The 252,479-nt window shown below is 39.0% G+C and overlaps 1 protein-coding gene and 2 long non-coding RNA genes across 5 annotated transcripts; 2 read left to right on the top strand and 1 right to left on the bottom strand.

The window, feature by feature from the left end:
- Window positions 1-28,433: 28,433 nt before the first annotated feature.
- On the bottom strand, window positions 28,434-31,691 carry LOC141421652 (uncharacterized). Its single transcript, XR_012446312.1, has 2 exons — window positions 31,497-31,691; window positions 28,434-30,619 (listed from the first exon to the last, which is right to left on the bottom strand). It is a non-coding gene; the product is annotated as an uncharacterized lncRNA (long non-coding RNA).
- A 54-nt stretch (window positions 31,692-31,745) lies between these two features.
- Atp6v1h (ATPase H+ transporting V1 subunit H) lies at window positions 31,746-136,964 on the top strand. Of its 3 annotated transcripts, XM_020165355.2 has the most exons (14): window positions 31,748-31,930; window positions 33,170-33,316; window positions 37,745-37,847; window positions 41,000-41,089; window positions 48,279-48,392; window positions 50,154-50,258; window positions 53,242-53,295; window positions 64,604-64,701; window positions 68,194-68,386; window positions 82,249-82,427; window positions 83,372-83,497; window positions 93,049-93,150; window positions 117,030-117,143; window positions 136,623-136,964. In XM_020165355.2, the coding sequence occupies exons 2-14, from the start codon at window positions 33,204-33,206 to the stop codon at window positions 136,681-136,683; spliced, it is 1,452 nt and encodes a 483-aa protein (XP_020020944.2). In that variant the 5' UTR covers window positions 31,748-31,930; window positions 33,170-33,203; the 3' UTR covers window positions 136,684-136,964. The 3 variants fall into 3 exon arrangements, with proteins under 3 accessions (XP_073924637.1, XP_020020944.2, XP_020020946.2); XM_074068536.1 differs by lacking the exon at window positions 93,049-93,150 and having other exon boundaries at window positions 31,746-31,930; XM_020165357.2 differs by lacking the exon at window positions 53,242-53,295.
- LOC141421653 (uncharacterized) lies at window positions 117,162-128,275 on the top strand. Its single transcript, XR_012446313.1, has 2 exons — window positions 117,162-120,790; window positions 122,095-128,275. It is a non-coding gene; the product is annotated as an uncharacterized lncRNA (long non-coding RNA).
- Window positions 136,965-252,479: the final 115,515 nt, after the last annotated feature.

Below are 252,479 nucleotides of genomic sequence, written 5' to 3'. Positions count from 1 at the left end.
TCATGCATGCTAGGCACATTCTCCCACTGAAATAGACCTCCAGCTTCTTTTTAATAACTTTAAAAATGTATTTATGCCTAAGGCAATGATGATGAAGAAAGAGGATCTGGGGACAGAAGTGGATTGGGCCAGAAATAAGCTACTTACATGCCGCACAAGTCTAGGGAGGGGTGACATTGGAAGGCTCTGCCTGCCCTTCCTTGAAGAGGTAACTGGACCCTCTGTTCTCCCGGCACTATAACTAACCAAGTGAAGGACTTAGGGTAGGAGATACGTCTTCATTTGGATACTTATTATATCTGCTATGGTTTGAATGTGTCACACAAAAAGTTCATGTGTTGGAAACCTGGCCTCCAGTGCAGCAGTGTTCAGAGATGGGCCTTGTGAGAAGTGATTGGATCATGAACGTTCTGTCTTCATTTATGGATTAATGAATAAATGGACTCTCTCCAGATTTACTTTGCTATAAAGTAAACTCTCTTTGGCTTACTTGCTCTGTCTTCCCACGTGATGCCTTCCGACATATTATGATGGAGCAAGAGGCCCTTACCAGATGCTGGCACCATGCTCTTGGGCTTTCCAGCCTTCAGAACTGTGAGCTAAATAAACATCTATTTTTTATAAATTACCTAGTCTTAGCTATTTTGTTCAGAAACAAAAACAAGTGAAGACAATATCCAAAACTAAACTCTTGATTCCTGCTGCTCCCGTGACACCTCCTCCTGCCCGCCCCCTGTCACCCCTCAACCTTTTCGTACAGTCTTTACCATATCAGTAAGTGGCAACTTGATTGTTTTTGTTCAGGTCAAAACATTGGTCTATTCCTGACTGTCTTTTAAAAACTCGCTAGCTAAGTCCAACAGCTTCTCATAGTCACAGCTATTACCCTGTGTTAAAAGTTGACTTACACACAGCTCCCCCCCACACCATTTATATGTTGAAATTCAAATCCCCAGAACCTCAGAATATAACCCTATTTGGAAATAGGGTTGTTGCAGATGTAATTAGTTAAGATGAGGTCATGCTGGAGTAGGATGTGAATGGTGTCCTTATAAAAAGAGGCAATGTTGACATGTCCATGGACAAGGGAGAAATCCACGTAAACATGAAGGTAGAAATCAGGTAGTGCCATCTATAAGCCAAGGAATGCCTATGATTGATAACAAGCCACCAGAATCTCAGAAGAGACATGGAACAGATTCACCCTGAGAAGGAATTTGGCCTCAAGATTGCAACATAGAAACCCTGCCTGAGTTTCCAGCCTGCCTGTCCTGTCCTGCAGATTTCAGAATTATGACTGCAAGATTAACCCTTATTTGAGTTTCCAATTTGTTGCCTTGGCTTACAGAGTTCAGACTTGCTAGCCTCCTCAACTGCATGAGCCAACTCCTTACAATAAATCTCTCTCTCTCTCTCTCTCTCTCTCTCTCTCTCTCTCTGTGTGTGTGTGCGTGTGTGTGTGTGTGTGACATTGAGAGAGAGAGACCTTAATGAGTTTTCTATGAAACATAGGTCACATATGTCTCTGCAGCTGCAGGTTTCTATTGGATTCTCATCCTAGAATAAAACCCCAAATCTTTATCATAGTCTTCAAGGCACTACAAGAATGATCCCACTGCCTCTAAGATATTTCTCCCTATACAGCTGTCTCTGCAATGCTACTTGTCACCTTCAGATACTTGTTTATTTGTAAGAAGTAAGTAGGAATTTTGTCTCTTTTGTTTACTATTGCTTTGATAGTGCTTGACCCTTAATGAAGTGCTCAATAAATATTTGATGGGCAAATGAGTTAAATAAATATTATTCACCAATAGAAAGGAATGGAATTCCTACAACATGGATGGACCTTGAAAACATTATGATAAGTGAAAGAAACCAGTCACAGAAGGACACATGTTGTGTGGTTCCATTTATATGAACTAACCTAGAATAGTCACATTCGTAGAAACAGAAGAATAGAGGTTATGGCTGCTGGGGAGAGGGGAGATGAGAAGTTATTGTCTGTTAGGTACAGAATAAGTATTAAGAATACTGTAAGAATAAGATAAAGGGCTGGGGGGTTGTAGCTCAAGTGGTAAAGCACCTGCCTAGCAAGTGTGAGACCCTGTGTTCAAACCCCAGCACCACACACAGACACAGACACAGACACATGAGTAAGCTAAGCGTGTTGTAGATGTAGATAGTGATTATAGTAGAGAACATTGTGGATGAACTTAATGCCACTGAATTATATGCTTAAAATGACCAAAATGGTGAAATCTATGCTACTTATATTTCACTAAAATAAATAAAATCATGTCAAAACTTTACAAGAGGAGCAGGGGATGTAGCTTAGTAGTAGAGGACTTGCCCAGCATGTGCAAGGGCCTGGCTTCTTCCACAGAACTCAAACAAACATAGGAACAAACCCTTCAAGGCCTGAGCTTCCAGTGCATCCAGGGACAAGGACAAGGGACATCTGAAGTCATCACTCCTGATTCTGTTATTTTGTTTTCACTTGTTTCTTGAAGTTCTCTCATTTCGATTTCTGCTGCCACCACTCAAAGTATTTGTAAGATGGACATTGTCTACTCTCATTGTACTCCTGGTATTTGATGAAATGTAGGTTATGACATCGGGAAGTAGAATGAGATAGGGGACCAGGCCAATAAGGGTCTTGCAATCCACCCCTTCATCATCATCATCATCATTATTATTAGTGTTTTTGTTGGATACAGGGTCTCACTATGTAACACAGGCTGAAACTTGCATCTTTACTCTTCAGCCTCCCAAGCTGGAAGCAAGGATGTGAGCTGCCACGCCTTGCTTTAGTCATCCTTCAGACAGTATTCATGGCATGTCTCCTACGTCCCAGGCACTGTTCTACACACTTGGGATTCAAAGTGAGTGAGAAAGGAAATGGGCTGCTCTTGTGGTGATTCAGAGGCTGGGAAGAGTCTATGTAGACTAAGCAGGGCAAGTGTGTCATGCTACGGGTTTTATTACAAGTGCTAGAAAGTGACTGAAAGGTTTTAAACAAGTGACTGATACGATGTGATTTATTTTTTAAACACCGCCTTTGGCTGTTGTGTATTGGAGTGAATTGGAAGGGTGGAGTAAGGGTAGGAAACCACAGGTTTTGCACTGGTCCTAATGAAAGAAGATGATGACTCAGACAGGAAATGCGAGTACAAATATAAAGAAAAAAACCTGATATATGTTGTAGAGATGGAATTAACAGGACTTCAGATGAATTGGATGAACAAGCTGAGAAAAAGGGAATCAAAGAGAATTTTGAGTATTTTTGCCTTTGAATGGCTTGCTGAAATGAGGAAGACTGGGGTTCAAGAATCCTCAAAGACAGATTTTTGAAACACCTATGAGTCATACAAATAGAGATGTCAAGTAGACTGTCACAGAGAGCCTTGAGCTCTGGGTAGAGGTCTGGGTAGGAGGATAAGAGATGTAAATTTGGGAGCATTAGCATAACATGGTATTTAAAGCTGTTGGAATTGAGTGAGATCCCTGGGAGGTGGGCTTAGGGGAAGACTGAAAGAGAAGGAGAGAGGGGAGGGCTGAATTCAACCCACGGAATTTGAACTATGTCCAGGTGAAAATGTGGAGCTGCTGATAAAATTTAATCAGGGAGATCACACAGTCATGATTGTATTTTAGAAAGATCTCTCTGCCTTCTGTTGTTAGAAATGGGTATGGCTGGAAAAAGGGGACTAGAAGAGTTGGCTGTTGTAATAATTTTTTTGAGAGTTTATCTTGACTTGATCTAGGAAAGTATTGAACGGGATAAAGATAAGCGATCAAGAGATAATTGAGTAGTATGGACAAAACTTGGGGACAAAGTAGAGATATGAAATAAGGACAAAAGCAAGGTCAAGGATTATATCCCCAAGTTTCCAGCTAGAGCTGGGTGGATGGTGGTACCACTTACTGAGACTGCAAAGAACTTAGGAAAAGGAGAGTCCCTGTAAAGGTGAAGACATATCCTAGTTTTGAAGTGCCCTTTAGACGTGTAAACCTAAATATTTAGTAGACATTTGTATAATTCATGTGTGGTTTCGGAGAAAAAGCTGAGTGGACTCACAAACCCATAAGGCTGTTCAAAGCCTTGGGCACAGTCAAGGTTAGCCAGGGAGAATGAAAACCTAGGATGTATTTTCAATATTTCAGAGTCAATAAGGGAAGTGGATTTTGCAAATGAAGCTGAAAAAAAAAAAGGAAAACAAAGTAAAAGGGGTACTTATACCATCTCTTATGGTCCAGACACTGTTCAAATGATATGCTATTTATTCTTTTTAGTAACCCTGCAAGCAGGTGTTAGTCTCACTGCATTTTACAAATGACTGTAAAAACTTCATAGTCCTAGAAATGTTAAATAAACCTAGAAAACAGCAGAACAGGTTAGAAGGAATTTAAGCAAACTTGGTCTATCTGATTTGTAACCTTTTGATCTTTAGAAAAAGGTGTGTGCGTACACATATTGTAACCAACCACAATGGTTTCTCATTCTGTTGAATGCAAATCCAAAACAAGCACAGCCAAGGTGTAAAAGAGCAGAGAAAGATTTAACTCCTGCAGCAGGTAAGGAGTACAAGGAGTTATTTCACGGCAATGCCCTCCTCCAACAAAGGAAGTATGGGGTTTTATTCCAGGAGCCTATGCACATTTATGTAGGAAAGCACTTTAGGGGCGGGCACTTTCCTGAGCAAGCTCAGTGTCAGTGTTAATTTAAGGAGATTGCACATACTTTTCTGGGTATACTTAGTTCAAGGTCACAGAGCACCTGTTTGAAAGGTAGAATGGTAAACAAGAATGCCTCTGGATATGCTCAGTTTGCATCATAAAGTTTGAGCTGAAAGTGAAGTAAAGAACACTTTGAAGGTGCATTCATAGAGGACTTGCCTCTGCAGGTGTCTGCCTAGCTTAGTGATTAACAATACTTGTATACATTTAGATTATCTCTGGAAGGACACACAATAGCTGATAAAAGTAAGAGTGCAAAAAAAAAAAAAGTGAAGAGAAGTTGCCTTCCATGGGATGGAAACTTAACTGCATTGTTTACACTTTTATTCTTCATTTAGTAATAAAGTCTGTTTGTTTGTTTGTTTGTTTTTATCGTTTGGGACAATTTGCAGTCTCCCCACTCTACCTTCCCATTCTATCCCACACCTGGGCAAACTCCATTCTGTACCATACCTGGGCAAGCTGACAGGAAAGCCCACACCTGGTGCTTCCTCCTTTGGCACCATGTGGGGGAAGCTCAAATCCTGCAAGTCCCAGCCCTGGCAGAGAACACAGCTCTTCCCACAATGGAACCCAGGCTAAGCTGTCTTCTCTGCTCTCCCAGGTCCTTTTGGATCTGCTTTAATGCTTACCTGCTTTCCTTAGGTATGTAGCCCTGACATCCCAACCAAGTTTTGGGAGGATAGGAGAGTCCATTCTGATAATGTGGTGTAACCACACATTGTTGGAGTTCACAATTATAAGACTATGCTATTCTGATTGTGAATTTTCAAATCCAAAAATGTGAATTAACTAAGAAAAGTGGCAAGAATACAAAAGGGCCACATGCCAAAGTCCTAAAATTTACCTTGGTTTCTCTACCTACATTTTTGTAATTTTGGTCTCATTAAAAAGACAAACAAAATGAAATAAAGTCTGTGCTTTTTCCTCTGTAAAGTCTGTCTCTCCAGAGATCAGGAAGGGAATTAGGATTACCTACAATATCAAGAAATTGAAAAGAAATATTAAAAACTCAATTATGAAGCTTTAGTGGTATTTTTCTGGGATCTCTAGTTTTATAAAAATTGCATTTGCACAGACTATTGGATTTTCCTGTCATGAAGTTTATAATTTAAAAATTTTTTAAAATACATACATACATACATATTTCCCATACAATTCCTAACAAACACCCTACTATATCATGTACACTTATTTTTATCATACAAGTAATTACCAAGTGCTGGTGACTCACTGTTATAATCCTAGCTACTTGGGAGTCTGAGATCCAGAGGACTGACATTTGAGGCCAGCCCAGGAAAATAGTTTGCAAGACCCCATCTCCAAAATACCCAGAGAAAAATGGACTGAAAATGTGGCTCAAGCTGTAGAGTGCTTGCTTTGCAAGTGTGAAGCCCTGAGTTCAAAGCCTGTCCCACCAAAACAATTGATAATATTTGACAATTTTTTAACCTAAGACATGAAGATTTATAAAATATCTCATATACAACCCCATCCTCTTCTCTACCACCTTCACAGCTATTCACTGAATAAACTGCAGACCAGTGAGATTAAATGGTTTCTGTTTTGACTGGTAAGGAGCAGAGCTAGGACCCCACCTCTGCCTTCTGACGGATGCTCCTTGATACAACATGTAGGCGACACAGTCATCATCACCATCATTTCTGTGGTGCTGGGGATGGAACAAGGGACCAGCACGTTAGGCAAGTGTTCTACTATTGAGCTACCTCCCCAGCCCAACACAGTCATTATTTACCTATACTAAGCAGTGACCAAGGACAGTGATATTGTTGATTCATATTCCCTCTAGGTGTAATTTAGTGCCTTTGACCACATTAGTTCTCTTAGACTAAAATTCCAATTTTTCACTCTCACACCCAGCAAGTCATGAAAATTCCATGATTAGTTTGGTTCCAATCTATGTGGGAGCTTGAACTAGTTCTATGGGTACTAGGTCTGCTAACCACATGGCTGCTAATTCTCCACTTTCTTCATAAGTAAATTGATCCATTGTCTGAGTTCTTGAAAGAATAATACAGCTTTTATAATAGCTTTACTTACCTAAACTAGGGAAGAATATTTTCGCCCTGACATTTTAGAGGGTAGCGAACACACACCAACGTGAAGGTATCAGGACAATCTGCCTCATCATAACATCAGACACCTTTGGTAAAATAAATCCATAGAGTCAGAATATTGATATTCTGAAATGAAATGCAATACAGTTGAGACTCTGTGTAACTTCTCAAGTTTCTACTTGATTACTTATTCATATTTGCAAGTAAGCTTCTAATCTTAGTGTAGCAAAGGCTTACAAAATGATTGACAGTCATAGTCTAATATGAGTGTAAATCATGCTTATTGTCACTTCATATGTCATTTCCCTTAGGAAAACATCAAGCAGGTCCACAAGGGTTCATATTGTAATATTTTATCCTAAGGTTTTTCAAAGATTTGTCAGTACTGATGACAAATCAAAAGTCCTCTTACTAAGTCCTCCAAGCTGGTAGAAGCAAATGAAAGCATGAAAAATGCAAAGCATGGAGATGCCTCAGAATATAAACATCTTCTCTTTCTTTAGTTGTATATCCATAGGTTACAAGTTTCCAAGACTGCTATTACTGAGTCCTGATGTTTTCCGCAGCTTCAGCTATTCTCCTGAGGCGCTAGTGAAAGAAGGGAGAAGGATGGCAAAAGTACAGCAGGGAAGAAGTCACAGGTGGAGGGAGGGGTGCAGATCAGGAGTTGGAAACCCTGAGCCACAAGTTTCTTTGTGGCTCTAGAGGCCTTGACTTCCTCTCCCATACAATGAGGCACTCAGTGAGGATGTTGTCTAGGGTTTTTAACTAGATAACTTCTGGGGACAGCATGGTACCCATTCTCTGATACATTGTCAGTCTCCAGAGCTCTGGGGTTGAGATGCCATCACCCCAACCCCAAACCTCAGCTCTTGCTTAAAGCAGAAGCAGAGCATAATTCCCAGAGCCAACCTGCCTCCCCAGGTACGGGCTTATGAGCATCCCCACTGTACCTTATCAGGTCTCTTAATTCAATTATGGTGGCCTCCTACACAGTTCCGATTTTCATGCTTACATGGCACTACTCTCCACTCTAGCCATCCTTGCTCTGCTGCCAATGGGTGATATTTCTACAAGCAAATATGATCTTGCTACTGCCTTCCTTTAACCATTCCTTGGCTTTCATTTCTCTGCAGGACGAAGTTCAAGCGAGTTCATATGGCATAGGAGAGCTTTCATGATTTGTTGTTCTGCACTGTGGATCCATCTTTCTCTCACAGTTTCTTTGTGCTCAATCTCCAGTCATACTCCTAAAACCTCCTTGTTCATTCTCATTCCAGAGACTTGGTATCAAGTGTTCCCTCTGCTGCATCACTCACCTTTCCCAATGTGCTCTTTTTTTTCCCTCTCCCTGGCCCTCTCCTAACTTATCTTTTGGGTCTAGGCTTAGCTGTTTGCTGGGCTTTCTCTAGTCACAGCATTTACACAGCACTGTATTGGGCTCTGAGAGCATCAGGACCTTGTCCTGTTCAGACACATATCTCAAAAGCCTAGGCAGTACTGGGACATATTGCTTACAGTGACTACTTCTTAAATGAATGAACTTAGAGCTGGAGTTGATACTGTTGAATCAGGGTGATGCATTTACAGATAATGGGTTTCATTATGCCATTTTCTCTACTTTTACATACGCTTGACATTTCTTGTAACAAAAGGATTTTTTTTTTTTTTTTGAGACAGGGTTTTGCTATGTTGCCCAGAACCGGCCTGGAACTCACTATGTAGCCCAAGCTGGCCTTGAATTTTTAATCTTCCTGACTCAGCCTCCACACTAGGTACCACCACACAAGGCCTAAAAGGATTTTTAAACAGATGTGTTTTATACTTTCCAAACATTGTATCTCATCTTTTCTTAAGTAGCAGTAAACTAGCCACTGGGGTCACATGGCCACAGTTGCATAAGTAAGCCTCCCAGGTAAGAGGCGTGTTTGAATGGGTGTTCAGAGAAGGCCTGTTACAAAATGGAACACTCCATTTGTTCCCATGGTCCCAGGCCGGATCTCCCAATTTCTGTTTGAAAATCAACAAACAAGATGGTCAGAACAGGGAAGACATTGTTCTGCTCAAAGTGGACAATTTGTGACAGGGCTCAGGAAGGCTGTCTGGGCTTCGTAGCATTTCCAGTGGTTTTTAATAAATCAGGCTTTGTGCAGGCCTCACTGGCCATGCAGGGCCCTGTAATTCTCTGCCTTTCTTCCTCTTCTGGCCTGGCTGCAGGAGAACTTGTAAGTGGGCATTGATTTCTTTGAGTTGAATGTGACTGAATTGGACTGCATTGCTCGGCATTTTAAAAGGGATGTTTTTCTTGGGGAAGTTGGAGGTTGACACTGCTTTGAAATTACACATTTTGGAAACCAGTTAGGATTCATAATTAATGTTAATTTCTTTCAGGGCATATGAGACATTTGTCTGAAGGAAGATTTTAACTGTTCTAGTTTGAAGAGGTCAAAAATAACAATACCACTGATTAAGGTTTCAGTCACATGCTGAGAATGAAGTAGGGAAATAATGCATTTCTAGCTACTAATCAATTGGCTGATCAATGTTGACTGACCTCTTACCTTATGCCCAGTAAGTACGAGGCCCATGTGCAGGTGGAGATAACTAGGTTAGATAACTGGCCACAAACCAAGTCCTCTGGGGCTCCCAGGATGGCAACATAGAACCAATGGGAACCTACACCCATGGATGCAGGCTTTAAAATTAAATTCAGGTATCTAAATAAAAAACCAAATGAAAAGCAAAAAAAAAATGAAACAGTGCCTATGTTTTTAGAGTTTAATGGAATTTCTTTTCAAGGATGTGGCACCTAAGACCTTGCACATACTACGAAAGTACTCTTGTCATTGAGCTACATCTCATGCCTGGATACTTTACAAACGTTATCTCATTTGACTTTTTCCAAAATAAAATTACAGGTGAGATGTATTATTATCTTGATTTTTTAAATAAGAAAACCAAGATTCAGAGAATGAACCTTAGACCAGTATTCAAAAACTAGTTCTTGTGATTCTAAAGACATTCCTCTTATGTCATCATACTACCTGGTGGCAATTTGCATCAAAAGGACACATAATCGCAAACTTTTTAGTTGGTAGAAAACATTCTTAAAGTAATCAAACTTCAGTGAATTTTAACAGATTCAGGCTTTACTAGCAGGAAATCCTACAACACTTGAACTTCCACCAGATGGCGATATTCACCATTCTTTTACTCCCCACTTTTAAAAAAGCACACAAAAAAGAAGAGCCCTTTTTGCCCTTGGGTTATTTTGAATGTTTTTTGCATCTTGGGCTTCTGTGCCAAGGAGTGAATGATCTCTGGATCTTGGCTCAGGAAGAAAGAATTGGAAAATGCAATGAACCCCTTGTCTCCACCCCCTTTCCTAAAATTCAAATTCATTCACTTATTTTTTTCTCTCTCTTGTGATTTTTCTCTATCTAAACCACAGCAGATTTTTCATGGATGAGCCAAGTGAGTTGTAACCTGGTTTTTAACCAAGGATGCATAGAAAAAGCAGACTAGCCCCCTGATCTCTGCTTCCCCAGTAACTAGGATTACAGATGGAAGCCACCAACACCCCGCCTGCTCAGATTTTATATGAGCCAAATGACACTGTTGGGAGCTCATTTCTGTGGGTCCAAAATGAGTATTCCCTGAAGATTCATCTAAGTGCACACAAATTTGAATTTTGTTATTATTTTTCCTAAAAGGAGAAACCAGAAAAATGAGGAACCTAGGGTAGGTCTGGGGATGTTGGGAAAGGGTCTAAGGTGTGAAAAGAGAGGGACGCAAACTTATTTCCCAGTTTGACCCAAGCTAATGGACCCGCTGCCTCCTGCCCCTTCCCCATCTTCACCTTGCCCATTTCAAGTGTTGAAAAGAACACACATGGGGCAATGACTTCCCCTATCCCCAAAAATATGCACTCCCCAGAGCCAAGAAAGGATGGCTTTCTTCTGCAAAACTGCAGCTCTGAGAAAAGGAAAAGCTTACAGACCTAAATGACACTAAAATAAGTTGTTAAAATTTGTTAGTTTGTAGCTATTTTGAAGACAAGACAAAAACCAGGAAAGTTAAGCATCAGTAACTAGTGTTTATTTGCTGACTGTGGGCTTACTTTTCAGTCCCACAAACTTGTTCTACAACACAAGTGTCTATGTAATTCACAGTATGTTCTCCTGTAATTCACAGCTGCTGAGGGGATCAATGATCTCTTTCAACTGAAAACTTCAAAAGTCTATCCTTCAGGACATGTGACCACTGGACAATCACAGAAGAAAGTCCCAAATCCATTTTGCAGAAGTAGAGAAAACAGATTTATTACAGAATGCAGAAATGAGGTGTGAAATTGATAGTATCAAACACTTTGATTAATTCTTTCAAGCAATATTTTATATATTTCATTTCCTAATGTTTTGCTCAACTATTTTAATACAATTTCACAAATCTGCACACTTAATAACTTATAGGGGAAACTATCCATATACTAGGATGTTTATAGGTATCAGATGATCTGTACTGGATTGATCTGGCCTGCCTCAAGAGATCAGAAAAGGTCTCATAAAAACACCAAGGCCATCTGTGTCCCTTAGGAGGTCTATGACACTAGACTTTAGTGGAAAGGGGAACTGTTCACACATATTTTATCAAGTTAGGTAGTAGGAATTGGGAATAGACAGGGAAAATTGTGTGAATTTTTCTCTTAGGTTTGATCATAAAACATGAACAAAACAGAACAGAAATGCCAAAGTTCAGGTGTCCAAGTCAGGAATGTGAACATTGGGGGTCACCATTGCTGGTCCAGAGTTACATTTGCTCAAATTGTGCAGGACAATTTTAGAGTTTTCACAAAATACAGAATAGCCTGTGATAATTTCTCCATGGTAGACACCACAGCCCTACTGGGCCAGAATTTCTCTCCAGAGCATTTGAAATCAGAACATGGAAATGTAGTAATTGGAGACTTTCTTGGTGCTGAGCTGTCTTTCAGTACCTTCCCTCAACTCCTGGACTGAGGTCCTAAGCTGCTGCTGCCAGCCTCCTGTGTCCTGGATGATTCTTTTCGTCTTTTAGCCATATGGAATTTGAACAGGCAGTTCCAAAAATGTGTTGAGACTATGTTTATAATATTTTAGCTCATTTTCAGTTGCATTTTGAATAAATGCCCTGGGACTGGTCTATCATTTGAATATGAATCCTGACAAATTTTACTGTTGAGAATTCAAAATCATAGAAGCAAATATATCCTTATAGAATAACATGTTTGGTACATATTTGATGTTAAGTTGAGTTTGATTTGGATTTCACTCTTGAATGTTTGAGTATATTCTGATTTTTACTACATGGGTTAATCTATTATTCCTTCAATATATTTGCTGCATCTTTTTTTTTTTTGGCAGTACTGGGGCTTGAAGTCAGGGCCTCATGCTTGCTAGGCAGGTGCTCTACCGCTTGAGCCACTCCGCCAGCCCAATTTGCTGCATCTTAAAATTCATTTTTTCTTATTTATATCACCTTGCCATGACATTGACTTTTTAAAATTTAACTCAATATTTGCATTCTTTTATGTATGTATCTTTAAAAAGGTATCTATATTTAAGTCCATATCTACATAGATACACATTTTTTCCAGAAGCATAAATCATACTTTGCAGTAGCCTCTCCTTATCTGAAGTTTTGTTTGTGGTGGTTTCAGATGCCAACAGTCAATCATAGTTTGAAAATATTAATACTTGTCTCAACTTTTTCATAAGAAAAAAACCACATTTACAGAAATGTTACTATACTACAGTGTTATAGATTTCATTGTTAGTAATTGTTGTTAATCTCTTACTATGTTTACTTTATGAAGTAAATTTTATGATAGTTGTGTATGTGTAGGGAAAAAACATGGTATTTAAAGGGTTTGATACTCTCTAGGCTTCAGGCATTCACAGGAGTCTTGGAATGTATCCTCTATCCTCTGCATTTACAGGATACTAAATTACTCTTTTTCTGTAGGTAATTGAGTTTTCTATGTAGGACATTTCCTGCCACCAGCAGGCCATTTCACAATAAAGAATATCGATACAATGGTTTCCTATTTTTCACAGTCATAGTCCCAATCAGAATTTTAAGCTGAATTCATAGGCACTCAGATTAAAAAGTTGGGTGAATGGTAGAGTGAAGTCTGTAGATGCTTACTGACACCATCGGCTTCTTCACATTTCCCAACCCTCACCCCACACCCTGCATTAGTTTGGCTGAGGGCCTGCTTCTGGTCAGTGTAATGTGAGTACGAGCAATGGGATTCACCTCCCGTTGATAGTTTAGTGGTTATTTGTTATCTAACCTATGTGCAGATGTATGCAGGTTGTCTAAGTTGGACCACAATCTTAGTACAATTTCTGCTGCTTCTACAGAATGGGATAGAGTGGTTACTTTTCAGATGTAAGAAGTTTTTTTGCACTCATGATTCTGCAGCCTAGAAGTTGAAGGGCATGAGCTGGCATCTGGTGTGTTGTGACATATCATGGTGAAGGTGAAGGGACAAGAGCAAGCCAGCAAATGAGGGCGGAGGTGAGAACAGGCATTTTATGACAACACTCTCTTGTAATAACCAGCCCACTTCTGCAATAAAGACATTAATTATTGAGGGCTATACCCTATGACCTAATCACTTCCCATTAGGCCCCACCTCCCCACCCTGCTGGACTGGGGATCCAGCCTCCAACACATGAATTCTGGAGAACACCGAAACTGCAACAACTACCTCCTTGAAGATTGAATATTAGATATCTACTGCTTCTGTCAGTCAAGGTGAAATACACTTATTTGTTATTGGTGAAAACACCCATTTCTTAAATTTTATGAACACTATATGAAGGATTGTGAAGGTTACTTTTTGCCATTCATTTTTAAATTGATCACTCATATTTATCACTTTGAAAGGCCTCAGTTGGTATCTTAGATGCTTCATTAAGTTAAAGAATTGTCCAAATTAACTATGCAACAGAGGTCTTGAGGATGACAAGTGCTTTTTATGGTAAGCTGAAACACTATTTGATTTCACTTTTGTTTGTTTTAAAATCTATCTTCTGTTTTTAATTGAAAAATCATAGTTGTGTATATTCACCAGGTACATTGCATTGTTTTGATATATGAACATACTGTAAAAAGATTAAATCAAGATAAGTAACATATCAATATCTCACCTACTTACATTAAGAATTTTTAAACTCATCAATTTTGAAGTAAACAGTTCATTATTATTATTAACGATAGTCACCATTCTGTGCAATAGATCATTAAAACTTACATTTCCTGCCTAACTGAAACTTGTACCTTTAACTTGGTATAGAATGCCCCTACCCCACACCCCTTGTTTTGTTCTTTATACCACACAATTTGTGCTGTGTTCTATAAGCTGAATAATTGAAGAACATTTTTTACTTTTCCCCAGGTGTTCTTTGTGGTATCCCTTCAAGGAAAACAACAAGCATAGCTCGTGGAGAACTCAAAGTCCTCATTCTGTGGGCTGTTGATTCATACTGCCTTTGCCTCATTAGGAAATGCTCTATGAAGGTGCTGAAGGACTGCCAGTGAACCTGCACATGTGACCATGGCAGATAGAATTGTGACAAGACTCCACATGACCCTTTCCTAACAGGACTGTGAACATCTCAACTGTGAAACATGTTATAATGCAGATCTTTCCAGGGGGCCTTCACAAAGATGAAAAACAACTTTATTCTGCTTAGTGAGCTCGTTCTTTCTCAAATGGGGGTAGGACAGAACAATTTCATCTGCTGAATTCATTGTGTGACGGTATTGAATTCCGCAAGGGCAATCACTTTCTTACTAAGATATTTTCCCCTTTTTTCTTTCCTCTTTTTTTGTTTTTATCACAATCACCAAAAGTTCTATTGTTTTTAGAGTTGCCCTCTTGGTTTTGAAATTTATTTTTTCTCATTTCACTGTGTAAATTCTCAAAATAAGTGCTTTAACAGTTGCTTAAAGAATCGCATGTGTAGAAGAGAAGAACACTTACAGTTGCATTCGAAACAGCATCAACTTTGGAATGAACTGAAAAATAATTACATGGCAACAGCTCTCTAGTCTAAGTTCTCACCACATTTATTACTGAGAAAGAATGTATCCACGTAGGCAGATATATCTAAATCCATGGACACTTGAGTTCTCACTAGAGCGACTGTAGCAGCTTCCCTCGTTCTCATGTCTACTACCTAGGAAGACTGCTGGCCCAGGGTATACCTTGCCTTCCATTTGCACTCCCTGCCCTGAAAGGAGGCAAAACTCCTGATAAAGAAAACCAATCTGGACAGGAATGTGAGTGTGTGCATGTCTGTGGGGCAGGTATTAGCTTATTTTGTAGTAAATTAGTGGTCAATGTTGGACTATTTTATGTAGATGGCAAAAAGAAAAACGCATTAAGAAGGCTGGATTTAAGCCTATGAAATTAGTCTACTTTTTATATCACTTTCAGAAGCTATTAAATGAGAACTAAAAACATTCAGAAAACCTAGATTCACATCACTACTCAGGTGACTTCACATATGTAACCAACACTGTTTCCAAACATGGTTTCTCACCTCTAAAACAGGTCTGACAACATCGATGCTACTGGCTTAATGAAGTTAGTTAAGGATCCAAGTGAAAGGAACAACCGGAAGAACAACAGTAAATGTAAGCAAATAGTGTGCCTGTAACATCCATCTAACCTGCCTTTGGGTATTTTTTTTAACTTTTCATTTTGCAATAATTATATGAGGCACTCTACCACTTAGACCACACCCCAGACTCATTTTGCAGTAATTATAAATTCACAGGAAGTTGCAAAAAATGTACTGGTTGGTCCCATGCTCTCTTTACCGAATTTCACCCAGTGGAGACCACATAACTACACTACAATATCAAAACTAGGAAATTGACTTTGGTACGATTCACAGAGCTTATTCACATTTCACAAGTGTTACATAAACTCAGGTATGCATGTGTGTGTGCGTGAGTGTGTGCGTGTGTGTGTGTGTGTGTAGTAATATGAAATTTTATCATGCATAAATTTGTGTAACCCACTACAATCAAGATACAGGACTGTCCCACTACCACAAGACTCTTGCTAAAGCACTATCCCTTGGTAGCTACATCCATCATCTTCCCTTCATCCCTAATCTTTGTCAATCACTAATATTCTTCATCTCTGTAATTTTAGTTCAAGAATGATATATAAGCCAGGTTCTGGTGGCTCATGCCTGTAATCCTAACTACTCAGGAGGCAGGAATTGGAAGGATCCAGTCCAGCCTGGGCAAATACTTCACAAGACCTTATCTTGAACATCCCCAACACAAAGCAGGGCTGGCAGAGTGGCTCAAATGGTAGAGCATTTGCCTAGCAAGTATGAGGCCCTGAGTTCAAACCTCAGTACCATCAAGAAAAAAAGAAGGAATGGTATATAAATGGAATCATAGAGTATGTGATCATTTGGGCTTGGCTTTTTTCACTCACCATTTCCTTAAGATCTACACAAGTTGTTTTGCATCAATAATTCATCCTCTTAGTTGCTTCATAGCATTCCATGGCATGGGTTCACCACACTTTGTTTACTCATTCATCTGATGAAGGGCTTTGGGATTGTCTCTAGATTTTGGCTATTTTGAATAAAGGTGCCATGGACATTGATGTATAGAGATTGTGTGAATGTAGTTTTTCATTTCTCTGGAAAATTTGCCTGCTAGTGAAATTGCAGGACTATATGAGAAATGCATATTAGTTTTGTAAGAGACTGCAAGTTGTTTTCCAGACTGGCTGTGCGATTTGCATTCTTACCATCAATGTATGAATGATTTGGCATCTCCACATTGCTGATGGCATTTGTGGTGTTTCCATTTTAATCATTCTGCTTGGTGTGTAGTGATTTTTCTTAGTGTGGTTTTAATTTGCTTTCCACTGGTGGCTAATGACATTGATGTCTTCCTCTGTGTTTATTTATCAACTATATATACTCTTCAATAATCTATCTCTTCATATTTTTTGGCTATGTTCTTTTTTTTACTCTTGAATACTGAGCATTCTTTTTCTATCCTAGATTCAACAGCTTCAGCAGATAAGGGCTTTAAAACTTTTCTTGCAATCTGTAGTTTGTCTTTTATTCTCTTAATTGGGTCTTTGGTATGACAAAAGTTTTTATAACCCTGATGAGGCCCAATATGTTGATTTTTTTCATGTATGGGTCATGCCTTTGATGTCTGAGTACTGTTTGTATAACCTTAGGTTACAAAGATTTTTTTTTGCATTCATTCCCTAAATGTTGTATAGTTTTACATAGAATTAGACACTTAAGCCATGATCCATCTTGGATCAACTTTTCTATAAGATATGAGCTGAGACTGAGGATTTTTGTCAGGGTTTTATTCCTGATTCCTCGCATTGAGACACATTTTAGCCAATATTCCATTTTTCTACTTCTCTGAGTCCTTAGACATTATTTCATATTCACCTTAAATTTCATTCCCTTCATTCTTTCATTAGGCCTTTTATAGTCATTTTACCCCATATTGGTTATATTCTATCCTATTATTTTTACTGCTGTACTTATTGAAAGAATATATATTATATATTATAATACATAGAATATGGAGATATACTATGCTACTGATTTGAGTCACCCTGGTTATATGACAATATATTTGTCTATTCCAAATATGTATTGTTAGTCTATAAGAGGAGGGGACATCTCTTTCTTTTTATTTCCCGAATCACCTGGCCCAAGGTTTTTCATATAATATTCAATGATATTTGTAGAATCAAAATAATTGAGTGTTATGAAACTTGTATTTGCTAGAAGAAGGGTATATGTCCTTTTTCTATATTCAGATACAATAGAAAAGATTCTTTAAAAAAGGCAAAACTGAATAAAGGGGACTGTAGAATCTCAACTGGACCTCCTCCTGCTGCTCTCACCTGCCAAGGTACAGGCTGGAACCTGTCTACTTGGATTTACAGGACAACATGACTACTTGGCCTGCCCAGCACAAACTGTGTGCAGAATTGGTGCTGCTGGTTCTTAAATTATTTCCCATTGATTTTCCTGTGATTCCACTTAAATCTTAGATCCTTCAGACATTTAGAACTTTGAAACTATGTGTACATGTGTGTATATACACATGAACATATGACAGCCTTGTATCCACATAAAACATAGCTATAAATAAAATGCTTGTATACTATATAGTTACATACAGCTATATATGTGTTCAACTATATATATATATGCAGTTGGTCTTCTGTATTTACAGGTTCCTCCTCCTCTGGTTCTGCATTCTTAGATTTAACCAACCACCGATCAGAAATAATTTTTTTTTAAATAGCGACTGAACTGAATATGTATAGATTTAGTCTTGTCAGTATTCCTAAGCAATGCAGTATAACAATTATTTACATAGCATTCCCATTGTATTAGGTATTAAAAGTAGTCTGTACATGATTAAAAGTATACAGGAGGATGTGCATAGGTTTATACAAATACTATGCCATTTTATATAAGGGACTTGAGCATCTGCTGATTTTTCTATTAATGGGGTGTCCTGTAACCAATGCCCCTCAAATATGGATAGACACCTCTGTATGTGTACATTGTTATTGTTATTGTCTGTTTTCTCAGAGTCACCTCCCAATTTTAGCTTTAACAAATCTCTTCAGCTGGTGGCTCATGTCTGTAATCCTAGCTTCTGGAGAGGCTGAGATCAGGAGGATTGTGGTTTGAGGCCAGCCTGGGCAAATAGTTCTCAAGACTCCATCTCCAAAATAACCAGAGCAAAATGGACTAGAGGTGTGGCTCAAGTGGAAGAGCACCTGCTTTGCAAGCATGAAGCCCTGAGTTCAAACCCAGTCCTACTGAAAAAAAAAAAAAGAAGAAAGAAAGAAAAGAAATCTCTTTTGCATGTACTGCTTATTTTTAGATGCTTATTATTGAAGGATTCCTGGTCACTACCTCCATTTCACTCATTTCCTAAAGACCCAAAGCTTAGCTGGCTTGGGCGACTGAGAAAGGAGGATCGTGAGTTCAAGGCCAGCCTGGGTTACACAGAGAAATTCTTTTTCAAAGAACCAAAATAAGCCAAACAACAAAACCCTCTAGTGTTTAGGTAATAATAGGAGTGTGTGGTAATTTACATATTATTTGTCCATGTATGTGTGAAAGCTCAAATGCAAAGGTCAGATAATTTCTACAGAAAAGGTTTCATAATGAATTTCTTTTTCTTTTCTTCTGCTGTGTCAATTGGTTAATATAACCCCAGGGGAAAGACCTAAAGAATTAAGTGGACAGTCTACAAATAGATTACTATCAGGACATAAGCCATTGTGCAGGGACAGATGAGTCTGCCAATTTTAAGGTATTTGGCCAGGTTTGCTGTGGTATGATTTTGCAACATTTAATTCTGAGCTCTGACCATGATTTGTCAGACGTGCATATATGTCCATTCCGCTCCACACCAAATAACCTTCTAAGAGATGCTTCTATTAATAGTTAAGAAGATTTATAGACTTACACTGTACTTTTTGCAAAGATAACATGCAGCACTGAACAGGAAAATTGTCACTCTCTGGGAAAATGAAATTACCTAGTGGTAGAAAGTAATAAATACTTAGGAAATTCACCTTAGGAAACTGCATTTAGAAATAGCACCCCTTAGGTCTTTAATGTTTATATGCTCCTATATTAGCTTATCAGTTTTTTCCTTTAGCAATTTTTGTAGAAAGCAGCCTATCATATTTCTTTTCTTATTATATGTAATATAACATTTATATAAGAGAAAAATGTATCAATAGCCACAAAATGTATGCCTTGCATTTTTGCTTTTTTAAACATTATCTCCTAAAACAACAACAACAAAAAAAACAGGGTTGGGGGTATAATTTGGTGGTAGAGTACATCCTTAGTCCTGGGTTCAATCCCTACCACTGAAATGAAACAAACGAAAGACCCCCAAAACAAAACAAAAGTGAAAACCTCAACAAAAAAACAATGGTAAATGTTTAGGTTGGAGAAAACTAGACATCAGGTAATTGTCATCAAGGTTCTAGTTTTCCCTTCAGGTTGGGTCAAAAACATGCTTGATAAATTTTCAATAAGACACAGTGAGCAACGACACTAAAGCTGACTTGTGGCTTTATACTCTTTTTGGATAAACAATTTTCTTGTTCAGAAAGGATGTGGAGATCATCTTACCTTGACATCAGGCACTGCTTGGGAGTCCCCTTTGCTTCCTGTGGCTTGGTAAATATTTGTGTCGTATCTTTCTGGCCTGAGCAGAGGCAAAAATCGTGTCCATGTGGAAGGTCTGGAGAGCTGTTGCTGGAGGCACACTTGGTTGTCTTGGGACAGGCTGGGCATTTTTTTTTTTTTTTTTTTTTTTACAACAGAAGCCCCAAGTGAGTCTTGTCACCTGGTTTTACCAACACCAGTAGAAGATAACTCTTGCTTCTCTTCTTTTGCTAATGGTGGGCCATCTCTGAGTCTGCTGGGGCTCTCCCTGAAAAGTTACATTAATTAAAGCAAAAGGATTACCTGTCTTGTGATCAGAGCTTATCTACAGATCATAGCCTTCTATTCCAGGTAGAGCTTCCCTGTGAGAATGTGTAGGTATGCTACGACTGCCCTCTGCAGGTTGGACGTGGATTCCTAATTCAAATCTGATCCTAAATCCAAAAGAAAAGAAATGATTCAAGTGATATGCTAGCACCCTAAGCTTGGACTTTCAGCTTCACAACTGTTAGAAAATAGATTTCTGTTGTTTCTAACCACTCAATCCATTGTACTTTGTTATAAGTGTGAATGAACTAAGAAAATTACCACTGGATGTGTTGAGAATACCATCCAGGTCACCTGTGCGGCAGTCCCTGCCTGCTCATTGCACCCTTCTGATTCTCTCCAGGTCTTTGTGCATCTCTGAAAAAAATTGGTGCTTCCTGGAGTGTGATGAAACATGGGCCCCAGGCCCCTCTGTGGCTGAAGTGGTACAGAATGGATGGCCTGAGATCAGCCCTCATTGTCAGAAACATGCCATGGATTACTTGCCATGATGTAAACTATTTCATCTTAAAATCAACCACATTTGTGAGTGGCTCAAGTGTAGAAGAAGGAAGGGTGCTCATGCAGCATTTAAGAATCCTTTTTTTTCTGTGCTAGGAATACCCTTTGTCTATTCACTGATTTGCCTGTAGTGCTCAGGGTATGTGCAGGTCGTCAGTTCTTTAATGGGGTCCTGTGACCTCTCTTCCTCTTCCTGTAGTATTGGCCTCCTCTTCCAGGCTCACAAGCCAGCTTCAGAAGCACCTGCGTTACTGCACTTTGACATTATCTGTGTCTGTGTTGACTTGATTGGAAAATTTGGAACACTCATTAAAGGTGTATCCAACAGAATGAGGAAGAGACGGAGTGAACACGCTTGCTTGTGAATGAGGTACACGTGTCTAGGGGCTTAGTCTCTCTCAGGTGTAAATGATGTTCATCCATACTTCGTTCTGGTAGTGTGATTAAGCCTTGTTTATGTAGCGTATATAGTTAGTTTGCTCAGGCTGACTTTACAAAATACCATGGACTGGGTGGCTTAACCAACAGAAATTTATTTTCTCGTGCTTCTGGAGACTGGAAGTTTGCGATCAGGGATTCAGCATGCTCAGTCTGTAGTGTTTCTCTTCCTGGCTTGCAGATAGCTTCTTTCTGTATTTTTTTTTTGTAGTGAAAGTGATAATAAAGTTTATTAGGAAAGGAAATTTAATGTAATGGGAGAAATGGGAGAAATATTTTCTGCTTCTGACTCAGAAAATGGAAGTAAAGACTTCTGCTTTCTATATGCTATAGACTGAATGTGTCTTCCCAATATCCTATGTTAAAGCCCCGATCCTCAATGTGATAGTATTAGGATATGGAGCCTTTGGGAGGTAGTTGGGATTAGATATGGTTCTGAAGCTGTAATCACCAGGTTAGGATTTATGCCTTTACAAAGGAAGAGTGATCTCTCTCTCTCTCTCTCTTTTTCTCTCTCCCTCTGCTTAAGACAGTTATAAATTAGTATGTAACTCTTGGTCAACTTACATTTTTCAAACAATAAGAATTATTAAAAGTCAGGTGTGGTGGTTCATGCCTGTAATCCCAGCACTTGAGAGTCTGAAGGAGGAGGATCTTAAGTCTGAGGCCAGCCTGGCTACATAGCAAGACCTTATCTCAAAAAAATTATTAAAAAGAACACAACATTGCAAGCAAATAGAAGGCATATTTCCCCTCATATGTTCCTTCCGTACCTAACATCAAATTTTGGTTCATCATTGTCTCAAGCACTCTAGAGTCTTGTCATCACTCTCTTCTTGCCTCTGAGGAATGGCATGTCTACATGGGTTTGGGCCAATGATTACAATAAAACAAGAGGTTTTTCTGCTTTGAAGAATGAGCTGCAAGAAGCAAATTCTTTTGTCAAATATACATATGAAGAAGTGCAGAGCCTTGGTTGTACTTGGCAGCAAGGAGATTCAGCAAGGAGCTTGGATTTTGTTACATGCAGACTAATAATATGTTTAGGTTCTAATATACAGATTGTCATCCATCCATATCCATGCAAAGCATTGGTTCCAGGGCACTTTAGGACACTAAAATCCAAAGATGCTCAAGCCCATGTACAAATTGCATAGTATTTGCATATAATTTATGCATATCCTCCCATATACTTTAAATCATCATTGGATTATTTATAATACTTGACACAATGAAAATGCTATTTTGGTAATTGTTATATTAGGGAATAATAAAAGGTAAATGGGTTTTTACATGTTCAGTACAAATGCAATTAAAATTTTTTATCTGAAGTTGATTGAATCCATTGATGTGGAACCTATAGATATGGAGGACCAACTGAATATATACAAATATTATATACTTGTTCATGACACATCTCTTGGGACCATGGACATAGTGACTTTGAGTCATTATTGATAGTGGATGTGCACAAAATTTTAGCCTGTTGGTAGCCAGGTCAATGCTACCCACTGCTCACATAGTAAATGGTTTTCTTTTTTTTTTTTTTTTTGGTAATGCTAGGGTTTGAGCTCAGGGCTTTGTGTTTGCTAGGCAGCTGCTCTACTCCTCGAGTCCTGCCCAGTGATCCTCTTACTCATGGCCTCCTAAGTAGCTGGGATGACAGGCATGAGGCACCACCACTGGCATATTTTGTTTTTAGTCCACTGTTTCATGGACAAATTGCTACTAATGAAAAAGTCTTGGTGTTTTACACCTTTCCATATATGATAAAATTTATTTCTGAAAAAGGAAAAATGTTGGAATTAATAGTCTCTGAGAGCTGGCTGAAGATATATGGTCTGTGGTCTTTGGCATCTACCCTGAGGTCTTCAACCTCTCTGCAGATGCTGAGAAACACTACTGCTGTGCTCTGCAGGGAGTTGCTCCTGAGCCAGCCCCAGCCACGGTAACTGCACCTGAAGCTCCTTTTCTACAGCAGTATGGGAACAGATGATCTCTGCCTTTCCTGGCTCTGTCCTCAATGTTCTGAGACATGTTTAGTGATGGGTTCCAGAGGTAGTTGAGCACTGCTTGCTCTGAGCCTCTCTTTCTTGTCCTCTTCACCTTTCCTTCTGCTGCTGAGGCCATACCATGTCTTATGACATGTGATGTTCATCAATACATCAGAGTGTGTCTTAGAGATCTACTGTTCTCCTCTTTCCCATGAGGAATCTTTCTCATTCCTCGTGTTCAGCCTACTTTCTGACTCATAGTTGATGCTTAATGAGGCTTATTAAATAATGAAAAGTTGGCATTTTCTTCTTCCTAACAATATTGTATAACCACTTGGATGGCTGAGACCATATGTTATTTGACATTGCATCCCCAGTGTCTAATACATTCTGATACACAGAGAGGTCCCCCAAATGTGTGTTGAATAAACGAATGTGTGCGTACCTATGTAAACTTTGATGGCAGTATAAGAACATAGAGAAGTGCTTAAGTTTAAATTATGTTGAAACTGAATGGCACAGAGAATAAGGGTTACAGGTAGGTTATGGGCTGGGCTTGGATTTCTGGATGAGGTGTGGTGGTAGAGGAGATCCTGAGAACATTCTTGGAGGAGGGAGAATGACAGGCAGGTCCAGGAAGGACATGTCTCAGAGCTCACCAAGCCTAACAGAAGTATATGGTGACAGCTAGACTGGAGCACCAGGGAGCTGTAGGTGACCATCTTTGTGGGCTCTTGGACCCATATTGCAGAGGATGTTGAATGCTGGACCAGGGAGTCTGGATTTTGTTCTACCAGCAATAGGAGGGCAGCATATATTTTTAGCACTGTCCGTGTCTCTCTTCATAAGGATGCCAGTCAACTTGGATGAGGACCCAGCCTAATGACCACCTCTTAACTAAATTACATCTTTAAACTTCCAACTCCAAATACAGTCACATTTTGCAGTATGGGGGTTTAGTAGATTATGATTTTTTGGCAAGGGGAGGTCAATTGTATATCATTGATTGAGCTTCTTTTTATTTTGGAGTTTTTTTTTTTTTTTTTTTTTAGTGCTGGGGTTTGAACTCAGGGCCTACACTTTGAGTCGCTCCACCAGCCCTTTTTTGTGATGGGTTTTTTAGAGATAGGTCTTCTGAACTATTTGCCTGAGGTTGGCTCCTGATCTCTACCTCCCAAGTAGTTAGGATTACCGGCATGAGCCACTGTTGTCTGGATTTTTTTTTTTTTTCCTTTTTAGACAGGGTCTTGATATCCAGCCCAGGCTGGCTCTGAATTTGAGATCCTCTTGCCTCAGTGGCCCAAGTACTGGGATTTCTGCAGTTTTGTATTTTATCCTCAGAATAAAAGTACATTAAATATTTCTCTTTTTAATTTTTGCTTTTCACTATCTGTATTCTTGACAGATTGGTATTGTCACTTTGATACTTTGATTCAGTTTATGAGAAATTTATAATACAACACTTCTCAGTATTGCAATTCAACCAACAGCCTGTACCCTTGTTTGGAAGCATAAATCAGTGATGTTTTATTATTATCAAAATGCTTGAAATTGAATTCCTTGATTTTTATCAACTTTTTGTTTAATTCATCAAAATATGAAAAGTACTCATGGTACTTTTTGCATTTATTATTTTATATTCTGTAGTGAATAATAAATATATACCACATGTAACATAATCAATTGTAGATCTACCAATAATACTAAACTTGTCTCAGTAAAATGACATAAAATTTTGTTCCTATATCTGAAAGTGTGATAGTGGTTATGAAAATATACACTGGTGACTGAATACCGGGGCCCTCTTTTACTATCAAAGCTAACTGTGGGCTCCAGCTACTCTGGAGGTGGAGATCAGGAGGATCATGGTTTGACTCCAATCCAGGTAGAAAGATAGCAAGACCCCCATTATCAATCAATAAGAGGGACATGACACTGCACACCTGTGATCCCAGCTACATAGGAGGTACATGTAGGAGGATCCCCACCTGAGGCTGGCTCAAGGCAAAAATGCAAGACTCTATTGAAAAAATAAAGCAAAAAAAGTCTGGAGGTGTGGCTCAAGTGTTAAAATACCTGCCTAGCAAGTGTGTAGCCCCGACTTCAAAATCTAGTACTGCTGGGCACAGGTAGCTCATGCCTGTGACCCTAGCTACTTGGGAGGCTGAGATTGGGAGGATCATGGTTCTAGGCCAGCCTGGCAAATAGTTCTGAAAACCCCATCTGCAAAAGAACCAGATCAAAATGGACTGCAGGTATGGCTCAAGTGGTAGAGTGAATTCAGGCCCCAGAACCACTTAAAAAAAAACAAAACAAAAACAAATTAAACTGAAACAAAAAAAAATCCTCCAATATTGACAAACAAACAAACAAACACATAACTAAAACTAACTGCACAACTGGAGGAACTGCCTGTGTTGGGACTGGGTATGTGAAAGCCCCTGTTTACTTGATATTTCAGGAAATATTCTAAATGAATAAAGTAAAATTTTTCTTCATTCACCTCATGATTTACTTTGAAACTTGGCTTGTGAATAAATAACTTTTATTGATGGTAGTGACAAGTAACCTTGCATAAAATTTTAAGGAGATAACAGGCTAGGTATTAGCTCCTTGAAATATAAAAAATAAGTTAAAAGATTTACTTTTGGACTTTAAAGTCATACCAAGCAAATTGGATCAGTAGCTCTTTAATCATATATAAAGATGTTTGTTTTAATAGTGAACCTCGTCATTTGACTCTTGGGCTGGACTAATGTGGGAAGAGTATTGTTAACTTCAGTCTTTAAAAGATTTTACAAAACTTTACTGTCTCCAGCACTACCCTGCAACTTTTATCACTAAAGCCAGGAGTGACTGAATATTTACTGAATATTTTGGGCCCTTTTCTGGTCTCTTCTTTCTTGACCATTGGCATAGCACCTACATTATGAGTCATTGTCTATATTTGATACTTTCTATTTAATGTTTTCAGTCTTCCACAGATTTTATATATAAAGCTCTTTTCATTCTTCTTCTTCTCCTTGACTCATAAGTGGTATATTCTCTAGGATTCCTCCTTCAGCCTCCTTTAGTTCCTCCTCTTCAGGCTGACTGAATCTATCCTCAAGATTTGACCTTTACCTTATACATGCTGACACTCAACTCATACTTGCAGTCCACATGTCTATCCTGAACTCTGGAAACACTGATTTAACTGATTCCATTTCTACCTAGCTGTACCACTTGAGTCATGCCTACAATCCCCAGTGTTTGGTTCAAATTCTCATTCTTTTCTCAGAAATTCTTGACATTTCATAATTCCTAATATTGTTATATAAATTCTAGAATCCTGCATCTTCAAGGTACTCACTATGACATGAAGTGAAAAAGTATAGGAGGCACTAAGATTTAAAACATTTTATATCAATAATGGAAGTAAGTATAGGTTAAAACAGTGATGGTATGGGAAATGCAGGATTCTAGAGGATGACCACCAAAGGGTTGTTTTGAGAACAAAGAACTTGAATACATTTGATGAAAGCCTCTTTGGTTGGAAATAAAGCAGGAAATACTTTGCTAATTAAAAAATAACATTAGGTCTGTTTCAGCTTTTGAGAATTCATTAGTTCATTGTCAGTTTCTGCTTCTCCTCTATGAAAGCTTTTCTTCTTAAATTTGCTTTCAAAAGAACAATCATATTTCTACCTTTGGTCAAGTAGAATGGCAGTGACCCCCTCTCAGCCAAAATAAACAGTCTGATGAGCTATATGATGCTGGGCATCAGCAACCACGGACAATGAAACCGAAGTGACAACAAAAATGAAATAAGCCTCATGATGCCCTAGCATTTTGCTTGGAGAGTTTACAGGCTCTGGCTCAGGGATGGTGACTCGAGTGGAGGCTGATGGTTTCCCAGAGGTGAAAAGATGGAGTAGGGAGTTTTCAGAGGCCAAGGCAGCTGGAGTTCACAGGTAGAGTACAAGACAGGAAGTGCTGCACAGAGGGAGGTGTGCATAGGGGCCCCTGGAGGGCTCAGCTGAAAACTGATCAGTATACTGGTATGACATGAATCAAGGCCAGGGGAAGAATTATCCAGAAGCAGAAGTAGAGGAAACAACCTTTGGAGCTTACAAAGTTCTGGGCATAATCCCTGTTTTCAAAGGCCAGAAAACAAAACTAGACCAAATGTCATTCTGTTCTTGCCTAACAAAGCTTAAAAAAGGCCCAGAAGGATCAACCTTGGTAATGGAAATGTGTCCCAGAACAAAATGCAATAATATTTATAGGAAAAGAAACAGTCTCAATACCTAATGGAGTTAAGTTCACTAGGTCTAGCATCTACTAAAAATGTCCAGACATGCAAAGAAGCAGGAATATATGACCTGTAATGAAATTAGTTAATCAACAGAAACTGACACCTTGTGACACAGATACTTGAGTGAGTAGAGAGGGACATTAAAACAATCATTACAACTGTATTCCACCAGCTAGGGAAAAAGTATAACATGTGAAGTAGAGATATGAAAGATATAAAAATGACTCAAATCAAAATTCTAGAGAAGGGAAAATTCAATTGATTGAAGAATAAAACAGTAATGAATTTGAAGACACAGCCAAAGGAATTTTCCAAAGCAAAACACAGAAATAAAGAGAAATACAAACAATAAACAAATGTTTCCATATTTAACAAAAGTGTATATTTTAAGCTGCAAGAGTCTCAACAAACCTCAAATTCAAGAAACATCATGTGCTAAGGCACAGCATAATAAAATTGGTCAAACCACCAGACTTCTTATCCAGAACAATTCAAGCTGGAAGACAGTGGAGAGACAAACAAACAAACATGAACACAACCATCAACCAAGAATTAAAGTACTGAAAAGAAAATAAATACTGTCAATGTGAAATTTTTACCCAGTGAAGAAAATAGCGTTCAAAAATGAAAGCAAAATGAAGATATTTTCAGATATACAAAAGCTGCAAGAAAATCATCAGCAGACCTTAATTGTAAAAGATGTTAAGTGAAGTCCTTCACGCAGAAGGAAATAATAATCAAAATTCCAAATCTGGATGGATATAAAGGAAGAAAAAAATACTGAAAATGGATGTAAAGATTTTAGAATTATTTAATTCTCCTTAAAAGACCGTTTTAAGCAAAAATAATAGTGCAGAGCTAGGGCTGGCGCTCCATGGCAGAGCCTAGGCCAAGCATGAGCTAGGCCCTGGGTTCAGCCCCTAGGACTGCAAAAAAGAAAAAAGAAAGAAGCACGTTAATGGGTATCATTCTATATTTTTATAACAGCATGTATACATAAACACACGTATAAATTCCAGTTAACAAAAATTATATTATTCTATACACATTTTACATGAGCTTGCTTTTCTCATTTAACATAGTATATGATGTCTTTCTGTGTCAAAATTCATAAATTTGTTTTTAATAGCTGCATCATATTTCTCTATTCTTATAATGGTGGACTAAGCTTGGCTTTTGTTAAGGGACTGAATTTTGTGTTTCATCCTTCTCTGAACTCATATACTGCAACCCCAGTGTAAGTGTATTTAGAGATAGAGATAGTGCCTTCATGCAGGTAATTCTGGTTAAATCAATCATAAGGGTAGAGTCCTGATGCAATAGGATGACTGTTACCATAAGAAAGTAGGTGACAATCTACAAGCCAGAAAGTTGGCCAAATGGGCTGGCAACTAATCTTGGATTGGGAGAAATTTCTCATTTCCTTCCTCCCTCCCTCTCTTTCTCTTTCTCCAGGGGCTACATCACCCAGGTTGGCCTCTAACTCTTAATCCTTCTGCCTCAACCTTGAGTACTGGGATTACAGGTCTGTGACCCACACCTGGCCTGGGAAATAAGCTTCTGTTGGTTAAGCCACATGGTTGATGTTTTGTTATGACAATCCAAGTTTACTAATATTGTACTGAAACCCCTTACACGTTCACCTTTGCACACTCATGCTAACAGGTCTGTAGGAGAGATTCCTGGAAGTTTGACTGCTGAGTTGTGGAGCTTGTACATTAATGCCATTTCTTCCTGGCAGTGCCAGGTTTTGCATTTTGATGATCCATAAGGATGTCCTTCTGTAATAGGCCATGTTCCTAGCACAGCTTAGAGTTTGATTTATATTTAGAATTAAGTAAACAGAGACATTCACCTGCTTTTCCCACCAGATCACTACTGACATTTTAGGTCAGAAGAAACCCTGTGTGTGGCAAGCTGTTAATATTCTTTCCATTTATCATCCTGCTCTCTGCTACCAAATGTTTGCCAACAGCACTCTCTCCTTAGTTATTGTTATAACCTTCAAAGTCCCATAGTTCCAAAGGTGCTAGAGGGCTACCTTCTCCATTTCAAGAAACTGTGAAACATGTTTTGAATTTAAAAACATAAAGGGGACAGTTTTGTAACTGGTAGATTTATTACTAATGAGTTATTTTACTACACAATTATTGAGGTTAGTATCTGTAAACTTTTAAATTGTAATTCCAGTATTTTCTTGGTAGGCAAATCTTCAATTTAGGCTATAGTTTTGTTTATAAATGAACTCAACTGACTGGAGGTGGATTTCACTAGTAGAGTGCATGATTAGCATTTGAGGCTCTGAGTTCAATCCCTACCACCAAAAGACAAAAAACAACCCCTCATAATTCATAATATTAAATTTTTAAAAAGAAAATTTCAAATAAATGGAATAATACAAGGATTATGTGGATTATCTATGTATCCACTACTCACTTTTTAAATGTTTTTTATTAGGATATAATAGTTGTACAAGGGGTTTCCTTGTGACATTTGCATATAAGTGTACCTGGGTTCAGTCCATTCTCTCCATCTTCCCCCTACCTACCCTCTTCTTAATCCACTACTCAGTTAAAAAAGGTAACATTATCTAGAGTTCTTTTGAAAGTTTTAAAAATTGTTTCAGAAAAAAAGACACATATAGGGCACATTTGTATTTCTACTTAAGGACTTGCATTAAATTAGTGTATAGTGTGTATCTGTTCCTCTAATTTGTAATAGTCAGAATATGGTCTCCCACAAATGTCCACGTTTCAACCTCACCAACCTGTGAAAATGTTAACTTAAATGACAAAAAGGAACTAAAGGTTGCAGATGTGATTAAGGTTAAAAACCTAGAGACAGGGAAAGTTGCTTGGATTATCCAGGTGAAGTCAATTTAATTACCTGAGCTTGTAAAATTGGAGAATCCTTCCCAGCTGTGGTCATGGAAAGGCAGAAATGACACCGACTTTGAAGGAGGAAGGGGGTCATGAGCCTCTACAAAGTTGGAGAAAGCAGGGAATAAACATTTAGAGACTCTAGAAGGAATTCACCCAGCCCCAAGCTTGTTAACATACTGAGACCCATTCTGGATTTCTCACCTATAGAACTGTAAGATAATATATTTGTTGGTTTAAGCCACTAACTTTGTGGTAATTTGTCACAGCAGGAATAGAAAATTTATATATCTTATAATTTACTGCATATTTTCATAACCAATATACAATACTGGTAATATTGGTTTTTGTTTCAAAACTTGACCTCAACATTCTTAGTAGAGATGTATTGGTTATATTTAAAATCCCTTGGGGTGTTTTTAGCTCAAAATATGCTATTATATATTACTGACCCGCAGTGCAGTGTAATGTTACTCTTAAGACAAAGTGGTTGAGTTCTTACTAGGAAAAAATTTGTGCTCAAGATAGTGTTGTCAGATAAAACACGAGAGGACGAATTAAATTAAAATCTTAGATAAACAATGAATAACATTGTGTGTATGGGGCGGTACTGGGGATTGAACTCAGGGCTTGCACTTGCTGGTCAGGTGCTTTACGGCCTGAGCCACACCTCCAGCTCACGATTACTTTTTAGTAATAAGTGTAATTGTTGAATGTTTGCTAAATTTGTAATCCTAGGCCCTGAGTTCGAACCCCAGTACTGCCAAAAAAAAAAAAAAAGGGAAAAACAAAAATAATCGGAATAAGAATGCTTGTCTCAGAGCCGTAAACTCCAATGAAAATCAAACTATTTAATAAAGGCACTAAGTAAGGGCCGGGGCGTGGCTCAAGTGGTCGAACGCTTGCATCAGGCGTTGGGTTCGATCCCCTGTACGGAAAAAACAAAAAAGCAAACTTCTCAGAAGAATGACGGTTACGATTATAGTTTTGCCCTCCTTGCTGCTTCCAGGCCCGGGTCGATCCCCGTCTCCTGCCCGGCTTCCAGTTGGACCACTCCGCGGGCATCCGGGTATCACGCCGAGGTCTCGCGGCTTCAGTTCCGGGTCCCCAGCAAGACCCGCTTCAAGCCGTGCCCCTCCTCTGCTGTTTTGGCTCCTCCCGGCTTCCGCCTTGCTTCGCGAAGGTCACGTGCTTCTGTCCACGTGACGGCGCTGCTGTCATTCTGCGGCCGCTCTGGCTTCCTGCTGTCTGCGCCGTCCTCAACGACTCCTGGAGCGGGGGTGCCTTCGCGTTCTGCCCTGAGCCTTCTGCTGCCGCTCAGCCTCCGGACCCAGGCAAGACGCCAGAGCCACCGACCGCCGCACCCTCCCGCGTCCTTTGGGGGGCGTTGTAGGGTCCCAGGGTTCGCTAGGTAAGGCCGCCCACGGGTCGTTTGGTCTCGGACACTTGCTCGCGTGAGTTATCCCTGCGGTTCCTCTAGCGTCCCTGCTGCGGCAGGTGCCTGGCCCAGGGTGCCAGATTTTTTTCCGACTAGGCCTCACCTGTGGTTGCAAAACCCCCAGGGCGAAGGAAGAGGGAGGCGGGCAGGGGGACGGGCCGGGGTCCTCGCCGTTCAGGGACCTGGATCTCAGCTTCAGGGGTCTCGCGCTCCAGCTAAGGCCGGGGCGGCCGAACCTGGCCGTTGCCGGAGTTCCAGCCCGGCCCGGATAGTGCCTGTTTTCACTGGGCCCTGGCCTTTTCCACTGCGCTTGCTTGTTTAGGCAGCAGATCCTCAGATACAGAGATTACGTTCCAAACCCTCTAGTCACTCGGAACGCGGAATAGAATTTTGGGTATGATTTTAGCTTCTTTGCGGCCGTGGGCAATAACATATTTTGCAAATGGAAACCTAGGTTTTGTGTTGTGATAAAATCAGGCTAAGTCTAAGAGAGAGAATTGCTTAGAAGCTCGTTGTGGTAGGTTATCGTTCCGTTGTTGGCTGTACTTAAATTGTAATAGGTATTTGTTACAGAAACTTCTCCCAAAATTGATTTTTAAAATACTATAAAGTTTGGTTGAAAAAGAAAGCCCCATTTTCCAAGAATTTACGTTCCCACTATGTATATTTTATTTTGAATGAGTAATTTTAGAAAGGGATTGTAATTTTAGTGTTAAAATTTTTAATGTGTCACTTCAAATGAGGCTTAGTAAACTCTAAGAGAGTACAATAATTGATCTTGCCTGTATCTTACAGGTTTTATTTTTTTCCCTGTTAGAAGAGGCAAGTTGAACCCGATTGTATAATTTTAAAATAGTTTTCTTAGCATCCCGCAGAACCCTGGGTGCAATCCTCAGTACCAAAGGAAAAGAAAATAGTTTCCTATTCTGTATGCCTACTCTATTTAGTCATGATGTCTGATATCATTTTAAAAATTTTACTGTAATATCAAGGCAAACAATTTAAAAACCTTTCCTGGAAAAGAAAAAAGCATTTAAGAGAACCCTTTTATCAAACAGTGGATAAGATTTGAAATGTGTCAGTGTTTTCAGACTAGAATATTTAATATTTGAGTTGAATGCCTGGGGAAATTAAAGCAATGATAATAGTAGTGGTAGTTGTGGAAAAAAATAATGCCTGGTGTTGTGTTTTTACCCTGCACCTAAATTAAAGGTCTGTTAAAGAACATTCAAGATAATTAAAATAGATGACCAAAATGGATATTCGAGGTGCTGTGGATGCTGCTGTCCCAACCAATATCATTGCGGCCAAGGCTGCAGAAGTTCGGGCCAACAAAGTGAACTGGCAGTCCTATCTTCAGTAAGTACTGATTTGCTCTGAATCACGGGTATCATGTGCTTTTGTATCAGACCTTTTCATGGTCATGCCTCTATGAGCAAAATACTGGAAGAATACTCAAATGTGGAAAAAATATTTCTTCCTTAGGATAATTAGCTGTCTTAGGGAGACAGCTTAGTGTGGTGGCAACAGTTTGGGGCTCTCGTGAGGCAGTAGAGCAGTTCATAGTGCTTTTGACCTCATCTGTCTGGAAAGAAGCACCTTTCGAATGAGAGGGAAATGTGGGAGGAATGTTCATGAACTATGGAGAGAGGAAGAGAATGAGGGACAAAGCATACCACATAGGCCTGGTATGCCCTGTAATTAGAGTGGGGAACTCAATAGCTCTTAATACAAGGCATAGATGTTTGTGAGTTTTGAGACCTGGGTTTGAGCTCTGGTTCTTTTGACTAGTTTGGTGTTCTTAAATAAACCACTTAATATTTCTGAGGTTCGAGACCTGGGTTTGAACTCTGGTTCTTTTGACTAGTTTGGTGTTCTTAGACAGACCACTTAATATCTGTGAGGTTCAATAAAGTAAATGGGAAATGGGGATGCATATCCTACAGCTTATTTCTGAAGTGGTGTATTTGGAGTATTAGAACAGTTAAATACAATCATTCATATGTTGAGCACATTCAATAAGTTTAGTTCTTCCCCTTTCTTATGTGTATTGAGACTGATTGTGCTCCTGTCTCAATATTCTGTCTATATCTATAAAGTAAAGCATTCATTTATTCTTGGCCTTATTTTATTATATTGGCTTTATTTTATATCTGCTTCAGCATATTTATAATAGTGAGTTATTAAGGAAATTTAGTTTAGATTTACATATGAATTTTGAAAGATAAATTGACAAACTTGCTTTATATTGAGTTTATTTTATTGTAGGAGGGATGTACAGTGTACAAAAATGATTTTTTCTAATTTAGTCATTTATTGTTTACTGATTACCTTCCAATTTTGAGACATTTTTCTAGACTTTGTGGATACAAAAAAGATATACACTAGAATTCTGAAAGGATCTGATATTGTAGAAACAAATCGTTTTAATTTGATGTGTTAACTTTAGTAACAGAAAGATGTCCAGAGTCTGATGGGTGCACAGAAAAAGGACAGCCAATCCTACCCTCAGGAGTTTTCCTAAAGGAGATGGTCCCTTAACTGTGTTTTTCCAGGATGAGTGGTATTTGGCTAACCTTCCAAGTAGAACAGGCATAATGAATAAAGACAGGGAAGCAGAACTGGCTTGCTGGGTTGAAGTCAATCATGTTTTGGAGGCAAGCAGTGGGAGCGCTGAGGGTGAGAGGCAGTCAGTACCTGATTGTGAATGTCCTGGGTGCCCTTGGAAGGAGTTTGGATTAGATCCTTTCAGTCAGTGTTTTTCAAGGTGATTCTTAAGCTTAATTCTTAAGATTAACATGGTTAATCTTAATAATGAAACTTAACTTGTAAGACAGTTAAAAATGATAGTTGAATGGACGTGGGAGTGTGTGTCTCAGAGCCTTCGTTTTAAGATCCTTCATCATCATTAGAGTTCTAGGGAGCACAGTTTAAAAACCACTGCTGAGGCTGGGATAGCAGCTCAGTGGCAGAGCACTTGCCTAGCATGTGTGTGAGGCCATGGGTTTGATGCCCAGCAGCACCGCAAAAAACAAATAACAGTCCTAAACATCACTGCTATAGCTGTTGAAGTTCTTAGCTGGGAATTAGATGATCAAATTTGCTTCTTGGTTGGATTGTTCTGCTGATAGTATAAAGGGTGAACTTGTGGGTAACAAGCCTAGATGTAGGGAGAGGCAACAATAGTAGTTAAGGTTGTTAGAATGGACAAAATTGGGAAGGTTTGAAAAAGTCTTAGTGATCAATTTGATGTGTGAGGACAAGAGAAGTCTAGAATGTGTTATAGATTCCTGCTTTAAGGAACTGGATTATTGTGTGGTCAATGACTGAATGATAGGAAGAGGACGAGGAGGGTCTTACTGATATTTTCCTTTTTCATTGTATCTTGTAATAGTTTAAATCCACTATGAAACTAGACTTCTGAGCACTGTTTCCTAATTTCTTTCATCTAGAATGTGTTTAAACTAAAGGACAAGGAGTTCCATGTTTATAAAACCTGAATCTGTTTATAACATAAATAGAATAAGATTGTTGTTCCTAAAGTACTAGCAGGACTTTCTCTAGTTTTGTTATTCGGATGTTTTTAGTGACATGGAGATTTTCAATTGCTTTCTCTTCTGTTCTTCTAGTCCCATGGCCTGTGTACATTGTAGTCTCCCTTCTAATTCTGTTGCCCATTTCAAATATTTCTTTTAAAAACCCTCTATTTGGTATGTCTGTGTGGAAGTGCTCACTGAATGTTAACTGTGTGCCTGCTGTTAAGCCTGTTGATGTAGGGTTGCGAGTGGGTGTGAAATGTGCCTTCCATAAGGGCTTACAGATTGTTGGGGGCTGGACAGGGCACATGCATGATCAGAGATCAGCATGTACTGACACAATAAAACCTGTAGAAGAGGTCTTCAGTATAAAAAGGCCAATATGTTTTTTGTCCTTTACAAGTTAACATGTTACAGAAATACAGTATTCAAAATGTATTTATATAAGATTAAGCTTTTACTAGAGAGCTTGGAAGGGAGTGGGTTTGGGAATGTTTCATTCACACTGGAATCCAATAAAAGAATATCTTGAGGATATAAGAATCAGTACATACCAACCTTGCTCTTGAATTTAAAGTCAAATGAAGAAACAGACCTTTCAACAAATTACATAATAAATTGTGATAAGTATTAAAATGGAGAAATGTATAAAACATGCATATGACAAAAGGAAATATATAACAAAGAAAGAACACTAGGAGCACTAGGGAAGTTTTCACAGAACATGTGAAGATGCACAGAGGAGTTCTCCAGCAGGAGCTGAGGGCTGCAGTAAGGGGAGCTTTTGGCAGTAGCTGAGGCTTGGAAGAGCTTGAAGTGCTTGGAGGACCTTCAAGTAGTGTGCTGTGGCTCCCTCCAGGCTGCTTCAGGCCATTGTGTCCTGAGGTGCTCACATTGTTACAGAGGCCAGCAACACTGTTCTGCTAATGCATCTTCACAAGAATGGTCTGAATTTAGAGGTTAGGACGGGGGTGAAGTTACTGTGACCTGTTTGAGTCCTTGATGAGTGCAGAAGTTGGGAGGTCAAGCCAGTTTAGAGATGAAGATTCAGTAGTGATGTTGCTGAATTTGTTTCTACATGGAGGTAGAAGCCAGTTGGAGATGATTTAGGGGAGAGGAAAGATGGGACTCTTGATTTGAATCTCCCTGAAGGGAAGAGTTTGGGGAAAAAAAGCAAGCTTCCAAGGATCAGCCATTGGGAGAAGTTTTGAAGAACAAAAAGCCAGTGATGAAAGGACTGGAGGAGTGGGGAGGAAACAAAGCACTGTGTGATGAGTTCTGGGAGGACAGGGATCTGAATGGGGCAGTTTATTTGTCAGAGAGGAGAAGGATGACCTTCTGTGTCTGGAGGGAAAAAAATATCTGGAAGAAATGATTATAGAAGTTCATTATAAACGACTTTGGTTGTGATGAATTAGAAGGCCAAGCAAATTGTTTGGTTTGGAGGGGAGAATAAGAGTGAGACTTTGGATAATGCTAAGAGATGACATTTTATTGAGCGTGTATTATGGGCCAGGTGCCATGTTGACCATTTTATTTGAATTGTGTAATTTTGTCCTCAAAAAAAAACATGGTTTATGTTCCCATCTTGCAGGTAAGTTAATCCAGGTTCCACAGAAGTCACACCATCAGTAAATGGTGGAGCTAAGCTTTGAACTTAAGCTTATATGATTGCAGGGGCACTTAGCCAACACCTGTGATTTATTACTATCAAAAGACAGAATTTAAAGATCTTAATTGGCTTTATTTGTGATTCTAGAATGCAGGAAACACCTCATTTCATAAAACAGAGTAAGTGCTCAGATGGACTGAGCAGAGGAGGTTGGTTTTATAGACAAAGGCTTAGGAAAGCAGAAACAAAGGACAAAAAGCTAATTTGTCATTTCAAAGTTACTTTCCCCCTAAGGTAGGGAGAGAGAGCCCAAACAATAGAAAAATAACTGATCAGTGTCTGGTAAGGGTGAAAGCAGAGGGAACTTCATTATCATGCCCATTGAAACTGGACATGTGGGAAATTTGACTGTTCTGTTTCCTGATCTCTCAACATGGAATGACAACTTAGTTTCAATTTGGTGATAATGGGACTCTGTTTTTGATTTTTAGTGTAGGTGCCTTGTCCAAAACAATGGTCTCCTGTAATTTTTATTGCATTCTACCAAGGAGAGAGGAAAAAGGCTAGGAATTCCTCCATCATTTGTTCACATGGCTGTCCAGCTTTTTTTGAACAAAAGAACTTTTTGTTACTTTCTAGGGGGCAGATGATTTCTGCTGAAGACTGTGAGTTTATTCAAAGGTTTGAAATGAAAAGAAGTCCTGAAGAGAAACAAGAGATGCTACAAACTGAAGGCAGCCAGGTGAGTCTTACATGCATTTTATCATGAGCACTTACTTCCCCATTAAAAATTCTAGAAAGAGCGTGGGTGTAGCTAAGTTGTAGAGTGCCTTCTAAGTATGCACAAGGCCCTGAGTTTAACCACTAGTCAGATATGCACCATTATTATTTAATTGTTTTGCAGTGCTCGGGATTAAACCCAGGGCTTTGCCACCTACCAGGCAAGTGCTCTAGCACTCAGCTACACCCCCAATCCTGCACCATAATTTAATTAACAGTTCTTTTATGGAAAATATGTCATCTTCAGTTTTCTTTGTTAATTTTATACCTTTATCCTTTCCTTTCCGTTGTACTGGGGGTTGAGCTTGGGCCTATGTATGCTATGTAAGTGCTCTGCTACTGGGTTCCATCCCAGCCCTTTTTAACATTTTTATATTGAGATAGGGTCTCACTAAATTATTCCATGCTGGCCGCAGACTTATGGTCCTCATGCCTCTGACTCCTAAGTAGTTGAGATTGTAGACTTGTGCCTCCATGTCTGGTTCTTTTCTGTATTTTTGAAATTTTTGAATTTTGAATCTAAGACTAGTTTTCTAAAGAAGAACTTGCTTAACTTTTAAAAAAAAAGACATTTTCTACTTTATATTCTTACTAGTAATGTTTGAAGTGCCTAAAATAAAATATTTGAATTTGTAGGTTAAGAGAGAGATGTTATTACTTTATTTCATGGGACTGCATTTTTATCATTCATTTTTGAAAAAGATCTTTGTATCTCTTTTGAACTATAAGATTTTGGTACTTTTTGATTTGTACTGTATTTTTTGTGGAAGAGTCCTAGGAATTCATCTTAGGGCCTTGTACTTGCCAAGAACTTGCTCTACCACTGAGTTAACCCCCCCCCATACAGTCTTTTTATATAGAAAAATCTATTAACATTTACCATATTTGTGGCACACATGGTTTTCTTATTTATTATTCATCTTTGAATTGTTTTAGAGTTTTGCATATATATTACTTTAAAACATTTACAAGTACATGTGTTGAGGTTTTTACCTTCTTTTGTGATGTTTGTTGTAGAAAAATAAAGTACAATTAAGCAAAAGGAAGAAAATTAGCATTACTTTGTCTCATATTCACCTGTTCAAGATGGAACCTGTTATCACTTTCGTGTATCCTTCTCTAGACATTTTTCTATGCATATATAACCTACACATTTATTAATACAAATAATGAGGTTTTTCCAAAAATGAAATTATATATACATGGTTGTGTTTCTCCATTTAACTGAATATACCCCCTTGCGGACACTTGTAACAGATTCCTGTGCCTTTTTAAAATAATTGTGTAGTTTTCTGCTCAGAACTATAATGTTCTAAACCAGTTCCCTACATATTTTGGTAATTTCCATTTTTTTCCTGCATATTGAATCCCTGTTGTGTGCTCAGTAAGACTGGAGAAATGGTGCTAAGAAATAAAGGTATTAATAAAAGAGCTAAGGAGTTTATTAAACTGGTTCCTTTTTTAAAAAATTATTTTATTTTGGGAGTACTGTTGTTCAGACTCAGGGCTTCACATTTGCTAGGTAGGTACTATACCACTTGAGCCAGGCCTCTAGTCTTTTTTGCTGTTTATTTTGTATGTAGGCTCTTACTCTTTTCCCCAGGCCAGCCTGGACTACAATTCCTGTCAGTCACTGGGATGAGAGGTATACGCCACCATGCTGCTTTTTTCCATTGAGAATTTGGTCTTGTGAACTCTTTGCTGGAGCTAGTCTGAATCTGCCCTCCCCAGTCCTCTGCATCGCATGGGATGAATGACAGGAGTGCCATCACTGTGCCCAGCTATTGCTTGAGATGGGATGTCCTGCCTTGTTGGCCTTACAGCAGTCCTCTAAAGTAGTTAGGATTACAGGTGTGAGCCACCAGTGCCTCACTTAAATTGGTTCTTTCTTAAATGCAGTGTCTGGTGTTTTGGATCATTTATGGGTTGTTGCCAGGAAATAAGTATCTGGTTTTATCCAAACAAAATAAATGGCCACACATTTGTAAAGAAGTTACGACAGAAAAGCTGCAGGCAATTTATATATAAATATATATATGTATATATTTTTGTTGTTGTTAAAAGAGGTTAAAGTATTAATACTTTAATATTTTCACTAAAAATACCAAATTATTTATTACTCTTAATTTTCTAAATGAGGTAAAGGTTATCATAGGTATATTTTGTAATCTTTAAAATTTCACTGTTCAGTATGGTAAGTAGGCTGTCCATGAAAGATAAGACTCTTAGATATAGTATACGTTCTTGAGTGAGTATGATTTTGACCTTTATTGCATGCTGTTTGCTACATTGAGGACTTATTGAATTAATGAATACTGAATGTGAAATATACTCCAATTTTTATTCTCATAGGGTGGGAAAGGTTTCAAAGTATGATTCCAAATGTGTTATTTAATGGTGTTGCATACAGCAATCCATGATTTTTTTGGTGATTTATTGCATTTTATGGAGCAATTTAATTGTGTCCTATTTGATTTATATGTTGAGTTTAGAACCTGGCCACCACATAAGGTGCAATTTCCACTGCCCAACAGATTTTCTGCTGTGGGACCCTGGTTGGTTGAAGGAGCCTATATACAATCAGACTTGTGGTCTGATTCTCACAACAGTTTTGGGAAATTTGGTAGGTGACCTGTTGTTGGCTCTAGTTGATTCCAGAGTGATGTCATATAGTTGATAATGTTGTAGGATGGAGACAGATCAGAATTTTCTGAATGTAATCTCCAGTATTCTAATTTGAATGTTTGGCTTCTCAGTAAGGACAAAAACCAAAGAATAAAATAAAATATTCAAGACCAGTTGTAATTTTAATCGTGTGTGTATAACTTTATGCTGTCCTTGGGTATCAAGAGTTGGTAGTGGCTAGATATGTGTGTTTACAAATAGCAAACATTTTGAAGCTTATCATGAGAAATGACAAAAAAATATGATTAAGTCATAATTAGGTTCATATATGCCTCATAAAGTTATTTATAAAGGGTATGCATACATTTTCTATAATTCTGTTAGCTTATAGCGTTTGTTTCCTACTGGGTGGAAAAGAAACAAAAGTTTTACATTAAAATGATGCTTGCAAATGAAAGCAATAATTAACATTAATTTAATTTTTTCCAGTGTGCTAAAACATTTATAAATCTGATGACTCATATCTCCAAAGAGCAGACAGTGCAGTACATACTCACTATGGTTGATGATATGTTGCAGGTAGGTATATTCTTTCCCTATTTTTGTGAGACTGGGGCTTGAGGGCTTCTTGTTTGCAAAGCAGATACTCTACAGCTTGAGCCATACCTTTAGTTCATTTTGCTTTGGTTATTTTGGAGATGGGGTGAGGGGTTTCTCATAAACTATTTGCCTTGACTGGCCTTGAACTGTGATCCTCCCAATCTCAGCCTCCCAAGTAGCTAGTATTACAAATATGATCCACTGGCTCCCAGCCTCAGCTAGGTATATTCTTAATATTTTTGGTGATTTCCTCTTTTTATGTACTTCACAGTAACATTTCTCAACATTATACTGTTGATTCTCTTCTGGGGCATAAGAATATATTTTTTACTAATTTTGTGAGTTGTAATTTGCTAATGATGCTAAAGATGGAAATGCTTACATAGGGTATTTTATGTTGCTTTTCAGAATATTAAATAACCAGTATATATATTTTCTTAAAATGCTTCCAGTTTTTTTGTGGAATATCAATACAATCTGAAAAATCACGTGAGGCTTTTTAAATACTCAGTGTGCTTGCAGCTCCTTCCTTTTCAGCCAGTCAACAGATTTTGATGCCTGTGTGCTCTAGGCCAGTGTTAGGCACAGGTGGTTCAGTGCTTTTGTTCCTTGGAGAACAGTTTTTCTTATAATCTGAAACTTTTACAGGTGCTTGAAGTGTCTGCCTACTACTGTAATTACCTATGAATGCAGAGGGATTTATTCATTATTTTGTATTTTATACCAGAGTTTAATCTAGGCTTAGATTGTTGCATATAGAATAGGTCTTATGAGATGGGTTCTTCAGTTGTTGAGTCCAGTGTCAGTCTGGATGCTGAGGGAGTGTTGCTCTGTCAGTTTACCAGGAAGAAAACCATTTATTATTGGCCTACTCTTTGGTATACACTATGGCCTTTATTAGGGATATAAAAGTTGAGAATGGTGCCATCATATCTTTTATAGGAAGGTAGTGATTTATAGTTTGAGGAAGGGTTAATACCAATCCTGGCCTGATACAGGCCTGTCTCTAATGATCCTGTCTCCTACAACACTTTTTCCTTTAAAGCAGTAAAGTTAAGAAAAACAAGATCTTGCCTTAGTTATTATGGTTTTTGCATGAGACTGTTACCTGGGATGCAGGACTTGGCATGAGTACCAAGTCCTCAGTTATTACACATACACACGTATCTATAAATTACAAACTTTGAGTCACACTGATATTTCCCAGTTCATTTTCAACTCAGTACCATAGGATTCATTCTAGACGTTCTGCCTTATTTGTAACTGTTTTGTGAGCTTCTTTTCTCCTCAGTATATTTACTTACTTCATAATACCCGGAAGTTAGTTTCAGAGTTGCTGTCCCATAGGACTGTAGAATGCAAGCCTTTTAGGAAGAGTTCAGTACTTGCATGTGTTTGTCTTTAAACTGAGGGTGTGTAGTCAGAGTATTGTGATGAGATTTCTTTCAGAGCAGTTATTTTTCTCAAAATACCATTAGAATCATTTGTTTCTGTTTGTATTCTTCTTTAGTTTTTCCCTTTATCCTTGTTCATTTTGTCTATTTTTGAGTATGTGTAAAACATTAACATGCTTCCAGAGTCAAAATTAAATAGGAAGTTATTCTAAGAGAAATGTCAGAAACCCCACTCCATCCCTTGAACCATTCCCACCTACCTCTTACAGGTGACCAATGTCATTGGTTTCTGATTTATCTTTCCTGCTTTGTTCTTGTTATGTTCTTATTTACCCCTCTTTATTATACAAAGATACCAGATAATACTGTCCTGTTTTTTTTGCTTTTACTTAACAAAATATGCCAGAAACTATTACATATTATTTATAGAGATATCCCATATTCTGTTTTTGAAAGCCACATAGTACCCCAATAGTGGGTGTTCCATAGATTACTTAATCAAATTCTGATGTAATAGCATTGCGGTTATCCCAATATTTTATAATCAGAAATAATAAGACAAAGAATACCCTTATGCAAGTGTATCATCATATTTTTGGGAGCAGACTGTATAGTAACTTCTCAGACGTTGGATTGCTGGGTAAAGGGAACTATGTGATATTCCTCACAGTTTCCTTGCACATTCCCACCCATAGGGTGTGAGTACATGTACCTGCTAGTGGAGGACATTGTCAGACTTAGTTTTGGGTAGCTGTAATACTATCTGAAGTTGAACATCTTCTGATGTTCTTAAAGGTACTTTTATATCTTCCCCTGGGATTATTTATGTCTTTGTTTATTTTGTCTTTTATTTTTAGATTTTTTTTTTTTGAGATAGGGTCTCACTGTGTAACTTAGGCTGGCTTGGAAGTCTTGCGCTTCTTGCCTCAGCCTCCCGAGTGCTGGGACTGCAGATGTGTGATACCGTATCCAGCCTCGTTTACTTTTCCTGTAGGGTTTAGATGTCTCCCTGCCCCCAGGTTTGAGGAATTCTTTATATATGAGGGATATACCTACGATATGTAATACAAATCTGTTTTCTCAGTTTGTCATTTAACTTTTCACTTTGCTTATGGTAGGTTTTACATTGTAAAAATTCATTTTTATTATGTAGCCTATAATTTGTCAAAAATATTAATTTTGGATTTTAAGTTACAGTTAGAAAGGTTTTCCTTACACCTAAATCATGCTTTTTTCTAGTACTTTGTAGTTTCACTTTTTACATTCACTTAAGAGTTGGTTTTCGGATGTGGCTTAAGTTACATATCTGATTTTGTTTTCCAAATATCATTCACTTGTTCTAGCACTGTTTATTAGAATGTTTGACCTTGCCATAGGGGTTGACGTTAAACCTCCCATGTACCTAGGTTTATATTTGGACCTGCTATACTATTCTTTTGGAATGCTTGTATGTTCATGCCCAGTACCACCCAATTTTAATTACAGAGGAGCTTCTGCTGGTTCTCTTTGTAGCTTTTTTTTTTTTTAAAGTATTTTTCTAGCTGTTCTTTTGTATGAAATTGAGCATTATTCTGTTTGGGTTTGTGAAATAATCTGTTGACATTTTTATTGAGTTGCCTTAAATTTATAAATTAACTTTGGGGAAATGACATTTTTATAATACTGAGTTTTTTTCAGATAGAAAAATAAGATACAAGGAATAAGAACGAGGGATGTCTTTCTGTTTGTGTAAGTGTATGTTTATGTCTTAAGGACTGTTGTAATGTTTTTCACCTAAAGGTTTTTGAGTATTCTGTGCTGAGTTTGTGCTTGAATATTTTATCTTCTTTGTTGTTATTATAAACTTCATTTGTTTTATAATTGAACTGGTTTATATCTAAAAAGCTATTGGTGTATATTAATTTTGTTTTGGTACCTTAGTGAATTATTTTATTTGAATTCGTTTTATGATTGAGTTTTCCTTTAATGCCTCTAATACATGTTATGTAGTGGTGGAGTTAGTGAACACCTTTGCCTCGTTCTTGATCTTGGTGGAAATGCCTCCAATGTTCCCTTGTATCTGGATTTTGCGTCTGGAATTAGGTGTTTGTTAACATTATTGTATCATTTAAAAATATTTCTTATTTCTGGAGTTGACTGATGCTTTGTTAATTAGTGTAGTATCAACTTTAAAAATGTATCAGTTTTACTGAAGAATGTGTATTCTTTTGGTGTATAAAGTTTTATATATATATTCATATAATTATGTTGTTAATTAGGACATAGATCTTCTGTATCTTAATTTTTTTGCCTACTTGATCTTTTACTGAGAGTGCTATGTTAAAATGTCCTTGTATAAATGCATTTCTGATTATTTCTTCCAGCATTTTTATAGTTTCTATTTTATAAAGGTAGATACTGTATAGTTTGGTGTATACACATTCATTTCTGTTACATGTTAACTGAATTGTGGCATGTACCATTAAAAAGGATCCTTCTTGTCCTGCTTGAAATAGAATTTAAGCCAAAGTGCATTAATACTGGGATAGCAACCCATGATTTCTTACTGTTTCTACTTGCCTGTATATCATAATCTATCCCTATTTTAGATGAATAATTTACTTTTAGGTGCATTTTTTGTGTACAGTATAGACTTGGGTTGTTTTGTGAGTTGAACACCTTTCTCTGTCTCTCTCTCTCTGTTCCTTTCTCTTTTCCTTCCTCCTACTTCCACTCCCCCCCCATCCTTGTTTTTTTCTTTCTTTTCTTTTGTTATATAGTCTAGGCTGGACTTAAACTCACTATGTATCTAGACTGGACTTGAACTTGAAGTCCTCCTGCCTTAGGCTCCTGAGTGCTGGGATTACAGACATGTAATACCATACTTTTTCTTTGTGGGGATCAGACCCAGAGCACTGTGCATGCGAGACAAATACTTTATCACTAAGCTACACCTCTAGCCCATATCCTTTTCTTTTAATAGGTGAGGTGAATTAAATAGTCTGATCTCAACTCTGTCATACTGTGTTATGCTATAATTACTGTGTGCATTATGTTAAATTTACTGTTCTGTTGTCTATGTGATAATACATTTTGCTTGCACTTACTAATTTTTTTCTTGGAATTTTTTAGGAGGACAGGAATTTTATCACTTGAGATAGTTTGATTTGTGCCTTCAAATTTCTTCTTATGGTAGCTTTTTTGTTTTTTTTTTTTTGCAGCATTGGGGTTTGAACTCAGGGCCTTCACCTTGAGCCACTCCTCCAGCACTTTTTTTGATGGGTGTTTTTTTGAGATAGGGTCTCATGAACTATTTGAAGGTTGGCTTCAAACCACGATTCTCCTGTTCTCTGCCTCCTGATTACACTAGGATTACAGGCGTGAGCCACCGGCGCCTGGTTGGTAGTTTTGTATAAACTTAGGCTGCTTTCATCTATTCATGTCATGTATTTGGATTGTTTACATGATCCCTAGCTCAAAAGCACCCTCTTCTCTTTTTGTAGTAATCATAGTTTCTTTCAAGGATGACTTTCTTTTGGTGGGGAGCAGATAATATGTCCTTTGATTTTTTTTTTTTAAGCTCCCATTTTGTCTTGAAGAATTCTAAATTTCCCCCTTTTGTTTCTTTTTCTCTTTATTACCCAATCTCTTAGTGATGCCTTTCTTTTGGTCTTTCCCAAAAGTTATGCCTTTCCAAGACTGCTATATGCTCTCGGAGTCTGTAGTCTGGCCTACCAGGCATCTTTTTCATTTCTTTCACAATTAGAGTATATTTTATTTCTAAGGTGATTAAAGATTAGGACCTCTGCTTGTATGTGTATCTTTGCTTTTATACACATTATCCAGATACACCTTCTCATACACAAAAGTTTGAGATGCATTTGAGGCATAGCTTTACTGGTATTTAGTATTTATTTTTTATTTTTGCAGTACCAGGGATTGAACCCAGGGCTTTGAGCTTGCTAGGCAGGTGCTCTCCCACTTGAGCTACTTCCTAGCTTCTTTGTTTTTATTTTATTTTTTTTTAAGAAAGGGTATTGCTAACTTTGCTCAGACTGGCCTTGAACTCGAGATTCTCCTGCATCTACCTCACAAATAGCTGGGATTGCAGGCATGTACCACCACACAAAGCTGGTATTTATTATTTTTTATGAGCAATTAGAAATACATATTCTATGTCTCATTATTCTGAGGGCATGGGTTTTATGATGCACTTTTTTCTCTTTCTTTTCTATTTTTTGTGCTGGGACTCAAACCCATGGACTTGTGCATACTAGGTAAGTGCTCTACTACTGAGCTCCATCTCCAGCCTTTGCTTTCTGTGGTTTTGGCTGTGTGTTCTTTTTGTTTTACCTGTGTTTGGGAAGGATCAGTGGAGAGATACATATTTAGAGAGTTGATTTTATTTTTAGCTGTCACTCGATATATTTTATTCTATTTTATTTTTTCCTGCTTGAAGTGCTATGGGATCAAACCTTGGGCCTTGTACACACTAGATAACAACTCCATTCTTGTCACTTAATCATTTTAAAAATTGACATTTTTTGGTCAGATTTTAGCTACATTGAGAATGTTGTACATTTTTATCATTTCATTTCTTGTGCTATTTAAAACTGTTATAATTAAGAATTATTTTTCTGTTCTTAATCCACTTTTATCCCTTCTAAATAAAATACTCGAGGACAGAATTATTTTCCCTTTAGTTTTAATGCATAATTTTGAGGACTAAGTTGTTTTCTGCACCTGGAAATCAGTAGCAGTTGCCAACTTCACCTGACTAGAAGGACTTTATCCTATTCTCCTAAAGGTTTGTAACCTGGGTTCCTGCACCAATGAAGTGATGTTGGCCCTCCTGATTTTGAGTATTTGCTTACATCATTACTATAAATATTTAACTTTTTCTAAACGCTAATTATTGTTTACTTACGGAAATAGTCTATTCCTTAGGTAACTGTTAGCACAGATCAGTATTAAAGCCAACAAATTAGAAAAAGAACTGTTGATCTGAAAATTTATTATTTGTGTGGTTATTTGTTTTAGCATATACTGTGACCTCAGCAACTATATTTGCTTAATGAACAAGAAAGTGAATTTCATGTAGTGATATGCAGAAAAATTTATAAGTTTTTGTGATTTGAGCTAAGAATTCACTCTTAGTCAAATTTTGTTTCCACCTGCTAGTGTGACTGGGATTTGGATTTGGGGGCCTCATTCTTGCTAGGTATCCTTGCTCTGCCACTTGAACTGTGCTCTCAGCCAATATGCTGGTTTTTGCTGTATTTATCTGTTCCAAGTTTTCTGTTATGACAGGCTACAAGTAACCTTGGATATTTGAGATTTATCCAGTTCTGTTTCCCTTACCCATTTTTTTTTTTTTTTTTTAGTAGTTTGCAGTATTTCCTGCTGATCCTACAACTAGGCTGTTCTTCCTCCTCCCTTTTGATTTTCTGTGTTCGGCAGCCAGGGCGCTCACACATTAGAGTTGGAAGAGGTATCAGTAAAATGTTAGGAGCAGCAGATACAGACTGTGAATAAATGTAATTTATGGTCTGATACCTTTTGATTTAAAATAATCATAGTCATTAAAAGGCAATTTTTGTTTGTAAAATATCTGTCCCTATCACCATCCCCACCCTCTGCCCCATAATAATAATGATACACAAATGATGTACATACAGTGGAGAAAGAACACACACTGATGGGACATCCAATGAAAGATTTGGGAGCAGTGCACAATTGTGACATTCTTCAGTAGAATTCTTTCAGATTAATGAACAATTTCTTTTCTGTTTAAGGAAAATCACCAGCGTGTCAGCATTTTCTTTGACTATGCAAAACGTAGCAAGAGTACTGCCTGGCCCTACTTTCTGCCAATGTTGAATCGCCAGGATCCCTTTACTGTTCATATGGTAAATTTTGAATTGATCTCATTGTTTATATATGTGTGTGTGCTTTATGTAGATGTGTGTATATACATCTATATATGTGTATATGAGACAGGATACACATATGATATAAGGAGGAAATTTGGACTTAAAAATTTTAATTTTTTTAATCTAGACAAACTTGTGATCACATTGTAATTTAGGTAAGAAACAGATCTGGGCTATTTATGACTTGGTAATTTGCTGGTATCCAGAGGAGTAGCTGCTTTCCTTAATGGTAAAGAGGTTGTTGGAAGAAGTTGAGGTTTGTTGTGACTCATTTACAGAGTTTTGTAGATTACTGGATAATGATGAGTTCATTATCTTCAAAGTACATGGTGAATTCACATATGCAAACAGCTTGAGATCATCTGCACCAGGATAAATCACATTTTACTATGTAAAAATAAAATTTTGCTTTGAAGCAGCTACTGTGTTTCATTTTGTTTTAACTAAGTAACAGTACTTTTTAATATTGTAAGCAACTCTTATTTTATTGATTATTGTTATTATTTATTTGGTGGTACTGGGGTTTAAACTCAGGGCCTCATGCTTGCTAGTCAGGCACTCTGTCATTTGAGCCACTCCACCAGCCCAGCACTCTTGTTTTAAACTTAGGTTGAAGCACTATGTTCGGAAGCCCTAACATTGAAAAATATTTTATGCAATCTGGAGATGAATGAGAGAATCAACAAACAGGTCTTCTATTTTTCCATTGTACAGTGGACTGCTAGAGGTAGAGAGGAGTTCTGAAGGCTATTTGTTTAAGTAGACATCTTTAAGTTTTCAAGTCAAGGACCTCTGTCAGTGAAATATTTTTGTGCATGTATCTGTTCTTTCCCTCTCCCTCACCTCTTCCTTCTCTCCCCCACCTTCCCTCCTTTTCTTCTTCCCTCCCTCCACATGTATCTGTATTTATATGCTAGTGCATTCTTACATTTATATTAAGACATTTGAAAAAAGAAATTCAAAAGGACTCATGAACTGCATTTTAAGGAATAATTAAAAAAAAAACACAGCAATGTATTTTCTTCTTTTGAATTCTAGAAGTTCTTTTTCACTGTCTAGATGCCTTCCTAGTGTTAGAATAAAATTAACGTATGTACAGTTAGGGTGGGGTTCATTATTAAATGTGCAGCCAAATCCAAAGTAACTTACTTTTTTTTTTTTTTTTTTTTGCGGCAATGGGTATTCAACCCAGGGCCTTGTGCATGGTAGATAAGTGGTCTGCTGCTGAACTACACCCCCAGCCCCATTAACTTTTTAATGATTTAAATTACTTTTGCTGTTGATTTACTATGTGTTGATGGAGCTAATGCTTGGAGTAAAAATGTCAAGTCTCTTGTTCCTTTTCTTTCCCTGTTTGCTTATGTTTGTACTGTGATAATATTTTTAATTCCTGGGTTCCTAACAGGAGTCCTTTTAAGTCAGTTGTCTATTTTGTGAAGGTTTTTTTGTGGGTCTTAAAATGAATCCCAAATCTTTCTTTTGAAATGCAAAATAATCCAGGCAATATCATGAAATTCTTAAAACCCAGCTAGTTTTGATTCACTTTGAAGGAAGTATTTTAAAAACACATTTTGTATGTTCGTATATTTAAAAATAAAATTTAAAAAATGAATATAAGCTATTGTTACAGAAATTGAATGTGACAAAAATCATGCAGCAAAGTAGTTAAAAAAACCTCAGCTTTTAAGATATATAATGTGATTTTTAGAATCATTTGGTATTTTTATTCATTTTCAGGCAGCAAGAATTATTGCCAAGTTAGCAGCTTGGGGGAAAGAATTGATGGAAGGCAGTGACTTGAATTACTATTTCAATTGGATAAAAACTCAGCTGAGTTCACAGGTAACAAGAATTTCTTTCTGTGCCATTGAAAGGAATATAACATCCATATTTATGGAAACAGGTTAAATTACAAAAAACCATTTTATTAAAATAACGCCATTTGAACTTGACAAGTAAGCTGACTCCTTTTAGGTGTGGTCGTATGCTGTGCCTCGCTGTTTCTTCCTTTGACTAGTTTCAATTTAAACCTTGCTATCTCTTCTGCCATTTGGGGTTTCCCATTTTTGCTCTTCAATGGTCAGGGATTGTCTTCCTTCTAGATGGCTGCCAAGATTATACAGCTTGGAGAACTGAAAGGATCTGCAGAACTCCAGTAAGCTGCTCATATAAGGCTCCTCGTACTGGAAAAGACGACATAGCAGGAGAGTGTAGCCAGGCAAGCTCCGGGAAATGATACTTCCAGGCACAGTTTCCCCCACTGACTCAGGAATCCAAACCACCATGATTTGTGTGAAAAATCTCAATTACTAGGAGAGTGCTCTGAAAGATTCTAGTGAGATCTTTTCTGTCCTTTTGGTCATGTAACCAGGCTGAGCTGTTTAATGACTTGCAAATTGGCCTTGGGAGCCACCAGAGGAATTTCAAACTGCAGACGGCATATTACAAACCATTAGTCAATTTGTTTTTCCTTATCTTGACCAAGAGTCTGTACCAGGCTGCCAGGTGTCCCTGGGTAAGCATGGAGCGGCCCTTTGCAGCAGGGAGATGGTTGTGTCTCATACAATGACTTGTTCTCATGTTGTCACAGTGTGACTGTGGAATTGAACACTTAAACCCAAAATGAGACAGGAAGTCTGCTATTGGTTGTCTTGGTTGCTGTGAGGTCTCTCTAGTTCTGCTTCTCTATGAAGGAAGATAGCTTACTGGTGTATGGCTGGGAACATGAATTTTCTGTATTTGTCTTCATGGTTGCTAGAGTAGGGCAAAAGGTGGCACATTTATGATGGCTCTTTGAAGTGTTTCTTTTAGGCTGCCAGTGACTAAGTGTTGGGTGTTAAGGTGGAGGTTTGGTGGGAATGGTGATCAGAAAAGAAGAACAATAAAGGGATGGTTGGGGGAAGAGTATTTTGGGCAAGAAAATATAGAAGAGAATGAGATTTTGGTGTGGGGGTGGGTGAGATGGAGGAATGAGACCAGGAGAAATAATACTGATAGTTATTGTACTTGACAGCACAATATTTATTACAAAGAAATGTCTATTTTAAATAAATTACAGTTTTTTGAAAGTTGTAATTTTGAATTCAGATTACTCTATTATTTTAATAGATTTTAACTTGAAGCATGAGAAAAATGCCATGAAATTTTGCTTAGATTTATTTTTGCCTTATAATTGCCTGCCTTTTTTATCCAGATAGAAAAGGCTAATTGCCTTTTCTATCTGGATAAAGATACTTCAGGGTTTCTTCAGTGAAATTCAATCTTTTTAATGTCAGTAAGCATTGATAGTAATCCTTTGTAGGCTTAGTATTTTTATAAGAGCCACCAAGTTGATTTTACTATTCAAGAGTTACTTTTTAAAAATGTCTTTAAAACACGGAAAATAGAGGGGTGAAAACGAGATTTTAAGTTTCAACATGTGTATCATTTGGAATCAATACTTAAGTAGGAAGCACTTCCTTTTTTTTTCTTTTTTAAAATGATCTCATCCTTGTAAACAAACCTCGTTTTGTTTTAACATTAGCTTTCTGATAAGGTTCAGTTATAGCTGAATTCATAAAGTGAGAACTGGTAGGGAAGAGACTACTACAGTAGTGGCACTGGTGCTTTGGGCAATAGCACCTTAGACTGTCCTTACAGCATAGCTTTTATATTGTGCCTCACAGATCTTCTGGAATGATTAGCATCTGTTTAATGCTTACATGGTTGTAAACACATCCAACAGGGGATAATATCTCTCATTACTAGCAGAAGGAAGTATTTCAGTATCTAGAATAGTTTTCACAAGAATTGAGCGTCTTAGTAGATAAATGCTCTTCGAGACCTTTTCTGTATCTTTCTAGTGCACTCTTTTTACCATGGTCTTTGGCTTTTAGTTGTGATTTGGCATTTCTGCTTTGCAAGGCCTTCTGCTACAGTGTACTGCTTCAGGGTACCTGGCACAGTCTGGCTGTGCTTCTCAGAGCCTGCTCACTGCTCTGCTGCTTGTCTCTGATCACACTGTCTCTCTGGCTGTGGGCAAAAACTTCTTCCATGGCCTTTATTAGGATTAAATTGTAGATGTCTTGTTTAAAGAAAGTGGCATAGGATTGTTTGAGATTTTATTTGCTTCCTTGCTCAAATGTCATGTAATAGTGCTATGTATGTGGAAAGTCTCTTTTTCTCTAAGTGTTTTCTCCCTCATAAAAAGGACCATAGGTTTATGAATCTAGTAGACATAAACTTTTAAAAGTTGGTAGATTATCTACTAAGTACCTGGTACATAATAGTTATTGAATAAAATAAAATAAACATTTCCTTTCAGAAATTAGTATTATCACTTTCCTCTTATACTTTCAGCCTTTGACTTTCTCTCTATATTTCTTTAGGCATTTCTACACAACATTTTGAGATACTGATTGTCACGATAAGCTATTAGCATCTCTGTGCATAACTCAGTTTCAAGTCTATGCAGTATCTTCCTGTTATCAGGCACTTATTTCAAAAAGCTTTGCCACAGAATATAATGCAGATAGTTCAGTGCAAGGCAGTCATCTAATTGGAAAAACAATTCGTTAGTAAATGTTGCGACAAAAGTTTTTGCTAGCCTCACTTATGAAATTTAGCTGGAGCTTAGCATTCAGATTATTCCAGTTTTAATACTCTTTTGGTTAAGATAGCTGGCGAGTATAGTGATACTTAGAATATTTTACATCATCCTCATGCTTTTTGTAAAGTAGGATTAGAGGAAATAGTCCTAAAACTCATTTAGCTACCTTTTGTAAGCTGATAAGTTAGGGTAAAATTAAAAACAAAACTAAGTAATAAGTCATTTATTTCATAATAGAAACTTCGTGGTAGCGGTGTTGCCGTTGAAACAGGAACAGTCTCTTCAAGTGATGTAAGTACATTCCTCCTTAATTCACTGGCCTCCTAACATCCTGAAAATCATTTTGACTCATAGGCATTTAAAATTTTGAAGGTGTTTACTAGTCTACAGTGTAAGTCTGTGGATTGGATGTGTCGCTCACCTCCAGTTAGGTTAACTGTATTTACAGAACTATATATAAATATTTACAGTCTGTGGTGATCACTTATCTGTGAGAGACATGAGTTGTCCTTCCTCATTGCTCTTTTTTTTTTAGGACACTTTGACCTGAGAGTCAAAGCAAGAATCTGAATTCAGGTCCACAGCTGGAGCAAATAATCATAGGTTACTCTCGTCACACTTCAGTTGTCTGATAAACTGTCTAATATCTGTCTAAGCAAGAGGTAAACAGTGCTTCAAACACTCGACACGATTTCTGTTAACTGATTACACTAAAATGCTGTGCTGCACTGTGCTGCTCAGCTTTATGTGAAATACATGGTGGCCAAACTTGGAGCCCTTTGCCCCTTTTTTCAACCAGTCACTCCCTCTCATTTTTGTAAGGCCAAGGGGTTAAAGGTTAAGACTAATCGTGGCTCCCTGATAAGTTCCTTTTTTGGCTAACATTATCTTTCCCATTTGGGAATAGTGTAACTTTGCTAAACTCTTAAGAACTCTTAAGCTTAGGAACTGGCCATAAATTTGCATAAGTGAGGATTGGCATGATTGGAGCCAGCTGACAGAAACGTGCATGGGGGGAAAAAAGAGAGAGGTGTGAAAGTGCATCTAGCTTCATTTGTTGGAAATACCTCTGGGACACTGGAAAGCATCTTTTGAGAGTAGTATATATAAGTTGCCTAAAGTAGATGTGAATGAAGCTCTGTTTGAGCCATTTGATAATTGTGTTGATTATTGTAGCCTCCATAATCTGAGCAAATCAAACCTGTATGTTTATTCTAAGACTGAAAACAGCAGCAGAATCCACTTTCAAAGCCAAAAAAAAAGGCTTTTCTTTTGGGACAGCAGTTGAAAGATGAGCAGTGGTAGGCCAGAAAAAGGAACCTGAAGTAGAGTCAGAACAGGGTATAGAACTAGAAGAGCAATCTTGGGGCCAGGGTAAGGAAGTGGTGGATAGAAGTGTAGTTACTCAGTCACAGCAGATACTGTTTTTGGTAGTCTTTTATTTCCTATGTCTTGCATTTCTCCCACTTTGAAATTTGAAAAATTGTTTTAATATGTATGTTTTAGGTATATAAGTAGATTTTTTTTTAAAAAAAGATAATTTTCAGACTCATTTGTCCTGTAAACTTACTTCAGTGGTTGTTAAAGTATTTGTAAGTTATTAAAGTTAGCATAAGGAGCTGTAAGTGCAGCTGACATGACATTCTTATTTTGCTCTTTTCTGTCCATTTTATTGGAAAAACAAAATGAATTGAGTTGGCAGTGCGTTAATCTAAGTGGTTTATCTAGTGGATTCATGCACATGCATCCTAAATGGGATTAGCATCAGGGGAAATTGTGAGAGGGGATGATTACCTCTCTCATTCCCTTTAATGCCTCACAAACCTGAACATATTCTCTGGCTCTTGCTGGTGGCTCTCATTTTTCAGATGACTATCAATTTGAAAAGCAGACCTTAGGTTGAGAGTGGTATGTTAACCCATCCTCTTTTAATGGGTGAATCGTAATCTGGTAGCTAATATTTATTGAGCACTTACTCTGTGCCCTGGCACTGTTTTGCTCATTTTATCTTTCCTTCGCTTTGAATAGTCATCTCTTTCTGCACTGTAGGCCACAATGCTAGCCACATTTCATGGATAAGCAGTGAGGCCAAGCAAAAAAGGAACACCAGCTTGCTTAGAGTCAGTCATATGGCTGATGAGTGGAAGGAACACTAATGAAACAAACTGCCTAGTGAGAGAATTGTTCTTGAGGCCACTGAACTTAAATTGGATTTTAGGTATTCCTCAAGCCACATTAGCTGCTAAGACATTTTTTTTTAATTAGTATAAGTTAATTGTACAAAAGGGGTTCCCTGTATGTCCATACATGCTTATAATGTACTTTGACCAAGTTTACCACCTTTATTACAATTATTTTCATACAGACTTTGATTTATCAATATTATATCTGAAAATCTCTATACTTTTCAGTGTGAAAAGCAATTTGGTAGTCTGCGTTACACAGTACCGCCACTTGACGGCAGTATAAAACAAACAACACTTTATACTTGCAAAAGGAGAAACATAACTCAAGTTTTTCAAAATGTCCACAGAAACACCATTCTAAGTTATGAGTAGATCATTGCAAACATTGTAACTTCATTAATATTGTATAAATAGAATTTCCTTAAAATATGTTATCTTTAGATAGTTGTGAAAATAATAAAACAGCATCAAATTATATGTCATTATGACATGTGTTAAGATTCTTCGTAGTTTTTGAAAGTGAATCATAAATCATCTTCTGAGGAAGCAGCACAGCCTTGGAAGTGGACTGCTGGGCATGTGCCTTCACAAAAGAATGCTGTAGTCTTTCGTAAACTTTGGAAGACTTAGAAAGAATGTGGGGCTCTGGGAGTGCTGATACATGACTGTAATCCCAGAATTTGGAAGGCAGAAGCAGGAGGACCTCCAGGCCAGCCTGGGCTACATAGGAAACCTGTCTCAAAAAAAACCAAAAAACAAAACTTAAAGCACATAGTATCTATGTATGATACAATTTCACTAAAAATTGCTATGATTATATATTAAAAAGAAGAATGTGGTAACTTTTGTTTGTTTCCTTTATCCTCAGCCCACTTTCAGTAGTAGCTGTGTGGAGGAGCACAGATGACTCCTAGCTCCCTCACTTGACTGTGTCCTTTTCTCTGGCTACTTTTGTTGCAGACTGTGGACGTTGTTTCCTCATGGAGAGTGACTTAACTTCCTATGCTCTCCTTCTTGCTTGTGGTGTATCTGTCTCTCAGTGCTCTGGAGTACTTCTGCTCAGTAGAACTTCCTGTGGTGAAGGAAGGGCTCTGTGTATCTCACCTGCCTCTTATGGCAGCCACTGGCCTTTGGTGGCCCTGTAGCACTTGGAAGTATGGGTAATGTGAAGAAGTGGCTTTTAATTTATTTAGGTTTTTAAAATACCTTTATTGAAATGTATTTCACATTATAAAATTCATCCATTTATTGTTCAGTGGTTTCTAGTAAATACATTTATGAAGTTGTATGATCATGACCACAATCTAACTTTATAACATTTTAGTACACAATTATAGCCTTCCCATTCCTGTTTCTCTTTTGGCCCTTGGCAACCACTAATCTACTTTCATGTATTTTGGATAGTTGATGTAAATGAAACTGTGTGCATGGTTTTCTGTGGCAGGCTTCTTTTGCTTACCATAATGTCTTCAGGATTCACCACGTGTGAGCATGCACTGACAGCATGTTAGAGTAAAAGTGGGGGAAGAAACCCCAAATGTAGTTTCTTTGGCTTTTGGTCACATTACTTAAGTTTTCTGTGGTAATACATCTTTGTTAATGGAGTTGGGTTTTTTGTTTTTAATTTAAATCTGTGCTGGTGTGGTTCTGTTTGGTTATTCAGAAGAGGTAGAGGATCTCTCTGATTTGTTTCTTCACACTTCACTGGTAAGTCCCCCAGAAGTGCTGCTCAGGTAGCAGATACCAGTGTCAGTAGCCCGCACATTACAGGCCTATTCTTATATCAGTTATAGTAGTTGCCTCTTATCTGTGGTTTTGCTTTCCAGTTACCAGGAGTCAGCTGCACTCTGAAAATATTAGGCGGAAAATTCCAGGAATTAACCACTCATAAGTTTTAAATAACTTTTATTGCAGTCATTGTTACAACTGTTCTACTTTATTATTGTTGTTAGTCTCCTGTGCCTGTTATACATTAAACTTTGTCATAGGCATGTATGTATAAGAAAAAAGTGTAGATAGATTTCAGTACTGTTTTAAGGTTCAGGCATCCACCAGGGGTTTTGGAGCATACCACTGTGGATAAGGGGGATTACTGTACTTTTGTTACTGTGTAACTTTCAAGAGCATTGTTACTTACCTAGAACAATTCTTAATGATTTTTTCATTGTCCTTATATCTTCTTACCACAAAGTTAATACTTTCAAACATTGAGAATCTTCAAAATATATGTACAGAATGAAAATTAAGAAAAGAAAGATACCTGCCTATAATCCCAGTATGTGGGAGACTGAGGCAGAAGGATCATGAGTTTGAGGCCAGCTCGTGCTACATTGTAAGACCCTATCTCAATACCACCCTCACCAAAAAAAACAAAAAGCAAGAAAGAAAAAGAGGTAAGATAAGTACCTATGACTTCTATTTCTCTAATCAGAATTTTGGAAGGATTACCTAGAGATATATTCTGGCAATGAAAAAGAAAACTTCTTTCATCTGTCATTTTGAAAGCCTACCAGTGACAGCAAAAATAAGGTAACCTGATGCTGTGTGTTCTTCGAATTGTACATAAAGCAATAATTTATAAAATAAATCATATTTTCTTAGTTACATCAACAGTACATTTCCCTTATAATAAAGACTTCCAGTAGTCATTATATAATTAAGCAAGTTATATTGAAAACATTATTTGGAGATTTATAAATTTATTAGTGAAATTATTATTATTATTACTTTTGGTAATAGTACTGGTGGTTGAACTCGGTGCCTCCCACTTTCTAGGTACATGCTCGACCACTGGAGTCACACCCCAGCCCTTTTTGCTTTAGATATTTTTGGAATCCCAAAATTCATTTATGCTGGGTCAGGCCCGGACTAAGACGCTTGTATTTACACTTCCCACATAGCTGGGATGACAGGTGCATACCACCATGCCTGACTATTCTATTGGTTGAGATGAAGTCTCTCTGTTTTGCTGGGGCTTGCTTCAAACTGTGATCCTCCTGATCTCTGCCTCTTGAGTACCTAGAATTACAGATGTGAGTGACTACATCTGGTTGAGAAATTATTTTATATAACCCTGTCCTAATTTATTCTAAGTATTTTCTGAATATTGGCTAAAGGATCTCTTCTTTCTTTCTTTCTTTCTTTCTTTTTGGGTAGTGCTAGGGTTTAAACTCAGGGTCTTGAGCTTGTTAGGCAGGTATTCCACCACTTGAGCCATGCCTCCAGTCTTTTCTGAAGAGGGTCTTATGTTTTTGCCCAGGCCAGCCTAGACTGTGTGATCCTACTATTTAACTTCAGTGTAGCTGGGATCACAAGCATACACTACCATGCCTGGGTTATTGGTTGAGATGGCGGGGGGGGGGGTCCTTGCTAACTTATTGCCCAGGCTGACCTTGACTTGAGATCTTTCTGTTCTCCACCTCCCTAGTAGCTGGGATTATAGGCATGAGCCACTGCATCTGGCTCAAAGGATCTCTTTTCAAGAGCCTACTTGAAGAGACTTCTTGGGTATATGTTAAATTTCTGAATATAAGGTAACAATAATAATAGATCTTACAATTATCTAGTGTTTTATGGAAACAGATTTCAGTTTCATAGCAGCTTTTTTATTTTGGCAGGACTGGTATTGTTTTCCTTTATCAGTGATGAAGCAGTTTTGAAGATGTTCAGTGATTTGCCCAAGATAATGTGGCTCTGAAAAAACTTCTAAAACTTCTGACCCAAGCTCACTCCTTCCTTCTCTCCTTCCCCATTCTGCCCCTGGCTGGAATCCAGGGCCCTGTGTATGCCAGCTGCATTCCCTTTCCTGCTCCCTTCCTCCTGCCTCTCTGTTTTTTTTGAGGTAGGATTTTGCTGTGTAGCCCAGGCTGACCTCGAACTCATGATCCTCCTGCCTCAGATTCTCCCTCCACCCACAGTCATAACTTAAGGTAAAACTCACTGATGTTATATATTCAGTAGGATGAATTTCTACATTATGTTTTCTCCTACTTGAGATTCATTCACCTAACCTTTTATGAAGGCTATTATTAGTATGACACCTGCTACTACAGATTAGTATGGTAGATAGGTTAGCGCAGTGTGATCTTAAACTGCATATAAATGGAATCTGAATTTACTCATTCAACATTGTGTCTTTGACATTCATTTATATTGCATTTAGCAGTAATTCTCTTTCTTTGTTGTATAGTAGTCTAGTATATGAATAGTATCTATCCTCTTAGTGATAGGTATTAGATTGCTTCAGGTTTTTGGCTATTGTGAATAATCTTTCTGTGAACGTGCTGTACATTTCTTTTGCCAAATGTATATATTTATGTTCCAAGTACCTATTTCTGGAATGGAACTATTGGGTAATGGGGTTATATAAATATACTTTTAGTAGATGTTGCCAACCAGTTTTCTAAATCAATTTATGTGCCCCTGAGCAGAGTTTCGAAATCCATTTGTTCCAGTTCTTACAAACACCTGATGTCCTCCCTCCCTCTCTCCCTCCCTCCCTCCCTTCCAGGTTGGCCTTGAGCTCCATCTGCTGCCACATCTGCCTTCTGCATTACGTGTCTCCAAAGCTTATCTTTGCCCAGTGTACTGGGCATTTCCATGCTGTACCAGTGGGATGGATGCTCTGTACTACTGTGCAGAGAGCTGATAATTCCAAAATTTAGATGAATTGTTTTCTCTACCTTTTTTTAACTTAGTTTGCACTTAAGTTGTAGCATTATCAAGGTGAATATTGACAATTGTATATAAGCAGTTTTGAAGCATTATTTTCACTTTGGTATTATCACTGATTTTTTGTTTATTGTAATACAAGGTTTATTATTTATTTCTTAATTCATCAATTCTTGGATTTCTTTGTAATTCTGCAGACAGTGAATCTTGAGAACATACTCACCAGGAAGGTGACTAGTTTTGTTTATTCCACTGTAATACAATAAGAGTTTGCATTTTCAGCAACATTGGAAAGTGTAGTAAGTTATACTCTCCTAAATGTGTTGAGAAGTAAAAATATTATTTACTATCATTATTATTTTTTATCACTGAGGGTTGTCGCATAGAGAGTGTGAGTGCAGTGAGTTCTCAGTCAGGATGCATATGCACCATGAGGAACCATAGCTTAAGTTTGAAGAGAATTGATTTCCAGTACCAACCCAAGGCTAGCTTACTGTTTTTAATTTTTTAAAACAAGAATAATGAATATTATTACTAACTTTGAACTTTCACACAAAAACAACAGACATATGCAATGCCAACTGTTGTTTTTTTAAACCAATATTACAAAGATGAAAAGGAAAGGACAGCTTAATTTTGAAACATAGGGAAGGAAGGGCTTTGTAGAAAAATTGTTATTTCTACATATAATTATTTCTATATATAATTTTTTTCTACATGTAGGAAGCATGAGAATTTTTACCATAAGACATTATATTAAAATGAGATGACGTATGCAACACAGTTCAAGAAGTAAGTGGAAATTGCTCAGCAATGAGAATTTCTCACTCCTTCAGAGGTAACACAATGTAATGAAAGGACTGTGTTAGGCCTTCTCAGGTTAGGATTCCTTTACCACTGAGTGTGTAGACTTGGAAAACTTATCCCTCTCATTGAAGTTCTGTTCCCTTAACTACAAAGGAGGCAAAATGATAACCACTTAAGAGAGTTGTTAGAAGACTTAGATTAAACAAAAATGTTTCCTTATTTGAAGAGCTTTGTACATGGTAGATGTTTAATTGGTGTCAAATACTACTGCCACTTAAAAAAATCTTGGCGTTATCAAAATATTTGCTGTAGTTTTTTCTTTAAGCCTGTGGGTATCTTCCCTTGTTGGATTCTTCAAGGGATGCTTTTTTGCTTCTCATTTTTTTCTTAATTCAGTATTTTAATTCTAATAAATTATACCAAATTTTTAAGCCTTGTATTCCTCACCTAAAGAAATGGCTATAATACTAATGAGCTATTGGTATCATTAAGATGGGAAGTTTTTATTTTCCCTTTTATTATTTATGATTATTATTATTTTTGATGAGATTGTGGTTGAACTCAGGCTTTGTGCTTGCAAAGCAGGTACTGTACCCATTGAGCCAAACCTCTCCTTTTATTTTAATATTTAATTTTTTATTTGAAGTACTTTGAAAAATATATACATGTTAATAAGTTGTCTTTGTAAAAAGTAGGTTTTTTAATTTTCTTTCTTGCCACCACTTTGGTAGTTAAATTATTTTTGTAGTACTGGGGTTTGAACTCAGGGTCTCATGTTTGCTAGTCAGGTGTTCTACCCCTACAGCCACTTCACCTAAAAAATTATTTTGATGACAGAAAATACAGAACTTTACAACAAAGAGCCAACTGTAAATGGCATTAAAACAAAAAGAAATAGTATTCAGGAAGCAATACAATGAATATCTAAAACATCTTTTTTCCTTTGTATTTTTGGGTAAGTCAGTCCATATGTTAGTAATACTTAGAGGAAAAATGAATTACTTTAGCAGTTTTAAGTGGAAACTATCTAAATGAGGTTATTTTTGTTTTTGTTTGTTTTCTTCTTTCTATATAGGGTTTCACTGTGTTGCCCATGGTGGTCTTAAACTTGAGAACTTCCCGCCTCAGTCTCTTGAATGGTGGGATTATAGGCATACACTATCATGCCCAGCTCCTAAATGAGCTCTTACCACTAAAAATATTTCCTAATAAAATAAAATGACATAGAGTAAACTCAAAATTGATGAGCAATTTTTCTTAGTTCTCAAATAGAGATGACTTTAGTTAACCAAATAGATTTTATAAAGTCAGTGCTCTAGGAAATAATTTTAATGGTCAATTAGATTCAGTCCTGGTCCAAAAAGATGGGATAACAGTGCTCTATTGTATACATTTTATTGTATATGTTCCCTTGAAGTATTAATTATTTTTGGTGTAGACATTCTGATAAAATTTTTAGACTTTTAAGACCATTAATATATCTGTTAGGGCACTGTTCATTTGGAATTAGTGTGTGGTATGGAGATTATTTTCATTTTGTTTTGTTTATTTATTCAAGAAACATTTGTTTAGTGCCTCCTAGGTGCAGTGCATGATCTAGACAAGATGGATGTGATTTTTGTCTTCAGAGGGGGCATATTGTGTCTGAGGATGATGGCATTAAAAAGGAATTACCCAGTCAGTTATTTCAGTAAACTTGTTGCACTGCCTATGAGAGAGAAGCACCGGCTTCTTTGACCATGTACAACCAGGGGCCTCATGTAAGGGAGCAGACTCTGGCTTACTCAGTTTGTCTTGGGAAAGTGTAAGGAAGGAGAGGGTAAACCTGTAGAACAGTGGCCTAATTGGTGGAGCATGATGTAGGAGAAGGAGGATCCAGATCCTGTTAGAGCTCTGAGTCTTGGTTAGCTATTTCTCTTAGGTGAGGGACAGGCAAGAATGACTGGAAATGTGATTAGCTTGGGGTGAGATGTTTGTAGCACAGTGAATCTCCAATGAATGGCCTTTTTTTCTCCTCCCTGCTGATACTAAGGGGAGGAAATAGGGTAGGAGAGTGGTGAATGTGTGAGAACACCTCTGTGGAGTGACAGGGAGAACAGACCAGAATGCCTGTGGCTTTGATTGATGTGTGATTTTCTCTAGCAATATTGAATTTCCCTTCTGAAGGATTAGAGGTGGGGACTGGTTGGATTGATCCAAGGCCAGTTGTCTTCTTAAAAAAAATCATTAAATGTATACAAAAAACTAATAAGACAACTTAAGGGAAAGACAAGGAACTGATTTAATTGAAGGTAAGAGTTCAGTCATTTAATTGTGCTGTCTTTTGTCACTGTGTACTTTGAGAGTAACTTATGGAATGGTGTGAACTGCCTTATAGTGCACAATTGGAGAGAGGCCCATCAGCTTTGAGAACAGCCCCTTATCTCTGCTTACTTGTATTGTGAAGATTAAAGCTGTAACTGACAATGAAAAACTCATACTTCCGTTGTGCTGTGTATTTCAGCATAGCATGGAAAAAACTTAAAATGAACCAAGAAATTTTTGCTTTGAGAGAACAGTGATTATACATACAAGACAGTGTTCTCTGTTGCCTTTTTATTTATTTATGTCTAGAAATCTTAGTCACATTCCCTCTGTGAATAAGAAAGATGGAATTCCTCCTCTTCAGTAGAAGTTTCTACTTGCCGACTTAATTAGAAAAGTGCATTTTTATTTTCATCATGGAAGATTGTTTCAGAGTTGAAAATTCACTATTTTTTGTGATTAGTTTCTGCTAATGTTTTGAGATTTCAGGCAAGCTATATTGGTGGATAGATTGTATGAACAATGTTCACTATTTTCTAAGTTGAACATAAGATAACCTTTACAGCATTTGTCTGTTTCTACCAAGTGTACTTATACATCATCGTATTTTTGTATTTGAGTGTCCAGAATTTTTTTTGAGGTGTTAGGTATCTACTGATGTTGTTTAAATAAAACATAAAGCTTAGTAGTATCACATATATTAGATCTTGTGTAGTTTATAACATCTATGGTTCTTCCCTTTAAAAATTTTTTGTTCTTATGAAAGCTAAAATTTCTTTTTGTTTTTCTGTTTCTTAAAGATGTAAGGCTCATTTTAAATATTTAGAAAAGAACCCAGGCCATATGTTTCCACTAGTTTTGGTAAAATGGAGGGGCTTACAACTTCTGAGGGAGTATGATTCCTATTTACTTCAAGTTTCAGATTTAAACACATTTCTTTGAGACACTGCTAATGAATTGGCAGTTTAAAAATCAAGCACTATTTTTTCAAGTGTTTAATTGAGGCTTTTTAATATGCCACCCATAGTTTTCTTGAAGTTTCCATTTATTGAGTCCCTACAATGTGTCTAATGGTGGGCTAAATGAATTATTTCCCTAAACCTAACAGCACCCTCAGGCGTTGTTCCTGAAGAATCTGAGTGCTGTTTGGAGAGGGTCAGTAACTTGCCTAAAGTCATTCAATTGTGGGCTTGTCTCAGAGCATCCACTCTTTTTTGTCATTTTTATCAGGGTTCATTAATATTTTTATATTAATAATTAATTCATTAATATTTTGTGGTATTCTCTGTAGTGCCTTTATTCAGGGGTACATGAATATGGTAAGGCAATATGTTTTCTTGTCAAGCTATATCAAAGATACAATTACTTTGCTCCTTGATTTTTCTAAATGTGTTAAGCAGTCTTGAATTCTGTAGATTTAATTTGGGAGACAAAATCATCTTCATTTTAAGAGGTAGAGAAGAAAAAGCAAACTTGAGGATTGACTATGAAAAGATACTAGGAAATTTTGGGTGCTCTGATGCTAACAGATTTTAGTAAGAAAGCTGTACTTCTTGTATAGAAGTATGTGTGTATGATCTCATGACTTAAAATATTGTTCAGTTTCAAACTTCATCCTTCTTCTTGTGTAGAGTTCTCAGTATGTGCAGTGTGTTGCTGGGTGTCTGCAGCTGATGCTTCGTGTCAATGAGTACCGTTTTGCCTGGGTGGAAGCAGATGGGGTGAACTGGTGAGTGCCCTTTACTCTTAATGGAGAATAGCATTCAGAGCATTTTTCCTTGACATTTTCAAAGATATTAGTACATTTAATCATATAAAAGAAGTTTTATTTTTTTCATGTCTGTTTAACAGTGGATTATGCTAAGCTTAGAAGTCAATGACTATCAAACTGAAGGTTTCCCTATCCCTTGCTTTTGCTGTGCTTTTATAAGAATTTAAAGCCTCCCGAGAATCTAATGCTGGGCAGAACAAATCCCAGATACTTAGAACACAAACTAATTATAAAAGTATTTTGTGGGGAATGTAGGCAGAAGTCAATAAGGAAAGGTCTTACTAGGAAAAAAGCAAGTACAAATGCTGTACAATTGAGTCCATTCTTCGTGGGATCCTAATTGGCAGGTAGAGAAACTTTGAAGAGCTGCTTACTTGGTTTTAGCAAACTTATACAAGCAAATGACCTAAAAAACCCTAAAACGAATGTTGGAAATTCTGTCGTAACACTGGAAAGCCAATTTATTTCATAATGAGAAATCTAAGTACTTTTAAACCAGATGGTCTTTCCAGTTAGTGAGAATATTGTTTCTCTTGGAAAATCTATGCAGCAAACTATCTTATTAACAGTAGATTGCTCGATGAGTGAGGATTTAGAGCAAAAATTGATTGAATGAGTCATCATCAGACTTTCAGACTCTTACATTATGTCACCAGGGTAGGGAAATACCTGTGAAAAGGATCCAGCAAACAGGTGGGACAGTTTCTTAGCATGTGTTACTTCTGCACATGGCTATTTTTAGGGATTAGCTTTAAGTTGTCACAGACTACTTAATCTTCATTGACTCAGTAAGTTAGTAATTATTCCTTTATTAATCTGCAGAATTTTAACCTACTCATTATTAGCCCTCAATTTTCTAGTACTAATAACTAACAATTTGCCATCTGGTCCATTAGAGCCTTTAAAATATGTTTTTTAAGTCCTGTTATGAAAAATTAACAGAACTAAAAAATAAAAAAAAAAGTGAAAAAGATCAAAGATTTTTAGTAAGAATTTAAACATAGCAAACCTTATTATAATAAGTATATTTTGATGCACAATATTATTAAAGATGAAAGAAAATCATACAGTGTCTTTCAACAAAATGGTCCAGGTTCTTGTTGCATAATATTGTCTTGAAATGGTTCATGTTGAATGTCAAGTGGATGAAGACACTGCATTTATTTCCTTTTTTTTTTTAAAAACTCAGGGATAGAATGACAGGCACATGCCACCAGCTTATTTATTCAGCTTGTTGGTTGAGATGGGGTCTTGCTAAATTTTTTGCTCAGGCTGGCCTGGAATCAACTATCCTCCCAATCTCTTGTCTCCTGGAGAACTGGAATTACATACCTGGCCCTCTATTTCCTTTATGTCTCTTGAGGAAATTCATTTATTATATAGTCATCTGAAGACTCAAAGTTTAAAATTTCACATATATTGCCAATTTCACCCTTATTGTTAGAGAATAGAATGCTATTTCTCTCTTTGCTTTCATCTTCTGACTAATCTAGTCAACTACTAATCTAGTAGTTGTGAAATGCCTTCCTTTGTTAATTGTCATTATGGGTGAAAATAAATTCTGAATTCTCAGCTATGTTCACACTGTCTATAGAGTCATTAGAAGACTCAGGAGAGTTAACAGATAGTGATGCAGCTAAGATTTGTTATAGAAATGTGTTAAGGAGACATAGCTGGACCACAAGACACAAAGACACAGGCTGAGTCTGAAGGAATCCATGTGTAGGATGGATGCTCTCCAGAACATAGTGCCAGCAGGAGAAAGTCCTTTCATCCTCTACCATTGCAGCCAGCCTCTATCTACCCATTTCAGAGATTAACAGGGAACCCACTAGTACAGCAGAGATGTGTTTCCCATGGACTCGGCCACAGCATCAGAAAGCAAAGTGGAGAAGGCTTAGTTTAACTGGAACAGAAAGTGAGGGTAACAAAGTACTAGAATGTTGCTAGTATAAAATTACATGATTGTGCAGCAGTTTAGGTACTGACAGCAGTATCAGATAGAGGCAAATTTTACATAACAACCTGAATTGGAGGAGACTCTGGGAGAGTCTGCTGAGAAAATTAAGGACAATTCAATAAGTTCAATTGTATATAAATCAAAAAAATGAAGAATTGACACTGATACAAATCTCCCAGTAAGTTAATAGTAAGTTTAGATTGTAACGTTAGAGTTCTAAAAACTTTTTTTTTACTAATAAACAGCTTTATGTTTACAGAAAAAGTGAAAGTGCAGAGTTCCCATATATGTTCTCTCCCTCACCACTAAAGATTCCCCTATTAATATCTTGCATTAGTGTAACATATTTGTTCCATTGATGAATCAATATTGATACGTTAGTACTAGTTCAGGTCCATAGGGGGACCTGAGCTAGTACTAATTAGGGGGTCACTGTGTTGGACAATCTGTGGGTTTTGACTCTTCTTAACTCCACTGGTCATTTTTAATGGTCTTATTTGATGTTTCTGCTTTTCATTGTCTAGGCATTCCCCAGGGAAATTTCCTTAGCTCTCTTCTTTTATGTGTTATCTCCTTTGGGAAAGCCTCTCACATTTCCATGGAGCTTTCCCAATTTCCTATCAGTCAAGTAAGGGTTCAAGCTAGAAGCTTCTCAAACTTTTTTTCTGACCCCCAAATTCTGTGATTAGCTGTATCACATTCAGACTTACATTTATTTTCTACAACATCATCTGTTTCCTTAAATATTTTAAAGCTGTCTTCTTGCCCAGGCTCAAAAATCCTGATACAAAATTTGACTTGAGGTGAAAATTCATCTTTTTTCTTCATCTTCTTATCTTGCTCAAGTGGACAACCACAGGAAATAGATCAAAATGCGTTTCTTTCTCCAACATCAACATGCTAGTTAGCCTTAAGGAAATAAAATTGCTCATATGGGCATTTGTTCCTTAAATTGTATATTATTTGGAAAATAACACTATTTCTCCAACCTAAATTTTTGAAATATTCATAAATTAAATGCTTTTAAAAATCCTTTGGTTTTTTTTTTTTTTTTTGTTTTGTTTTTTTTTAGGGAGTAAACCACAATATTATGAATTAGAAAAAGATTTGACTTGAAGGCATGCATTCAGTTTTGTCACCACTCCTGTTGATTTAAGCTCTCTAATTGTCATAGTCTTCTTGCCATTTCCTCTGCCCTCTGCAAGTCAAGTCTTGGTTTCCTTTTTTTTTTTCCTTTCCTGCAGCAAGTCCTCCTGTTTACTGAGGTTCCATGACCTTGGGATTGAAGGTTACGTGGAGCCATGCTGGAAATGGCCCTTTGTGAGGAGCAGTCTAGCTGACTGCTGTTGCTGGTAGGAAAGAAACTGAGGACATAGTTCAGAGAGACTTGTTCCATTAGTGACAAAGACATGAACAAGAACCAATCCTTCTGTTGTTGTCGTGCCTTCATTAAAACATTAAATGTTTTCTAAATGTGCCTTCCTTTTCAGCATCATGGGAGTTTTGAGTAACAAGTGTGGCTTTCAACTCCAATATCAAATGATTTTCTCAATATGGCTCCTTGCATTCAGCCCTCAAATGTGTGAGCACCTGCGGCGCTATAATATCATTCCTGTTCTGTCTGATATCCTTCAAGAATCTGTCAAGGAGAAAGTTACAAGAATCATTCTTGCAGCATTCCGTGTAAGTGCTTTGTGGTTTCTCGTTATTGTTGTTGGTGGTGGTGGCGGCAGTGGTGTGCGTAGCATTTTCTTCTGTGCTGTATACTTGAATTTTTAGAATGTGGGAAAAATTACTTGTCCTCTTGTTTAGTTATGAAGAAACTATAGAGTCTTGGTGAACATAGAGTAAAAATGTCACTAATTTGTCTTCATGGTCTGGGGCTGTGGGCAGATGGGAGGAAGCCATATAAATAGATGGAGTATATGAGTGATAGAATGCTGGTAAGGAAATGTGCACTGGTTGCACTCGGGGAGGAAGTCCCTTTGCTGCAGTGCTTGCCAAGAGACTGTTATTGCAGGAGTTTTTCCTAGGAAGCCCCATGTTGTAGTGTGTAATTGTAGTTTAGATGCTGGGTCTACTGACGAGCAGTGTATTTCCAAAGCACAAGTACAAAGATTTAGGATTATTTTAAACAGTAAAGCTATATTATTAGAAAATTAAGACTTTTGTTGTCATGAGACAATAACTTTTCTAGAACAGAGTAGGAAGCTGAGAACAGGAGGGGAGCTGCCCTAGAATCTAAATTTTAGGTTGATAGGTGTTACACAGAAGGGTTTAGATGGGCTCCTGAGAGATGGCTTGGCTGGTGTAATGTCTCTTAAGAATGCTACCCAAGCTCTGCACACTTACACCTGAAATCCTAGGTACCAAGGAGGCAGAGATTGGGAGGATTGTGGTTCAAGGCTAGCCTGGGCAAAAACATTAGGAAGACCCCATCTCAACCAATAAGTTGGGTGTACTTATGTGTGCTTGTAATCTCAGCTATGTGGAAGGCTATGTAGAAGGATTGAGGTCCAGGCTGGTCTGTCAAAAATGTGAGGTTTTATCCAAAAAAATAACTAAGGCAAAAGAAAGCACTAGGGCATGGTTCAAGTGGTAGAGCAAGTGGTAGACAATTGTGAGGTCTGGAGTTTAAACCTCAGTACTGCCAAAAAATGAATGCTACTCAAGCTTGGCAGGATTAGGCAGAGCATTGCAAGTTTCAGATAAGCGTGAGCTGCATAGTGAGGCCCTGTCTTAAAACAACAAACAAAAAGAATGCTATTCAAATAATAGTAGTTCAAACCCCAGTATTGCCAAAAAACAAATAGATCTTCATTATTATTATTTTTTTGTGATACTGAGGCTTGAACTCAGGGCCTACATCTTGAGCCACTCCATCAACTCTTTTTTGTGGTGGGTTTTTTTTAAGATAGGGTCTCACAAGCCATTTGCCCAGGTTTGCTTGGAACCATGATCCTCCTGATCTCTGCCTCCTCAGTAGCTAGGATTACAGGCATGAGCCACAGAGCCTGGCTTCAGTATTCTTTTTAGTGACTGTTGCATTGTGTTGGTGTTAGTGTTAATCAGTGCTCTTTGATGGGCATGTGGAGTGTTTCCAGTGCCTGTAAAATGTGCTTACCTACTCTGATGACTAATTCTTTTGGACATAGCTCTAAAGCTGGAACTGTTGAGTCAGACAAACACACTTGTTTTCTTTTACACTTTTTATGGACAGTGCCAAATCACCTTTCAAAAATGTGCCAGCTTACATTTCTCTAAGCCATGTATCGAGAGCTCATGTTTTTCTCCTCTTTTGCTAGCATTTAATACTATATTTCTTCGGATTTTTACATAAGTCTTAGATGAAAAGTGAAATCATTGTTTTAAATTTGCATTCTTTTAATAATGAAGCTGACCATATTGTAATCACCATTTGTTTTCTTTATATGAATTGCTTATTCATAGTATTTGTCATTAAGTTTTGAAATTTGATTGTAGGAATCTTCTAGATTTCTGTAGTTAATTGAGCACGTATTCTATGTCAGGCACTGTCCTAATTACTTTAAATGTATTGCACATTTAATCATTCTGAAAACTCCATGCCAAGGTCACTAGGCCAGAAGAGGTTGAGTGATCTTCCAGAATAGCCAGGAAGTGGCAGGGCAGGGATTCACACCTGGGCAATGTTGTGCTGACTGTGTTTGAGGCTGAGCATAATAATGGCTACATTTTATTGAGTCATTTCCATGTATTGTTGTATGTAGCCTCCATAATTAAACAATAGGTTCTATTATTATTCTTATTTCATACATGAGGAAACTGAGATTTGAGAGATTAATTCTTCAGTTACTTTAAGATTAAAATTTCATTGTGCTCTGTCAGCTCCAAAACCTTCTTTTTTCCTTTTTCTTTCTCTTCCTTTTCATTTTGATTCAAATTTTATTTAAAGCTATGGCTTTATACAAAACCTTAACCACTCCACCATCTCCTTTTTTTTTTTTTTCTTTTTAGGGGTATTTTTTTTTTTTTCCAGGAACCTTAAGTATGCCTTTAAAAAGGGGAAAAACCATGAGAAAGAAAACCAAAGATACTGTGAGAAGTCAAATTCATTTGCTTAAAATACTCACTGGAAGCATTAAACTCTTGTCTTTGCAAGCTGCCTAAGGAGGTTTAGAGAGTGATTGAAGGCATGGAGAAGGGATGTGTAGAGTTATCCTCTGAAGATGTAGAAAGTGAAATCCAAGTGTGACTGGCTGTACATGCTGTGTTAACCAGCTGTAGGCCAGGGGCTTTGCTTTTAATGATTGATATTTATTTAAAAAGCTGTACTCACAGAAAGATTGTTCTGTGGCTCTTAAGAAGTTTCCTCCTAAGAACTAGGCAAATGCCAAGCCTCTTTATTTTCCCTTTCCTCACCATTGTGGATCTACCATGCCTGTTTCCAGCAACTCTTCTGTGTAGTCCAGGTGAAGTAATAGTTCTTAGATCACAGATTACAAAATAATGAGGTGATATTTTGAAGTATTGTAAGACCTAAATTGAATGTGTTTTTTTCCTTAAGTGACTCATTATCAGTATTCTTATTTATTTAGTAAACATGAAAAATTTCAGAAATAGGTTCTCCTTCAGTCTCCTTTAATTCACAAAACGTTTTTAGCCCCTTTTATGTGTCAGGTAGGCAAGCACTCTACTACTTTGAGCCATGTTCCAGCCTTTTTTGCTTTAATTATTTTTTCAGGTAGGGTCTGAACTCATTCAAAGCAATGTTAGTAAACAGATAATAGCAAATAAACAACAAGCACTTGTAAGTAAAGATACCAGTTTTTGCTCTTATTTATTACCATTAAAACATTTAAAATCTTTTACCTTATAATTTGACTTGGTGCTTACAAACTTAAAATTTTCATTTGGTGGCATGGACTATATGGGTTCCTTTTTTTTTTTTGCCCTGAGCCAGCCTGGACGGCAGTCCTCATATTTAGAACTCCACATGGTTGGGGTGACAAATGTGTACCAGCCACACCCAGCATGTTGGTTGGAATGGGGTCTTGCTAACTTTTTTCCTGGGCTCATCTTGAACCTTGATCCTCTTGATCTCTACCTCCTAAATACCTGGGATTGCAGGAGTGAGCCTCCTCTTGACATTGAAGAGCCTTTTGAAACATGACTAGCTTTTTAGAAGTCCTTAAGTGGGGAGAGGTTGATAAATATTAACTGGTGAAGAAAGCACCTTCTGGAATTGTCAGTGATTTGTTCCTATAGCCCCCTTGCTCCCCTCCCCCTGAGATTTATAAGAGAATACATGGAGCACCTCCTTCTGTCTTTTGAAGAAGTCCTTGTATTTGTGGCTGTTTACTTTGTGAAGGCACAGACTTGTTCTCTAAGCTATTCTGGGCATTGAATTGTGGGATCAACACTGCTTCGGTTTTCACCCTGATTTGTGTTTATACTAGTGGGCATTGCACACCAAACCACAGTCCCAGACTTACTTTTGCTATTTTATTGCTAACTTGACTGCATGAAACAAGGACTTAATTTGCTCTTAAAATTTATTCGTGTGAATTAAATTTATTCATATGTTGCATCTTTTCAACTTTTGGTACATTTATTCTCTGAAGACTTAAAACTTCTCATCCCTTTTGTCTTTGAGTTTCTCCTTTGTTTTTTATTCGGTTTTATTCTGTACTCACAGGAGCCTATATTTTACTAAAATCTTCTAGTCTAAATTAAGCATACATCATTTGAAAAAAATGGAAGTAGTTTCATCTTTCATTTGTTTACAAAAGTAATATGGTTTTAGGATCAAAAAGTAAAATGATAAGCCAAATATATATGCTCACAGTTTTGGAGGTTGAGATTGGAGGATTGTGATTTGAGGCCAGCCTGAGCAAAAAGTTTGCAAGACTCCTATCTCAAGCAGTAGTTGAGCACAGTGGCTTCCACCTGTTAGTCCAAGCTATGTGGGAGGCTGAGATGGGAGGATTGTATGTGGTTCTAGGCCAACCCAAGCAAAAAAATTCCCAAGACCTTATCTGAACATAAAAAAGCTGTGCATAATAGTGTACATCTGTCATCCCGGTGATGACTAGAAGCATAGAATAGCAAGATTGTGGTCCAGATCGGCCTGAGTAAAAAGCGAGACTCTCTAAAACAACTAGAGCAAAAAGGACTGGAGGTGTGGCTTAATCTGTAGAAAGCCTGCCCAGTAAGCATGAAGTCCTGAGTTCAAACCCCAGTGTCTCCAAAAAAAGATAAACACTAAAAAAAGTTTCCAAATAGAAATTATCCATAATCCTCACTCCCAGATATGGGGCCCTGCTGATGTGTCAAATCTGCTGTTTATGATCCTCGTTCCCTACTGTACAGGGTGTCAGCTCCAGGTGAATTGTATCAGAGGAAGGAGCTGCAGGACTCTCCAAAGCCACAGTTAGTTTGAAGTCTTGATGACGTGGGTGGTTGTGGTAGGTGCTAATGATGGCAGAGGCTGTGGATGCTCATGTTGGTAATGAGTGTACCTGCCGTGGACTCTGGGGCTGGCCTCTGGGCCTTTGGCAGTCGCTTAGCTTCTCCATGTAAACTGTTTTCATCTCTCTTGAATTTGTCATTAGACTGTATTGATGCCTATATGGTAATGTCCTTTGAAAAATACACAAATGAATGAACTTCATGAATGAATTCACGAAAAACATATGAATGCTAAATGAATCCCTGGTACGTAGTAGACCTTAATAAATATTTGCAACTGTAAGGGGCAGAACACAAACAGTGAAAGAACAATTTTCTACAGGAGTAGGGTAGTGGTATCGGTACCACTTGGTTCTTGATATTTTTACTGACTATTGACTAATTTAAATTCCTTTTTAAATGTTTTACTGCTTTGATTTGTTCTTTTACTTATGATGATTGATGCACACTTCTAATCCCAGTACTTTGGGGACTGGGTAAGAGGATCACAAGTTTGAAGACAGCCTAGACTGTATAACAAGACTCTATCTCAGAAAACCAAGATAAATTAATAAAAAAAAAATCATAAAATTTTATTACAGATTATGCCGCAATTTGTCGTTTTATTTGAAAGGATGATATTAGAATTTTTTGACAGAATATGTATTCTTTGAAGTTACTTCTACATTGAGAATCAATGTACCCCAAAGTTTCCTATAGCTTGTTTTCACAATTATGTTAAAATGACTAACACATTAAAGTTTATTACAGTTATTCACCTGAAAATACACCACAGAAAAGCAAGACTTAGAGGGAGAAAGTCCCCATTTTCTGTTAGTGCATGGACTTTTTTCTAAATTGGAAGCTCTTTATATGCTTTTCAGAAAATAAGATATATTTTGTAATTGCTAACCCATTAGGAAAGAGAGTCACCCTTGATTTAATGTCTTTCCAGTTAGATTACCCTAGAGAGATACCTTTATTATTATTACTATTAATTTGTTTGTATTTCCTTCACTTCTGGGCAATAGAAAGATGAATAGTCTCCTGTTTAACATGGAAGGGAGAATACTATTATTTTTCAGTTTATATCCACTTGTCCTTTTCTGTATGTTAGTTATATGTTTTTATTTAGTTTTGTTGGTACTGGGATTTGAACTCAGGGCTTTGTGCTTGCTAGGCAGATGTCTACTGCTTGAGCCATGCCTCCAGCCCTGTTTTTAAAATTAAAAACATTATTTTTCAAAGTGCTGATAATTGTAAACATTTATCATGAAGCTTCTTGTTACATGCTTTTGGTAACTCATTAATAAGATAACTTGCTTAAGGTGAAATCCAGGCATGGGAAAAGAGCTCAATAGCTGTTCTGTTGATACACAAAGTGTATCTTTTCACTTGTGTCATTTTCCTTCAGTCTTGAGAAAGGACATGGCTTTTATAAGTATTACTCAGGTGACATTTTTAATACTATGTGTCTCTAAGAAAGAATCGGATACTAATACTTTATGGTAAAGTATAAGCTGCATTAAAACTTTATATGGTAGCTGTTCTGTGTAAGCTTCCTGCAAACCTTCTATAGTTTTTGTCCCCAACTAGTTCCTCCTGTTTCCATTGTTTTTCATTTTGGATCGTTATTGTGTGCAATTAAGTAGTTATTGGAAATAGGTATCTCTTTATATATTGTAACGTTATGCAAGAGAGGTGTTAGGTGTTGTTAGTTTAATCTTACTTTCCGGCTCCTCCCTCCCTGCCATCACCGATCATTTTGTTTACCTATCAATGAATCTGATGTTTATTTAAGACCAAATATGCAAAAAAAGTGTGTTAGGATATGAAAAGATGAATAAAACAAAATACCCTTTCTCAGGGTCTTTGCATTTTGTCTAAATCTTTGTCTTACAGGGTGACTTGAAGTCATATTTACAGTATATAAAAAGTTCAAAAAGGTCACAAGAAATATAGAGCTAGGCTGAGATTGTTTTTCTTTTGGCCTGATTTGGAACTTCTCTGAATCATTTATTCAGTTTGTATTGAATTTTGAGAAGTAGAGTAGTATAGCTTCTTCCTGATTTTCTTTTTGGTGTGGTGCAGTAGAAAGTTAGACTAGTTTATTTGGAGTGTGAACCTAGATGTGAATAACAGCATTTGATTATTTGGTGGTGGGAAACAGACTTGAACTTCCAAAGGTGACTGTTTCTTGGGTGAAGAGTGGTTAGTAATACAACATGCCTGCCTTATTCACAGTTTTATTGCATGCAGTTTTAATCACGTGTGGTCAAAGAAAAAATTTTTAAAAATCAAGAAACCAGGGATGGTGGCTCATGTCTATAATCCCAGCTACTTGGGAGGTGGAGATAAGATTGTGATTCAAGACCAGCCTGGGCAAAAAGCTAGACGACCCCCCCCAACCAATAAAAAGCTGGGCGTGGTGTCACATGGCTGTCATCTCAGCTATGTGGGAGGTGCAACTAGAAGGATTTCATGTCCAGGCCAACCTGGGCAAAAACATTAGATTCCATTTGAAAAATAACCAAAGCAACTCAAGTGGTAGAACACCTGCCTAGCAAGCATGAGGCCCTGAGTTCAAATCCTAGTACCTCAAAAAAAAATCAAAAGAAATTTCAAAAACCAAAACTTAAATTCCAACATGCATTATGCAGCTCAGTGGATGCAGGAAAGCTGTCAACCAGTCCCACGTTGTCATAAGTTGTGTTTAAGTCATTGTGTGATCTGCTGAGTATCTCTCTGTCCTTAGTTTTGTGAAATATGCCTCCCAAAATGCAAATGGTATCCCAAAGCAAGGTAAAAATTACGGTAATCCTTCCAAGCCAGAAAGGGCATGTAATGTGCTTAACTGACATGATAAAGGGAAAATCTGAGATTTGTCAGAAGTGGCATGTCTTTAGCAGAAGTTGGGCAGTATTATGGGAAAAGTGAATCAAGCATCCACAGTGCAGCACTGAACTCTGTGCATCCTGAGTGTGTGGTGTTTCCTCAGTGGCGTGCTCCTTGCAGCCAGGTACCTCCTGGTACCAAGGGTCTGTTGTACTTAACAGATTGAGTAAGGATTCAACGAGATAACAAGTGAAGTGCCTGGCAGTAGTGAATACACAATGCATCATTTTTTTCCTCATGTCCTTTCTCTCTGAAAAAATCATAGAGTAATAGCACTTTGTCTCTTTAAGTCTTCTGTCTCTTTAGTAGAATTCTTGGGAAACTAGTGTAGAGCCCAGGCAAAGACACAGTGCTGTTTTGTTTGATTTATAAGAGGCAGCATAATTATTTTACTAATATTTAGCAATAAAATATAAAAATCTTATTTTTTTGAAGTTTTAGCAAGGATTTATTTTAGTATAACAGGATAAAGTAGGAAGAGGTGGGAGGTGGGGGAAAGGAGAAATATTTTCTGTTCCCCATGTAGGAAATCGCAGCAAAGGCTTCTAAAAATCTTATTTGAACTGTATTTATAGTTTTAATTTTTACCCATATTACTTGGAATTTATTATGATAATTTCTGGGCTTCCATTGTTTCTAGTTTTGAATTTAAGATTATTTAAAATAGAACCAGATCATTGGCAGAAATGTTACTATTTTTGGATTGTCCTGTGCTAAATTTGTGTTAATGTGAATAACACAAATTTGTGTTTGTGAATATGATGAAGGCTGAGTCTCTAAAGAATGTCTTTAGATAGCCACAGCTTTCTAGGTACAGCTATAAGGACATACTAAAGCCATTTGATTTAAACCTCAATCAGGTGGGGAAAATAATCTAAAAAGATTCTCAGATTCCTCTATCCTTTAAAAAAGATTTCACTTATAGGGTTGTTTAAGTGATTTTCTCACATTCTGAAACTCCGAAGGGATTTTTTTATGTTGAGCACTTAGGAAGCTTGTTGAGCTGCCATGAGATGAACAAGTCTTAACTGCTGCTAATTACTATTCTTTTGTTTGATTGGATGACTTTTACTTTTGAAAATGCCACTTTCTCTTATTCATAGTCAGTGCTGAACTCCAGGTCTCTGCAAATGTCAGTGCTATTGGTTCATTTGATTTGCCAGTCTTTAGTTCCTAAAATAAATTAGAATGTTTTGGGACTATGACTGAGACAGACATTGGAGATTATATTTGTTGTTTAGAATTTCACATCTGTTGTTTTATTTTCCTTTTTGGGTCTGTTTAGTCAAGAGCATGCATTATTTGTCAGATAATAAGGTAAATTATATTTTTACAACTTTATGATTTTCATGAGGAAAGTTTAAGAAGAATTACCACCAAATTAAAAAAAAATGTAATTGGTATATTCCTTTCCCCCTTTTTCAAGAGTCTCTGATCAAATCTCTGTCTTGCTTATTAGACACCAGGTATAGATGAGGTCTAACAAGACAGGCATTTTTCATCTTGGGGTCAGCTCTTTAACATAGTCCTCCTCAAACTGTGATCTGCATTACCAGCACAGTACAGGTAACCATTAACAGCCTGTCATGGATACCTACAAAAAGTGAAATGAGCATTCAGAAACTTACAGGAATCTGACAGAATAATTGAATGTCTATTGAATTTTATAATAGAAAAATTGAACTTGAAAAAAATTTTTAAAAATCAAACTTGGATTTTGCATGTCTTTCAAAATTCTCTTTTTATATAGAAATATTTACTCATGACTTATTTAAAATGAACAAACTTAAGTGGTCTTTACCACAGTTGATATGCTTTCATTTGTGTTTTACATGACCAACAGATCATTTCTGGTAGCAGAAAGATTTGAATTGTCTGTCATTTGATTCCATCTGTGACCAAAGTGAAGTTAAGATCCCTCAGCACCATACATTTTCCAAAGGTTAAAGTGGTATTTATACTGGTTTGACCACTTCTAAATTTTGTTGGGTGAAGATGTTCTTTTGATTTAGGATCTTATAAAACTGTGCTGCTACCAGATTATCTAGGCTATTTCTGGCAGAGTCAGTTTCTTAACAACTTTTCATAGCACATTGATTCCTCCTTTTCATTCTTTATCAGATAGAGAGATGGAACGGAAACTGTTTTTAAGGAAAAATAAAGTTTAATGACTGATTTGACAAAATTGAAGAAAAGGGGTAAATCAAAGGTGATTAAGCTTTGTGGTCCCATTATCATGAGAATTGAGAGGAGAGTTGGTATGAGAAGACTATCATAGGACCATCCTATATTGATTATACTGAATGTCAAGGTTATAGTTGAAACCAATAATGATGATAAATACAACTTTAAATAAATATATAGGGAAATTAACAAAAAACCATATGAACAAGAGTTTTAATACATTTCTAAAGTTAAAAGAGCAGGAACTAGGAAAATAACTGAAAAAGGTAACAGATTTTACTAGAAGCACAGTTAAAATCACACAAAAGGAAAGTTTCACAAAGGGAAAGGTGATCAAATTTAAGTCTGTACAGTTTTTTTTTTTTTCAGTACTGGGGCTTGAACTCACGGCCTTCACCTTGAGCCACTCCCCCAGCCCTATTTTTGTGAAGGGTTTTTTGAGATAGAGTCTCACGAACTATTTGCCCAGGCTGACTTTGAACCACGATCCTTCTGATCTCTGCTCATGAGTAGCTACAATTATAGGTGTGAGCCACCAGCACCTGGCTGTCTGTACATTTTAAGGTTTCAAAAGAATTCCTGTAGAAGGAAACCATAGATATTCTGGAAGTGAACAGTTCATAGGAGTAGTCATAGCAGGTACTGGAGTTTAGGGAAATATTAAAAATTGTGATGTCGCGCATGGTCTTATGGACTTAGGATCTCAGTTTACTAAAGGAGACAGGCATGTAAAGATACTAACTTCGTTCATCAGTATGATTTCCTCTATGACCAACAGATTACCTAGAAGCACATTGTTATAGTCTCAAATAGAAATTAGAAACTTATGTAGATCCAAAAGATAAGAATATACACAAAAACAAACATGATCATATACAAACATGTATGTAGAATATGTTTGTAATAGTGGAACTACACTATGGAACTTGGGGAAGGAGGGAAAGGAAAAGGAATGATAGAGTGTCAACAATATCATAATATATAATATCTGTGAAGGTAGAGGGTATAAGGATATGTACTGATAGCATTGAAAAATGGGGGTGAGAGGGAAGGGGTAAGGGAAGGAGTTGAACTGACCAAAGTAAAGTATACTCACAGTGCGGATACATCAAGAAACCCCTTTGAACATTGACTTAGAAATTAGTAATGAAAGAACTGTAAAATAGTTACAGTGTGTGTGGGGGGGTACTTGGGAGGGGGAGGGTGAACAAAGGAGATGAAGGTGAGGGAATATTGTTGATGGACTTCATATACATATATGAAATAAAACAATGAAACCTTTTACAATTGCTTTAAATATGGCAGGGAGGAGTCAAGGGGTAGAGGTAGTAGGGATGATTTAACCAATATACAATATAAGCCAATTTGGAATTGTCACAATGAATCTTCATTGTACAATGAACATATCCTGGTAAAAAATATAAAAAGTCCAACGCTTGCGCCTCCTGGAAAAGGCCTGCTCATGAACCAACCATATTGGCACCTAATCTCAATTTCCAGCCTCTGAACTTCAGAAAAAATGTCATAAATAAATGTTATGTGTAAGTCAAAAATAAAGAAAGAAACTTACCGTCCTTAATTGAATTCCATTATGGGTAGAGAACCTAGACTGTAAATTTCACAATCTTTTGAAATTTAAGACTTGTTTTATGACTCGGTATATCACAGTGAGTGTACCATTTGTACTTTAAAAAGAATGCATAGTTTGTAGGTCAAAGTAGTTTTATAATTGTCACTTAGGTCAGGATGGTTGGTAATATTACTCAGATCTGTGTACTAATTTTTTATGATTCTCTGTTGCTGAGATAGCTGTTCAAACCTTTAATTACTATTGTAGATTTGTTTACTTTCCCTTCAGTTCTGTCAATTTTTGCTTCATGATTTTAAACTATTATTATAACATTTATGAATGTTCCATTTTCTTGATGAGTGGGTCCTTGTGTCTACCATGAAATGTCCTTCTTTATCACTGATAACATTTTTTGTCCTGATGTCTACTTTATCTGAAATTAATATGACAAGTCAGCATTCTTTTGCTTGTGTTTGCATGGTATATCTTTTTCCATCTTTTTAGTTTCACCCTGCCTGTGACTTTAAAGTTTGCTTCTTTTAGACAACATAATATGTCTTGAATTTTTATCTAAATAATCTCTGCATATTAATCTGAATGTTTTGTTGACTGGCATTTAAAGTAATTATTGGTATAGTTGAATTTAGAACTATTTACTTTTTAGAGCATTTTGCTGTTTGTTTTTTGCTTGGTTATCTGTTTATGTTCTTCAGCTTTTTCCTTCTCTTGGATTAATTGAATCCTTTTTAGAACTTCATTTTAATTTTTCTATTAGCTTTTGCTATTCCCTTTCACAATATTCTATTTCTTAGAAGTTGTTGTAGTGTCACAATATATATCCTTAACCTTTTTCTTTTTCCATTATATTTAAAGTTAATGTGTACTATCATGTGAAATGTAACAACTGGCAATCTTTTTTTTTTTTTTTTGGTAGTACTGGGGCTTGAACTTAGGGCTTTGCATAGGTGCTCTCACCAACCCAAGAACTGTGGCCATTGTATATAGGTTACATTTACACATGTTATAGACCCTATAAGACAGTATTTTAACCTTGCTTTAAACAGTCTTATGTGTGCTATGAAGTTAAGAAGGAAAAATAGCCTTTTATATTTATTCAGCTGCAGTTATCCCTTCTTTGCCAAAGACCCAGCTTTCCATTTGGTGATTTCATTTTCCTTCAGCTACAGAATTTCCTTTAGCCCAGGAGTCTGCAGACTGATTTAGTATAGGGTCAGGTCTGGCTTGCCATCTGTTTTGTGAGTAAAGGTATCTCAGACAGTGCCCTGCTTATTTGCTTACATATTTTCTGTGGTTGCTTTTGTACCATAATAGCAGACTTGAGTAGTTGTGTTAGTGACCACAAAACCTGAAACACTTACACTTTGGCCTTTTAGAGAAAAAGTTTGCCAACCCTGGCTTGAGCATGTATCTTCCAGTGTGTGTCTGTTGGAGACTGATTACCTTAGTTATCATTATGTAAAAGATGGTTTTATTTTACTTTTGTTCTTTAAGGGTACTTGTGCTGGATATAAAATTCTGGGTTCATGGTTCTTTTTGCAGTCTTAATTGGTGTTTTTGTTCCCATGTTTATAACGTATTGTCTTTCTCTAACTGCTTTCAAAATGTCCTCAAGTTTGCTTTTGTTCTTCTTCCTTTTATGGCAGTACTGGGGTTTGAACTCAGGCCTCATGCTTGCTATGAAATGTCCTACCACTTTAACCACATACCTCCCCTCTTCCCCAGTCCTTTTTGCTTTAGTTATTTTTCAGATAGGGTCTTGGATTTTTTTGCTCAGGCCAGCCTGGACTGCAGTTCTCTACTTCCATATATCCCATAGCTGGGATGACAAGCATGTACCAACACATCCTGCTTTTTTGTTGAACTGGAGTCTTGCTAACGTTTTGCCTGGGCTGGCCTTCAACTGTGATCCTCCCCGATCTGCCTCCTGAGTAGCTGGGATTACAGGCATGGATCATTATACACAGCCTAGTTTTAAATGTGTTAGTTAAAAGTTGTTTAGTAAACCAGTAAGTACGTGTGTTAGTCAGCTTTCCATCACTCACCTCAGATCATCAGCTAATAAGGAGGGAAGGTTAATTTTGGCTCACAGTTTCAAAGGTTTCAGTGCATAGTTACTTGGCTCCATTGCCTTTGGGCCAGTGACAAGGCAGCACAGCACAGTGGGCAAAGGAAGCTGATGAACTTATGGTGGCAAGGAGCAGACAGAGGGAGCCGAGAGCAGAAGATCCAAACTCCAAAAGCAAACTATGGCATATGTAAGTAATCAGAAGTAGGCTTCTGATAAGGGACAGACAACCCCAGAAAGAAGTGAGTATTCTAGATAAAGTCATCCCTTAAAGGTGATAGTGAAATCTGAGTCTAGAAGGAGGGTTTTGTAGATACACAGATATCTGAAACATCATATGACAAAGTATGTAGTTTCTCATCGTCTCTTTGTCTAACCCAGAACTTTTTAGAAAAATCAACTGAAAGAGAAACTCGCCAAGAATATGCTCTGGCTATGATTCAGTGCAAAGTTCTGAAACAGTTGGAGAACTTGGAACAGCAGAAATATGATGATGAAGATATCAGTGAAGATATCAAATTCCTTTTGGAAAAACTTGGTGAGAGTGTGCAGGACCTTAGGTGTGTTACTTTTTTTTTTAAATTCTCATATACTGTACTGGATCTGCTGGGCTTTTGTTTGACTTGAATAGGTTTTTTGGTTTTTTTTGAGATGGAGTCTCCATTGGCTTGCATAGGTTTTTAAAGAAAATCTGAATTGGTCGTCAACTATGAAAACCAGGAGATTTCCCTAAAATATGCTAAGTCTTCTGTTGAGACATCATTATTTTATGACAACAGTTGCTTAAAGCTGTGTGCTGTCTTGTCTCATTTGGGGAGATGCTCATCATTTTATTTATGTAAAAGTTAACTGAGTAATGGCGTAAAAGTTTCATATTATAAAGCTTTTAATAACTAAATTGCTGTACACATAGTAAATGTCTTAAAGTGCATTGTAGTTATTATATGTATGGATGCGTTGGTTTTTTAATTAATTTATAATTGATTAAATCACCTACATTATTGGTAATCACATTGTAAAATATTGTATTAATTGTGATTTTTTAATATATTATCATGGTTTATGATATATCAGTGTATGCTATTTTATTTTGTGTTAAAGTATGCTGCTTTTACATATTTTCACATTAATATAACTAGTGGTCTGGAAAAATACTAGTATTTCAAGTGTTGTGGTGGAAATTCTGATTTTCCTTTTTGTTTTTTTTTAACTGATGTGTGCATTCATGTGTTTATCTGGGTAAGGATTTTGAAAGCAAGTGCTTGTTTTAATATTTCATACCAAACATTCAAATTTGGTAGGAATGTTAGATTTTAATACTCTGAGTAAAATCTCATAAGATTTGTTATAGATTATTTAAATTGTTTAAGTTTTTGTTTGGTGGTAGTTCATTAATATGTGGAGGGTGGTTAGTCTTTGTAATTATCACTGAAGACATTTTGCTTAGTTTTGGAGTAACTCTCAGATGCTTATAAACTTGGAATTCTTTAAAATGTTTTTATAGCTCATTTGATGAATATAGCTCAGAGCTTAAATCTGGAAGGTTGGAATGGAGTCCTGTGCACAAGTCTGAGAAATTTTGGAGAGAGAATGCTGTGAGGTTAAATGAGAAGAATTATGAACTGTTGAAGTAAGTTTTTACTCCACTTTGTACTCTTCATGCCTGTTATTCGAAGTCCTCACCAATACATTTTACCTCCTGTAAGTTTTAGTTATTCTGTGCTTTTAATTTATACTTTCTTGCTGAATATTGTGGGTTGAATGCCTTTTTTTGTATGCTTTTGGTAATTTGGATATCTTCTTCTCTTGGATAAGTCTCTGTTCAGTTTTTTTCCCATTTTATGGAGTTCTGCATTCAGAACCTGAGTTCTTTTTTTTTTGTCATATATTTGTCACAGCTATTTTGTCTTTGTCTCATGCCATTTCACTCTTTAAAGGTGTCTTGTTGAACAAAAACTCTAAATTTTAATGTGGCTCAATTTATTAACCTTTCTCTGTATGGCCAGTGGTTTTCTGTGTCTTGGTTAAGAAACTTTTGCCTACTCAAGAGCACAAAGATTTCTATGTTATCTTGTAGAAGCTTTGTTGTTCAGCCTCTTTCATCTAGATCTCCAGCCAGTCTGGAATTGATTTTTGGGTAAGGTATGAAGTAGGAGCGAAGAGTCACTGTTTTCCTTACATGATACCTAATTGAACCAGCATCCTTTATTGAAAATAGCATTTCCCCCAGTGTTCTGCAGGTTTACCTTTGTTATGAGAAGGCAACCAAATATGAAGTGCTGATAAATGCAAGTAGCATTTTTTAGTGAGATAATATTTGCATACTATACAATTAATGTACTTAATGTGTACAGTTCAGTGGTTTTTAGTATATTCACAGCCATGTGCAACCATCAACATAATGAATTTTAGAACAGTTTCATCACTCAAGGAGAAACCCCATATCCCTTAGCTATCACCTGTCTGTGCACCCTTTACCCAGCCCACAGCAATCATTAACCTACATTATGTCTCTGAATTTGCCTGTTATAGAAATCAGATATAAATGGAATCATTTACTTGTCCTTTTTGTGACTGGCTTCTTTCTCTTACCATAATGTGTCTTGGTTTTCCATGTTAAAGTGTTTATCAGCACTTCATTCATTTTTATGGTTAAATAATACTCCATTGTATTTCATTTTGTTTTTTAACTCATCAGTTCATAGACACTTGGGTTGTTCCTACTTTTTGGTTATTGTGATAGCAATAAAACTTGCTGTCATAGTTGACAGTAGACATATGTTTTTCTCTTGCTTGGGTGGTTACCTCTTGAGTCTTACAGTAACTGACTAATGCTTTGTGGAACTGCCAGTGTTTTTGAAAGTGTCCACACAATTTTATATTCCGTCCAGCAGTGTGTGAGGGTTCTGATTTCTCTACCTTACCAAAAGTTGAAATTTCCCAACCTTGGACCTTGTGGTTCTAGTTATCTTAGTGGCTGTATAGCAGTATCACATTAGGGTTTCTGTTTCTAGTTCCTGATGACTAATGATCTCAAACATCTTTTCTTATGGTTATTGATCATTTGTGTATCTCATTTAGAGAAGTATCTATTCCTGATCTTTCCATTTCATATAAATTTTAGAGTCACCACATTAAATTTATAAACAAGCCAGTTGGGACTCTAATAGAGATTGTGTTGAAGCTATAAATGAATTTTGGGAGTATTATCATTTTAAACAATATTTAGTATTCAGATAATATTTAATTCCTTTTCTCTTTTTGGGGTGGTATGGGGGCTTAAATTCAGGCCTTTGCACTTGATCTATAACCCCAGTCCTTTTGCTTTTAGTGTTTTTTAAGCTAGGATCTCATGTTTTTGTATGGGCAGGCTTCAGACTGTGATCCTCCTTCCTTTGCTTCCTTAATAGCAGGGATTTCAGGTGTGTGCCACCATATCTACTTTGGTTTTGACTGCACTGGTTCCTCCTATCTCCATCTCCTGAGTTACTGAGATTTCAGGCATGTTACCACCATGCCTGACCTAATACTTAATTTCTTTCAATAGTACTTTGAAGTTTTTACAGGGTAAGCTTTACATTTCTTTTGTTAAATTATATGTATACATATATTACATACATGTATTGGCAGTGTTGAGTTTGAACTCAGGACTTCATGCTTTTGAGGCAGACTTTAAATATGTTTTTGATGTTATTGCCAATGCATTTATTTCCTTAACTTCATTTCCAGTTGTTCATTCCAAGTTTATAACAATATAATTGATTTTTTTGTAGCTTGATCTTCTTCAGTCTGAGTTCTTTTTATTAATTTTTATAGCTTTTAAAAATTGTATTTCTTTGAATTTTCTATCATCATCTGCAAATAGAGATCATTGTGCTCCTCACTTCCCAGTCCTGAGATATTTTATTTTTGTTTCCTATCTAATTGCTTTGCCTGGAATCTCTACTATGCAAATGTCTTTTTGAATTCTTTATTCCATTATCTGTTCATCTCTCCTTATTCCAGTATTACATGTTATGTTAATTGCTGTACTTTATAGTAAGACTTGGTATTTGATATAGAGTGTTCCAAATTTGTTGTTCTTCCTGGATGTTTAGTGAATTTTGGCCTTCTGCATTTCTGTATGCATTTTAGAATAAGCTTGTCAAATAACCAGTTTTATTGGGATATTTTTGGGATCAAATCCATGTTTCACTCTAAAAGGATTTGATATTTTAAAAAATTTGCTGGAGATGATGGTGAGTCTTCCAATGCATAAACATGGTATATCCCCTCATGTATGTATGTAAGGTTACTTTCAGATAATGTTACTGTCTTGCCTTTCATTTAATTTATTCCTATGCATTTGATGTTTTGATGTTCTTATAGATGCCATTACAAAATTTTCATTTTATAGTCCAGCTTCAGTGGAACTTTTTTGATGGTAGAAGCATCCTATATTTATGGTACTCAGTACAATAATTTGTTTCTAAAGAACATTTGAAATGTTGCTGGTATTGTTAATGGTGCTGGCGTAGTCTGTGATTAGAAGATCCTGGTTTTTGAGCTCCAAATGGAAAAATCCAAGCAGAGCACATGGATGGGGTGAGGTAGGATAGCTTTATTGAGAAAAGGGAAGTCACCCATTCTGCCAGGTGAGGAAAGGGAAGGAAAAGCAGAGGGTGTGGTAGGCGCAGGTGGAGTTCACTGGCAGAGAGAGAGTGCTTCTCTTTTTCAGGTGTTTTTAAAACCTACACTACCCCACGGGAGGGCAGGCCCAGGAGGAGCCCACCCAATAATGAACCAGTGGAGAGGGGTATAGGTGGTTCCCAGCCAGGGGAGGGGTGGTCTGGTCCATCCCCAGGCAAGCTACATGAGCCCCTAACTACTCCTACTTCTAGCCTGCCTCAGTGTGACCAAGAAACTGACTGCTAATCAGTTTGTCTTTTTATTAGTTTATTTATTTTTAATTTTCATATAATAGTTGTACAGGGATGCTTTGTGAAATTTACGTATGTGCTTACAATATGTCATAATTAGATTCACCCTTTCTGTCATTATCCCTCACCACCCCCCTTAGAACAATTTCAACAAGTTTCATTGTCTTAAATAACCACATAGCCACAGTCTAGTACTGTCATGTTGGACTATGCAGACTGAGTCTGGTATCTGGTGGTACTGAGAAACATTTCTATGTTGTAAATCAGCTTCCCTCATGGCCACTGTGATACTTGGTTTTCTCAAGTTAGTTAACATTTGTTCCTCTGACTTTCCACTTTATGATTTTGTTGTTTTGGTTTTGTTTTCCATTTTGTCTTTCCTTAATGGGTTTCTGATTTTTAAAATTTATTTTGTAGTACTGTCATTTAATGAGGTATCTAGAAGAAGCAAAGGTAAAATACATGTGTCTGATGGAACATTTTTAGGCAGACCTATCTCTGTTGTTTAGACTTTATTTTTTATGTATTATTGAAAATAATAACATTCTTCTTATTTGATGAAAGTGTGATAAACCAGTGTGAGTGGTTGATAGAGATTGGCAGTACTGATGGATAATAGAAGGGAAAATGACTAGATTATCTTTTCTCCATTGTCTTTCCACTTTGAAATTTTAACAATGACAACAAAAGAGAGCTTGTAAAATGCTTTTAATTAGTCTTTGGGAAAGTTGAATATAATGGAGATTTTTTTTTAACAAATTAATAAATGTTGCATATATCTTTAAAATGATACACATAGCCAGAACCTTTGAAGTGCACATTCTGAGTTTTGGCATGAGATTTTAATTTTCAGGACTCCTTCAGATTACTTCTTTTATCTTTATATGACCCTTTGTGATTTTTCTGAATAACCACAAACAGTGGTACGTGATATTTCAGTTTTATGTTATGTAATGTTGTGATATTTAAAATCATCATTTGTCTTATTTCTATAAATTAGCTGTAGGGGATAATTGACAGGAAGGACATACAAATGATGTCCTTCAAACTAGTTAATAAAATAGATGCAGGTGCAGTCTTCATTTAATTCTACTGTTTAGAAAGCACAGTGCATGACTGCCTTTTTGTCTCTGGAGAACCATATTTACGTCAGACTATGACCTATTTCTGGGTAATTCCAAATGTAGCAAGTAGATGATACAAATTCAGTTTTTATACCATCACCCTCCCTCCATCCCTCCTTATGTCCTTTGCCCCTTACTTTTCAGTGCAGTAGTATTCAGAAAATACCTTGTAGCTTGTAGTAGTTTTCAAATCAGCATGTATTTTGAGTAAGGAAATATTCTGAGAAAAACAAAGCCAAGAGAGCAAACAAATTTAAAACGGAAAACATTATGAAAGAGGACAAGTACAAATTTGTTGAATGATCAGTTAAAATAATAATATTAATTCTATTTTGGATTTAAGTAGACACTTTTCAAGACTGCATTTCTAACAACTGTCAGAGTTAGAATTCACATTTGGTCTAACTACGAAGTTGTGATGTTTTAGTGTCTAGGTCCTATTGGGGTAATCCACAAAATCTGATTATCTGATTATCTGATTATGATTGATGAATCTGTTGTTGGCTTCCTGTATTCAGAGAGGAGTTGGAAGGAACTCACTGCTTACCATAAGAATTTTTTAAACCTGTTCCTTTGAACATTTTTATTGATAATTTATATATTATAAATTGTAATAATACCCAACAGACTTACAGATAATAATTCAAAGATGTTTTCATTGCTGGTGAATGAAGGTACTCAGTGAACTAAATGACCCTAATGAATAATTAACATCATTTTTGTGTTTGATAGATTTGACTAGAAAGTCTCTCATTCATTCCAGTTCTATCAATCTTTGAGTCTAAGGTTATGCTTTTCAAATGTTAATGGCTGTCTTTGTTAAAAGTGTAGATTGTATGAAGTAGAGCTGGGATTTAGCTTTGCTAATGTGTCTAGGTGATAACCTATGCTGGATGCTGCTGATTTGCACACCATATTTTAAGTATATTGAGGGTCTCAGCCATGTGGAGAATGGCTTCAGTCACTGAATATGGCTTAAGGCAAGGATTGATACACTTGTGTTTTTTTTGCAAAAGACCTAGTTAGTATTTATTTTACACTTGGCAAGACGTTTATTCTCTGTCTTAACTGCTCAACTTTGCCATTGTAGTGGCAGAGTGGCTATGGACCATAAGTAAACTAATGAGTGTGGCTGTGCTCCAGTAAACCTTTACTTACAAAATAGATGGTACCTGGGTTTGAACTTCAGCTGTAATTTGCTGACTTCTAGTTTTAGGTGTTTAGAAAAAATGTTATTTATGTTAATGCAATTTGCTTATAATTTAATAAAATACTTTCTTATATTAAAATAATGTCATTAGTTTAATCTTTTGAAGTAATTAAAATGTTTCAGCTGAATTAAATTGATCTTAACTTTATAATAATGTGCAAGTTGACCTTTTAAAAAGGATATCATAGTTTGGGGTTTTAAAAGATAAATATATGGGAAATTGTATGTCTTGTTTCATCTTACAGGTTTTCATGTACTTATATTGAAGGCATTGTTTTAGGTGAAGGTGTGGCTCAACTGGTAAAGAGCCTAGTAAGCTCAAAGCCCTTGAGTTCAAACCCCAATACCAAAACAAAAACTGCACCACTACTGATAAATGGATTAAGAAAATGTGGTGTTTATATGCAGTGGAACTTTATTTAGCCATAAAGAAGAATGAAATGTCATTTTCAGGTAAATGGATGGAACTGGAAAATACTATCTTAAGTGAAGGTAGCCAGGTTCAGAAAACCAAATGCCACATGTTTGCTCTCATATGTGGGATATAGACCTATTGCAAATACAGCAATATTATGAAAAACAGATGATGATGGGGGGGTCACATATGAGAGAGGAAGGGTAAAAGAAGGAAATTAAGAAGGTGAATATGGTTGATATACTTCCTATACAAGTGTGAATATAGAAGTTTTGAACCTGTTGAAATCACCAGTAGAAGGACTAAAGTAGAAAGGAGAAAAGTAGAGGGGATGAACCAGTTTGGGTTATAATACATATATACATGGAAATGTCACAATCAAGCACCCTGTAACAAATAAAAATGTAATATATATATATTTTTACAAAAATGGAGAACAGCAAGGCAAAACAGGCCCTTTCTGGAGGGGTTGGTACTAGTGGGAGGGGGAGGATATAGGGAAAGGATATAGGAGGGTGAATATAGTGGAAATATTGTATACACTTGTACATAAGTGGAAAAATGAGACCTGCTGAAATTATTCTTGTAGTTGGGGGAGAGGGAATAGAGGGAGAATGATGGAGGAGGTGAATTCAACTATGATATATTGTAAGAACTTTTGTAAATTTCACATACCCCCAGGATGACAACAATTAACAAAAATGAAAGGAAAAAAAGAACCCCTCCCCCGAGAAAACAAAAACAAAAAACCTCCCCAAACCCAAGGAGTTGCTATTGGAGTATGATTGTGTTTTCTGTGTGGCTGTGGAGTCAACAAATGATAATTCAGATTTTGTTTTCAACATTTGTTCTGTCCTGAGGCACATTACCTAACTTTTCTGAGTCTCATGTCATCATTTATGGGTTGTTTAGGGGAATGTAATTGCATAGAGCTTGAAACGTGTACATGTAAGTGGACATTCTTTTTTTCTCTGTAAGTTCAGAATCCAGATTTCCCACTCAATCTAGAAGATAGAAGGCATGTAATTACTTCATAATGAATGCATTCCTTGGTTGACAAAAAGATTCTTTATCAGTGCTTCCTGTTGTGTGTAGGTTTCCAGTAGTTAACAGGCTGAGGCAGTAGCAGGAAAAGGTTGGCAGAGAGACTTTAAGCCTTCTGTGACATTGCCATATAAATGTTCTAGATATTAAAGTAAGCAAATTTTGCAGGTTCATACAAATTTTAAACAAAGTAGAGATAGCATTTTATTACTCTTAGTATTTGCCTTCATACAGCTAATATAAACAAAGAGTTGTGACTTCACTTATTTCCTAGTAAAGATTTTATGAAATAAGACATATAAATGAATGGTTTCATGAAAGTGGACAACTATATGGTTTCAGTTTTTTTATTAAAATCTTAAGTAGCAATGCTAAGGGACAGTAGTATGGCACGCATCTAGATAAAATTAGGTAACCTTTTTTACAAATGTGTATATTGCTAAACCTTTGAATTCCAAGTTACATATCAAGCAGCATGGTTTTTTTTAGCACACTATGAGGACATATAGAATGAAAGTGAAAGGGTTTCTTCACTTGTGTCCTGTCTCAGGCTCTTCCCCAGCCACAACCAGAGTCAATAGGTAATAGAGTCTCAACTAGTCTTTGGTGCATTGACATACCTCACCTGTATTTTTATATAACATTTTTATACATTCATCATACTAAATGTAAGTCTGTTACTTCTCTTTTACTTACAGCTTAGAGTTACTTAAACTAACGTATTCATTTTTAAAGACTGTTTTATAAATTATACCAGGAGCAAGGCTGGAGGTGTGACTTAAGTGGTAGAGCACTTGCCTAGCATGTGCTAGGCAATTCCCTCTGGGTTTAGTGCCCAGTACTGCACAAAAAAAGAAAAAAAATGCTTAAAAAATTTTATATATTCAGTTTTTTTCTAAATTGGCATCATCAATTTAATACTTATTCAGTTTAACACTCATTTTTTCAACAAGTATTTGCTGAGTATCTGTTCTGCTCTAGGTGTTGCAGATAAAATACAAAACATAGTCTTTTTTTTTCTCATCAAGCTTACATTGTAGTTGGGAAAGAAAGACTGAACAAATAGTCAAGGAAATAGAGAATATAATGGCAGGTGGTGATTGGTGTTATGAGAATTAAAGAAAGGGGATGGTGGGATTCTTAGCCAAGAGAGGGCATTAGGGCTGAGAACTGAATAAATTATGTTCTCTCTGCATTTTGCTGGGTTCAGTTTGCTAACGTGTTATTGTTTTTATGTGTCTATTTTTAACTTAGTGGGTCGTGCTGGCATGTTATAAAGCAGTTGTGTTTATGTGTTAATCTTTTATATAGCCTTTAAAAATTACTTATTCTGATTGGTTATCACAGTTACCTTTTGTTTGTAGAATGAGTTGAGAGAAGTTTTCTATCTAATTTGGGCCCTTGAGCATTTTTTCCATTTTGTATTAGCATATATGCATTGTTCAGAGGGGATTCATTGTGCCATTTCCACATTGGTTAGATCGCCCCCACCCTCTCTCCCCTCACCCTTCCCCACCCCAACCTCCTCCCTGTTCCACTTAAAGCAATTGCAAGAGATTTCATTGTTCTGTTTCATATATATATATATGAAGCCCGTCAACCATGTTCCCTCACCTTCATCTCCTCCATTCACCCTCCCCCCTACCACAAGTACCTCTTTATACACTGTACCTATTTTGCTGTCCTGTCTTTTAAATTACATCTGTTTAAACATTCAAGGATTTATTCCTTGAGAAGGAAGACAACCCTTTCTCAGTTCCTTGGATTCTGAATAGTGTTCCCCAGTTTATTTCTAAGTACATGTACATTCCCAGGTGAATACAACCTCTCCTTCATAGTCATTGACAGGGAGGCCAAAACCTTGACCAAGGGGAGACTTAGCCCCTATTCTCAGAAGTACTGTCAGGTGCCAGTGGAAATTTTCCTCTGTGTTGTTGCTGTGGGAAAAGTATTAGGCAGGCAAGGGATTTGGACTGAAGTCTTCTAAGAAACATTCATTTGCCATAGTGGATTTAATTCTACTTGTAAAATATATGTTCAGTCTTTTGTTAGACTTGGGGACAGAAAGAGGGGAGATGTGTGTTCTTACTGCTCCATCTACCCCCGATTCTGGGGTGCTGGGGCAAAATCCCCAGCACTAACACTAGGCCCTATGGTTTACAAGTGACTAATTTAACAAATATAATTAGCAGAGATTACTGGTAGTCTTCATTAAAGTAACTTTTATTTATATTCTAGTTATCTCTCTTCAGAGGGTGAAGGAGTCCCTGGTGTTTTGGGAATTGTGCATGGCATTGGCTGTGAATCTGGAAGTTAACTGTTACTTACGTATAAAGGTTTAAAAATTACTGACTTTGTATAATTGTATTCATATTATATTTACTTTGAGGAAGATGTTATTTACCTATGCTCTGTTATACTCTATAGACAAAAATAGAACTCTATATCTATGGATTAAATTTATTACAGAATCTTGACAAAACTTCTGGAGGTGTCGGATGATCCACAAGTCTTAGCTGTTGCTGCTCATGATGTTGGAGAGTATGTGCGCCATTATCCACGAGGCAAGCGGTAAGGGAGAACATTCATTTCTATGAAGTTTTCTTCAGCCTTGAATCCTACGTAGTCACTTATTTAAAACAAGAGTAGTTTAGTGGAGAAATGAATGGTGTAAATGAAATCCAGTTTACCACAATTAGAGGGATTATAATAAACCTAGTTGAAAATGAGTGATATAAAAATGTAATACACTTCCATTAATACTGTTGTGAAGTAGCCAACAGAGAGCACATTAGACTTTTCAAAGATTTTCTTTGCTTTGTATATTTTTACTACTATTTTTAGTTGCAGAGAACTCATATGTTTAGGTTCCGAAATGTAAAGGAGAGATTATAATTCAGACTCCTTTGTTACTGACCTCAGTATGTTCGTGTAAAAGGAAATGCACTGTGTAGTAGAAGCATAATAAAAGAGTTATGTGTTTTAAAGTATTGAAGTGTAAGAGGAAACAAGGCGTTGGGAGGAAGTGACACTGATTACACCATATAATGTCCTTAGATTCACACCTGTAGTTCTGGCTACTTGGAAGGCAGAGATCAAGAGGACCAAGATTCAAAAAGTTAGTGAGACCCCATTTCAATCATTAAGGACCCAATGGTGGTACATGCCTGTGATACCAGTTACATATGAGGCCATAGATAGGAGGACTGTGGTCTGAGGTAATCCCCAGTCAAAATTTTTGCAAGACCTTATTAGAAAATAACTAAAGCAAAAGGGGCTGAGGGCCTAGTAAAAGTTGTAGAGCACCTGCCAAGCAAGTGTGAGGCCCTGTGTTCAAACTCAAGTACTGCCAAAAAAATAAAATAAGAAAGCAGATGTCAAAGATGCAGACAGATGTGTGTGTATAGTGTATTACAGTGAGCCTCCAAAACAAATGGAAAAAATTAAGAAGAAAGCTGTTTTAGGGGGGTGATGGGGACAATAATAAATATTAGGTTCTTGCTTCACTCCGTATTTAAAAGAAAACATTAAAATGTCTTATACTTTTCCTACATTATTGTTTATAGTAGCAAAAGATTTTGAAAAAAACTAAGCAATAAGGCTGATATAAACAGTCTGATGCATGTACATGCAATATCAGGGATTTTCAGTGACATACGTAGATAGAATGTATTTCATATACATATATATATATATATATATATATATATATATATATATAAAATGTGCTATAAAGTGAGCAAAGTAAAGTTCAGTTATTAGGTATGAACATACATGTTACATGAGAAAAACCATGAAAATACTAACAATGGTTGCCTATCATTTGTAGATTACAGATGATTTCTAGTTTTTCTTTATGGTCCCTTCATTTCTAATTGTAAGTGGAGAAGGGAGCTAATATGACCTCAGGGGTAAAGCCTCTTGAGCAATTCATTTTTGTGTTGTTATGGCTTCTACATTTGCATCTGTGTGAAGAATTTATGTGTAATATGCTTGCCCATCCATATCCTGTGAGTCTCCCCATTGGGGAGACTGACGTTGAAAACTGTATATCACTATGCCACCCTTGGGAATGGTCAGGATTTGCATGAGTGCTGCTGCTCCTGACAGACAAAGCTTTTGTTATTTAGGTGCTATTCTGTTGATTGGCAAGTCGAAGCTTTTGTCTCAATGACCCTGAAAAACTGTTGTTTATGACCCCTACCACCAAAAAAGAAGTGGACTTTTTGGGTTTTGAACACTATATATATCAACATAAGCTTTCCACTTGGTCCTTTTTGTCAGCCAACTGGCAAGTCAGCAGCCATTGAGTAGGGCCCAGACCAGCTGGCTGTATTGGAAACTGTCTGTAGTCTATGACATGTTCCCTCTTGTGGCTCCACAGCCCACACCATCATTTTGACCTATTGTCCTGTGGCAGTTGATTTTGCTGATTGGAATCTGTGATGAATGGAGATACCCACTATTCAGAGGTACCTCTAGGGGTTTTGTATTCATTGTCCCCGGTACAGCTTCAAGGTGCACATCCCTGTTGAGAAGCAGCTCTCTGCCTGCTGTTGTTGAGCTGACCAGGTAGGCATGGCATCACTGATGTAGGTGGGTCAACCCAGACACCACAACTAACAAGATGGGAAGGACCCAACAGGCAACACTTCTCAAACAGAAATTGATATCTTGGCTTTGCTTGAAAACCTTCTACTTTGGGGGAACCTTCATCTCCATTTTATACCTGAAGCAAAGCCACCAGCTCACTGGAGCCCTATATTCCCAGAGTTTTCCCTTTTTATTTATTTATTTATTATTCATATGTGCATACAATGCTTGGGTCATTTCTCCCCACTGCCCCCACCCCCTCCCTTACTACCTACCCCAACCCCTCCCTCTCCCCCCCACCCCCTTGATACCCGGCAGAAACTATTTTGCCTTTATCTCTAATTTTGTTGAAGAGAGAGTATAAGCAATAATGGGAAGGAACAAGGGTTTTTGCTGGTTGAGATAAGGATAACTATACAGGGAGTTGACTCACATTAATTTCCTGTGCGTGTGTGTTACCTTCTAGGTTAATTCTTCTTGATCTAACCTTTTCTCTAGTTCCTGGTTCCCTTCTCTTATTGGCCTCAGTTGCTTTTAAGGTATCTTCTTTAGTTTTTCTGCGTTGAGGGCAACAAATGCTAACTAATTTTTTAGGTGTCTTACCTATCCTCATATCTCCCTTGTGTGCTCTCGCTTTTATCTTGTGATCAAAGTTCAATCACCTTGTTGTGTTTGCCCTTGATCTAATGTCCACATATGAGGGAGAACATACAATTTTTGGTCTTTTGGGCGAGGCTAACCTCACTCAGAATGATGTTCTCCAGTTCCATCGATTTACCAGCGAATGATAACATTTTGTTCTTTTTCATGGCCGCATAAAATTTGATTGTGTATAGATACCACATTTTCTTCTTATTTTTTTTATTGTTTTATTATTATATGTGTATACAAGGCTTGGGTCATTTCTCCCCCCTGCCCCCACCCCCTCCCTTACCATCCACTCTGCCCCTTCCCTCTCCCCCCAATCCCCTCAATACCCGGCAGAAACTATTTTGCCCTTATCTCTAATTTTGTTGTAGAGAGAGTATAAGCAATAATAGGAAGGAACAAGTGTTTTTGATGGATGAGATAAGGATAGCTATACAGGGAGTTGACTCACGTTAATTTCTGTGCGTGTGTGTCACCTTCTAGGTTAATTCTTCATGATCAAACCTTTTCTCTAGTTCCTGGTCCACTTCTCCTATTGGCCTCAGTTGCTTTTAAGGTATCTACTTTAGTTTCTCTGCATTAAGGGCAACAAATGCTAGCTAATTTTTTAGGTGTCTTACCTATCCTCATCACTCCCTTGTGTGCTCTCCCTTTTATCATGTGCTCAAAGTCCAATCCCCTTGTTGTGTTTGCCCTTGATGTAATGTCCTCATATGAGAGAAAACATACGATTTTTTGTCTTTTGGGCCAGGCTAACCTCACTCAGAATGATGTTCTCCAGTTCCATCCATTTACCAGCAAATGATAACATTTCGTTCTTCTTCATGGCTGCATAAAATTCCATTGTGTATAGATACCACATTTTCTTAATCCATTCATCAGGGGTAGCGCATCTTGGCTGTTTCCATAACTTGGCTATTGTGAATAGTGCCGCAATAAACATGGGTGTGCAGGTGCCTCTGGAGTAACCTGTGTCACAGTCTTTTGGGTATATCCCCAAGAGTGGTATTGCTGGATCAAATGGTAGATCGATGTCCAGCTTTTTAAGTAGCCTCCAAATTTTTTTCCAGAGTGGTTGTACTAGTTTACATTCCCACCAACAGTGTAAGAGGATTCCTTTTTCCCCCACATCCTCACCAACACCTGTTGTTGGTGGTGTTGCTGATGATGGCTATTCTAACAGGGGTGAGGTGGAATCTTAGTGTGGTTTTAATTTGCATTTGCTTCATTGCTAGAGATGGTGAGCATTTTTTTATGTGTTTTTTGGCCATTTGAATTTCTTCTTTTGAGAAAGTTCTGTTTAGTTCACTTGCCCATTTCTTTATTGGTTCATTAGTTTTGGGAGAATTTAATTTTTTAAGTTCCCTATATATTCTGGTTATCAGTCCTTTGTCTGATGTGTAGCTGGCAAATATTTTCTCCCACTCTGTGGGTGTTCTCTTCAGTTTAGAGACCATTTCTTTTGATGAACAGAAGCTTTTTAGTTTTATGAGGTCCCATTTATCTATGCTATCTCTTAGTTGCTGTGCTGCTGGGGTTCCATTTGAAAGTTCTTCCCTATTCCTACTAACTCCAGAGTATTTCCTACTCTTTCCTGTATCAACTTTAGAGTTTGTGGTCTGATATTAAGATCCTTGATCCATTTTGAGTTAATATTGGTATAGGGTGATATCCAGTTTCAGTTTTTTGCAGATTGCTAACCAGTTTTTCCAGCAGTTTTTGTTCAAGAGGCTGCTTTTTCTCCATCATATACTTTTAGCTTCTTTGTCAAAGAGAAGTTGGTTATAGTTGTGTGACTTCATATCTGGGTCCTCTATTCTGTTCCACTGGTCTTCATGTCTGTTTTTTTGCCAGTACCATGCTATTTTTATTGTTACTGCTTTGTAATACAGTTTGAAGTCAGGTATCGTGATACCTCAGCATTGTTCTTTTGACTGAGTATTGCCTTGGCCATTCATGGCCTCTTGTGTTTCCATATAAATTTAGCGGTAGATTTTTCAGTCTCTTTAATGAATGTCATTGGATTTTTGATGGGAATTGCACTGAATATGTAGATTACTTTTGAGAGTATAGACATTTGTACTATGTTGATGCTACCAATCCATGAGCATGGGAGATCTCTCCACTTTCTATAGTCTTCCTCAATCACTTTCTTCAGAAGTGTATAGTTCTCCTTGTAGAGGTCTTTCACATACTTTGTTACGTTTACACATAGGTATTTGATTTTTTTTGAGGCTATTGTACATGGAATTGTTTTCATATATTCTTTTTCAGTTTGTTCATCATTAGTGTATAGAAATGCTAATGATTTTTCTGTGTTGATTTTATATCCTGCTACCTTGTTGTAGCTATTGATGGTGTCTAGGAGCTTCTGAGTAGAGTTTTTTGTGTCTTTAAGGTATAGGATCATGTCATCTGCAAATAGGGATATTTTGACAGTTTCTTTACCTATTTGTATTCTTTTATTCCTTCTTCTTGCCAAATTGCTCTGGCTAGGAATTCCTATTCTATGTTGAATAGGAGTGGAGATAGTGGGCAACCTTGTTTAGTTCTTGATTTTTGAGGGATTGGTTTCAGTTTTTCCTGGTTAAGTATAATGCTGGCTGTAGGTTTGTCGTATATAGCTTTTATAATGCTGAGGTACTTTCCTTCTATTCCTAGTTCTCTTAGAGCTTTTATCATGAAATGGTGTTGGATCTTATCAAAGGCTTTTTCTGCATCTATTGAGATGATTGAGTGGTTTTTGTCTTTACTTCTGTTAATGTGGTTGATTGTGTTTATTGAATTTCATATGTTGAACCACCCCTGCTTCCTGGAATGAAGCCTACTTGGTCGTGGTGAATAATCTTTTTGATGTGCTGTTGAATTTGGTTTGCCATTATTTTGTTGAGGATTTTTGCATCAATGTTCATTAAGTAGATTGGCCTGTAGTTCTCCTTTTTGGAGGTGTCTTTGCCTGGTTTTGGGATAAGCGTAATACTTGCTTCATAAAATGTGTTTGGCAGTTTTCCTTCCCTTTCTATTTTGTGGAACAGTTTAAGGAGGGTTGGAATCATTTCTTCTTTAAAGGTCTGATAGAATTCAGCAGAGAATCCATCAGGTCCTGAACTTTTTTTTTTGGGGAGAATCTTGATTTCTGCTTCAATTTCATTTTGTGTTATAGGTCTATTCAGGTAATTAATTTCCTCTTGGTTCAATTTTGGATGATCATACGTATCTAGAAATCTGTCCATTTCTTTAAGATTTTCAAATTTATCTGAATATAGGTTCTTGATGTAGTCTCTGATGATTTCCTGGACTTTCATGGTGTTTGTTGTTATCTTCCCTTTTGAATTGCTGATTCTACTAATTTGGTTTTTTTCTCTCCTCATTTTAGTCAGGTTTGCCAGGGGTCTGTTGATCTTGTTTATTTTTTCAAAGAACCAACTTTTTGTTTCATTAATTCTTTGTATGGTTTTTTTGGTTTCTATTTTGTTGATTTCAGCTCTTATTTTTATTATTTCTCTCCTTTTTTTTTTTGGGATTTGCTTGTTCTTGTTTTTCTAGGAGTGTGAGATGTATCATTAAGTCATTGATTTGGGATCTTTCCATCTTTTTAATATATGCACTCATGGCTATAAACTTTCCTCTCAGGATTGCCTTTGCTGTGTCCCATAGGTTTCAGTAGGTTGTGTTTTCATTTTCATTGACTTCCAGGAGCTTTTTAATTTCCTCTTTTATTTCATCAATGACCCATTGTTCATTAAGGAATGCATTATTCAGTTTCCAGCTGTTTGCATGTTTTTTGTCTTTACTTTTGTGTTCAGTTCTAGTTTTATTGCACTGTGATCAGTTAGTATGCACGGTATAATTTCTGTTTTCTTGTATTTGCTGAGACTTGCTTTGAGCCCTAGGATATGATCTATTTTGGAGAAGGTTCCATAGGCTGCTGGGATGAATGTATATTGTGTAGAAGTTGGATGAATTGTTTTGTAGACATCAAGTAGGTCCATTTGATCTATTGTATGTATATATTTTTTTTCTTTTATTATTCATATGTGCATACAAGGATTGGTTCATTTCTCCCCACTGCCCCCACCCTCTCCCTTACCACCCACTCCGCCCCCTCCCTCTCCCCCCCCAATACCCAGCAGAAACTATTTTGCCCTTATTTCTAATTTTGTTGTAGAGAGAGTATAAGCAATAATAGGAAGGAACAAGGGTTTTTGCTGGTTGAGATAAGGATAGCTATACAGGGCATTGACTCACATTGATTTCCTGTGCGTGGGTGTTACCTTCTAGGTTAATTCTTTTTGATCTCACCTTTTCTCTAGTACCTGTTCCCCTTTTCCTGTTGGCCTCAGTTGCTTTAAGGTATCTGCTTTAGTTTCTCTGCGTTAAGGGCAACAAATGCTAGCTAGTTTTTTAGATGTCTTATCTATCCTCATCCCTCCCTTGTGTGCTCTCGCTTTTATCATGTGCTCATAGTCCAATCCCCTTGTTGTGTTTGCTCTTGATCTAATGTCCACATATGAGGGAGAACATACGATTTTTGGTTTTTTGAGCCAGGCTAACCTCACTCAGAATGATCTCCAATTCCATCCATTTACCAGCGAATGATAACATTTCGTTCTTCTTCATGGCTGCATAAAATTCCATTGTGTATAGATACCACATTTTCTTAATCCATTCGTCAGTGCTGGGGCATCTTGGCTGTTTCCATAACTTGGCTATTGTGAATAGTGCCGCAATAAACATGGATGTGCAGGTGCCTCTGGAGTAACAGTCTTTTGGGTATATCCCCAAGAGTGGTATTGCTGGATCAAATGGTAGATCGATGTCCAGCTTTTTAAGTAGCCTCCAAATTTTTTTCCAGAGTGGTTGTACTAGTCTACATTCCCACCAACAGTGTAAGAGGGTTCCTTTTTCCCCGCATCCTCGCCAACACCTGTTGTTGGTAGTGTTGCTGATGATGGCTATTCTAACAGGGGTGAGGTGGAATCTTAGGTTTTAATTTGCATTTCCTTTATTGCTAGAAATGGTGAGCATTTTTTCATGTGTTTTCTGGCCATTTGAATTTCTTCTTTTGAGAAAGTTCTGTTTAGTTCACTTGCCCATTTCTTTATTGGTTCATTAGTTTTGGGAGAATTTAGTTTTTTAAGTTCCCTGTATATTCTGGTTATCAGTCCTTTGTCTGATGTATAGTTGGCAAATATTTTCTCCCATTCTGTGGGTGTTCTCTTCAGTTTAGAGACCATTTCTTTTGATGAACAGAAGCGTTTTAGTTTTATGAGGTCCCATTTATCTATGCTATCTCTTAGTTGCTGTGCTGCTGGGGTTTTATTGAGAAAGTTTTTACCTATACCTATGAACTCTAGAGTATTTCCTACTCTTTCTTGTATCAACTTAAGAGTTTGGGGTCTGATACTAAGATCCTTGATCCATTTTGAGTTAATCTTGGTATAGGGTGATATACATGGATCTAGTTTCAGTTTTTTGCAGACTGCTAACCAGTTTTCCCAGCAGTTTTTGTTGAAGAGGCTGCTATTTCTCCATCGTGTATTTTTAGCTCCTTTGTCAAAGATAAGTTGCTTATAGTTGTGTGGCTTCATATCTGGATCCTCTATTCTGTTCCACTGGTCTTCATGTCTGTTTTTGTGCCAGTACCATGCTGTTTTTATTGTTATTGCTTTGTAATATAGTTTGAAGTCAGGTATTGTGATAACTCCTGCATTGTTCTTTTGACTGAGTATTGCCTTGGCTATTCGTGGCCTCTTGTGTTTCCATATAAATTTAACAGTAGATTTTTCAATCTCTTTAATGAATGCCATTGGAATTTTGATGGGAATTGCATTAAACATGTAGATTACTTTGGGGAGTATCGACATTTTTACTATGTTGATTCTACCAATCCATGAGCATGGGAGATCTCTCCACTTTCTATAGTCTTCCTCAGTCTCTTCAGAAGTGTATAGTTTTCCTTGTAGAGGTCTTTCACATCTTTTGTTAGGTTTACACCTAGGTATTTAATTTTTTTTGAGGCTATTGTAAATGGAATTGTTTTCATATATTCTTTTTCAGTTTGTTCATTATTAGTGTATAGAAATGCTAATGATTTTTCTATGTTGATTTTTCCTGCTACCTTGCTATAGCTATTGATGATGTCTAGAAGCTTCTGAGTAGAGTTTTTTGGGTCTTTAAGGTATAGGATCATGTCGTCGGCAAATAGGGATATTTTGACAGTTTCTTTACCTATTTGTATTCCTTTTATTCCTTCTTCTTGCCTAATTGCTCTTGCTAGGAATTCCAGTACTATGTTGAATAGGAGTGGACATAGTGGGTGGGCATCCTTGTCTGGTTCCTGATTTTAGAGGGAAAGGTTTTAATTTTTCTCCGTTAAGTATAATGCTGGCTGTAGGTTTGTCATATATAGCTTGTATAATGTTGAGGAACTTTCCTTCTACTCCTAGTTTTCTTAGAGCTTTTATCATGAAATGATGTTGGATCTTATCAAAGGCTTTTTCTGCATCTATTGAGATGATCAAGTGGTTTTTGCCTTTTCTTCTGTTAATGTGGTTTATTATGTTTATTGATTTTCGTATGTTGAACCACCCCTGCATCCCTGGGATGAAGCCTACTTGGTCGTGGTGAATAATCTTTTGGATGTGTTGCTGAATTCGGTTTGCCATTATTTTGTTGAGGATTTTTGCATCAATGTTCATTAAGGAGATTGGCCTATAGTTCTCCTTTTTGGAGGTGTCTTTGCCTGGTTTTGGGATAAGTGGCTTCATAAAATGTGTTTGGCAGTTTTCCTTCCCTTTCTATTTCATGGAACAATTTAAGGAGGGTTATTGTCAGTTCTTCTTTAAAGGTCTGATAGAATTCAGCAGGGAATCCATCAGGTCCTGGACTTTTCTTTTTGGGGAGACTCTTGATTGCTGCTTCAATTTCATTTTGTGTTATAGGTCTATTCAGGTGATTAATTTCCTCTTGCTTCAGTTTTGGATGATCATATGTATCTAGAAATCTGTCCATTTCTTTAAGATTTTCAAATTTATTTGAATATAGGTTCTCAAAGTAGTCTCTGATGATTTCCTGGACTTCCATGGTGTTTGTTGTTATCTCCCCTTATGCCTTCCTAATTCTACTAATTTGAGTTTTTTCTCTCCTCATTTTAGTCAGGTTTGCCAGGGGTCTATCGATCTTGTTTATTTTTTCAAAGAACCAACTTTTTGTTTCATTAATTCTTTGTATGGTTTTTTTGGTTTCTATTTTGTTGATTTCAGCTCTTATTTTTATTATTTCTCTCCTTCTATTTGTTTTGGGATTTGCTTGTTCTTGTTTTTGTAGGAGTTTGAGATGTATCATGAGGTCATTGATTTGGGATCTTTCAATCTTTTTAATATATGCAGTCATGGCTATAAACTTTCCTATCAAGACTGCCTTAGCTGTGTCCCATAGGTTCCGGTAGGTTGTGTTTTCATTTTCATTGACTTCCAGGAACTTTTTAATTTCCTCTTTTATTGCATCGATGATCCATTCTTCATTAAGTAATGAGTTATTTAGTTTCCAGCTGTTTGCATGTTTTTTGTCTTTACTTTTGTTGTTGAGTTCTACTTTTACTGCATTTTGGTCAGATAGTATGCATGGTATTATTTCTATTTTCTCATATTTGCTGAGGCTTGCTTTGTGCCCTGGGATATGATCTATTTTGGAGAAGGTTCCATGGGCTGCTGAGAAGAATGTATATTGTGTAGAGGTTGGATGAAATGTTCTGTAGACATCTACTAGGTCCACTTGATCTATTGCATATTTTAGATCTTGGATTTCTTTATTGAGTTTTTGTTTGGATGACCTATCTATTGATGATAATGGAGTGTTAAAGTCTCCCACAACCACTGTGTTGGCGTTTATATATGCTTTTAGGTCTTTCAGGGTATATTTGATGAAATTGGGTGCGTTGACATTGGGTGCGTACAGATTGATGATTATTATTTCCTTTTGGTCTATTTCCCCTTTTATTAGTATGGAATGTCCTTCTTTATCTCGTTTGATCAATGTAGGTTTGAAGTCTACTTTGTCAGAGATAAGTGTTGCTACTCCTGCTTGTTTTCGGGGGCCATTGGCTTGGTAAATCTTCTTCCAGCCTTTCATCCTAAGCATATGCTTATTTCTGTAGGTGAGATGAGTCTCCTGTAAGCAACAAATTGTTGGATCTTCTTTTTTAATCCATTTTGTCAAACGGTGTCTTTTGATGGGTGAATTAAGTCCATTAACATTAAGTGTTAGTACTGATAGGTATGTGGTGATTCCTGCCATTTAGTTGTCTTAGTTATTTGAAGGTTTGATTGTGTGTACCTAACTTGATGTTACTCTCTACTGTCTTGCTTTTTCTTATCCCGTGGTTTGGTGCTGCCTGCTTTTTCATGGTTAAGTTGGGTGTCACTTTCTGTGTGCAGGATCCCTTGCCGAATCTTTTGTAGTGGTGGCTTTGTGGTCACATATTGTTTTAGTTTCTGCTTATCATGGAAGACTTTTATTGCTCCATCTATTTTGAATGATAGCTTTGCTGGGTAGAGTATCCTGGGGTTGAAGTTATTTTCATTCAGTGCCCAGAAGATCTCACCCCATGCTCTTCTTGCTTTTAATGTTTCTGTTGAGAAGTCTGCTGTGATTTTGATGGGTTTACCTTTGTATGTTACTTGTTTTTTCTCTCTTACAGGCTTCAATATTCTTTCCTTAGTTTCTGAACTTGTTGTTTTAATGATGATATGTCGTGGAGTAGTTCTATTTTGATCTGGTCTGTTTGGTGTCCTGGAGGCCTCTTGCATTTGTATGGGAATATCTTTCTCTAGATTTGGGAAATTTTCTGTTATTATTTTGTTGAATATATTACTCATTCCCTTCGCTTGCACCTCTTCTCCTTCTTCGATGCCCATGATTCTCAAGTTTGGTCTTTTGATGGAGTCAGTGAGTTCTTGCATTTTCTTTTCACAGGTCTTGAGTTGTTTCATTAATAGTTCTTCGGTTTTTCCTTTAATTACCATTTCATCTTCCTGTTCTGAGATTCTGTCTTCTGTTTGTTCTATTCTGCTGGATTGGCCTTCCATTTTGTTTTGCAGTTCTGTTTCGTTCTTTTTTCTGAGGTTTTCCATATCCTGCCAGTTTTCTTCTTTATTGTTGTCTATTTTTGTCCTGAGTTCATTTATCCATTTATTCATTGTGTTCTCTCTTTCACTTTGGTGTTTATTTAATGCTTCTATGGTTTCCTTTATTTCTGCTTTTGCTTTTTCAAATTATCTATTTTTATTGTCTTGGAATTTCTTGAGTGTCTCCTGTACATTTTGGTTGACCCTATTCAGTATCATCTCTATAAAATTCTCATTGAGTACTTGTAGTATGTCTTCTTTTAAATTATTCTTGTTGGCTTCATTGGGTCCTTTGGCATAGTTTATCTTCATTTTGTTGGAGTCTGGATCTGAGTTTCTGTTCTCTTCATTCCCCTCTGGTTCCTGTACTAATTTTTTGCTGTGGGGAAACTGGTTTCCTTGTTTTTTCTGTCTTCCTGTCATTGTCCTTGGTGTTGTTACTGTCCCTGTACTGTGTGTAATTAAGTATTTTCTAGCTTGTAATAATAACTATGGTAATATTTAGAATGGAAGAGTGAGCTGAGATGGAAAGCAAGAAGTTAAAGAAAAGGGGAAAACAAATATACAGACAAGAGGGAGAAAGCAGAACTAGGTGTCAGAGAAGAGAGTTTCAAAGGTATAAACAGGGAGTGTTAGTGTACTAATCGGCAGTAAGCTGACAAGGCATTAGAGAGACATAGAGAGGATTGAAAATAAAAAATAAAAAAAATAGAAATAAAAATAAAAAATAAATAAATGAAAAAATATATGTATATTAAAAAAATCTCCAAGTTCAAATGCAAGAAAGTTTCAGTCCTAATAATTTTGATGTTCGTCCCTCAGCCTCCAATCCTGGATATGGTGCCTCAGATGTTGTTCTGTAGTTGTCACATCAAAGGGGAAAAATAGAATAAAACAAAACCACACAAAACAAAAAAAAGCCCAAGTGTCCCAAGTTCAAATACACTACAGTTTCAGTAAGTTTTTCAGCATGCAGGTGTAATTCGGTTGTTTTCTCATCAAAGATAGAGAGTGAGAAAAAAAAAGATTCTGGAGACAGTTTTGAGAATGGTATCTGCAACTGTGGCTTGCCTGCCTGTTGCTGTCAGCCTGCTGTTGCTGGCGGCGTTATTTATGCAGATCTCAGGGGTGAGCTTAGCACTCACCTGGCCCCGCAGGCTTTGTTTACTCCGAGTTCTCCTGTGTGTGAGCCACTGCAAACTTTCCCCTTTCCAAGCACAGTGGGAAAGGTGACACTGCACCCGCTTTCTCAGTCCGGCGTGTTTATTTACAGTTCACGTGGGAAGGTGTCTTCCCCCCTCTCCTGTGGAGTTTTCCTCCCCCCACCGCTTTTACAAGCTTTCCTGCTCCTGGTTGCTGGGCGTGTGCTGTTGCTCTTGTCTTCTCTGGCCTGGCTTGTTTATTTACAGTTCCTTGAGGGATTCCCCTCCCCCCCCTTTGGCGTCCAGGGCACCCCACCCTCTTTGCTACGTGTATTTTTTGTTATTGCTTATTACTCAGTTTCTCTTTTTTTTCCCCTGGGTGGGGGTCAGTCTGTCCAGGGGGCTATGCCGATCTGGCCCAGGGTTGTCTGTGGGAGTACAACGTACCACTTAGCTCCTCCTGTGGTCCATGTCTTCCCAAGCCGTCTGGGAGCTGGCGTCTGGCAGCCTCCCAGGGGCCCTCCTTGTTTTTCCGTTTAACGTGAAGTGGAGATGCTCTGCACAGGCTGGAGGTGTGCAGGGTTCAAAGTTTTGCCTCTTCTCGGTGGTTTTGCCTGTAAAGTGTATCTCCAGTATCTCTCCAAGATTTTACTTTAGGAGGCACACTTTCTGCTTCCTCCCTATAGCCGCCATCTTGGAATCCCCCAGAGTTTTCCTTTTAGCCAGCTGAAGCCTTGAGGTGCCACTGGGCTCCACAGTTGCTTAGCCTCAGCAGCAGCTGTATAGAGCCGACCTGCACATTGTCCCCTCAGGGGAACAGATTCAGGCTGTACTCCTGGGCTGTTGCCAATGGCCTGGCTGCATGGTCTGTCTCTTGGAGAACTGCAGACTAGTAGGTTAGAAATAGTTCTTTTAGGCCAGTTTGGAAACATATCACAGCTGCTGATAAAATCCACACTGCCCACATTGCCAGCTTTGCTGTCTGGTCCATCATTGTACCAGATGTGGCAATGCATCCACCTGTGTTGGTGTAAAGTAAAGTACTCCGTGTTCTGATGAGGAACCTGCCACAAGCACATCCACCTGTGACTCTTGCCATAGCTGATTTGATTGTCTCACATTAAGGGAGGCAGATTCATGGGACATTGTGCCCCCCACTTCCCACTCCTGACAGATCAGCTTTGTAGTACCTTTGACCCTTTTTCAGGGCCATCCTGTCATCTCACCACTGTGATGTTTTCAGGTGACATTGCTGACGCTATGATCAGTTGAGTTCTACCACAGTACTGTGGCCCTTGAATCCAGTTTGCATCATGCATTCAGTTTTCTTGACCATTTGTTGCAGAAGCCACTCAACAGTGGGCTGATGGCCAAGGTATTTGATGGAACTTCCATGCTCCCACCATCCTCTTGCATCTAGTATTATTGAGCTTTGCAAGGCACCTTAGAAATTTACCCAAAGAGATTTGTGAGTCTAGCTCCCTCATCTCCCAATTCACACTTTTTAACATGGTGGTTTTTTTGGCTGCCATGTTAATGTGGCTGTTTCCAGAAATAGGTTATTTGCTCTTAGCTGCTTTCTGGATAAAGCAAAGGATGAAAGAGGTTGGGGATTATATAGTCAAATTTGAAAATTTAGGGTTTTGTCCTGAGTGTTTTTGTACTGCCAAATAGGGTCCTAGAGGGTTCAACCTTAATCCTGTAGGCATTGAAATCTTTGTTAGACTGACATCAATGTAAATGAGGGGTCAGCAAATCCTAACTTTCTGGCTTGCTGTTTTTTTAAGTAAAGTTTTATCTAAACACAGCCAGACATACTTACATATAGTCTGTGACTGCTTTAGCTACAATGGCAGAGTTGAACAGTTGGAACAGAAACCATGTGATTCACAAGCCTAAAGAATTTACTTGCCTGGCCCTTGGAAAAACATTTGCTGGCCTCTGTCACCTGGTTCATAAAGGAAAAGGTAACTTGGTTAATTTCAGTGCCTGCCAGTTCCCTATAGAGTGACTCACATAAGCCAAAGATGGTGACTTCATGTGTCTCTGCAAGTTTACAGAAGTGCCCTTGCCATTTTGTACTTGACTCTTTCAGACCAAAGGTATGGATACAATTACAGGACATGGTGTAGTTACAGTTACTGGAATGGGGCACATCAGTTTCTAGCAGTAGAAAGATAACAAGCCTCAGCATCTGAAGGGAAACCTCAGACATGGAGGCACAGTGGAGAGAGAGGAGTTAAATAATCTTGGTTTAGCAGTGAATTGTCCCTAAAACTTTCCTCAAAGGAAGAAGGAGGGATATTCCAAACTGTGGTGGGTACTTTACATTTAATTGATTGCTGGGTCTGTCATCACTCTGGCTAATCCCTTTGACCTTACTGGGAATGCTGTTGGAAACAAGGGATAATAGAAGCACCTGCACCTTGCAGGCAAAGTACCTGTTAGCAGCTATGTGGTTCCTCTCACCCCCGCACCCCACCCCCTTCCAGAGTTATCCTTCAGCCATTCCATGGAATAAGCAAATGGTCATCCAGTTAGTGAAATAGACAAATAGGACAGTCCCTCCTAAAACAAGGACTGGACTTTGTTATTTGAACTGAACTGGAATTCCTAAGGTTTATTATCCAGCAGGAGATCATGTTGGAGGCTCTGTGACCCTGTGCTCCCAGCTCTTGAAAATTGAGAACACTTTCTGTACAGGAGCACCATGGTTGCCCTGGTATTAAGCTTCTTACAAGCCAGGCATTAACTTGCCTCCCTTCCCAAAAATATGGTAATGTACACCTTAGGGGTGTTTGTAAGAAGTTCCAAATATTTCAGGAAACAGAACCAATAGCTCATATAACACTTAGAAGAAGACAGAGGGGTTTGCAAAAGGAACCTGTTTGGTAGCTCTGATGGTTTATTGTATTTGTTCAGCTGGTTGGGTCTAAGACCTTGGGGTCAGGAGTGAGATCAGTACTGCATCCTGGTTCTTAGTCTTTAAATTAAATGCCATAGGAGACAAATTGAATGGATGTGATCCTACCCTATGCTGGCAAGTTTAATCACAGTGGGTACTGTGTTAATGGGTAGATTTGCAAGAAGGCAAGCCGGTGTGGAAGTAAAGGGCTGCTGTTGGTGGTGGTAAGGGTTGTTACTTCTCTTGCCTTTTTGACCTTGCAAGTTGAGGCAGTAATTGCCCTTTTAAAAGAGGTTTGTCAAGGAGCAAGGGACAGGTGTGCTTACTGTTGTAGGAGAGGTTTGGGTGCCCTCAGTGTAGAGTTCTACTGCCCAGTGTGCAGGGCCCATCTGGATCCTTTTACAGCTCCTGTGGAAATTGAAGCTTTGACTTCAAACTCTAGCTCTGCCAAAAAAAAAAGAAAAAGATTAATCGTAGTACTCAAATATTTTAACCAACACTTTAAATTCCTGATAATTCTTTTGTATCAAATATAGGAATTACTTTGTGATCTTTTACCTAGGTATCTAGACTTCTTGGGTGTTAAGTCAAAGCTTACTCTCACTCAGTTTCTTTTCTCACTCTTTATTGCTACTGAGTTAGAAAATGCTATGTCACTATGATCAGTGGGCAGAAATGGCTGTGAGAGGTGGAGGCCCGGCAGAGAGTTTGGGCCACCATATGGACCCACAGAGACTTCTCACTTGTGTACTGCAACACCCCATTAGGCACTCCGTTTACTAACCTGTTCCAAACAGAAGCAGAAGGGAGTGTGGCCTCTTGAGAGATATCAGCAAGAGAGTTTCTGGCCTGCTATCTCCATTCAGCAACATTAGAGCGTTTCTTTATATTCAGTTGCAGCTTTTTACTCTAGTCTTCAGTAATTTCCCCCCCACAAATAAAAACTTCAAGACTTGGAGTATTTCAAACTCTTCCTGATGTATCCATTTCACTGCAAGTCATTTCTCTCTGAAAATTATTTTGGTATGTCAAATTTGATGGTGATATTTGGAACTTAAGTGATAAATTTAACTTATTTAAGATGATGACTGTTGCTAATATGAGATTATTTTTATCATACATAGATTTCAGTTATTAAATTCGGTTTCACATTCCTTATTTTTAAAAAATGGCATGCTCCTAAATGCAAAAGCAGCTTTATATTTGCCAGCTCTTTAAAGTGCACTCGGTGCTTATAACAGGTGCCTGTCACTGGTCCCTGTTCGCTCTTGTTGTACATGCTTATTGTTATATATGGCTGCTTCTGTAGTTCCAAGAAACACTTTTGACTCCATAACCTGTTTTGTAAATCTGGATGGAAAGTATATGTGCAGTTAATTGCCCCTAAATCATAAGTTTAATAATGATCTTTAGACTGGGGGTGTCGTTCAGTGATAGAACTTTTTCTAGCATGCCAGAGGACCTGGGTTCCATCCCCAGCATCAAAAAAACCCACAAATGGTCCTCAATACATTGAAATAACAAAACTAAACTATCTGAACAAATTGCTTCTAATGTGATTGTCTTCACACTTCCAGCTATTTCAGCACTAAAGATTGGTTAGCACATTGTGGACTTCCAATTCAATTAGTACAGCTCCTTGATCCACATAGCAATTATTCTCTGTGCATGACTAGGCCTCTACACAAGTCTGGTGTGGTTAACATTGTTCCAGTCACAGAGCATTGTGACAACAATCCCAAAGTCATCTCAAACTGTCATAGGGTGACTGGTACAGCTGCAGAATCCTCCCTCTGCCACAGTGGTGTGTAAAGACATTCAGCATCTAAATCATGTTCCTGTGTTTGGGGCATCTCCCACCTTAGGAGGCATGTGGCCCCTCCTACTATAGAAGACAGTAGTTCATTGTCCTAAATTCCTGGACACTTAGCCACATGCCTGTGACCTAAGCTGACAGAGTTAGATGTGCCTACCCTAGACTTCCACAGGAATGAGTGGTGAGCAAGCACAGATAGCAGACTTGAGAGAAGGGCGGCCAGGGTATGAATAGCAAGCTGCAAGGCCAAGTACCTGGCAAGAACAGCACCCTCACTGGACAGCCTGAATTGGCAGTAATTCAGTCTGGGATGCTTTTAAGGATGCTTTTCCAGCTGCCAAGCTATAGCAGCTTTTCAGGCAGAGTTGTTTCTGTTTATTGTGACTAAAAATGCCTATGGCTGCAAGGTTCTTCTCCTTTTTTAATCTGGTAAATCACCATACTGCCTTTGAAACAAAACACTAATATTGAAATCTGTGTGTGTTTCCAGTTAGAATTGTAATAATCTGATTATATCCTGTCTCCCAACTATACTGTTACTTCTCAAAAAAAGCAACTGTATTTGACTAGGAATAGTTTCACCATACAGAAGGACATAAAAAATCCTGAAAGTGTTACCAACAAACGCATGCTTGCTCTCTTAAAATACAGGCTGGATATCAAGAAAATACTTTGCTTTGCTTTGGCTTTGTACAAAGCCTAGCATATATAACACATGCAAATAAGTTGTTTTGATAGTGGCACAAACCTTTCATCTACTGAAATCAAGTAACTTTTCCCTTGTAAATTATAGTTATCATGAAAACTAACAAGTGTTCGTTAGAAAACTTGAAAAATATTTTTAAAAATCATGAAGGAAAACAGTACCATTAATACTGAAAACCCCGAGAAAAGTAACAATTTGTCTTTCAGATTTTTCTGTGTATGTAAGTTGTTTTTTCTGAAATTGTGATCATGTGATATTTCCTGTTTTATCTCTCCATTGGAGGGGGCGCTGTTTTCTCAATCCCTCCCTTGGTGGAGCGAGCTTTCTCTCTCACTTCTGGTTATTACTGAACCTAACTGGGGCTAATTGGAGATTCAGAAAAGGGACAGGATAGACTGACAGAGGGTGGGATCAGGTGTGTTTGGTGCTTGGGTGGCGATGCACAACCCTCATTGCTTCTTTTCTCTATTCTTTAAGGCCTTACTCCTTGCAGTTCTTTAAAACCTTGCTTAAAACCTCTTTTGTTAGACTCACTTTGTCCATGTTTTCTCTTAGCTGTTTCTTAGCTTAATCACTCTTAAAGTCTTTTGCCTCCAGGCTTCCACTGTCCCATCTCTCTTTAGCTTTCTTATAGCCTTGGTGCTCAGACTTGCAAACAGCTGCTCCTACAAACTACATAAGCATAACTCTTAAAGTCTCGGTCCTTAGACTTGCACTATAAAGTTCTTTTTTTTGCTTTTCTGTAATTTAGCTTTTCTAAGGCCTATGTTAAAGTTCCCGGTGCAGACTTTCTATCGCTCTCTCTTTAGCCACTCTTTTCCCTTCAGCAATTTCCCTGTAGCAGTTCTTTTCCCTTCAGTATTTCTTTTCCCTTCCAAAAATTTCCCATACCCAAAAGTCAAAAGCAAAAGGCAAAAGCTCCCAAAGGAAAAGCCCAAGGCAAAAGGCAAAAAGCCCCATGCCCTCCTTCAGTGGGCCTCTTATACCCAGTGGTAAACAGGGTGGAGCAGAGGCTCCTGGGAGGGGCCTGACACTGTAACAGGAGAAACCTGTCTTTCTGCTTCTCTGAACATAAACAACTTAGGAGACCCAGCTGTTCTGCTTTTCCCTGTTTATGGCAGGGGCTGTGCCTATCTCGGCCTACAGATAAAGCAATTAAGCTGCATCTCTCCTTGCTTACATCCAGTTCTCACAGGTTTTTCATAATCTACTCTCCACACTCCTTTTACTTGTTTATCTATTTCTCATGTACAGAATTTTAAAAATTCTTAGCATTACCTTAGCTTAGTATTACCTATAGATACACACATTTCAGTTTACTGTTTGGCTTGTTTCCAATTTTCCATTGTTATGAAAACAGAATGAACATCTCTGAATTTTGATTACTTTCTTTTTGCTGGCCCCCCAAAATAGAGTTAATGAATTAAAGTATATGACTACTTGTGAGATTTTTATTTTATTTTGGGACTGGGATTTGAGCTAAGGGTTCATACTTGAAAAGCAGGCACTCAGTGCTTGAGACACACATCCAGCCATTTTTGCTCTGATTATTTTGGAGATGGGATCTCATGACGTATTTGCCCAGACTGGCCCCAAACCTCTATCCTCCTAATTTCAGCCTTCCAAGTAGCTAGGATTATAGGCAAGAGCCATTGGCACTCAGAACTTGTGAAATTTTAGAAACATTACGAAATGTAGTCCAGCCAGCAGTGTATGAGAACATCATTTCAGAACTCTCAGCAGCACTAAGCCCTATCAGTTCTCTTTACCTTCTTACAGGAGAAAATGGCATCTGGTGCCTTTAACTTATATTTTGGCTAATGTACATGGTGTCTAGGAATCTTAGCTGTCACATTTAAGATAAACATTGTAAGGTTTGCTATTTACATTATGTTAAGCATTAACATTATTATGTTACATTATTTTACTACATTCTGTTAAAGATTTTATCATACATAGATTTCACTTATTACATGGTGGAAACCATTTATTAAGTCCCTGATATTTTATTGAGCATCTTCTACATTCATGGCACCATTCTGAGTATTTATTGGTCCACAGAGCTCACAAGCTAGTGAAACCTCTATGTGGTGGTTCATTCTGGTACTTTTATGCTTAGAAAGAACTTCTCTGTTTAGAAAGCGGATAAATTCTCCTAAATCATCTTTCTGTTTTTAAATACATGAATGATCTTTCTAGTTATAAGAGGAAATAGATGTAGTTTCTGTGCTTACTGAAGACTCTAGATTGTATATCGCTACATAGACATTGTATATTACTACATAGATGTAAAAGTATCCACTTTTAGCCTGGTGTTGGGGTCCACACCTGTAATCTTAGGTACTCAGGAGATGGAGATAGGAAGATCATGGTTCGAGGCCAGCTTAGACAAAAGTTAGTGAGATCCTATTGCAAAACAAAAAATAAATAAAAATGGGTGTAGTGGCATACATGCTTGTAGTCGTAACTACCTATGAGGCAGAGGTAGGAGGATCTCAGTCTGAGGCCAGCCTGGGCACAGCATGAGACCGTATTTGGCAAACAAACAAAAAAGCAAAAGGACTGGGGCATGGCTAAAACTCTTGCTTATCAAGCACAAGGTCCTGAGTTTAAACTCCAGTATCACAAACTCAGTACCTGTTTTTAGCAATATGCATGGAATCATAACATAGTGTGATTTAATTTCACTAGCTTCTAAAAAGCTATAAGCAGAATGGTAGACAATAAAATCCTTAGGATGTTTCATGTAAGCTCATCTGAATTACTTAAACTATATTATGGGGATGGTGGGGGAGGACCTTTAGAACAAACAAAAATAGTTCTGTGCTTTTTACCATGTTTAAACTTTACTCTAAAATTACATTTCTCTGTTTCACCAGCTGGTGCATCCTTTAAATGTTACCAGTGTTAGGTTTGTTAATCATGTATTCTAATATTCCAAGTCTTTAAAGTTTAACATGTTATTGACTCAATGTGTTTTGAAATATAGTTAACAATATCTTAGACAGTAGCCAGACAACAGTTAGACAATAGCTAATAAAGTACTCATACCTAATTCTAAATTAGATCATCAAAATAGCCTTCTTTTAAAATGATGCCTCATCACAATCTGCCAACTGGAAAGATTCTTTTCCTGAGCATCCATGATATAGGACATCTGTATAATCAGCAAGCAATTGGTGCTTCACTTGCAACTGGAGTTGTGAATATGAGAAATACCTGTTTATAGCAGTGAGTTTCAGTAGGGTGAAATTATCTACCGTCTGAGGCCTGCTGGTTCTCTGAGGTGAGAGCAGTAAAGGTTGAAAATGAATGCTTAATAAATACATTATCAGTTATTAAAACCAAAACTGTTCAAAGTTTTCTTGGCTGGTAGTAGTCTGAGAAGATAATATAAGGGGCAGAGTTTAAAATGTCAAAAACTATTTGTAGGATTCTTGCAGTGTATTTGTTGTGAGGATTACAGGAGATATAAAATATGATGTATTTAGCACAACACCCAACATGTAGAAAAAGTGCTTGCTATTATTGTAAGTGATGTGTGATCTCTGTGTTTGTCATATTTTACATGAACATGGCAGCTTTCTGAAATGTATATCGATCCTTATTATTTGTGTGTTTCAGATTAGTGAATTTATTTACCTGCTAAAATTGATTTTTAAACCCCATATCAATACTTGTGACACTTTTGCAGCCATTCATGGACATGTGAAAAATTTGAGTCCTTGGTGGACGCCTTCTCAGCTGAAGTGAAAAAAGGCTATATTCTGCCTTCAGTGTTCCCTCCTGTACTAAAACCAAGGGTCCTTTATATGGTCTACTTAGTGCCACATTATTTGTGTTTCTCTGTCTGTTTTTTGTTAATTTTGCTGTTTAAAATGACTCCCCAGTGTAGTGCTAAAGCGCTGAGTAGGTTTCCAAGCCCAAGAGGCTATGACGTGGGTGCTGTGAAGTGCTTCGGGAGAAATGAGCGTGTCAGATAAACTTCTTTCAGGCAGGATTAATGGTGCAGTTGGCTGGCAGCTCAGTGCACAGAGCAAGCCCTGAGAACAGTACGTGACCCTACTCTCTGAAGCTGGACAGGGGCTCCAAAGCAGATGATTAGGGGCTCTGTTGGCTGTTTTAAGGATTTAGGTTTCTTTGTTAAGAACATTTGGAGTCACTGAATTGTTCTAAGCAGGGAAAATGATCAGGGTTTGCAAAGACCACTTTGACGACAGTGAGGACAGTGTGTTGAAGGTGAGCAGCCCTGGTGTCATCAGTACCATCGTCATCCAAGCCGAAGGCCTGGGCTCCCTATGCTGCAGGGCCTGTGCTTTGTGATCTTAGTCTTCACAGCAATACTGTAATGGAGATGTCCTGTTCTCTGTGATTGGCAGGTGAATCTTACTAGGTAAATCTGCTGGCTGTCACTTATCTCACGAATAGCTAAGCTGATATGTAAGATAATATTTCAAAGCACAGTGCCTGGCACATAAGTACTCGGTGTCTGGTTATCATACTTTTGTACTCTTTTCCACTAAATTCACTACATTTAAAAAAAGATGATTAAAATATGAAAAGAGGTACAAGATAAAAGCCACCCCAACCCCAGTTTACTCTTACTCATCTAAGAAGTCTTACTGACCTGTGAGGTTGCCTTACCTCACTAAATATCCTGTTGTATCAAGCTCTCACCCATCGCTGATCAGTAGCAGGTTTTGCCCACCACACAGGACTGGTGGATGAAGAATGGACAGGGCTGGAATTAAGAAACTCCACAGCTCTATTCATAACCACACCATTGTAGAGAATGGATTCTATTCTTTCTGTTCATGAAGCAAAGAGCCATTTTAAATCACTTTGGGTCTATAGTAAGTTGATTTTCAGTTGTCACCGGTGTGGCGGTAGAAAGCAGTGTGCTTGTCGGTCATCTTGGTGCTCTTGAAGACATGAATTTCTCCTCTGCTTCAGTGCCCAGGAGGTCACATGGTATATCCCATGGTTATGAGAAAGGTGCAGATATCTTACAATCAGGTCTTTCCAGGAAATTAATATGTGTGCTCTTTAACCCTCTGTCCCCTGCTTTCTGCATCTACGCCTGTATCTGTCATATAGCACAGTAACTGGGAACATAGTATTGGTTTTAAGTTATTATGAATATTAGTGTTCAATACTGATTTTAAATAAGCCATAAATACTGGTAATAAGACGTTAATACTCAATTACTTAGAAGAGTATCATCTAGAATGGTATAGTCTATGAGGTACCCAGGTAGATGAGATTTTTCTGGATTCAGAAACAAGAATGTTGGATTTATCGCTAGGAATTCAAAATGGAAAAAAATGTAATACTTTAAATCTGTGATTCATGGAGAATATATTTTAAGAAAACTTGTGTATTGGTTTCTTTGTTAGTTGTAACTTTTCTTTTGAAAATCCTTTGGCATTTTAGTATTTGAACTTTGTACTTGTGATAAGCTTGAATTTGAAAGTAATTGCAGCATCTTCACCAACTCTCTTCTGTTGTGCAGGGTTATTGAGCAGCTTGGTGGGAAGCAGCTGGTAATGAACCACATGCACCACGAAGACCAGCAAGTCCGCTACAACGCTCTGCTGGCCGTGCAGAAGCTCATGGTGCACAACTGGTACGCTCCCGCGTCTCACTTGTTCTCATGTGTTGATCTGAAGCCTCCCATTTGCCTGGAGTTCTTATGTAAATGCCCTGATGGTTTCTTTTAAATCATGACTTTAATTAAAAATCTAAAAATATATCTTACTAATTTAGAGTAATGGCATGATAATTCTAAAAGGATGGACTGTGCTAATGGTCATAAGGTAGGTGCACTCAGAGTCCTAATACAAAAACAACTCCAGCTGTGATAAAAGTGAATGAGTGTTCCTTGGAGTTGAATGGAGGGAATATTGTTGGACTGCTGATTCCTCCACAATTTTAACCTGAGTAGATTTTGCCAGTTCACATTTAAAAACACTACAGACTGACTAACTCAGATTCTACTCTCACATTTCCTTCATTATAGCCTTTTGCTTTTGAAGTAGCCAAAGTCAGTAGCTTTTTTCTTGTTTCTTTTGAGTTTTAAAATCAAGATTATTGATCTTTTTGTATCCACTTTATACAGTGACTGTTTAGACATAATGGTGAGCCCTTTGTATACCATATAAGAGTGAACAAGGATTCCTTTTGGCATGGTTGTTTTCAGCTGTTCAACACTTGTGTGAACAGATCAAATGCCTCTATATTCCCCTACTCTACTAAAGGATGCTCTAGTTTTGGACTGTTTTTGTTAAAGCAGAAGAAACAAACATACATTGCTTGTCTGACAGAAATGCTACAAAGGAAAGAATTAATAGTGCCTTAGAGTGGGTACATTTAAAGATTCTGCCAAGTGCAGTGTAGGAGAACATGTAGGCATGCTACTGTGACCTCATGTATACAATTTTATGGTCCTGCCACTTAGACGCAGTTTTCTCCTAAATGCTGACATTTATGATTTCATACAACAGTGATTTTTGAGTACTTGCATTGTAGTCCCCTTACATTAGGGGCTGGATTAAAGATAGATGAAAGAGGGGCAGCTTTACATAGGACAGTTAGAGAAGACCTCTCTTAGTAAAGGCCAGAACAGTTATGCAGAGATGATAATAATAAGGAACCGGCCAGCTCAATTATTGGGGCTAAGTGGCATTTCAGGTAGAGGGAAAAGACTAGGAAGAAGGAATGAGTGTGGGCTTGTATAAAGCAGTGGTGGAGACATAGTTGTTTGTGAGACTTGAGAGTGGTGCTGGCGTGGGATGGTTAGAGACTGGGGATATTGGGAAACATTCTACTGTGCGTAGACAGCCCCACATGAAGAACTTCCTGACCATGCTGAGGTTGAGAAACTAAATTGAAGGGACGGCTCAAGCGCCAGCATAAAAAAACTTCAAAGTGCCTTTTATCTGTTTACCAGGATGATAAAACTTCTCTAGTGAAGCATAGAATATGCCACTAGACTTACCTCCTGTTCACTTTACCCTGAGCTACACTTTTCAGCACACATTAGTAATTTGTTAATTTGGTATCTTGTGGCTTGTGTCTTTTATCATATTAAAGTTGTCTTTTAATATAACTGGAGACTTTTGCAGCAAGTGAACTTCTATTTACAAGGTATTTCCCTAAAGTTTCTGGGAGGGTCCCAGTTTAATTTTCCCTTTTTGTGGAAATTAGGGATGCTGAAATACTCTTATTTATTCATAAAAACAACTTCACTTTCTCTAAAGAGTTTATTGATGGGTCTAGTGGTTTTGTTTTTTTTTTTTATATATACTCCTGATGTGAAAGAAAAGATGTGTATTAAATAGGATGTTGACTTTTTCCTTTGCCATGGCTGAGAAATTTTGTTGTTAAATGATCATGCATTAAAGATGAATTAAAACTTTTTTTGAACGTTAACTTAGGATTTGACTCAGTCTCCTAGTACATTTTCCATGCATGATTAGGTATGTATGTATGAGTCTATGGACAGTACGTGGTTTATGTACTCTTCACCATTGCTTAGCTGATAGAGGATCTTTTTTCCTTCCATCCTTAATTATGTGCCAAGCTATTTTAACTCTATTGTTTTAATTTTGATAAATCTCCTTTGCATTTAGTGGAAGAGCTTAGTGTCAGTAATTTCCTCTACTTTCTTTTTTTTTTTTTTTTGGTTTGTTTGTTTTGGAATAGGGTCTCAGGTCCTAGACTGGCCTCAAACATGCAATCCTCCTGCCTTGACTGGTCTCCTGGTTACTGAGACTTTAGGCATGCACCACCATGCCTGGCATCCTATATTTTCTTAAAAGAAATTTTCATATGAAGACTAGAATTCATATGTGACCTCTATAGTTACAACTTTTACATTTCTATGGCTCCTTGTACCAGAGAGTAAAAATTACTCAAGTAATAGCAATTTATTTCATTATAAGATTAATATGAGAATAAAGAGAATGTTACATGGAAGGTAAATCTGCAAAGTGTATCCCCAAATGTAAAGGGGTGGTTAGATCCATATCTTTATGTAAATCAAACTATGATAGTAAAGACTGCTTTTCTACTTACCTAAAATAGGTGTTTGTTTTACCTAAAATATGCTTCTGATGTTCTAAATAGATTAATTGATTGCATTTTATGAGGTTCTCTGGAAATTTACTTTCACAGCAAGTGGAAACTTGGCCTTCTCTTAATATTTTGTTTTGATTTAAGTTGAAATGGTTTTATAAATAATATAGTGAAATGAATAATTGTCAGTAACTGAAATGTATTGTGACTGAAAGCCTGAGTCTGTCTGCCAGGCAGTAGCAGCTTGCCTCATCCCTGGTCACTTTCTCACTCCTGATTAGCTCCCGGGCCATACTTTCAGATTGCTAGCACAACTTTGATGTGCTTTTATTTTTCTACCCTAGGTGATTTTTACACTTCTGATTATTACATTGTTCCTAAAGTTTCTGTTAATTATAGTAAAGTTTCTGTTGGATATAGTAAAGTTAACATTTTTTCTGTAAGGAATTTTTTAAAAAACTTACTTAAAAAATTAATTTTAAGTATAAATTGGATACTTTTGAAATCATGGCACTGATTTCCAAAGTCAAGACCCACTGATGGATTTTGACTTTGATTCCATTTTAATAAGGTAAATATTACATTCTTGATGATGTGGAGATTAGGTTTGAAGTTATATAACATGGAATATAGAGTTATAAAATTTGAAAACAATTCTTTTTCAGTTTGATCGATTTCAAAATTTTTTCCTCGAATTTGCAGGTCTTAGTATAGCCATTTTTTTTCTCTCCTTCTATTCAACATCTGTATTGTTATGGAATAATAGATTGCAAATATTCCTGACTGTTAGTGTGGGGTGCTGGCTGGGGGAGGAACAGAGTTGCCATGGAGTTGGGGAGGGTGGGGAGGGAACAGTTGGCTATTTTGGGGCCCCTCAGTTCAGAAGACCTAGAGCCAGGCAGTCCTCACAGGCTCCCTCCATGATTCCCTCTCCCCATGGCATTCCTGCTGCATCCCTTGTTCTTTTCAGCAGTGCTGAATATATTAATAAATTTGGCAAAATATATAAGCAGTGACCATTTACTCTAGAGAACTTTTGTACATACTTCCATTCATACTTTTATGATAATTTAACATTATAAAATGTCATCATTTTTCTCCTACAGAATGATTTTAAATGTAATCAGCCTCTAATTCAGAAGCAACAATATGTGCCTTTGGACAGCTCAGGACTTCAGGAAAGAAACACTGAATTTTGTAGGTAGAGGATCTCATGTAGAATTTTCTATTTATATCTCTGGATTCTTTCTCAGTATTTTCTCAAACAGAATAAGTTATGAGTATTACCCTGTTTAGATCTTTTAAATATAGGAAAATTAATAAAACAAATTCACCAAGATGAGGTCATGGATAATACTGCTTTGTTCTCCTGTGTATATATCAGATTAGCATATTTTAGTTATTCTGTAAGTGTGTGACCATAAATGCAGTGTTTAAAATTGTGGGAAAAAAGCCCTTAAGTATTTTAAACTTTTAGCATTAATGATCTTACGAAAAGATCCCATATGATCTTTAATAAACATAACACTTCCAGATTTTTGGAATTAATTTATAAAATTATGGCCTCTTTCTGGGTGCCTAAAATTTTCCACATTTCTTATGATATTTTTAGTGGATGAACCTTTGGAAAAGTCTTCAGTATCATACATTTTGTGCATTTAAAAATATATGACTATATTTAAAATATTAGGGTTGGGATGTAGCTCAGTGGCTGAGCACTTGTCTAAATGCACTAGGCCCTGGGTTTGACCCCCAACAGTGCTAAATAAATAAGTAAATAAACAGCATTTTTAAGTAATATGGAATCCCTTAGAGCTGTTGTCTCAACATTCATTGAGCAAGTCACAGACTCTCAATCTGAATTTGCTTCTGTTTTGCTGGTCAGAGGTGTGTTTTGAGGCTGTACTGTTTTTTGTTTTTGACACTTTTATGTGCCAGTAATTACAATTTGTTTGACAATGCCAGCATAACATATATCTTAGGTTGTTATAAAGTACCAGCCCACATTATGGAAGAAGTAGAAAATGAGCATTTTGATAGTAAAGAATATAAAATCCTGGTGATGGAATCTGCATTTTTATAATTAGGTATAAAATCAAATACAGATTTCACACTCAGGGACGTGTGGCTGAGGAGTAAGGATCTGTGAGTCCAGTCCATGTTTTGGTTTTGATTAGAATCAGCTTCTTAGTCAAAGAGCTCCTTCATATTCTTGCTCAGCATTCAAACAATCTGTAAAGTATAGGCAAGAGAAAAAACTTGGCTGGTAAGGAGAGGTAGAGAAAAATAACTTGCTCTGCTTTTAAGTACTATCTGTTCTCTTTCTATGTGGCAATTAACACTTGTGGTCACTTGGCATATTTCATTTCATGGACTTTTTGTGTGTATGTGTGTGTTAAATAGAAGTTAGAAATGCTAAAATTAAATGAAGATATTTAAAATTAAAGAAATTTAGTTAGGTTTTTGAAATATCTTATTTTCCTTTTATGTATGTCACTCAGATGTTACATCTTGATGGGATTAAAAAAATCTTCAAAAATGAATTGACAAGTTTTTGCAACCATTTAAAAATCGGAGGAATTGCTCCTGCCCTGCCAACGGTGCCAAGCTTATCATCTTAAGAAAAGTACCTTTTGATATAATATTCTTTAATTAAATTTTTTTAAATTGCATTTTAAAGGGATTATGCAGTGACGCAGTAGTTACTTTTTTAATATCCCAAATTTAGCCCCTGCTTATGTTGGTTGAATGGAGTTTATCCTCTGTCCTTACACATATTTTTAAAAATGAATTCAGAAAGGTATCTAAGTGGAAGCATGAGGACCACAGGTTTTCCTGAGAGATGAGGTTTCTGACACTGGCACTGTATTAACGTCCCGCAACAGGACTGGGGAGTAGCTCAGTGGTGTCAGCCATGAACAGCAGCACATAGGCACACACATGCACGTACATACGACTCATACATACACACGTGCACACATAGACACACAGCACACATACAAACATATAAATACACACATATGTAAACACATACATGCTCAATAGACAAATACAAACATATACATACACATACTCACAAAGCTCCCCAGCATTTCCCTGCTCCTCTTAATGCTGTTAAAAGCTATGCTACTTTTGCCTCATTTTCTGTAAGGGAAATAAAATAGCCTCTCGGGGTTATAGTTTTCCACCTTTCTTAATATCCCAGAAATACCTTAGGAGAAAACTGTTTACTATTTGTATTCAGTTCCTTTCTTGGTTAAAGGAATTGAGGGACTATTTTATCTCTGTAATTATTCTCTGTTTTAGGCATAGGCAGAAATGCTTGTTAGAGAATTCAGTGTGTGGCAATGCAGAGAAATAAATAGAAGCTGAAGGCACAGTTCCATGAGGGTTGTGAGAGATGGTACCCAGGAGCCACAGGAACATGGGGACTGTGTGCAAGGAGCAATGCTCAGGCCACGTCTTCAGGGTGAAGGTGTGGTAGGAGTATAGGGAGGACTTCCAGGCACAGGTACTCTGCTGTTAGTGGGAAGTCATAGCAGGGCTACCACAACAAAACTGGGAGACTGGAGTGGCCAAACTAAGGCCAAAGGCCATCTTTGAAGTAATGCACTTTATCCTAGCAGTTCTAGAAGACCACACAATTCCAGTTGTCTGAATGTCAATTTTCTTTATTTTAGAATGGCACAATAAAGCTATTAGAAAAATTTCTCCTAACCAAACTTTTCAACAAATTCATACTAGAGGTTTTAGCTGGGATACCAAGGTTGAGTGTTCTGCCACATGGTACACAGTTTTAAGAAAATGAATTACAAGATGTTGAGGTTACTGTAAGCATTCTACTACTGAGCTACATGGACAGCCTTTTGTTTTCTTTAGTTTTCAGACATGAATGAACGCTTTGTATTATTTGGTAAGGTTCATATCCTTTTGGCTAACATGTGGGTATATTTGTGTGTATGCACACTTCTGTAAGTATGCATGCTCTTTAAGATAACTTTGGTGTATTCCATGTGTCTCTTGAGAGCCAATGACAATTTTGCCATTTTTCTTCCTTTTTCGTGGGGATGGTACTGAGGTTTGAACTCAAGGCTTTGTGTTGACAGGACAGTACTCTGCTACATGATCCATACTTCCATCCCTTTTACTTTAAGTTATCTTTCAGAAAGGGTCTTGTGTTTTTGCCTAGGGCGAGCCTCAGACCAAGAACCTCTTACCTCCCATCTCCCTCAACATAACTGGGATGGCAGGTGCATGCCACCATGCCCTGGCTTATTGACTGAGATGAGGTCTTGCCAACTTTTTTGCTGGGCTGGCCTTGAACTGCCTCCTGAGTAGCTGGGATTATAGGCATGCACCAGTATCCAACTTAAAATAACATACTTCTTAAGAGAAAAATAGTTGAGTGTGGTGGCTCATGCCTGTAATCCCAACTACTCAGGAGGATCTTGGTTTGAGGTCAGCCCAGGTAGAAAAGTTAGCAAAACGCCATCTCAGTAAATAAGCTGGGTGTGGTGGTGTATACCTGTAATTCCACCTGTGCTGGAGATATAAGTAGAAGGCTCTGGTCCAAGAACATCTGCCTAGCAAACAAGTATGAGGAACTGAATTCAAATCCAGCACTGCCAAAAAATCAAAAAAGAAGTAAGTTATTTAGTTCAGTCTAGGTATATATTCTGATCTTATTAACTTATCTTTATCCTTGGTAAAAAGTAGGGATGGTAAAAATTGATTTTTAAATGATAATCTAAAAAGTCCTGCCACTTCTATACTTCTCAGTATCTCAGCGTTCTTATAGAGTGTTAGATGGACCTATGCGTTTAGCTAAGAAATAGTGTAAATGTTAAAATTACAGAAGCCAGTTAGCCAACAGAGGTTGTAGTAGAAGGTATCAATTCTGCTAGTGAAAGAGTGCCTTAGTACGCTAATATGTAAACATTGTTTCTTTGTCTGTATCTTCACTGGGAATGGTTTATTTGCAAGAAACAAAACCCTACTCAAGTTAGCTTAAATTTGTCAGGCACAGAGCCTCATGCTGTGTGTAGTCACACCATGCCCTGCACTGGGGACCAGAGCTGGCAGGAGGTAACATAGCAACCTGTGCCACCTTCCTCTCCCTCTGGGCCACAGACTCCTCACTCTGTTTCTAGCCCATCTGCTTTGTTCCTTCCTATAGACTGGCTTTTCTGTCAGGGACCCTTTCGTGGTTGCTCCAAAGCAGCAAGCTAATAAACTCCAGTTTTCGTGATTTTTCTAGCTCAGCTTTCACCATTTGGGTGTGCTCTTCTAGTCCTGGGCATGGGAAGCTCCCTTGCTTCCAGCTTTACCTGTTCACTGGCCAGCTTCTCTCCTTACCTGCTAAGCTAAGCCAAGCCAATGTGAACTGTACTAGTACAGTGCCCGAGGCCTACCATCGCCTTTCCTTCTGGGAGGAGGTTTAGAAGGCAGGAAATCAGGTAGAGGACTGGTGAGGTATCTGTGCCCAAACAGTAATGTTGACTAAAGACAGAGGAAGGAAGAACAGGTTTTTGAGATGCTAGAAGTACAGAAGTGACAGAACTTGCTTATGGGATGGAGTTGGTAGCAAGTGAGTAGATCCAGAGTGGCAGGTAGGTTCTGACTTAGAACTGGATGCTTCATTTACTAATGTAGGAATTTAGATGGAGGAGCAGGATTTGAATGGCAGTAAGGAGCTCATTTTTTAGACTCATTGAATTTGATGTCCCTGTGTTATACCAAAGAGAAATCCAAAAGATGCAAGTTTGGGGTTGGAGTTCAGGAGCAAGAGTGATAGAACTTAAAACAATCAGTAGAGTGAGAGCTGAAGTCAAGAAGTGGTGAGATTAACCTCCAAAAGGTGTGTAGAACAGGAGCCTTTTTCACCTGGGAGGCTTTTAGATGACCTCTCCAAAATTGTCTGCAGTGAGGGGAAGGGCCCATGCTTTCTGTCACTTTCTGAAAGGGGTGTGTGATCCAGTTAAGAATTGCTGTCAAGGTTAAGAATGACAAACCAAAAAACCAAACATTTAAGGGGCCGATAGAAGAAGAGTAGATTTTACAGAGAGGATGGGTGGAGAGAAATAACTGGTGCACTTTAAAAAGAAATGACTGGAAAGTTGGAGGAAAACCAGGAATGTGTGATGTTAAAGAAGTAAAAGGAGTATATTTCAAGGTCTAAGTAAGTGGTCAGCAGTCTGAAAACAAACAAACAAACAAACAAACAAAAAAAAACGAGTGGACAAAGAAGGGGAGAGCTGAAAAGTGTGTCCTGGATGTGGCAGCAAGAAGTCTGGTGGTCACCTGGGCCAGGGTCCTTGGTGGTCACAGAAGGCAGATTGAAACAGGTTGAGGATGGTGAAAAAATAAAGAAAGTCAGTGTGGGCATCTTTTAGAAGCTTCATTGGGAGAGGGAGAATGGAGACCAGGGCTTGGTGGGCCTGCAGCAGAGACTGGATTTGTGTTGTTGTTATTTGTTTTAAAAGAGGAGATGCCTAAATGCTGCCAGGAGGGAGTTGGAATGGGAGAATTGGAAGTTTCAAGAGCTGGGTAGTACATGGAGGGGAGATCTGAAAGAGGCAGGGTGGGATTGTTACTCAGGGTATTCAGGGAGAGGGAGATTGACACCAGTAAATGAGCACTCCTCCCAATGAGATCAAACAACTGTGTCTGGACTAATTGTAGCAAATAACACTTACTGAAATGAGTTGGTGAATTGGGGTGGGTGAGGTAGTGTGTTCAATTCATGTTGAGTAAGTGTTCTCCTCGTAGCTAAACATTTAACTTTTCATGTTCCAAACTTGGAATTTGGGATTGAGAATGGGACTAGGTAGTGGAAAGGAAGCAGTATGATTCTTTGAAGCATTTTCATAGTGTTCCCCAGTCTTTATCTGTGGAATTGTCCTGTGGTTGCAGATTGCAGATGGCACTGGAGTGGGATGATCATACTCCAGACTACAAGAGGGAAGAGCTTAACACTAATGAGGCACCAAAGAGACACTCATCTGGGCATGCTTTGTGTATCTTTGCACGCGTCTTCATGGACGATGTTGCTGTTTTCACATTCATAGATAGGATGTCTGGCACATAGGGGTGGTTAAGTAATTGTCTACATCCCCTCAGTTACGGCAGTTACATTTGAACCTAGGTTCAAATCTGTGTCACTCCATCATGCTCTTCAGAAAGCCATGCTTGGGGTCTGGCAGACACACAGTTGCTTGAACCCTATCCCTAATATGAATTACTCCCAGCAAGACTTCACTTTCCATGCAGGTGGTGCTGCTGTGGACTTTGTCCCTCTCCCCTCTTCCATCTTCCATCTCCCTCTCTTGTTTTCATTGTCTGTCTCTAGTGCTTCCTGTCTTGATGATTACTTTGTCCCCCAAATCCTTGCCATTTTTATCTCAATTGCAGCTACTGTGTCTGCTGTTTGCTGAGTGATTTTATTTATTTTATTTTTTGTCCCTTCCCTTCTTTTGTTCCTTTCACACATGGCTTTTGTGCAGAGGGCTGACCCTGTGAGGCTTTGCCCAGCAATCAGATGCTCCTTTCCCAAGGTCTGAGGACTAACGCATTGGCTGCAGTAGGTTGATTACCTGGCCTTCTTGTCTTTTCGATTCATTTAATCACTACCTGCTGCTCCTGGCTCTTTGTTGGTGGAAAAAGATGCCTTTCTACCCCCATTTCCTGGTGTGACTTTAGGTGTTGGGTGGTGATTTTGTTGCCACTGAAAGGGGAAGTGACTGGCCTTCTCCATAGTAAGCAAATGACTTCAAGGAAAGATGGAACTCTGCCAGACTCCCCACAGCTAAGTACCTCCCCAAATCTTTTTAGGAGTAGACTGTGTAAGTTATGAGTATTCTCATCAGGTAAATAGAGCTATTATCATAAAATTTAAATTTTATAGATTAAATTAAAATTATATGCTGTTTTTATTTTTCCTTTTGATATCTTAGCTTTTTAAATCATAAGGGCTTCCAGCACTCAGGAGATGGAGATCAGAGGATCACGGTTCAAGGCCAGCCTGAGCAAAAGTTAGTGTGACCATATCTCAAAAATCAAGCCAAGAAGGGCTGAGTGTGGTGGTTCTTGCTTATAATTCCAGCTACTCAGGAGGCTGAGATCAGGAGGACTGCAATTTGAGGCCAGCCCAGGAAAAAAGTTAGCAAGAGCCCTTCTTAGCCATCAGGCTGGTCAAACAACAAGTGATATACGCCTGTTGTCCCAACTATGCAGAAGAGATGGGTAGGAAGATTACGGCCTGAGGCCAACATCAGGCAAAAAATGTATCCAAAAATTAACTAAAGCAAAAAAAAAAAAGCTGGAGGATGCGTCTCAATAGCATAAGTGCCTGCCTAGTGGTAGTGATGAGTGCCTATAAACCCCAGCTTCTTGGGAGGTGGAAGTAGGAGAATCACAGTCTGAAGCTGGCCTGTATAAAAGCAAGAGGCCCTAACTGAAAAAACAAACTAAAAACAAAAGGGACGGGCAGGACTTAAAGAGTATGAGGCTCTGAATTCAATCCCAAGTACCATCTTCTCAAATAAACCTATATCGAGTATCCACTCTAGGATTTTTTACAAGTAGTGATGTTTAACCTTGCAACTTCAAGACCTGATTTTTTTCCTCCCCCACATACCTGTATTTGGGATTACCTGTATTACTTCTCATCATCCATTTTTTTTTTAGAAAACATCTTTTTATTACTTACAGTCTCTTTGAAGTAATACTTCTTACAGTTCTCTTATGGTTTGTCTTTTTGTGCGTGAGAGTTTCAAGTATCTAGAAGTTATTTTTTCACAATAGCAGACTATTTCAGTTGTCATGTCTGTGTTCTATTTTTAAATAGTAGTCTGAGATTCCTTCTAGTGGCCTAGTGGGATAGAACAGTGCCTGCTCAGAATTTGCAGCCGTGATTTACTTCCATTTTGCTAACTTATTGTCCCTGTAGAAATCAAAATTTTAGTACCTTAGATTTAAAATATTAAATACACTTTAAAAAAATTGTTAACTATATAAGAATAGACTTTTTATATTGTGATAAGTAGGGACCAGTTAATTTCCTGAAATAAAATTTTAACTTGAAGCTTCAAAGGAAAATAGAAGTTTCCCCATTTGGAGAAAATGATTAGTAGAAATCATTTAGCCTACCATGTTAAATGAAAGGAAATATGATAAGCATAATACCAAAGTTTTATTAGATACAAAAGAAAATGTGTAGGCTTGTATACACAGAATATTTACTGTTTTTGAAAGTGTTCTCATTTGTGGTATAACACTAGGAAAATGAACATATTTTCTAAGTGTTCATTAGAGTGACTTAGATTAGTTATTTTATTTGAATGATCTTTGAATAGCTTTGAGTATATAAGCTGTTAAAATATTTAAAAGAGAGACTTTAAATTTTGTTAAACATTTCTAATAAAAAATTTGACCTAGTTTTTTTCTCTACTAAGTTCTTGTCAATGGTCAGTGCTCTGTAGCGCAATTTGCTCATATATTATACTTTTATAGGCATCATTAATATTTAATTTGAAACTTAAAACTCTAAATATTAATACTCATGTAAGTTATGCTAGACTTCCAGTAGGGATCAATGATATTATATATGGTCATAATTTAACCTTGCTGACCATTTTTTAGGTACTCAAGATTTTCTGTATTTGTTATTAGACTTTATTTTGTTGGTTCCTGGTAGATATCACAGCAGCCTTTCTGCTCATCTTTATGAATGAGAATAGAAAGGCCAAAAATGATAGATGAGCTATTAGATGGAAATTGTGTGAAGCCTGCTGTTATGTTGAAACAGACCTGAGGAAAGTTTCTGGATTTCAGTATTTGAAAACAATCTGAGTTCCAGTGCCATCTGCTAGATTTATTTGTTTTTAGGTGAGTTTGTTACCTCAGTATATCATAAATCCCAGGTTAGCTAATCTAATATATACAGTTGCCAGTGTGTATCTAGTACAGATACTAAACTTTTTATTCAAGAGAAAAAATAACTGGAAGGATACGTTCAGCTAATGTTGTAACAGAAACCCAAAATAACCACAGCTTCAACAAGATCAATGCTGATTCCATCTCACATTCAAGTGTGGGGCTTGACAGTCCAGGTCAAGAAGTGCTCAGGCATTCAGGGTTCTTCCAGCTCAGCATGCTGCACCATAGGCTGTGGCCCTCTTCATGGCTGTGGGTGGTGGTCAATGTGCCAGGCAGCAGGAAGACTACCAGAACTTGCCCTCTCCCCCTCCTTCACCTCTACTGAAACTTTGTTTGTTGGCACTCAGCCATGTAGCTGTGCATAGCTGCAAAAGAACTCGGAAATGAAGTGTGCTCTCATACAACATACGCCCCACTGAAATCCAAGAGCTCTGTTAATGAGCAAGAAAAGGAAAGGGACATTGGGGAGCAACTGAAAGTCTCTTTCCCAGAAGTTAAATCTGCTGTGTACCTTTGTGTTAAAATTACATTCGTTAGGATTTTGAGCATTAGCTTTTGGAAGTCAGTGTCACTTGCCTTCCCTAAATGGATGATTGAGGAAGCTGTAGTTGTGTGTGGGCTTCATGACCTTCAAAGTTCTTCTGCCTTTAAGAGTTTTAGAAGAGTAATTTGTAATCCCTTGAAAGTTAATAGTTGTCAATTCTTATGGTATAAGAAAGCATTGCCAAGAGTTTATGTTTTAATGTTTAGTGTTTAAGAAATTAAAACCATTGAAGTAGTCAACTGTGTTGATTTTTTAACTGAAAAAAAAAAAACCAAACCTAATTGTACATCCTACTTAAATGAAATTCATTTTAATTTAATTTGATAAGTGGTTTTGCACAGAGAAATTGGTAGGGACATTAATCACATACTTCTTAGTTTATATCTGATTTCTAAATTTAAACAAATCTTACTTTTCTGATTTTGGTTTTGCGGGGGAAACTGGTTTGTTCTTCCGGAGAGGACAGCAAGCACACCCTTCCTTGTAACACTGTGGGAAAGGGTTGTGTGGCCATGTGGAGAATGGGCCTAGTCCAAACCCAGGAGGTTCTAAGCAGAGAGGAGCTGGGAGCCCTTAACAGACTAGGAGAAAGTAGTGGTTATGGGGTGAGGTGGAGGTGGGAGGAAGGGGGGGGGGTTCAGGGAGAGTGCTATGTGTACAGACACATTGAGGTAGAGAGAGCCCGACCCAGTGGGGTGTTACAAATGTTCTGGCTGGCTGGAGTCTGGTCATGAAGCTAAAAATAAAGTTGGAGATATGTGTAACAGCCAGATCACAACAAACTGTCTTTTGCTATGCTGAGAGGTTTGAATTCTTTCCTGAAGGCAGTGAAAAACTACTGAGGGTTAGTAAGGATAATAACTGTTATTTTAGCAAGATCATTTTAGTGAGAGTGGGGGTTGAATTGCAGGGGCTAGGACTGGAGGAAAAACACCAGTTATGAGGCTGCATTTCCACCCAGGCTGTGGATTGGGTGTATATTGATTAAGAACAGCAGGATCAGGAGTTGAAGGAGATCAGGTAGGTTCTGTCCAGAGGAGAGACTCTGTTGGATATGTGAGATGTCATAGACCAAGGAAGCCACCAACTCTGTTTTATAGTTGACATTCTTAGTTACCAGACAAAATCCGGTACAGCCAAAAGAAGAAAAGACAGCGTATGGAAAATCTTAAATGTGAACTTGGCTTATGCACTGTCCTGTAACAGTACATTGTGTCACTACATTTGTATGTGGTGTGGTCAGTTCGGGGTAAGCTCTGCATTGTGCAGGCTGCTGTTGGTTGGTTGTGACTCCTTGTGATCAGAAACCAACATCCTTCAAAGGAGATGGGGTGCTTTCTGCCTGCACTGGTGCTTTGAATAGCTCAGCATGTGGGATGCCGTAACCTAACGTAAAAACAAACAGAAAGTCAGGCACCTGCTGACCTAGTCATAGAGTTGGTCAGCAGAGGTAAAAAGATTCTTGTTGAGCATAAGCCAGAGCTAAAGAAGCTTGGGATTTGGCTAGACAGGTTTAGATTTTATACCTAGTTTAAAGAGATTTCATTACTAAAATTCTTGTAGGAAAAATAACTTAGTTATTGTCAACTTTACATAAGTTGCCTTTATTATAATTCATTTGGCTTTATTTTGGTGGCACTAGGTTTTAAATTCAGGGCCTTGCAATTGCTGGGCAGGCACTTTACTACTTGAGCCACAACCTCCCCCTCCCCTCCCCCAGCCTATTTTTTATTTAGTTATTTTTCAGGTAGTGTCTCTCACCTTTGCCTGGGCCAGTTGATTATCCTACTTATGGCCTCACCATAGCTGGGATCACAGGAATACACCACTACACCCAGCTTATTTGTTGAGAAGGGGGTCTCACTAACTCTTTGCCCAGGCTGTCCTTGAACTCAGGTCCTCCTGATCTCTTCCTCACAAGTACCTGTTTTATTTTTGATGAGCACATAATCTACATATTTTGGGACTTACAGTGTAATCTTTCAGTTCATGTGTATATTGTGTAATAATCTAACCAAGATATTTAGCATGTCTGTGTCCTGAAACATTGATTATTTCCTCATGGTAAGAACATTCAAAATCCTCTTCTGTCTGTTTTGGAGTAATGTACTCTTTAATGCAGTTAATTTTTAAATGCTTGTTTTTGTCTCAGGATAACTAGAGACTAAAAATAATATAATTAGACTAGTTTTAGAATCACTAACTTTTTAAAAATGCCATGGCTCACCTACTTAGGGATTCTGCTGATCTGTTAATCTTTGAATTTAGAGCTACTAGTAAAGGAAATGACAGTTGTTATGAAAATATATTTGAGAAAATGAATTGAGGATTCACATTGTGAGATTACAAAGTTTTGTCCTCCCATATGCATAGCAGTGCGTGTCTAAACTGTAGGAGGTAGACGGATGTGCTATGACACGGTACTTTGTGGTCATGAAACCAGAAGTTTTAAAACCAGACAGACCTGGATAAAAATATGCTTCTCACCCCTAACTAGTTATCCTAACCATATAGCATTTCATTTATCTTTGCTAACATCTGCTAACTTATCTGTAAAAAACCTGCAATTAGTAAGCAACAGATGCTAAGTATAATAAAGTGCTGTGATGTTAAGTACCAGTACCACTTTTCCTGGGCTGAGATTTCAAAATTTCATGGAAATAGTTTGATACTATAGTACTTACTTTTAGAACTTAAATATTCTTTTAAAACTAGATGCAGAAGAGAGCACTCTGGTTTTCTGATGGATCATTGTCACATAGTAAAAGTAAAATTGTTTTTTTCAACTCATTAAAAATAATTTGCATTCTTTGCATTTAATATTTATTGGTGGAATAACTTAATTTATAATTAAATTATCGTGAACTCGTGTCAAAATAAGTCAAGGTAAATTGTGATTTATATTTTCTTTTTACTGAAAAATTTATCTGTATTGGAAACAAGTGTATAGTCCATGTTTTCTAAGATAAAATCTTTGTATATATTCAGAGAAGAGTATTTTATTAATGTTTATATTATACCAACTCATTTCTCAAAACAGGATAGGTAAGGTTAAGAGAAGTATTATATAATTGTGACTCAGATATAGCTTTAATAATTATGATAATCTCATAGGAAGATGGGGGATATAGAGTCTAGGTACATTGCCATTTTAGTTCTGAAAAATTTATACTTTGAAAGAAGACTTGAGGAAATAATACAAAAATGATAGTAACAGTGGGTTTTCTACAGAGCTTCCTGGTAAGCAAAGCAAAAAGATAAAAGGCACCTTTGTAGTTTTCATTAATCAATATGTTGCCAGTAGCAAATTCACTTTTTTCCTGGCTCTAAATTGTGTAGCTGAAGTTGCCATGTGTGTCAAATTATGTTGGTGAAGTTAATACATTGAACACTATTAAAATTTCTTCTACTGTGGTTTTAAGCAAAGATTAAAAATGTTTGCCTCTTTAAACAACTACATATACTGTGGAATTACAGCACTTAATTTATGGGACCTGTTGTTTCAAGGGCTAAGGTAGCCCAGGGGCCAGGCTTCCTGAAACCCTGGCTTGTGGAAGAATAGTCTAGTGAGCTCACTCACCCTTGGTGAGTATTGCACATTCTGAGACTTTGGTCCTTCCCGTCTTACAGGGTACTGTGAAGAGGAAGGATGACACCTGGGCATCCTTGAGCAAGTTTCCCTTGTGGCTTGTGATAAGGGGGGGATGGTAGTGGCCCTTCTGTGTTCCCAGGTGCTTAGTGGCAGACTGCCTGGGCCTGAGGCCACCACAGATTCAGAGGTAGACTGGGTTCCTGGGTCTTTGGAAACTTTCATTTGACTGCATGTTCCCATTTGGGCTCAGCAGGGCCAACTATATTTTGTTAGTCAAGTTCACAGGAGTCAATTTCCCAAAGTGTGTAGGTTAGGTCCTTTTGTGTAGTATATCTTATTTGAGCATGATTCAGATTCCTTTGTTCAGATTCCACTGCCAGAAGAAACAGCAGTTTTAAGAGAGCCTGAGAAGGAGTTGGATTCTTCTTTCCATGGGCCTGTCTGGGCTCTATGGTAGGCATTTGGCATTTTATGACCTATCGTACCTCAAGTTAGACTCACAAAGTTCCACCTGGGGATCTTGTGGAATTGCTCTGTTGTATATTTTACATCCATACATGTCCTGGTCGTCCCCCATATCCTAAGTGATATAAACCCTGGTTAGCTGACAGGAAAGGAGACTTTGATGTTTCTACATCAGGCTCTCGGGTCAGTGAAGAAAAAATGGATGCCTCTGGGTTGCCTTGTATGTATGAAAAAATGAGAATCCCTGAGAGGCTGTTATTCACAATGTGTGCCTTTGACCTGAAAGACAAACAGGAGCAGAAGAGTGGTGGAGAGGAATGTCTTCATATTCTCAGCCAGAGCAACTCACCTTTGCTGTATTTTAGTATCTCTCTACTTTGACTTTCCTTCAGCAGTGTTTCTTCTGTGGAGAAATCACTTGTCTTCCCTACCTCCAAAAGTCCCATGTTGTCCCTAGTTATTAGTTTGGTCTACTGAGGAGTGAACCACTCTTTTGTCACTGGGAGAAGTGGAGCAGATGGAAGCCTCTGTGTGTGACCAAATCTGCAGAGGCCTTTGTGGTCACCTAGCATTTCACAGCCTGAGGTCTTGCCACTTGTCTTGGAAATGTACATCTAGGTCCTAGACATGGGTTCTTTATTGAAAGAACCATGCCTATTGAGGATGGCATGTATGGTGTCTTTGAACTTACTTTTATGATGTTTTCTAAAGAATGATACTAAACAGTCTAGTGTTCAAAATTAGAATACACAACAATCCCCAAAATTAGAATACTTGATGATGACTTCCTTAAGATCTAAGAGTGTGTGTGTGTGTGTGTGTGTGTGTGTGTGTGAGAGAGAGAGAGAGAGAGAGAGAGAGAGAAAGAGATCTGGAAATTGTGTAATAAGTATTAGCCCCCCAATAAAACAAAACAAGCCCGTGCAGCCACAAGCACTCCCTAGCTGCAAACCTTTCCAGGGAAGCAGCATTAATACTAATCATGAATGTTTCTGCTTTTTCTGACTGTTAAAGCTCTCACATAAATTAGACATAACTACTTATTCTTCGCTGGAAATAAGATCCTTATTGTCTAAATTATATCAGGGCATTTCCTAGCAGCGTAAGAGTGTATGCTTTAATGTAACACCCAGAGCTAGTGAGTCAGTTGTCAGGATTTTCCAGTAAGGATAAAACAAACAGTATACCATTTTCATGTTGTGAGAAATTTCAGCCTTTTCTCAGTGTGTGAAATCATGGTTCACTGGCTTCAGCCTTCAGGATGTTCTGCACCTCACACATTCTCCCTGGCTCTTTACTACTGTGTGACATCTCCCCAGTTGCCTGTTGCCAGTACTTCCTTCTTTTCTCAGCCTTGTTTTAGTCTTTGCTTCTCAGGACCAGGCTGTGACAACATGGGGGAAGCAGGGTAGGTAAAACATGTGGGTCCCTCTCTCCCTTCTCCACCTCTGTTCAGGAAGGCAAGAGAGCATTTACCAGTTATGCTGGTGGCACCCAAAGGCTGTTTCTTGGTGGTGCTCACACAAGGAGAGACCAAGTGAAGTTAATGAAGTGACTAGGGGATAGCACTGACCCTGGGCCTGCTGTTCGGCTTCCTAGTCATGTACCTTCACACACAGCACTTAGTTTAGCCCTTAAGGCTAACATTGTGACCTCTGGTCCTTGATGTGAAGGAGCTGGAGTCCAAACCCAGCTCTCTATTTCAAGACTCATGCTTTGTGCTTTTCATAGTCTTTTAGGAAAGCTTTTCTTATCCTTATTAGTTGGTTCTAAAACAAGTTTGGGCAACTCCTTCATAGGACAAAAGAGAAAAAAATCATCTGTCGTGCAATTAACAGTGGAACTAGTGTGTGTTTTAGAGCTAAGTCTGCACATATTGTAGGTGCAGGTTCGACTTATTTTCTGAAGGAAAGCATGATCTAAGGAGTTTGGAGACAGCTGCTCAAGCAGTTTTCCCATCTGTAGAATCTGCTCTTTAGCCCTCGTGATTGTCAAGGGCTCCTTCCTTGTTTAGGCCTCAGACCATGTCAGCGCACAGCCAATGTCCAGAACAACAGTTCCTGTCCGTGTTGTCACTGTTTTTGTTGCTTTCAGATCTTATCTCCATGTGTCCTTGTGTCCATCCCAGGATCTAGACATGTGCATTCGCTGGCATCAGGACATCTTTCATGTATGAGACCACTTAGAATCAGTCATGTACTTCATTTTTGAATTTAGATTGCAGAAATGGCCACAGTTACAAACTCACCTTTTCCCAGGAAGAAAGTCCATTGCCCTATGATCATTCATCTATGTGTGCAGAGTTACTAGTTTGCATGTGTCATGACTTGTTTATTTGTGGGATGGGGGAGAATTCATACAATGCAAGTACCTTTGAAAGTTGGAAAACTTTAGTTTCCTAGGGCTATTTTATTAATAATTTTTAGATTTGGAGAGCAATTCTTTGTTATTAAAGTTCTAATTTGCCTTGTTTTCTTGTTCCTGCTTTCTAGGGAATATCTTGGCAAACAGCTCCAATCTGAGCAGCCTCAGACTGCTGCTGCCCGAAGCTGAGCTGAGTCTTTGACCTTCCTCAGTACCTGATGGACAACTGGGGGTGGGAACCTCAGTACGTGGGGTCAAGAATACATACTTTTAATTTTGCTCGTCGTTTTTCTTCTGTTGTGTAACTTTTTCCAGTGCTAGTTTCCATAAAAAGTGTTTGCTTATTAAGTTGTATAAAAGTAGGTGCTTTCTGTATCTAAGGAAAACATTACTGTTACATACACTGCTTACAATTTCTGTATTTATTGTTCTCTGGAAATGAATATAATTATTAAAGGATTCTCACTCCATACCTGTCACTTCTCTTTACTTGTTAAGACTCTTCTCAAAGCAAAGTGGGAGAATTGTTACTAAGTAGTTAATGGCAAATATTTTTAAGTTGTTTGTCATCTCTCTATCAGCATCAACACATACACACACACACATACAGTAGCTATTACTAAAAGTGATCAAGACAGTATCATGTTGCCTAATAACAGGGTTATGTTCAGAGAAGAGTAGACTTAGGCAACTTCATCACTGTGCAAACATCATATAGCATACTTACACAAACTTAGATGGTCCACTTAGCCACTTGATTTGTTTTTAGTACCTCAAGTTTGTTATTATTTCTCCCCCTCCTCCTTGTTTCTGGAGCCATAGCCTTTTTGGCAGTGCAAATGGTACAAGCACACATGTGCCCCTGCTCTGTCCCCAGATCTGAGCCTTTGGTTTTTAACCTTACCAGCTAAGTTTTCATTCTTTTTTCACTTCTCATTCCTGGTTGTTTTCTGAGTATTGAGTTGTTGAGTAAATGTGCTAAGGCTAATAAACTATTTTGCTAAGTTTTTCTCCTATAAAAAGATATAGACTGTATCTCCTATTTATGATGAATCAAAGATTATCAGCATAGAGATCTCTGGAAAAGTTAGTTAAAATGACAGTGTTTTTATTAATATGGTCACGTGACTCAATGATTTTCCTTAAAGGATTTGTTTCGTATTTGCCAGAATATCAGTAGTCCAATCAAAGTAATTTTTTTTGACTGAAAGCTTAAAGTTGTTAAAATTGCTTAAACGTAGATATTTTTAATTTCAGAAACATGGAAAAATACTAAACGGAGCTTTTCTCAGTGCTAATTAGAGTCTACATTGGCAAAAATACTGCTTTTTCACATTAACGTATCAATGGTCTGCAAAGTTGGGTTTTTGAAACACTCAGTGTCTGGACCTTCTGATAGCCAGAGACACTGTACTCTTCTGAATTTCATAAGAACCTTCTAATTGTTGGTGTCATAGGTTCTGATTTTTTGTTTCAGTGCACACGGCCTTGTAGTTCTAAAGTAAAAGTCAGTGCCAGTCATTCTGGTGGTAATTGTTAGTGATTTAATTCCCCAAAAGTACTTTTGTACATGGGAAGCAGCACTCCCTTGGCATCATGTTCTAATTGTATTAAAATTCACTCTCTCATCCTTAAACCTTTACACTTTCATTTTTTCTTTGCTTAATGTTTTTGGATAGTATTCAATGAAAAATTCTAAACATTTAATACCACTTACATGTTCAATTGACCTTTGAACACCCAACAGAGCACACTTATAAATCTGACAAGCCAAATCTAAGTAGTCAACGCTTATAAAACTCATCAAGCATATGTGTAGCAGAGCAAAGTCTACTAATTATTTTTAAAGAACAACCTAAACAAAGCCAGTGATTATAAGACATGTTATTACACCTGCACAAACACCGTTTACACAAAATCATTTATTCTATATGAATCACATACTTTTGTTTTTTCAGCACTTATGTAACTGAACCCAATGGGTTCACCTTCTGGTGAGTGCTTTCCTAAGAGAAACCAGGAGATTTTTAAAAGAGTACAGGGTTATTACAGCATTAGGTAAGGAGAGTTTGCTGATGACTTCCAAAGCACAGTCTCTCTGAAAAGGAAACAAGGGGGTTTTACTGGGGAGACTTGTAGAGGTGAGCACATTTCTTCACATGCACAGTTCTAGGATCTTAGAACTTGTCTTGGTGGACAAGAATGCCTCTGGGGAAGAGAATTTATCTTTGTGAGATTATAAGTAACAAAGTTTAGGTTAGCTAGAAAGAGGGTCTGGGTGGCTTTCGCTGGTTTAAACCAGTTCTTTGTGATCCTCTCTGGAGGACCTTAGTTGAAACAACCAACAAAAGCAACAACAAACCTTAAATGGATGTGGCAGCTCCTTCCCCCAAAAAACACACATGCTAAGCCCTGTAGTCCTGCCTACCAGCAACACTAAGATTTACGTCTTCCCCATTTTATAAGTACTCATCCAGCCAAGAGAAACAGGCCCCTGCATTTAACGGATTAAAACTTGAGTATATATCAATGAACAGTGAGTCCCCTTTGTGACTGAATCTCATAGGCTGTGGGCTAAGTAATAAACCTTAGCACTGGGAGTCTCAAGACCTGGATGTCAGACACTTTTTTTGGTTCACTGAATTTTTTTAAATCCATGTTTACAATTGAGTTCTAATCAGTTAACCTAAGTTTCCCTCTTTTGAAAATTAGTATGTTAGTGTGTTTCCTAGTTCTTAGGCATTACTCATCTCCATAATTTAAGCCCTAGTTAAATTAAGTATTGTATGCTTCCTCCATTAGGAGCCAGAATTTCTCTTCCATCTTAAAATCCTTTTGTGTCTCAGGGACCATTAGTCTGTTCTCCATATTTGTCAGAAATACTTTCACTAAAAGTTGAAATATATTAAAAATAAAGTGTAGAATTCAGGTATTGGTTTACTGGATTTCTTATTGAGGGTGTAATAGGTTTTTATAAAGATTAACAGGACACCCAACTAAAACTCATTTCTAAAATGTCATCCATTAATCATTTGTAATAAAAATTATTCCTGAGCAGATATCCACAGTAATTTTACAAAAAGAAAGCTTCAGACTTTCAGAATTCATATAGAGCACACATTCATATAGAAGGGAAAATAAAACATCTTGCTTTCTTAGAAAACTTCTCCTTGGATTTTGTTGACCTTAATATTTTAAAAGATGTATGCCGGTGGCCTTCCTTTTGGCAGGTGAAGCTCATTCCCACACATTGTACCTGGCCAACCCACAAATACCAAGTTACAGAATAGCTCCACTTGCAACAATCTCCTTTCCTTTTGATTTAACTACTTCTGAGTAATTGGTGTTAATTATCATATAATTAAAATTTAAATAACTTTGTAACTTGTAGCTGTCAAATTGTGGGAAGCACAGAGCCAAGGTTTAATGCTTTTGGTCTGTTTGAAAATTACTTAAAAGGTTCTCATTTCTTATTCTTTTGCCTTTGATAATTGAGAATATTTTAGACTAAATTTTGAAATCATTCAAAGCTGGTAGGTGGCAAAGTTACTTTCCAAAGCTAAACCTTGTGATGAAGTCTTGTTTTAGTTAGAAATTTCTCTCATTTTGTTGTACAAAATGTTCTGTTCTGCTTAAGAAATGTGGCTCCTTTGACTTCCTGAACGAGTTTCCAATGGGAAAGAAGAAAGCACTCTGCATAATTTTAAGGTTCCTTAACATTTGTGCAGCTTAGACTCCAAGTTGATATCCTCTTTCATTTCTTAAAAGATAGTGTTGATTACGCTTCCAAAAACTGGGATAGAAGTAGAAGAAACCCTTCTATGATTGAAGCAATGTCTTGGTCTTTTTCCCTTCTAAAGGAAAAAAGAAAATGTCTGTGGACTTGGTTGAATGAACCAGTGTACAAAGGACACTGAATCAACATCGTTGTAGCATGTAGCACTTACATTTTGGAACATGACATAAAGGTTGCAGGCAGAGGCATGGGTCTCACATGAGACATGATCTGATAGAGCATTAGTATAAAGTACATTGCATGAGTTCAGAGTACATATTTAATTCCTGGAGCAACCATTAACACAATACACTGAACTAAGGTTCACTAGTGGAAACAATGGAATAGTAAGAGTACTTGCTTAACCCAAAATAGGGCAAGAAGCCAGGCACAGTGACTCACACCTGTAATCCTAGCTACTTGGGAAGTGCAGTTCCAGAGGATCATAGTTTGAGGCCAGCCTGGGCAAAAACATAAGATCCCTACCTCAGGCAATAAAATCGGGGCATGGTGTTGCATGCCTGTCATCCCAGCTAGTCAGGAAGCATAAAGGATCGTGGCCCAGGCCTGTTGGGCAAAAAGTTTACTTGAAAAATAACTAAAAGCAAAAAGTGTTTGGGGGGTGGTGGCTTAAGTGGTACAGTGGTACACAAGGCCCTGAGTTCAAGTATTGTAGAAAAAAAAAGACAGGAGAAGAACAAAAGAAAGAAGATACAGAGGAAATGGGAAGATCTCAGACCTCAAGTCAACAATTAAAGTAACTACAGTAGCGGGGAGGGTCTGAGCCTCACACCCAGGACTGTGGCTGTTTCTGTGGGCAACTGCCAGAAAGCCCACCACATTCAGTTTCCAGAATTTGGGATTGGAGCTGTTCTAGAGTGGCAAGTGGCTGGGCTCTAATCACCTCCACACACCTGTTCCTTTGCAGGCTGTTAACAGAGTAGAAAAAGCAGAAACTTAAGTCACTTACCATTTATTCACCAACTGTTTGGCTTCCAAAATATTCCTGATAGCATTTGCTATCATCTTTCTTGTTCTCTTTGTCTTCAAGCTTGTTTTTTGCTTATTCTTTTTTAAAATCCCTTCTAACCTTTTAAGTGAAGTTTTGGAGGAAGCAGAAATGTGTGTGTTCAGTCCATCATGTTTCAGCTGATGTCCCAAAGATGATATTTGTAATCAATGCTGGTGCATGAGGTCCAGGTTAGGATAAGCCTAGATTAAATTTGGGGACTAACAGGCAGAATTGGGAAGATTGTAGTCCATCTATTCTGACAGTGCTTAGCATCTGAGTTGGGAGACTTGGACCTAACATGACTTGTAACCATCACATGAGACTGATGTGATGATTGCACCCCACATGACATACAAGTGTGTTGGAAATAAAGACAGTGGTGGTCCATTTTCAAGACAAAGCATTTAATGCTGAATGGAAAACTACTGGTAACTTGCTTGCAGAGTCGCTTGTGGATGTGACAAAGCTCACACACCTGAAAAGTCACAAACAGGATTTTGGGGAAGGCCAACTGACAAGGGAACTTAAACTGGGAGGGGTAAACCAGGATGAAATGAGAAAATGGGTAAAAACTATGTACGTGCTAGAAAGTACATATCACGGGGAGACCTCCCCGATACAAAGAAACAAAGGGAGGTGGAGATGACAAAAGCTTACTTATAAAAATTGACCAATCCAAAGAGAGACATATTTTCAAATAATCCAATTGGAAATAATAAAACTTGGTGACGCTCAGGAAGATTGTGCACACCATAATACTCAGCCAGTGAGGAACTGGGAGAGGGACCTGTGCACTAGGAATAAAATGCCTGTTGTAACCCCTCTGGCTGTGCCTGCATATCAGACACTTGATTTTGCAAGACCATCATTAGAATCTCGCTTTTGCTGTACACCATGTCTCTGATTCCATTCTTTGACTTTGGGCAGGTGAGTGTACTTCTCACATATGCATGTTCTGCTTCTTCTTAGTTTATACCAGAGGCAGACACTCTGTTTCATTGCAAACATCTCTGGTAAGAAAGTTCCTTGCTTGGCACCAGTATCAGTTTCTTCTCATTTTTAACATGGGGCCAAATGCTATCTTTGGAAGAACACGAAACTATCCTCATCCTTAAGGTTCTGCTTTCTTTTTAAATGTTTATTCTCAGGCAATAATTATTTCTGCCATTTAAAATGTGTCAATGCTAAAAAATTTCGATCACATTTTGACATGTGAAGATCAAATGTGTTTATCGTGATCAATCAGACCGTATGGCTGTCACACCTCTGCAAAACTGAAGACATCATTGTGAAAGCAAGCTTTTGAGCGTGTTGTCACAAAACTGGTTTCTGAGACAGCTCTGTGTTGCATGTGACCCTCCGAGACCAGCCCTTCATTGTCTAGAAGGAGTGGCCTTGTCCAGGGTTTGGGCAGGGATGTTGCATTGACTGCCCTGTGACCTCTGCAGCCAGCACCTCTGTCTGGATCTGGGTTACAGCCTGGCCCACAGACAACAAAGAGGAGATGGCTGACTACCATCCTAGGTGGCTTTTCCAGTGCACAGTCACTGCCTGGCCCAGCCTACTCTTTTGATGTGTTGGCATATGAGAACTATGTGAAAGTAATGGGATTGACACAAGTGAAAGAGACCCCAGCAAGAGAAGCAGGCAGTAAAGCCACAAGCAAAAGTCCACGAGGAAGGGAAGAGTAGAAAGGAGAGCTGGGTGACATGGTGGGGACAGTAAAGAGGTAGGCTACATATCGAAAGCTTGCAGCATGTCTCTGAGGACCAGGGCCAGGGGGAACCACAGTCTTGCTCTGTGGGTCCCTTCTGGGGGCTGGCTGCTTCTGTGGAGGGCCTCTCCTGCCCTCCTGGCTTCTTGGGGTGTCCTTACCTGCTCCTACTGACTGAGTTCACCTGAGCATCCCACCTTTGGGAGCCTGAATACCCAAAAACACATGCAGAGTGTCTTTGCATGGCCTGAACCCACACAAGGCAGATGAGAAGGTGCTATAGCAGGGTTTGCAGGATGGAAGGTGGGACAAGCACTTGTTTGGGGGAAAAACAGGTTTGGGTTACTTGCAAGTGGAAGGTCAGGTTGGTTTTGAAGGTGAAATATTACAGGATCAGAATAGAAAGAGTTCACAGTCCTTCTGTGTTAGGAAGGCAGGGGGGAAGAGAGATAATAAATGATAAGAGTTAATGAGTGCTACAGTGAAACAAAGAAAAACTGGAGTTGGGGAATGTTACCTAAAGACCAGAGAAGGGTTATCTTACCCCAGAGGTTAAAGTGGCCAATAAAATAACATGTTATTATGTATGGGACAAGCTGTACACCCCCATCTCTGTAACCTGCTCTAAATGGTATATAAGAAAGGCTCCCTTTGTTCTTGGGGCTCAGCCTTTGGATTTGGTTCCACTGAGTTGCTGCCAGCTTGCTTAATAAACTTGCTTCCTGAAAGCTTTAGTGCCCTCTCTGTCTCTCTGAGCCCCCCTGCAACATTTTTGAGGTGCTTGTCCTGGATTCTGAGGGCAGTGTTTTTACCTCCTTGTCAGCAGCTCAGTGTCCCCTGCCAGGCACCAATGGACAGCGTTGATCTGAGAAGAGGGAGCCCCTGTCCTGGTGAGTCTAGGAGGTGAGTTCTGGTTGCACAAAGGAACCTGGAACGGCTTGGGGACCAACCTGGAGCCCCACTTCTCAGACTGGTAAGAACCTGGGTTCAAATTCAGGCCTACTCAGGAGACAGAAAGGGATTCTGATCAACTCCCACAAAGACACCCAAGTAACCCCCTTTTGTGGGTGTGAAACCATGTGTTTCAGGTTCAGGGAGCAGGGTGGAAGTACTGTGCTGTGTAAGAGTGTGTGAAAATGCAAGCCTGAGATGTAGCCTGGCCCCAAGAAGGCCTCCAGTCTGGGGCTTGTATGGACTCACTACAGCCAAGAGATGCCTAAATCCCTGCAAGGGGAGTGGCCAGAGATAGATAAAGCAAGTGGTGTTATTTGTTTGCCCCTGTGTATGGGAGAGGAGGACCCCTTACTCCTCTCCACAGCCCTTATCCCTTCTGTTGTTGTCTCTCTCTTGATGTCTGGCAAATGGGAGGAATGGGAGGAGGACAGAGTAAGCCCCTCCCTCCACAGAGTGCATGGTTAAGAACTTTAAGAGGGGATTTAATGGAGATTATGGGGTCAAGCTGACTCCTGGCAAGCTTTGGACCTTCTGTGAAATAGACTGGCCTGCTTTTGGTGTAGGATGGCCCTTTGAGGGGTCATTAGATAAGGTCATAATCAATAGAGTTTTTGAAGTGTTTTTAGGGAAGCCTAGACACCTACATGGTTTCTTATATTGACTGCTGGCAGGATGCAGTCCTCGGTAGGCCCATGTAGCTAAAGCTCCACCTAGAGGAAGCACATAGGGTCACAGTAGCCAGGGTGGCAGCAGCTTCCAAGTGCAGGGAAAAATGTAAAAAGCCAGATAAACCCATATTAGTGGGGGACCCCAAGGAATCCCTGCCCCCTTTTCTGCCACTGTAGAGATTAGAAAATTTTTAAGAGGTGCAGGTTTCTGCTAGATCTGGATGCCTGATTATTCTCTCTTGGCAAAACACCTTTATAAAGCCACAAAGAGGGGAGAACAGGAACCATGGTTTGGGGAGAGGAACAAGAAAAGGCCTTGAAAGAAATTAAGAGGACACTCACAAACACCCTTGCTCTGGGCTTGCCAGATGTGATGAAGCCCTTCTTCCAATATGAACGTGAAAGACTGGAGACAGCTGTAGGAGTCTTGGCCCAGCAGCTAGGTTCCTGGCACTGCCTGGTGGCCTCGTTATCAAAGCAACTTGATGCAGTTTCCTGAGGCTGGCCACCCTGCCTGCGCACCCTGGCAGTCACTGCCGTCTTGGTGACTGAAGCAGACAAACTTACTTTGGGACAAGAACTCACAGGCCAAATTCCCCATTCTGTTTTAACTCTCATGGAATATAAAGGAAATTATTGGTTAACAAACCCCCAAATGATCAAATATTAAGGCATGTTATGTGAAAACCCACGTGTCCAGCTAGAGGTTGTTAAGAATTTAAAAGCCACCCTGTTACTGGTTGATTCAGGCCCTCCCTGCCCCCCGAGCATGACTGTTTAGAGGTTATGGATGAGGTGTTCTCCAGCTGGCCGCACTTGACTGACCAGCCCATTAGTCATCTGGACATTGAATATTTCACAGATGGCTGCAGCTTTGTGCAGCACACCACACATTTTGCCAGATATGCAGTAGTGACTCTGGATGCTGTTGTTGAAGAAGGACCACTGCCAGTCAGGACCTCTGCACAAAAGGCTGAGCTTATTGCTCTAACATGTGTGCTCCAGCTCACTGCAGGAATGCTAGTAAATATCTATGTGGACTCTAAATATGCCTTCACTACCATTCATGTCCAAGGAGCCCTATATAAAGAAAGGAGGCTCATTAACTCCGGAGGAAAAAGTGTCAAATATGGACAAGAAATTACTAGAAGCTGTATGGGCCCCTCAGTGAGTAGTGGTCATGCACTTCTGAGGGCATCAGAAGGGGGAGATGACAGCTGTTCTGAAAAACCAAAAGGCTGAGAAGGAAGCCAAGTGAGCAGCCCTCACAAGAGGACAAACCTTGGCCTTACTGACAGCTGCCTTGTTCCCATGCCCCTTATCTGAATGGGACCCATGGTATAATTCACAAGAACAGGCTTGGTTTGAGACTGAAGGAGCAAATTTTCTAGCAGATGGACGATAGAAGTTTACTGATGGCTGCCTTGCCATACCTGAGTCACCGGCTCCCACATTTGTCAAGCAGTTCCATAAAGGAACTTGCTCAGGGCAGACAGCGCTCAAGACCACCTTTGCCCAGCATTTTTATGTCCCCAAACTCTCCAGCATAAATAAGACAGTGTGTGAAAGGTGCAGTCTGTGTGCCAGGAACAATCCCCAACAAGGGTCAAGATGTAAATATTTGCTGGTATTTTTCTGCACCTTCTCAGGATGGGTGGAAGCCTTCCCCACTCAGACTGAGAAAGCCTGAGAAGTAGCCAGGTGCATGTTAAAGGAAATCATCCCTCGATTTGGAATACCTGTGTCTATTGGGTCAAACAATGGGCCAGCGTTTGTGAATGAGGTGGTACAGTTGATGGCTAAGGGATTAGGAATAACTTGAAAACTATACATGGCCTTCTGCCCCCATAGTTTGGGGAAAGTAGAGTGTATGAGCAAGACTCTAAAATTGCAATTGGGAAAACTATGCCAGGAGACCCACCTACAATGGGATCAATTACTGCCCACAGTGTTGCTCAGGATGAGGTCAAGCCCCACCAAATGGACAGGTCTCTCCCCTTTTGAAATTCTTTTTGGGCATCCACTCCCTGTAGTCAAGGGCCTGCAAGGGGACCTTAAGGAAATAGGTGACCTCACTCTAAAATTCAGGCTCTTGGGTTGATGCTCTTGAAAATCAATGACTGGGTAAGAGAGAGACTCCCCATTAGCCTGACAACTCCCATGCACCCTTATAAATCAGGGGATGCTGTTTGGGTAAAAGAATGGAATGTTCAACTGCTAAAGCCCCACTGGAGGAGCCATTTTGTTGTTGTTTTGTCCACCCCCACCACAGGTAAAGTAGCAGAGATCATGCCCTGGATCTACCACAGCTGAGTGAAGCCAGCTTTGTTCGAATGGGAGTGCACCCCTGACCCAGCCTCACTGTACAAAGTCAAGCTTCAGAACACCTGTGCCCTTCTCCCACAGAGCCCTGCTTCCCAGGAGACAGCAGGAGACCACAGACAATGAGACGTCAGCCCTGCTCTAGTCACTCTGGAAGCTGACTTCGGAATTCTATGCATGGTGGAAGCTTGAGGAGTTGCCCATCTCATCTTTGAGGATGAGTTCATTCCATGCATTCTTTTCCTACTAATCTTGGTCAGCTCTGTACTGGGGACCCCAAGGCTTTGGACTGTGACTCATGTATGTGCACTACCTGAGCGGGAAGTGCTGTTACCAAGACTCTGATTTTTCATACTTACTATTTCTGTGCAGGCAGCATTGTTGAGTCATGCACCCACAACCATACCACCTACTCAGTGTGCTTTCATGATGGTCAGTGTATCTGTTTTAACTTCATCTATTGCCCTCGGGAGCAATGGCTAGAGATTCAAAGCTTCACCAGCAGTGGGAAGCTCATTAACTGCTCCCAGGTTAATGACCCCAATAAACTTGTGTCCATATATTTTAATGTGTGTGCTGCAATAGCTAAAAACACTAGGCCTTGGGGCAACTGTTCAGGGGGGTTCTAGCCTGGGAATGGACCTATAGGTTAAGTGACAAGTACATATACCTAAAAGATGACAGTGGGAAATACGGTATGTATACTATGAATGACTCTACTGCCCTTATTGGGGTTGTGAAAAGTGGACAACTTGGTTTAAAGAGGAGGTCCATACCTCGCATGGAAGTGCTGCTCTTTTACAAAAAGGAAAACAACCCCTGACTGCACTCTTGGTGCCTGTAACCCTGTAAATTTCACTCCTTTCAACCTCAATGAAACAGGTTGATAAGTTGGGGAAAAGTTTGGCATTTTAATCTATAAAAAGGAACCAGACCCCAATACTTTGCTGCATTTTCAACTCATCATAATCACTCATGAGAGATCCCCATACCAGGTCTTTCACTCTTTTTACAAGAAGATACAAAAGTGAGTTTCCCATCTCAGTTAAAATAAAAAACATGTTCTTCTCACTAGCTGAGTCTATAGTACAAACTCTGAATGTAACTTCGTGTTATGTTCGTGGGGGAATGAATATGAGAGACATTGGCCATGGGAAGCAAAAGAGCTAAACCCACAAAAGCCTTTTAATGAAACCACTCTCCCTAGCCTCGGAGAGAGCTAAGAACCTCTATTATTGGGAATTACTATATCTCCTGTCCAAATGGCCAGTTCACCCTGGTAGGGGACTTGATCTTCTTGGGACAAAAGTTTTACAGTGATCCTGCTCAGGAGACTCAGTGGTGGGGGGCTCCCAATCACACGGACCCCCAACCTCACCCACTGGCTAACTTCCCTAAGCTTGCAACAGCCTGGAATAATCTAACTGTGGGCATAGAGTGGTGGGCACCTAAGAGGCTGTATTGGATCTGTGAGGAACAAGCTTACACAATCCTTTTCAATGACTGGTTCAGATCCTATGTGCTGGGCACCATCCAGCCTCCTTTTTTCTTGCTTCTCCTCAGACAAGGCAAAAACTTAGGAGTCTCCATATATGAGAAAAGGATAAACAAATAAAAAAAGCGAGATGCCCTAAGAACAGGAAACTGAAAGGAAGATGAATGATCTCCTGAGCAGATCATTCAATATGATGTTACATGGGCAAAAAATAGCTCCTGGGGCTATCACACCCCAATCTAGGTGCTCAACTGCATCATTTGGCTTCAGGCAGTGGTTGAGATTAAGAGATTGCCAATAAGGTGAAAAAGCCTGCCCATGTCCCTTTGCAGACCTGGAAGGGATGGTGTCCCGGTGACCTGTTTGGGGGCTACAGAGGCTAGTTCTTAACCCTAGGTGGGTTCAAGACCTTCATAGGGACAACGTTCTTTGTCTTAAGAGTGTGCCTGATATTACCTTGCTTAACACTCCTGGTACTGCAGGCTTTCAGGACCTTTATGGAAGCTACTATAGAAAGAAAGACAGCTGCTCATGTAGTGGGGCTAGGGAAAGATAAATCCCTAGATCAAGATGATGCTCTTTGACCTAGAAGTGGGTCTGAGCATCAAAGAGGGGAATGTGGCTGGAAGCAAGGAGGGGAAGGGAGATAATAAATGATAATGAGAGGTAATGAGTGCTATAGTGAAACAAAGAAAAACCGGAGTTGGGGAATGTTACCTAGAGACCAATAAACTTTCTTCCCGAAAGCTTTGGTGCTCTTTCTGTCTCCTGCAATGCTTCCAGACCATCAAGGCAGGTTTATTTCCTTGTCATTCCATCTTTCAGTCTCTCTGTCCACTTGTCCATTCACCCATCCTCCAACTGTGTCATCTTGTTGAGGTTCTGTTTTATTACTACTGATTCCTGAGCACTGCAGAGACACTTTAGTCATTGTGAGGACGGACTTGTTGGTCTCCATTTTTATCAGGTGGCTGAGAAGTGGAATTTCTGACCTAAATCAGTCCCCCTGCCTCACTGAGTACACTGTGGCAATGACTTCCAAGAACTTTCCCTGCCTCCACCCCAACACAGGAACTAACCCTGGTCTCCAAGTGCCTGCCTCTTACCCAGAGGTGACTGGGCTCATGAGAACACCCTTTCAGAAACTAGGAATTGGGATCCATTGAGAGCCATCCTCTAGTGTTCACAGTGTAATAGGCTGAGGTGTAGGGGCAACCATATTTATTTGAATATACTATTATTTTGATGTAACTTTGCAAATGTAAAAAAAGTCACAAGAAAAGCACCATTTGCTCCCATGGGCCTCTACATAGATTCATGGTGTCTGGATTATAGATGTTTTGTAATGTATCTTAACGTGTTATCAAAATGCTTTAGGCTTTAGCTTCATTGTTTGTCAAATAGAAAAGTGATGGTATCTACTGAGTTATGAAAGTCAGGGATGACCCCGACATAAACAATGAGCACTAGACATGCTCCTTAGTCATTACCATGTGGGCCGATCTCACAGGGCATTGCTGCTTAGCAGAGGATCTTTTGGGGGTCATCACTGTAAAGGCAACAGCCCTGGTGTTCCGCTCTTGTGAAAGGCAGGGCTGTTGGCCTGAGACATGCACTTTTGAAGGAGATACTGAGGCAGGGAGGAGGAGCAGAAGAAGACAGACTAGGCCTGAGTCCTGAGAAAGTAGCAGGGAGAAGGAGCAGAAAAAAACAGTCTAGACCTGAGTCCTGAGAAAGTAGCAGGGAGGTAGGGATGGCATAGCAGAGAGATAAAATCTGAGAAATCTGAACGTGAGGAAGGTCATGTACACCAGGGAGGGGAAAGTCATGTAGCACTAGGGTAAAATAGCCAATAAAATTAAATATAACCATATATGGATTAGACCTTGCCTTTTGCTTCTGTAACCTGCTTCAAGGGTATATACGGTGAGACCGCCTTGTTCTCGGGGTTCAGCCTTTGGACATGAGTCTGCTGAGGCTGTGCTGGCACAATAAAATGTTGCTTCCTGCTAATTGCCTCAAGAGTCCCTTATCTAAGCTAGCAAACTCCCACAACATTTCTTGGGGGCTCGTTATCTGGTATTAGGGAGATGGTGAGTTATCATCTCCCTTGACACCGGGGTGTGCCCCCCAGACCACCAGGAGGAAATCCCACCAGGTGCCAATGGACAGCTTGACCCAGAGAGGGATTCATCCTCTCAGAGAGTCAGGGTGAGGGCCTTGGATGCACAATGGAACCCAGCGAGGCACAAGAACCAGTGAGGGATGGGGAGCACCACTCATCAAACTGGAAAGAACCTGGGTTCAAATTCAGGCCTGCCCCAGGAGGCAGAAGGGGAGCCTGATCACATCCCAATGGGACATCCTAGTAACCATCATTTTTGGGGTGAAACTGTGTCTGTCAGGTTCAGGGAGTGGGATGGAAGTATGGTGCTATATGAGAGTGTGTGAACATGTGAGCTGAGAGGCAGCCCAGCCGCGAAGGGAGTGAGGAGTTCCCTCCCGCTCTGTGTCTGTCTTCCTGTCTGGTAATGGGAGGAGATGAGTGGAAATCAGAGTAAAAACACTCCCTCGGAGTGTATGATTAATAACTTTATAAAGGGATTTAATGGAGACTACGGAGTTAACTCCTAACAAGCTAATTGTCCTTTGTGAAGTAGATTGGCCTGCTTTTGGTATAGGATAGCCCCAGAAGGGTCACTAGATAAAACTGTGATCAGTGAAGTTTACAGAGTAATTGTAAAAAAAAAAAACTAACACCCAGGAGAATGGGAAAAGCCAAGAGGCTAAAACTGGTCTTCCAAAACCAAACTTTGTTGTTTATTTAAATTCAGGCAGCAATTTATTGGGCAGACTGAGAAGAAATCAGAGTCTTTCAGTCTTGATGGGTAGCTTTGGTGCCCAGTTTGCTCATCTTCACCCAAAATGGGCATCCTAAAGGAGAACTGAGGCTCAGCACTAACTGATCTCTTATAAAAATTAACACATGAGGATGGACGTATATAAGATCTGGTCTGACTTGTAAGAAAAAGAATGTTGCAGATGGAGTGTGAATGGAGAGAGAGGGAACTGGAGAAATGGAAACAAAATTGGGATGAGGTCTTCATGGATGAAGTGAAGAGAGAGAGAGGGGAGAAAGAGAGAGGAGAAAAAAGAGAGCGAGGAGAAAAATGTCATAAAATGTTTGGAGACAGAAAAGGATAAAAGGTTTAATACACTCCTTCAGTTGAGTTTTATGTCTTAAAAATAAAAAGTAAATTAAAAAAATTTAAGATTATTAAAATATGCCAGAAATACTGAACTTGCTGGCCCCTTTACTTCTCGGGAGCGTAAACAGGGAGAAACTACCTAAAAGGGTGAGGAAAAAAAGGAGCAACTTTGACTGTTGCTGGTAAAAAAAAAAAAACTGTTCCAAAAGGTTGGTGCACTAAGCTTGGTCTGTTATTGAGACAGTCATGAGATGCTTATGTTTCCCTTGCTAATGGCTGGTCAGATCATGCACCAATCTAATGGTGTGCTCACAGTGAGTATGTGTATGTAAACATCATCAAAATGGTTCTTAAAATGCTGCTATAAGGTTAATATGATACTCAAAGTAACAAAAAATCAGGGTGTTTGTTTTTAAAGATCTGCTTAGGCTTTTTACACAAAAATATGTAAACATTTTGAGAACAGTTCTTATTATAGAGTCAATGTAAAAATTATTACTCTGTTCTGCTGCTACTTTTAAGAAAACAGGTTTTCAAACTTATTTCAATCAGATCTCACTAAGATGCAGGCATTCAGCTCAGACCAGAGGGAGAAAAAAAGAAAAAGAAGAAAAGGGGGGCCACGGCCTGCAGCAGAAATCTTGGAATTTGGGTAGTTAAAGAAATGACCTTCTCATGTATCATTCTGCCATAATTACAATCTGGAATTTAATTCTCTCTTATAATACAGGGGTCTATTAACAAATGGACTTTTTATAAATTGTTTTTATGCAAAAATAATTTTAAGGTTGCTTTCTTTCTGATTTTTTTCTCCATACAAATATAAGGTTCTAAGTTAAAAGATTTTATAAATTAATTTCAACAAGTAACATGATATTAAAGATATGATTTTAAAAACTAAAAGGATAAAAAATACTTATAGATTAACAAAAAAAAGGGATAAAGATAAGCTCCCCCAGGGGATACAAAATAAGTTGTCATAAAGATACACAGTAAGTTGTCATAAAAGATGGAGCTTATAGATGTTTATTTAAATGATTAAGTTAACTAAAATCTAAGAGTTAACTTAAAGCTTTTGTGAGGTCAAAATTTAATGTACTGATGTTAAACTAAATCTTAATTCTCTAAGCTCATAACAACAAGTCCATCTTCAAAATATTGTATTGTCCTTGATAACATTTATAAAAAAATTGTCTTAAAATGGTTTTTGTTTTGTCAAGATAACTGTCAGGGAATTTTTGGTGCAACAGGTTAATCCACAATTTGGCAAGACAACAACAGTTTGTTAAAACATAGAAAAACAAGAGGCAGGTGAGCACAGGAAATGCTGCTGCACTGATATAGGGTTAAGACAAATTTGCTTATGTAAAGCTAAATGCACCCTCCAGACAGAATTAAAAAAAACTCAAAAAGGAACACTACACTTGAAGTCAAGACCTCCAGTTTTTATTGGACTCAACAGAGTGGAGATGTTAGTCCTACTCCTTCCACATGTTGGATGGAAGGAATTTTTGCCCTGGGATGGGCAGATTGGGTCTGTTATTTTAGGGGGGCTCCATTGACTTTGGGGTGGTGGGATCCCACTGTATGTCATGAGCCATATGTTTATGTCAACAATCTAGGATGTGATCCCTTATCAACATCTGAGCCATGATTATTGGCCATTATGTTTCCTAACTCCACACTTAGTCCCCATAAATATTTACCTGTGTTCTCTGGTGATTTTTGTCAGGGTTTTAACTACTAAGGTAACTGAGTCATGTTCATTTAAGAGTTGGTTTATGTTGGGGTTAGCAATGAGGACAGCTATATTAGGACTAGACCTCCTCCCCCCTTGCAGAGGGCTTACCTTTATCTCCCTGGATAGGTGCAAAGGACAGCTGGGCAGACAGTGACCTAACTACAACTTATCTTTCTTGGTTGCCCAGCAACAATATCCCTTAGTGACCTTCCTGGTGCTTTTCCACTAGCCCCCTATGTCTAGCCCAAGCCTGTGTATGGCAATGGGCTCTAGCTCTCCTGCTGGGGTCGCTGTCCAAAGGGCTCCTGCCTAAACAATAAACCCTGTACTGGTGTTTGAGCCGTTTCTCTGCCTCTTCCATACCTCTTATTTTCTAACAGTTTATATAGAACTTTCTAGATGACCTCATGGTTAAACAACTGTTGTATTGAGTGATTCTAATACAGTTGGTACCCTATAGGTGTTTGTGACTGGGCTATTTGGAGTCACTGACACTGTTCCCCCCTCCCAGCTGATGAAAAAAAATCTAAGGTTTTACTTCAAGAGCTAAACTAATATGTATATATAATCTTTATAGAGCTGTGATGCTGTTTCTGGTTCCTATATATTAAATATATTTATGTTTTTCAAGTATATCAAGCCTTCTAAAATACAAAATTTAGTTAAATACAGTAACAAAAATTTAGTGGTACTTTATATACTGTTCTGTTAGTTGCTAAATTGTCCATCAGAATTTTAACCATGACTCTTAAGTTTTTGTCATTACAGTTCTGATCCTTCTGGGACATTTACAATCAAGTCCATAAAAAAATGACTCTAATAACTACTTATGTGTCAACCAGGTTAGCTTTTTGGACACCTGCTTTTGTTAGATTTTGTTTTGTATTGTTCTTGTCTAGAAGCCACTGCCCAAGAGCCACTCCTTCTAAGCCTCTTTTGTTGCTAAAATTTGGCCAAAAGGGTCTAGTTGGCACTGACTCCCACCTGATCTGCTCATCATTCCCTTCTGACGTGGGACCAAGACCAAACAAACAAACAAAACCCAGGAAAAAGCACATCCTGACGATGACCAATCAAGAAAGATCTTCAGTCTAAGGCCGTATCACCTGGAATGTGCCCAATCTCATCTGGTCTTGAAAGCTAAGGAGGGTCGGGCCTGGTTAGTACTTGGATGGAAGACAGATCTTCAGAAGAGACTGCTCAGAAACAAGCAGTTTGGAGACAAGGGGGGAGTGCCATCAAAGTTCAAATAGAGTCACTGGTGCCAGACCTCTCAAAAAGAACCAAGGCCGAGAGGATTGAAGAAATGGTTCTTATGCATGTGTGGCTCTCTGGCATTAAAGCCCTTCCAGACACAAACTCATAGTTTTAGACAGGGTGTTCTACTAAAATAGGGACAAAATAACTATTTTTACTGGCTCTAAATATGTCCTTTAATACTTAAAGATGATGGTTTTAACTTTTTTAACAATGAGTTTTCTTGGACATATATGCTAACAGTATATGGTTGCCAAGGTAAATTACTCAGTTAAAAAAAGACTGTCTGGATAAAAAATAAAATGTCCACCCACTAAAATCCCATGGAGGGGCCCTTTTGTTGTTACCTCGTCTACTCCCACCGCAGTTAAAGTAGCAATGCTCCTTGGATCCACCACAGTCCAGTCAAGCCAGCTTCTCTCGAGTGGGAGTGCATCCCTGATCCAGCTTCACTGTGTAGGATCAGCCTCTGGAACCTGAGCGCCCTCCCTTGGCAGGACTGTGCTCCCAGCAAACAACAGTTGACCAAGAAAAATGGAATGACACCCCTGCTCTCGTCACCACTGGAAACTGACTAGTCTACGCATGGCAGAAGCTTGAGGAGTCAACTCTCCAACAGGACAAACGGGTTGTTTTTTACCCCAGTTATTTCACTGTAATGCCTTGTCACCCCTTGTCTGTATCTAGTTCTCACCCTCGTCTTCACCATAGGCTTGGCAGAAACCACCCCTGATGATTGGTCTCACAGTGAAAGGTTTTTATTTGCTCTCTTCTTTCTCTTTTGAGCAGGATGAATAATTGCTATTTATTGTTACTGATCTGGTTTAACAGAGGGCTAAATATGCAGCCCTCCTTCACAAGGGGAAAGCTGCCCCAACTACACCTGTGGCACCTGTAACGCTGTAAATTTCACTGTACCTAAGACATCTGATTAAACACAGGAAAAGCAATTTGTATAAAAATAGATAAAAAGGGTCTTGACCGTGAGAGTCTGGCACACCTCAAATTAGTAACCGTTACCCACGAGAGTTCCTCATACCAAGTTTTTCACTCCTTTTATAAGGAGATGAAAAATGAATTTTCCATCTCTGCCAAAGCTAAAACCTCGTTCCTCTCACTGGCTGAGTCTATTGCCCAGACACTAAATGTCACTTTATGCTATGTTTCTGGGGGGACCAACATAGGAGACCATTGAGTTTGAGAAAAAGATGACAAATGGCCTTACATGTAATGATGTTATAAAAATACAAACCCCTGAATAAAGATGATGCTCTTTGACCCGAAGTGGGTCTGAGCATCAAAGGGGGGAATAATGTAGCAGGAGGGAGGATCAGAACAAAACAGTCTAGACCTGAGTTCTGATAAAGTAGCAGGGAGGTAGGGATGGCACAGCAGAGAGATAAAATCTGTGAAATCTGAACATGAGGAAGGTCACGTACACCAGGGAGGGGAAAGTCACATAGCATTAGGATAAAGTAGCCAATAAAATTAAATGTAACCAAATATGGATTAGACCTTGCTTTTTGCTTCTGTCACCTGCTTGCAAGGGTATATACGGTGAGACCCCTTTGTTCTCTGGGCTCAGCCTTTGGACATGAGTCTGCTGGGTCTGTACTGGCGCAATAAAATGTTGCTTCCTGCTAATTGCCTCAAGAGTCCCATATCTCAGCTAGCAAACTCCCGCAACAGTACAGCTGCTCCTGGTTTATTCTGAGTTTCCCCCCAGTCAGTGGGAGGTGTAAGTAGGATGAAATTGTCATTTTGTAGCAATATCAAGTAATTGTTAATTTGTATGAACATTTATTCCACATGGACTGAACTGATCATGAGGGAGCAAGACTTTTGTAGTAGGAATCTGTCTGTCTGTGTCCAGAACCCACTGGCCTGGGGGTTTTCCCCACAGGTACTTCCTGTCATTGGTTTCTTTGTCACAGTGGCTTATCAGGGGAACCAATGGGTAAGAAAAAGAAGTGTCCAGCTCATGGGAAGAGACCCTGGGAATGCCAACCCTACCATGGACATGCATCTTGCCCTACAGCGAGCTCTTTGAAGATGGTCGCAGTACTGAGTCTGCTCACAAGCACAGTTACAATGTGACTCGGGGGTCCTTACAAATGGATGCAACAGAGTCCTGCCCTCTTTTTTCTCCTGGTTTCCCCACGTAGGTAGCTCTAGAGAAGGGTGCTCAGTGTTGCTGCTGTTGGGGCCAGGTGTTGTGTGAGGCTTTTAAACACTAGTCTGAGCTCCCAAAATCTTTTACATATTTTCCTCTTCTACTGAGGAACAACTTTTCCTGGCTGGCTGGAAGAGAACTCAGAGGTAAATTGCAAGCTGGGGGAAAATAACCCGTAAACATTAAGATACTTCCCTGGGCTTGGACTCTGAACATCTTTGGATGAAAAAAGGCACATAATGTCCTTGGTAGGTACAGTTTTGATGGGTTTCCTCTAAATCAACCTTCCTCCTGATTGCCCTGGGCTCTGTTCTGAAGTGTGGTCTTGAGCCACTGTGAGCACAGGTGTGTGGAGGGACAGCAGATAGGAAGCAAGGTCGGTTCCACTCCCTTTCTTCAAGGGCTGTGATCTATCATATCTAAATGTATGAATAAAAAACAGTCCTTAAAATTATATTCTTGGGATATAAATGTTGGGGTAAAGTACTGTTTTAATAAAATGGTTTTTCTGAGAGGAAGATATCTGAGTGACTCTACATGTTAAAATTGTATAGTTATTATGCAATTTTTATTGGCGTATCTACATTCTGAAACTTAGAAGTAAACTTTTTCAACTCTTGCTTATCTTGTTTTTTTTTCTTCTACCAAGTTGCTACTAACTATAAACAGTTATCAAGTGATGAACACTATGACACACTGAGCAACATGCTCTGCCTAGACAGTAAAATCCTAGCAGGAAGGTGAGAACTTACTTCCTAATATCCATAAACTTAGACAATGACTTTCAGCATCACAAAACCCAGCTATATCCCTGGCTTTTTTCCCCCAGGGATGTCCTCATTCCCCAGGGATGCAGAAAAAGGACCATGAAAGATGTCCTTCTGAGTAGCAGCTGGCATTTAGATGACTTAGTGCCAGAACTACCTTGCTTGGAAAAGTTTGGGAGGTGATGCAAGCTGGCTCCTGAAGAATACCCTGCACCAAAGATCTGTGGATAAGGTGTGTGGGGTAGACAGCTCCTGACCACCAGGACCATTTCTACATCCTATATTTTGATATTCAAGACCAGCTCCAGCATCTGTAATGTCTTCCAGAATGGGGCCCTAATAGAAGAAGCCCTCATGGCATATAAAGAAATTTGGAGAACACAATTGTGTCTTCTAAGAAACCTTAATCCCCTTGGGACGAAAGGAGAAATGACATAAACAAAGTTAAAAGGCACATAGAGTGACAGACGTAGACTATACTTAGATCCGGAATTGATGGCTCACATTCAGCTGGACACACTGGGGTGGGTTCAGAATTGAAATCCTGGGATTTCCCCCCATTTATGTGATATACTTGTTCTTCTTCACTAAGTACTATGTACAACAGTCTCAGGGCTGGTTTGTTTGTGTCACTGCTTGAGTAGATGCTGGGGCTCCTGGAACTTTCTGCTTCACTCTGAATTTGGTGGTTTTCCTTGACCACACTACCTGGATTGCTCTTGGGTCCCCAAGACCTTGTTCCTCCTTGTCTTTCACAGGTTAGAAGTATTTGCTGGCCAAATTGTAAGTTTTCCAAGACTTTAGTTCATGCAGGGCACTGTCACTCCCCTCAAAGATCATTACTCCTCTTTGCAGTCCTGGGTCAGTAAGCAGTGCAAGAAGAGATGATCTGTCTGTCTGTCTGTGCAGCCCACAGCTCAGGATGCAACTCCTGCACTGGGTAAAGTTGAGCACCCTGCAGGCCAATATTGTATACAACCATTACAGAAGGCTTGGGAAAACAAATGCACAGAAGTTAAATTTCCAACCAAGAAGATTTGATTCAGAAACTTGCAAAAGAGGTCTGTAATGTAGAGGAACTGCAAAAGAATCCTGTGTGCACTTGGGTGAACTTAATGCAGGGAAGGGGGTTCTCCCTACAGAAGTGGGTTGTACAGCTGACAGAAGCACCTTTTCATGTATCTGCTAGCACATGCTCAGTACATAGAAGGAATTCAAATGTTCCAGACCCAGCAGAAATCTACATTGCTGTATGTGTGTATAAATAGCTATTGCTCTTTCTTTAAAACTGTAGTCTTGCCAGCTGCACTCCTTTAGAGAACTTGATCTCAGAGGTTGGCAGGGTTTTGACGTGATTGTGTATGCATGTGTTATTCTGATGACTTGGTATTTTTCTAGTAAACATTTTTTAAGTTTCATTTTATTTATGATTGACACATAATTGCACACGTTTATAGGCTACAAAGTGCTGTTTCAATACACTGTACATTGTATAATGATCAAATCAGAGTAATTAGTCTTTCCCTCAGCTCAAACATGTATTTCTTGGCAGTGAGAACATTCAAAAATCCTCTCCAAGCCATTCTGAAATATACAAAACGCTATTGTTAACTATAGTCACCTACTGTGCAACAGAACACAGAATCTACTTCTCCCAACTGTGACTTTGCTCCCATTCACCTTCCTTTCATCCCCATCTCCCCTGTCCCGACCTCAGCCTCTGATAACGGCTGCTCAATTCTCTATGACTTTTTTCAGATAACAAAATGAAGGAGGCCATGTGGTGTTGGTCTTTCTGTGCCTGGCTCAAAGCAGGGGCTGTTTCCTCAGCATCTCAAAGTGGTACCAGACATGGCAAGAAGTAGAGCACAGAATGTGATTATTACCAAAGTGAGACCCTGAGCAAAGAGATGAATGATGGGTGGGCACAGGAGCCCCGTCCCAGGCTGGGTGGAGGGTCAGAGAGAGCGTGGCAAGGCTGCAGTGAGACCACATTTTGGGAACTGTTGTCAAGGATTCCAGCTCCCCACCAAAGCTGGACTCTGGCCTGTGGGCAAGGAGCACAAAAATTTTGAGTAAGCAAGTATTGTCTAAGTGTTTTTGGAGAGATTGGTCTGTTGTTGGTGAGATCAAAATGTGAACTTTCACTTTAGTGGCTATGCAAAAACAGTTTGTCCCCTTCAGAGAGGAGGGAGCCATGCCACCAGGATCATTCCCTCATGCCAGGCCACATCAGCCCCAGGCTCCAGCTGTTCCCTTGCTGATGCTGGCACCTCCCTCCTCCTCTGAGGCCTCCCTCACAAGTTCTCCCTCGTCACCCTCTACCTGCTTTGCTTCTCACCCACCATGGATCGTGCACTCACCTGTCTCCTGGAAGAGAAGCCTTTTTCCTTCCCTCTCTACTAGCCATCCTTACGTTTACTGTTCTCCTCTGAATTTCCTCTTTCAAGCAGTTCCCCTGAATGTAGACAACCAGCCTTAGAAACAGCCACAGAGTTGGCTCCTTTGGCTACAAGTACATTTGATAAGCAGCAGCTAAAATAGGGTGGAAACTGGGCCTTCCTTAGTGGGCTCTTTTCACTTACTACAGAACAGCCAGGGGCATCTTTGGGTGGAGGTAGTGACTTGTAAGGTGACAAAGAACTTGTAAAAATATTGAAATGTCAAGGAAGGGGAAATTTCCACATCTGTCAGAGCGTAATTGACCCCAGCTCAGGACTTCAGGGCAGTAGCCTTGGCTACACAGGACCAGTAGGAATGGAAGGTATGGCTCTTGACCTGAGCTACAAGTGCTACTGAAAAGACAAGATTTTGTTGAATCAGCTGGAGGAATGCTGGGGGCCAAAGAAAAATTTGTGGTGTCTGGGATGGGGGGTTATAGACCCTGAGAAATGCAACATATTTCAATTGCAGTAGTGTAGAAATGGTGGTTCTTCACATAGTGCCTTGTTGCTGAAGAGATGATTATCCCAGGCAGACAGGTGAGGAGGCATTGCAGGTATGTCAAACAAGTGGCTGAACCAAGGAAGAGGCATGGGAACTGAACTTTTACAGGTGCCAGGTACCATGCCAAATGTCTTATATTTGTTGCCTCATTTCTTCTTCACAGTAAGTCCATAACATAACAACTATTTATCCCATTGTACAGATGAAAAATGTAATAGGTTAAATAACTGGTTCAAGCTCTCTTCCTCATTTATTTATTTATTTATTTATTTCGTGGTACTGGGATTTGAACTCATGGCCTCTTACTTGCTAGGCAGGTACCGTAACACTTGAGTCACTCCATTAGCTCTGTTTTGTGTTGGATATTTTCAAGATAGGGTCTCATGAACTATTTGCCCAGGCTGGCTTTGAACTACGATCCTCCTGATCTCTGCCTCCTGAGTAGCTAGGATTATAGGCATGAGTCACCAGCGCCAAGCTCCAAGATCTCTTAATTAGTAAGTATCTGAGTTTGGACTCCATTTCTATCTGAGTTATATGCTTAGAAAGAACCAATAGGATTTGAGAACCAAGCAGATGCTTTGGGGAAGGTGATGTCATTTTGAGCCCTATTTCTCAGGAATACTTCTATTTAATAGAGAGAGGGAGGAGGTGGGGCTGGTTTTAATGGAGCAGGAAGTAAGAATCAGATGGAAATACAAAACAAAAGAAGGAGCCAATCAGGACAATCCTAGCCAATTCCAACACAAGGAAAAGGGAGATTCTCACAGGTCCAAGAGAGAGGGTTGAGAGCGAGAAGCTGAGTTCTAGCATTCAGAGAGCAGAGAGAAGAGAAAGAAGCAGATGAAAAGCCAGAGCTAGTATGAGGTGATGGTTAATAGTATTAGCTTAAAACCCACACTTTCTGGGAACAAATTCCTAGGGAATAATGTTCTTTCCAGACAGCCCATCATGAGGTGTGCAAAGGGCCACTGCTTGCTCAGGGTGGGTAGGCAATTGGCCAAACTTCTCTTTGTCCCTTGCAGTATTGGGAGATTTGTCCCATGTACATAGCAGATTCTGCTAGCCCTTGGGTCCCTGGCTGATGTTGACGTGCACAAGTTCAGAGAACAGCACAATATTCAGAGTCAGTTCCCCCTCAGGTCTACGTACAGGGTTTAGTTTTCTGGAGGATAAAGGAGTCCTTCCATTTACTTCCATTCACCTGGATGCTAGCCTCCATGTAGCAGCTTCATTCTTAGTTCAAGAAACCAAGGTTCACCTTGGTTTGCCTCTGCTCACTCACCAAAAGCCAGCTCATAGTTTATTTATTCCCTAATTTATACCCTCCTGAACGTGGAAACAGTTTGGAGGTGGTTAGCACTCTTGATATGGATTCAAAACCTTTGAGCCAGCATTTTCCAGCTTTTATCACAGATGTGGAGGACAGCGATTCCAGCGCACAGAAATACCTATGAGTATTGGATGTGTTCCTCAACAAGTTCAAATCACAGGTAATTTCCAGTGAGGCTGATGGTAGTTTTGTATTTAAGAGGGGTCGGTTCTGGAGCTGGCCACCCTGAACTGGTGGGTCCATCTCCCTTCTGCCACAGAGCGGCTTTGGATCATTTTTAATTTGCCTTCAGCATGAAAAATGACATAAAACAAACCTAAGTACTTATTCTCTTATTTGTATACTTAAATAATTCCTGTTTCTTTTACTCAGAGAACTCAAGGCAAATATGTATACCTCATCCAGGAATTTGGTATCTGACCAAATGTCCCCCAGATTAAGTACAGAGATACTATTATCTAAGATTACATTTAATATGACACAGTTTCATGGATTAGATTGATGTTAAGAGTTTGTGATTGAAGAGACCAAATTCTGGTTTTACAAAAGTAGCCCCGATGCACTGTACAATCAGGAATTTACTGCAACCTTAATTGTGGAAATACAGGAATTGGGTTTGGTGTTGGGAAGCTTTCTGGATGTTCCATTTTCCTTCTGGATCTTTCTTCCTCTCCAAATATTGCTAACTGTTTCCATGTTGCTTTACATTTAATCCAGAGACTGAATCAAAGGTTTCCTCTTTACTTGCAGGCAGTGGTTCAAGAAAAACAGCCATCATAATAACTTCAACAAAACCAAAACTGAAACCACAAACAAAGCAATAAAGCATTGCCAAAAAAGTGTATGATAATAGAAATTTCCTTTTTTGTTTTGATGATAAAAGTTGTAACTACCTTTAGTGGGACTCAGAGTGACTTGTAAATTGCTATAGAAAGCTCTGCCAGGCCCCGGCTCCTCAACTGTTTCTGCTAATAAAAGGGTGTCATTGCTCCCATCAGCTCAGAAATCTCAGTATCCAATTCAGCTTGCTGTCTTCTGCTTTTTTTCCTCTCTATTTTTTATTTTTGTCCTAGTAAACCTCAACCTCACCTAATCTCTCAGACAACAGAATTTAGTATTTTTACTAAAATGTTAGTGTGTGAGAGCAATCCCTAGGAATTCCAGCTTTTAAGAGGCCGTATTTGGTCCATATCATGCCAATGATCGTAACATCAGTAGCACATGTTCCAGACAAAGATATACTCCAAAGGTCTAAGGTTCCATCTGGAAGCTTCTGCCCAAGTCACTCCAGAAGTTGTGAGCCAGTCTGGAAGCAACTGGAGGGTGCAAGAGGTACGTACATTGCTTTTGCTGTAGAGCGCTGATTCCTTATTTGGAATTAACTAAAAGCAGGTGAAAAGCTTCACACCCCTGTCCAGGATTTGTATTTATTTTTGCTCTAAGCCATTCCCTTTGCAATCACCCTAGGTTCCAGGAAGGACAGAACTTGGGTTCCAGGAAGGACAGAACTGATAACATCTTTATGACAAGGGACCATACTACCCTTAAGGAACAGTAGAATCTTGCAGGACAGACCACTTGCCAGGCAGCAATGACAATAGCAACTTCTCCGGATCCTCCCAAAACAAGGACTGAGATACTGACTAACAAGACCACACCTGTGACTGGGACTGTTTATACATAACTTTAGTCTCCTGTCCTAATTCTGTCTATTTAAAGCAAAAGCTCATGTCTATACCCAGAATGTTGCTGAACATGGGCTGAGTGTCTACTCTGCCTCTTCCCACAGCATCTCCTTACTTTGCCCTTCACCATGTCTCTTTATTTGGTCTGGCAAGTGGTGGGACCTGACGTGGAAGCCCAGGAGTTTGAGCATGGGGTCCGAAACTGTTTTCAAGGGCATATATTCCACAGTATGGATTAAGGAAAATAAAAGGACTCTTTTTTCCAGCTGGTTCCTCCTCTACACCAGGCTTATCTACCCTGAAGCAGTTACTGGAAGTGCCTCACTGACCATGAAGGATGAGAAAGTGCTCACCATGCAGATGTCCTCAGTGTCTGGGACATCTCATCTATGGGCCTTCTCATCTATCAAGCATGGCATGGGACTTACTTGTTAGGACATGGTGAACTGTCACATTGAGGGAAATTACTTATGAGCAAAATAAAGGAAGATAAGCCATTTGTCTTTCTAACAGTATGACATTCTGTGAACCACCATGAACACCCATCTCCTCCATACTAGATTGTAAGCATCATGGGTTTAGAGATTAGGTCTGATTTTTTGTTAGTTTGTATTTCAGTCCTGGGGATAAAAACCCAGGGCCTATGCATACTAAGAAAGTACTGTACCATTGAGCTACACCCCTAATTCCAGACCATGTCTGTTTTATTCACCAAAATATATCTAAATCCTAGCCAATGCCTGTTCAGAGTGGAGCTTGCTGAATATTGCTGCATGGCTGTCGTAGATCCCTGGTTTTGTCCTGGTCCTACTATTGATCATTAAAGATTACAAAAATGCTACTTAATTCCACTGACTTCACCAGAACAAAAATGGCAAATAGAGCATATTGCTCTCCACATGCTTGGCAATGTGATGTATGCTCCCTCTGAGATGGCCCTTCCGTAGCCCACAAGGACACTGTGAGGCAGCTGTGAGTCTCACTCTATAGATGAGGAAACCACAGCTGGGGGAGGCTGGGGGATCAAGTCACAGTGGCAAAGCCAGGATTTAACTCCAGTCACTAGGTTAAATGTCTACTCTGTAGACATTTGCCTCTGGAACAGTCATCAGTTACTTTCTCATATTTGTTGTTCTTATTTTAATGAGACTCATATCTTCTATAGAAAATGTCTAAGGATTTTTGGATGAAGTAGAAGATTAATAAATTCTTTTCTTCTGAAAAGTAGGGCTGGGTTTCTGCTTCTGTCCCTGAAGTATTAAGTGGTGTGGGAATTACTGTCTGTAGTAGTTGTCTCTTCCTGCATAACAATATTACTGCAAGCTCTGCAGGTTATAGCACACACTCATCAAATCTCAGTCCCTATGGGTAGGGAGTCCAGGCTTAACTCGGTCTTTTGCTTTAGTGTTTGTGGACCCTTAAGGAGAAACCGAGGCACAAAATGATAAAGAAACAAAAGGGTTTATTTGGGCTGATCAGAGTTGCAACTTGGGAGACACAAAAATTTCAGGCAGGCTGAAATAGTCTCTGAGTGCTTACAGATTACAAACAAGTTTAAAAGGCAAAAACCACAAGTGGAGAGGGGGATGACATCAGCCATTTGTCAAAAATTCAGAATGATGCTGGCAGGTACCAAGCTGTCTTGTAAGAAAGGGACTGGGCAACAAAGGATATATGTAAAGCAGTTTTCAGAAAGGAAGTAGGGCTTTTTTTTCCCAACAAGCAGAAGACAGGGCATCAATCAGAATCAAACTCTGCAACATTCTGGACCCCTAACCTGTGGATAGCCTTCCACACCGTGCCGTGCTGAGAAAAGTGGTGGCATTTCTCCCCACTGGCAGGCTCCAAAGCTGCATGCATAAAGCTGCCAGAATGAACAGTCTACTATACCAACTGTACACAACTCCAGCCACCTGCAACCCCTGACAAAAGCACCCTCCACTACAACAGCAGAAATACACCAAAATATGCACAAGGTGACAAACCCCAGCAGCCCCCATATCTCTTCCCCTACTGAGCCTCCCTTTTCCTGCCCACCCCCTTTTTAGTGCCACCTTTATCAACTACCCAAGTTTCTATATCTAGGCTAATAACCATTACCCCCCAACTCCCATAGTTTATAGATATTATTATCAAGGGGTTTTCTATATAATACATAAACAACTGGTCTGGCATTGACCTGTGAATGTTATTGGTAAATCACACCTCCAGGCCAGGGACAGAAAGAGCACATCAATTCAGCTAACAACCAAGTCAGTCACAACACAAAAATTAAATCAAGGGAAGGAAAACAGGCAATTAAAACTAACAACTAGACTTTCAAGATCATGGTTGCACATCACCAAGTGGAGCGTTGGGAAGAAGAAGGGATGGAAACCGTCCTCTTCAAAAAAAAATAACTCAATATAGGATTCAGTGGCGAATGAAGAAAATGGATATCCAGCTCCTGACTCCAACAAAACAATGATAAATGTCACTAGGGAGCCCAGAGATGCCCACCAAAAAACCCTCAAAGAGGAAATCTTGGAAGAAATCACTGAGAAATTCATAGAAAAGATGCTAGACATGGTTAACCAGAATGTATAAGATGCACTCAAGAAATTTCAAGACACCAAAAATAAAGAACATGAAAAGACACAGAAACAAATAAAGGAAACCAGAAAGTACTTCAACAAACACCAAAGTGTGGGGAGCAGATCATGAGAAGCCTTTGAGAACTTGAAGAGAGCCAGAGGCAAGATGCAGCACAGCTGCTTTTTGTAAGTTGTTTATGTTCAGAGAAGGAAGAACACAGGTTTCTCTTGTTACAATGTTATACCTCTCTCTGAGAACTGCTGCTCCACCTCCTTGTTTACCACTCCATATAAAAGACTCATTGAAGAGGGTTGGGGATTTTTTTGATTGGTAGGCTGCTGCAAGAATGATACTGCTGCGGCTGAGTTATGCTAGAGATTAAAGGGAACATGGGACAGTGCAAGTCTGAGCACCAAGAACTTTATCCATAGGCTTTTAGAAAATCTAAGCTAAGAAAAGCTAAAAAGAACATGGGACAGTGCGAGTCTAAGGACTGAGACTTTAAGGGTTATGCTAATGCAGTTTTTAGATGCTTGCTGCTGTTGTTTGCAAGGCTGAGCACTGAGACTTTAAGAAAGCTAAAGACAGAACATGGGACAGTGTGAGTCTGAGGGCAAAGACTCTAAAAGAGATTATATTAAAGAACAGCTAAGAGAAAACATGGGACAGAGCAAGTCTAAGGAAAGAGACTTTAAAGAATAGTGAAGTAAGGTTTTAAAGAACAGAAAAGAAGAAAGACTTTAGAGGCAAGGTTTTAAAGAATTATAAAGGAGTAAGGCCTTAAAGAATAAAGACAGTGAAAAGAAACAGAGTAAAGCGAAGTAAAGAAGCAACGAGGCTGTTGTGCATCTCCATCTGAGTGTCCAGCATACCTGGCCTATCTTTGTCTTCTGTCGTTTATCCTTTCTGCATCTCCCATCAACCCCAGTTAGGTTCAGTAGTACAGGAGCATGAAAAAGCTCACTCCACCAAAGTGAAACAAAGGATACTATAAAAAGGGAGGTATATGAATTAAAAATGACAACACAAAATATAAAAGGAGAGTTGAACAAAGATATGGAAAACCTCACATAAAAGATACAAACAGAAATCCTGGAAATAAAAGGTCCCTTTAGTCAAACAAAATCACAGTGGAAGGCCACTCCAGCAGACTAGAACAAGTGGAAGACAGAATCTCAGAGCTCAAAGAAAACATAGAAGTTAAAGAAAAAACAGAGGAAATCTTAGTCAAATAACTCAAGAACTGTGAGAACAAAATGCAACTCAATAACTCCATCAAAAGACCAAACCTGAGAATCACGGGCATTGAAGAAGGAGAAGAGTGGCAAGCCAAAGGGATTCATAATATATTCAATAAAATAATAACAGAAAATTTCCCAAACTTTGATAAAGTTTTGCCCACTCATGGAAACCTCCAGGACACCAAACAGACTTGACCAAAATATAACCCCCCCATGCGTACATATTATCATTAAAACAATAAGCACAGAGAACAGAGAAAGAATATTGAAGGCTGTAATAGAGAAAAAAACAACATATAAAGGTAAACTCATCAAAATAGCAGATTTCTCAAGGGAAACCTTAAAAGCAAGAAGGACATGGAGTGAGGTATTTTGGGCACTGAATGAAAATAATTTCATCCCTAGGATATTCAACCCAATAGAAATATCATTCAGAATTGATGAAGGAATAAAAGTTTTCCACAATTAACAGAAACTGAAACAAAACATGACCTCCAAGCCACCAGTACAGAAGATTCTACAAGGAATTCTGCACACAGAAGATGAAAGCAAACAAAACCATGACAGGATGGAAAATATCAAACTGCAGGAGAAGAAAAGACAAGTAACCAGAGAGTAGCATTTATTGGCGGCACACAATCAAATTCTTAACAAAAACAACTAAATGGCAGAAGTAACCGCATACCTATCAATATTAACTCTGAATGTAAATGGACTCAACTCCCCCATCAAAGACACCATTTGGCAAGCTGTATTAAAAAGGAAGATCCAACAATCTGTTGTTTACAAGAGACCCACCTTATAGACAGAAATAAACACTGGCTTAGGATGAAAGACTAATGGTGCCTGAAAACAGGCAGGGAACTTTAATATCAGACCTGAAGCCTTGCAGTTTGTATAGGAAAGTGCAAGGAATACACTGGAAGCAATAGGTATAAGCAAAGACTTCCTCAGTAGAACTCAAGCAGCCCAACAACTACGAGATGGAAAAAATGGGACTACATGAAATTAAAAAGCTTCTGCACAACAAAAGAAATGGTCTCTTAATTGAAGAGATCACCCACAGAATGGAAGAAAAATCTTTGTTAGCTTTGTATCAGACAAAGGACTGACAACAAGAATATATAGGGAGCTCAAAAAACCAAACTCCCCAAAAATCAATGACCCAATAAAGAAGTGGGCAACTGAGCTAAACAAAACTTTTTCAAAGGAAGAATTTTGAGGGCCAAAAAACAAATGAAAAAATGCTCACCACCCCGGCCATGAAGCAAGCAAGTCAAAACCACACTAAGATTCCACCTCACTCCTGTTAGAATACTACTATCAGGAACACCACCACCAACAAATGTTGGTGAGGATGTGGGGAAAAAGGATCCCTTATACACTGCTGGTGGGAATGCAAGCTAGTACAACCACTTTGGAAACAATATGGAGGCTCCTTAAAAAAACTAAACATAGATCTGCCATATGATCCTGCAATACTACTCCTAGGGATATACCTGAAGGGATGTGACTCAGGTTACTCCAGAGGCACCTGTACACCCATGTTTATTGCATCACTATTCACAATAGCCAAGCTATGGAAACAGCCAAGATGCCCCACTACCAATGAATGGTTTAAGAAAATGTGGTATTTATACACAATGAAATTTTACTCAGCCACAAAGAAGAATAAAAATTTGTCATTCACAAGTAAATGGACGGAACTGGAGAACATTATCTTAAGCAAAGTTAGCCAGGCTCAAAAGGCCAAAAATAGTCCCTCATCTATATGAGGAGGGTTCTCCCTCATATGCAGATTATAGACCTAAGACAAATGCGATAATATTTTTGGACATGGGTCACACACTAAGGGAGAATACACATGGGAGGAATGGGGAACAGGAAGGAAGCCTAAAACTTGAATGTGGTTGGTTTGCTTACTGTATAATAACAAGTATAGCACAATGGAATTTTATGCAGCCATGAAGAAGAATGAAATGTTATCATTCGCTGGTAAATGGATGGAATTGGAGAACATCATTCTGAGTGAGGTTAGCCTGGCCCAAAAGACCAAAAATCGTATGTTCTCCCTCATATGTGGACATTAGATCAAGGGCAAACACAACAAGGGGATTGGACTATGAGCACATGATAAAAGGGAGAGCACACAAGGAAGGGGTGAGGATAGGTAAGACACCTAAAAAACTAGCTAGCATTTGTTGCCCTTAACGCAGAGAAACTAAAGCAGATACCTTAAAGCAACTGAGGCCAATAGGAAAAGGGGAACAGGTACTAGAGAAAAGGTTAGATCAAAAAGAATTAACCTAGAAGGTAACACCCACGCACAGGAAATCAATGTTAGTCAATGCCCTGTATAGCTATCCTTATCTCAACCAGCAAAAACCCTTGTTCCTTCCTATTATTGCTTATACTCTCTCTACAACAAAATTAGAAATAAGGGCAAAATAGTTTCTGCTGGGTATTGAGGGGGTGGAGAGGGAGGGGGTGGAGTGTGTGGTAAGGGAGGGGGTGGGGGCAGGGGGGAGATATGAACCAAGCCTTGTATGCACATATGAATAATAAAAGAAAAATGAAAAAAAAATAATAAGTATAGCAATCTTAAAGTGGCAGAAACCACTGTGAGAAGGGGACTAGGAAGTAGTGAAGAGGTCTGGTAGAGATGAATCAAGTTGGGTTGTAATACACACATGCATGGAAGCAATGCCAGGAATCTCTCTGTATAGCTATCTTTATCTCAAACTAGCAAAAATACTCTGTCTTTCTTATTATCTCTTATGTTTCCTCTTCAACAAAATTGGAGAACAAGAGGATGGAACAGGTTCTGCATAGAAGCAGTGGGGCTGGAGAGAGGTAGCCCAAATAATATATATACATGTGAATACATGTAAAATGATAAAATTAAAAAAAGAAAGAAAGGAAGGAGGGAAAGGACAAGAAAAATGAATTCTTGGGATAAGAAATGCATTAGGGGCAAGATGACTCTGGTGGCTATCTCTGGGATTGGAGTGTTTGGCTATCATGAAAATTGTAACTCTGAGTACTTAACCTATAGAATGTGCCAAGTCACACAGGAACAAAAGTTTGTTTGGAGGCAAATGTGACTGAAGCCTAATGTTTTATGTCCTCTTGGCCTAGCTTTTTTGGATACCTCAGTCTGCCTTAGCTTTTCTTTGGTTTCAGAAAACTGAAATCAAGATATTATCCAAGGCAGGGGTCTTATCTGAAGTTTCAGATGGAGTCCACTTCCTCACTTGCACGATTACTAGAAGAGTCCAGTTTCTTGCAGACTGCTGGTTTGAATGTGTCACTTCTTGCAGGCCTTTGGCTAGAGGACATGCTCAACACTTTGGCTGTGGCCTTTCCAGCTGGTAGCATTCATGCCACTTGTTTTTTCCAGGACAGCAAGGGACAGTGTCTTCTCCCAAGATGGGCATTAAAATCTTAGTTAACATGATCACATATAGCCCATCACTTTTGCCAAACTCTATTGTTTAGAAGATAGTCCTAAATCCTGTCCACATTCAAGGGGAAAAGATTCCACATGGATCTGATCAGCAGGATGGGGACTATAGAACTCCCTCAAATCTGTCTGCCATACTCCCCTACCACAACCAACTAGAATGTCAGACAAAATATATAACAGCTCTTCCAGTCATTGGAACACCAGGCTGTGCAGGAGGATAATCCCTGAGAGAAGGAAAAGAGTTATTTCTTATGATCGTCCTGGCTGACCACTGAAGGTGTTGTCTGGGCCACAGTGCACAGACTAGTGATTCTGCTCAGTGGAATGGTACAGACTAGATTTTGTGGGGGCAGACTACTGGAGAGAAGGGACCTACACAACAGACTCTGAAGATTAAAGAGGGATCCTCTCAAATCTTTTTTTTTTTGTGTGGCATTAGTGTTTGAACTCAGGGCTTCATGCTTGTGAGGCATGCACTCAAACACTTGAGTCACATTTCCAGTGCTTTATTTTGGAATCTCAGGGTCTTGCTTTTAAACCAGGCCATTCTGGAAGAACATTCTCTTATTTTATACTTCCCACAATAGCTGGGATGACAGACACATGCCACCATGCCTAGGTTTTTCCATTGAGTTGGGTCTCCCTAACTTTTTGCCTAGGCTATCCTGAAACCACAATCCTCTCGATTTCCTCTGCTTGCATAACATGGGTTGACAGGAACACACCACTATGCCCAGCTATTTGTTGAGGTGGGATCTCATGAACTCTCTGTCCTAGCCATCCTAGAAGCACTATTCTCTCAATCTTAGTCTCCAAAGTAGGTAGGATTACAGGCTTGAGCCACTGGCACCAGCTTCTTTCAAATCTTTGAGCATTTGTTTGTGCATGCATGGGGTGAACCTCCACAAGGCTGAAGACCAATATTCTGAACAATCCCTAGAGCTCACACAGGGCTGGGAAAAGTGTGTTCTCACCACTTGGGTGGCGAGACCTGGTAAGGCATCAAAAGTCAGACTGTTTTCAAAGTGTTACTTCTTTATTTTATTATCATATTATTGTCATATTGGGTGTACATTGTGGCATTTACAAAAGTGCTTACAATATATCTTAGTTAAATTCATCCTCTCCTCAAAGTGTCACTTCTAACTTGTGGAGCTAAATTAATCCTAGACTAATGGCTGCTCTGCTCCTGCTCTACCAAGCTTAGAAAGCATCAATGTTCCAAAGTAACCTGCTTGTCAACTTATGTTAAAGGAATGCCCTGCCCCACTACTGACAAATGGATTAAGAAAATGTGGTATTTATACACAATGGAATTTTACTCAGTCATGGAGAAAAATGAAACCTTATTATTTGCAAGTAAATGGATGGAACTGGAAAACATCATTCTGAGCGAGGTTAGCCAGACTCAGAAGACCAAAAATCATATGGTCTCCCTCATGTGTGGACTTTAGATATAAGGCAAATGCAGCAATGTGGTTGGACTTGGGTCACATGGCAAGGGGAGAACATATTCGGGAGGTACAGAGTTAGATAGAAAACCCAAAAACATGAAAGTGTTTGATGTTCCCACTCCAGAGGAATCAGTACAGAAACCTTAAAGCGACAGAGGTCAACATGAGAAGGGGATCAGGAACCACTGTAAAGATCAGTTAGAGATGAATCAACCTGGGTTGTAACAATTTGTACATGAAAGCAATGCTAGGAGTCTCTCTGTATAGCTGTCCTTATCTCAACTAGAAAAAATGCTATGTCTTTCTTATTATTGCTTATTTCTACTCTTCATCGGAACTGGAAAAAAGCGCAGAACAGGTTCTGCCTGGAAGTGGTGGGGGAGAGGGTGGAGGCGGGGGCAAGAGGGAGAAATGACCCAAACAATGTATGCACATGTGAATAATTGAATAATAATAAAAAAGTATGTACTTAAAAAATACAATTAAATTCGGTATACAATATAGAAGTTACAATGTCTAACATTCAATTTAAAACATCATAAATCATGCAGAGTAGCAAAAAATATCTTCAGTGAGGAGAAAAATAATTTAGGAGAAACAAATCCAGAAACAGTAAAATGAGAATATTAACAGATAAGTTTTTAAAAAAAATGACTTGCTCCAAATGCTCAAGAATATAGAGGAAGACATAATGATGATAAAGAAATCAAAGATATCTAGAAAGACCTAAATGTAACCTCTAGAGATAAAAGAGATAGAATTACCTATTGCAGAAGAAAAGAATAGTAATCCTGAAAACAGCATTAGAAACTATCTAAAATGTGAGAAAAAAAGACTGAAAAAGTAAGGCTCAGTGAGTAGTCTATAATTGTATAGCATATATAAGGACAGGAGAGAAGGGAGGAACAAAAATATGAAGAAATATAGTTCTTTTTTACATTTAAGGAAAACCATAAAATCATAGATCCAACAAACTCAATGAACCCCAAATGGAAAAAAACAAAAACAAAAGCATGCAGTCTTGTACTGAGGGAGAGATTAAAAAGACAAAGTAGATTAAGATACCCTCCAAAATATTAGACTGAGAGGACATGAGACACCAGCTTCAGGCCCATCTACCTGAGAAAACTTGACCTGTGCTGAAGGGCACCTCTTTCCCTGTACACATTGAAGCCCTGTACCAGGCCCAAACATTCTACAACCTAGAACTCCTGTGCTGAGAGTTAGCATTCTATAGCTGGCTACCAGGGTTCTCTCACCCTTACCTTCCTTTGGTTTAAGTTAACCAATCCCTATATTATAAGACAACTTGCACCAATCTAAATTCTAGAAAGAAAACTGATATAGTCCCCATCCATACTTGTAGTTTTTTTTTCTTTTATTATTCATATGTGCATACAAGGCTTGGGTCATTTCTCCCCCCTGCCCCCACCCCCTCCCTTACCATCCACTCTGCCCCTACTTCTCCCCCCCACCCCCTCAATACCCAGCAGAAACTATTTTGCCCTTATTTCTAATTTTGTTGTAGAGAGAGTATAAGCAATAATAGGAAGGAACAAGGGTTTTTGCTGGTTGAAATAAGGATAGCTATACAGGGCATTGACTCACATTAATTTCCTGTGTGTGTGTGTTACCTTCTAGGTTAATTCTTTTTGATCTCACCTTTTCTCTAGTTCCTGGTGCCCTTTTCCTATTGGCCTCAGTTGCTTTTAAGATATCTGCTTTAGTTTCTCTGCGTTAAAGGCAACAAATGCTAGCTAATTTTTTAGGTGTCTTACCTATCCTCACCCCTCCCTTGTGTGCTAAAGCTTTTATCATGTGCTCAAAGTCCAGTCCCCTTGTTGTGTTTGCCCTTGATCTAATGTCCACATATGAGGGAGAACATACGATTTTTGGTCTTTTGGGCCAGGCTAACCTCACTCAGAATGATGTTCTCCAATTCCATCCATTTACCAGCGAATGATAACATTTCGTTCTTCTTCATGGCTGCATAAAATTCCATTGTGTATAGATACCACATTTTCTTAATCCACTCATCAGTGGTGGGGCATCTTGGCTGTTTCCATAACTTGGCTATTGTGAATAGTGCCGCAATAAACATGGATGTGCAGGTGCCTCTGGAGTAACAGTCTTTTGGGTATATCCCCAAGAGTGGTATTGCTGGATCAAATGGTAGATCGATGTCCAGCTTTCTAAGTAGCCTCCAAATTTTTTTCCAGAGTGGTTGTACTAGCTTACATTCCCACCAACAGTGTAAGAGGATTCCTTTTTCCCCCGCATCCTCGCCAACACCTGTTGTTGGTGGTGTTGCTGATGATGGCTATTCTAACAGGGGTGAGGTGGAATCTTAGCGTGGTTTTAATTTGCATTTCCTTTATTGCTAGAAATGGTGAGCATTTTTTTATGTGTTTTTTGGCCATTTGAATTTCTTCTTTTGAGAAAGTTCTGTTTGGTTCACTTGCCCATTTCTTTATTGGTTCATTAGTTTTGGGAGAATTTAGTTTTTTAAGTTCCTTAAATATTCTGGTTATCAGTCCTTTGTCTGATGTATAGTTGGCAAATATTTTCTCCCACTCTGTGGGTGTTCTCTTCAGTTTAGAGATGATTTCTTTTGATGAACAGAAGGTTTTTAGTTTTATGAGGTCCCATTTATTTATGCTGTCTCTTAGTTGCTGTGCTGCTGGGGTTTCATTGAGAAAGTTCTTACCTATACCTACTAACTCCAGAGTATTTCCTACTATTTCCTGTATCAACTTTAGAGTTTGTGGTCTGATATTAAAATCCTTGATCCATTTTGAGTTAATCTTGGTATCGGGTGATATACATGGATCTACTTTCAGTTTTTTGCAGACTGCTAACCAGTTTTCCCAGTAGTTTTTGTTGAAGAGGCTGCTATTTCTCCATCATATATTTTTAGCTCCTTTGTCAAAGGCAAGTTGGTTATAGTTGTGTGGCTTCATATCTGGGTCCTCTATTCTGTTCCACTGGTCTTCATGTCTGTTTTTGTGCTAGTACCATGCTGTTTTTATTGTTATTGCTTTGTAATACAGTTTGAAGTCAGGTATTGTGATACCTCCTGCATTGTTCTTTTGACTGAGGATTGCCTTGTCTATTCTTGGCCTCTTGTGTTTCCATATAAATTTCATGGTAGACTTTTCAATCTCTTTAATGAATGTCATTAGAATTTTGATAGGAATTGAATTAAACATTTAGATTATTTTTGGGAGTATTGACATTTTTACTATGTTGATTCTACCAATCCATGAGCATGGGAGATCTCTCCACTTTCTATAGTCTTCCTCAATCTCTTTCTTCAGAAGTGTATAGTTTTCCTTGTAGAGGTCTTTCACATCTTTTGTTAGGTTTACACCTAGGTATTTGAATTTTTTTGAGGCTATTGTAAATGGAATTGTTTTCATACATTCTTTTTCAGTTTGCTCATTGTTAGTGTATAGAAATGCTAATGATTTTTCTATGTTGATTTTATATCCTGCTACCTTGCTGTAGCTATTAGTGATGTCTAGAAGCTTCTGAGTAGAGTTTTTTGTGTCTTTAAGGTATAGGATCATGTCGTCTGCAAATAGGGATATTTTGACAGTTTCTTTACCTATTTGTATTCCTTTTATTCCTTTTTCTTGCCTAATTGCTCTGGCTAGGAATTCCAGTACTATGTTGAATAGGAGTGGAGATAGTGGGCATCCTTGTCTTGTTCCTGATTTTAGAAGGAATGGTTTCAGTTTTTCTCCATTAAGTATAATGCTGGCTGTAGGTTTGTCATATATAGCTTTTATATTGTTGAGGTATTTTCCTTCTATTCCTAGTTTTCTTAGAGCTTTTATCATGAAATGATGTTGGATCTTATCAAAGTCTTTTTCTGCCTCTATTGAGATGATCAAGTGGTTTTTGTCTTTGCTTCTGTTAATGTGGTTTATTACATTTATTGATTTTCCTATGTTGAACCACCCCTGCATCCCTGGGATGGAGCCTACTTGGTCATGGTGAATAATCTTTTTGATGCATTGTTGAATTTGGTTTGCCATTATTTTGTTGAGGATTTTTTCATCAATGTTCATTCAGGAGATCAGCCTATAGTTCTCCTTTTTGGAGGTGTCTTTGCCTGGTTTTGGGATAAGTGTAATATTGGCTTCCTAAAATGTGTTAGGCAGTTTTCCTTACCTTTCTATTTTGTGGAACAATTTAAGGAGGGTTGTTGTCAGTTCTTCTTTAAAGGTCTGATAGAATTCAGCAGAGAATCCATCAGGTCCTGGACTTTTCTTTTTGGGGAGACTCTTGATTGCTGCTTCAATTTCATTTTGTGTTATAGGTCTATTTAGGTGATTAATTTCCTCTTGGTTCAGTTTTGGATGGTCATATGTATCTAGAAATCTTCTATTTCTTTAAAATTTTCAAATTTATTTGAATATAGGTTCTAAAAGTAGTCTCTGATGATTTCCTAGACTTCCATGGTGTTTGTTGTTATCTCCCCTTTTGCATTCCTGATTCTACTAATTTGGGTTTTTTCTCTCCTCATTTTAGTCAAGTTTGCCAGGGGTCTATCAATCTTGTTTATTTTTTCAAAGAACCAACTTTTTGTTTCATTAATTCTTTGTATGGTTTTTTTGGTGTCTATTTCATTGATTTCAGCTCTTATTTTTATTATTTCTCTCCTTCTATTTGTTTTGGGATTTGCTTGTTCTTGTTTTTCTAGGAGTTTGAGATGTATCATTAGGTCATTGATTTGGGATCTTTCAGTCTTTTTAATATATGCACTCATGGCTATAAACTTTCCTCTCAGGACTGCCTTAGCTGTGTCCCATAGGTTCTGGTAGGTTGTGTTTTCATTTTCATTGACTTCCAGGAACTTTTTAATTTCCTCTTTTATTGCATCGATGATCCACTCTTCATTAAGTAATGAGTTATTTAGTTTCCAGCTGTTTGCATGTTTTTTGTCTTTACTTTTGTTGTTGAGTTCTAGTTTTACTGCATTGTGATTAGATAGTATGCATGGTATAATTTCTATTTTCTTATATTTGCTGAGACTTGCTTTGTGCCCTAGGATATGATCTATTTTGGAGAAGATTCCTTGGGCTGCTGAGAAGAATGTATATTGTGTAGAGGTTGGATGAAATGTTCTGTAGACATCTACTAGGTCCATTTGCTCTATTGCATATTTTAGATCTTGGATTTCTTTATTGATTTTTTGTTTGGATGACTTATCTATTGATGATAATGGGGTGTTAAAGTCTCCCACAACCACTTTGTTGGCATTTATATATGCTTTTAGGTCTTTCAGGGTATGTTTGATGAAATTGGGTGGGTTGACATTGGGTGCATACAGATTGATGGTTATTATTTCCTTTTGGTCTATTTCCCCTTTTATTAGTATGGAATGTCCTTCTTTATCTCATTTGATCAATGTAGGTTTGAAGTCTGCTTTGTCAGAGATAAGTATTGCTACTCCTCCCTGTTTTCAGGGCCATTGGCTTGGTAAATCTTCTTCCAGCCTTTCATCCTAAGCCTATGCTTATTTCTGTCGGTAAGATGGGTCTCTTGTAAGCAACAAATTGTTGGATCTTCCTTTTTAATCCATTTTGTCAAGTGGTGCCTTTTGATGGGTGAATTAGGTCCATTAACATTAAGCATTAGTACTGATAGGTATGTGGTGATTCCTGTCATTTAGTTGTCTTAGTTGTTTGAAGGTTTGATTGTGTGTACCTAAGTTGAGGTTACTCTCTACTGTCTTGCTTTTTCTTTTCCTATGGTTTGGTGCTGCCTGTCTTCTCATGGTTACGTTGGGTTTCACTTTCTGTGTGCAGAATCCCTTGCTGAATCTTTTGTAGTGGTGGCTTTGTGGTTTTTAGTTTCTACGTATCATGGAAGACTTTTATTGCTCTATCTATTTTGAATGATAGTTTTTCTGGGTAGAGTATCCTGGGGTTGAAGTTATTTTCATTCAGTGCCCGGAAGATCTCACCCCACGCTCTTCTTGCTTTTAGTGTTTCTGTTGAGAAGTCTGCTGTGATTTTAATGGGTTTATCTTTGTATGTTACTTGTTTTTCTTCTCTTACAGCCATCAATATTCTTTCCTTAGTTTCTGAACTTGGTGTTTTAATGATGATATGCCATGGAGTAGTTCTATTTTGATTTGGTCTGTTTGGTGTCCTGGAGGCCTCTTGCATCTGTATGGGAATATTTTTCTCTAGATTTGTGAAATTTTCCATTATTATTTTGTTGAATAGATTGCGCATTCCCTTCGCTTGCACCTCTTCTCCTTCTTCGATGCCCATGATTCTCAAGTTTGGTCTTTTGATGGAGTCAGTGAGTTCTTGCATTTTCTTTTCACAGGTCTTGAGTTGTTTCATTAATAGTTCTTCGGTTTTTCCTTTAATTACCATTTCATCTTCAAGTTCTGAGATTCTGTCTTCTGTTTGTTCTATTCTGCTGGATTGGCCTTCCATTTTGTTTTGCAGTTCTGTTTCATTCTTTTTTCTGAGGTTTTCCATATCCTGGGTGGTTTCCTCTTTAATTTTGTCTATTTTTGTCCTGAGTTCATTTATCCATTTATTCATTGTGTTCTCTCTTTCACTTTGGTGTTTATACCGTGCTTTTATGGTTTCCTTTATTTCTTCTTTTGCTTTTTCAAATTCTCTATTTTTATTGTCTTGGAATTTCTTGAGTGTCTCCTGTACATTTTGGTTGACCCTATCCAGTATCATCTCTATAAAATTCTCATTGAGTACTTGTAGTATGTCTTCTTTTAAATTATTCTTGTGGGCTTCATTGGGTCCTTTGGCATAGTTTATCTTCATTTTGTTGGAGTCTGGATCTGAGTTTCTGTTTTCTTCATTCCCCTCTTGTTCCTGTACTAATTTTTTGCTGTGAGAAAACTGGTTTCCCTGTTTTTTCTGTCTTCCCCTCATTGTCTTTGGTGTTGTTACTGTCCCTGTACTGTGTGCAATTAAGTATTTTCTAGCTTGTAATAATAACAATGGTAATATTTAGAATGAAAGGGTGAGCTGAGATGGAAAGCAAGAAGTTAAAGAAAAGGGGAAAACAAATATACAGACAAGAAGGAGAAAGCAGAACAAGGTTTCAGACAAGAAAGTTTCAAATGTATAAACAGGGAGCATTAGTGTACTAATTGACAGTAAGCTGAACAGACATTAGAATGACAGAGATAGGATTGAATATCAGAAATAAAAAAAATTAAGATAGAAATAAAAATAAAAAATAAGTAAATGAAAGAAATATTTATATATTAAAAATGAATTCAATAAAATGGAAAATAGAAAATAAAAAAAAAACCAAAAAACCCTCCAAGTTCAAATGCAATGAAGTTTCCGTCTTAATAATTTGGGTGTCTGTCTCAGTCTCCAATCCTGGAGTTGGTGCCTCAGATGTTGTTCTGTAGTTGTCTCATCAAAGGGGACGCATAAAGTAGAACAAAACTACACACACACACACACACACACACACACACAAACCCCACTAAGTGTCCCAAGTTCAAATGCAATACAGTTTCAGTAAGTTTTTCCGCTTACAGGTGTAATTTGGTTGTTCTCTCATCAAAGGTAGGGAGAAAAAGAAAAAAAAAGAGTCTGGAGACAGTTCTGAGAATGGTATCTGCAGCTGTGGCTTGCCTGCCCACTGCTGTCAGCGTGCTGTTGCTGGAGGCGTTGTTTATGCAGATCTCTGGGGTGAGCTTAGCACTCACCACAGGCTTTGTTTGTTCAGAGTTCTTCTGTGTGGGAGCCTCTGCTACAGGCTTTCCCCTTTCCAATCACTGGGAAAGGTGACACTGCACCCGTATTGTCAGGCCTGAGTTTTTATTTACAGTTCATGTGGGAGGTGGGTCTTCCCCCCTCTCCTGTGAAGTTTTCCTCCCACCGCCACTTTCACAAGCTTTCCTGCTCCTGATTACTGGGCGGTGCTGCTGCTCCTGCCAGCCGCCATGTTTGTTTGCAGTTCACATGGGAAGTGGGTCTTCCCTCCTCTCCTGTGGAGTTTTCCTTCCTCCACCACTCTCACAAGCTTTCCCACTCCTGGTTGCTGGACACGTGCCCTGCCCCCGCTCTTGCCAGAGCCTCTCCAACCCACCCGGCTTGTTTATTTACAGTCCCGGGAAGGGTTCCCTTCCCCCAATCTTCAGCGCTCAGGGTGCCCAACCCTCTTTCCAGCATGTCTTTATTGCTCTTTTTGCTTATTACTCAGTTTCTCTTTTTTCCCCGGGGGGAGGTCAGTCTGTCCAGGGGGCTATGCTGCTCTGGCCCAAGCTTGTCTGTGGGAGTACTGCGGTATCGCGAAGCTCACCTGGTCCACGTCTTCCCAAGCCATCTGGGCGCCGGTGACTGGTGGCCCGGGGGCCCTCCTTGTTTGTCTGTTTAACGTGAAGTGGAGATTCTCTGTGCTGGCTGGAGGTGTGGAGGGGTCAAAGTTATGCCTTTTCTCAGTGATTATGCCTGCAAAGTGTTTCTCTGGCGTCTCTCCAAGATTTCACTACAGGAGGCTTGCTTTCTGCTTCCTCCCTCTAGCCGCCATCTTGGAATCCTCCCATACTTGTAGTTTTTGCCTTTAAAGTGATTTGAAATCTGTACGATCCCATAACACATATTCAAGTCTGTTTGAACCTTTGTTTCCCAAATTGGAACTCTGGCCCAAATAAACTTTGTTTCTTAATCAATTTTTGCCTCAGTTTCTCTTTTATTGTTCAACAGTCCAAAGCCTACTAAAAAACTGAACTAGTAAAAATATTCCAACAGAGAACAAAAAATTCCATATCTAGGTGGACTTGTTGATAAAATGTGCCAAGTTATAAGAAAAACATCAATACCAGTTTTATAACAATTTACAGAAATAAAGAGGAGGGAATGTTTCTGAATCAATTTTTGTGAGGTGGTCAAAATTACCATGAAACCACAGTGAAAAATAAAATTATAAGAAAAAACTATACACTAATGTTTTATGTACATAGTTATAGAAATCTTAATAAAATTTAAGACTAATGAATTCAAGTAGGGTTTATTGCAGAATGAATTTCTTGAACAAGCAGATTTAACATTAAAAAATTAATCAATGTAACTCAGAAACTTTATAGACAAAAGAAAAAATCATATGATTGTTTCAATATATGAGAAGAAGAAATTTGATGAAATTCATTGTCTATTGCCTGTAAAATGTCCTTGCAAACTAGGGAGAAAAGAAAGCTCTCTCAATTTGATAAAGGGCACCTACTAAAAACCTACAGTTGACATTATACTAAATGGTAGAAGATCGAATATTTTTTCCCCTGCAGTTAGGAGTGAGGCAGTGGTGTCTGCCACATTCAACATTGCAATAGAAGTTTTTAAAAGAAAATATATGAACAGGAACCCACAATGTAAAACTTCATTTATTCACAAATGGCATCATTAGCTATGTAGAAAATCTGACATAATGTATAAACATTCCTAGAACTAGTAAATGAGATACAAAGTCAGTATATAAAAACAAATATATATCTTTCTGTTAGCAACCAAAAATTAGAAATTCAAATTGAAAATAGAATAGAAATATGAAATACTTAACAAAATTGAACAAAACAGAATACTGCTTTTTTTCACTGTACTGAAAACTATAAAACATTGCAGGGACAAATTAAAGAAAGCAAAATTAATGAAGAGCTATATCATGATCATGGATTGGAAGATGCTGTAGATTAAGATGTCAACTCTTCCCAGTTGATTCATAGATTCAATAAGGTGCTAATACAAATCAACAATCCAAAGTTATATGGAAGTACAAAGAACCCAGAAGAAGCAAAATGATTTTGAAAGAAAGAACCAAGTTGGAGGACTTACCGTACTTGGTTTAAAGTACTTAAGTTAAGTGGTAGAGGTATAAGAATTAGCATGTAAACCAGTGGACAGAATGGAGTCCAAAAATAGAGCATGGTGGACTAAGCTAAATTAATGATACCTAATTTGGGAGGGTAAAATTAAAACAAGGTAGGATAAAATATCAAACGGTAATTGAATGTGCTCTTTGAGGATCACAATCCGAGTTTGTTGTTCTAAGGTCCTCACATTGCTTGGAAGAAGGAAAAAGATGTTGCTTAAATTTAGAGTTCTATAGTTAAATATTCATAGTGAAATATTTACAGTAACTCTCAAAATGAAAACCAAACAAAACTAAGCCCTGACTGTGGAGGTGAGACAGAGAGAAGTTGAAATCCCTGGTTTCCCATCCTTCAGCTCTGTGACTGAGAACATTGAGGATACCAAGATGAAATTGTTCTTGTGAGACCCAGACAAAATTGGAGCTGGGAAGTGATGAAGGCGGGGGCAGAGGTGTTCACATCTGCTGGTCTGAAGTTAAATATTTCTCAAGGACTTTCAAATGCTCCAAAGACACTTCTTGTTCTAAGTGCTACCATGCTTTGTTTGCACACCTCGCACTTAGTCACTGATTTTTGGAACAAATTGTATCTTACACATTCTTCAAGATTGCAACAACTGAGAGCCATGCTCTCAACACAGCACTGGCCCAGCATCTAGCACCTCCACCAATGAGCTGATTTCAGTTCCTGCCTTGGGGCTTCAGATCAATGAAATTTGTATCCAAGGAGCTGAAATTAATCTCTCCCTTTGTGCCTCACCTCTAAAAACTTTCTTGCCTCAACCTCCTTGAATGCACTCATAGTTTTCTATGGCTTTGTATTCCTGAATAATTGTCATTCTTTGGAGAATCTCTTTCTGAGTGCTGTTTAGGTTGACCATGACTTAGTTTCTCCTCTTGTTACTATGATTCCTATATCTCAGGCTGTTGACAGTGTTCGGTGAGATGAATAGATGGGAAATTAGAACAGTTCAGGCGCATGTGTAGTGAGCATTGATCCGTCTGCCAGTGCCTGCCCTCAGCTACGGTATTTTGCACAGGCTCAAGGTTGTCTTCTGACCTGCCAAGTCCTTCCCGGATTCTTTAGTAAATTCAGGGACAGTGGTGGTCCTCCAAGCCTTGCATAAGTTCACACTCTTGTGGGGTGTGTGTGTCTCAGGTCTGACTGGTACAAGCCTGCAGGTGACCTAGCACCTGCCACAGAGCGCGCAGCCCTGACTGTGGACCTGCCACTTCTTCCCAGCGTGGAACCCCAGCTCCTCTGTGCAGTAGTTACTGGGTAAATATTTGGTGGTTTTAGTGCGATACGTTTCCTGTAAATCAGCCCTCATAAAGGACTTTGGAAGATTAGAAAATAGAATGAAAGAAGTGAAGTACACAAAATAGTTGGGTTCTATTTCAAAAAGGAATACCTAATTTCGTCTTTAAATAGTCAGGGAAGGGTGCGTTGCGTTGCTTGGTAACCTTGCACTGCTCTGTTTATTCAGGTGTATCCTACAGTACAGGTGCTGCTGGGTCCTCTAATGTCTGTAGAAGGCAGAAAATTTCCCAGGACTGATGAGCTGTTAGCAAACAACGGGTAATTAAGCACTCCCCTTAATTGCTGTTTGGAAATAATTTCCAGTTTACAAAAAAGCTGCAAAACAGAAAAAAGTACAAAAACATTTATACATCTTAATTTTTTACTTTTTGAGGCAGGATCTCACTATGTAGCCCAGGAGGGCCTCAATTTTATAATCCCCTCAGCCCTGGGATTATGGCCATGCATTCACCTTTATAAGTCTTAACCAGTTTTGCTTTCATCATTTGCACATACATGTCCATCCCTCTCCCCAGCACACATGCACACTTTCTTCTGAATCATTTGATTGTGAGTTACATATGTCATAATTCTCTGGGTTTACATATTACAATATTCATTTCATAGGAACAGGAAGTATTCTCACAGAATCACAGAACAATGATCAACTAAGTAAGTGTACGTTTACTTTCCTGTGATGTTCTGTGCATATCCAAGTATTTTCACTGACCAACTGTTCTGCATAGCAACACCTTTAATTTTCCCCTTCAGTACCAGATCTAGATTAGAGATGGGTATTTTACATAGTTTACTTGTTGCTGTGTAACTTAAAAAGTGGTAGGGGTAACCAGATAAGTGTCTTTTTAGTTTAAAAATTGAATCAATGACAGTTAAAAGTTTGGGGAAGAAGGGTCTGTCTAAGTTTTGCTATTTTAGCATAGAAAGGGATGAGAATTATAGAAAACAAGTTTACAGGTGATGGAAAAACAATGGTGAGAATGAATCCCTATGGCATGGCGGTTATGACAGTTATTTCTAAATGATGTGTTGAATTTAAACAATTCATAGTCCTATGCACCATTCTCAGAGTTTGGATTTAATAGATTTGGTCTGAGGTCCAGAAATCTGTTTTTTTTTTAAGTTTCATAGATTGTAATCATTGAAGGTTCAGGAACACCAAGGTCATGCATGCCATCCTGATGGGGATTGACTTATAGGCAGTGTCCAGAGGACTAGCAAGAGCATGAGGGCAAATGTTTGGAGACAACCTCTGACTGTACAAATTCGTATCCACTCTTGGAAATCCCCTCAAATCAGTTGTTGGGGCCAGTTCTGCACTGGCACAGACCTATTGCATGTGAATCTTTGGAATAACCTTTGACCCCAGTGTCTTCAGGCCAGCTTCTCGTGGTTGGTTTGCAAATTGAAGGAGAGAACGCATGTAAGCATGATATGACAGACAGTAAGTGTTTGGTGAATTGTGTGTGTGTGTGTGTTTCTGGGGATTGAACTCAGGGCTCCATGCAGGTTAAACATGTCTCTACCATAGATTTTTAATACAGAACTTAAATGACTAATACTCTGCTTGAACCATTTTGAATAGCAGAGCATAGACTTGGAGTTCATTACTACCTTGATATCACTCATGTCAAACTCTTAACAATTTGTCAATGAAACTGCAAAGTATGATAGACAGGGCTTGGAAACAAAATATGTTAAATCAGGAAAAAAAATTAGAATGAACTCTCCTGATTCTAAAGTTGATATGGAAATGCAAAGGACCCAGAAGAACCAAAACAATTTTAAAAAAGAAGAACAAAGTACAGAGTACCTGGTGTAAAGATTTACTCTAAAGACACAGTAATTAGCTAGGTGCCAGTGACTCATGTCAGTAATCCTAAGATTGGGAGGATCGTGGTTCAAGGCCAGCCAAGCAGAGTGAATAGTTCATGAGACCCCATCTCCAAAATAACCAGAGAAAAATGGGTTGGAGGTGTGGCTCAAGAGTGAATCCCAGAGTCCCACCCCCCAAGACCCCCACAGTAACTGGTCAGAGTGATTCTGGCATAAGAATAAACTTCGAAATCCATGGGACTAAGAAATCTATTCCTAGAGCGAGTACAGAAATAGACTCACAACAGACAATTGATTTGTCAACGTGCACAAAGCAATTCAGTGACTTTGAGAATCAATAATCTTTTCAACAAATGTTGCTGGAGAAATTACACATTCATCTGTTAAATATATAAACAAAATAAATAAATGAATAAACTTTCATCTTTACTTAGCTCAAACTGGATAATCAACCTGCATGTAAAACTTAAGACCATCACATTTCTGAGTGAGTATTTGTTTTTCTGTGACAGCAGACACTGAGGGCCACTTCTTGGCTTGCCTTGCTCCCTCTCACAGTACCTCAGAGAGCCTTGCTCAGAGCTTATGTTCCTAAATTGATTGCTAACTTTGCCTGTAGAGCCCTAGAAAGTCATGAATATACAGGAGAAAAGGAACAACACTTGACATCCAAACTCTTGGGTGCTGAAGGGAGAGGAGACCTAGAAGCACATTCATATGAATGGGCTCTGGATGTGATCTTGGCTCAAGGTAGTATCATCCTTAATATTTTTTCATCTGTTAATGTAGAGCATTGTAAAGGAAACTCATGAATGGTTGGGATAAATCAAGAATTGTTGATTTTGTTGGTCTTCTCAAAGAACCAACTTTTGGTTTTGCTGATTCTCTGTGTTGTTTTCTATCCTTCATCTTACTTCCTGTGACTCCTTTTGCTATGCTTTTCCTTCTGATGGCCCTACATTTAGTTTGTTTTTCTTCCTCTAGATATTTAGGGTAAAAAGCTCATTTCTTGACAAGTCAGATTCTTTTTAATGTAGGTGTTTACAGTATAAATTTCTCTCTGACCACTACTTTTGTAGTATCCCACATATTTACTGTGTCTTGTTTTTATTTTTTCTCCTCTGAGTCCTTTCTAAATTCCCCTGTGATTTCTTCTTCAGTTCATTGACTTAGGAGTTTAATTTCCACATATTTAGTTATTTTTTAATTTTATTTTTATCAGTTTTACATTTACTTATATGTGTATACATTATTGGACCACCTTTCCCTACCTCCCCTGCCCCTGCTGCTTCCAGATGGAGCCTGTTTCACCCTCTTGTTCTCCAATTTGTTGAACAGAAAACATAAAAGATAATAAGAGAAACATAGGGCTTTTGCTAGTTTGAGATAAAGATAGATATACAGAGAGATTCCTAGCATTGCTTCCATGCACATGTGTACTACAACCCACATTGGTTCATCTCTGCCAGACTGCTTCACTACTTCCTAGTCTCCTTCCCATAGTGACCTCTGCCAGTTTAAGATTACTATATTCATTCCTCTACAGTGTGCACCTCAACCACATTCAAATTTTAGGTTTCCTTCCCTTTCCCTATCCCTCCTGTGTAAGGTGTCCCTTTAGTGTGTGACCCATGTCCAAAAATATTACTGCATTTGTTTTAGGTCTATAATCCACATTTGAGGGAGAACATATGATTTTTGGCCTTCTGAACCTGGATAACTTCGCTTAAGATGATGTTCTCCAGTTCCATCCATTTACTTGGAAATGACAAAATTTCATTCTTGTTTGGGGCTGAATAAAATTCCATTGTGTATAAACCACATTTTCTTAATCCATTTATCGGTAGTGGGACATCTTGGCTGTTTCCATGCATTGGCTATTGTGAATAGTGCTGCAATAAACATGGGTGTGCAGGTGCCCCTGGAGTCACCTGAGTTGCATTTCTTTGGGTATATCCATAAGGAATGGTATTACTGGATCATATGGCAGATCTATGTTTAGGTTTTTAAGAAGCCTCAATATTGTTTTCCAAAGTGGTTGTAGTAGCTTACTTTCTCACCAGCAATTCCTTTTTCCCTTGCATTTTTGATGACAGTTATTCTAACAGGAGTGAGGTGGAATCTTAGTGTGATTTTGATTTCCATTTCCTTTATGGTCAGGGGTGTTGAGCATTTTTTCACTTGTTTTTTGGCCATTTGGATTTCTTCCTTTGAAAAAGTTCTGTTTCGATCAGTTGCCCACTTCTTTACTGAGTCATTGTTTTTTTGGGGGGGTTTAGTTTTTTGAGCTCCCTGTATATTCTGGTTATCAGTCCTATGTTTGATGATAGCTAGCAAAGATTTTCTCCCATTCTGTGTGTGGCCTCTTCAATTTAGAGACCATTCCTTTTGTTGTGCAGAGGCTTTTTAACTTCATGTAGTCCCATTTGTCAATCTTTTCTCTTAATTGCTGAGCTGCTTGAGCTCTACTTAGGAAGTCCTTGCTTATACCTATTTCCTGTACCAATCTGAAGGTTTCAGGTCCAGTTGTCCTTTGTTATTTATTTCTAGCTTCATTCCATTGTGGCCAAAGAACATGATTTATATGATTTAGTCTCTGAAAACTTACCAGGCCTTGTTTTCTGGCCTAGTGCGTGGCATATCCTTGGTAGCGTTTCAAAGTAGGGCATTTGAGAAGAATGTTTTCCTGCTCTGGTTGGGTGGAGTGTTCCAAAGAGGTCTGGTAGGTCTAGTTGGTTTACAGTATTATTCAAGTCCCTATTTCCCAAGTGACCTTCTGTTAAGATGTTTCGTCCATTTATTGAAAGTGGAGTATTGAGGTCTTTAGAATGATTTATTTCTCCCTGTATTCTGTGAATGTTTGCTTATGTACTTTTTTGTTTGATATATATGTATTTATTGTTAGTCCTACATAATGTCCTTCTGTCTATCACAATTTTTGACTTTAAGTCTGTTTTGCTTGCTATTAGAATAGTCATGCTAGCTCTATTTTGTATTTGCACGGTACTATTAGTATGAGAAAAAAGTGTTTTTTTCCATTCTTTTTCTTTCAACTTACTTATGACTTTAGAGATAACATGAGAGCACAGTGTTGAATAATGCTTTTCATCTTTTTTTTATTTTATCATTTTTACATTTACTTACGTGTATTACATTACTTGGATCACCTCCCCTGCCCTCCCCATCTCCCTGCTTCCAGACTTCATCTATTTTTAAAGTACAAAGGCTAAACCATTTATGCTTAAAATGACTACTAAGGCAGCACTTCTGCCATTTTGCTATTTGTCTTCCTTTGTCTTGTGTCTTTTATGTTTGTCAATTCCTCCATTATGACTTTCATTTGTGCTTGAGTTTTTCTAGTATCCTATTTTGAGTCCTTCCTCATTATTTTCTTTGTATATTGTGAAGGTTTGTGTTGAGGAGTTATGGTAGGGACAATTAATGTTCTAAATTTATACCTCTCCTCTGTATTGATAGTACCTTATTTTCAGTAGTATAAAAACTCTGCTCCTATAAGCTCCACATACCCCCTTTTTTATTAGTGCATATTAATATTATGAAGTGTAGGTCGTCACTGTGATATTTCCATACATTTAACTTATTTAGCTAGCAGTGCTGGGGATCAAACCCATGGCTCTGTGTTATGTAGGAAACAAAAAGAGAAATTAAAAGAAAACTATAACAGTATGGGTTTTATTTTCACCTATTAGTAAAAGCCTTTACTGGTGTTCTTTTTTATTTGTTTGTTTGTTTTCTTTTTTGCAGTACTGGAATTTGAACTCAGGGCCTCACACTTGCTAGGCAGTCACTCTATCACTTGAGTTACTCTGCCAGCCCTTGCATTGGGCATACTTGGGTCTCATTTTTTTCCTGGGCTGGACTTGAGCCATGATCCTCCAGATCTCTGCCTCCTGAGTAGCTAGGATTACAAGTGTAAGTCACTGGTGTCTGGCTTTTACTAGTGTTCGTTATTTTTTCATGTGGATTTAAGTAACTGCCTTTCTTTAGGAAGTGATAAGTGTGGAAATTAGATTTTCTTTCTTTCCTAGCATTTGCTGCTGCTATTTGTTTAGTGACTCAAACTGTTTTTGTCAAAGATGGCATTTCTTGTCATCTATGGTAACAGAAGTCTCTGTGCAGTTATCTTAGCTGTTATCCAGGGATCTAACCAAGTTTTCCTCAAATGTCAAAATTTAGAACTTTCTTGGTTGCTGCAAGCTTTTGAGTCTGCAAAAATTGACTGTTATTTCTTTTTTGTCAACAGAACAGTTGCCTCAAATGGAAAAACTGAATCTTAGTGCTCTTTGCCCCATCATTGCCTGTGATGTTACTGCTATGTCTTTTTCTTTCTTTCTTTTAATTATTGTTGTACTGGGCATACATTGTGACATTTACCAAAGTTCTTACAATATATTATAGTTGCATTCACCTCTTCCATCATTCTCCTTTGTGTTTTTTTTTCTTTCTGAAAACAATACTTTTATATTTCAGGTCATGATCCATTTTGAGCTGACTTTTGTGTAAGGTGTGAGATTAGAGTGAGGTTCATCTTTTTTGTTTTTGTTTTAGATTTCTTTCCTCCAGCACTGTTTGTTAAAAACTGTCTTTCCCTCATTGATTTGTTTTTGGACATATACCAAAAATAAGTTGGGCACGTTTATTTAGGTCTATTTCTGGGTTTTCTACTGTTCCATTGGTCTGTGTATCTGTCTTTTCATCAATTCTACATGGTCTTGATTATTAGTCTTGAATAATAATTCTTGAGATGGGATACACCATCTTCCTCATTGTATTCTTTTTTCAAAATTACTGTAATAATTCTAGTTTTTTTCCTTTCCATATAAATTGTGCAATGATCTCATCAATATCTATGTAAATCTTGTTTGGATTTGCTTTGAACCCTTGTATCACTTTGGAGAGAATTGACATCTTTATGGTGTACAGTCTCCTAATCTATGAATGTGATATATATCTCCATTTATGTAGATCTTATTTTATTTTTTCATTAACATCTTATAGATTTGAGCATAAGAATCTATATGTCTTCTGTTAGATTTATATCTGTGTATTTCACTTTTTTGAGTATATGCAGATGGTATTATATCTTTAATTATTGGCTTCCACATGGTCTATGCTAGCATATAGAAATATAATTAATGTTTTACATTGATCTGTGTCTTGAAACTTTGCTGAACTTACTGGATTTAGAAGTTTATTATTATTTTTTTTTGGCTTTTCTATGGAGATGATCATATTATCTGAAAATAAGGACAGTTTTATTTCTTCCTTTCTTATCTATATACAGTTTATTTCCTTTTCTTGCCTTATTGCACTGACTAGAATGTCAAGTACTTTGTTAGTAAGAATGGCAAAAGAATAAATCCTTGTCTTATTCAATCTTGCTGGAGTGGAGAGATATATTCAATATTTTACCATTAAATATAACTCACCTTTAGGATTTTTTTTTTTGAGGAAAGATGATCACAAATAGACATGATTCTTATTATTTGGCAAGAAGGTCAAGACTGGGAAGTTGAGTTTGTGAGCTTTAAAAATATGAAACCCTGGCTCCTAACTCAGGACAGAAAGCCTGGGTTTCTGTAGATAAAACCTAGGCACTGATGACTCTTAGTGACCTTCCAGTGATAGTGAAGTGCAGGACACAGCAAAAATCACTGGGTGAAATGATCTGTCTGAACTCACTGAACTAGCAAGTCACAGAAGTCAGGTCTTTCCCTCAGAGGTGAGTTCTTTGATTCAGTGTTCCCACCCACTGACTACACTGTTTTTCTTATTGTTTCTCCTAGAAACTTCTTGAAAGGGTAGTCTATATCCCAATCATTTTCAGTGTGATGATCAGACCAGAAACATTAGCATCAGTTTGGAATTTGTTAGAACTGCAGCTTCTTGGGTCTTACCACATTCTCTCAGTCAGAAACTCTGGGTGGCTATGACCCAGCAGTCTGTCGGAGAGCAAGCTCCCCAAGGCAACCTTGATGTACCCTCACATTTGAGGATCCCTTGTTTGCACATGGATCCTCAATGTACTCTCTTTAATTCCTGTGATGTGCTTTCTTCCTCAAAACTCTACTTCTTTGATTCTCAATCCTAGCCAGGTAGCTCATGTGAATTTCCTGGAAAGCTTTCAAAAATCCCAATGTCTAGAAATCAGATCAGGCAGTTAGAATGGCATCTCTCAGGGTTAGCTTGGGACATTAAAGCTTTTTAAACTCCAAGGAGATCACAATGGGCACTGGTGTTGGGAACTACAGCTTACTGCAAGTGCTCTTGAAACATCACCAGTGACCTTCCACCACACAGCCAGCTTCTTTCCCTATAATATCCTTGAGCTCTTTGCAGTATAGCACAAGGTGTCTTTCTTGGCCTTAAAATGCTTGCTGCTAAGATGATATTTGATCCAGACCTTTCTCCTGACCATCTCGGTTCCTGGATTTTCTTCCTCCTTCTCTCATGGTTGAACCGTTAACATTTCCCTCTACTCTCTGTTTTTTCCTTTCAATTTGGCCCTCAAAGCTCTGACCCTGATCTTTCTCAAAATTTGGTTCCAGTATTGCTATTCTCCTGATCTCAGCAGGTCAAGCTCAACACAGATTGACCCATCCAAATATACCTTTGGTTTCTCTGTGCAGTTAGCATCATGGCATTCTGTCAGTCATTAAGGTTTACAACCTTTGACTCACTGTGCTATGTTTTGGATATTGTTTAAATGTGTCTTCCAAAGGTTCATGTGCTGGAAGCTTGGTTCCTACTATGAGAGGTGACAGTGTCTTTAAGATATTAGGTTATTAGTCCCTTCCTAATAACCTACTGGGAGGCTATTAGGTCATTGGTGATGCTCCCCTGGAAGGGACTAATATAGTTCTGATGGGACCCCAATCTCTCACTCTCTTCTCTCTCTGGCTTTCTGTCTTACCATGTGATCTTTCTTTCTCATGACTACTGCTGTGATATGATCCAGCCAAAGGTCACCAGAGGTCAAATGAAGGGGGCCACCCAATTTTGGACTTTCTACCCTTCAAACTGTGAACTAAGTAATCCTCTTTTCTTTATAGAGTTACCAGCCTTGGGTATTCTATTATAGTAATGAAAATAGACTAATATACTGCAGCTATTTCTCTAACTTAGCATTCATATTTTAGGAAATCTTGCATAGCTTCTAGGCACTGGGCAAAGTGTAGGTGTAATGAAGAAATATAAAACTTAATCTGTGCCTAAGATGGATTCCTAGTCTAGTCACAAAGATCTATCACTTTAAAAACAATTTAAAAAATTCTATTCTAGTTACTGTTCTTACAGTTTGGAAGCTTCATGACCTCTCACTTGGTCAAATGCAGGGATATTCTAATTGACTCTTTGTTTTGGTGGTGGTGGTACTGAGGTTTGAACTCTGGACCTTGTGCTTGCTAGTCAGATGTTCTACCACTTAAGCCTCACCTCCAGTCTTTTTGCTTTTCAAATAGGGTCTCACATTTATGCCCTGGCCCTAATCCTCCTATGTATACTTTCTGCATAGCTGAGACAACAGGCATGTGCCACCACACCCAACTTTTTATTGGTTGAGGTGGGGTCTGAACTTTTGCCCAGGAACCGTGATCCTTCCCAATTGCTGCCTCTCCAGTAGCTATGATTGCAGGCATGAGCTGCTGTGCTAAGTCTTATTGACTTTATTCCAGTCCATTCCAGATGTTGTTAATAAATGATTTTTTCAGAATGTAGGTCTAGCCTAGAGTTCTTATTCCTCTTCCATGCCAGTGTAGGAGCCAAATGATACAACCCTGTTCACTAAACATGCAGCCCATTTCAACCCCTCTGGGCCTCTGCTTTGCTTCCTCTTTTCACCTGGAATATCCATTGGTCCCATTCTCTCAAATCTTAGCATTCTTGCAAAGCTAGCTCAGGGCAATTTACATTGTCTTCCCTGGAGTTTTCACTTCCATGGAAGAGTCTGGTGTCCTTTACCTCCCTTGGCCTTGTATTCATGTTGCAGGCTCTTTTCTCTCTCATCTCTTTCTTGGCTGAGTGTCTGAGCACAAGGATCCTGAGTCTTCCTAAGCCTCAGAAGGCCTTGCATTGAGCTGGGGCACTAGCCTTCTGGATCCACCAAGACTGCCTGCTGTATGTCCTCATTTGCAGAGCCAGGAAAACCAAAAACTACCCTTCTCAGACTCCTCGTGTGTTAACCATGTCTTCTATTTTCTTCATTCTGATGCTTTAACATCTGGAGCCTGGCTGATGGTGATGAGCCTGCCACTTCCAGGGCCAGCCAATTCCAAGAGAGAGTAAACAACTTGCCCATGAGCCCACTGTACAAATAACCAGCCAATCCAGAGCTCACTGTACAAATAACCAGCCAATCCAGAGCCCACTGTACAAATAACCAGCCAATCCAGAGCCCACACATAGCTACCTCATTTACTACTAGAATCTCACACTCTGGGTCACTGTTTACCTGTCCTAATCACCCCAGACAACAAGGGACAGTCTCCCTCTATACCTACAAAGCTTGTTGAAAGTATTCCAACTAATCAATTCTGAGCCTTCCTACCCTACCTTGTCCAATCTGTCTAGCAGAAATCACAATGAAGGCTCTTGCCCAGTCTTTGACCATCTTCAGTGTTTCCTGCCACCCCTCCCCACTCCCCCTAGCAGGACATGCTTGCTCTTCCTGGAATCTATGATTAATAAATGATCTTTTCAGTGGCAGTCATTTCTTGATCTGTTGGCTTTACTACACTTCAAATTTTCTTTAACATACTGTATCTTTTTATTAGCACAAATTAATTACTCTTTCTTAATCCCCTTTCTCCTCTCCCCCTTTAAACAGCTTTTTTTTGGAGGGGGTAGGACTGGAGTTTGAACTCAGGGCTTTGTGCTTGCAAAGCAGGTGACCTACTGCTTGAGTCATGCCTCCAGTCCATCCACTTTGCTCTGGTTATTTTGGAGGGAGTTTCATGAACTATTTGCCCTGGCTGGCCTCAAACTGTGATCCTCCTGATCACAGTCTCCCAAGTAGCTAGGATCCTCTCAAGTAGCTAGGATTACAGGCATGTATCACTGGTGCCTGGCTAAATAGTTTTTAGTAGGTTTCATTGTGCTATATCTATCTATCTATCTATATATTTATTATATATGTATATAATTTCAATCATATTTACATTCCCACCCTTCTTCTTTCCTTCTTGTCCCCATCCCCAACATATAATATGGTATATTTAAAAGACCTCCACTAGGGCTGTGTATGAGAATGAAGATTGACTATTGGATGAGTTCTGGAAGGTGCAGGTGAGGCAGGCCCTATCATCCTGGTGCCTTGGCTCCTCCCTGCTGGGGGACACTGTGTAGTTCTACTACAGCAGCTTGGTCCAGTTCTGGGCCCATGGGTTTGGGAGCTGGTACCTGCTGGTTTCTGGGTTGCAGCTGTAGTGTGTGTTCTTGAACACAACAGAGCCAGGGCTGACTTTCCAAATCCCCATATTCCTGATGGTGGCAGAAGCAGTGACAAGCTGGCAGGCCAGCTTGGTGATTCTGTTCTGGGAGTCACTCCTGAAGGCTCTTCCAAGAACTTGCTGCAGTCTTCCAACAGTGTCCTGAGAAACTGAGTAAATCTATTTCTGTAATGTAATCCCACCTTAACAAAACTCAATAAAATTTTTTCACCTGAATATGGTAATAAGAGAAGTCATAATGAAACCTTTACCTGGACATTACTGCCATCAATGAATAGCTAATTTTGATTCAGGACTATAGCTCATAGGTAATACAGAAGGACAAAATGTTTACATTTTGTACAATAACATATAACTGACTCCTAAAAATCGAGAGCTCAAGGCGTAGTCTCGGCTAATGTCTGGGTCATTGCTGCCCAGCACTTGTCTGAATGTGTCCAGAGAGAGAATGTACAGAATGCATGAAGGAGCTGTTTTGTCAGCACTATCCAGGGAAGAGTGGCTGTGCCAGCTGACAGCACACTAAGCCATTTTCCTGTCTGCTTGACAGGGACGACAACATTCTCATTTGAGGTTGTGCTCTCTGACAGAGTCACCACACTCCCAAGTGCTAGTAAGTAGGAAGAGAAATTGTGAAAATGGTGATGGTCAAATTACGCAACTGCATGTGGATTGCAAAAGGGAGGGTACCGGACAGATCATGGGGATGTCCCAGTTCTGGATTGGGACAATTTCTGAACTAATGAGCTGGCATTTTGCTTACATGCCATGATCTGTTGAGTATCTAAAAGGCTGATTGGTTTTCAGTGTTTTGGCAAAATTGTGGTTCTGGGCTGGAAAGTTGAGGAGCAGGTCTTGGACCTGCTCCACCAAGAGAGAAGCTGCCCAAAAGAGGCCTCCTCCAGCACTGCTTCAAGCTGAGCCATGGGAGGCTCAATTGCAGCACACACCGGCCACTGTTGTCACAGCTATTAAAATTCAGTTGACATCCAAATGAAGACCAGCCAAGCATTGAGCTCAAAAGACGTCATGTGTATCCACACTTCAAAAGATATTTAATAAGTATATGATTAATGTTGCTGCTGATTTACTCAAATTAAGTTTTATTTTGAGGTGAAAACATAACATTGAGATGAAAATAAATCAAAGGATTAAGAATAGAGTTTCTGTTTCACCACTGTGTTATGTGACAATACATTAGTGGAGTAGAATATTTATTTTAACAAGTATTAGTAAGCTTTTTTGATGTAGAATAAATTCATTCAATTCAAATGTACATTTATTTTACAACTGTTGCATACAGGAACTAATCTAAATACTTCTGTTTAGGGTGTGTGTACATTGTGTGTTGTGTATAGAGGGTTTCTGTGTGCATATGTGTGGTATGTGTAGTATGTGTGACATGAATGTGTGTGTGGTGTGTTTTGTGTGTATATGTGTGGTGTTCGAGAGGACTGTATATGGGTGGGTGTGCTGTGTGTGTGTGTGTGTGTGTGTGTGTGTGTGTGTGGTGTCTGTGTGGAGTGTGTTTCATGTTGTGTGTGGGCTGTGTATGTGTGGTATCTGTGAACAGTGTGTGTGCTGTGTGTACATATAATGTGTTTTGTGTGTGGGTGCTGTGCATGTGTATGGTTTACATGGCCTGTATGTAATGTATATGTAGGTGTGTGTAGCATGTGGCATGTGTGTGGTGTATGTATGAGGTGCATGTTTATAGTGTGGGGTGTGTGGTGAGTTAGCTGAAGGAAGTACGAGTGGTTGGGACTTTCTGTATTCACAGTGTTTATAATATAAGGAAGGAAATAGATCATGTCTTCAATCAAAGGTGCAATATGGTGAATACTTTAAGGAAAATTAAAAATATTTCTTGTGGGTGCCAGGAATGATAGATTGTTTTAGTTTGGAGGAATCAAGAAACATTTTATAGAGGAAGAGATGAGACTGAGGATCCTTATAGCTTTACCAAGGGTTTTTATACATCCTTGGCAACCACTAACTGACTCTTGCAGGCCTCCCATGTAACTGCTCTGACACACTGCACCCATGCAGTCCTTGGTGCTAAATTCAATAGGTGCTTGTCAGTCCTGATCCAACCAGATGCTCAGTCTTGGTCATTGGAACAATCCCATTTTCAGTTTTGGCACCAGTGCTACCAGGATGAGACTTTTCTCACCCATGCATGAGAGATGCTGCTGTGCTCAGGTAAAAGACCTGACCCTCCTGTGGGAGCCTCCTGTGTTCATTCTGTGATCCCCTAGCAAAGATTTAGCTATTAAAAATGGCACCTAGCCAAGGTGCTAGTGGACCATACCTATAATTTTAGCTACTCAAGTACAGAGATCAAGAGGATTGTGGTAGGATGCCAGCCTGGGCAAATGGTTCAGAAGACCCTATCTTGAAAAAACCCACTAGTTCAAGTGGTAGAGTGTCTGCCTAGCAAGCATGAGGCTTTGAGTTCAAACCTCAGTACCACCAAGAAGAGGAGGCACCTTGAAAAATGCATCAACTAGAAATGGACATTCCACAAAAGGGACTAGACCATCGGGAGGGGTACCATGAAAGCCATGGGGGCGTTTAGAATGAGCCAACATCCCAACTGGTGAAAGGGCTCCAGGCCAGTGGTGAGGAGGAAGAGAGTGATGTCACCCTTCAGCTATGTCCCTTGTCACAGTGTCCTTCACTGGGGGTCATGCTTTGGAAGTCATGGCTCTTTTCCTCCTCCCCCTTTGAGAATGACCTTTCTCCCAGTTTACAAAATAGAGGAGCAACATGAGATAATAGAGTCCACAAAGTTCTTCTTACCCAGGGTGCACAAACACATGCTGAAATTCCCTGCTTTACACATGTCAGAAACAGTATTCTGTCACTATTGGGCTTTCTGAATTCAGATAGCAGTGTGAGAATGTCATATTTATTTTGTGGTCTCATCTCTATACTCCTTCCATTGTGAAGCAGTGCATCTTGTCGGGGGAGTTCCCTGAGGATAAAACTTGGGGAGTAACAATGGCAGTATTGAAGGCTGCAAAGCAAGGATTTGTCCAACCACATCTGAGCTCACTGCCTTCTCCACGCCTTCCTTGAAGTATCCATGGAACCAAATATTAAACATTTGTGAAAAGCATCCTGAGAGGCATCCTTTGGCTCTCAAACAAGTACTCTGTGTTTCCCCACCCTCAGGAAGGAGGCAGGTACCTCTCATTGGCCCATTTCTCAGACTGTGTCTCAGTTCTCAATTTTCCATGGTTTCAAGGAATAAGGGTAAAGGTTCATATTTACTTCTGGAAGATAAACATTGTAAATTTGCAAAAAACCAAATATGGCAGAGAACATAAATTTTTTTATTCCCACAAACCTTTACTCAAATGCAAAGGAAAAGTATCATTCTTGTTTGCCTCATTATTGGAGACTGTTGCACTTAATAACAATTACTGAAAAATGTTTTATATTCTCCCTCCTACTAATGAGACAGTGGCAACTCTTTTTTGTTGTTAATTTCCACAAAAAGAATAAATTATATTCTTAGAAGCAGAGCATCTCCTTATGTATGAGTAGTGACAAAACATCCTCCATATTCAATCTAGGATATAACGGCCTGAACTTTAAGCTATTAATTAAATAGAAATTATTTAATTAAAGTTAATTTTTGATACAAAGTCCTGACATGCTATTGTAATTCTGCCACATTCATTACTCTAAGTGTAACCATTTGAAATTATTAACTTGTTAATTATTTCTATATAATAATTTTTACTTTTCTGTTGCCTTCATCCTGAAGCCCAGCCACTGCTTGATGGATGGGTCACAACCCTCTGTCAGCCATTATTAAAAGGACTTATGATTGTAAACATGTGTCTCTTGCAACTCAGAAGCATTTCTCAAGGACTAGGGTCATTCCTTTAAAGAGTAATCATCAAAGGAAAAGGCTTCTGATTCCCAGAGGACAGAATTCTAACTGTGATAATTGCCAGCCAGCAAATACAATGGAGCTAATGTCCCTTACTCCAGCTAACCCTTTGTACTTCTTATTTCTTTGGTTTTACTGAACCCCAAACTCCCTCCTCCCTTCAAAATGGCCACATTAAAATTGAGTTCTGCTAGGCTAGGCATTTAAAAATTTCTCATTTCTAACTGTTGTGTAAGATGCTTTATAGAACATGGGGTCCTGTGATGCATTTTAAAGTCTGACCTAAGGATGACCCTGAATTAGATGGAACTAAAAGTTTCTGACCAATGTCTCTGTGATTCAGGACCCAGAGTTAATCAGACAGCAATCAAGAGCAAGGGGTACTGACCAGGCAATCACAACAAAGGACCAAAATACCTTAAAAGACACAACTATGTCCAATCAAGACTCAAGATATTACAGACCCATCAATTCCCAAAGCCCTTAAAATTCCTCTCCACTGGTTGCCTCCTATGCAGGTCAGGCAGCAAACTCTTGCCCTGTAGCAATCCTATCTCTTTGAAGCAAATGGACACAACCAAGAATATTGAAATTTAGTTTGAATTCATACATCTTACTTTATAGTTAGTACAAATATCCTAAAATATTCAATATCAAAATTTACAGGTTTTATTTTCACTCTAGTTTTACCTTTATAAACTAGATATTTCTAGCCTGAGAGGATCATGCATAATGAACAGTTAGTTGATAAACCTGGGGTAAAGTCTTTTTTTTTTTTTGCAGTTTTTTTGCCAACATTGGGAAAGTGACTTTGTAATTAACTCATTTTGAAAGTCAAGTGATGTCCAAACCTTTGCTTTCAATACATTTGAATTAGGACCCAAGTGATAGATCATTTAAAATATTTTTATTTTATATTTTAATATTTTAATGCTTACCAACAGGTGCCTTTATAGTCCTGAGCACCTAGAGCTCTAGGAAAAAAACATATAACTATAATATGTTAATTAATATGGTAATTAACAATCTGGATATAAGTGAAACCCAGCACAGCCCCATTCATAGGATGAAAAAGAATTTTTTTTTGTGTGGTCCCAAGAATTGTACCCAGGGCCTGACATGCTAGGAAACTTCTTTACACACCCCTCCCAATTTTCCTTGTTTATGTTCAATAATTATTAAATTTTTTGATATACTAATGTTGAGAATAACCCAATCCAGAAGGGTTTTACATTTAGGAAACAAAAATGCTAGGAAAATTTCAAAATTAATTCTATCATCTATCTAGCTGTAGAGAGTGATCATTAAAAGATTGTAAGCATAAGGGTATATCTAAATAGGGTAAATTCTATAGAAGAAAAGATTATAAAGATGATTTTAAGAGAAAAAAAGAATGATATACCTTTTCTGTTAAATAACAGGCTTGATTTTCAAAGTTCTTTTAGGGTGCTATTGTTGGGTTTCCTCTTCAGAACTGGGTTGTTGTAAAGTGGTAGCAGTAAGTGGTTAGGCTTTCACCAGATGTCTGTTCTATTAGGCCTCCTCTTTCTTTGTAAGGTACCCTTACAAAAGGCTGGACAAAGCCTGAATCTGGGAGTATAGCTCAAGCGGCAGAATACTAGCTTAGCAGGTGCAAGGCCCTGAGTTCAAACCCTAGTACTGCAAAAAAAGGGGGGCCTGGAAGGAGGCAGTTTGTCCCTCTGTCATCTGCCATGCGTGGATTAAGCTGTGAGTTCAGGTTGGAAGCAAAGCTCGGCCTCAGCCTACAGAGCCCTCCAGCACCTTAATCTTGAGCTTCCTCACTTTCAGAATTATGAGAAATAAGCTTTTGTTCTTTGCAGTGCTGAATTTGAACTCAGTGCCTTGAGCTTGCTAGGCAAGTACTTTACCACTTGAGCCACACCTCCAGCCCCAATTTGTTTTAATAAATTATCCAGTCTCAGGTGTTTTGTTACAGCAGCACAAAAGGATTAAGACAGGGGGTTGTAAACAAAAATAACATATAAGGATGCAGAACCTTTCCTCCAGAGTGGGACAACAGTTAGTGCTGCCTGCAGAGCAGCACCTCCTGCTAGTCATGTGACAAGTCTCCATCACTCCAGAGGAGAGCCTAGGGACAGTGGCAGCCCCTCCACGGAGTCCATTCATTTCTGTTTCCATGCTGCAGAGTAACCTCAACTTCAACTTACTTTTGCTGACAAAGTAAAACTTTATCTTGGATTATATACATGTATGAAAATGTCATGATGAAACCCATTACTTTACATGGGGGGCCATCTGGAGGGGGGTTTAGCAGGAGTGGGAAAAGGAAAGGATGTTGGGGGTGATGAGGGTTGAGGTACATTATATATATATATATATACATATGAAGACAGCATAATGAAATCCACCAAACACTGCAAGAGGCAGGAGAAGAGAAATGGGAATATAATGGAAGGGGGTGAACTTGTTCAAGGCTCACTGTATGCACATATAGAATTATCATAATGAAATTCTCTTGTATTATTAATGTATGATACTTCTAAAATAAAATAAATCTTTTGAAGAACCCATTACTTTGTATAAGGAAAGAAAGAAAAAAGAAAATGAATGTTCTTTCTCACCTTGTTACTTCTGTAAAAAAGAGGTACAAATACAATGTGTCCTGCTAACTCCATAAGCAGCTATGAATATTGCATGTTGGAAATGCAAGGAATGAGAGGTCTTGTGAGAGGTATAGCAGCACATCTGGACAAAACTTCACTTATTAGGAAAGGATTCTAATACACTATGTTCTTTGGAAGGTCAAGAAACAGAATCTGAGTTTTAAAATTGAGGAAGAGCTATGCATTCCCACAATCTGCATGGGAATCAAATTAATACTTAAATGTCTTCCCTGACACAAGGCTTTGTGAAGGGCTGAAGAACATACCGAGAAGCTGGAATCTACATTCAAGGTTCTACACAATTACGCTATTTTTGTTTACAACCTTCTGCCACATTGCTGTCTTCTGTGCTCGGCCTGGCACTGGACACTGACCCCGGCTCCTCCTGAGCTCTACATTGACATCTCTTCAGGTCAGCATTTTTTCAGTTTTTCTCAGAACTCCAAACAGGAAGTTTCTCTCTGCTAAGAGGAATCAGCTTGCTCAAGGTAATAGGTGCTGAAACAGCTTGTCTAAGTTTATAAATAAATCCAAATGGTCCACTTAAAATGGTTAATATGGTAAACTTTAGGTATTATGCCACAAATTTAAAAGACCTGTGTGTTAGTCAGCCTTCCCTCACCATAACAGCTGTCTGAGATAATCAACTATGGAGAGGAAGGGTTTATTTTGGTTCACAATGTGGAGTGAACTTCAGTCTATGCTCCATTGGCCCATTGCGTTTAGGCCTGTGGAGAGGCAGTACATCATGGTGGGAGCACCTGGCAGAACAAAACTGCTCACCTCATGGCCAGGGAACAAAGAGAGTGAGAGGGAGCCAGGATTCATAATGCTCTTGAGGGGCATACCCCAATGACCTAAAGACCATGGCTCTGAGTATGAAGGCCACCAACTACAAGGTACCTTTTGAATGGAGTCTGCTTGTACCTGCCATCAGAACTGAGCATGAAGTCAGAATGAACTCCACCATAATGTGATTTCAGAAGCTCCAGCTGGGCTGGCAGCCAGGAGTGGGACCTTCAGGAATAGACTGGCCAAAAACAGGCCAAGTCAGCTTGGCAACTCATAGGCTGTGTGACCCTAGTCAAGCTACTTTACTTTGTGGGATGTTTCTTTTCTCCCCTGTAACTTGGAGGAGAGTGACACTCCTTTCCTTAGGGAGTGACTGTGAGATGCATGGCACATAGCCATGGTAGGTGGGCCATGATTAGTATCTCAACAGTTGTGCCTTTTGGTTGTCAGCTGGTGTTTTTCCAGCTACACATTTGGAAATCAACTACTTTTCATTGATATCACCCAGATATCAATGCTATATATGGAAAGGAGGAAAATAATAGTCAGGAGAATAATTGTATGAAATTCACTCCCTTCTTCCTTAAAACATATCTGCTCAGTGCCAGATACTGTGAAGAAAATGGAACCACAATCTGAAGACTGGACTGAATTCTCAGGTTTTTGGTTATCCTAATATCACTCAGGAAAGCATGGGTAAGCAAGAGTCTGAATTTGGAGGTTGGACATTATTGGTGTGCCCCCCCATGAGTGTATACATTGCCTTGCAGTTAGCATTAATTAGACAGCTATTTTTATTTATTTTCTAGTGGTCTGGGGTTTGAACTCAGGGCCTCACATTTGTTAGGCAGGCACTCTACCAGTTGAACCACTCTGCCAGCCTTGTTTTGTCTTGGGTATTTTCGAGATAGTGTCTCACCAACTATTTGTCTAGGCTGGATTCGAGCTGCCATCCTCCTGATCTCTGCCTCCAGTGTAGCTAGGATTACAGGTGCCACCAGTGTCCGGCTGACAGTTATTTTTTGAATGAAAGGTTTCTGCTGTGTCATTAAATGTACCCTGGGAAAATCATTAGATATTCCCAGCATGCATCTTTTTCTTGTAAATGAAATCTTTGATTCTGGTGTGGATTACTAATTGTTTCACCCTTGGGCATGGGAGGTAATGTCTACACTGGGATGGACAGCTGCAGGCCACAAACTCAAGGTGCAAGTCTGCATTTTTACAGGAACTTGACTCAGTTCTGTTCTGAGACCTCTGTCTACTGATGGCAGAACACTGAATTCAGGTCAAGTCAGTTAATTTGGGCCTTTCCAGGTCAGTTCAGGTCTCCCTCTTTCTTCTTGCAATAGCTGCTCTTGGTCAGTGCTGTGGTGTTGAAGCCAGCAATCCTTCCTGCCCCTGCTCAGCATCCCACGGCCATTCTGTGTCCTCACGATGAGGCAGCTACCTTAGCCTCCACCTGTTGGGGAATCCATTTTGGGTGCTGATGTTTTTCTTCATTACTTAGCATATAATATGCCCCAGAAATTTTTTGTTGAATAAACAAACACCCCCTTTTGGGAGTTAGGAGTTTGTGGGAAGCCTGGCTGTTTTCCCACAGCTCTGTGGTGTGGGGAACTTGAAGTACCAGCAAGCCACTCTGCTTGCTCATGCAGCCCCTTCTCTGCCCCTGCCAAGCAATGGAGCATCCTCAAACCTCACTACCTCCTCAGTCTTAGCTGCCTTGAAAAGCTCAGATCTCCTTGCAATCTGATCCCTCACACCCACAGAGGGGTCCATTTTTTACTTCTCTGCCTCATTTTTCTGTGTGTCCATGCCTGGAACTGGAGTTCCAGGTTCAAAGACAATACACGCACTCATGAATTTATATACTATTTCTAGGGACTGTGGCTTTTTTCTGAAGCTAGAGGATCTTGTGTTCCTGATTTTGATGACCTGTCTTGATAATACATCAGGCAGAAATTATACCTCCAGAATTTCCAGAGCACAAAAGATCCTTTAGGATAGAACAGACAAAAATATTATATTAGAATCTTAGCTATTAGAACAGAGTAATAGGAAAGATTTCTAAATGTCTGTTTCAAGAATAAAGAAACTGAAGCCCAAGGAGGAGAGACAGATGTTCAGATCAGTTCAGATCAGTGAGGGACTGTGTCTGAGCACCTGTCTCCTGCCACACACACTAATTCATGCTATCCAGTCTGTACACTTCTCTTGAGGCAGGAAGAACCTGATCTCAGGTCACACAGACCAGGCCTGACTGTCACAAACTAGGTCACCGGGAATGGTTTCTTGCTCTGTGAAGTTGTAGCTTCCACTTATGAAAAAATTAAAATACCCTACCTGTTTTTTCTTTTTTACTTCCTCCCTCCTCTTTCTTTCTTTCTCACTTCCTCCTTCCATTCTCTCTTTCCCTCCCTTCCTCCTTCACTGTTTTCCTTTCTCCCTCACTTCTTCTACTTTCCTTATTCATTTCCACCCTTCCTTTCTTCTTCCCTCCCTTCCTTCCTCCCTTCCTTCTTTCCTTCCTTCCATCTCTCTTTCTTTTCCTTTTTTCTCTCTCCCTCCCTTTCCTCCTTCTTTCTTCTTTTCCTTGTCCATGAGTATATCCAGTACCATCTAGGTAATCTGTCACTGTTGCACTTGGATCATCTGCAAGTTGTTGCTAAGATAGAGTTTGGGGTACAAGATATTTATTATGGGTCAACAGTTGGAAAGGAAGACAAAGGCAGCCCCATAGTACCTGTCTAACCCCCTGGGTGTCTGGCATCAGCATTGCCAGCATGGCATGGCCTTTATCCCTTGCCTGTCCACACCTGACTTAGGAAGGGTGATGGGGCTCAGGCTCCCTGCATCTGAGCTAGGCCCCGAGGGCTGGAGGTTGTCTGCCATCATCTTTATGACTAGGCTGTGCCTAGTTCCCAAGGAAGACCTGGGCAGACAACATTGGGTCTGCTATGGGCTGCCCTGTGCCACTCAGATCCACTTTCCCATATGTGTGTGGGGCACAAAATTCTCATGAGTCTTTCTTGCTGAGGGGAACTGAAAAGTCAGTGGGCAAGTGACAGCCCTGCTACTGCAGTTGGTCTTGGAGACTCACTTGCTACTCGTAGCCTCACTCCTTTACTCCTCATCTCATGGGCCCTTCTGCCCAGCAGCTGCCTCTCCTGGTCCCAGTGCAGCATTCTGTTTAGTATGTGTAGCAAGGGCTAGCTGCCCTCAGAGCACAGAAGCCAGTACTGTGGCACCAAGTTTTGCAAAAAGAAAGCTTTACTGAAGGTCGACTGGCAGAAACAGGAGTCATGCTCTAATCTGTCTCTCTGATTGGTTGGTAGTAAAGAAATTTAAGTGCAAAGAGAAATAAAGGACTGATTGGTTGTAACTGGTTGTCTTGGTGAATAGTCTGCATCCGGTATTCTGTCCAGTGGTACTGTGGATAGTTCTGGTCCATCTTGCAACCGTTGACTGCAACTCTTATTCCTTTGGGCCCTGCTCTTCTATTTTAGGGTCTACTTGTGGGAAATTTTTTGTTCTGCCAACCATGCAAGGTCATTTTAGGTCAGGTCCTAGGGTTCTGTGCCTACTTGGGCAATTTTTTTGAGCAGGGAAATTGCCAAGTTTATGGTTTAGTTTCAATTATGTAACCCTATGGCTGGGGGACCTGGTCCCTTCTTGGGTTGGGTGATTTAGCTGTCTATTTGCAGTTGATTGAGTAAGAAATAATGGACCACCTCTAAAGACTGTTTGGCTCCTTCCAGGTTACAGGATCAGTTACACCTCCCAGTGCAGGTAGAAAGCACTTGTTTGCAAAAAGTGACAAAGTTCCCTGTATCTGCCATGGGGAATCTTGTGAGGCACTGTCTCCAAGGGTTTACTGTTGGAATATCTGGAACATTGGACAGTAAGACAAGCCCTGGGGAGCAGTCAGTATCAGAACCTCTCCTCCTGGGCAGTTCTGTTGCCAGGATTACAACAGAAATGACAGGGTTGCTACCAGGCAGGCCTGGCTTCTCCCCCAGTTAGGATTGGTTATAACATGGCTTGATTCCTATGGTGTGGCCATGACAGGCTCCCAAAAAATCTACAATTCCAGAAAATAGCCTCTGTCTCAATTTACAATATTCTAGCTCTCAAAAAGGACAATAGCCTTGGAGGGATGCATTTAGGCTACCTGCAAGTGCTTTTAGTAGTCTTGGGAAACATCTCGTATTCTTGCCTCAGGACACATAATCATCTATTTCAGGTGAGTAGGGATGGTTGATATCACTTAGGAAGGAAGCTGGAATAGATTTCATAAATGGAATCCATGCTGGGTGTGACAGTGCACACTGTAATCCCAGAACTCAAGAAGGGTAAGGCAGAAGGATTTTGAGTTTGAGATTAGCCTGGGCTACATAGAGAGACCCTATTTCATCTTAATTGTAATAGGAATTTGTGGACTTTGGTTCTAATGATGATTTTAACCAATGTTCAATAAGAGCTCATACTTCCTCTTTGTATACTTCTATAATCCTCCAGGTTTTACCTACAAAATGCATCTTGGATCAGTGGCTTCTCTTGATGGCTGCACCACCCTCCTCCTCTGGAATGTCTCGCCTTCTGATTCCAGGCACATTGGGACCTGGGTGACCTTGCAAGTCACTCCTTGATTATCTTCTACCTCTGCACTTGCTCCACCAGGATCTGAACCTATTCTGCTTTGCCCACCCCACAGTATGTCAACCACTAACTAATACAATAAGTTTTGCAAGAGAGAAAGAGTTTGTTTGCAATGTGGTTGAGCACAGAGATGGGGAGACCCAAGTCTTAAATCTACCTCCCTAAGGATAGAGTTTATGGGTATTTATGGAGTAAAGAAGCAGACTGATTTAAAGCATGGAGAAAGGGACTGGAGATGAAGTAATCAGTGGTCTGTGGATGTGTAATCGATTTTCATGGTTCTTCATGGGGTGCATATCCAGAAAATGGCAGCATTAGCATTATCTGAGAGCAGCATTTTCTGCCTCCTGAGGGACGCTTACACAGGCCCAAGTGAAGAGTTGGTTGTTTCAACAAACATGGCCTTCAAGTCCTTGAAAAGTATCTTAGGCATTATCTATTATCATCACAAGTTTTATCTACAGAAAAATTAGTGGGAGACTGATACTACATAGCTTAGCTTTGTGATTGCCAAAATTCATGATTTTTAAGATTAACTAGAAGAAAGTACCTAAAAGCAGGTGAAGATAGTTTATCCAGATTTTCCCTCAGCTTCAGTTCTAGTCCCAAGCATGAGGAGTAATCTCTATTTTCCTTTTATTCATATGTGCATACAATGTTCGGGTCATTTCTCTCCCCTTCCCCCTGCCCTCTCCCTTCTCCCCTGACCCTCCTTGCTACCAGGCAGAAACTATTTTGTCCTTATCTCTGATTTTGTTGAAGAGAGAGTATAAGCAATAATAGGAAGGACCAAGGGTTTTTGCTAGTTGAGATAAGGATAGCTATACAGGGAGTTGACTTGCATCGCTTTCCTGTACATATGTGTTACATTCTAAATTAATTCTTCTCGAACTAACATTTTCTCTAGTTCCTGGTCCCCTTCTCCTATTAGCCTCTGTCAAGTAATCTCTATTTTTCCTTGGGTAACCTGATGAGAGTTAATGATGTTTTTATCATGGGCTTTTTGCTGGTCAGGTTACCCCCAGGATAGTGGTCTCTTGAAAGTAGAGAATGTCCTACCCATGACCCTGTACCCATATAGCACCTGGTTGATAGTAGACACTCAATGTGTGTCAACCACTTACACAATGAATGCATTAATATATAGCAAAGAAATCTTAGTGAGGAACAGATAATAATGTTCAACATTTATCTCTGATGGGATGGGTCAGGAGTGATTTTAATTTTCTATTTATACATTTCTGTGTTATCCAATGTTTCTGTAATGAGAATGAATGGTTTTTGCAATCAGAGAAAAGCATTACAAAAGGGAAAGCCCATCAAGGAATGAACAGCTACCTCTTGACGATTCAGTGACCCCATTCCTTGCAGAATATGAAAAAGGTTTGCCTGGAGGTGGATCCTTAAGGGTGTGGGCTCCAGTATGTGAAGCAAGAAGGGGACAGGCTGTGCTGAGTTGCTTGTGTAGCCCGAAGGCCTTTGGACAGTGTTCAACTAGGCCATGGCAGAGAGGTTGGGCAACAATTTGGGACTAAATCATCCCTTTTTAAAAAAAAGGAGTCAAAAGGTAGTGAATCAGCTGCCTGATTTCTTCCAAAGTTTACATGGCAGGAGGGTCTGGAAGCCTCCTGAGGTGGGTTGGTGGGATGTCTCTAGAAAAAGGATGGTAATTTACATGGTAGCTGTGGTTCATAGGCAGAACACTTTTTGGAGGTGCTATTTTTCCATAAGTAAATAGCATTAATAATGTTTAATTTAATAACCTTGTTAGGAAGATGAGATGAGATAATGTATTTTAGTAAGATGCTTATTACAGGCCCTCATTCATCTTTGGTACTTAATTACTCCTATAGACAGGAAAATGCTCATGGGCTTCCTATAATTGGATACTCTACAAGTATGTTATCCAATTCAAGTTAGAATCAAATTTGGGACCCATTATCTTGTAGCACTCACTGGTCTGTAATTGTCTACACTTTCTCATGACCTAAATTTCTAAACTGACTGGTTGTTTTCCTAGTTACTGCCAATATCTGCTTTTGGAATGCCACTCAGCAAACATTGCTACATGAATTTACTTGAACAAAGCACAAATTCCTTTAAAATTTTCTGTAAATGCAAATAGGTTTCTGGAGCTGAATATCATGGCCCTGTTTTGATCACTGATTTGTGGGTGGATATCGTGAAATGTTATTTCCGATAGCAGGTTTAATTTTTCCTAGAACCTTGACCCACAAGCAATGTCTCTGTCCCTTCTTTTGGTGCAGGAGACAGTGAACACAACACCTTGTGCTCTGGCTTGCTTGCTTGCTTTTATGTGCACATTTGGACAAAATGAAAGCAGTAATTCCTTACAATTTTCCAAGGTGCACTGAAGATAAACATTTGAATTGTCAAGTTAGTCTCCACAGCAGAGGAGGAGAAATTGCAAGTAGAAAAGTGGGGCAAACAGACAAAAGGAGACAGTGTGGCTGAGTCTTGCCCTTGTCCTTTTCGGATTCCCATATGAAAGCATGAGGACAAGGAGGGGCAAAGACGGGAGGTTCTTGGCTGAATCAGTTGTTCTGGCTGGAGATTCTTGGCTCATGCTCTTAGAACTACTGAGGCACCAGTTTCACAAATAAGCAAACAACCTATAAGGTAATTATGTTTAAACACATATTGCCTTTTGGTAATAATTTCTAATATTGAAATAAAATTGAGTCCATCACGGTCATTCTTGGAAGTGTGGAGTGTTTATGGAACATCTTTGGTATCTTCATTGCTGCTCATCCACTTCCTTAGTGTGTGTTCATGGCCCTATGCCAGCCCTGGGGAATGTTGCAGGTAAGGGCAAGAGGTGTCGTAGATGCAGCTATAATCCAGGGATTAGATAGAGCTGAGATATGTTGGGGGATGGGGAGGTAGGCAGGAGGCAACCACAACAGAGATCACGAAAGCCTAGGAATGGAGCCTAAATGAGTCTTCGAAATAAAGAACTGGGAAACATGCATGGAAAATTCAGACTGAAAGGAGAGGTGTGATAACTGGGATGGAACATTGGCTGTGGAAGTTGTGCTGGGCTCCCCAGGGGGGAGGTGGATGAGTGAGATGGCTGTGCTCAAAGGGCCAGGATGGGGCTTGGGTCCTTCCCAGGTCACAGCAGCTGTGAGACAGAACATTCTGCATGAACAGGATAAGGACAGTCAAGTGAAGCCAGGTTAGATGTACTTCATTTGTTCTATGCAAAGGGTTCCTCACTGTAACCCCTTGGAAGAATCTTTAGGACCATTCTTGAGAGTGAGCTGTGAGATCAAGACATCTCGGTGGTATCCTATTGTCCAGTGACTCACAACTCTGCAAGTGGCCAACATTTCTTTGTACTAATCCTACTCCACTGAAGTTACGCAAAAGAACTGCCTTGTCCACTTCATCATGCTTTTGCTGAAGTGACATGATAAGACTCTGGGCTGGTGAACAAGACAGACTGAGCACAAGTCCTGCTTCTGTCACTTACTCTATGACCTTGGGCAAGTGACTTTTCTTCTCTATGCCACTACTTGGACTTCTGGAGAATGGTGATAACAGGAGAACCTAACTCATTGGGCTTTTATTAGGAATACATGAGATAACATTTCTATGACCTTAGAATAGAGCTTGCACATAATAAACAGTAGAAGTGTTAAGTAAATCCCATCCGTTAGTGCCTGACGGCCCTGCCAGCATTTGAATTGTTTGAAGTATAACCATACACATGTCATCATCAATGATAGCTGCCACTTCCAGGACAGAGAAAATGTGAGTCCTGGGTTGAATAACTGAGTTCATCCAGATGTGGAAGCTCTGTCCTTTGTTCATCCAGCCCCAGAATCTAGGGCTGCATTTCCATCAGCCATTTTATTCAATCTTATTTTCCTGTTTTCAATCTTATTTTCCTGTAGCCCATTTCAAATTTGTCTGGATGATCTCGAGGGAGTGATCCTCACTTCCTCCCTTGATAATTTATTTTAATTGCATTGACTCATTTTGAGTCTGTGCAGCTAAGCGACACTGAATTTTGTTGCTGTTGTTGTTGTTACCGTTCTTCTTCTATGCTATCCAGCTCAGAAGTAGCTGCCTTGGAGCCAGGCACAGCAGCTAACAAAAGCAAATGACAAGAGGGAAGGAGAAGCCAGCCAAAGGGACATGTCCCGGTCCTACAGTCTGGGGAGCCTTGAGAGGGCCCAGACACAGGAAGCTGACTGAGAGGAGACTAGGAAACAGTTCAGTTTCTGCAGAAAGAAGGCCCAGTGGCTACTTAGTCCCCTTAGGGTGAGATGACTGTCACGTTGGCGACTGAGGGCAGCAGTGTTCTCTCATGCCATTGTCTCTGAGCATCTTACCTTTCCACAGGTGGCTTTTACTGGTATGGCCTCAATAGGTAATTGCTCTACCACTTGAGCCACTCTGCCAGCCCTTTTTTTGTGTTGGTCATAGGATCTCATGAACTATTTAGGGTGGCTTCTAATAGAGGTCCTCCTGATCTCTGCCTTCTGTGTAGCTAAGATTACAGGTGCCCAGCCCAACTAGTTTTTTTAAGATATAAATAATACTGTAATCACCATCATTATTATCAAATGAACACCTTAACATGTCTCCCTGCCCCTACCTGTTTAAGGAAATGCTCATTACAAGGTCATTAGAAGCTTTCTGGCCTGCTGTTCCCCTTCTCCATGCTCATCTTTCAGGTAACCACTATCTTGAATTTTGTGCTTAACATTCTTTGCTTTTATTTATACCTCAGGTATATCCCTAATCAATGTATTATTCAGCTTTTCATGCTGTTAAATTTTATACAAATAGAATCGTACTGTAAGTATCCTTTTGCAACTTGTTTTTCAGAATATATTTTTCAAAACTTCATCCAAGTGGATGATTATAGTTGAATATCCTTCTTTTTTAACCTCTGCTCTAAAATCCATGAAATGAGCATCTCACAATTCACTTACCTAGTCTCCTGTTGATGGCTTGGAGTTGGCTGCATTTTCCTGCTCCCACAGCCAGTGTGGCCTTGCCGAACTCCTGTGCATACAGCCTCAATTTCTCTAGGTTAGTAGTTTTTAAACTTTTTGTTTTCAGAACTGTTTGGCTGTCTTAAAAATTACTGGCAAAAGGGCTTCTATTTCTAAGTTATAGCTATTGATATTTACCATATCAAATACAAACAGTGAATAACATTAAAATTAATTTATTTAAAAATAATAAGAATATACCTCTTACATGTCAACATAAATAGCATTTTAATGAAAATTAGTTTTCAAAACAAGAAATAATGGAAGAGTAACATTGTTTTAGCAAATCTTTATATTTTAGCAAATCTTTTGAATGTCTGTCTTAAAAGAAGACAGCTGGGTTCTCCTATCAGCTTCTGCATTTGGTCTGTTGCAATTTGTTGTTTCAGGTGAAGTACTTGAAGAAAATCTAGCTTCATGTATATACATAGTTGGGAAAGAGAAATGTCTTAATAACCTTCTTAGAGAACTATGATATGCCATTAAAACTTGATAAGAATTTGTTTCCTAAAGGTTTGTTGGAAGCAAGATGCTGGTGACTCATGCCTGTAATCCTAGTTATTTGGGAGGCAGAGATCAGAAAGACTGCAATTCAAGGCCAACCAGGCAAATAGCTTGAAAGACCCTATCCCAAAAATACCTAACATCAAAAAAGGGCTGGCAGAGTGGCTCAAGCAGTAGAGCACCTGCCTAGCAAAGTGTGAGGCCCAGAGTTCAAACCCCAATACCATCAACAAAAAGAAGAAAAAGTTTGTTAGCACCAGGAATCTGAAACATTTCAATGAACATTTTATATCGCTACATTAAAATCTATTGCAACTTGAATGGATCTTACACCCATGCATTATTTTAATGCCTTGATCATTTGGAAAACATTATTTTGCTGAGTTATACAGATCTTCAAAAGTTAATACGTTTCATTAACAATACCAAAACCAGTCATAATAACTAGTATACCTCAGTCTCATTAGAAAAGTCTCTACGTCTTGGGGAAATACAAAGCTCATGTTGGCAGATGCAATCTTGCTTGAAAACCCAGATTTTATCATTTATAACAAATATTGACATATTTTATGTGACAGCCTCATTGGGTGATTTTCAAAACTATGCTCTATTTTTTTCCTTGAGACAGGGTCTTGCTACGTAGCCCAGGCTGGCCTAGAACTCACGATTCTCCAGCCCATGCTACACACTCAGCTGCCATTGTTCTCTGAAGTACAAAGTGTAATGATATTCCATGATATTCAGTTCACAGCTTACACAGTCACTCAGAGGCCTTTCTGCAGTACAACCATGGCTCACAGCACACGTGCAGTATACTTCCTGTTTTGTCACACAGAACATGGAAAAGATACATGGCTTTTTACTCAAGATTGAGATGTTGGAAAGCTAATTATCTTCATCAGTGCTGAAAGATGGTTACATGAAACTGGCTTTTTATTTCCAGCTGCGAGAGCTTAGTGGCGATGACCACAGTGGCTACCAGCATGGTTTGGCGCCTCTGCCTTCATTCCTGCTACATGCCAGTAGTTTTATCCTCCACAAGCACAAATGTCAATACAATTGTGCTTTGTGCAAATGATGCCTTAGAATTGTTATGAAAACAGTTTTGACATGGCAACCACTCAAAAAAATGTCTCTAGGGCCCCAGAGTTCTGAAAAATACACTTTGAGAACCACTGTGGTTGAGGCATACACCTGGAAATGGAACTGCAAGATTGAAGGTTATGTTTATGTTCAACTTCAAAAATAGCTCTAAGTTGTGTTTTCAAAATAGATGTGCAGTTTATACTTCTACTAGATCATATGAATTACGATTTCTTTAAATCTTTCCTAAACTCAGAATAGACAGTAACACACACACACACACACACACACACACACACACACACACAATTTGTGCCATTCTTGTGAGTCTAGGAAGAATAAATTCATTATTTATTTTTGCAGCACTGTGGATTTAACTCAGGCCCTTGAGCTTGTTAGGTAAGTGCTCTACCTCTTGAGCCTTGCCTGAGACCTTTTCACTTTACTTGTTTTTTAGGCAGGGTCTCACATTTTTGCCTGAGACTGGCCTCAGGTGGCAGGCCTCCTACCCATGGCTTCCTACATAGTTGAGGCTACAGGCACATACCACCATACCTGGATTACTAGTTGAGATGAGGTCTTGCTAACTTTTTTGTATGGACTGGCCTCAAACCTGATCTCTGCTTCCCAAGTAGCTGGAATTGCAGCCATGAGCTACCATATCTGGTCTCTAAGTATTTATTTTTATTGATAAAAATTTTAAACTTTATTGAAATACATGAAGGAAGACTTCAATAAATGGATATACTGTTAATTGTCTAATTGCATTGTTATGTAGGCATGTGCTTAGTAAAATACCAGATCTTTATATATAAGCTATTAGTTGGTCATTACAATTCTATGAGGTAGTTACTGTCTATGCTTTTTTTTCCCATGTAAGAGCTGAGATTTAGCAAGGTTAAGGTGTCTTTCAGGGTCACACAGACTTTGGAGATGATAAGCCAACACTTCAGAACACTTCCATGCCCCATTCCTCATAGATATGCCAGGAGGGGGTTAAGAAGAAGATATAGAGGACCAGAAAACACAAAATTTGTTATTTTTCAGTCGAAGACTGTCACCAATCTCTGAATGAATGTTGGCTGAATTTATTTTTCTGTGAATCTTCCTGACTTATTTAAGGTCACAATACAGCAGCTGTACTTCTTGAGGGAGGCTGATTTATTCCTTGGGCAAGTAGAATTTGAGCAAGGATTGATTTATTCCTTGACTACCCATAATCTCAAACTGATCCCAACTGTGTTCTTACCCCCTCAGTAGGAGAAACTAGAATTGGTGCTATGTGCTCCCTTATTGCTTTAGCTGGCTGACCATCACTTGTGGAATCACTCAGGCATGCTACCAGAGTGCCAGAGGTCACAGCACAATTAATTGGCTCAAAGACCCAATTAAAATGCTCAGGTTACATGGTTCATTCAATCAGTTGAAATCACACCAAGAAACCAGGGAAAAGAGAAGGGCAAGTTCACATGGGTGGTATGAATGAGATGGAAGGACCCTTTTTGAACCTTGGGGTACTCAATGTTCATATCACCTGAGACTGTAATGGCTGTCACCAATGTGTGGCTAAATGAAAGCTTCATGATATTAAGTACTTATGCATAGCTAGGAAATCCTGTATATCTAGTCCCTCTTGTATATTTATTATATTATGAATATTTAGTACACTTACACCTCATGAATATGGAAATATGTTGAAGGTCATTCCTTTTAACTTTCTAAGTAGTGTAGTTACTACTTATCTTGTGCTTAACATGTATTATGAATTTTCTTTATGTTCAACAAACTTTTTGCTTACTAGTTCCTTATCTATTTAAAATGTCTTGAAGGGTTTTAACTATGCTTGACAAATTACAAATTTACTTATCTAATAGAATTGAATATTCTCTAAGCAAATGTTGTGGTAGAAAATGACAATTTCAGGAATAATTTTTTATTTTTTAAAAAACAAAAGCAGTTTATCTGTATAATCAAGATACTCATCAGTTTGAAGTAATAATTAAGCACTGGTAGAATCTATTCTATCATAGCTAATATTTTAATGATCTAGAAGTGTGCCAGTAGTCTCTGGTCAATCATTGCTGTGGAGCTATGGCTGGTCCACTGTGTTGTGAATGTAAAATGTATCCCAATCTCAGAGATTAGTATAAAAAAAGAAAGCAAAATGTCTTACTAATAATTTTTATGTTGACGGTGGAGCTGGGAAACTGAATACCTACATGTAGATACTGAAGCTAGATCCTTAGATCTCACCCTGTAGAAAAATCATTTCAAAATGAATCAAAGACTTTGACCTTAATGTAGGACTTGAAACTTTGAAACTGCTAGAGGAAAACAGGGAAAACACTTCAAGATTATAACAATAGGCACAACTTTCTGAATAGAAGTAAAACAGCTCAGGAAATAACAGCAAGAATCGAAGAGTGGGATTTCATCAAATTAAAAAGCTTCTGCACAACAAATAAAACAATTACCAGAGTGGGGAGAGAATGCACAGAATGTGAGAAAATCTTTGCCAGTTTTTCATCTGACAGGGGATTAATTTTCAGAATTTATAGAGAAATAAATAAACACCAAAAGAAGAAATAATCAGATCAATAAATGGGCAGATTAATTAAACAGATAGTTCTTCAAGAGAAGTACAAATGGTGCATAAATATGTGAAAAAATGTTCAACAGCTTTGGGTATCAGAGAAATGTAAAGCAAAATGACATTGAGATCCTATGTCACTCCAGTCAGAATAGCTGTCATCAAGACATATAGCAATAAAAGCTGGCAAGGTGAGGAGGGGGAAGAACCTTTATATTGTTGGTGGGAATGCAAATTAGTGAAGCCACTATGGAAATTAAAATGGGTTTCCTGAAAAAACTGAAACTAGAACATATGATCCTGCTACACTGCTCTAGGGCACATATCTGAAGGAATCTATGTCAGTATTCAACTAACTCATCTTCACACCCATGTTTGTAGCAGCTCTATTCACAATAGCCAAGTTATGGAATCAGCTTAGGTGTCTATCAACTGATGAATAGATAAAGAAAATGTGATATATATTATGAGTATTATTCAGGCACAAGAAGGATGAAATTATGTCATTGCAGGAAAATAGATGGAACTGGAGATCATCAAATTAGGTGAAATAAACCCCCAATCTCAGAACTAGAAATATTGCATATTTTCTGTCATATGCTCAGTCTAGATAAAAGGCTAAATATTGCATGCTTTTCCTCATTTGTGGAGTTAAAATGATGGTGACGACGATAATGAGACATGAATGTGAAAGGGGGAGTGTTGTGAGGATGGCCATTAGCAGGAGGGGAGCGGGGGTACAGGGGTGAAGAAGATGGAAGTGTGCTACATATGTATATCAAGACAGCGTAATCAAACCCTCCAAACACTGCTTAAAAAAGGGTGGGGGAGGATGGGAATATAGTAGATGGGTACTGTATACATGCACAGAATTATCATATTATCATTGTATGCTAACTCAAAAATAGAATAATTTTAAAAAGGACATAAGAGTACAATGAGAATATTTAGGAAGAGGAAGGAGCCAGCAGGTGGGGGGACAAGAGAGGGTAATGGAAGGAATATGTTCAAAGCACATCATATACATGTATGAAAGTGTCACAATGAAATTCATTAATATATACCAAAAAACAGGAAAAATTTTTTTTAAGTACCTGTTGAAATAAAACTTTGATCATATAGGATTAATTAAAACATACTACTCCACTAATTTCATGTTCTTTTACTATTTAAAATGTGTCCACTAGATAAATTAAAATTACATATGCAGTTATACTATATTTTTATTGGAAAGTCATCGTCTTAAAAACAGTACCATTTGACTACTTATTAGGTTCTGAAGTGCTCCCATTAAAATAGATTTAAAAAAAAGTCATCCCAGTTTGTGCGCCCTGCCTTTCTTAGCTTTTTGAGACATTTCAATTAAGTTTTTTGGTCAAGGATGTTCCTTCTTGAGTACAAAATTGGTTGTACATTCTCAGATTCTGAGCCAGGAGGCCTCTTTTTAAGGTCAATGCTCTGTGCTTTCAATCATTCCAAACCCACCTATTTTTTCTATTTATCCCCTTTTCCAGAGGGGATATGCTTAATATTGGTGTAAATGTTTAGTGTAGATACAAAATGTCCATGCTTCCTTTAGTGGCATTTGGTGGTACATATGATTTAAGCAATCCTACTTAGTTTATGTTGCTCATGCTCTCAAATAAATGAGAAAGAGAGTTGTGACTTCCACTGTAGGTAAAAAAAATGGTCAGTTGTTCTTTATATGCATTTATATTGGGACATCCAATGATTCAATGAGGTGAGTCTGGCCTTTTTTTCCCTGGTGCTGAGAATCATACCAGGGCTTTGTGCATGCTAGGCAAATGCTCTACCACTGGGTTGCACCCCCAGTTTAATCCAGACTTCTTCTTAGGTATGTTTGAATGCTTTTTTTTTTTATCTTCATAGGGTTTATCTTGAGAAAGGCAAAGAGAGAAATTAAAATCAATAGATGATGAGTAAATTTGGAAAGGAGAACAAAACAGATGGCTCCTAAGATTTATGCCAGTATAATTCAGTACTAGGATTTTGTTTTGGTCAACCACTCAGAAGCTACCATGATCTTTGCCAGCTAAATCTGTAAGCCTGTTTCAAACCTGAAAGGAAAAGACAGTATGGATGAGATGGACATTTAAAATGTGACCCCTTGACATTCTATCTTAGTATGCAAACACTTGCCTTCACCCTTCCTCTGTAGAAGACTAAGGTGAGGAGAACTGGCATTTGGAGGGGAGGTGGGATGCAGTGAACCACGACATAAGTGGTGGTAGTGTAAGGGGAGCAATAACCGAGGTGAGTCCATTGTGGACGAGGGAGACACTTTAGAAGCAGACATGTAAAAGAGGTGTGGGAAACAATAGGTTTCTCACAGAAATAACAAGCCTCTAACCAAAATAACAAAATGCATCTGCAAGATGTGGGCCCCAAGGCTGGGACGAGCTGACCAGACTGTCTAGAAATGTTGTGTTTGATAAGGAGGGCAACAGGCAAGTGGTTGGATTCAGTGAGAAGCTGACTCTGTGCCAATCAATCATAAGTGTAGTTTCAAGGTAGAATAGTTGGACCTAAGCTCGGCAGAGTCCTATATCACTCCTTAGAGTTCAACTATCCTATGACTTTGCTACCCTAAGCCCCTCCTGTGCTGGGAGCTTTTGCTGTCCTTTCAATAAACTTGGTGCTTGCTTTACTCCTTAACTCCTGGTCTGGTGTCTTCAGTCATCAACTTTGCCAGAACACAAACTCAGGATCAACAATCCTGTATCAGTAGACCAGCTGTTTCTGCTCTGCCTTTCAGTTTTCAGGATTACATAATTCCAGAAATATACTGTAATTCGTAATTGGGGAAATGTGTAACACATTTATGTTTATTAAAGGAATCGTCATCTGTTTAAAAACCTCAAACACTCTCATGAGGACGACCTTGTAGGAGATTCCAGGTCTCCGTTCTTGCTGTATAGCTTTTGTCAAAGCTGTATTCAGGCCTAATACAAATAGTTTTTATAGGGCAAAAACTACTGGTAGTTTCAGTTCTATTAGGAGCTCTCAGCAAGTCAGTAGGAACCAAAGTCAATCTATTCTCTACACATGTGCACAGTGGAGATGTATATCCAGGAAGAACCAGGAGGCACTGACTTGAAGCCATCTAGACGCTCTGAGGCACATGTGGACTGCGGCTGCTTTGCTCTTGTCTCCAATCTCAATTGCCAAGAAGTGGGATGCTAGGGAATACTGACGTGGAGGAAGAGGACTTGGTGGCCTGAAGTGTGTTAAAGGGCTACTCTGAGTGCTGACTTGGACAAAGGACTACTGACCACGCTTGCCTCACCCAGGACATGGTTAAACCAGAGCAGCAAGGTATGCCAACTTCAGAGACAATGCGGTGAATGGGAGACGTTCACAACCGTGATCACTGCTTCTCAACACCTTCTCATGTCCCACTTCACAGACCCTTTCAAATGGAGATCTGTCCCATGTCTAAAAGCCTTTTGGAGTTTGGCAGATGACTGTGCAGTAGCAACGCGAAGGGATTTGCCTCTTTACTCAGGTGTTCATGTTGCCGTCAGAACGTAGTTTCTTCTAATTGTTTCTCTTTTTCTTTCATTTTTTCTTTTGTGTTTTAGCAGCTGTTGTGCCCTTTGCTTTAAAAGGACATTGGGTGAATCATCCATTATTTAAATATTTTTCCCGAAGCCAAAGGCCCAATGCCTTGATTGATTCTGAGTTGAAAGACGGTAAGACAAAAAGTCAATTTTTTATTTGCATATAATGCCTTGCCATCTTAATAAAATAATTGAGAATGACTAACATAATCTTTTCGAGTTATAGAGTATATATCTCATAGCTTTAGTCATTAATGCTAAATTAAAATGAGGTCTAAATAGGGATTTAGCCATAATCCCATTGCAGAATTCCTTGGGGATATACATTATACTTTAATAAAGCAATAACTTAGGGGAATTTTGTTACTGCAGTGAGTTTTGGCATACTATTATTGCTTTGGAGAAAATTCAGTTCTAAAAATCTCATTTTCCTTTCACGCATCTGAAAATATGTTCCGACTTATCACTTTTATTCTCAAGAGTTGGTTATTAACTTTTAATTATTACCATTGTTAACTTTCTCTCTAGAAACTTATCCTTATATGTATCTGAATGTATCTGTCCTTGAATTCTCTTGCCCTTGGGAGTCACCTTCTCCTTGAATATCTAAGCAACTTGACTGAGTACTTATCCCATGTGACTAAGGCAAGCTGGTCCCCTTCCCAAGCATTGTCTCTGAAGAACTTGTTTTGTTCTTAGTTTTTTTTTTCCTGCTTGCTTCAAGTGGCTTCTCAGTATTTGTGGCCATCATCTCTGCCCATAGCTCCTGTCTCTGTTTCTGCTTGTTCCTATGAACTTCTCTAGTCCAGTTTGTCCCTCACCCCAAATGCTAATACAGCCTCGTGCCCTTAGACCACAAAGCAGAGCGAGCAAACAGACTGGGAGGTGACAGGAAAACTATGATATGAACAGGAGACAGCTTGTACCTCTCTGTCCTCAAAGCTATTGCCCATACCTGCAGAGTCTTTCCCTTCTGACCTCCTTCTCCCCTCACCAGCCTCCTGCTATGTTGATCACTTGCATCTCTTGGGGATGGGTGGTATGTCAGCTTTTCTTCACTATAATGAAACCTTGAGGCAGAAATTGTGAAGAAAGAAGTTTACTTAGCTCACAGTTCAAGGGCATAGCAGGGCATCAGCTTGGCTCTGGTGAAGGCCTCAATGTGAAAAGCAGAGTGCATGTGGGAGGGAGGGTCACAAAGTGAGGCAGGAAGCACATTTTACAGTAATTCTGGCAAAGACTAGCTCAGGGTTTCACAAGAACTACCTTAATTCCTTCTGAGGTCAGGGCCCCTAATGACCCCCAACCATGTTCTACATCTTAAAGATTCCACCACCTCAACCTAACCATGCTGGAACCGCAACACACAGGAACCCTTGAGGGACAAACCACAGAAGGCGGCTAGGGAGATGTAAGGGATGGGCAGTGGACCTCTTGACTCATGGCTTCCCTTCTCACAGAACACTGGAACTCAATTGCCTGGTCACAGTTCTGCTAGTGGGAACTCCAAATCCTTTACTTCATAATAATCCCTATACAAACACATTCCACGCACCATAGAGGTAACTTTTTCTATACTTAATCAAAATAGAATGAATATAGGTGAAAGCATCTATATTTGGATAATGTTAGAAAGTTCAAGACAATGTTATACCCATGTGAGTAAAACTGATAAGAATGATCCCCCCAAGGACAAAGATAAAGTCTCTCCAGGGAGAAATTTCAGCTTGCAGCCTGGGTGCATAAATGGGTGAAGTGTTAAAAATAGCATGTTGGCAATTTATCTACTGAACAACATATCTGTGCATTTCTCACTCTCTCTCTCTCTATATCGATATAGAGAGAGAGAGTGTGTGTAGTGACATTCCTATAATGGTATCTATGTTTAGTTATGGAGTGTCAAAATGTGAAGTGTATTCTCTGCAAATGCTGAGGAGTGTGGCATAAAATACAGATGACTTGGGGTAGAAACTTAAACTTAACTTGGATAGTAGTGATTAAGCAATTATACTTAATGAAAGAAGAAATTAGCAAGCCAGAAATGATCCAGAAAGTGGGCTACTATTGACATTCTCTGGAGATATTTTAAGATGTATTAAAATAGGTCATACAGTGTGGTAGTCAAAATGTTTAAATCCAGGCTCTACCATTGATCAGTGTCCTGTTCTTGGGAGACGTGAATTTCTCTGAGCTTCAGAGCGCTCATCAGAAATGACACTGTTGATGGTAATTATGGTAACAGCTGTCTCGTATTTGTTGGAAGCTTTAAGTGAAAGAACCCCAGGGAAGCCCACAGCACTCTTCTTCATAGGTAGCTGTTACGATAAGTGGCTGGACACTTCCCTCAATTCCATGTGCTATAGTTTGGATCTCGAGTGTTTCCCCACAGGTCCATGTTACATACATACATGGAAATGTCATAATGAAGCTCTCTGTATAGATATCTTAAACAAACAAACAAAAAAAGCTTTTCCCCCCTCAAAAACAGAGGACAGGAAGGTAAAACAGATCCTGCCTGGGAACTGGTGCCAGTGGGAGAGGGTAGGAGATAAGAAAAGGGTGTAGAAGAGTGAATATGGTGTTCTATTATGTATTCATGTATGAAAATGGAAAAATGAGACCTGTTGAAAGTGTTCTAAGAATGGGGGGAGGAGATAAAGGATGATGGAAGAGGTGATTTAACTAAGATATATTGTAAGCACTTTTGTAATTGTCACAATGTACCCCCAGTACAACAATAAAAAGATAATAAAAATAAATGAATAAGTAATTTTTTGAGAAGAAAAAAGAAAGACTAATTGGCCAACCAGGCACTGGTAGTTTATTCCTGTAAATCTAGATACTTGGGAGGCTGAGCTCTGAAGAAATACAGTTTGAGGCCTGCTAGGGCAAAACATTCACAAGACCCCATCTCAACCAATAACTGGGTGTGGCGGTGTGTGACTGCCATTCTATGGTAGGTGGGAGGCTTAGATTGGGATGATTGTAGTTTCAGGCCAGAAACCAAGGCAAAAAAAGTGACACCCCATATCTATGGAAAAAAGTTGGGTATGATGGCACATATCTGCCAACCCAATGACTGTAGGAAGCCCAAAAGAGGAGGATTGTGATCTGGGCTGGCTTGGGCAAAAAGCAAGATCCTTATCTTCAAAATAACCAGAGCAAGAAGGGCTGGAGCTGTGGTTCAAGTGGAAGAGTGCCTGTCTAGCAAGTGCAAAGTCCTGAGTTCAAACCCCAGCACTGCCACAGGAAAAACAAAACAAAAAAGAAAGACTTGGCCAGCTTGATACTGTGGGGAGGTGGTAGAACCTTTAAAAGTTGGGGCTTAGTGGGAGGACTTTGGGTCATTGGCAATGTGCCCTTGAAGAGGATTATGGGACCCGGATCCCTTCTTTTGCTCTCTCATGGCATAATTTTGGATGTTTTACTTGGCCATGTAAGCTCAGCTGCTGGTTTTCCAGGCCCTGAGAGATTTACTGTCTCAGTGTCCTCTGCCTAATTTCCCCTGAATTACCAAAGTTCACTTCTGTAATTTACAACCAATTTAAGAGGTCTGAAAATCGCTCATGAGGTATTTAATTTTCCTCCATAAGTATTTGTGGTATTGGCAAAGGGAGGTGTTTCAGTGGTGGGGAAAGAATGCATCTCTGTAGAGGTAGAATTGAGAGCTGAAGTAATCCATGCCAGAATGGATGAAGTCAAGGGGAAGACCAAGTCACTGGGATCAGATGAGGATTGAAATGTAAAGGCAGGAGTCCATTCTCTGATTATTAATCCAGGTAAGAGCTATACATCCCTCTGGCTTCTTCTTGACCAAGGAAAGACTTTCTCCTACACTGATGAGATGTGCCCATCTCATCAGGAGTGGAAAGGAAATTCAGCATGCAGAATTTGCAGGCAGTGCTGAACCCTGCACAAAGCAGATGTGATTTCTGGCTTAAAAATCGGGACAGAGCGAGAACTCTCTTAAAATACTTTAGCTGGATATTTCCTATGCCCTTGAAGCACACAAGATAATTCTGTCTTCCTGCATATATACATACATACATATATATGTATGTAATATATTTGATTGTTCTAGTTACAATAGTCCTTTAGCTTAGCTACTTCAAATATCCATGTGACCTTGATGTACTAACTATGAGCTTTTTCATCTTTTGTGTGTTATGAGTTCTCATTTAATCCTTCAGATGCCACCAACAGGACCATGGAAGATGACAGAAAAAGAATTGCAATGTCTGGATGAAGTAGTAATTTTATATTTGCATGTAATTTTGCAAAAATTTTTCTCACTCTCCCTCCTAATTTCTGTAGCTGACTATTTTTCTACTTGTGTAGTCAACCAGAGAAAGAAAGTGCTGGCTGTCCAAGCCTACAATCAGACTATAGTAATATGTTTAAATGTCCATTTTTGTCAACTCTGTATTTTGGGGATGATCTTCATTTCTCACATAGAATTAATAATTGACTTAGGAAGAATTTACCTTCTTTGAGACACAATAAGTTTCAAGAAACACAGTGACAAGCGGATAAATAAAACTTAAAATGAGAAAATACAGAACTTAAAACCCTATGTGGACAAAGAGTGTTTGCCAATGGATAGTCGGTCCAGAGTTTGGACCAGTCTGTGAAGACAAAGGAAACATAACAACTCTCCCAGGCAGTGTTGCAGGCCAACTTAGCTGAGGGACAGTCACAGTATTAATGGTGCTTGGTGTAGTCTGTGATCAGAAAATCCTGGTTTTTGTGCTCCAAATGGAAAAATCCAAGCAGAGCAGGTGGATGGAGTGAGGTAAGGTAGATTTATTGATAGAAGGGATCACTTGTCCTGACAGGTGAGGGAAGGGAAGCAGGAAAAGAGGGCCAGGGTCTCCTGGGAGGCTGGTTTTATACCACTTTGAACTTGGAGGGGGGGAGACATTATGTCAGCTTCTAGCTCCTTTTACCTGTAGACTAGGGGAAGAAGCTCTTGAGCTGAGAGGGGGAGCAGTCCCCGACTATCCCTAACCTAGCCTGTCTCAAATTCCCCCTGAGGGACAATATTGCAAAAATTCTTTTTGGGGGGATTGTTGAAGGGGGGTTGGTGCAGTCCATCTTTGGTAGCTTCTTTGAGCTGACAAGGGGCTATAGACTCTATCTATCAGGAATATTTTCCTTTTCCTGTTGCTGTCCTTGGGGACTTGAACAGTGACAGTTGTCTGAATCTTTATCTGGCCCAGTCAATATTGTTTATGGGTATCCTGTCCTCCAAAGGTTGACAGTCCTGTCATGTCATAGTTTGGCCTCTAGAGGCCTTGACTCTGGAAGAGATAAATCTAGTTAGTAAGTCAAAAGGCATGACCCAAGTGCAAACACTGACAGAAGAACCATAAGGGGCCCTGTTAGGTGTGTTACTCAGGAAGACTGATCCCAAGTCTAAAGCAGTATTTTCCAAAGATTTAAGGATTATTGCCAGATTTGGAGAGCTTCTTTAGCTGTTAGAAGATCTAGTTTTTCTTTTATTTTGAAAAGCAACAACCATCAAAGAGTTTATCTGATTTTGAAGTGTGACCATGGCTTTTAATAATTTTCTTTTGGTTATTAGTGAAGTTTTAAAATAATCTTTGATAATATAAGGGAGAGGAATTTAGACTCATTTTTTGTGTGTGTTTGTTTTGGTTGTTGTTTTTGGCCCAATCAAAAGGGAGGTAAGTTGGATGGCCCTCTTGATGTGAACTGTCGTTGTAGTTGGGGTAATAAGATTGATGGCTTAGGGTAAAGTCCTTATTATGGGCTGTATACGCCAGGGCATATGTGTTAGTCCATTTAAGGGATACACACTGGTAAAAGTTGGTTTTGTATAAGAGAAATGTTTCTTGTGGTCTCCAGCAGGAGCTGGGTTTTACAGAAAGCATATAGGTGAATCCATTATTTCCATTTGTACGTTTGGGTAAGGTTATGGCCAATATGGACTCAGCAATCTTAATTTGAGGTAGGGGCATGAGACTTGGGGTATTTAGTGGATGGATGCAATTAGATGAGTCTCCTAGGTGCTGGCTAGAGCCAGGTGCTAGTCCCAAGAAGAGAATAAGGTAGAATGCCCAAAAAGAAGTGTCCCAAGGTTCCATAGTAAGTAAAACGGTGGCACTTGGGAGATGGGGCTGAGAGAGGTACAAGTATAGTTGAATAATCCATATTAAAGCTTATACTTATCATTTGAGTTGGAGTCTTTTGGTTCCTCTGGAAGATGAGCCTTAAATCTACTGGATCACAGGAGTAAGTATCCCCAGGCTGCACTTGACTGGAAGTAAATTCCTCTGTTGCATGCTTTACAGTAGAAAGATGACTCCAACTGTGTATTTCCTGTACTTTGACAGCCTTGGGCCCTTCCATTTGGGCTGGAGTTGATCACCTGGGGCTCCTTCCTTCCAGGACTTAACACCTCTTCTGGTTCTGTTTGGAGTTTTTCTCCTTTTATTGGGGCAGGTAAGACCTTAGCTTTTGGATTGCTTGTTGAAATGCCCCTAAGTCCATATGTACTTTCAAAAACTGTCAGTTTCAAGGTCAGTCACTAAGCATTGGAGAGAAATGGCCTCCCATATCATATTTCAAAAGGGCTAAGATGAATCTTGGCCCTTGGGGAATTTCTAATTCTTAGTAAGGCTATAGGCAAAAAGTTGGGTCCATTTTCCAGAGGTCTCTTGGCGAAGTTTAGGCAAGGTTCATTTGATTATTTGATTGGCCCTTTCTACCTTACCAGAGAACTTGAGGGCTCCAAGCTGAAAGTAAATGTGTTTAATTCTCAAGGCCTGGACGATTCCCTTGGTGACCTGTGAGATAAAAGTTGGTCCATTATCACTTTGGAGTGTTTGGGGTTGGCCAAACCTAGGAATAATTTCTTTTAGAAGGACCTTTGCCACTTCAGAGGCTCTTTCTGTGCAGGTGGGAAGTGCTTCAATCCACCCTGTGAAGGTATCTATAAATATTAGTAACTGTTTATAACCTTGGCAAGGTGGCATATGAGTGAAATCTACCTACCAGTCCTCTCCCGGGTAAGAGCCTCACCTCTGGATTGGCTCAACCAGTAGGGAAAGCTTAGGACCAGGGTTATTATAGGAACACAGGGAGCAGCTTGGCAGACCTGTCTTACTGTAGACCTTATTCTGGTCCCCACAAACAGCTTGTTTATTAGCTCCTGGGCTGCATCTTGGCCCAAGTGGAAAGTGTCATGTGTAGATTTTATTACTTTCCATTGGGTCGCTTGGGGGAAGATTAGTTTATCATCCATGTACCATCAAGTTCCTTCTTTATGTCCTCCCCTCTATGTAGCCTCTTTTTCCTCCTCAGGAATATATTTAGGATACCAGGCTCCTGTGCAGGTAAGAGAGCCAGGGTGGAGGCTGGCAGGGCAACTAGACGCTGTAGAGCTGATTGTTTAGCCTTTTGGTTTGCCCAGTTGTTTCCCTGTGCCACAGAGTTAGATGTCTTTGATGTTCCCAGGAGTGGATCACTCTCACCTTTTTTGGTAGATGGATAGCCTCTAATAACTGGAGAAATTCCTTTCCATGTTTTACTGGAGATTTCCTCCCAGAGAGGAGTCTCCTTTCTTTCCATATGGCTGCTTGAACATGTAATATCAGGAAGGCATATTTTGAGTTGGTATAGATGTTGAGCCTTTTTCCCTTTCCCAGAGTCAGAGACCTAATTAAAGCTATTAGTTCAGCCTTTTGGGCAGAAGTCCTAGCTGGTAAGGGCTGTGCCTCCTATGACTTTCTTGTTACTCACCATTGCATACCTTGCCTTTCTTTCTCCATTTAGTACAAAATTACTTCCATCAGCGAACCACTTAATTTCAGGTGTGGCTGAAACTAAATGTGGCTGATCTGTTAGGACTGGCCTACTGGCATAGGTTTGTATAATCACCTGTTCACTGGTGTGTTCAGTCATTACTTCGGAAGGCAGCAAAGATGCAGGATTTAAGACATTACAAGTCTTTATGGCCACTTCTGGGGATTCTAAAGAATAGTTTGGTACTTAGTTAGCTTTCCCCAGACATCCATAAGTGATTTTTTAATTCTAGGGTAGCTCTAACCTGGTGGGGAGTTAGAACTTCTAATTGTTGGTCAAGGGTTATCTCCATTGCTTTCTCCACTAGTAGGGCAGTTGCAGCAATCACCCTTAGTTAGACATTCTGGCCAGCTCAAGGCTGTTCCATCTAGTTTCTTTGACAGGTAGGCTACTGGATGTGTTTTTGAGTTAAGACTCCCATAGCAATTCCTTTCCTCTCTGACAAGTATAGCACAAAGGGTTTTGTTAAATTGGGAATCCCTAAAGCTGGACCTCAATGAGTGCCTTTTTTTTAGCATGTTATAGACATAGTTTGTTTCTCTAGTCCATTTTAAAGGCTCATTATCTAATCCCTTTATGGCCTCATATAGAAGCTTTGCTATGACTCCAAAGTTGGGTATCTAAAACCAGCAGAAACCTGCCATTCCCCAGAATGAACTGAGCTAGTGTTTAGTCAATGGCACTACTAGGGTACAGATGGCCCCTATTCTTTCAATGGACAGTCTCTGGGCCCCAGGGTTAAGGATATAACCTAGATAGCAGACTTTCTAAAGGATATTTGGGCCTTGTTTTTTGAGATTTTTCTATCCCCTATAAGCTAAGAAATTAAGAACCAGAACAGTGTTGGCATTGGAAATATCCTGGGTTGGACTACAGATCAGGAGATCATCTACATATTGAAGAAGTCCCCTTTCCTTAATCTGAAGTTCTCTTAAATCCCTTACCAACGCTCTGGCAAACAGGTAAGAGCTATCTTGGAATCCCTGGGGCAGTGCTGTCCATGTATACTGTTGTCTTTCCCGTGTAAAGGGATCTTCCCATTAAAAAACAAAGAGGTATTGGGAGTCTTGGTGCCAGAGGATGGTGAAGAAGGCATCCTTTAAGTCCAAGGTTATAAATCATTTACTATCTTCAGGTATTTGGGATAGGCTGGCATATGGATCAGCCACTAGAAGGGGGATGGGTACCACAACCTTGTTTACCAATCGCATATCATGTGCCATCCCATCCTTGCTTGTTGGTTTTACTACAAGTAAAAGGGGAGTGTTACAGGGAGATTGGAAAGGTTTTAACAATCCATGTTTTAGAATTTTTTTTTATTCATTTAATCATATTTGCATACATTGTTTGGGTCATTTCTCCCCCCTGCTCCCCACCCCCTTCATCTTCCCTCCCCCTACTTCCAGGCAGAATGTGTTCTGCCCTTTTCTCCAATTTTGTTGAAGAGAAGACATAAGCAATAGTAAGAAAGACAGTGTATTTGCTAGTTGAGATAAGAACAGCTATATAGAGAGACTCCTAGCATTGTTTCCATGCATAAGTGAATTACAACCCGAATTGACTTGTCTCTACCTGACCTCTTCACTACTTCCCGGTCACCTTCCCATATTGACCTCTGTCATTTTAAGGTTAATGAATTAGCTCCTCTGCAGTGGGGACATCAAACACTTTCAAGTTTTGGGTTTCCTGCCTTTCCCTATTCCTCCCGTATGTGTTCTCCCTTTAGTGTATGATCCAAGTCCAACAACACTGCTGCATTTGCCCTAGATCTAAAGTCCGCATATGAGGGAGAACATATGATTTTTGGTCTTCTGAGCCTGGCTAACCTCGCTCAGGATGATGTTCTCCAGTTCCATCCGTTTACTTGTGAATGATAAGATTTCATTCTTCTTCATGGCTGCATAAAACTCCATTGTGTATAAACACCACATTTTTTTTTACTTTTTATTTTATTCATATGTGCATACAATGTTTGGGTCATTTCTCCCCCCTTCCCCCACCCCCTCCCTTACCTCCCCACCCCCTCCCTCTCCCTGCTACCCTCTCACTACCTGGCAGAAACTATTTTGCCCTTATGTCTAATTTTCTGGAAGAGAGAGTATAAGCAATAATACAAAGGACCAAGGGTTTTTGCTAGTTGAGATAAGGATAGCTATACATGGAGTTAACTCACATTGATTTCCTGTGCATGTGTGTTACCTTCTAAGTTAATTCTTCTAGATCTAACCTTTTCTCTAGTTCCTGGTCCCCTTCTTCTACTGGCCTCTGTCACTTTAAAGTATCTGCATTAGTTTCTCTGCATTGAGGGCAACAAATGCTATCTAGTTGTTTAGGTGTCTTACCTATCCTTATACCTCCTTTATGTGCTCTCGCTTTATCATGTGATCAAAGTCCAATCCTCTTGTTGTGTTTGCCCATGATCTAATGTCCGCATATGAGGGAGAACATACGATTTTTGGTCTTTTGGGCCAGGCTAACCTCACTCAGAATGATGTTCTCCAATTCCATCCATTTACCAGCGAATGATAACATTTCGTTCTTCTTCATGACTGCATAAAATTCCATTGTGTATAGATACCATATTTTCTTAATCCATTTGTCAGTTGTGGGGCATCTTGGCTGTTTCCATGACTTGGCTATTGTGAATAGTGCTGCAGTAAACATGGGTGTGCAGGTGCCTCTGGAGTAACCTGAGTCGCTTTCCTTTGGGTGTATCTGTAGGAGTGGGATTGCTGGATCATATGGCAGATCTATGTTTAGATTTTTAAGAAGCCTCCATATTTTTCCAGAGTGGTTGTACCAGCTTACATTCCCACCAGCAGTGTACGAGGGTTCCTTTTTCTTCACATCCTCACCAATACCTGTTGGTGGTGGTGTTTTGATAATAGCTGTTCTAACAAGAGTGAGGTGGAATCTTAGTGTGGTTTTGATTTGCATTTCCTTTATTATGGTTGGAGATGGTAAGCATTTTTTCATGTGTTTTTTGCCACTTGAATTTCTTCTTTTGAAAAAGTTCTGTTTAGTTCAGTTGCCCACTTCTTTATTGGTTCATTGATTTTGGGAGAGTTTAGTTTTTTGGGTTCCCTGTGTAGTCTGGTTATTAGTCCATTGTCAGATGTACGGCTGGCAAATACTTTCTCCCACTCTGTGGGTGGTCTCTTCAGTTTAGAAAACATTTCTTTTGTTGTGCAGAAACTTTTTAATTTTATGAAGTCCCATTTATCCATCTTTTCTCTTAGTTGCTGAGCTGCTGGAGTTCTATTGAGGAAATCCTTGCCCATACCTATTTGCTTCCAGTGTATTCCCTGCTCCTTCCTGTACTAACTTCAGAGTTTCAGGTCTGATATTTAGGTCTTTGGTCCATTTTGAGTTGATACTAGTACAGGGTGATAAACATGGATCTAGTTTCAGTTTTTTGCAGGTAGATAACCACTTTTCCCAGCAACATCTGTTGAAGAGGCTGTCTTTTCTCCATTGTATGTTTTTGGCACCTTTGTCAAAAATGAAATGAGTATAGCTGTGTGGATTCATATCTGGGTCCTCTATTCTGTTCCACTGTTCTACATGTCTGTTTTTGTGCTGGTACCATGTTGTTTTTATTGCTGTTGCTCTGTAATATAGTTTGAAATTGGGTATTGTGATACCTCCAGCATTGCTCTTTTTGCTGAGTATTGCCTTGTCTATTTATGATCTCTTGTGTTTCCAAATAAACTTTAGGGTAGATTTTCAATCTTTGTGTTGAACGTCATTGGGATTTTGATGGGAATTGCATTAAATGTGTAGATTGCTTTTGGTAGTATAGCCATTTTTACTATGTTGATTCTGCCAATCCATGAGCACAGGAGATTTTTCCACCTTCTGTAGTCTTCCTTGATCTTTTTCTTCAGAGGCTTGTAGTTCTCCCTGTAGAGGTCACTGACATCCTTTGCTAAGTTTACTTTTAGGTATTTGATTTTTTTGAGGCTATTGTAAATGGAATTGTTTCCATAAATTCCTTTTCAGTTTGTTTGTTGTTCATGTATAAAAAAGCTAATGATTTTTGTAACTGATTCTGTATCCTGCCACCTTACTATAGCTGTTTATGGTGTCTAGGAGCTTTTGGGTCTTTAAGATATAGGATCATGTTGCCTGCAAATATGGATATTTTGACAGTTTCTTTACCTATGTTATTTCTTCTTCTTGCCTAATTGCTCTGGCTAAGAATTCCAGGACTATGTTGAATAGGAATGGGGATAGTGGGCACCCTTGTCTTGTTCCTGATTTTAGAGGGAATGGTTTCAGAGGGAATGTTTTTTCTCCATTAAGTATGATGTTGGATATAGGTTTGTCATATATAGCCTTTACAATGTTGAGATACATTCCTTCTATTCCTAGTTTTCTTAGAGCTTTTATCATGAAGTGGTGTTGAATCTTATCAATGGCTTTTTCTGAATCTATCGAGATGATCAAGTGTTTTTTGTCTTTGATTCTATTAATGTGCTTTATTACACTCATATATTTGTGTATCTGAACCACCTCTGCATCCCTGGGATGAAGCTGACTTGGACATGGTGAATGATCTTTCTGATATGTTGTTGGATTCGGTTTACCATTGTTTTATTGAGGAATTTTGCATTGATGTTCATTAAGGAGATTGGCCTATAGTACGCTTTCTTGGAGGTGTCTTTATCTGGTTTTTGATGAGTGTGATAGTGTTTTCATAAAATGAGTTAGGCAGTGTTCCTTCCCTTTCTATTTCATGGAAAAGTTTAAGGAGAGTTGGTATTAGTTCTTCTTTACAGGTCTGATAGAATCCAGCAGAGAATCCATCAAGTCCTGGACTTTTCTTTTTGGGAGACTCTTTATTGCTGCTTCAATATCATTTTGTGTTGTAGATCTATTCAGGTGATTAATATTCTCTTGGTTCAATTTTGGATGGTCATAAGTATCTAGAAATTTGTCCATTTCTTCAAGATTTTCAAATTTATTAGAATATATGTTCTCTAAGTAGTCTGTGATGATTCCCTGAATTTCCATGGTGTTTGTTGTTATCTCTCCATTTGCATTTCTGATTTTACTGATTTGGGTTTTTTCTTTCCTCATTTTAGTCAGGTTTGTCAGGTTTTGTTGATTCTTTGTATGGCTTTTTTTAAATTTGTATTTCATTAATTTAGGCCCTTATTTTTATTATTTCTCTCCTTTTGCTTGTTTTGGGATTTGCTTGTTCTTGTTTTTCTGGGAGTCTGAGATGTAGCATTGGGTTATTGATTGAGATCTTTCTGTCCTTTTAATATATGCACTCGTGGCTATAAACTTCCCTCTTAGGACTGCCTTTGCTGTATCCCATAGGTTCTTGTAGGTCATATTTTCATTTTCATTAACTTCCAGGAACCTTTTAATTTCCTCTTTTATTTCATCTATGACCCATTCATCATTGAGCAATGAGTTGTTCAGCTTCCAGTTGTTTGCATGTTTTTTCCTGTTGTTTTTGTTGCTGAGTTCTAGTTTTCATGCATTGTGATCAGATAGAATGCATAGGATTATTTCTATTTTCTTATTTTTGCTGAGGCTTGCTTTGTGCCCTAAGATATGATCAATTTTGGAGAAAGTTCCATGGGCTGCTGAGAAGAATGTATATTGTGTGAAAGTTGGATGAAATAGTCTATAGACATCAGCTAGGTCCATTTGACATATGGTGTGATTTAGTTCTAGAATTTCTTTGTAGATTTTTTGTTTGGATGACCTGTCAATTGGTGATGGGGGTATTAATGTCTCTCACTACCACTATGTTGGAGTCTATTTATGCTTTTAGGTCTTTCAGAGTATGTTTGATGAAATTGGCTGCACTGACATTGGGTGCATATAGGTTGATAATTGTTATTTCCTTTGGTGTATTTCCCCTTTTATCAATATGGAGTGCCCTTCTTTACCTCGCTTGATCAATGTAGGTTTGAAGTCTACTTTGTCCGAGGTAAGTATTGCTACTCTTGTCTTTTTTTGGGGACCACTGGCTTGGTAAATCTTCCAGCCTTTTGCTCTAAGCCAGTGTTTGTTTCTGTCAAAAAGATGGGTCTCCTGTAAACAACAAATTGTTGGATCTTCCTGTTTAATCCAGTTTGCCAAATGGTGTCTTTTGAGGGGGGAAGTTAAGTCCACTAGCATTCAGTATTAATATTGATAGGTATGTGGTGATTCCTGTCATTTAGTTGTCTTTGTTGTTTAAGGGTTTAATTAGGTGTAGCTGAATCAATGTTACTCTCTGATTCCTTGTCTTTACTTCTCCTGTGGTTTGGTGTTGCCTGTCCTCTCATGGTTTTGTTTGCTTTCATTTTCTGTGTGCAGAATTCCTTGAAGAATCTTTTGTATTGGTGACTTGATGGTCATATTGTTTTAGTTTCTGTTTATCATGGAAGACTTTTATTGTGCCATCTATTTTGAATGATAGTCTTGATGGGTAAAGTATCCTAGGGTTGAAGTTATTTTCATTCAGTGCCCGGAATGCCTCACTCCATGTTCTTCTTGCTTTAAATGTTTCTGTTTAACTAAGCAAAGAATATTGAAGGCTGTAAGAGAGAAAAAACAAGTAACATACAAAGGTAAACCCATCAAAATCACAGCAGACTTCTCAACAGAAACATTAAAAGCAAGAAGAGTGTGGGGTGAGATCTTCCGGGCAATGAATGAAAATAACTTCAACCCCAGGATACTCTACACAGCAAAACTATCATTCAAAATAGATGGAGCAATAAAAGTCTTCCATGATAAGCAGAAACTGAAACAATATGTGACCACAAAGCCACCACTATGAAGGATTCTTCAAGGGATTCTGCACACAGAAAGTGAAACCCAACATAACCATGAAAAGACAGGAAGCACCAAACCACAGGAAAAGAAAAAGCAAGACAGTAGAGAGTAACCTTATGTACACACAATCAAACCTTCAAACAACTAAGACAACTAAATGACAGGAATCACCACATACCTATCAGTACTAACGCTTAATGTTAATGGACTTAATTCACCCATCAAAAGGCACCACTTGATGAAATGGATTAAAAAGGAAGATCCAACAATTTGTTGCTTACAGGAGACCCATCTCACCGACAGAAATAAGCATAGGCTAAGGATGAAAGGCTGGAAGAAGATTTATCAAGCCAATGGCCCCCGAAAACAGGCAGGAGTAGCAATACTTATCTCTGACAAAGTAGACTTCAAACCTACATTGATCAAATGAGATAAAGAAGGACATTCCATACTAATGAAAGGGGAAATAGACCAAAAGGAAATAATAATTATCAACCTGTATGCACCCAATGTCAACCCACCCAATTTCATCAAACATACCCTGAAAGACCTAAAAGCATATATAAATGCCAACACAGTGGTTGTGGGAGACTTTAACACCCCATTATCATCAATAGATAGGTCATCCAAACAAAAAATCAATAAAGAAATCCAAGATCTAAAATACACAATAGATCAAATGTACCTAGTTGATGTCTACAGAACATTTCATCCAACTTCTACACAATATACATTCTTCTCAGCAGCCCATGCAACCTTCTCCAAAATAGATCATATCCCAGGGCACAAAGCAAGTCTCAGCAAATATAAGAAAATAGAAATTATACTGTGCATACTATCTGATCACAATGCAGTAAAAGCAGAACTCAACAACAAAAGTAAAGACAAAAAAACAGCTGGCAACTAAATAACTCATTACTAAATGAAGAATGGATCATCGATGAAATAAAAGAGGAAATTAAGAAGTTACTGGAAGTCAATGAAAATGAAAACACAACCTACCGGAACCTATGGGACACAGCTAAGGCAGTCCTGAGAGGAAAGTTTATAGCCATGAGTGCATATATTAAAAAGACTGAAAGATCCCAAATCAATGACCTAATGATACATCTCAAACTCCTAGAAAAATAAGAACAAGCAAATCCCAAAACAAATAGAAGGAGAGAAATAATAAAAATAAGAGCTGAAATCAATGAAATAGACACCAAAAAAAACCATACAAAGATTAATGAAACAAAAAGTTGGTTCTTTGAAAAAATAAAGAAGATTGATAGACCCCTAGCAAACCTGACTAAAATGAGGAGAGAAAAAAACCCAAATTAGTAGAATCAGGAATGCAAAAAGGGAGATAACAACAAACACCATGGAAGTCCAGGAAATCATCAGAGACTACTTTGAGAACCTATATTCAAATAACTTTGAAAATCTTAAAGAAATGGACAGATTTCTAGATACATATGACCATCCAAAACTGAACCAAGAGGAAATTAATCACCTGAATAGATCTATAACACAAAATGAAATTGAAGCAGAAATCAAGAGTCTCCCCAAAAAGAAAAGTCCAGGATCTGATGGATTCTCTGCTGAATTCTATCAGACCTTTAAAGAAGAACTGACACCAACCCTCCTTAAACTGTTCCACAAAATAGAAAGGGAAGGAAAACTGCCTAACACATTTTAGGAAGCCAGTATTACACTTATCCCAAAACCAGGCAAAGACACCTCCAAAAAGGAGAACTATAGGAAAATCTCCTTAATGAACGAACATTGATGCAAAAATCCTCAACAAAATAATGGCAAACCGAATTCAACAACACATCAAAAAGATTATTCACCACGACCAAGTAGGCTTCATCCCAGGGATGCAGAGGTGGTTCAATATACGAAAATCAATAAATGTAATAAACCACATTAACAGAAGCAAAGACAAAAACCACTTGATCATCTCAATAGAGGCAGAAAAAGCCTTTGATAAGATCCAACATCATTTCATGATAAAAGCTCTAAGAAAACTAGGAATAGAAGGAAAGTACCTCAACATTATAAAAGCTATATATGACAAACCTACAGCCAGCATTATACTTAACGGAGAAAAACTGAAACCATTCCCTCTAAAATCAGGAACCAGACAAGGATGCCCACTATCTCCACTCCTATTCAACATAGTACTGGAATTCCTAGCCAGAGCAATTAGGCAAGAAGAAGGAATAAAAAGAATACAAATAGGTAAAAAAACTGTCAAAATATCCCTCTCTGCACACGACATGATCCTATACCTTAAAGACCCATAAAACTCTACTCAGAAGCTTCTAGACATCATCAATAGCTATAGCAAGGTAGCAGGATATAAAATCAACATAGAAAAATCATTAGCATTTCTATACACTAACAATGAGCAAACTGAAAAAGAATGTATGAAAACAATCAAATACCTAGGTGTAAACCTAACAAAAGATGTGAAAGACCTCTACAAGGAAAACTATACACTTCTGAAGAAAGAGATTGAGGAAGACTATAGAAAGTGGAGAGATCTCCCATGCTCATGGATTGGTAGAATCAACATAGTAAAAATGTCGATACTCCCCAAAGTAATCTACATGTTTAATGCAATTCCCATCAAAATTCCAATGACATTCATTAAAGAGATTGAAAAATCTACCGTTAAATTTATATGGAAGCACAGGAAACCACGAATAGCCAAGGCAATACTCAGTCAAAAGAACAATGCTGGAGGTATCACAATACCTGACTTCAAACTATATTAGAAAGCAATAACAATAAAAACAGCATGGTACTGGCACAAAAACAGACATGAAGACCAGTGGAACAGAATAGAGGACCCAGATATGAAGCCACACAACTATAACCAACTTGTCTTTGACAAAGGAGCTAAAAATATATGATGGAGCAATAGCAGCTTCTTTAGCAAAAACTGCTGGGAAAACTAGTTAGCAGTCTGCAAAAAACTGAAACTAGATCCATGTATATCGCCCTATACCAATATTAACTCAAAATGGATCAAGGATCTTAATATCAGACCCCAAACTCTAAAGTTGATACACGAAAGAGTAGGAAATACTCTGGAGTTAGTAGGTATAGGCAAGAACTTTCTCAACGAAACCCCAGCAGCCCAGCAACTAAGAGATAGCATAGATAAATGGGACCTCATAAAACTAAAAAGCTTCTGTTCATCAAAAAAAATCATCTCTAAACTGAAGAGAACACCCACAGAGTGGGAGAAAATATTTGCCAGCTACACATCAGACAAAGGACTGATAACCAGAATATATAGGGAACTTAAAAAACTAAATTCTCCCAAAACTAATGAACCAATAAAGAAATGGGCAAGTGAACTAAACAGAACTTTCTCAAAAGAAGAAATTCAAATGGCCAAAAAACACATGGAAAAATGTTCACCATCTCTAGCAATAAAGGAAATGCAAATTAAAACCACACTAAGATTCCACCTCACCCCTGTTAGAAAAGCCATCATTAGCAACACCATGAACAACAGGTGTTGGCGAGGATGCGGGGAAAAAGGAACCCTCTTACACTGTTGGTGGGAATGTAAGCTAGTACAACCACTCTGGAAAAAAATTTGGAGGCTACTTAAAAAGCTAGACATTGATCTACCATTTGATCCAGCAATACCACTCTTGGGGATATACCCAAAAGACTGTGACACAGGTTACTCCAGATGCACCTGCACACCCATGTTTATTGCGGCACTATTCACAATAGCCAAGTTATGGAAACAGCCAAGATGCCCCACCACTGATGAATGGATTAAGAAAATGTGGTATCTATACACAATGGAATTTTATGCAGTCATGAAGAAGAACGAAATGTTATCATTTGCTGGTAAATGGATGGAATTGGAGAACATCATTCTGAGTGAGGTTAGCCTGGCCCAAAAGACCAAAAATTGTATGTTCTCCCTCATGTGTGGACATTAGATCAAGGGCAAACACAACAAGGGGATTGGACTTTGAGCACATGATAAAAGGGAGAGCACACAAGGGAGGGGTGAGGATAGGTAAGACACCTAAAAAATTAGTTAGCATTTGTTGCACTTAACGCAGAGAAACTAAAGCAGATACCTTAAAAGCAACTGAGGCCAATAGGAAAAGGGGACCAGGAACTAGAGAAAAGGTTAGATCAAAAAGAATTAACCTAGAAGGTAACACACACACACAGGAAATTAATGTGAGTCAACTCCCTGTATAGCTATCCTTATCTCAACCAGCAAAAACCCTTGTTCCTTCCTATTATGGCTTATACTCTCTCTACAACAAAATTAGAAATAAGGGCAAAATAGTTTCTGCTGGGTATTGAGGGGGTGCGGGAGAGAGGGAGGGGGGTGGAGTGGGTGGTAAGGGAGGGGGTGGGGGCAGGGAGGAGAAATGACCGAAGCCTTGTATGCACATATGAATAATAAAAAAAAATAAAGGTTTCTTTTGAGGAATCTGCTGTGATTTTGGAGGGTTTACCTTTGTATATTATTTGTTTTCTCTCTCATAGCTTTCAATATTCTTTCTCTATTCTCTGTGCTTGTTGTTTTAATGATAATATGTTGTGGGGTAGCTCTATTTTGGTCAAGTCTGTTTGGTGTCCTAGAGGTTTTCTGTACCTGAATGGGCATAGCTTTCTCTATTTTTGGGAAATTTTCTGTTATTATTTTGTTAAATATATTATAAATCCCTTTTTGCTTGCATCTCTTCTCCTTCAATGCCCATGATTCTCAGGTTTGGTCTTTTGATGGAGTTTGTGAGTTCTTGCATGTTCCTTTCTCAGGTCTTGAGTTGTTTGACTAATAGTTCTTCAGTTTTTCCTTTAATTTTCATTTTATCTTCAAGTTCTGAGATTCTGTCTCCTTGTTCTAGTCTGCTGGAGTGGCCTTCTATTGTATTTTGTATTTCTGTTTCATTCTTTTTTTCTGAAGTTTTCCATATCATGGGTCACTTCCTCTTTAATATTGTCTATTTTCATCTTTAATTCATTTATCTCTGTATTTATTCCTTTTTCATCTTCCCATTGCTCCACTTGGTACTGTGTAACTATGGTCTTGATAGGCTAGTTGGTGGTTTCAGTCACCTGTTTTCTGTTTCACTTTGGTGTTTATTTAGGGCTTTTATGAGTTCATTTATTTGTTTCTGTGTCTTCTCATATTCTTTATTTTTGGTGTCTTGAAATTTCTTGAATGCCTCTTGTACATTTTGGTTAACCATGTCTAGTAACATCTCCATGAAATTCTCAGTGATTACTTGCAGGATTTCTTATTTGAGAGTGTTTTTATGAGGATCATTGGGTTCCTTGGTATCATTTATCTTTGTTTTGTTGGAGTCCAGAACTGGGTATCTGTTTTCTTCCTTTCCCTCTGAATCCTGTATTAAATTATTTTTGTAGGGAGAATGGTTTCCATCCCTTTTTCATCTTCCCATTGCTCTACTTGGTACTGTGTAACTATGTTCTTGATAGGCTAGTTGGTGGTTTCAGTCACCTGTTTTCTTTCCCTTGGTTTAATTTTGGTTTCTGACTGTATTGGATTTTTAGCTTAGTGTGCGTGTGCTATTTCTGTCCCTGGTCTTGTAATTTAGTATTGACTAACTCACAATAGTAAAACTCACAAAACAAAGACAAAAGCAAAAACAAACAAAACACACAAATATACACACACAATACCCAAAGAAATCAAGGGGGAGGGATGAACAAACAAAGAAGAAAACAAACAAACAAACAAAACACACACAAAATACTCCAGGTTCATGAACAATAGAATTTCAGTCTTAGTTTAATTTCTGGTGTTACTCCTCCAGCTTCCAGTCCTGCTGTTGGTATTTAAGCAGAAGCTCTGTTGTAGTCTCACCAGGTGGTTGGGTTGTGTTTTTTTTCTTCTGTCTTTCTGCAGCAACTGCTTAGTCAACTCCTCCCTCAGTGAGGTGTGGCAGTTTGAGTTTGTGTGTTGTCCTTGGATTCTAGAGATTAGCTCTGTAGCTCACCAGCTGTCCTGCTTTGGAGTTGGGTTTTCACTGTGCTGGTTTACTGGGGGCTTGTTTCTTTGTCTTGCCCTCTTTCTCTTGGGCAAGGTCAACAATCCATCAGCCGTCCCCCTACTGTCAGCATGTTGTGATTGTTTGCTGATTATTTTTCAATTTTGCAGTGTTGTTTGCATTTGGTTGTTTCTCACTGGTTCAGGAGATGATTTTTGTGGACTGGTACCTGCCCTATTTCAGGCAGCAGCTTATCACCTGACTTTTTGCTGTTCTGCCTTTCCAGCCTTTTTTTTACTGAAAGTTCGCATGGAGATCATCTCCTTGCCCTCCCCCCCTTCTCCTGTGCACTTCCAGCATCCTTTCCCCTTTGCTGTGTGTTAGTTTTTAATTCTTTGTTTATGGTTCAGTTTTTGTTTTTTGTGGGGGCTATGCTGGTTTATCCCAGGGGTGGCTGGGGGAATACCATGCATACTTGGCACTCACCTGTTTGGTATGCCAAATGTCTTTCAAGCAGGTTTGGAGCTGGTGTGTGGCAGTGGTGGGAGCCTTCCTGTTTTCTCAGTTTAATGTAATGTGGAGAAGCTTTCTATGGGCTAGGGGTTCAGGATGTAGAAGTTTTGATTCTCCTTGATGCTTTTTTTCCACCAAGTGTGTCTCAGCAAGATTTTTGATTCACGGAGCTCATGCTGTCTGCTTCTGAGCCCTAGTCACCATCTTGGATCCTCTAGAAATTTTTTTATAATTGACTGTAGTCTCTCTTTAGTTTCTTGCTTAAGGGATTTGTCTACAACTGGTATAGTAGTTAGGATCTTTGAGTCGTATCTTAACAGGGATACCTGTTTGTGCCCTTCCAGGTATGTCATTGTACCAAGCGGAGGAGTTTATTTATAAAGGAATGTTAACATTTGGAGTCCTGGCAAATGGCCCATTACCAGGATCACACCTAATTTTTTCATTATGTCCCAGCCCAAGAATGGGGCAGGGCAACTAGGAACTAGAAGAAATCTGTGCATAAAGAACTGAGCTTCAGTACAGCAAAGGAGGGGAGGAGTGATGTTTTTAATTTGTTTTTTTCCCATGAACTCCCACTACTATCACAGTCTGGGAGGAAGACTTTCCTGCAAAAGCAGGGAGAACAAAGTTACATGTGCCCATATCAATAAGGAATAGAATTTGCTGTCCCAAGACTTCCAAGGCCACCCGAGGTTCCTCATAAATGATGACAAGCTATGTGGGGGCTGTTGAGAGTACCTCAGTCTTCCTCAGTCATGTGTGCCTTACCTGATACACTCAGAGTCTTGGCTGGCCAGGCTCCTCTCTGGGAGTGGGGACAGTCCATCCTCTTATGCCATTGGTAATTTCCTATTTTGGAGCATTTTTGACAGGGTTCTGGGGGTGGCTCTGGGCAATTCCTTGCCGTATGCCTTGGCTTCTTGCATTTGAAGCAGGATAGATTTTTGGCCATTTTGTATGAGGATGTCTTTTGGGCATGAGGGGAGTTCCCAATTGCAGCAGCCATAAATTTGGCTTGCCTTTTTTCCTTACTCTATTCCCTCCTTTCCTCTTCCAGATTGTGATTGTTAAAGGCATGAAAGGTGGTATCTATTAACAGAGTTTTGTTGGTTAGGGGTTCCAGGTTTAGCTTTTGAAGCTTTTGTCTTATGTCTGAGGCTGATTGATTGACATAATGATGATTTAGAAGGGCAGCCCTTCAATAGACTCAGGGTCAAGGGTAGTGTATTTTCTGAAAGCTTCCTTTAGTCCATTGTAAAAAGCTACAGGGTTTTCCTCTCGCTTTTGGATGATTCCTTTGACCTTGTTATAATTTACAGGCTTTGTGGCTCCTGATTTCATTCCGTGAAGGATGGCCTCTAACATTTGGACCCTTCTCTGCATTCCTCCTGGGGTATTATAATCCCAGTGAGGCTCAGTTGCTAGGATAGTGACATCCCCTGGATGACCTCCTATGGGATCCCTAGTGAAAGCCTCATCTGGATTCCTAAGGGCAGTAGCAAGAATCTTTTCCCTTTCTGTAGGGGTGCAACAGTTGGCCAGGAGGAACTGAACATCCCTCCATGTGCAGTCAAACTCTAATGTCAGGGTCTGAAACCCAACCACAAATTTATCTGGGTCCTCAGTATGCCTCCCGAGTTTTTCACTACATTTTTGGATATCATTTATGGTGAAGGGCACATGAACACAAATTTATCTCTCAGGCCCCAACACTTCTTGCAATGGGAGCACTGCCTGAGGAGTCTCAGAGTAAGATTTCCCATTTTGAGTGTGTGGTGGGCTCATTGGCATTGAGGGTACCAAGGGAGGAGGAGTTGAAGGGGAATTTTGAGGAGGAGTCTGGGATTGACATAATGTTGGCTCAGCATTAGGAGTGCAAGGGAGTAGTAATGGGATTTCTCTTCATGAGATGTGTGATGCTCCTCACAGCAAAAGATCATCAGGGATATCTATGTCTCTTTCTCTAAGTTCTTGCTGGGGTCTGGAAAGCCCTTTACAGAGGGTTGGGTTTTGGTAAAGACTTGCACATACAGTATCTCTGATTACTTTTTTCATTTTTTTTACAATGTTTATCTAATTGAAAGATGTTGTCATAATCAAAACTCCCATTTTCACACCACCTTTTTGTTCCTAATTGATATTGGGGCCAGACCTCATTACAGTAATGAATCAAATGATCTTTTTTTAGGTTATCAGGGTCAAAGCATTCCCAATATTTAAGGATACAGCCAAGTGGGGAATCCATTGGAACTGAGTTGGCTAACCTCATGTTGGCTTGTAGAGAAAGAGAGGGAAATGGGAAGGATGAAATTTACCCTTAGGAGAGAGAAACCAAGAACTGCTAGGTCCTTGGAGTGTCCGCTGTATCCCTAGTAAGGCTCAAAACAGGTCCCTCCAATCTGGATTGTGTCACATATCTGTGGAGAGAGCAAATAGCAGAGTCTCTTGACTTTGAGTCAACTGTCCCCTAAGGGCTAGTTTTTGGACAGATGTCCCATTGTAAGAGTTCTGTTGTCAGCCCATATTAGTTTTTTTTTAAAGAAAGGAAACTTAGGGACTATCTCTACAGCCCAGGATTTAATCTTATTAATAACATCTGTAAAGAGTGACAACCACTTGTAAGTAGGCAGGGAAGAGAGTGGGTTAGAGAAGGAAATAGAAGATTGTAGATAGGGAGAAGGTAGTTCAGTTAGGCATGGGACCTTGGTCACCAGAAGTGGCACCTCATCTGTCTTACCCCAGTGCCCCAAGCTCCCCTGGCTTCCCCATTGGTGGTGGAGCTGCCATGCCTCTGCATTCCCTCTCTCAGCCAGCTTAGGCACTTGGAGCCTTTCAGCTGGAGGCTGCTGCACAGAGGCTGCCGGCCCATGCAGCACCCAAGCATATGCACAGATTGCTGTGCTCTGTGGCTGACTAGTCGGGGCTCTTAGCCCACAATGAGAAGTGGGGTGGGGCTGATGCCCTGTGTGGAGCCAAGAGGAGGAATTGGAGGATTGTACTCAGCATCCATGGGCTCAGAGCCCTTCCCAATAGTGTTGGATGTCCTGCGCCAGTAGCAGCAGGTGTTTGTGTTTTTTTTTTTTGTTGGGGGGGGTGTTCAGGTCAGCAGTACTTGTTCCAGCAGCACGGCCACCAGGTGTGGGAACTTTTGTCTGTCCCAAGGGTGGGTTGAGAAAAATGCAGGCTTGACCATGCAGCTGTTGGGACCACCCATCTGCAAAACCATGCATGGACATCACGCATGTGGGTGCAACTATGCCAAGTGACCACTGGATAATCTTGCGTGACATCATACTGAGCCATGGGTGTGATTTTCCTCTAGTGAGTGGCTGGGAAGCCATGCAGCCTATGCCACACTGTGTTCTTCCCATCCCAACGGGGTCCCAGGAAGCTGTGTGTGTCCACCTATCCCCAGGTGCCAGCAGGTTTTTTCTTAAGAAAAACCTGTCACTGGACCGGGCTGGCCAAGGTGTGCTTCCCATTTGCCTTTTTAAAACCACCATTTAGGGAGAGAAAGAAGGAAGGATGGGGGAGGAGCAGTGGAGAAACCCAGCCCAAAATGAGGGGAAGGGAGCAGTTTTGAGGAGGAGGGAGAGCTATGGACCAATGGTAGTCACAGCAAAAAGTGGTTCTTGCTTGGGGTGCGGGGCAGCAGCAGCCAGAAGTGATGACCTTAACACTGTGCCATGCTTCTGCTGGCACCATGCGGTCTGTGTGCCCTAGCCACAGCTATCCATGTGACTGGTGGGTTTAGAAGAGACTGCAGAGTATCTGGACTGGAACTCTTGCATTTGGGGTGGGACTGAGCTACAGCCTGCGAAGGCCCATCCCCCATGACTGTAGCTGGCAGAAAAGCTGGCAGCTCAGGCTCCAGTAGCCCAAGCAGCAGTGGCTCCATTTGCCCTCTAAAACCACTGGTTAGAGGAGAGGAAAGGAAAGGAAACAAGAGGATGAGGGGCAAGAAACCCAGCCCAAGACATTCCTAACCATGTAGGGAGGGGGGTTAGAGACCTGGGAGTTAGGTCTCCCAGGGTGCAGTGAAGAAAAGGCGGGGGGGAGAGGATTGAGGGCTAGGGAAGGTAGGATGGGGAATGAGGCAACTAACTTTAATGTGGTCCATCCCCAGAGGCAGGACCAGGGAAGCCAGACATAAACCCTGTGCCTTGGGGCACTCACAGGAGCTTGTGAGCCCTGCCAGCAAACGTTGCATCCCCAATCAGAGTGCAGTCCATCTGTGCTGTGGCTTCAAATGAGCCCTGAGTATTGGGTGAATTTCTTATCATGAAGATTCTCTACTACCCAGGCTGTAAGTGATGTTTGGTTCTGAAGCATCAGTTGTGAGGCATGGTACCTAGGACAGAAAAAGATGGATTGAAATAAAGATTGGCAGAGATAACATATTGGGATCTCACTAGTCAGTTTCTCCTGGTGGCTCACCAAATGTTAACGGTGCTCTGTGCAGTCTGTGATCAGAAGATCCTGGTTTTTGTGCTCCAAATGGAAAAATCCAAGCAGAGCACATGGATAGGATAATGGAAGGTAGCTTTATTGAGAGAAGGGGTCATGTGTACTGCCAGGTGAGGGAAGTAGAAAAAGAGGGCTGGGGTCTCCTGGGAGGCTGGTTTTATACCACCTTGAACTTAGAGATGGGGAGACATTATGTCAGCTCCTAGCTCCTTTTACCTGTGGTCTAGGAAAAAGGAGCTAGGAGCTATCAGCTCCCTTGAGCTGAGAGAGGAAGCAGTCCCAGACTATTCCATAACCTAGCCTGCCTCAACAGTGGTGGCTTTGTCTCAGCAGGTGAGAAAAGGCAGACAGTAGGTTTTTTTTTGAGGAAAAATGGGGGAGGAAAAAATGTAAAGGAGGAACAGGGAAAAGTTACATCAGAAAGGTTGAAATAATGACCTGGTTGGACAAAGAAGATTGGGGAGCTGGCAAGGAGTCATGGATTGGATCAAGTTACAAGGATCAGCGACCTGGGCATTGTAATGAGGAAAAGCATAGGTGTAGTGGAAATATCAAGTAATCACGTGCCAGAGGGCAGTATGTTTTAATTGCAGTTTCATGGGAAGATACTTCCAAGGGGTGACAGTTGTGAGTCTCCATGGGCACGAGGTGACAAAGGAAGAAGAGCAAAGGACAAGGGAAATAGGGTAGGGTGTTGAGCAGTTAGCTGGTTGTGTGACTGGTCCTATGCACGCTTCCAACACCCAGGATAATGGCTAGGTGGAGTGTTAGGTTTTCTCAGATGCACCTATCAGTCTGTGGGGCGAAAGGAGAAGGTGGTATAGCTCAGTGGCAGCAACCTGAAGAAAATAAGCTTTTTCACTGAGGGTGGGGGAGTCCCAACCTGGGAGAGGAATGAGGACAGAGAAGGGCCAGGAACACCCCGTCCCGAGCTTTATGGAGCACTGGAGAACAAGCAGGAATGAGTCAGAAGGATGAGTTTTGGAGGACTGGAGACAATGGACAAAGGGTTGTATTTGAAGTTTATTTGTTGCAGAACTGGGTCTCAGTTAAAAAATCTTAGAGAGGAGGGTGAATATGGTGGAAATGTTAGGTATATATGTATGTAAATGGAAAACTGAGACCTGTTGAAACTATTCCAGTAATGGGGAAGGGAGGATAAAGGAGAATGATTGGGGGGGGGGGTGAATCGAAGTATGATATATTATAAGAAATTTTGTAAATGCCACAATATAACCCCAGCACAACAATATAAAAAGCTCTTAGAGAATAGGGAGCAGGGAGTTGAGTTGGGAATATAAAATTCAGGACTTCCGAGACTGATAGCACACCTTATTCGCAGGTAACCCCAGGAAAACCATAGTGATTACTTCTGCCTACACCAAGCTGTGATGGCTAATGTTATATTAACTCAGCTGGACCGTGGTACCCAGCTTTTGGTGAAACGTCAGTCTAAGTGTTGTTATAAATATTTTTTCATCATGATTAGCAATTAACAATTAAATCAGCAGGGCTTGAGTGAAAGAGGTTAGACTCCATAACGTGTGCAGGACACATTTAATCAGTTCAAAGCCTTAACTAAAAGAAGGAGGTCCCCGAGGAAGAAGGAATTCTGTTTACAGAGAGCCTTAAGAAGTGAGCTACCCCATTACCCAGTCTGTGCTGCCCAGCTCTGCAAATCCAGCCTAACGGCTCCCATAATCACATAAGCCAATTTCTTAATCTTTCTCCTAGCCTAGCATGGCAGCACACACCTATAATTCTAGATACTAAGGATGCAGAAGCAAGATGATCTCAAGTTCAAGGCCAGCCTGGGCAGAGTTAGTGAAACTCTATCTCAGAAATGAAACAATATAAACAAAACTAAACTCAAAAGGACTGCGGTCGGGGGGAGGGTATTGCTCGTGTAATAGAGTGCTTGCCAGCAAGTGTGAGACCCATAAACACAAAAGCAATAAAACAAAACAAAACAAAACAAAATCCTCTCTCAGTGTCTGCATACTGTCAGTTCTGGCTGTTTGGGGGAGCCATGAATGCACATGCTTGCTATTTTTTCACCATTTTTCCACGTGCTTTTCAGTTATTACCTCATCTTACCTTCTGGGATTCGTGGTGAGGAAGAGGATGCAGGTCTCTCTGGAAGGTGTTAGCAGCAGCCTGGATGAATTCCTGCCCTGGGTTTTTAGGAACTCAGACTAATTAGAAGTGTCCAAGTCCCTGGGCAGGAATTAGATTGTGTATTCAATCGTATACATCTCTAGGGTGATAATAATTTCTAGGGTGATATTGAATCTTGCCTTTGGAAATACAAGAATGTCTCCCAGCATTAAAAAGGAACCTAATAATATAAAATGGGGTTGGAAAGTCCAGGCAACAATTGTGTTAGAGATTTCTAATTCTAAGGACATTGAATAAGCAGATAAATCAGGTATTAGAGTATCTGTGTATCTCTAAGTATTGCAGGTTGTCATGTTCATCTATACCCATAAAAAAGGGACTGATTTCCTAGTGACAAGGAAAATAAACCTGTTTGCTTTTCTAGAAGCTGCTAACTCATTCACATATGTAATTCACTTAGAAGACATGAATTCATATCCACCACAGTTGGTGAGTGTTGTCATAGTGATGTAAGACTTCAAGTCTTTCCTCAACTTTAACTGAATGGTAAGGGTTGCCTGGAGTATTGTATTAAATGGGCTTTAGAGATTGGGAATGCCATTCAATCACAAAAGAAATTAGTTGAGCATTTGCAGGGAGCAGGTTAGATATTGAGGGTAGGACGACAGATGGGACCTTTCTCATTCCTGGTAAGATGACAATTACTCTACCAATTCTGACAGAGGTGGCAGTGCTGTGTGAGGAGAGGTGTGGCTCAGATGAAACATCCCACCTGGCCTGAGGGGTCTCACATGGCTTCTGTAGGGAGTGATAGTGGAAGCATAGAGGGGGTAGGAGGAAACACACAAGTGGTTTGCAGAAGTATGGAAGGGCAAGTGGCACACTGGGTTCTGTGTCTAGTTTAGTCCCTTTAGAGGTGAGCTTCTAACCACTTAGGCAGGTTTTCAAGAGGAAAAACATGGTTTCATGGTATCTTGCACAGTCTCCAAAGTCAGTCAAAATGGGAATCTGGGATAAGATCAATAGCAGAGAAACTAGATGGCTCACACTTGGAAAATAGTTTGGCAGCTTCTCAACAAATGACATAGGCAATCGTGGTCAGAACCACCAAGTACACTCTTGGAAGAAACAGAAACATATGTAGACACAAAAGTCTGCATGTGAATGTTTACACAGCTTAATTGTAAGCACCCAAGTGGAACCAATCCAGATTAAACAAGCTGAGGTCCAACCAAACTATGAAATACTACTTAGCAACGAAAAGGTACAAATTATAGCAGTCCCACCTTATCTGCAGGAAATACAATCCAAGATTCCCAAAGAATACCTGCAGCCATAAATCATACTGAAACCCATAGCACTGTTTTTTTCTTCTATACATTATACATACATACATACATGTATACCTATGATAAAGTTAAATTTATAAATTAGGCTCAGTAAGAAATTAACAATACAGCTAATAAAAGAATGAACAATTATAACAATTGACTATGATAAAAATTACTTAAAACTTATGTCTTGTTTTTATCTGGAAATTTCTATTTAATTCCCATTTTTGTGCTATGGTTGACTAAGAATAATTGAAACTGTGGATAAGGGGGTACTTGAAACAACCTGGGTAAGTTTCCAGGTGAATGAAGCCAATCCTTAAAGTCTACATGCTACGGGAGTTCCATATGACACTTAATAAATGGATACTGGAGTAGTGGTTGCCAGGTGAGGGGAAATGGGTGTGGGTATAGCAGCACAACATAAGGGATCCTTACAGAGATAGGATTGTTTGGGACCTTGAGTGAGGTGTGGAAACAGGAACCCAAATTAGTGATACAACTGAGTAGAACTTAATACACACAGAGCACAAGTAACCCTGGGAAAGCTGAGTAAGAGACTCAGATTCTATCAATGTCAAGATACTGGTTGTGATGTTGTATTATAGTTTTGCAAAATGTTACTACTGGTGGAGAAGGAAGATGGATAAAAGGTTCAAGGGGCTCCTCTGTATTATTTCTTACTAGTGCATGTGAATATATTATTATTTGGAAAAATAAACTAAGGATTCCCCCCAAAATTTAAAAAGGCAGTAACATTCCGCAAAGTCCTAAGGAGTAAGAAAGCTGTAGATGGAGCAAAGGAGTTCACAAGGGCAGAAGAGGCTCCTCGTGAGGGTGAATTGAGAGCAAAAGATAAGGTTTTGGAGCTGCAGAACAGCTAGATGAGAGAATACCTTTTATAGGCAAAGCTCATCAGAAGTATAATTTTAGTTCAATATATCAAAAATTTGGTGGTTAATGTTGTTTTTTAAACTATTCTTTAGAACCAAAGGCACTAGCAAGTCTACTGGCCTTTAATATCCACTGGCTGAAGACGCAGACTGGATGTGTTGGGGGTCCTCAAATCATGGAAAGGATTGACTCAGGTAATGCAGTGACACTCAGGGCTGTGACTTATTATGGTGAAAGGACATAGACCAAAATCTGCTAAGAGAAAAGGCAGAGGCAAAGGGCATAGGAAACTGGCACTATGGAATGCTGTCTGCCAGGGAAGCTCATTAGCAGCTCAGCACCCAGGGTTTTACTGGCAGCTGCCTGGCATGCACCAAAATCCCAGGCTTGCAGCAGGAAAGCCAGTATTCAGCACAAGCCATGTTGTCTGTACAGGGCTCTGCAAGATCCACTCCTACCAATTATGGTGGTGGGAATCCTCCCCAAGTCCATATTCTCAGAAACCAGCTCTGGGGCAACCTGCTAAGAAGACCTTTGAAAAGAGAGCAATGAGGCCTGCTTGTTAACTCCTTCCTGCACACAAGTCTGCATTAACCATGTTTCTGATGCTTTGACATCAGGGGCCTTGCTCACCCTGGAGGAAATGCTCTCAGGATTAGCCAATTCCTAGAGACAGTAAAGGACTCAGCTGCAAACTTGCCTCTCATATGCCAACCAACTAGTCCAGAGCCCACACCCCAAACACATCGTCCACTGAGCTCTTGCATTCTGGGCCACTGTTCCCCTACTTTGCACACCCCAGGGCCAGGAACCAGAGCCGGCTAAATGATTCAAACCAGTCTATCCTAGGCCTGCTTGCTCTGCCTCACCCCTTCCTTCTATGGAAACCAAAATAAAGGCTCTCACCCATAGTTTTCCTCTCTGCCCTGCCTCCTGACTGACCCTGGTGTTTCTTCATATAACTCCCCAGTGGTTGTGTTTCTCCCCTTGATCTATATGTCATAAATGATTGCTACAATGACAGTTATCTCCTGATCCATTGGTTTCATATACTTACATGATGATAAAACCTACATTTAAAAGAAGATCAAATGTAGTATAAATGTACTTACTGTGTATAAGACATTTTACATCTATCTATCTATCTATCATCTCAAGAGATAGGACATTAAAAAACAATTCAAAGCTAGCTCTCCCTTAAAGAGCTCATTTAAGAAAGACAGCAACATGCAGCAGTGTGTGCAGAGAGGAGGGGTGGAATGGATGCCAAGGCTCTGCTTTGGAGAGATGATGGAGCTCTCTTCTCTGAGGCTCCTGACGGTGGAGAGCATTAGGACTGTTAGGAGCTGACATCCTAGCTCAGCCACTCACTAGCTATGAGACTGTTGGCAAATTGCTTCAGTTTCTTCATCTGTAAATGAAGATTATTGCTTTCTCATGCTACTGTTGTAAAAGTTAAACAAAAGCAGGCATGGGAAGTACCGGGCATACTGTGAACTCTTAGATGATGCTCATTTCACTAATCCTCAGAATCAACTATGGTTACTAGGGGCAGGGGAAAATTGGAACATTATAAAATGTGAAATTATGAAAAGACCACATTCATTACAAATACAAATGACATTTTCTAATATGTACTGTGTCTGTGTAACCTGAGAATTTTATAGAAATAGTTATCATTATAGCACATTATCCTTTATGTATCATTAGACAATCGGGGCATTTATTAATTAAAACTAGCACATTGCCAGGTGCTGGTAGCTCACACCTGTAATCCTATCTACTTAGGAGTCTGAGATCTGGGAAAAAGCAAGACTCTATTTCCAAAATAACCAGAACAAAAAAGGGCTGGAAGTGTGGCTCAAGTGGTGGAGCACCTGACTAGCAAGTGCAAAGCCTTGAGTTTAAACCCTAGTACTGCCAACCCCCCCCCAAACCTCACACATCCCACCAATATTAGCAAATCATGTATATATATCAATCCATGCACCTTTACTAGTTTTCATGAAAGAAAAATCTGACAAAAATCATTATTGTAAAAAAAGTTTTCAAGGTTCCTGTCTTGTAAAGAAAAATATTTTTTTCATAATACCACATTAAAGAGTCGTAAATAAGAAAAAGTCACTTATCAAAGTATTGAAGTCTAAGGAACAGATCTAGCGAAAAATATGGGAGACCTTTATGCAGAAAAGTATATAACAACCTGAATTAACTTAAAGAAGTGGGGAGATATGGTACAGTTATAGATCATTGATATAGGGGCTGAGTAATTCAGATACAATTTTAATTCTAGCAGGCGGATTTTTTTTTCTTTTAACTTGACAGGGTGATTCTGAGATTCATAAGAAATGCCAAGAAAAAAAAATGGCTGACACACGCAATAGCAGGGTGTAGGGTGTGATAATTGTCCCTAACAGATCTTAGGACATTATGAAGAAGTAATAAGGGAGGGGTCAGTGTAGGACAAAGCATCGAATTAAAATTAGAATAGGAGGCTCAGAAAGACACCGAGGCACTTGCTGACATGATACATGACAAAGTACTGCAGAGCAGTAGAGGAAAGAACATCTAGTAAATGATGCTGGGGCAACCGGATATTCCCATGGATCTCTGCTTCACAACATACGCAAAAATGAATTCTGGGTGAACAAAGACCTAAATGTACAAACAAAACTAAATGTGAGCTAATCTTAAGTGAGACTCTTCATAACCCTAAGCATAAGGATTTCATAAAAAGACAAACTCTACAAACCTTAAAGACAAGAATTAATAAAATTGAAGATATTAAAATTTGGACCAACTTCATTAAAAGAATTCATAAAAGAGAATAAGTGGATAAGTCAACTTATAGGACAAGATATTTGCAACACATGTCTCTGAGAAAGAACTATGTCAAGACTATATAATGTGTTCCCGGAAATCAATAGATAGAAAATCTAAAAGAAAAATTGAAAAGACTTGAACAAGTATTTTATGAAAGATAATATG

Source organism: Castor canadensis, chromosome 3 (assembly GCF_047511655.1).
Source record: "Castor canadensis chromosome 3, mCasCan1.hap1v2, whole genome shotgun sequence".
NCBI classification, from domain to species: Eukaryota; Metazoa; Chordata; class Mammalia; order Rodentia; family Castoridae; genus Castor; species Castor canadensis.
Note: the sequence above shows the minus strand (reverse complement) of the source record. Positions and strands in the feature narration are given on the sequence as shown.

Excerpts from the sequence above, each read along its gene's own strand:
- Atp6v1h (XM_020165355.2), top strand. The coding sequence starts at position 33,204 with ATGACCAAAATGGATATTCGAGGTGCTGTGGATGCTGCTGTCCCAACC. Across the intron at positions 41,090-48,278 it reads TGGTTGATGATATGTTGCAG|GAAAATCACCAGCGTGTCAG; the intron begins GTAGGTATATTC and ends TTTCTGTTTAAG. Across the intron at positions 83,498-93,048 it reads AAGAATTATGAACTGTTGAA|AATCTTGACAAAACTTCTGG; the intron begins GTAAGTTTTTAC and ends AATTTATTACAG.